Raw genomic sequence first — 272,607 nt, forward strand, 5'->3', positions numbered from 1 at the left:
TCCCTAGCTCTGACCCTGAGGAGGCCCTTGGAACCAGGGCCACCTCCTCCCCCTTTCCCCTTTTTGGCGAAGGGAAAGGACCGGAGACAGAGGGTGGGGGGTAGGGCGGGACTTGAGATTGGTATGCGAGCTTCTATTGGTCAGAGGAACTGCCGGTCAGAAGGGCAACTCGAGCGAGGATTGGCTGCGTGAGGCGGGGCGCGGCGCGGCTAAAGACGGGGTCCAAGGGGTGGGGCTGACGCTGCAGCTGGCGCAGCTCAGACTCCGAGCAACCGCCGCGGAGCAGCCAAGCAACCACCTTCCCCTGCCAGTTCCCGCGCCCGGGCCGGGGCTAGGCCCCCCACCGCCGGGTCTCCGGGGGCTGCAGCAGAGGCGGCGGCGACAGCGGCGCCGCCCGCGGTTCCCACCGGGGCCCGGGCGCCGGCCCCGCTCTGCAGGATGGGCACGGTGCTGTCTCTTTCCCCCGCCTCTTCGGCCAAGGGCCGGAGGCCCGGCGGGCTGCCCGAAGAGAAGAAGAAAGCGCCGCCCGCGGGGGACGAGGCGCTGGGGGGCTACGGGGCGCCGCCAGCAGGCAAGGGCGGCAAAGGCGAGAGCCGACTCAAGCGGCCGTCCGTGCTCATCTCCGCGCTTACCTGGAAGCGCCTGGTGGCCGCGTCCGCCAAGAAGAAGAAAGGCAGCAAGAAGGTGACGCCCAAACCGGCGTCCACTGGGCCCGACCCCCTGGTCCAGCAACGCAACCGCGAGAACCTTCTCCGCAAGGGCCGGGACCCCCCAGACGGAGGCGGCGCCACCAAGCCACTGGCGGTGCCGGTGCCCACCGTGCCGGCGGCCGCCGCCACCTGCGAGCCGCCGTCGGGGGGCAGCGCGGCCGCCCCGCCGCCGGGTTCGGGCGGGGGAAAGCCGCCGCCGCCGCCACCCCCAGCCCCGCAGGCAGCGCCGCCGGTGCCTGGCGGCTCGCCGCGGCGGGTCATCGTGCAGGCGTCCACCGGCGAGCTGCTGCGCTGCCTGGGCGATTTCGTGTGCCGACGCTGCTACCGCCTCAAGGAGCTGAGCCCGGGCGAGCTGGTGGGCTGGTTCCGCGGAGTGGACCGCTCGCTGCTGCTGCAGGGCTGGCAAGACCAGGCCTTCATTACGCCCGCCAACCTGGTGTTCGTGTACCTGCTGTGCCGAGAGTCGCTGCGCGGGGATGAGCTGGCGTCGGCCGCCGAGCTGCAGGCCGCCTTCCTCACCTGCCTCTACCTCGCCTACTCCTACATGGGCAACGAGATCTCATACCCGCTCAAGCCCTTCCTCGTGGAACCCGACAAGGAGCGCTTCTGGCAACGCTGCCTGCGCCTCATCCAGCGGCTCAGCCCCCAGATGCTGCGGCTCAACGCCGACCCCCACTTCTTCACGCAGGTCTTTCAAGACCTCAAGAACGAGGGCGAGGCCGCCGCGGGCGCCGGGGGTCCACCCAGCGGGGGCGCGCCTGCGGCCCCCGCCTCCTCCTCGGCCGCCAGGGACAGCTGCGCGACCGGAGCCAAGCACTGGACTATGAACCTGGACCGCTAGGGATTCCCAAGGGCCGCGCCCGCTCCCCGCCCCAGCCCCTGACACGCACTCGGAGCCCCCGGGACCATCTAGCCGCCGCCGCTGTTACCGCCGCTCGGTGCCGTGGCCGGAGGAGGAGCCGCCCCTGTCCCGCAGGGGAAGGTGGAGGCCAGGACGCCAGAGGCCGCGGCTCTGGATTTGCTGGGCATAGGGTGGGGGTGGGGGATGAGCGCGGGAGGGGGACCCCCAACCTCACCCTTTCTGTCTGCCTGTGCTCCCATCTCTCCAATTCTACCCAGGTCTCCTCCTTCCCTTCCGTGTGTGTCTCTAAATCCATCTCCCTCGATTTTGACCGTTTCCTCGCCTCCCTGTATCTTCATCTTTCCTCCTGTCTGCCTTCATATCTCCCTCTCTGCCTTTCCATTTTCCGTACCTTGGGTGTGTATTTCCGTCTCCATCTTACCCCCTACCCGACCATCATTGCCCCCCTTTCCCCTTTCTCTTTCTGCACCCGTGTCCCCATCTCCCCTTCTCGTTCTCTTTTCCTTGCTCCTGACATGTGTCACCATCTTCCCTCCTGTCTGCTCACCCCCACCCCCCGCCTATGTCCGCTTGCATTTCTTTCCCCTACTGAGCACCCCATATCCCCTTTCCCAGACCAAAGGGAATATCAATTCTTGATTTGGACTGACTTCGGTGCGGCGAGAAACTGCAGCCCCAGGAGCCCAGACAACAACCAGGATGGTCCTTCGCCCCACCCCCACCTCCTGTCCCTACCTTTTCCAACGTGTTGCATGCCGGGAGTTGGGGGGGGGGAGGGCTTCAGGAGGCTGAGGTTTGGGAGCAAAATCAACCTAGGAGGCCATCCCGGCGGCGGCGCCGCCTCAGCGGAAGGGCGGGAGGAGACAGAAACTCTTCTTACTCTGGGGGAGGGGTACCCCTCTTCCGTATCTTTAGGTGTTTTTGTTCCTCCCCTTTTAATTTATTTGGTTGTTTCCAGAGGGAGGGGGGAGGGAGGGTGTTGGGCCGGGAGCTGTCTGAGGTGCTGATTTGAAGCCGGACCGGGATCTTCCCGGGAGGGTACCAGGGACTGGGTTGGGCCTGGTGCCGTGTTCAAGGTGCCAATGATGCGGGCCGACGGCGCGGGCTGCACTGTCTGTCTGTCCGTCTGTCCCGGAGAGAACTATAAAGCGCTGGAAGCGCCTGCAGATGGTTTTGCGCCGGCCTTTCTTTGGGCCCCGGGAGGGAGGGAGTGGGATCAGGAGTAAAACAGTCACAGTGCAGGAGGACCCCCACAGGCCTACTGGGGAGGATGGGTCCCTGAGAACTGCTACTCTTTCCGTACCCCGCCCTCACATTGGCTTCCATTTTACAGAGAGTGAAGTAGCCAAAGGTTGAGGCCTGATGATAAAGCTGAATCCATCTTGTCTCATCTAGCTCTTCATTAATGCCCAGGCCATTTAGGGATTGAATGATGAAGACAGCAAAAGTTATACCCTTTACAAAATGGACCACTGAGGTAGAACTAGCTAGTTACGATTGCTGCTTTTCTCTTCCTCCTCCATCTCTCCCTATTATATACACTGTTTAGAGTCTAATGAGGCCTGACCAAGTCTGTACTCACCACTCTCAGGTGGGGCCTGACACACACACTCAGCTCCACACCCCTCCTCCAATCCCCTTGGTTGTTTCAAGGCCATTTTAGTCACACGCCTACCCAGGATAGCCTTGGGAAGTCCATCCCTGCTTAAGGTTCAGGCCTGGCCCTTTATCCCCAGGGAGGCTAGGACACAGGCAGCCTGGGAGACAGGAGCCTTTCTTAGGGGTTGAAAGAAGAGAACTAAGCTCTTTAGCCTGAGACTCCTGTCCCAATGCCTTCTTAGCCACGTGGCTAAGCGCCCCCATTCAGTTTCATTGGCCCAGGAGGCCTGGCTCCAGCAGAGCGCGGGCGTCTCTGACCCTAGTTGCAGCCAGACATCGAGGATGAGGAGTCAGAACTCCGCGAGGGGCGGAAGACTAGGCTCGTTCGCTGTCCGTGGTGCTGACTGGCGCGCTGTGGGCAGGGTGGGGCTTGTAGGGGCAGGAGGAGTTGCAACTCCGAATAATTTGAAAGTAGGTTGTGATCTCTTCTGGTGGCGAATTACAAGAGTCTGGCCCGAGAACCCAAGAATGCCGGCTTCCATTTGCCCTCCTAACAGGACAGACCGCGACTCTACCCCGGCCTCTGGCCAGCGCCCTTGCACCCGTCCTGGAGCCGGAAATCCCCAGTCCAGATTTGTGAATCGAATTCCGGGGGGGAGGAGGGAAGGAGAGGGAGAGTTGGCGGAAGGGAAGGCGGGAGCAGCCACCCATTGGCTGGAATTTGGCGCAGTCAGCGCGGTGCCGTCATCTTTCTGGGTTTGGGAGGGGGGAGGGAGGAGGGAGGAGCACTTAGGTCACCCCGCGGCTGTCGCCATAGTAACCAGACTGAGCGGGCGGGGCCACTTTTCCACTCTCCCCACTCTAGCGGAGGAAACAATCCTAGGCTGCCTTATTTGGAACTAGTTAGCAAGACTCCTTTATTAGAACTTCTGCGTTAGAAGAGTCTTAAGTGGGTGGGAAAGAGAAACCAGAGAGCCTACCGAGACCCCCAAACGTCCCGCTCTTGGTGGGATCACTAGGTACTGCCCCTGAATCCATAGACACAACATCCTCCCTTTCCTACACACACACACACACACACACACACACACACACACACACACACACTCCAAGAACCTGTGGTCTGGCACTTGGAGACTTAGAATGAGAAAAAAAGTCTCAGTGCGTGGTGTCAAAATAAATCTCACTTTCCTTGCCATGCCCCAAAGCATGAGCACTGCCACAATCCGATTAGGGGGTAAAGGACTGGAGAAGGATCAGCATGGAGGAAGAATACATGAAAGAATTAGTCTGCTAGGTTAAACCTGTTCAGACTCCTGTTTTCTAAGGGAGGGGTGGTCACATGGAGAAAGGCTCAGTCTTCCCAGAAGGCAAGGTGAGAAAGGAGCAAGTGCAGAAACAGAGTAAGGCGTCTTCTCTATACTGCCCAGAAGTGAACCTCAGGAAAATGAGACCAGGCTGAGGAGGGTAGTGGTGAAGAGTGCTTAGAGCTCTAGAAAGAGCCCAGCCTGGGCAAGGGGTCGACTGAGGAAAGAATGGAGATGGAGAACAGGATACAGAAACCCAGCTGGAGCCATGACTCAGCACTTCCCCTGGCAAAGGACTACTGGAGTGACTCTCCCAACACTGGAGCAACAGAGAGGGGAGGGAAGCAGGAAAGTGAATGTGTGGTTAAACAGTGATCTGACAATTTGTTGCATGGATATACAACCAAAAGCATATATTTTAACCCAGAAAGCAGGTACATATACATTTATACTGATGAAGGCTCCTTCAGACATATAACATGTACACATCGCCACTGCCTACTTCCCTGCTCCTCTTGCTGGAGCAGAGGACATTCCATCCCGAGAGCTATGCTTGCCTGTCCCTGGAATACCTTGGTATTTAATGGGAAAGGAGAAATGAAAAAAAAATCGCAGATGTGGAGGTGGGGGCGTTGGTTGTCATGGTGACTCCTTTGCCTGCCAGACAGAGTACCCAGCAACCAGTGCATCTGACAATATCTAAGGGGACATCCTGTGGCCTCAACCTATGGGGACTCTGCCTTAGGCCTCCAGATGCGCATCTCTGTAAGATTTTGACAACAGAGGCTGGCACAGCAACCCCTCCGGCCACACCACCATGACCAAGACAGGTGACAGCTAGGTATGGAGGGCTGACCATCTTCATACCCCCACTTCAAGTGGTACTCCTGATCCCTTTATACATGATTAAATAAAATTTACTGTCAGTGACCCTAAGACAGCAGGTAAATGTGGGGTAGAAAAATTGTTTCAGTTCGGTGATGAAAGATTGGGTACTAAATAGAAAAACAGGGATAGTCTCAAGATTCAATACTTTAGTTGACCTTAGTTTGATACATTGTTGAGATTTGGACTCAGTCTCTCCATTGCACTTACAGGCTGGATGGCTAACTTTTCACTCCAGCAACACCCACCCTTATTTTTTTGTTTTGTTTTGTTTTTTCTTTCCTCTATCTTAGGTTTAACCTCTTAGTGTCTGGATTAAAATTCCCCCAATCTAGCTTGAACTTTCAAGGGTTCCCCCCCCCCCCCGGATTTTCCCCACTATTTCTTTAGTAATTAGCTGCTCCTAATGTCTCTTTCTATTTGGAGATATTGCCCACAGTAGTTATTCCTTTTTCTTAAGACTTCCCCCGCCCCATTTCTTTACACCCCATGGTCATAGTCTACTGTGATTGCTATTTAGTTTCTAGTCCATAAATCATAAAATTAGTTTCTCTGTGTGCATTTTTATATATGACTACCTAAAAGGAAAGAGGGCTTATTATACATTCCATTATAATCTTTCAACATTTCACTCCTTAAAAAAATCACATGTGATCTCAGAAAAACATAGAATATCAAGAAAAGCATAAGAAAGAAGAGTAATGATGGAGGGGTTGCCCTACCAGATACTTAAATGTATTATAGAGCTAAGGGAGTTAACATATACGGCACTGACTTAGGAATAGACAACAGAATAGATATCACAAAGTTAAACTCTGGCATACATAGGAATTTAATATATGATAAAGGCACCTTTTCAAATCCATTGGGAAATATGGATTAGTCAGCACATGATTTTGTACAACTGAATAGTCATTCATATGAAGAAAAAAGGTCAATTATTCCTCATTCTTTACCGCCAAAATAAATTCCAGATTGTTGTTTTCAATGTAAAGAAAAAAGCTATAAGATCCTTAGAAGAGGAGACAGTTTCTCTTTTTTTAAAAAAGATTTTATTTATTGATTCTAGAGAGAGAGAGAGCACAACCGGCGGGGGAGGAGGGCTGCTAGAGGGAGAATCAGGCTCTGCCCTGAGCAAGGAGCCTGATGTTGGACTCGATCCCAGGACAGGACTCCACCCCCGGACTCTGGGGTCATGATCCAAGCCAAAGACAGACGCTTAACTGACTGAGCCACCCAGGACCCCCAAAGAAGAGGAGACAGTTTAAAAGTACCTACTAAAAATTTAGATGCATACCTTTGTATTCATGAATTCTGATTTCTAGTATTGACCCTGGAGAAATACTTGAATATGTGCACATAAAGATATGATAAAGATATTTTTATATTGTGTTATTGTTTGGAGAGAGATAAATTAGAATGACATAAATATTCACCAGTATGTTAGGAGTTAAATAAGCTTTGATACAGCCAAATTACTGAATACTATATTATTCAGTTAAAAAGAATGGATTAGACTAGATGTACTGAGGAAAGATCTACAAAACATATAGTACCATTGAAAGTTGCATAACAATGTGTATAGTACAATATAATTTATGCAAAAGCAAGACAAAATTAAACCTTAATTTGTGTGTGTGTATGTGTGTGTGTAATAGAAGTTGAGAAAGATATACATCACTCTTAATAAATGACTTCTGAGAGAACTGGGATTGATTTTGTCCAGAGGACATTCACCTTATCTGTGGCATTTAATTTTTACAATAAAAATGTATTAGTATGTTGTTTGCATAATTAGAAAGTAGTAGTTAATATACGGTAATAGTCAAATATTAAATAAAAATACTTAGAGAAAACAAGAAGTATTTGTTAGTATTATTACTAGTGCATCTTGGGTTGGGTGCTGAACATTTTTTTTGGCATAAACCTTGAAGGAAAAGATTGATTCATCTGACTCCATTTCAGCTTTTGAATGTTGGAAAAATAGAGAAAGAGCAACCACAAATAAGATTAAAAGACAAGTGGCAAGCTGAGAGAACATATTTGCAGCAAAATTTATTTTCAGTAGAAAATTAATCGAAACTATGTAGATGTCATTCATGCCAAAAATGTAAGTAATTAATAAATGCATAGAAAGAGACTTCGCCATTGACCAGGAAATTCAAGTCAAAAGAGTAATGGGAGATTCCATGTCTTATATTGACAAAGATTATAGAAATGGAAAATGCCAACCATGGTAAGAACATGAGATATAGACACCTGGGAGGCTCAGTTGGTTGAATGACTGCTTCAGCTCAGGTCATGATCCTGGAGTCCTGGGACTGAGTCCCGCACCGGGCTCCCTGTTCGCTGGGGAGTCTGCTTCTTCTTCTGACCCTCCCCACCTCGTACTCTCTCTCTCAAATAAGTAAATAAAAATCTTAAAAAAAAAAAAAGGAGATGTGCACTTTCTCATACTGATATATATATATATATATATGTGTGTGTGTGTGTGTGTGTGTGTGTATGTATTAGTTCAGTCTTTTTGGAGAGCTGCTTGGCTAGGGATCAAAATGTAAAAGGCAGAGTGCCCTTTGACCCAGCTTCACATTTCCAGAAATTTGCCCTAAGGTAATAAGTGGAAAAGGACATAGGGTGTTTATTGTAACATTGTCTATAATAATAAAAAAAAATTGGATGTAACAGTAAGAGATTAAGTAAATTGCAATAAATCGATATTTGTTGGGATATTATGGGCCATTAAAAGTGACACATTAATCTATATTTGTTGACATGAAAAGTGACCACGATAAAGTGAAAATATCTGGTTAAAAACAATATAATATCATCCTATTTGTGTAAGAGGGAGAGAGAGAGAGAGGGAGAGAGAGAAATCTTTAAATAGCTGCCCTCTTCATGTCATTCAGATCTTGGCTTAATAGCCACCTCTTCTTGATGAATTCATCTCAGCCTGCCCCATAGTCACCTTCCCTCACATAACCCTGATTTACTTTCTTCACAGCATTTGTCCCCCCAATTATTTTTTGTTGCTTATTTATTTTGTATCCTCTCAATAAAATGTCTGTCTTGTTCACTGCTAGATTCCCTGTACCTAGCATAGTGCTGGGCACACTGTAGGCAGTCAAAAGATCTGCACGGAATGATTCTGCGTGTGTGTGTCTGTGTGTGTGCATGTGTGCAGCAACAGACACTTTTAAGATCTTTACTAAAATATTAGTGTCGCTCTCCCTAAGTGGTGGGATTTTTAAATGATCAGTTTTACTCTCTTCTTAGTATTTTTCTGAGTTTCCTAGTTTGTTACAATGAATATTATTATTATTACCTTAAAAAGGAAGGAAAATCATGAAGAAAGAAAAAGAGGGATAGAGAAATAAGGGAGGAAGGGAGGGAGTGTAGGAGGAAGGAAGGAATTGGAAGGAAGGTAGGTAGGAGGGAGGAAAGGAGGGAGGATGGAAGGAAGGGAAAAAGTGAGGCTGGGCAGACCAGCCCTACCTCCCCCTTCTCACACATCTCCAAAGTCTCCTCACTCCTTTCCCTCTCCTCAAACTCTTTCCAAATCCTGAGAATTTAAGAACACCCTATGGTGGACAAGTAAAATTAGACACCTATCTAGCACTGTGGGCACACAGGCAGCCATTTGGTGAATGAACACACACAGAGCGTGGATACACGTATACACACTCTCAACAAGGATCCCTCAAAAGCTCTTTAAAGAACATCCCTCTATCTTTGGCATAAACGCCATAGAAGACCCATTATCCCTTATTTAAATAATAAACTTAGGGGACATTTTTCTCTTCACATGAACTTATTCACATCCTTTCTTTCAACAATGAAAACTAACACAGGGCCTGGCATTAAGTCAGGTCTCAATAAATGTGAAATAGTGACAGTTTCCATGTTTGTCTCTGGTTGTCAGCAAGTATACAAGTATACTTTCATTCTTTAATCTATTTTGGAATTTATTTCTACATGTAGCTAGAAGTAGAGTTATTAACTGTGTTTTTCCAAATGAATAATGAGTTATGCCAACTTTTGAACAGTTTTCTTTTCCCTGTAGTGAATGCGAGCTTTATCTTTTATGAAATTCCCACATATACATGGGTCTGTTTCAAAGCTCTACTCAGTTCTGTTGGTCTACCTAGCTATTCTATGTCAAACCACACCTTCAATAACTGCAGCTTTACTGTATGCTCATTGTTCTTGTGCTAAAATTGTCCAGGCTGTTCTTAAACATAGTCCAGAAGAACTTTAGAGCCAAGCCTGTCAGGGACTGTATTACTCTTGGAGACCAATTTGGACAGATTTAACATTTTGCAATATTGAGTCTTTCTATCCAGGAACAGGCTACGTGTTCTTTTCATTCAGGTTTCTTTTATATTCCTTCATGGAGCTTAGTCGTTTTCCTCATTTAGATGTTTCCATGTTTTTCATTAGCTTTTCTAGGAACATATCTTTTATTGCTGTTGTAAATCTAGTATTCCCAATGATTTCCCTTATTTTTGTAGAGTTATAGGATAACCATACATTTTTGTATGTTAATCTTATATGTTACTGGATATACAAGTTTCATTAGTTTCATGTTCATTTGGATCTGTTGGCAGCCATGCCATCTGCAAACAAGGACATTTTATTATCTTCCTTTCCAAGATTTGCATATAAAATATATCTTTTCTTGTCTTATTGCATTGACTAGGACCTTTAGCAGAATGTCCAGCGGTGGCAGGGGTAAGGTTAGAAGGGGTAAAACAGATTTGCCTTGTCCTTGACTTAGTGGACTATTTCTCATATTTCACCAACTGCTTTTTTATTGTCTTTTAAAAGTGAACATTCCATTTTGTGTATATTGCTATATAGTAAGTCATCTCAAATAGTTTTTTGGAAGTTGATAAAACCTTAATCAAAATAATTATTCAAATTGCCTGTTCTGAGCCGTGTTGCCTACATGGTCCTGGGCATGTGCAGTTTGACGATGAAGGATGGAGTAGCTGAATTTTTTCCTTTGCTACTCCTCCTCCCCCACTCTCCCCAAACATGTAAAGGCAGTGTGATGTGATGCACAGAACAAAATTTTGGAAATCAGAGGTTTGAGTCCCTATTTGATCATTAATTTAAGTTATTCAACCTCTCTGACTTTGGTTTTCTATCAGATGGAAACAAGGATTTCAGATGTGTTGTGGCTTAACAGGCATAACAATATTATTGTTGTTGGGGTAACAGCCATTGCTATGGTAATCAGCATTATTAATAAACACTGACAGAGGGAATAAGGGACCAAGACACAGTCCAGATTGGAGCCCAAGGCTGTTCTGACCAGCTCTGCTGGCCCCTGAGGCAGTGGGGTGCTCTGGAGACCTGGACCTCCCATGAGCTATCCATGACCTTGGTGACATGTGTTTACTCCTTGCTGCAGGCAAGGTTCCAGTGGGACCCACGTGCATCTCTCTAGAATGCCAGCCAAGGGACTTGCTTCAGCTGCTGGTATGTAGACATTTATGCCAACCAGGCCCAGCCCAGCAGCATTCCTGAGTTGAGGCCTTTGGGCCACCAGTCCAGGTCCGTCTTGGGATTTCACACTCTAAGGAGCCCCTGGCCCCAGGCTGGCTCTTGCCAGCAGGGAAGAACAGCTGAACCTTGCATCTATATTGTACCAGATTTGTGACCAGGGATGGGGGACAGGTGCATTTGGGGGCATCTTAGGACACTAGGCATGAAGAACCTTCAAACTGTAAGGATATGGAATTGGGTGCACACAAGCATCTGACAATGCCTTTCTTAACATCCAGGCTTCAACGTGTAATGGAAATATGTTGAGATTTGCAGCAGATTTGGGACACGCTATTTCCTCACTGTGGGACCTTGAGACTTTGCCCCCTGTCATAAAGGAATTAAAGAAGCTGTTGTAAGTATCGGGTGAAATCTTGTTTATGGATGTGTCTTGTAAACTGTAAAGTGCAGTACACATAAGGTGGTCCTGAGTTTTAGATGCACGGTCACGGATGTGGTCATTGCATACAAGTGTGTGCAAGATGGATCCAGAACTTGTCTCTCTGCCTTTGTGTGTCAAAAGTGGAAAGCCAAGGGGAAAGGGGAAAGGTATGGTGATCACAGGGAAGGAGGATGAAGTCCAGAGGTTGCCGTCAGACCACAGACCCCTTCCCTGCTTTTCCCATTCATCTCCCCATCTGGTGTCACCTCAGACATCTCCATGCTGCAGGATAAAAAAGACGGCACAGCCTGAAGCCGCCCTGATAACTTCCTGATAACATGTTGCTAAGCAACATGTCCTCCTCTTCCAGAAAAAAGAACCTGATGTTCATGCTCAGGGTCTGGCCTTCCAGGCTCCTTCAACTACTCCCCCATCTCTTAATCTCTCAGAAACTCAAGGAAGGAGCTTCTCTGACTCATGGAAAGAGACTAAGGGTAGGTACACTTGGAGGAGGTACGACTGGAGGATTGGAGGATGAGACTGGTGGGAGGGGTTTGAGCTCACAGGGAAGCTCTGTGTTCTGAGCTGGTTGATGCTGGGGGTGGGGGGTAACACTTAGGAAGCAGCTCTCTGCTCTAGACTCTTTAGGCACATGCTCTGTCCTTGCAGCAAACCAACAGGGTGGGCATAATCAGCATCTCCATTCTACAGATGAGGTCACTGAGTCTCAGAGCAAGTAGCCTTCTATGTTCCAATGAGAGTACACAAAGGCTGGGTTTGTATCCATGTCCATATGGGTTCCTTCTACTCTATCATGCCATTTGAGATAAATTCAAAGGTCACAATTGGCCACAGGACTTGTGATAGGAATTTCTCACTCTCTTTGTCTGGAACCCATAGTAAGTGCTGGATTTGGAACTTGTCCTGGGGTTGAGCTGGGGTTTGGGCATAGGCTATAGTCCCATCACTTCCTGGGCCTCTCAGAATCTTAGGATCCGCTCATTCTTCCATGAGAGATGATAAGGGACTAAGGGGTGGGGAAAGGAGTGAGCTGGCTGCTAGGTTTGAGTCATACCTCTAGCAGCACTGTGACCCCAAGCAAGTTCTTTAACATTTTGTGCCTTAGTTTTCCTCATCTACAGAGTAGGAGTAATATTAGAAGCAACTACAGAGGGTCATAAGGATTAAATGAACATAAAGATCTTTTTTTTTTAAAGATTTTTATTTATTTATTTGACAGACAGAGGTCACAACTAAGCAGAGAGGCAGGCAGGGGTGGGGAGAATCAGGCTCCCCGCTTAGCAGAGAGCCCGATGCAGGGCTTGATCCCAGAACCCTGGGGATCATGACCTGAGCCGAAGGCAGAGGTTTAACCCACTGGGATGCTACCCAGGCACCTCAAACATAAAAATCTTTAAACAGTGCCTGGCACGTAAGTGTTCAATAAGTATGAGCCATTATTATTATTATTATTATTATTATTATTATTTCTATGAGGCTTCAGTGTATAAATCTCTTTCACATCCTTAGTGGTTAAGAGAACTCACTGCTTCTGAAATGGGACTGGGTACAGAGTCTGCTCTGCCCCTTTTCACTGTGTGACTTCAGGCTTAACCCCTCTGTGCCTCATTTTCCACATCTATGAAGTGGGGGACATCGTAATGTCTATTTCAGAGGATTGTTGTAAAGATCCAATGTGATTTGGATATTAGTTATGGTAATGTTAGTTGCTATAACAAGAAATCCTGCAAACTTCAGGGAATAGTGTAACACATGTTGATGGGTGACTTCTTTCCATGGGGTTTTCAGGAACCAGGATTGAACCATGTGGTAGCTCTGCCTTCACTTAGGAATGAGTGCTCCTCTGAAGCCAGATGGCAGAAAGGAAATAAGACAGTATAGAAAAGGTGCATCCATTTCTAAGGGCTTGGGCCTGCGAGCAACACATACTATCATTTCCATTCATATTTTGTTGGCAAAAACAAGCACATGACTCCCACCAAAATATAAGGAGAGCTGGAAAATTCGACCCTGGCTGGGCAATCACTTCCCAGTGACAATCCTACTATGTGAAGTAAGGAGCATGCAATTTGGGGCAGGAGTGGGAGGAAAGCTAGCTATTTCTGCTACACTATATTCCTCCACTGAGAGGAATAATATTAGGATATTATTTGGGTAGTGGTAAGTGTGAGAAGTAGGTTAGGTGTTATTGCTAATATTATTCTTTTAAAAATTTATGTATTTATTTGAGAGAGAGAGAGCGCAGGGGGAGGGGTAGAGGGAGAGAGAGAATCTCAAGCAGACTCCACCTGGAGTGCAGAGCCTGACATGGGGCTTGATCTCATGACCCTGAGATCATGACCTGAGTTGAAATCAAGAGTCAGACACTTAACCGACTGAGCCATCCAGGTGTCCCATATTGCTAATATTATTCTTATTTAATCTACATGATGACAATGGGAAATAAGTATTAGTATTGTCCACATTTTATTTTATTTATTTTTTTAAAGATTTTATTTATTGGGGCGCCTGGGTGGCTCAGTGGATTAAGCCGCTGCCTTCGGCTCAGGTCATGATCTCAGGGTCCTGGGATCGAGCCCCGCATCAGGCTCTCTGCTCCACGGGGAGCCTGCTTCCTCCTCTCTCTCTGCCTGCCTCTCTGCCTACTTGTGATCTCTCTCTCTGTCAAATAAATAAATAAAATCTTTAAAAAAAAAGATTTTATTTATTTATTTGAGATAAAGAGAGCATGAGCGGGGGGCAGAGGGAGAGGGAGAAACAGACTCCTTCCTGAGCAAGGAACCCAACGTGGCACTCGATCCCACGACCCTGGGACCATGACCCAAATCGAAGACTTATGCAACTAAGCCACCCAGGTGCCCCACTGTCCACAGTTTAGAAGAGAAACGAAGTCTCCAAAGAGTATAGACCAATTTCCAGAGTCACAAGGCTGATAACTAGCTGGCATGCTATAATTCTAGATTCAGTATTACCGCAAGAAGAAATGGAGAATACACTGTGACCCATGTGACAGCGGTGTGACCCCATCACCAGTCAAGAGGCTGGTTCTTGGTGAAGCTCAGTAGGGCCCAGGACAAGGTCTGGATTGGCCTAGAAAAGTAGCTGGGGCCACTCAAGTTCCTCCCATAACACACGGCAGCATCTGATTGGCACTGGAGGGGAAGAGGCAGGTTCTTGCCTTGTTTTGGGTAGTTTTATTGATTTGTCTAATAATAGAAAATACTAATATACATAGCAAGGTACTTATGTAATCGTTTCATCCTTCAGCCCTATACGGTAAGTTCTGTTATTGGCAAATCCATTTTGCAGATAGGGTAATTGAGGCACAAAGTAGAAAAGCAATGTGCTTGAGGTCACACAGCTAGTAAGGGATGGAGCCAGCACCCAAGCCCAGGAAGTCAGCCGCAGAGCCCTTGTTCCTACCCCACCCCCCATACTATGTTGCCTCTGTCTACAAAGAAAGGAAAGACAGAAATAGCAGGCAGCATCCAGTGAGAAAATCCTCAGAAATAGAAAAAGTCACAGTCAATGGGACAGTGGGTCACTCGTCTTTACAGATGAAACCCTCCATTTCAAGACAGAGGAGAGTCAGGGAGAAATACCACTGACAAAACTGAGGTAGGAAATGCCACCAAAGTCAAGGTACAGTCAGACCCCCAGCCCCACCCCAGAGTGCAGTGATCTACTCCAAGCTTGTAGGAACACAAGTAAGAAGGTGAAGCCTTGCAAAAGACAAGGGGGCAACAAAACAGTCTCCGATTTGTTCTTTACCGGATGGAGGCCCTAAATAAGGACTCATAAGACAAGCTGTCAATCTGCTCTTCATAACCATCCACCTTCTGCTATGACAATCAGACAAGAATACACCTGCAGTGGGTAAGCAGCAGGTCCCATCCACATGAGGAAGAGGCTCTCCAGGAAGGCTTCTCCAGGAAGGCCCAGCGGAGGGAATCTGGTGTGATGCTGAAGACTTGAGCTCAGGAATCACGGGCTGGGCCAGCCACCTGACTTCTCTGAGCCTGAGCTTCCTCATCTGGAAGGGGAGGTAACCACCCCCACCTCGCAAGGTTGTGAACAGCTCAGAGGAGATGCCACATGAAAAGCATTGGCATCGGGCGTAGCCTGGCAGAGTCAGGTTCAATGAATGGTAGGACTGCTCTTTTTTACTATCAGCAAGTTTAACTGATACAGATTATGAACAGGTTGGGGAACAACCAGAAGTTCCATGCATTTTAAAGACATGTTAGAAAAAGATGAAGTCCAGAAAAGCAGAAGGGTCTGAGAAAAAGACAGCACAGGAGCCCATTTCGATGTCTATCTGTGGTCCCCTGAGCTAATATGTGCCTCTGTGACTGTGCAAGTATCAGGTGGTGTAGACACAGATGTTCTCATGCCACATGCTATCCAGGCCTCTGAGTCCATCTGCAAGCAGAGCTTGGTGACATGGCACACACGCTATCCTCCACCTGTGGAGAAGACACAGGTGTGTGTAATCCTGGCTCGGGGTGGGGGAGGATCCTGCAAAGAAGGTGATCAAGGGCCACTCAGGACAATGGAGAAACCACTCAGCCCTGGCAAAAGACTTGCGAGAGAAACCAGAAGACAGAAGTCCTAGAACAAATCTGAGACTTTGGCCAAGTCTCTTAACCTCTTGTGCCTTGGTTTATTTATCCTTCTAGCAGGTAAAGCGATCCCTGCCCTGTCTTCCTCCCTGATCTTGGAGGGGACCAGTAAAACAATGGATATGTAAGTGTTTTATAAACTCTGTAACAGAAGCAAATAGTGTGGGGGGATGGCAGTGGGGAGGTGGGGAGTGAGTCGTATTTTCACTAGTGACATGAATAAGGAGATGAAGAAAAGGCTCAGGACTTCAGGGATGGCAAGAGGAACTGGACTTTGGAATGGGAGAGGGAAGCAATGATAGGGTCAGGATCCTCGAAGGCCAAGGATCAAGGGGTTAAGGGTCCATGAGGACAGATCTGGATCATCAGTGTTAAGAGTGTGGCTTCGGGGCGCCTGGGTGGCTCAGTCGGTTAAAGCGTCTGCCTTGGGCTCAGGTCTTGATCCTGAGGTCCTGGATTGAACCCCACAAACTACTGCATCAGGCTCCCTGCTCAGGAAGGAGCTTGCTTCTCCCTCTCCTGCTCCTCCTACTTATATGCTCTCTCTCTCTCTCTCTCTCTCTTTGTCAAATGGATAAATAAAATCTTAAAAAGAATAAATAAAACAGTGTGGCTTCTTTGGGACTTGGGGTGGAGTAGAGTCATCTCAAGATCACAGTAGCTCAGGGCTTGGATACATCACTGAGTCAGAGCTATAGCCAGAGCTGCGATGGCCTGGAGAAGAGAACACCCATCCGTGGGATTCAGGGGCTGGACACAACCTTAGAAATCACCTTGGAGAGACATTTTCCAACTTTTTTTCTTTTTGGACAGAGAGAACCTAGGTGACCTCTGAGGTTCCACAAAGTAGAATTCTCAAATCCCTGGTTGAGCCTCATTATTTTAAGGAGACACAATGGAATCCCAGAGAAGAGATGTGGTTGCCCCAAGATGACAAAGTGAGTGAGTTGCCACACTGGGACTGGAATTCATGTTTTCTGATTCCCAGTCTTGTATCTTAGCTTCCAAACTGGCCCTGAGTGTAGGAAAAAACAGAGGGGCAGGTGGCTTTAAGGATGTGATTTCCTAGGGATTAAGAGCCTCTAATCTAGGGGCACCTCCCCTCCGCTGCTCAAGGGTGCCTGAAATCCCACCCTTACCAACTCACTTCCAGAACTTGAAGACTCTCAAGGTAGGAGACATTATCTTGTCCCTGCCTCTCCCAACCCCCTAGGGAAGGGGCTACTGAGTACTGACAACTGCCTTCCCTCCAGATCAAACTGGCACATCTGTCTATCCATAGCTTCCTACCATGCGTCCCAATACTGCCTTTTGTCACATACATCCAGATCCTCTGTCACAAGGCAGCTCTTTGAGTAACTGAGGACAGCCCTCATGTCACTTTCCCCAGTGTGATTTCCAGATTATGTCTCTCATGACAGCTTTCTCTCTTCTCACTGCCTGAGTCCACTATGCTGTCTTATGTTCTCCATCTGGTGTTCTCTCAGAGGTGTTCTCTAAACACTGTGTCCAGTATACCGGGAGCACAATGACTAGCGCAAGTGGGTCATTTCCTTCACCTTCACTCCCATAGCTCCACCAATACAACCTCAGATCACAATGATTTTTCTGCCTTCCACCTTCAGCCTCCCAGTTAATATTATGCTAAGAAGCCACTAATTTATACACAGGCTCTCCTGAGCCACTTCTTGCCATGCCTCACACTCTGACCTTCTGTCCTTTCATGTAAAGATTTAAGAGCAGGGCCTCACCCTCCTTGCCAGAAAATTTCACCTTGTTACATTTAGCCCACAATTCTTAGCAGCCCGGATCTTTCTGGATCTTGGTTCTATCTCTCTGATGAATCTGTTCTCCTTTCCAGCTTCCTGCCCCCTGCAAAGAGGCCCTTCACTCCTCTCTCCAAGTCACGGAGGCCCTACAATGTGGGATTCGTCCCCTTGGAATACGCGAGCCCGGTCTTCCACTTCATGAGGTCTATAGGGTGTAATGAAACGGAACACGCTCATACAAGAATATTAGGTGACTACAGGAGGGTACCATTAAATTCTGAAAGGCATAGTGAAAAGGAAAGGGATTATGTCAAAGAGATACGAATGGTGACCTCTGTGTAATGGGCCTGTAGGTCATTTTTCCTCCATGCTTCATTCCACCCTTCATCACTCATATTTAATGAAGGCCATATGTGTGTATCTTCCAAATTTCCTATGCCAAGTATGTGTGATTTAGAAAACCAGGAAAAAGTTAAGTGAAAATAAAATGAAAAAGAATAAACACTCTTTCCCTAGGTGGGCCTTGATCACTTCATCAACACTCTTTGGGGAAAAACATCTCAGCCCTCCTGTACCAAATTGTGCGCCTTCCATCTGCAATCCCCTTCCCACCCACAGCACACAAGAAGATCTCCTCGGCCTCCTCTGGGAGCCTAGGGTGTTCTCCCTTCAGCCAGCACCCCGCAGGAACCTTGGGAGAGAAGTACCAAGACCATGGGGGAAGGGGTGGGGGCTTGCCTTGGTGTGTAGCACAAGGTCCGAGCAATCGCCTCACACACTTGCCCAGGTGTTGTTCCATCTAACAGAACGTGTTTAAAGCAGTTTTCCCGCCAATAGTTTTTGTAAAAAGCCTCTCGAGAGAGCATAAAGGGCATGGTCCCAGTGCGTGCAGATTCAGAAGGACCTCCAGGTGGGGAGGAGAAGGGCCCAGCCATTAAGCATCTGCCTTGGCTTTAAGGGGGCCTGATCGGAGGGTGCTGGGAGGGCGTGACCCGAGGGTGCTGGAATGAAGTCCACGTCAGGCTCTCCATTCAGCGGGGAACCTGCTGTCCCACTTCCTCTGCTCCTCCCTCCATTCAGGCACACTCTCTCTCTCTCAAATAAATAAAATCTTTTAAAAAGCGGGGGCGGGCAACAGAATGACCCACTTGAGCAACTTCTAGGACTTCCTGGGAGGCAGGACCGAGGTTCCCCTTTGCCCTCCTCTTTGAAGATCAAAGGAAGCCTGGAAGCGTGCGGGGGTCCACCTGGACGCGTGGAGATGGGACACCTGAGGCTTCACCAGGCTAAGTCCTGGCGCAGCTGCAAAACCCGGCCCTGGGTTACCCTCCTTCGACCAGCAGAGGGCGCGCGCCACCCGCGAGAAGGAGGGTGCCTCACCAAGCCACCGCGGGTGGCGGAGGGTGAGGAACCCCAGGCGGAGGGGAGGACGGGGGGCGGGGAGGAAGGTTAGGGTGAGGGGATGTCTCGGTCTTTCTGAAAATCAGGAGGCAGATCCACAGAAGAGATAGCGTTGGAGATAGAGAGGCGGGGTGGGGGGGTTGTGAAGGAGAGCAAGAGAAAGTCAAAGAGAGGGTCGGCTAGGGAGGGGAGGGCACGTGGGGAAGGAGACGAACTGGAGACGGGAAAGGTTGAGACGGCCTGCAGATGAGACAGGCTGGGATGGAGGGTGGGATGGGGTGAAGTGAAGGGGCAAGTGGAAGGCAGGGTGAGGCAGGTTGGGGTCCACTGCCCCGCGGTCAGTCCGGTGGGGCTGCTGCACTAAGGGCGGTCTCCCTCTTGGGCTGAGCCCACCCACCAGAGGCTCCCCTGCCCCCTGTAGCACCCAAGTCGGCTTTGGCCTCATTCTGTCCAACTCTTCCTTGTAAAGCTTTTCTGCTCAGGCCTAAGCTGGGCATCTCCGTTCCCCCTGAAAAAAGGTTCGGGTGCATCAAAGAACACAAAGAGGAGGCAGTAGGGAGCTTGGGAGCTTTAATGGGTCTGGAAGGGAATAGAAACACATCAGGCCATCCAGAGAGAGGGGGAGAGAGGGAGGGGGGAGAGAGGGAGGGGGAAGAGAGAGAGAGGAAGGGCGGGGGCGCGGAAGCTACCTAGATGAGTCCCAGGGGCAGGGAGCCTCATCAAACCCGGTGAAGTCCCGGAGGTCAAGGAGCAGGTGGGCTGTGTGAGGCCGCTATCACTCTAGGACCGGGCAGCTCGGTGGGAGAAAGAAAAAACGAGAAAAGACTTGGAATTCGAAAAAGAGGGGTCATAACAGAAGGGGCTTCCAGGAGCCAGGCGGAAGTACAGGTGGAAGGCAGAAAAAGACACGGGAGGTCCCGCAACCCCCTTAAGGGCTCTGGGGCCATGAAGATGGAGGTTAAAGAAAGTCGGGGTGTGGGGAGTACAACGAGGTGGCGGGAGGCGGTGGCAAATCCAAAGTTAAAAGAAGACAGAGGAGGCTTCAGGTCCCTTCCCCCCGGGGCTGGGTGCTGCGACGGAGGAAAATCTAAGATCAAAGGAACTGCCGGGGAGGCTCCCGGCCCCTTTCCCGGGTGTGGATGGGACCGAGCGAGGCTCTGGGCGCCCGGGAGAGGCCGCGTGGCACGGGGCCGCCCCGTCTAGTGGTAGTGGCCCCCCAAGTGCGAGGCGGCGGCCACCGCGCCGAAGGGCCCGGGCGGGGGCTGCAAGCCGGGGCTGGGATAGAGGGCTGCGGTGGCGGCGGCAGCGGTGGCGGCGGGGCCCGGGCCCGGCCAGTAGGAGAAGCCCGCGGGCGCGACGCCGGCCGAGGCGGCCATAAGGTTGAGTTTGGAGAGGCCGGGGAAGGGCAGCGGGGCGAGGCCGGCAGGCAGCTTGTAGAGCGCGCCGTCCTGGGCTGCGGCTGCGGCGGCGGCGGCGGCAGCAGCGGCGTGGGCGTGCGCGGGAGGCGGCTGGCAGGCCTGGGCCAGACCCTGGAAGTCGAAGCGGTAGGCGTAGCGCTTGCCGTGCACCTTGCTCATGATGTTCTTGTCGTAGTAGTAGCGCAGCGCGCGGCTCAGCTTGTCATAGTTCATGTTGGGCTTGCTCTTGCGCTCGCCCCAGCGCCGTGCCACCTCATCTGGGTCCGTGAGCTTGAACTCGCCGTGGCCGCCCTCCCACGCGATGCAGCCGGCGTTGGCGCGGTCCGCCAGGAGCTCCAGCAAAAACTGCCACAGCTGGATCTGCCCGCTGCCTGTGGGGAGGGGGCGGTCAGCCAGGGACGGGACAATGGAGGCAGGAGGGAGGGCAAGAGGTGAGGCGGCAGACTGCCCGGGCGGGTGAGAACCGGCGTCCGGGAGGGGAAAGGGGTGCGTTGGGCAAGGGCATGGTAGCCGGGCGCCGCTGCAGCGCCTGGCAGGCCCCAGCGGTCCTGAGCCTTTCCCGTGCTTCTGCACAATGGAAACACGGCTCCCTCTTAGAAGGATGAAGCCCCGCGGGCTCCTGGCTTTGTGAGAATTGGGGAGGGGGCAAACCACAGCCTCCTCGGCGTGGAGGCAGCGGCGCACCGGGGCCCACGACTCTGGGAAGCCAGCAAGGGCCGAACACTGGCCTCTATTGCCACCGTGGGCCTGCGCCCTTATTCGGAGCAGAGAGGAGCCTACAGGACCGCACAGGGTAGTCTGCGCAGGTGCTTAGACGGCCACATCCCAGCTGGACCATGTCCGCAAGTCCGCAAGTCTCGGGGGAAGAGACCCCGGTGCAGCGGGACCACCCGGCCACTAGACAAGGCCTAGGCCAAAGGCTACAGCTGGATCGGCCCGCCTGAGGTCGAGAAGAGGTGGAGGCTAGCTTTCTTGCGGTGCCAGTCAGACAGGAATGGGACAGTGGCCCCCGAAGCAGGGTCAGACTCTGAAAGCTCCCTACTCTCTTCAGGATTGGGGTGCGGAGCGCCGCGCTGGCGCTACTCCTGTTCCGCCCAGGTTTTCAGAACAGCCGGGATTCCTGGCATGGGAAGGTGTCCTACTTTGAGGCTTGATGCACAGCTCTGAAGAGAGGAGATAAGACCGGAAAGCCACTGGGCTTGACTCCTTGTCTCCTCTCATCTTTGGCCATCTCTGGGCTCTTGGGGCCAGGCGGTCCCGATTTGGGGATTGCTGGATGCGCCAAGCAGGATTTTCGCCGATGGTGATGAGAGAGAGGGCTGCCCGAGAATTCCCACTCCCCTGTTTTGGAGCCTCAGTCAGACAAGGGGAGAAAAATTTTGATACACTGACTTCTTCTCACTCTCTTTTAGGAGAGAGGGGGGGAAAGGATTTTCCTCAAAGTCGTCTGATTATTGATTCGAATCAAGCCTGGTGGACCGCTCTTCCTCTCTCAACCGCTCACTCTGAACCCAGACGCTGGCCCTCACCATCATCTCAACCCCAGGCTCTCCACACCAGCTCAGCGAGTAGCTGCCTGACTCCAGGTCGGGAGCTCTAAGGTCAGGATCAAGGGACAGTTAAGGGAAGGTTTAGGTTAAAATGCACAGCTGGCTCCCACGCAGACCGACATCAGAGGCTTGGAAACCCATTCTCCTTGGGAGTCATGTTCCCTTTTGGAAAAAGCAGTTGCTAATGTTGTCATTATGGTTACTGTAACTTGGTGAGATCTAGGGTACTGGGGTGGGGGGGGGGGGCTGTGGAGAGGCTTTGCCTGCAGGGCCAGCCAGGCTCTGAAACCAACGAGGCAAAGCCAAGAATAATTCAGCAAACCTGAGAATCAACATCAGTAGGCCAGCCGACTTGGCCCCTGGAGCCTGGCGGGCCTGGGCCAGTGAGGCAGGTAGGTGCTGGCCTAGTGCTAGTGGGGAGAAGGGGTGGAGTGGCCAGGGAGTAATTACCCTGGTCCTGGATGGGCCCCTGCCTTGTGTACCTGCTGCCAAGAGGGGAAGGACACCAAGCACCTGGCTCCTGGCCCCTCAGTGTAAAAAGGCCAAGGGTCAAGATCCTCTCCCTCTGTCCTGGTGTGCAGATCCACCTCTGGGACTCAGAATATACTGGAGTGGAACCAAAGGCCAAATGAATACCCCCTCCCCTCAGCCTCTCCACAGTCAAGCCGCAGTGCACATCCCTTCCACCCTCCGATCTCCTAGCGGTGGCACCTGTCATTCTGGGGTGGGTGCCCCAGCCTCCATCCACTGTCCTCACCACCACCCCCCCCCCCCTGCTCTCGGGCCAGCTCACCTTTCTGTACAGCCGGGCTCAGCGGCCCCCAACCGGGGCTCTTTCCTTCCTTGAAGAGACCGTCTCCGACGGGATCTGTAGCAGCAGGAAAGAAACAGTCAGGAGGACCCGGGCGGAGGTTGTGGGCTTGACCGAGAGGGCTCCCGGCCAAGGCTCGGAGGCTGGGGGGGTTGCGGGTTGGTTCCCGGGTGCGAGGCTAGGGGCTCGAGCTGCCAGTTCCTCCTCCCCGAGCCTGGCCCGGGCGCGCGCCGCGCGGAGCCCCTCCATAACGCCCAAGTCAGGAAACGCGTCCAGGAAAAAGGAAATCCGCTTTCCGAACGGGCCGGCGGGAGCCTTATAAAGCCGAGCAGGGAGTGCGCCAGCGGAGCGGGAGCGCCCGGAGCCCATTCGAGAAGAGAGGAGGGCGCCTGGAAGGCTGGGCTGGTGGGAACGCTCGGAGCGCGGAGGTGAGGAGCCACGAGGGCGCTGGGGCGACGCTCAGCTGACCGCAGCTTCCCAGCGCTGAACGCGCACTGAGTCAGTCCCCTGCCACACCGAAGACTCCTGCTCCCCCTACCAGGCTCCCTCAGCCGCTGAGCTCGCGCCCTCGGCCTCGCAGGTTCCCAGTCTCCTCACTTCGAGTCCTTAGACCTCACACTAAACCCCCAAAGCTCTCCATCTGCCTTTAAGGTCCCCCAGTGCCCTACATTGCTCCCAGCAATCCTAGTCTCTGGACCGCGTTCCGTTCCCTTGGACTCCAGCAACCCCTTCCCATGCCCGAACCCAAACTTCCGGCCCCAGGTCCTGGTGCCTCCAGCCCCTGGCTGGTCCCTGGTACCTGGCAGGTACATGTTGATCAGCAGGGGCTGGGAGGCGCCGCTCTGTCTCATCGCCGCCAGGGACTGGGTGGTGGGAGGTGGGAGGTGGGGGTGGGGATGAGAAAGGGGGGACGCGTCAGGCTTTGCGCTCGGGGCACCGATCCCCGCCCGAGGCAACCGCGGGTGACAAGGAGAAGACTGCGCGGGTCCGGCAGGGCCTGGCGGGAGGGAGCTGCCCGGGTGTGGCGGGGGATGGAGGGGGTCCTGGAGCGATGCTCCCAGCTACCAGGCTGCCTGGAACCCTCCGGCCCCCCGCGCGGGCAGGGGCCGCAATTTCCGTTTTAATTAAAGCGAAGCTGCCTCGGCCCCCCAGACCCCGCCCCCGCCCCTCTTATCGCCCCATCGCAATAAAGTCTCCAACGCGCGGCGCCGCAGCCAAGCGCACCCAGCAGCCCCCAGCGCCCCGCAACCCGGGAGACGCGCGGGGGATGGGCTTGGGCCTCCCACTCTGATAGGGGTCGGGAGCGCATTTCTTTTCCGCCTCCGTGACTCTCAGCAAACAGCGATGGGGCAGGGTACCCGGCCCCACCTCGGACCCCAGGGACCACAGCCCCTCCTTCCGCCCATTGCAGCCCCCATCACCGCTCCACTCTCCTCCCCCTTCCTCCCCCCACCCCCACCCGGGTTCCCGTCTCCAGGCTGCGTTATCTGCATCTTCACTTTTAAATTTCCGCTTCCCTCCCTCTCGCCTGTCGCTCCGCTCCCGGGCCCGGGCAGCAGTTGCTCCGGTTATCTCCGCCCCCTCCTCCTCCCTGAGCCTTCTCCCTCCTCCTTCTTTCACTCTCTGCTCTTCCCTAGAGACCCGATCTCCTTCCCCGTCTCCCTCTTGCTTTGGCCTGTTACTTGCCTTTACAGGCCTCTGGGCCAGCGCCGGGTCTTCCCCCCACAACTTCTAGCGGTTTGTCCTTCCTCCCTCTTTCTAGGTCTCTCTTTCTCCCTCATCTAGCCTCTTCAGTGCCATCCCGCTTCCTGTCTCTACTCTCTCTGTCCTATGTTTCTCCTTCCCCTCCTTTTTTCATTCATTTGTTCCTGATAATTTGTGTGAGGCAGTAGGCTCATGAGCCCCCTTCCATTTCCCCCAGAAGAATTGCTCTTCCATCCTTCCCCAACCCCTGTCATCCCAGCCTACCATCCACCATCTCAACTACTCGCCTCCTGGTTGTCCCTGAACCAGGCTGCAGTTGGCACCTTGTTCTAGCAGGAGTAGAATGATTGAAACAGCGTTGTGTACTGTATAAGGTCTCCAACCCAGGGGAGGTGTGGAGGCTGAAATCCCTTCCAAAGACACTGATTGTGTATTAGCAAAGCTGATGTGGTTCCCAGGTAGCCTGAGGTCTCTGAATACCTGTGGGGCTTCCTGGCTCAAGCGAGGCTAGCTAAGGAGGGATGCTAGCTGCACATGAGGCTCTGGGCTTAGGAACCCACCTGCAGCCAGGCAGCACCTGGTGGCTACTGTCAGAATTGGTAATCTGAAGGCCTTTCTCTCTTGCTGCTTGAGCCCAGGAGATGAGGAGGCCTGGGACTCCAGAGCACATCGATTGGAGTGGGCAAGTTTCCTGCAGGATCCATGATCCTGGGGTGCCTGACTGATGACGGCTGGAGAGTCCAACTTGAGGAGTTCTGCAGGGCCCAGGTTCATTCCTCACTTGCTGTAACTGCTGGAGGGTTTGCCTTTGTTGAAGGAGGAGTAAGGGAGGCAGAGTCCAGGGGGAACGGTGTTTCCCAGGAGCCCTGGACCCTAAAGGAAGATGTAGATGAGAAATTGCAGGTGGAGGGTGGGGGGGTGACAAAGATAAGAGATTAGGATGTTTGCTGGAGACCAAACCCAGGGCTTCACAGGAGGGGAAGGCCTTGGAGGTGAGGATGAGGTTCCAATCCCTTTCCTTTGTGCCTTCTTATTTCTTTCCCAGATAGAAAATGATGAGCAAAAAAAAAAGAAAATGATGAGCAGGAGGCCAGAGCTGAGAGAGTGGGGAGGCAGTGGGGTTCACTCAATGCTCTCAGCAGAAGGCTGAGACAGATAGAAGGCACAGGTGCTCAGAGCTGGAGATCTATCCAGATATCCCAGCTCCGGACTGCTGAGGGATCAACAGCTCAGGCTCTGTGTCTCTGCCTCACTGAGGTCTCATGTGCTGAAGAGATAGGTGAGCTCTGGAAAGAGGTTGAGAGGTTCTTCCCCCCCCCCCCCCCCCCCCCCGCCTAGTCCACTGCCCCTGGGTCTTGGCTGCACCAGAAAGGAGATGACCTCTTTCATCCCCTTTGGCCTTAACTGAGTGTAGCCAATGGATGAGTTCCAGGCAGCTTCTTCTCCATTCTCCTCCCACCTGGCTGGGTCTCAGACCCACAGGGTTCTGCTGACCATCAACCTGCCTAGAATAGGAGGAGGTTGGAAAAGTGAGAACACTCCCAGCCTGGCCTCTAAGCCCCTACTCCTTAGGCACCAGTGTGGGAAGCAGAGTTGGACCCCTAGGTCCAGGAAACCCTAGAAGCTTTGTATTGACAAAGGCTGCAGCAAATATTAGCTCTCTCAACTCCCTAGTTGTACAGATGGTGACACTCAGCCCTAGAGACAGGAAGTGTCCTTTTCAAGCTCCCACTGCCATTCTTGCAATCATCTTGCTGACTCTTCCCAGCAGCCACAGACCCTCCTAGAGGGATGGGAGATACTAGATCTCCTTTTGCCCATGCTTACCCCTGCAAAGCAGGAAGAGGGGAGAAGGGCTGCTGGGCTCTGAGGCTCGTTTGTCTGGGTTCTAGGTTCAACTCTGGTTCCCCCATTTCCTAATTGTATGACTTTGGGGGAAGTTAGTATCTACGTCTATAAAATGGGGATTACAGTATCTATCTACAGAATTATGAGGCTTATATAGCCTGTGCTGACCACTCAGACAGGCTCTATACATTAAGCTATTTTTACTATTACCATTCTCCAAGGGGACAGTTAGGAGCCTGTGACCAGGCAGGAACTCCAGAGTCTTTTGGGGCCCACAGAAGTGTGGGGTTCTGCTGAGGCCTGAGACTTTTAACCCCAGCTCTGGTCAGCCTTCCATTAACAGCCTGAATTTAGGATCAAGAGCCCAGGGTTCAAGTCCTGGTTTTGTCACTGGTAATTTGGATGATCTCATCAAGGCTTCTCCCTTTCAGACAGCCCAGCTTCCTTCCTGATTGGTGAAATGGATGAAGTATGCAAGGTTTTAGAAGAACCAAATGCAACAGGGGCATGGGCTCTAGAGCCCATCCATTTAGAAAGCAGAACTCGTACCCTATCCAGAATTCTGTCCCTTGCTCCCTCGACTCTACCCTGGAATCCATGGTGGGGAGGGGGAACAGTGCAGGAGAATGAAGGCCCTACTTGGACTGCCCCAGTGCTTTTTCATAACACCACAAGCATTTTTAGTTGTTTCTCCTTGAATCTTCATAACTCCGTGAGACCGACAAGGTAGGGATCAATAGCCCCACTTTACAAGTGAGGGAATGGAGGTTCAAGGATGCTGTATGATTAGATCCCAGATGTTCTGACTTCTGGCCCAGGACTCTTCCCACAGGAGCAGATGCCCAACTTTGCACAGGTGGACCCTTGGGAATGGCTCAAGTCCAAGTCTAACTGTTCTCCAGTATTGGTTACCTTCTCTGGGTTTGGGCAATGATCTGGGCCACTCCTCCTCATTGATAGGTTCCCTAGGGGGCTTGAAATCACAAGCCTCCCTGAATGACAGAATGAGGGGAGTCCCAAGGCCTTTGAGGGCCCTGCCTATGTGGGATCATGAGTGTCATTAACTGGGCCAAATGGGGAGCTGGGTAGACCTGCACTGGTGCACTGGTGCCAGGGGCTCTGGTGGCCGCTACCACTCAGCCCCAGCATGCCTGAGGGCTTCTGCCACCTGCTCCAGAATCCAGGCTCACTGTGGTCAGTGGGTGAGGAGTGGCCTCTCCAACTCACCAATCCTCCCAAAGAGGGGAGCGAGAGGAAGAATGAAAAGAGGGTTCTTTGGAACAGCTGAGAGGAAGGGTATGAAAATGCTTTGTCAATGCCAGAGCTCAATATCATGATGGGATTGTTATGATTCAGACAAAGGATCTGGGGGCTCCACTCAGAGAAAGTCTCCCCTTTAGAAGGCCCTGGGAGGCAGTGGGACCTCCCACCATCTCTCCTCTTACAGCTTTGTTTCTTTGTAAAGCAGAAGTTCTATAAAGCTGGGAAAAGGGTGCAGGGTTTGCTCAGTTGGATAGGGAGCAAGGGTAAAGAGAAAGGCTGGAAATGTGCTGGGGGTTAGGGAGGAACCCAACTGAGCTCTGCATAGCGGTAAGAGGTCCTGCTGTACAGGCGTGCAGGTGCCTGGCCCAGGTGGTTGAAATTCAGCTATGAGCCCTGCTGTAGGACTGTGTGCACCCAAACCTGAGGATGGCAAATTCACCATGTGTGCTATTGTACACATAGCCCAAGCTCATCGGCCTTGCCCAAGGAGAGGTGTGGGACTGGTTGTATTTAACAGGATACCCAGGATTCTTACCAGTAGTTTTCTCAGCCCTATCAGGGTCTAGCCACATGTATCCTCAGCCCTTTTATGCTCCATAGTCAAGAATCCTAAAGCCTGAGAGGAGGGTCAGGTTGGCAGGCAAGGACCTTAAGAAGAATTAGGATGAAGATTACAAAGCAAGACACCAAGAAAGAGGCAAGAGGGGCAGACAGGTTCAGGAGCCTTTATTGAGGGTTCTCAGGGGAAGTGTCAAGACTGTGGCGAAGCTTAATGCTGGACTCTTCGAATGGACTGCAGCAGCCCGGTGTGGGCCTGAGTGCCGAATTCACTGTAGGTACGGAACTCCCCACTGTGCCGGTCCCGCTCCAGTACATACTGGTAGCCCCGGTAGCCTGGGTACTGGTAGGCCACCCACCTAGGCCAGTGAGAGCACAAGGGTGGTAAGCAGCCTCTGCCCCACACCCACCAATGTCCCCCATTAGTAGCCCTCCTTTCTCAGCCCCTGTCACCCAGCTCCAAAACTATTGCTTCAACTTTCCTTACATGGATCTCTTCCTGCCCTGCCCACTGCTCCAGGTCTTCTTATCATGGTCCTCCCCTTGTCCCACTGCTCCAGGTCTTCTTATCATGGTCCTCCCCTTGCCCCCTCCATTGCTTCTTCATCCATCTTTTTAAAAATCCTTTCCTCTATCCCCACATTGGCTCCCTGACTCCTATCTCCTACTGCCTGGCCCCACAGTCTGTCTCCATCATCTCACTTCCCCCTGTCTCTCAGTTCCCAGCATCTCTTTACCATGTCTCTTAGCACACCATCACCTTTCCCAACCCCCCTCCCTTATGCCCATTGCCTCCCTTCTCTTCTCATCTCCTTTGTTCCTGTCCCAGGACTCACGCTCCAGAGCTGACTTTGAGGGAACCCACATCCTTGCTGGCCCAGCCCATGGAGGGCAGGGATGGGTAGTCATCGCTGAGTTCAAACTTGCTGCCCTGGAAGTTCTCCCCCTCGAACAGTGTCACACGGCTGTCACTGTGATTCTGAAAGGTGGGGGTGGACAGGTCAGGCCCTCCAAAGAAGTGTTAATGGCTACATTCTCAGTCCCGTTTCCCCATCTTGCCTCCCAACACAGCTGTGCAGACACTTTGGCTCCACAGACATTCCCAGAGATCAGTCCATCGTGTCCATAACAATCTGGGAAGTTGGGATGTTCGGAAGTCCCCAGCCTAGTCCCGTCTATGGCTTTGATTGGAGGTGGGGAGACTGAGGGTTTCCCAGAGACCTTTCCAGGTCAGGGCTAGAGGGCATCTTGTAATATGGACCTATTTGCAGAATGCAAATCAGAGATCCTGAGAGAAATTTGACCCATTAACCAAGATAGTTTTCCTAAAAGCCTCATTGACTACTCAATCCCCTGGACAGGACCTTGGGTACAGTCTCGCAAAGGACTGGACCCAGCTAAGGGATGACAGAGTCAGAACAGACAGGGCAGGGATCAGTGTTGGTTGGGTCTTGCCTTCCATAGCACTAGAGTCTTCCTCTCCTGGAATGGAGAAGCTAGGCTAAGTCAGCATTTGCTCTTTGCCCTCTACCTCTCAGCCGCAGACCTCAACAGAGGGTACTTAAGTCAGCACAAGTAAGAAGTGAGATCCTCCCCTCCAGTGACTCATTTGATTCATTGCGAACCCTTACGCCACATACATACACACAGAGACGGACCCCTTTTCTCCAGTGATCCCTGAATCGAATTCTAGTCTCGTCTTCATGTTAACCCTTGTGTCCGAAGGCAAGACACTTTGCCCTTCTGAGCCCCATTGCCACACCTATGTATGAGGCTAACAGCAGCCACCTTGGCCTTACAGGACTGTGTGAGGACAGAGGCACTCTCTCATAGGTGTGGAGGAAAAGAAGTCAGGAACTATAGGCGATCACGACCGGCCCAGTTTTGGTGCTGTCCGTGGTGCTGATTTTGGGTACCTAACTTGGACCCACTTTTCGAACTTGTAGAGACACTTCTGCTTCTGGGAAATAATGCCGCTACCACCCATCTAAGAATTGTATTTATATGTCCCTATACAGTGACTGGACAGCCTTTCTGAGGTGCCATGGTGGGGTCAGGGTCTGAAGCTAGGAGCTAGGTGGCAGGGTCCTGGGGCGGGGGTTGGGGGGGGGGAGGCTGCTGTGCTTACTGCGCAGAGCACTGGGCGGAAGGAGAGCAGCTGGTCACTGTGATGGCCGCCACTGCCGCTCCAGGCACTCCAGCGAGGATAGTCACCCTTTTCCAGAATGAACTGCTGTCCCTGGAAGTCGGGGTACTCAAAGGCCACCCAACTGGAGAAAGATAAAGGAACCTGGGAGGCATCTGCCCCAGCCTCACCCCTTCCTCCCCACTCTCAACCCCATTGTGTTCAAAAAGACTGAAACCAATCTTGTTCTCCAACCCCAGGCCCTTACCCTGACATACACAGCTCGTGGCAATCTGGCCCCCTCTAGAAGCTGAAGACCCTAAATCTTGCTATCCAGGATTTGAGGGACCCAGGCTTCCAGCTTAGGCTCCGAAGGTTGGAAGGAATTTTCAGCTTCTGAAGATCACCCGACCAAGAGTTCCTACCTCAAGGATTTAGGTGCTTGCAAAGGTAGGTGTAGGACGCCCCCCCCCCCAACCTGCAGTAGCCATCCGTGATAGCAACAGCCTGCAGTAGTCGGGGGCCCCAGGCTCTCAGAGACCAGGGTGGAGCGAGAGGAAGGGATTTGGCTTCTTCTATTATACCAAGCGCAGAGCCATCTAATTGCACAGAGAAAAACTCTGGATAGGAAATAACTACACTAGGAACCGCTTCAGGGTTCAGGCTGGTTCCACCGGGCGCCCGCAAAGTGTTGCCCGTCGCCTTTATCTCTGGTTCACACGTTTTGTCTTATGGCGCATGGCGAGTTTTGGGGAGGCCAAGGGGTTCCCTATGTGGGTCGGTCTCTCCCAGGCAGGGCTAACAGTCTAGGGAAAGGAGGGCCGAGAGCTGAGGTCCCAGGCTTGGAGCTTAGGCCAGGGGATCCCGGCGTCCCCCAACGCAGCCCGGCCCTTTCTGGACCGACACTCACGCGCCATTTTCCACCTTGACAGAGCGCACCCTGCGCAGGCCTCCGCGCTCCGCGATGTTCGCGCAGTCGCTCAGCAGCCGGCAGCGGCGGCCCTGGAAGTCCTCCTCGTCCCAGAGCGTGAGGCTGGCGGGCGCCGGGCCCGGCGCTGGGGCGCTGCTCATGCTGCTGCAGGCGAGAAGGGCGGGACCAAAGGTTCAGCGTCCGACGGGCGCCCTCCGGGGCCCAGACCCGCCCGACCCGGGCTGGGGCAGGGTAAAGAACACCGGGCTGGACCCGGGCTGCTAGCAGCTCTCCCTCACCTCGCCCTCCCCCTCCCCGAAGACACCCTATCCCAGCCCGAGTATTCACCGGGTGGGGTGAGGGCTGTACTGGCGGAAATCCGAGAGGCTGCGCGTGGGCTGGGAGTGCGGGTCTTTATAATGGGCCTCGCCTCCCTCCCCGCATTCCTTTCCGCTGGGGTGGGGGAGCTGAGTCAGCGGGCAGGCTGCGGTCAGTTCTGGTGTCCTCTGGGGGAGCCCAGGCTTTTCCCGAAGCCGCCAATCTGGCCCCAGCCCTCGGGGATCACAATAGAAAGTGCTGAAGCACACGTCCCGCGCCCGCCGCAGCTGAGGCTGACTCCGCTTTTTCTTTTTGGGGGGTCTGAGTCAGGCAAAGCGCTCCCGACCTCTGGGCAGAATGCGCCGTCCCTGGCCCAGACCTTTAGTGATGGAGGTACCAGGCCACTCTGGGGCCACCCGGCTAAGACCTCAAATTCTTGACTTGAGGCTCGGGAATTCTTCCCAATGGCTACACTCCACCTACTTCCTCTTTCGAGCGACGCTGGACGGGATCAGACGCGGCTCTCCGCAAGGGACTTTCCTCACACCTCTCGGTCCTCTTTCCCACTGTGGCTCCTTTCCTCCCAAGCTTGAGTTCCCAGGCGGGCTCAACTCCCGGCTCCGCGCTCCAGGAGTTTACTTGGACCGAGAGGCCAAGAGAAAGCAATGACCAGGACTCACCGCGAGGCGGCGCTGAGCTCAGGAAACGTAAACCGCGCTAGGGAGGGCGCGGATTTAGGAAGCGCTTAGAAATGATAGTAACTAAGGGAGTCGCTCACTGTGGTAGGTAGAATGTTTCAACCTCAGCGCTACACTCCCAGTCACCAGACAGAGTTCCCCGCTCTGGGGACTCCGGTAGGGACCTGAAGTTTCTAGGCTCTTGCCCTCAATCCCAGTGCCGTGGGGCTGGGAGGTTGGGGGGGGGGGGGAGGTGGAGAGTGGGGGAGGGGGAGAAGGAGGAGGAAAGGCTTGGGGCCTCCAACGGAAGCTGCAGGGAGGACATTTCCTCCCAATTCACTACCCGTCAATAAGGCACAAAGACTTCTGGCAAAATCGTGAGTTTCCCTTAATGGAGCGGGTATTTCAGCAGAAGTGGAGGGGAGAGTGAGAAGGGAACTACTATTTTGCTGTTCCCATGAGCCAAGTGCTTTCTTTATAGACTCAACAACTGTCCGGTGAGGTAGGCTTGGACATACAGAAGTGGAAACTGAGGCACCAGGGGGCACAGGGCCTCCTCCACATTCCCGCAGCCAGGGTCAGAGGACGATTAGAACCTAAACCCCTTGACTCCAAAGCCAATGCTCTTACCGCTCAACACCCTGTGACTAAAAGGACTCATTGGCCAGAAGCAGCCGCCCCAGCTCCTGGCAATCTACCATGCTGGCCAGCCCTCCTTTCTCCCAATGACCAAGCTCATTCCCACCTGAGAGCCTCCCACTACCTGGAGTGTCTTAGTCACAGATCTTGGCAAGCTGGCTCGTTTGTTACCTCCTGGGTGATGCTGTTCCTGGCACTTACTGTTCATCGTATCAGCCTGTTTTCCTTACAGTATTTATCATTCTGTAAAGTCGATCATCCTTTGTTTATGAGTGTTCATGGGTGCACTGAGCTTGTCTCCCTTACTAGAGTGTAAGCTCCATTCAAGGAGGCAGGGGTCACATCAATCTTGTTGTTATCCTCAAACCCAGCACAGTCCTGGACACAGAGCAGGTGCTCAATAAAACTTGAGTGAGGGAACAAGGTGGTCAGGCTGGGCCAAATGTCCATGGGGGAAGGAGCATGGAGGAAATTCCCCAGTGAGAGAGCAAAGGCAATGGTTTGCCCACTCTACCAGCCCCCCTTCCCGGCCCCAAACTTCTGGAATGCTGAGAACAAGCGCTGGGAGCCACTGGAGCCCCCGCTGGGTCTCTCTTCAGTGGTGAGGGGTTGCTATTGAGGATCATAAGGTATATGGAGGTGAATGCCAAGAGTAAAGCGCCCTAAAACAGGAGGAGTAGAGTCCAGGTTAGTAAGGCTTGCCGCAAGGATGACCGCAAGAAGGACCACAGCCAGGCTTAACTGGAGATGGGGTCGGAAGCACTCCCAGTCCCCCGACTCCCGACTCCCTACCCCAGAGGAGGTTTGGATAATACAAATAGGGAATAATTTCTCCCAAATCCATAAGGGAGAAATCCAGATTGTAGAGGGAGGCCAGAGCCCGATCTGGATTCTTCGTGTCCTGGCCCTTGCCCTTGGGCTCACAAGTCGGGACTACAGACGCGGCGGGAGGGGAGAACCGAATTTCTCCTTCCCTCCCTTTCCCTCCCTCCTCCGTCTCTATCGGGCAATTCTGGATTCGGCCGCCAGGGGGCGCGGGAGGACCGCGCTGGGTGGGAAGCCGGCCAGGTGGGGTGGGATGGAAGCGGGAGTCGGTGGGAGGCTGAGGTCCGAGGGGCGGTGCGCGCGGGTAGCGAGAGCGTCTGGCTGTGCGTCTGCGCTGGTCCGCGACGCGGGCGTCGGGTGTTAGCCTCGAGGGTGCACGGGTGTCTGTCAGAGGATGGACGCTGCGTCTGCGGGAGCTGGGGCTGGGGGCCTGGGCGCAGCCCCGGGATCAGGATTCATTCACCTGGGTGGGCAGTTTCCAATCCAGCTGTTGTCCAGACGACTGACTTATGCTACAGCTGCAGGAGGCGCGCGCGCGCGTGTGGCCAGCAAAGTAGTGGGGAGGTAATAACAGCTGAGATCCCGATTAGAATGAGCTGTCCAGCTGGGACTTGGGGTGGAGACCCTTCGTGTCTAGACCTTTCTACACACGAAAGGCTAGACCTTTCTCGCCCTAAATCCTGATCTTGGCTCTGCTCTAAGAAGCTGTGAGGTACTAGCCAGCCTCTTCCCTCCTGTATACCTCAGTTTCATCAGAAAAATGGTGTGTGGGGGCCCCCAACCCATGGGTTTTAGTTCTAGCTGTCTGTGGCCAGCTCTCTCAGAAATGGGCACACCCACTGAGGCCACCAGTAGCCAGTTGCCTAGCCCTCTCTCAGGGTCCCCACATCCCCCAGACCTTCCCCCTGGCTCTGGGTTTCCAAGTTGCAGAAAAAGGGAAGAAGGAGCCACTGAAGGAGAAGGGGCTGTCAGGCCAGCCCTGCCTCATGTGCTAGAATGGAACTCTGGGACCCTTGTCCCTTTTTTGTGCTATGGACCCCCTCCCAGCCTCCTTTCTCCATGAGGCTGATCCAGCGCCAGCCCCCCAGCTTGCCCCCACCCACTCCCCTCTTAGCCCCCCACCCCATCCCTGGCAGCTGGTCCTGTTTGTTTTCCTAGATCAGTTGCACTGAGAGCTTCCTGAAGGATGGGTGCACAGGTGGCTTTGTTTGCCAGCTCAGTGCTCACTCCCACCTCCTCCCCATCCACAGCCTCAGCCTTTGGGTGTGGAGGGGGAAGCTAAGAAAAGAAAAAAAAATAGTGTCCCCAGATCTAAACTTCCAAAAGACCTCAAGATCTCAAAGGGATCTCATCACCCTCAAAGAACTCCCCATTCCCCCCCCACCCCCCCCACCCCACCCCACCCAGTCCTTCATCTCATATGGGGACTTTTGCTCCCAAAGAGAAATCTTTAGGACGGTCCTCCCCACCATTCTACCAAAACACAAAACCCACAAGGTACCTTAAGATCCCACAGAGAAACCCTCAGACTCAGTCGTGTGTCCTCAGGACCTGAGACCCTCAGATCTCACTCAGAGCCCCATCCCATATGTGGACATACAGATCTGATAAAGAACCCCTCAACCTGATACTGGGTGCCCACCCAGGTCTCTATCCCATATAAAAGCTCCCCGAGAATCCCCAGAGACATCTCTCTCACATAAAGCCCCATCCCTGAACAGCCCTACTTCTCTGTACTGCTGGGCAGCTTAGAAGCACCCTGCGGCGGCCAGTGTCTTCTCCTCAAGCTGGCCTGCTCCGATCCCTTACTCCTCATTTCCCTGGGAAATCAGCCAGGGCTTTGGTGACTGAAGATGCAAATTCTGTGAAGGGCTCCCTCCTCCCCAGGTCCCCTCACCAGCCTCTCCTCTGCAGCCCTGCTCCTCCTCCCTCCCCCCACCCCCACCCAGGTCTGGAGCCCGGAAGAGGCAGACAAGCACCTTCCCTGGGGCTGTGAGGTCTGGTCTCCTGGGAGACAGAGATAACTGAGAGATCAGCTCAGTTCAGGCGGGGGTCCGACAGCTGGCCCAAAAGAGGGGGGTCCTGAGGGGCTGGAAGCCCCACCCACACACCCATTGTCCTTCCCTGCTAGAAACAGAGACCCTCTTCTCTGTCCTTCAGAGGGGATACGGGGCTGGCTACCATCCAGGGACATGAGAGGCAGCTTCCTCCCCCACCCCCTCCCCAGACTCAAAGCCATGGGGTGGGGGGTGGGGGCAGAGGGCTGCACAGGCGCATTCACACAGTTCCAGACACCCAGACACTCACACTAGGAGAGTGTGAGCACTCTCCTAGGATTCAACAGACCCCCAAAGTCACACTCATGTATGGGCAGACGCTTGTTCACTTACTTGTTCCTCAAACATTTAATAAAATGTGCCACATGCCCCTCTGTGCTGGGTGTTGGAGTCACACAGGAGTATGCCCTTGTCACATACACTCGCACCTATCCCGTTCCATGGTCACCAGTGTCCAAGAGAAGGAGAGAAGGCTGTTCAGTCACCTGCCCAGGATCAGACACACACTGGAGGCTTAAAAGTGCACTGGAGTCTTGCACTGCTGCCTGGGTTCGAATCCAAGCTCCACTGCTTATCGTTGGCACTCTCCTCCTCAGTTTTTCCTTCTGTAAAATGGGAACCATAGTCTTAAAAGCTGTTGTGAAGACTTAAAAGCACGTTGAAACAGAACGGGCCTGCGCTACTTACCCAATAAATGTTATCTATTATTGCCCTTGTAGTTGTGATTATGATTGGCTTTGCTGTTTGGCCCCCTGCTCCCCACACCCCCAGGCCTAGCAGGGAGGGAGGCTGGAGTCAGGGCAGCAAGCACAGCTCTGGGATCTGCAGGCCCCTTCCCACATTGGCCTTGTGGAAGCACTCAGGATGGGGAGACTTCTTGCCTCCCAGCATTCAAGTAACTCTTCTCCTGATCTCAGTTTGGGAGGGTTGGGAAGGTGGAAGCGGGGTATCTCAATTTCTTTTCCTCTGCCCTCTGGAAAAAGCACTTGGGAGTAGAACTGGAGACCTGCCTCCTGGTTCTGGGGTTTTTCTGGCTCCGTATGTGCCCTTGGGCCAGTCACTCCCTCTCTTGAAGCCCCAATTTTGTACTAACTGCGTATCTTGGTGGTGGGGGGCTCTTAACCCTGACAGCTCTGATCCTGTGATGCCTCAGGAAGGCTCGCTCTCTCCCCTCACCAACCAGACTCTGCACACACACACCCTCCCACCACCACCTAGTCAGAGTGAGGGGGCGAGTTGCCAAGGTCGCCATGGGGACTAATCTCTAAGAAGGTCAGCTGGGCTCCGGACCTGCCTTGGCCGGATGGGGATTAGCACCTGGTTATGAGCAGCCCCCACCCCCCCACTGGTGCCTCCACTCCCAGGTCCCCTGACTCTCACCTAGACCCTGGGCCGAGATTCCAAGGCTGGACCAAAACCAGTAGGTGGGTAGGGGGTTAGGGCAGCTGCAGAAGCTGTCTCTACAGCTGTGGTCAAGAAAGCAAAGGGCAGAGATGGGGTCCGACCCATGCCCCTCACTGCTCAGTGTCCAGCAGGGTCTGAGCCTAGCCCCTCTTCATCTTTTGCCCTTTAATGAGGAGTGATGGGTCTTCCAAGGGAGGGGAATATCAGCCCTACCCCCAGCTCTGGCTGTAGAAGCCACCTCTCTCTCTCCTCTCTTGGGGGTAATTTCACCCAGTGTGGGGATGGAGGCTGTTTTCTCTTGGTGGACCGCCACCTCTGCACACATCAAGCCTTCCACCTCCGATTACCCTGACCTTTGACCTGGCATCTTACCATCTCTCAGAATTGTACATCCCTGGTTATGCCCCGTTGCCTCCGTTCTTCTAAGGTTTCTCTCTGCCCTCTTCCTACCTCTGACTTTCAAGGGGGACGAGGGGGAGGGGGGAGGGCTGCAGCTGCTCCCAATCCTGAACTCTCTCCTGGGTCTCCCATCCTTCTGGGCTGCATCCTCTGTCTGTCCTTCTGCCCTGCTTGTGTTTTCCACTCTTCACTCCTCCCCATTTCTCCTCTGCCCTCCCAGTCCCGAGGCTGTCCACGCTCCAACTGCTTAGTCCCTTTTTCCGCTTCCTCCACTACCTGTCCCCTCCCCCGCCTGGGGTGCTGACAGGGATGACAGGAAGCAGGCTCTGGCTGGGAGCAGGAAGGGGGAGGGGTAAGGGGGCCGCTCGAACACCAGCTGCTGAGCAACCCCCCCTCCCCAAGCCCCGCACCTGCAGGCCAGCCCGGCGCCTGGAGTCTCCGCCCCTGGCATAGCTGGGAGGAGGGACTTGGGTGGGAGGCCTGATCGCTGGCCTCGGTCAGGAAATGCGGGTCTTGGGGATAGGGGTTGGAGGTCTGGGGAAATTAAGTCCTGGGGGGAGGGGAAAGGCAGTGGCTTTCAGTCACAAGGGCAGACCCAACCCTTGGTGGTCTCATTCTTCCCAAACCCGCCCCCCACCATGACTATGTGGAAGAGGGTCATTTCATGGGGGAGATCTCTTCACTGTGCACCCCAAGATCTGAAATCCCAGCCAGAGATGGAGAGCTCCAGCCCCCTTCCAGGATTAGGGAGAAAAGAGGAAGCCCTCACAGACACAGGGAGGATGTGTGTGGGGGGGGGGGCAGGCTTGGCCCCTGACAGGCAAATCATTCAGTGCCAGAGGAAAGGAGCAGAGGGCTAGGACCAGGACAGAAGCCTGGTCAGGGAGGGCAGGAAGGGGGCTGCACACACCCCAGCCTGTGGAACCATCAATGCCTACCTCCTCAGGGCTGCTGAGATCTGCCCCCTCCCAGAACTGCCTGGAATCTGTCAGAGCCATCTCATCCCCTCCCCCTCCCTTTCTCCGCAGCGAGGACTCAGCAGATCCCTTGCAGCCTGCGGGTAGTAGGGTGGGGATGATGGGGGAGAAGGGAGAGGTAGAAGGGACAAGCCAGTACCTCCAGGAACATCCAAGATGGAGCTGGAAGGGACCAGTGACTCCCAACCCGACCCTCATTCTCTCTCTCTCTCTGGGGGAGGGGGGTGACCCCTGCCTGGGTGTATAGTGGTAGAGTCCCTACCCCATGATGCTTCCTCACCTTAAGGGGAAACTGTAGCTTCTCACTGCTGAGGCTTTCCTCCACTTGCCAACTACAACTAGCTCCTCTCTCTGGGGCTAGCTAGACCAGTATCACCATCCATTCTGGGGAGAAGGAATGGAGGACACCAGAGTCAAAGGACAGAGACTCAGCTAAGGGCTCAGACTGGCCTCAGGCTGCATAGGGAACCCTCAGTGCTAGACTCTGGAGGCAGAAGGCCAGGGTCTAGGGCAGTCTCCACCCCCTCCCCCATGTCAGATCTTAGCCTTTGCAATCCCTGCACAAGGAGGCCGATCTGTCTCATGTTTGGGTTCTCCTGCCTAAGAAGACGGCCCTTCCCAGCTACTTTTACCCCATCTGTAGCTGCGTGAAACAGGCGGGCTTGGGATTATGGAGTCTGGGAAAGGGGTGTGTGTGTGTGTGTGTGTGTGTGTGTGCTGTGCTCCCTGGGGACCCCATCTGGCAAGGGCTACTGGACCCTGAGTGTGTCCTTTTCAATCAGTCTGTCTGTCTGTCTGTCTCCCACACGGGAAGACTGAGGGGCCAGGGAGATGGCAGGGAGTGAACCCTTGGGATGTCAGCCCCAAACAGATCTGGAGAAGCACACTTGCTCTTCACCAGGCCATAGCTCCCCCAACCCAGATTTCCCACAACTCACAGCTACCGCTCCAACCCCTTGAGTGCCTCCAGCTTCCCAGGTCGGGTGGTTCAGAATTATTGCCAGAAGCCAGAAATCAGGATTTGGGGGCTGGCGACGCCCTCGCAGTGGGCCAGACCAATGGCTCTCATGGAGCAAAGAGGAAAACTGCGGGAGAGGCTGGGAAATGACTTGCCCAAGGCCATAGAAGTCGCTGGGACAGAACGGGACTAGAAGCTGGGTTTCCACCTCCGGAAGGGCTCCTGTTCCTGCCACAGTCCCTTATGCCACCCGGTGGAGCCTGCTCGGCTGGCCCAAATGACCCGGAATCAAGCCGGGCAGCCCTTGAGTTTCGGGCAGGACAAGGCAAGGCGGGCGGGGCCGGATGGGAGCCGGATCTCCCCCTGGGAGCGGCGCGCGGCCTCTCCGACCCGTATGGCGGCGGCGGCGGCGGCAGGTGCCTGCGTGGCGGTCGGGCCCGGCCCCCCGGCGGGTGCTGAGAGGCCACCCCTGCCTCACGCGAGCCGAACGAACAAAACGCTCAGGTCCGGTTTGTGCGAGGGGCTCGTCGCGGGGCGGGAGCGGAAGGCCGGGGGCCTGGCTGAGGCCCTGGGCGATCTCCAGGTCCTGGTCTTCTGCGAGCGCAGTGCCACACCGCGCGCCGCTGGCCGCCGCCCTCACCTGCGCGCGTCTGCGGCTGACACGTAGCCGGCCGAGGCGGCCACCGCAGGTGCGCACCTGGTCAGCCCCTCCCTTCCTCCCTTCCTGGCCACCCTTCACCTGGCCGGGCCCTGCTTGGCTTGGTCCCCAGCCCACTCCCCGGAGCTTGTGCGGGAGCCTGGGCTCCGCGCGCTCTTATACGGCCTGTTCAGTCCCCGCCCCTACACACACGCGCGCGCACACACACACACGTACACACGCTCACACCTGTCCGGGCGCCCATTTGCTTGGAGCAAATATTGACTCAGAGGAGGCGGAGCGCCCCCTCCCCCTCCCCGCCCCCGCCTGGGCTCTGGGGCCGGAGCTCTTCCGAGGCCTTGGCTGCGGGGGTGGAAGGGGGGTTGTCGGGGACCTGGGCGCCTCTGGAACAACACCAGATGTCACTTTTCCACCCACCTGCCTGGAAGAGGGGGGGAGGAGCTGAGGACAGAGGCCGCCTGGGGGAGATTAGGGGGAGCGGGAGGTGGGTATCCTAGGGAGGGTGGGACATCACCTGGGCTGGGGATTCAGATTCGCGATGGGAGTCGCTTAGTAGGGCCTGTGGGCCGCTGTCTAGCTGTGACCTCAACCCGTGTCCCAGAGTGTAGCTCTTAGCCCTCCGCGATGTGCCTTGGTTTCCCTTCCTTCTCAGCCTCTTAGCTCAGTCCCCGGAGCCAGACAGATGCCGAGAAAAGGCCTGAGATGGAGGGGCCGAGCCCGGGAGCAGAAGCAACGGGGAAAGGGGAGGGGTGGTCGCCCTGTAGCCACCTGCTGCGCGGATACCGCCTGGCGCTCAGTTTCTGTCGGCCAGGCAATGCCGCAGCAAAGGCTAGTTAGGCCCGCCCGAAGCGCCCTCCACTGGCCAAACCGGGTCCAGCGCCAGGCAGCGAGCGGCCAGAACTCTGGCCCAGCTACGTCGCGGAGTGGAGAGAAGCAACCTCCCAACCCCCACGTCTGCAACGGGTCGCCGCAGTCCACCTCAGCCGCTCCAACCATCTGTCCCTTCCAGAGCGCGCTCGAGAATTCCTTCTGCGTCGGGGAAATAAAGCGAAGGCAGATACAGAAGGCTAGATGCTTTAGTGGTCGGGCAGTGGAGAGGAGGGCACTGAGGGCCGCTAGTCGGCGGGGCTGGGGTGTGGCATCCTCAAAAAGTCGGTAGGGGGCGGCACCACCAGGCGGGACACCTCGGCCTGCTGCAGCCCAAGGGGCGCCGTCGAAAGCAAGTCGGGAGTCTCAATCCTGGAAGACAGAAAGCCCCAGAGGGAGGTTGCAGAAAGCCTTCGGCCGGGCCTACCCGCCCCTGCCGCCCCTCGTGCCCCTCGCGCCCCTCCGGCGCAGTCGGCGCCCCCACCTGGAAAGGGTGAGCGGCGGCAGGGCGATGACGCGCGGCCGCGAGGTGAGCACTACCTCCCCGCGGCTCGCCTCCACCAGGATGTTCTGGATCATGTTCTCCAGCAGCGCCTCCTGCAGGTTGGCGAATGCTGGGAGCCTGCGGGGCGGGAACGGGGGCAGGACGCGGGTGTCAGTACCGCCATCGACGGCGCTCGTGCTCTCCGCGGGCGTCTTCCGTGCTGTGCGCTGTGTACCCTGGGCTCAGTCTATGTGGATTCTCGTCCCACTCCCCGCCCGCCCAGCCCTATGAGGCATCCTTGTTCCAACTTTACAGACGCTCTAACTGTGGCTTAAAGGGACCACGTGGCCAAACATCCTGCCGCTGGAACAAGTGGTGGGCTGGGAACCCAGGCAATTGTCGGTCCCATCTCAGAGCCAAGTCTGGGGAGAGGCATCAAGCTGTGAGAGGGTGCCCAAGGGTAGGGCCTAAGGGATCCCAAAGCAGACAGGAAGGGCCACAGAGCAGCCCCAGGCAAAGGCCCTCCAGGAAGAGCTGGCACTTCTCTCCTGGCTCTAGAAAACCATTCAGCTACGCCCTGGAAATGGTGTGCTAGAAAATGGTTTATTAGCCGGGTCTGGGAGGGAAAAACTAAAACCCAGATCGGCATTCTGTAAATACCTCGCTGAAGGCCTTAAGGTACCAGCAGGATGTCACTGAACGCTGAGCTGGGAAGAGCCTTGCACCCAGACAGAGGCTGGCTCCCAGTGCACCGTGGCTTCCTGGGATCCTTCTGCACACACCTGCCTTGCGAACCCTCAGCCAGGTCTGGCTGCTCACCGGCTGATGGTCTCCTTCTCATCCTGCTCTTGTTCCTCCTTCACCATGACCTTCAGCTGCTGCTGCCACCGCCATTTCAGGGACTCCTGGGGTGTGGGCTGCAGTGTGGGCTCAGTCTCCGTCCAGGACAACTTCTCTTCCTTCGCCCCCTCCTCCAGCTCCCCCTTGCCTGTCTCCTCCTCCTCTATCTCCTCTTCTTCCTCCTCTTCCTCTTCCAGCTCTTCCTCTTCCTCTCCACTCTTCTCCTCCTCTTCTCCCACTTTCTTGTCCCGCCTCAGTTTGTCCTCCTCGGACTCCTTGTCTCTGCTGGCCTCCCAGCTGCTAGAGGATGGAGACAGGACAGGTGCTAACTGCAGGGTGTTGCTCTGGGCCGTGATCTTGGCTGACTGCTCATTCCAGAACTGGCAGAAGTAAGGCATCTTCTCCACCAGGCTTTGGTCCACGGCTTCATGGAATATCTTGTCTTCTAGCAGACCCCTGTGTGGAAGGGAGGAGGAGGAGGAGGTCCTCACTGAGATGGCTTGCAAGGGGGACTTTACACCCCCTGTGGGGCTCTGGCTTCAGAGCCAAGCCTCAAGGGACAGTTCCTGACTTCTGTGTCTACAAATGGGTGATTGATGGGGGAGGCCAGCCCTTAGTCAGTTGCCCCGCCCACCCCTCCTTTGGAGGAAGGCATCTCTGGGCTCCGTGGGTTCTTAGAGGCAGAGCCAGGTCAGAGTTATGCAGATAAGGGACAGGAACCCCAGGGAGACAGTGAACTGGCTCAGACCTTATCTACTAGCCCTGGACAGGACAGGACAGAACTCAGGATCCAGCCCTAAGGATCCTTCTAGCAAGCTCCATTAGAGCTGCCCCATCCTGCAGGGCCTGGGGCCACCAGTAGAGGGATCTTGTGAGGAAGTTCTATTTTTCAGGAAAGGAAGATCTGGGACTTCAGGGGCCATGGGTGGACACAGAGCTGGCTGGCCGAGCTGGTGAGATGATGGGGATGGTGAGGGTCTGGGGGGGGGGTCACCTGATGATGGTGGTGAGACAGTCAATCAGGAGTTGCTTCTCCTGCTTGGAGATGGGGGCCCAGTTGTCTGGGGATTCTTCCTCAGAAGACTCCAAATTTTCCTCCTTGTGGTATTTCCTCTTTGGCAGCTCCCTGGAGCGGGCCATGACATTCTGAATGGCCTGTGCAAGCCACCACGCTGGGGGGGGGGGTCACGAGCAGTGGCGGTGGTCATGCAGTCAGGAGAACATAGATGAGCTTGGACAGCGCCCCCCCGCCTTGGCCCAAATATCATGCTACGGCATGTGGGGACCAAAGCCCAAACCCCAGGGTCAGCACAGGACCTAGACAAGCTCCAAGTTGGAAAGGGAAGGAAGGAGGGAGGGCAGGTAGCCTAGGTGGGTTCCCAGGTGGCAGAAACCCCCTCCCTGACTGAGGATTCACCGGTGCAGGAAGTGCTGGGAAAAGTCGGAGAAGTTGGCCAGGAAGTAGTCGGTGGCATGAGCACGGGCCGTGAGGCCCAAGCACAGCATGCCTGGCAAGGGCGGCTGGGGACGGGGCCAGAATATCTTCTTCTTTGGGATCTTAAGTTTCCAGCTGACAGGCCGGTTGAGAGGCTGCTGATTCTTGATGGGGGGCAGTGTCTTTGGAAAGGGAGAGATGTGGATGACAGGGATTTGGGGATGTCACTCCCTAACCGATGGGTCTGTAGCCCCCCAACCAGGCCTTTGGAGCCAAATCGAAGTGTGACCCCACCCATTGGCACTTCCATCCCTCCCTTCCAGGAGGCTGGGCCAGCAGTTGGGGGTATCTCTGGGAGCAAGCAAGGACTGATCAATTTATCCCAACGAGATGGGGCATATGAGCTCACCTTGTACTTCCTCTTAGGGACACAGGCTCTACAATATTCTCTTCTCTATGGAAGCAAAGAGACCCGTTCTTAGGATATAAGAAGACTGGAGGGACTCCCCTCTTCTTACCCTTTCTGCCAAACCACGAGGTGGGGGGCGGGGAGGTGCCAGCAGCCAATGCCAGGACATGCTGCCCTCCTGATCTCCCCCACTTCCCAGCCACACCCCTTCCAGAACCTTCCTTAGGGAAGTGCTGCCTGCCGACAAGGAAAATCAGATCACCCAGCTGAAGGAAAGAAAAGGAGATGCCAGCAAATATACGCAGACTGTACCAAGGTTGCTTGTCCTCGTGCCTCGGAACTTTGCAGTTCAGTGCGATAAGGAAATTCTCTCCTTTATTAAGATTTAATTCAGAAATCCCTTCTCCCACACCCTCCAGACAGGAGGTTGTGCACTCATAATTGGGCCAGAGCTTCAGAGGGGAGCAGAGCCTCCCTGGGGGCTGAGTGTGGTGAGGGCAGAGGTGAGCAAGGTGCAAGAATAGCAGCCCAGGGGCGCCTGGGTGGCTCAGTGGGTTAAAGCCTCTGCCTTCAGCTCAGGTCATGATCTCAGGGTCCTGGGATCAAGTCCTGCATCAGGCTCTCTGCTCAGCAGGGAGCCTGCTTCCTCCTCTCTCTCTGCCTGACTCTCTGCTACTTGTGATCTCTGTCAAATGAATAAATAAAATCTTAAAAAAAAAAAAAAAAAAAAAGAATAGCAGCCCAGGGAGGCTGGGAAGCCGGGGGAGGAACCAAGAGGGCTGTGAGATCTCACCTTTACTCTCCGGCTCCCCTACAGATAGGAATAGCCTGCTTAGTGCGTGCTTACTGGGTGCCAGGCACTGTTGTAGGCACTTCACAGGCTTTAACTCATTTGATCCTCACAACAGTGCTGTGAAGTGGACACTATTTTACTTGCATTCAAAATATTTTTTAAACTTTTATTTTTAACCTTCTTAATATGGAAAATTTCAAATGCATTGGAAAGTAGAGAGAATGTACCAAGAGTCCACCCAGCTTCAACAATCAGCAGGTCACAACCAGTCTTGTCTCATCTGTGTGCCATTTCTGGATTTTTAAGATTTGTTTATTTAGGGCCACCTGGGTAGCTCAGTGGGTTAAAGCCTCTACCTTTGGCTCAGGTCATGATCCCAGGGTCCTGGGATCGAGCCCCGTGTCGGGCTCTCTGCTCAGTGGGGGGCCTGCCTCCAGCGCGGGGGGGTCCCCCTCCACCGTCTGCCTCTCTGCCTACTTGTGATCTCTGTGTGTCAAATAAATAAATTTAAAAAAAGATTTGTTTATTTATTTGAGAGAGCACCTGCGCATGCACGAGTGAGTGGGGGGAGGGTCAGAGGCAGAGGGAGAGAATCTCAGTCCCACTCCCTGCTGAGGGCAGAGCCTGAGATCATGACCTGAGCAGAAATCAAGAATCGGACGCTTCCCTGACTGCACCATCAGGCACTCCTGGATTATTTTGAACGCAATCCCAGATGTCATATTACTCCTGTTTTATAGTTAAGGGAACTGAGACAATAAGTGACTTGACCAAGATCTCAGAACTAGAAATCTTCAAAGCCAAGAATTGAAACTGGGCAACTTGTCTCCAGAGCCTGCCCCTGAAACCCCTGTCCCACACCGTCTTCTATCAGAAGGTGAGTTGTCTTGCTTCCTTTGGCTCCCCGGTGCCCAGCACTTAGCAGGCACCCATTAAACACTGGCTACATGAGGCTGGGAATGGTCAGCCAGTCTTCTGTGTACAGAAGAGAGTCTCTTGGGGAGATGCTTGGTCTAATGGAAGCCAACTGATCTAGGACAGGCTGGCCAGTTTTGCATGTAGGACCACCCCACACCCCCATCTCTCCCCTCTCTGGTGAGGCCAATCAGAAAGATCTGTGATGTTCAAGGCCCACTCACCTTCCCTTTCCTATCTGTGATGGTGAACTCCACTTCCTGCCGTATTTCCTCATCCTTCCACTCCTGTAGTTCCTTATGGTATTGATTTAGGAGTTTCTGTCGGTATACCTGTAGACCAGGACAAGGAGGGAGAAGGCCAAGGTCCAGAGGACCTGTGTGCTGTGGACCCCTCACTCTTTTAGGGGCTGGCCCCTGCCTTTCAGTAAAGGTCTGGGGATCTCATAGACCACCCCCACCCCCAACGCCACATCCCAGTACTGGGAGCTATGCTCCATCCCGGCGTCTTTCTGATGCTGGTCCTACCTTGCATACCAGGTCCATGCTGTAGAAGCTGGCATGCACTGAGGCCTTCAGGGTCACCACAAAGGGAACCGTCTCTTCAGGAGCCACCTTTCCTGTCATGGGACTCACAGACACCTGTTTGTTTGGGGGGAGGGGTCTCTGGAGCTTCACAGGGATGGGATAGAGTGGGATGAAATGGGGTGCGTAGGATGGGGTGGGGTGGGGTGGGGTGGGGTTAGATGGGGTGAACTAGGACAATAGGGATAGGATGGGGTGGAATAAGGTGAGCCTGGAGTCCTGCCAGAGGTTCTGATTCTCTGGAAATATGTGGCTCTCACCTCCCCAAACTCCAGAGGCTTCAGCTGCCACTCAAAGACAATTGCGTCACTCTTGGAGATGTTGTTGAGGAACAGCAGGCGGCTGCACTTGCTCTGCACAGGTATGTTTCCCAGGGAGATATGGGACTGGGACAGGAAGACATTCTGTTTGTGGAGACAACACAACGGCCACTTTGGGAGGTGAAGTTACCGAGTGCCTTCGGCAGGCATCAGGGTAGGCAGTTCGCAGGCATTTGATCCTCAGCATGCCCCCGTGATACATGTATTGTTGTCATCCCCACTTTACAGATGTGCTGCTAAGGTTTAGAGAGCATAAAGAATTTGTCCAAAGGTCTCTTATAGGCACAGTGGGGATAAACCCAGACAGTCTCACCCTAAAGCTTATGCTTTTGACCATTAAAATAGGCTTGGGAGGGCTGAGAAATCAGAATTTGCTTAGAGAAGACAGAACTAAAGCCAAGATAATTTGAATCCCTGAAGAATGCTTGTAGATTAACGGCGGTGGTGGGGGGGGAATCAGCAGATGGCATTGTCAATGGGAACAGAACAGTAGGAGGTCGGAAAAGACTGAGGTCACATGGGAGGGGCACTTTCTCTCTGTCCAGACTCTGAATGTCTCCAGGGCTGGGACTTTGTCTGGCTCTTCTTTGTGTCCTCAGAGCCTCCAAAGTGCTCATCATGCAGTTAGAGTCCAGAGAGGGTAGGAGTGGAAGGCTGGACAGGCCAATGTTTAGGTGTATAGCAACTGTGTGGCTGTACGGAAGGATGGATGGAGAAGTGGGCGAGCAGATGGTTGGATGGATGAGTAAATGAGCATGTGGGGGGCGCCTGGGTGGCTCAGTGGGTTAAGCCGCTGCCTTCGGCTCAGGTCATGATCTCAGGGTCCTGGGATCGAGTTCCGCATCGGGCTCTCTGCTCGGCAGGGAGCCTGCTTTCCTTCCTCTCTCTCTGCCTGCCTCTCTGCCTACTTGTGATCTCTCTGTCAAATAAATAAATAAAATCTTAAAAAAAAATGAGCATGTGGGCCTGTGGGAGGAGATGGACGGATGGGTGGATGAATGAATGAGTCAGATGTCCCAACAGTGGAGTGTGTTTGAACTAAAGATGGGGTTATTGGCCCTAGATATTTTATGGCAAAATCCATCTACCTTCTATCCCTTCCAAAATCCCCATCCCAATGCCCAGAGTGACTTGAGCAGGAACACCTGTGGGCACTAGGGGGCAGGGTAAGCCTCTCATGGAGCCAGTCCTGCCCGCTCGATGAGGGCCGGTTCCAGGCTTTACTTCTGTTATCTCTCCTTTATCACCTCTATCGCATTTCCTTCCCAACTTCCCTCTGCCCTGGCCACCAGGGGCCCTCAGGCTCCTCCTAGGCCTCAGAACTTCCACCTCCCTACCCCTACCTGTCCAGGAACCATCAGCCTGGAATGTATAGCGTGGTCGTCCCAAGAGGAGATGTTGTGGAATGGGGCTGTGTCGCCCATGACCTGGGGGTCATAGCCCACTCCCTGGAAGTGGATGATGGCTGAGTTCCATCCCAGGATGTGTATGGGTACATCTACCTAGGAAGTTAGGAGGGTGGGGAAGGGACTGGTCAGAGCAAGGCTTGCTGAGGAGGCCAATACCTACCTCCGCCCTTACTCAGCCCGGGCTGCGGCTCACCATGTAGGTCTTGGCCTCAAGAGGGGAGAAGATCCATAAGACCTGAGCAGTTGTGCCCGGCTGGATCTCCCCTTGAGGGTTGAGGCAGCAGAAGATGGGGTGATCGAAATTTTTTTCCTGAACCTGCGACAGGATGTTGGTCTGGATCTCGTATGTCACAGGCACCGAGCCACCATTATACAGCTCATAAATCTGCAAGGGGGGCAGGAATAATGAAGTCTCCACACCAGATCAGGGTTTGCAACGTAGAGAGCCTGGGATTCTGTGTCTACAGTGGGAAGACAGGCTGATCTCCATGATGTGACCCTTACTGCTCCAGAGCCCCCTAACTACCTCTGATTTCCATTATGGCCTGATCATCCAGGAAGTATGTGTATTTTCAGTCTGGGACATTTTAGGATCATCTGTGATCCTTATTTGCTATTAATTTACTTTTGTTGAGGTATAAGGCGACTCGTGTCTCTAGCGTGGGGATTTACAGAACTGTCTGTGCACGCACCCTTCAAGCCCTTCAGGCTCTCATTCTAACCCTCCGGGAGGCTGCCACTTTCCACATCTGCCCTTAGAGGCAGTCCTGCTTAAAGACAATGAGGGAGGGGAAGGAAGCTATGATGTCCCCCAAGACTAACTCCAAAGTGTGGGAATCACAGAATGTCCTGAAAGAAACACAAGATCTTCTGGTCCAAGCCTTCATTTTAGAATAGGAAAATGGAAGCCAGAGAGAGCAAACAGTTCATCTGGACCTAGATCATGTCCCCTGATATTTCCCAGCACGCACTTTTGAATATGCTGATTTTATTTCTCTAGCCTGGGCCACGTCCGAGCTTCAGACCTGGTATCCGACTTGCGCTTCACAAGCCCTTCCTGCCCCCCTCGCCAGCCACTGATTGTCTCACAGACATCTCAAATTTGGTAAAAACCCAATTCTTCACTAGAAAGCCTATTTCTACCTCCCCACTGCCTCGGAGTGCGCCTCCTTGCAGTAAATGCTCAAACTAGGAATTCAATACAGCTCAATCCCTCCCTTTCTCCCACTTTCCCAAGCTAGCCCCAGCAAGTCCCTATGATTCTGCCTCCAAAATGTAAATTAAGTCTGTTCACTTCTACTTCTGCTGTCCTCTCATGGGTCCAGGCCACCATCTGTCATCGTCTTATGAATGAAAGAGGAAGCCTGGCCAGTTCTGGAGATTGCTTGGAGGCACAGTTGGGTCTCCCGGCTCTAGATCTGGGGGCATTTTCCATTGTCTATGTTCAGGACCACAGGGAAGTGTTCAAGTCTCTCAGGAAAGCTCTCCAGGGGACACCAATCTGTGCTTTCCTTTTCAAGGACCTGGGCCTCTGCAGCCTTGGCCTGGGGGGTGGGGGGGCTTCCAGGAAGCCAGTAGGGTAAAGGGTGGTCTCCCAGGTCCAGAAAGCCCATTCCTCTGACTCTAGGCTGGATGACCAGAGACTTCTGCTCAGAAATACAAGGACTTCTAAATGGTTAGAAATTTCACAGCCATGACGTATTTGGGAAAATAATACACCCCCCTCTGGGAGATTTCCAGTGTACATGTTCAGAGCAAAGGAACCCAATTCCCTCCACTTGATAAAGAAAATTCTATAACTTTGCAAGGATTCATAGTCTAGTTTTTCACACTCCAGTAAAATGTCCTTCCTGGAGCAGCAGTTTTCAACCTGGGGCTGAGACCTATTAGTGAGCAGGTCATGAAAGCAATTTAGGAGGTGGAACAGAATAAAGTAAAAATGGAAAACATCTGAACACTTTGCACGTAGTAGTGTGCATACAGGTTTGTGATATTTTGTTTTAAGTATATGTTGCGTTTGTACTTATTGGATTATTATCCAAAATCTAGTAGTGTGATTCCTGGTCAAAGAAGTTCAAAGAATCCTGTGCTAGGGGAGAGAATCCCCTGCTTTTGCATGGGAACATGGGAATGAGGCAAAGGGCTTTGCACCAGGCACCAGGAAGCAGAAACCTCTCATCTTGGATCACTCTCGGTTGCCCAAACTCAGGGTTTGACCTGTAGCCCCACCTCTCAGCTTGAGGACTTCTGGAGGGCAAGGTCTTTGTTACCCTGTAGAGGGCTGATGCAGATACACAGAGATCAATGCTTACGCTTCTTGGTCACTGGGACAATATAGACCACTCACCTGCCTTGGGGGTAGTGTGTTGCCAATGGGGACAGGGACGAACTTGTGGCTAGTGGAGGTGAAGTGCACGTACTTTTGCTCCAGCTTCACTGTCACACCTATGAAATTTAGCTGGAAATAGAAAGCCTATGAGTAGCATCCTTTCCCAGGAGGAACAAAAGCACCCAGCCCAAAGTTCTGGACCCTAGATCCCCAGGGGCACAGTTCCCTGCTCCTCTCTCAGGTGTCCAGGACAGAATGAGGTCTAGGGTCTCACCAGGATCTCCCGGCCGTGGGACACCTTGAAGAGCACTGGGAGGCGATCAGTGCCAATGAACACGTGGCTGGAAGGGAGGAGATGAGTCTGGGCTGAAGTTACAGAGTCCCGGTACCCGCAGGAGAGCAAAGTGCCTGTAGCTTTGAGGGCGCCGGCCCCTGGGAGTGTGTGGAAGGAACCCCCTGAGTTGGGATGGGGCAAGAGGGACATGAAACCTCCCTCCCAAGTGGATGGATGGGGTCCGCCCTGGCGGTGGGCACTTAAGGTATCCTGGAGTCACAGAGTCCAAGGAGAAGCTACTCCGGGAGCACAGGGAAAGTGGAGGGGGGGGTTGGCGGGTCTCCAGGACTGGAAGTGTGGACAGGCAGTGGGAGGAGCACCTGTATTTGAGCTCCACCACCTGCTCCTGCCCGGGACTCAGGCCCCCAGCCTTGGGGCTGATGGAGAATACACAGTTGTCCTGCACACGCATTTGGTGAAGCTCAGTGGCGTCAAACTCCACTTGCTGCGCCCACAACTCCAGGTCAACCTGCTGGTCCCTTGGAAAGAGGAAGGCCCTGGAAGAGGGGTGCAAGCCCTTTAGAACAGAGAGGTGGGAGCTCTGCACAGCGGGTGGGGTGGATGGAGCCCTCCTAGGAGGCCTCCCCTACTCCCTCCCCCTGATTTGGCAAACTGCCCCATCCATGGCTGAGCAAACATGACTTTAGCGGACTCTCACTTCATAACGACCCCAAACCCAAACCCAGAAATGGCAGCAGGTCCTTGGTGATGGAGTGGAAAGTGGAGACTGGGGCTTCCATTGTCAGGGACAGGGGTCAAGGGGGACAACCCGTGTATGTGGGTAACTTTGAGCTAGCTAGCCACTAACCCCACTAAGGGGGTGGTTGTGTGACAAAGCCTTTAGGAAGGGCCATTTGAAGCACCTACAAATGCCAGCAGCACACACCAGGCCCCCCTCCCTCCAGAGAGAGGGTGTCTAGGCCAGCATGAGCTTGGGGCAGAGAACGGATGCCCCAGCAGGGCTGGTGTTCTCGAATCTAGAGCAAGTCCGGGCATAGAATTCATGTCCCCCAAATGCCTCACGTTGTGGGAAAGTGCATACTGCCCTCTAGCTGGTTAACACAATGAGAGGTGAAGGGGTCCCTGGGTTACGATCTGAAAAGGAGGACCCCTCCGCACGCAGAGACACAGCAGAGAACTGGCCTCAAAGAATGGAGGAAATCGCAAACCGCGACTCTCTTGAATCAGTCTTAAAATAGTTTCACATCAGAAATATGACAAACATAGGGTGCCTGGGTGGCTCAGTCATTAGGCTTCTGCCTTCGGTTCAGGTCGTGTTCCCGGGATCCTGGGATCAAGCCCCACATTGGGCTCCCTGCTCAGCAGGAAGCCTGCTTCTCCCTCTCCCACTCCCCCTGCTTGTGTTCCTTCTCTCGCTTGTCTCTCTCTGTCAAATAAAATAAAATAAAATAAAGGAATGTGATACACAGTTCCACTCAACACCGGAAAGTTTAGAACGAACAGACACCTTCAAACAGGAAAGAGGAGAAAGCGCAGCTACCACCTTCTGCTGTGGGAATTTTGACAGCATCTACTAGAAAAAAAACTGCGTGAGCCCTTTGACTCAGGTATTTTCCCCTGGGGAACTAACCTGCAGGAATAACGGTATGCATGCACGTGCTCACGCTCAGACACGTGCGCACAGCAACACACACACACATGCACACGGATGTTTATTACAACTTTCTTTGTAGTGGGGGAAAAAACCCACTGGGAACAACTAATGTCATCCAGTACAGGAGGAGTTTAATAACTTCAGGGCCATTCATATTATGGAATATTATGCCAAATATTACAGAGAAAGAGTTAAGGGGTGCCTGGGTGGCTGAGTGGGTTAAGCGTCTACCTTGGACTCAGGTCATGATCTCAGGGTCCTGCGATCCAGCCCTGCATCGGGCTCCCTGCTCAGCAGAGAGTCTGCTTCTCCCTCTTCCCCTCCCCCTACTTCCGTTCACGTTCTCTCTTTTGCACACACACTCTCTCAAATGAATCAGTTTAAAAAAATCTTTAGATTTTAGAGTTAAAGAGTTTTATGCACTGATCTATATCGATCTGAAGGGAATGTTATGGGCGTAATGCTGAGTGAAAATGTTAATGATCTAACAGAAAGCAGTATGCACAGCATTGTACCAATATTGTAAAAAAAAAAAAATTCAAGGGAAACAGAATAACCCTGGGCTGTGTTCACGCGTGGATGGTACACGGGCTGGGGATGGAAGCCCCCCGCAAACCCTTGATCACTCCCAGAGGAGCGGATACCCAGCAGGAGCTGGGTAGTTGCTTGCTTCTCTCTTCCATCACTTCTGTGTCTTTTGACAGGTGAATAAACTGCTTTTTCACTTGATTCAGGGGATACTGATCAGCGAGCGGCACAACTGGAGATCTTGCTACTTTGGGGTTATCTGGGTAGTTTCGACACCTCTGTCTCCCTCGCTGCCCTTGCTCAGTCCCCCTCCAAATAATCCTGACCCCTTTTTCCCTGCCAGTCCCCTAGTGTGGGCCCCCTTGCTGGCTCCTCTGCCTCAGGCTGCTAGTCCATTTCTCTCCCTGCACCCCGCACCCTACCAGAGTGGCAGGTCTCGAAGGTAGATCATGTCTTTGTCCCCTGTCCCCACTTACATAGCCACCATGCCCTCAGGAAGAAGTCCAAACTCTTAGGAGAAAGGTCCCAATGCCGTGGGCCTTGTCCGCCTTCCCAGTCACATCCAGGACCCCATCCTCCTTCTCTGCCAACACTCTAGGCGGGCTGAGCTCTTTTCTCTTACTCATGTACATACCAGGCCCTCTGTCTGGAAGGTTCTCCCCTCCCCCCGCACCCTTTTTTTTTTTTTTAAGATTTTTTTTATTTGTCAGAGGGAGAGAGAGAAAGTGAGCACAAGCAGGGGGAGCAGCAGGCAGAGGGAGAAGCAGGCTTCCAGCAAAGCAGGGAACCCAACAGGGACTTGATCCCAGGACCCTGGAATCATGACTGGAGCCGGAAGCAGATGCTTAACTGACTGAGCCCTCCAGGCATCCCTCTCTGGAAGGTTCTCTGCAGCCTCTCTGCGTCTTCTCCCTAAGCTGTAGGGAGAAGTTGTAGCTTTCTTCAGCCCACACCACCCCCCACTCAGACCCCTGCAGCTCCTGGAGGGCCAGGCTTGGACCTGTCGGCACCTCGATTCTGAGGGCCATGTCGGGAGCCCAGGCCTAGAAGCCCCCAGTAAACGTTTAGCCAAGACTTAATGAGTGCATGAGGGAACAGGAAGTGTTAGCCTGAGTATCTGATGTCGTTAAGGCCCTCCACCTCCCTGGGCCAGGAGCAGAGACATGGGGGAGAAGACCTGGAGGGAGAGGGGAAGGCCACTCTAGGCTCCTCTTCCCTCCAATGCTCCCCCTCCCTCTTGGGGTTCTCACTCTGTCCTGCCTGCAGCTGCCTCCAGGCCAAGTCCACACTCCCCATTTCTTACTGATCTTGGCAGGAATAAAACCTTCAGTCTGTTCTTTATGAGCTCAGCAAAGACCAGCTAGAAGTTTCAAAAATAGCCTTCTAAGAAATTGAAAGGAAACACAACAACACAAAAAACCTAGGAGAGTCAAGCCTTCCAAGGAAGGTTCGCTGTGCTTGGACTCCTGGAAGAAGCACGGACTGCCTTCCTGAACCTCAGATGATCTCCTGATGGATGGGCTCAGCTCAGTGGGCATCTTGCCTGGGTTTCCTCCCACCTCGGTTTCCAGCCACCTGGACTCTCTCCACAGAGAGTGTGAGCTGGATTGCTCCTACACAAACACACTTGCATGCATAATCCACCAAAATACCCTGTTCTGTGCCAGGATGGACTAACGCTGCTTTTCCTGTAGTGCCTGGCTCCTGGCCACACCAGTAGCCTCAGGGAATGGTGGATCTGGAGCTTTGGCAGGCCCCGGGCCTTCCCCACCTGGCTAGCAGCCCTGTCTGCCAAGCTTCAAGTCATCAGGGCCAGGAGCCCTCGGCTACTCATAGTCCTGGCCCTTCTCAGACAGGAGCCAGCCTCCCTGCTTGCTTCCCCTCCAGCTTTGCCCCTGCCCCAAGACTTCGCTCAGGTAGGAAGGTTCCTGAGATGGCAGAAGCACCCCACCCCACCCCAGCCCAGCCCCCGCCATGCCCCTGGCTATCTCTCTCAAGCCTGACCCCAGTGGGTACACTTCTTATCACTTCCGTTTAGGCAAGAAAAGTTAGAAGTCATCAAAAGGAAATTTACTAGGAAGTCGAGACGCGTGGCAGAGGTGGCGAGGAAGAATAAGAAAAAGCTCTGGCATGGAAACAGGATGTTTACCGGGCACAGGTTCAGGCCCCAACGGGAGGAAAGTCAAGCACAGGAAGGGCCATGCTTGGCAGGCTCAGAGCTCCAGGCGTGGGCTGCTGAGACCAGAGAGGCGCAGCCTTCCCTGCGGCCAACCTCCAGCCTTCCCGCAGCCCACGTGGCTTCTCTCAGCCACGTCTTCCTCCCCGACACCAGCTCGGTGGCAGCCTGTCCCTGTCCTTCCCCACCAGAGATCTTCACTCAGCCCCATACAGGCTTGATCTCCCTGGACTGAAACTATCAGGGGTGCCCCACTGCTTAGCACAGTGCCTGGGACACGGAGGCACTCTGAAGACTTCTTGCTGTCCAAACAGTACGGCTCTGGCTTTGAACCTGGTTCTGCCTGCTAATGGATAAGTGGCCTTAGCCTCCATCTGCAAGAGTCGGCAGAGGAGGATTTTTCCCCCTGGGGTTGGTGTGAGGCTTAGAGGAGAAAAGTCTCATAAATTGGTACCTGGCACCCAGCAGGAGCCCAGAGGACACCTCTCACTCATTAAGCAATTAGGATGACCATGCCAGTCTCCATCAGTCTCTCCCACTCTTGAGCCTATGGCCATGTCTCGGGCAGTGACAGGTTTGGAGCACTGAAGGATGATCCCCAATCCCACACCGGCCTCCCCACCCCATGAAGGAGGGGATCCACTGTTCACAGGCACCAGACAGCCAGGTCCACCCTCAGCCAGGGTTGGCCTCTAGCACCTGCCTCCCGGGCCCCCCGGAAGCCCCTTCCCAGCCCCCCGTACCAGTCCAGGGACACCAATCCGCGGTTCTTCAGGGCCAGGAGAACCACCGAGGGTGGGGCCTCCATTGGCGCCGCCCCGAAGTTGAAGTCGAGCTTCAGATGGGTGAAGACGGTGGGGATCTGGCTTGTGCTGTGTGAAGCAGAGACTCAGACTCAGAGACAGAGGCGGACAGTACGGAACCCCCCACCGGGGGTGGCTGGCTGGCCAAGCAATCATCTTCCTGTAGGTGGGAATTGGAGAATCTGGGACTCGGGGACTGCAGTGGGCTAGCATTTATGACCTTGAGCCCATCCCTGACTTCTTCAGGCTGCTCCAGGGATGGGCAAGAATTTGGGGGGGAGATGGGGAGACACTCCATACATAGGTCCTGGTGCTGGGGGGAAGGTGTGGGCAGAGAGCTCCAAGAACACCCCAGATAGGACCCACCCTTGCCCCGGGCCCACCTCACCTGTGCTGGGTGGGCACCTCGTAGGTGAGCTCTTGGGGGGTGGGGTCACGCTCCAAGTAACTGTTGAGCATGTCTAGGGAGAAGAGGCGCCATAGGTGTTTCCGGGTGATACCCTTGGCGCTGCCCATGGGGCAGACATCCAGGATGGAGAGCAAGGGGTACACAGCCATCAGGAAGACGCGACACAGCTCCTGCCTCTTCCCAGCCTTGTTATCTAGGGGACAGAGGTGTGGACGTGAGGAGTGGCCTCACCTCCCCACTGCCCCGGGCCCCGGCATGTAGGCTGAGCGTGTAGGACCCCTGGCTACCTTCCCAGGACCCTCGCCAGGAGCAGTGGATATCTCCCAGGCTCTGGGAACTTTCCAGAACAGCCAAGCCTCGTCTGGTACTTTCTATGTGTCAGGCATTGTCCGAAATGCTCTGTGTGCATCGCGGTGTTCACTGGGTGCCGTCGCTTGTTTGCAAACTGACTCTCACTAACAGCTTTATTGAGATAGAATTTATATACCATGAAATTAACACTTTTAACCCATACAATCCAGATTTGTCCTATATTCAGAGCTGTGCCACCATCACCACTATCTAATTTAGAACCTTTCTGTCACCTCAAAAAGAAGGCTGGTACCAAACAGCTGTCACTCCCTGTTCCCCTCCCCCCACACCATCCCCAAGCCACCACTGATCTACTTTCTGTCTCTATAGAGTTGCCTGTTCTGGCTGGACATCTCACATAAATGGAATCATACAATATGTGGGATTTTGGTGGCTGGCTTTATTCACCTGGCGTAACGTTTTCAAGATTCATTCATGGGGTAACACGTATCAGCCCCCCCTTTTTTTTGCACATGTGTGCACACACATACACGGACATCTGTGTGGACGGATGCGGTCATTATGAGGCATACACACCAGTCACCCCAGCACATCCCAGCATGCTAATGCACTCCCTGCTGGCACTGTCTGGATCCCCGGCATCCGCCCACCCCAGGTCCCGCTCACACAGTCCGCCCCCTTTCCTCTCAGGTGGCCCATGTACCTCTGTGGGAGAGGAGAGCGTAGCTGATCTTCCAGCAGTACTGGGAGCGCTGGTGGGGACAAGCGGTCAAGCAGATGGTGTCCTGGGACCGGGGTGGCAGACTCCCCTCTGTGCGGTCCAGCTGCAGGGCTGCTCAGGGATGACCCGGGTGGGGTCAAGGGCAGAAGAAGCCCTCAGTGCAGGCCAGAGAGTCCCAGCCTCTCCTCCTGCTCCTTTCCACACACCCTCCCCTGGGCCAGCAGAGTACTGGCTAGAGAGCAGGCCCAGAGCCAGGAAAACAGGGAGCAGAGTCCCTCTTCCCAGAGCAGACAGAGGAAACCACGTTTTGTGTCACTGGCATCTGCTAAGCACTTCGCTCTGCCTCGAAGCCCTGGGAGGCAGGTGCCGGCAATCGTCCCATTTTACAGATGAAGCAGCTGAGGCTCAGAGAGTCACCCGCCCCATGCCACACATCTAAAAGGTGGAAGCACCAAGTTTTAAGCCCTGCTCTGCCTTCCCCCAAAGCATTATCTGGTTAACTATCGTCCCTCACTGCTTGCCTCCCTGACCCCACCCTGGCCCGGGCTCGAGTACCAAGGGGCCTGTTGTCCACGACCTGAGGGTTGCACTGCTCCAGGAACAGGCGGTAATAAAGGGTGCAGTTGCCATCATTCAGAAGCATCAGCAACCTAGACTGCTTGCTGTTCACCAGCACGTTCCCGAATTCCAGCTCCTTTTCCTTCACCTGAGGGCCAGAGTCAGCCAGCTACAGCCCTGGCTTCCCTGCCCCTGGCCTCAGAGAATTAACAAGGGAGTACAGGGCCAGAGGGCTAGACGGCTCCCATCCCTTACCCTCTTGGAGTCAGGCACCCGGGGCCTTCCCTCCCACCTGTGCCCTGGCCCGCAGCTCCCCAGCCCACCGGCCAGGGTTCTCCTACTCACGGAGAGGCTGCTGGTGATGCCCATGCCCACCAGCCGGAGCATGTAGTGGGTGGTGGCGGGGGGCTTGGTGTTTGGGGGCAGACCGGCTTCCCAGACCCACATCCCCACTCGGAACAGGTACTTGGTCTCCTCCAGAGGGCTGAAGGTCCATGTCAGCGTCTGGGGTCACAGAGATCATCCCTGCGTGGGGTCTCCAAAACCCCTTGCCCAGACTCCTGGCCACAGGAGATCCCATAGTGGGGGACCAAGCTACATACGGTACCTCTGAGTGTTAACCCTGTGCTGGGCACTGCCCACACATCGGATTTTATGTTCACTCCTTCAGCCTCTCCATCCTTTATCCCCATGAGGTAAGTTGTATTAATTAGTATTAATTGTATTAATTAGTACCTCATTTTCTGATGACACACTGGAGACAGAGAAGTGGGGTAACTTGCCCCAGGTCACACGGCTGACGAGGGGCTTGGTGGGAGCTGGAGTGTGAGCTCCTGAAGCCAACTCCAGAGCCTATGCCCTCTCTCGCCTCCCTGACTACCACCTGGGTTCTTCCAGACACCATGTGTTGGTAGTTCTGGTGTCTGGCCTCCCCAACTCGTCTATACGGTCCTAGACCAGAAAATGGGGCTCTGCTAATTTGGGTCCCAGCCAGCGCCCCCTCCGGACTGCTGCTGGGACCTCGAGGACTCCCCTTCCTCACGCCTTCATGATACGCACCCACCTGGCCCCAAATCCAGATCCCGATCTTGCAGCTTTGGGGACCACGGATGGAGAGAGGACTTGCCCCTTGAAAGTGGTTCAAGTGCCCCTCTCCACCTCCTCATTTGTAATATTCGTAAATGGCTTTCTCTTCTCTAAGTTTCAATTCTTCTTTGTAAAATGGGGGCTAAGACCATGGTAGCTGTCCCACCCGCGTGTAAGGCAGGGGAGGTGGTTATCGATTAAGTGGGAGGGTGCACATTGTAAGTCCAGCCCCTGGAGAGGCGTGAGTAAGAGATGATGGTCAAAGTGAAGGTGACCTTGAATCTCTTTGGAGACAGCCATTCCAGCTCAACGTAGACTCTCCCCAGTTCGAGCCTTGGCTGTGGGCGGGGTGTGGGGAGCATGCAAACGGAAGCACAGGGGTGGAGTGGGGGGTGGGCAGCAGCAGGGCGGGGCACTCACAAGGCTCTCACTGGGCTGGATAACACCCCGAGCAGGCTGGACGGCCAGGATCTTTCCGTATGGCTGGGAAATCCTCCATTCAAACTCCAGGGGCAGTCGTGAGGGGTTACGGAAGGTGAAAAGGCTGGTGGAGGAGCAGCCCACCCAGGTGGGCTTGAAGAACACGCTCTTAGAGGTGTCCAGCTTCAGCTGGAGGGGCTCCTCCCGGCTCTGCATGCTTACCTCCTAGGGCCGGGGGAGGGAGGGCAGGGCCCCGATGTCACCCCACTGCCCCGGCTCCCCCAAATGTCCGAGAGGCCACGGGTGGGCAGCTTTTCCCCTGGGAGTGGGGGCAAAAGACCCTCCTCCGCCTGGGCACAGGCAGCTAATGTCAAGGCAGAGTAGGTGGAGACCGACCCAAGAGATGGTTCTTGAAAAGAACCCAGGGACGGAGACAGGCGGTACCGATCATTTCATGGGCCAGATATGGGCCCACCAGCCTGGCTCCTTTTCCCGCCCAACCCCACACCTCCCTCTGCAACCTGCAATGCGTCTTATTTTGCCCCCACTCATTTCTTTGGGACCTCTGCACCCCTTTTCTTGTCCCAGACACCTTGAGGTCGACATGCTGGGCCTGAGGGTGGGAGAGCTGCTCACGGATGGGGCCAAGGGGTCTTCGCCCTCCTGTGGCACTTTCTGGGGGGAGGGGGGAGAAGCAGCCCCTTGGCTACTTTAGGGGAGATTTAGACCCCAGAATCTGGCTTCGAGAAGGAAAGCCCCAGACTACAGCCCACTCCTCAGGACCCAGTCCCCTAGCCCTGCCTTTTACCTTGAGATACTGGGGACAAAAATTGAACTGCAAGTAGAAAAGGTGTTGCTTCCAGCAGTTGCCCTTGGGGTAGGTAGAGACGAGGAAGATCTGGTGGGCCCTGGGGGCCACGAGGCCTGAACTGGGCCGCAGGGAGATGTCTGAGCTGCTTTGAGGGGCCAAGTTGAAGGTCAACATCATGGAGCCTTTGTTGATCAAGAGGAGGCTACGGTAGGAGGGTTCGCCAGCGGACACTGCAGGAAAGAGCTGGGGTGCACAAGAGGGACCCACGCTCAGATCTATATGCTTCCGCCTCCCCCACTGCACTGATCCACATGCGAGCACCACATCCCTCGGTAGTCCAGACCCCCGGGGGCTCAAGAAGTCTGTGTGGGCTTGGCTGGGCCTGTCTTCAAGGAGAGCCAAGATACCTCCACACATCCCAGTCACTCTCCTGCGAGCAGGGAACAGAGGGTCACAGCTTGGCAACAAAAAATGATTCTGTCCTCCAGAGACCTCCAGACAGGGAGAGGGAGTGGCCATAGGGAAGTGAGCCCAGGAAACACAGACATCTGAGACTTCCTCCGCAAAGTTAAAGAGGTCTTTCGTTTTAGGGTGCCCACAAATCATCCTCTGGGGAATTCACTTTCAGAGATCTGGTCCAGAAGCTCTGGGATCAGCAGTCCTTTCTAGATAATTCTCTTACAGACAGCTGAGAGGAACCCCTTGGCCCCTCTTTGAGAAGGGGAAAGCCTTAGAATTCCCAGCTTCCAAACATTCCTGAAGCGCATAGGGTATGGTCAGCTGCTGGGTAAGAGCTAGGCTAGCCATATCGTACAAGGCCTGAGATCACTGACAGGGCGCCCACCCAGCTGGGACAGACGTGCCCACGTGTGAGGTGGCGGGTGGGGTGGGGTTGGGCAACAGAGGCCCAGAATCGGATGGATAGCCGTAAAGGCCACAAACCGCTGGGATGAACCGGCCATGAGAAAGGGATGAGGGTCAGGGAGGGGAACGCCATGCAGTCAGGGAGAGACTTGGCTGAATCTCGGGTGGTGAAGTCGGGTGGGGATTGGAGAGCAGAAGTGCAGCTGGTGAGGGGGGCAGGATCATCCCCAGCACAGGGCCCCAGAGGGGTGCCTTTCCAGCAGTATGAGGCATGAGGGCAGCGGAGATGGATGGGAAGGATGACAAAGGTCAGGGAGGCTGGGAAGAGGTGTCAAAGGAGAAGTCAGGACTGGAACTCGGCCGTCTGGGTCCAGGGTCGATGCTTTTAAGCCTTCTGTCATCTGGCTGTTCGGGTCAGACAGGGCCTCCAAGGGTTCTTCGGAGAGGCCTGGGAATTATGACTCAGGAAGCCAGGGGTCCAGCTCTGCGACCCACAGCAGCCTGGGCAATCTCCAAGGCGAGGGGCTCATGGTGGGGGGTCAGGTCCCTGAGCAGGTGCTCAGCACACAAGGCACAGACAAATGAAGGAGCCAGAGAATCTTCAGTCTCAGTGCAAGATAGCCAGGAAGTATTTCAGATGGAGCGAGGAGCGGCCAGGGGTCCGAGCCCCAGACTGGCCCACAAGAGAGCCCTCCATGCCCAGAGCCCTAGGGCCTGGCGGTGGGGAGGGTAGCATGGCCTGGGAGGGTGCTGGGATGTATGCGAGGCTGGCAGAGTGTGGACCGGACCAAGGCCAAACTCCCCCGTCCTACCTCCCACTGCCACTGGGGCCATGCTCACCTTGGGGGCATGCAGGGAATACTGAGGTACAGGGTGTTCCAAGGCAGCACGATAGCTGTGGCCTCGTGCGCGGACGGTCAGGCACCAGGAGGGACACACGGTGCAGTCCTCCTCGATGTTGTTATAGCTCTGCAGAACCTGCACAGGGGGCCGGACCAGTGGACGAGCTGAGAGTCCCATGTCCGACCCTGCGGGGCCCCCCAGCCTGCTCCCCTGCGCTACAGGAGTCCCACACCAGGCACAGAGCGAGGACAGGGTCTCCCTGAGAAGACAGTGCAGAGAACAGCCATCCTAACGGCTCTGACCCTAGGGCACAGGGGCCATGCTCGGCACTCCCGCAGATAGGCTCTGTGATAACCACAGCAGCAGCAGGCCGGGGCCGAGGCTGGGGTGTGAGGACAGCACTTCTCCTGTAGGAATGTGCCTAGAGATGCGCCCGCCAAAAGAAATATGACGCAAGCCACGAAGGCAAGCCACAAAGGTAGTTTTATGTGTTCTAGCAGCCACAATAACAAAGTGAAACGACGAGAAGTTAATTTCAGTGATATGACTTATTTATCCCAACAGATCCCAAATCTAACCATTTCAACCTAAAATCAACATATAAGTGATGCGTGAGATACCTTCCATTCTTTTGGCGCTAAGTTTTTGAAAACCGATGGGTCTCTTATGACATATCTCATTTAAACTGGCCACCTTTCGGGTGTTCGGTGGCCGTGTGTGACTGGTGGCTGCCATACCAGACAGGGCCAGGCCAGAGCCAGTAGCCTAACAATCTGGATGGCTCAGGCTTGGCAAAGCCAGGTGTCCACAGTCTTATTCCTATAATCCTCCGCACCCCACCCCCGCCTCTACCCGCCTCTCCCACCGCCACTGCCAAGATATTACAACGGAGGCAATTAAAATCTCAGCTTTGGAAAGCCTTCTCAAAAGTTCAGATATGGCCCCACACTTTTAGATGAAAAGACCGGGGCATCAGGGACATTAAGGGACTTGCCCAGGGTCACAGAGCTGGTAAGGGATGCTAATCTCTCATTCCTAGCACCCTGGCCCGTGGCAGAGAATAGCAGGGTAGGCAGAGCCGATAAGGAAGGGAAAAGGCAGGACCAGAGATGAGGGAGTGACCAGCATCTGCGACCAAGAGGCTGGGCTGAGCACAGCCTGTGGTCCGAGTTCCCTGGCCAAGGGAGGTCAGCCCCCGCCTACTTATCCGGCTCCCCTGACTTGGTCTCCCAGGCTCTGGTTCCTGCCCATAGCTCTTCTGGATGGACCACTCCCTGCTACAAGGACTAGAGAGGAGCCAGGAGCTCCAGGGAGTGACTCCTTGTGTAGCGAATTTTCCCAAAGGGCTGGACCCCAGCTGAGTTCTCCCTCAGCTGGGTGTGGGGTAGGGGGGCGACACAAGCATAGAGGCAGTCAGATGGGCCAAGAACCCCTTGGCCAAGGCAGCCTATAACCCTGGGAGAAGATAAACCAATAAGGACTGTGGAGTGTGGCCAAAGAGGAGCTTGGCACAGAGAGGATGGATCCTACAAGGGCTCCCGCCACTTCCTCCCACCCCGCCTTGCCATTCAAGCTCCAGGGCAGACAGGTGGCCCTCCCCTGGTCTCTTCTGCCCGCACACACCTTATAGACAGCGAAGGCCTCGAGCTCCGCGGCGTACAGGCAGTTGGGGTGAGGTGGATGGAAGTGCAGGCGCATGGCCATGGACTTCAGTGGAGGCACACTACAGGTATCTGGGGTCACCCAGAATGGGCAATCAGACCTATGCGTCCAGACCACTGTGATCTTGCCCTTGGTGTGGTTCATCAAGCACAGGGGAACAGGGCTGGGGTTCTCAGGCCCGGGGCAGGCACCAAAGTCCACCTCTGTGGGCTCTATGCTGACAGGTGGGGGGAAGATGGCTATGTCATTGGTACCATCGAAGAAGTACTCAGTCATGGGGGAAATGAGAGGATACTTCGGGGATGACGCGTCCGCCAGGTCCTGTGTGGGGAGAGACGGGTGAGCGGGGGCCCAGCTGCCATTCCTCCTGCCACTGCCCCTCATTTGCGTGCCCCTTTCTGGAAAAGACAACAGGGCTCCACACAGGTCATCCCCAACTACTAATGGCACCTGCAGGGCTCTGGGGGAACACGACTTGCTAAGAATTTCTGGAGAAGGGGGCCTGGACCTGGGGAAGGGAGCCTATCTGTGGGAGGCCCCAAGTGGTCCATCAAACCTCAGTGGGAATCCTGAGGGCCCCATTCTTATCCTGCTCCAGCTTCTTCTCCCTCAGCAAGGTGCTCAAGATGTCGGGAGGGTAGAAGGTCAGGCCCCGCGCCAGGTGCGTGCAGTACCAAGCCAGATGCTGTGGCCTCAGGATGGCTGGCTTGGTGCTGTCTGAGTGGCAGGTCCCAATCAGGTCCAGGAACAGGGGGTCCTATGACATGTGTCTGTATGAGGCTAGACTTTAGCCCCCGCTTGCCACCTGGGCCAGATGCCAGCTGGTCAAGGTGCAATTTGGATGACCTTGCCCATGGCCCTGAGTTGGGTCCTGACTTTAAGGCTGTCTACTCTGAGTCCAGTCCCCCCTCTCCCCAGCCCATTGGCAGCAGCAGCAGCAGCAGCAGCAACAGCAGAAAAGCCCTTGACCTGGTCTGGAGTGAGCCTTCTTATGCCCTTGGCCCGGCCCTGGCAGAGATAATCCAAGCAGAGTTTCCAGAATACAAGAGAGTGATCGCCAAGCACTTTTTTCATCACTGGGCCTCAGATTGGCTCCTCCAAGTCCCAGGAGAGCCCCTCCTCGCCTCTGCCCCCACTGCTCACCTGGTGGTGGATGAGACAGGCCACTCGCCGGGAGTAGATGATGGGGTGAGTGGGCCGGAAGGCACAGTGCAGGGTCATGCGGGCCTTGCCCACCAGAATCCCAAAGGCCGGTCTGATGCCGAAGACACTCTCTTGGCAGTCAATGGCAAATTGGAAGTAGGCTGTGCAGTCCGACTTGTTCTCAATCCACAGGGGCTGCTCTGAGCACTGTCCAAGGTTGACCCAGCTGAAGTTGACGCAGTAGTGTTGCAGGGACACATCAGGACCTGAGTGGAGATGCGGGTCCTGTGAGCCCCGCCACCTGGGTGGGGCTGGGCTATCAGCCTCTCTGAGGATGTCTCAGAAAGAGTCCCCTTAATGGAAGGTGGCACTTTCTGGAGACAGAAGGCTGAGCCCCAGCAACCGGAGCTGACCTCCAAGTTCACCAGGGGGTGAGGGCAAGAATATTATCTCAGGGCGTCCAAATTGATTCCACACTGAGCCCACCAGGGGGCAGCAGACACCCAGGCTGAAGGGCATGGAAGCACCAGGTCTTTCAAGCAGGCCAAGATCCCTTCCCAGTCCTAAATGGGGGCTGCACCTGTCCCCAGAGGCAGTGCGGTGTCCTAGGGTGGCCAGTACCTCTACAGAAACCAACGACTTTGAGCAGGGTTTGGGAGGCACAGCCAGAGGGCATGATGGACAAGTAGTCAATAGTTCTGACGTCCAAGGTCTCGGGGTGGAAGGACACTGACACTAACTTCTTCCCGCCTGGAGGCACAATGCCATTGGTAGTGGGGCATGAGAAGGCATGATCTTTGGCCAGCATGTCTGGGGTTACTTCGATCCGGAAGGGGGCGCTCACCTGTGGGGCCAGGGAGGGGCAGAAGGGTCAGGTCACAGGGCCAGGCAGCTGTCCTTACCAAAGTGCCCGGCTGAGCGGGTGAGGACAGCCGAAGTCCATCCTGTGCCCCACTTGTCAGTTTGAGTACAGAGGCCACTTCCGCCAAGAGGAAGGAAGAGACCAAGCTATGTGCCAGGCACGGGACTCCCTGGCAGGCACTCTTTTCTTTCCCCGAAGGTATCAGAAAGGCTAGCTGTGGTCCTGGGGGTAGGACCGCCTCAGGGCTGCTCTTGGAGTTGCTCTGGGGGTGGTCAAGGGATACCCCAGCCCAGCCCCCAGCTGAGAAGGGAGGACACCTGTTGACACATGCGTGTATCAACAGACGTGGGTTATGCGAGGCTTGGGGCCAAAGGCACAGAGAGAAAGAGGGCACTTTGTAAGAGGAGGGGTCTTAGAAGCATCCCGTCCTGTGGTCCTGCCTGCCCCCCACACCCCTCCCCAACAGGAGGCATACCGCCGAAGGGTTGTAAAGCTTGATCTGCCTCTCTGAGGTGCAGCCCACAGCAACTGTGCCGAAGTGCAGCACTTTCTGGGCGCCTTCAGCTTCCTGGTCCTCTGGGCGCTTCTGCTTTATGCTCACCAGCAGTTGTGCACACTTGGCTGGGGCAGAGATGGGAGTCTTGGGAAGAAACCCACCAGGGTCTCTGTTGCCCCAGCTGAACAGTCCCTCGAAGAAGGCAGGGATCCCCAGGGAAGCACTGGTCTGCCACACCAAGGAAGGCAAAGAAAAGGCAAAGCCTGCAGGGCTGGGGGGTGAGGGGAAGCTGGTGGAGGTCCTGTGGAGGACAGGTCAGCGGGGGAGGTGCGGGGGTGCACCCTGAGGCTCTGAGACCCAGAAGGGGAAGCAGGGGGACTCGGAACAGGTGGGAAGTCAGGCCTCACCCACAGCCTGCAGCTGGATGCTGCTTTTTTGCTTGCTGCCCTCTCCGTACCAGCATGTGGCCTGAACTTCATAGAGGATAGCCAAAAGGGGATGAAAGGTCACCTTGATGTAGGACGCCTGGCCTGGCTCCAGCAGGCCCGTGGTGGGCAGTATATGGAATGGGCTGGGGAACTCCCAGGTGAAGAAGGTGGGCAGGTCCCTGGAGGAGGGGGGTTGCAGATCAGAGCCACTGTGCTCATTTGGACCCCTGTCCCTACTTTAGAAAGGCAGAGATGCCGGGCCCCTCTCTTCCTCCCCTCCCCCAAAAGCATCCTGGGACCCTCCTCACCGAGCTCACTCTCCCCACCTCTGAGCCTCAGCTGCTCCCCTCACCCCACATTTTCCAGGCAGAACCAGGCCTCAGCTGTGTCCCCCACAGCACACATGGGCAACTGTAGGGACGGTGGGCAGATCAGACTGTGGCGAGGCAGGGTGGCCTTCAGGTCCACACAGAACATTCCCTCTTCTTTCTCAAACCAGAGCTGGTCCACATACTCCTTCTGCAACATGGGAGGTGGGAGGCCGGAGGAGGCAGTCACATACCCGTGGTAAGTGTATGGTGTTCAGGGACCACAATCCCCCCTCTCCCCTGCCCCTCCTGCTCTTGGTTCTGCCCCCAGTATAGTTGCTGAGGGCGGGGCTGGATCATGGCCTTCCCCGATCAGTGTCCAAGGAGAGCCGGGTACTTACCCTCTCACACTGTCTTGGTCTCAGAGATCAGGGGCCTCTTTTGCAAGGAACAAAGTATTTGGGGGAATGTTCTGAGACTAGGAAGAGGCTAAGGGTAAGGAATCTAAGGCTTGTGGCCAATACAGTAGCACAGACTAGTCTCCAACATCCGACTGGGAACCCTCTGCCGTCCAATAAGTTCAGGCTCGGAGCCTCTCCAGGGCTTCCCAAGCTGGAGCTTCTGTTACAGCTGGCAGGATGTGTGTGTGTGTGTGTGTCTTGGTGGGCGAGGGAGGTGCTTTTTAATGCTCTGCTCTGCTTCATATTCCAAGGTCACGGTGCCCGTGTCCCTCCCTGACCGCTCCCTCTCGGTGGCAGACCTTACCTCCTCCAGAGGCCGGAAGATAATGGGGAGTGTGAAGGTTATGCCTGGGCTCAGCAAGATGGGCAGGGGGATGACGGTGAAGAAGAACTTGGTCTTGGGGGGCCTGCAGGAGAGAGCCGGGGCTTAAGCATTTCAGGTTCAGGGCTCAGATAACAAGAAAAATCCTGGAGCACTGAGCTGGGGGAAACCAAGGCTGAGACCAGAGGGGCCAGGGTGCTGATCCAAGCCGAGATCTAGGCAAGGCTGTGGAGTCCCAACATGGCTCAAAACCGTAGATAGTGCAGACTTCTGAAACAGTCACAGGAAGATGATACTACCAATAACTCTGTACCAATAAATGTTCAAGTTTAGGGGCACCTAGGTGGCTCAGTGGGTTAAGCCTCTGCCTTTGGCTCAGGTCATGATCTCAGGGTCCTGGGATTGAGCCCCACATTGAGCTCTCTGCTCATCAGGGGGCCTGCTTCCCTTCCCCTCTCTCTGCCTACCTCTCTGCCTACTTGTGATCTTTGTCTGTCAAATAAATAAATAAATATAAAATAAATAAATAAATAATAAATAAAATTTTAAAATGTTCAAGTTTAGATGACATAAACCCATTTCTAGGAAAGAATAACTTACCAAAGTGGACTCAATAACTAGATAATACATTTTATGGCCATCCTACCTAAAATCATCAAAGCCATTGAATAAGTAGTTAAGAATCTTCCCATAGAGGGGTGCTTGGGTGGCTCACTCAGTTAAGCATCTGCCTTCAGCTCTGGTCATGATTGCAGGGTCCTAGGATGGAGCCCCGCATGGGGTTCCCTGCTCAGTGGGGAGTCTGCTTCTCCCCTCCCTCTGTTCCTCCCCCTGCTTGTGCTCTCTCATTCTCCCTCTCTCTCAAATAAATAAGTAAAATCTTCCCACAGAGAAAACACTAAGTTGGATGGCTTCACAGCAAGCCCTACCAGACATTTGATAAAAAATAACCCCAGCTTACCTTCCCAGTAATATAAAATGAGGGGAAAAATCCCCCAAATATTATATGGATCCATTGTAACATTGTTACCAAAATCTAACAGAGGCAGGAGAGGAATGAAAAATTACAGGCCTATCTCTTTCATAAACAGAAGGAGAGAGCCAAAGGAATTTAGCAATGTATAGAAAGAATACTGAATTATGACAAAGTTGAGTTCACTCCAGGAAATACATGGTTGGTTTAGCAGAGGAAATCAATTAGTGTACTCCACCAGGTTAACAAATTAAGGCAGAAAAAAAATCAAATGATCATCTCAATAAAGAAAAATGTTAGATAACCTTCAACTTGTTTATGAGAAAAACTCTTAGCAAAGTAGGAATAGAAGGGAACCCTGCGATGGAGCTCTGCATCGGGCTTCCTGCTCAGCGGGAAGCCTGCTTCTCCCTCTCCCACTTCCCTGCTTGTGTTCCCTCTCTCGCTGTCTCTTTCTCTCTTCAAGTAAATAAATAAAATCTTTTTTTAAAGATTTTTTTAAAAGATTTTTTAAAAGATCTTTAAAAAAATCTTTTTAAAAAGATTTTATTTATTTACTTGGCAGAGTGAGAGAGATCACAAGTAGGCAGAGAGAGAGAGGTGGAAGCAGGCTCCCTGTTGAGCAGAGAACCTGATGGGAGGCTCGATCCCAGGACCCTGGGATCATGACCTGAGCGGAAGGCAGAGGCTTAACCACTGAGCCACCCAGGCTCCCCTAAATAAATAAAATCTTAAAAAAAAAAAAAAGAAGATACTATAGGATAGTGTCTTCATGACCTAGGAAGTGGGAGAGAAGGACTTCTTTTTTTTTTTTTTTAAGATTTTATTTATTTGACAGACAGAAATCACAAGTAGGCAGAGAGGCAGGCACAGAGAGAGGGGGAGGCAGGCTCCCTGCCGAGCAGAGAGCCCGATGTGGGGCTCGATCCCAGGACCCTGGGATCATGACCTGAGCCACCAGGCGCCCCGAGAAGGACTTCTTAAAAGCAGCACCAATCATAACCTAAAAAGATTGATACATCTGATTCCTTTGAAATGAAGAACTTCAGTTATTCAGAAGACATGGTAAATAAATGAAAAGACAAGTCACAGGTGGGAGGAGATATTTACAACACATAACTGACAAAAGATTAGTAGCGATAAGAACTTCTATTTGAAAAAAAAAAAAGGACAGGGGCGCCTGGCATGGGACTCTTGCTCTAGGGGTTGTGAGTTTGAGCCTTGTGTGAGGGTGAAGTTCATTAAAAAAAAAAAAAATACAATCTAAGAGAAAAGTGAGTCCAGGCTTAAATAGAAATTCCAGCAACGAAACAGTCAATAGCACACGAAAGACACTTAGCTGTATTGGCAAGCAGGGAGATGTAAATTAGAGCCACAAAAAAATCACCACTTTGGAAATATTTTAAATTCTGACAATAGCTTTGCTTGGTAAAATTGCAGAGGTGTGGGAATTCGTGTGTGGCTGATGGGAACAGAAAAATGAATGAGTACTTTAGAGAAGAGTTTGACTTTACCTATAAAAGGCAAGAATGGACATGCTCTAGGTCACAGCAGTTCTCCTCCCATGTATCTACCCTAGGAAAAACCTGCAGGTGAAGATCTATACATGAATGCTGACCACAGTCCCAGACCAGAAAGAACCCAAACATCCCTCAGCAGAAGGATGGATAATATATTACAATATAAGCATCTGTTGGAATATTATACTGTGATGACTAAGAATGAACTATTGTCACATGCAGATGAATCCTCCAAATGTAACTTAACAAAACCCAAGGAGATACAAAAATATACCATACTATTCCACTTACATCAAGTTTGTAAGAAGGTAAAATTAAACTATATCATCTAGGGATGCAAACATAGGTGGTAAGTCCCTACATGAGAGAAAAACAAGGAAATCTTTAAGTCAGGAGAGTGGTTACTTCTATGGTCGTGAAGCTGTTTCAACAGGGGAGTGACACACCATGGGAGAAGGTCAGCTTCAGACATGTACTATTCTATTAGTAATCTGGTCACGAGGGCTCCTCTTTTGATAATTATTCAAACTGTGCCTCTTTTACATACTCCTCTAATTTTAAACAATAACTTAAATTTTTGAAAATATATATTTATTTATTTATTTTAGAGAGAGACAGACAGAGATCGTGGTGGGGATGGGTGCAAGGAGAGGCAGAGAGAATCTCAAGCAGACTCCCTGCTGAGCAAAGAGCCGGGTGCAAGGCTGATCTCACTACCCTGAGATCATGACCGGAGCCGAAACCAAGAGTTGAAGCTTAACTGACCAAGCCACCCAGAGGCCCCTAATTTTATATGAAAATTTTAAAGTTTGGTTTCTAAAGAGTGACTGGGGGTCTTGAGGGCTCAGGGGCTGGATCTCTGATCCCTGATACTCATACCTGTACACCATCTTCTGGGTTTTCAAGGACACGTTTTTCAGAGCTAGGTTCTTGGTGATCTCCTTCCCTAACGTCCAACCTCTCCACTGCAGTACCTCGGCCACCTCAATGCCCCAGATGACTCTCTTCTTCACTTTGTCTCGCTTCTTTGAGAAACACACTTGAGTGTCCATCAAGCTGGCTGGCTGTCCAGTTGTCAGGGAAAAGGAGGAGAAGAAAGGACATGTTAACAGGGTAAGATTCAAATACCCAGAGAACAGGCAAAGATCTCCCTTCTCCAGAAAGTAAGGAATTACCCCACCTCTGGCCCTTGGGGGGATGGTCTTGGAGAGAGACGGTGAAGGGCAGGTAAGCCCTGGAGTCAGATATCAGCATTTCTGAGGTCATGGCAATGGTTTTCCAACTAGATTTTCCATGACCCAGCCCCTGCAGCCTTCCCTGGATCACTCCATCAGGAACTGAGCAGTCGTAGTCTGTTCTATTCCTCAGTGCATCTAAAGATACCAGTCCCCTCTGGTGTTGCCTTGCCCTTTCCCTCCTTCCCATCCTATGCTTTTGCTGCAGAAGTCTCTCATAGCTGGAGTGGTCTATCCTGCACAATTTTGGAGATGACAAGAATACTCTACCATTCCTTCTCCCATCCCTCAACTGCCATAAAGCAGGGGAAGGAGTCAATTTGCCTGCAAGAAACCTCCACCCCCCGCTGTGATGTGGGGCCACATTAAGGACTGCCCCTCCTGACGATGCTAGAGGAGCCATGTGCCAACGCTTCCCATCAATAACAGAAAATCCTTCCTGAGCTGATCCCTAGCCCCATCTACCTGAGAAGGGAGTGGGATGGAGGGGCAAAGCCAAGGTGAAGAGATGAGCAAGATACCTCTTCCTATCACAGTCTTTGCGATGAACACTCCACTAACTGCCATGTTACGTTATCTTTGGGCAAGTATTGCTTCCATGTTGTTACTTAACATAAAGATATATTCATCCACTGGACAAATATTTGGTGACTACATACCACACGCCAGACATTGTGCTAGGCACCAGGAACACAACAGTGAATAAGACAGAAGCATCTCTTCTCTCTTGGAGCATACACTCAAGTTTAAATATTTACAGAGAGTGTCAGGTGGCCAATATGGTATTTTCTTTCCTGGTCGGCCCATGGAGGAAAGGTGACATGGGTGGGAAAGGGTAATTTACGGTAATATCAGTTGGGACATCAGTCAGGTCCAGTTGGGAAAACAGAAGCCACTGTGGGTGTTTAAAATGAGGAATTTAATGCACAACCAAGGCATAGTGAAGTGCCCAGAAGCTAGCAACATCAAGAAGGGGCAGCCGTGCTTGGTTAGGGGAGGTGCTGGGGACTGTCTGTCGGGTGGGGACTGGAGTCATGGGGAGATGGAGCTGCTGTTGGGACTACTGTCTCAAAAGCTGGGGGATGGGGTGGGGGAGAGAAATACCCTGGCCCCTCCCTTCCACTCCACTTTCAATCTCCTGCCAGCTCAGGGTAGAGTAGGGAAGGGCAGCAAAGAAACATGGGGCAGACAGGCCCAGAATGGCACAGAGGGAGGGAGTGAGATGACCCCCAGTCCTCAGGGAAGCAAAGGCAAGCACCATTGCATCTAGAGAGACACAGAATGCACACACAACACAGACACATGCGGCACCCCATGCAGTCACACCCCACACACTCCTAGACAACCGCCTTCCACCCCTGCCACTGCGATGTCACAGAGAGACACCCCGAGAGCTGCAAAAAGTCAGCAACATCCACATCTGGGTCACGCACATGGGGTCAAGCCCAGGAGAAGTTTCTGAGGGAAGAGAGAACCCTTGACTACTCTCTCAGCTCTGACGGGCACCTCTCCAGAGTTCTTCCCATGCACCCCCATCACCCACGGCCACTCTCGCATGGCCACCACTCCAGGTGGCGTGGTGCTCCATGTATGCAGGGTATAGGGTTGGGGTTTGGACAGAGGAATCAGGTCCATCCACACTCCTACCCCGCCCCCCACTACCTTGCCCCCAGCCCTGTTGTCCCCATGCCCCGCCCACTCTGGTCATGTGCTCACCCGGGCGCTGGTGTTGCTGCTGCTACAGACGCTTAGCGCCACACTGCTGCCCGTGACAGTGGCCATGGCCTGTGTGCTGGCGCTCAGACAGGACCCAGAGTTCATGGTACAGTCCCTGCTGTCCCTAATCTGTGTCAGGGAGCTTGGGGCTGCCTGGAGGAGAATCAGCCACCTGGAACACAAGTCCACGGGGAGCACTCTGGCTCAGCCAGAAGTTCCTGCCAATGGGGAGCTAGGAAGAGACCAGAGGGGAGACAGGGACATCAAAGAGAGAGGCTCGTGGAGTAGACTCACTGAGGGTCTCATTATCAAACAAGGGCCCACTTGCCAGCTGTGGCAAGGAGGTAGGAGGTGGCGCCATGAGCAATAAGCCTGAATCCAAGATCCAGCACTTGGCCCAGGAGCCTAGAAACTCCCCATTCAGAAGAGGGTCCCAGGGATGAGGCCTGCCACAGCCATGCATGGCATTTCTCAGGAAGCCTCCCAGGGAGTGAGGCACATGCATTACCTTTAGCTGGCTTTTGCCCTCTACTTGTTTCTTCTGAACGTGTCTTGCCTCTTGTGCGAAGAAGGGGCAAAGAAGAGGTAAATGAAACTGGATAGTTCTTGGTCTTTGAGGTTTTTTCTATCAGTATGCAACCTGTAGTCCAGGTTTAAAGTAAGCATTCACTGAAATAATCACTCAATCCAGAGATAAGCAAGTCAACTTCTAGAGCAGAAGGATCCATGGAAAGACTGCAGCTGGAAATTATAGGCAAACATATGCAAATTTAATATGCAAATCATATGCAAAATGTCATATGTATGGAGAAATGCTTTTTTCCCAGGGAAAGTGTCCGCAGCTTTCACCAAATATTCAAAAGGATGTTTGGTCTTACTCTAGGGAACACACATGGGACCTAAACTCCAAAACCCCTCTTCCTTTAGGGGACTTCCTTTAACACACACACCCAGGTGTGGCTACCATATTGGACAGCATCAATCTAATACCTTTTTGAACATACGTATATTTTTCAGACTACTCAGTGTCTTTCCCCACCTCTTCAAATAACAATCTCAAAAATAGCAACGACTTTTACTGACATTTAGTGAGAATTTATATGCCAAGCAGTGTTGGAAGGCCTTCTCATGTATTTTATTTTATTATTTTTTAAGATTTTATTTTTAAGTAATCTCTACACTCAATGTGGGGCTCGAACTCACAAAACTGGGGTCAAGAGTCACATGTTCCACCAACTGAGCCAGCCAGGTGTCCCTTATATATTTTAATCTTTACAACAATTTACAGTGAGATGCAAGCTGTCTTTTTTTTTGTCCTAAAATTCTCTCTCTTCAAGGCACCTGGGTGGCTCAGTTGGTTAAGTGTCTGTTGATCTCAGCTCAGGTCTTGATCTCAGGGTTGTGAGTTCAAGTCTTATGTTGGACTCCACTGGGGCATGCAGCCTACTTTAAAAAAAATCACCTCTTTTCAAGTTTGGGGTTCAACTTTTAACTCCTTATTATAACATATTACACTTTAGTCAACAATTTTATGGTTATCCTTTAGAAATATACAGTTTCATCAGACACTCTCCCATCCCCTCCGCATCACCATCCAAAGCAAAAGATTCTGTTGATTTAGTTTTTCTTAATTGGCAACACCTCCAAAACCTCTGGAGAGTATCTTAGATCCACTCACTGACTCATTCATTCATTCACTCACAAAGCATTTACTGAGTAGCTATTATATATGTGCAGTGCTAAGCAATGAACAAGACAGGGAAGGCCCGTCCCTTCCACTGTAAAGAAGATGTTCAGATGGAATCAAAGAAATGTCAGCTGGGAGGCAGGGAGGAGAGTCCCATTACTTTTTGTTATTGGATGGCTTTGTAGTCCAGCCTGATTCAGTAAAGTCTGTGACCTCAGGGGATTCTATGGATAGCTACTGCCTCAGAGCTCTGAAAAAATCTCCAGTCAACTCCTGTAGAAGAAATTAGAGATGATGGGGGTAGGAATCTGGCCTAGATCAGGTCTTAGGGCTTAGGGAAGAGAGCGCTGCTCCTGGAGCAAGGAGGGCAGCATCGGTTCAGGCTGGTTGAGATGGACAAGTTTCTCCACCTTCTTGAGCCCCAGTCACCTCACTAAATGAAGGTTATCTTACTTCACAAAGTTGATGTGAAGCTGGAATGAAATAGGGGATTTGAAAAAGGCCTAGATGAACCAGTGTTACTGTAATTAACAATTATAACTTCCATACTCGGTTGAGCTACTCTTCCAAAAGACACCCATCTGCAGTGACTGTGAAGACGCTGGGCCAGTTAGGGGTTGTTTTTAAATCCAATTTTCTAATCATGAGGACTTTAGAAAAATAAATATCATAAGCTTCCTTTATTTTCCTCATTTCCAACGTAAACATTCCTAAGATGACCACTGGAAAAGTCGCGTAGTGTGGAGTGGAAAAGAAATTGATAAAATGAAGTGATAAAAATACTTAAGTTCGTTCCTCCCTTCTCTAGGAGATCCCCAGGCTGATCTCACCCAAGTCTCAGTCCTACGGGGCTCTGTAAGGGACATGAAGGGGACCCCCGGCCACAACTTCCCAAAGGAGGTGGTCTTCCGGGACAGATACCTTCGGTCGCCACTCGCGCCATTCCCCTGGTCCTGGGACCAACTCTCGGAACTCACTCCGCCGCCATATTGTCGTCTCCATAGAGACGGACGCTCAGGGCACGGCGTCTCTCGGTATCCCAGGACAACGACGGCATCCCGAATGAGTCAAGGCTCAAGGAAGGCGAAAGCGCCAGCCAATTTTAATGCTTACCCCCCCTTTTTTTTTATTCTCTGGTTTTCCCTTCTAGTAGTCACTGAGCTTCTATCAGTCGCGACATGTAATGTATGGTCACCTACTTGTCGTGACGTCCTCGCAATCCTTATTTTAGTAGACAACCAAATTCACAGGAGGTTACTCCGTGGGCTTGTCCCCGGAGTGGGAGCCGTTCCAGTTCTTTCCCGCCGCGCGATGGTGAAGTAGGGTCAGACTCTCAACCGAAACTTCAGTCTGTGATTGCGATTGTGAACTTAAAAGCACAAGTAGTTATTTCTCATTTGCATATTGCTTTACGACTGGATTCCTTTTGCAGGTGGGAGAGAACGTGTCCTATCCGTGTTCTGCGGCATTTCCTCCTCCCTGGCAGCAAACTAACTCTTTTCTGGGGATCTGGAGGTTAATGGATGAAGAAAGCGCTGGTACGCTAATGTAGATTCTTGGAAGCCCATTTGTTGATTTGTCCACATTTGTTTTGTGGAAAAGTTCTGTAGAACAACAAAAATTCAAGGGAGTAAACTTTAAGTAATAAATAATTATTTATAATCCAGTTAGTTTTTTAAAATGGATTTATGAATTGGGCCGCATCCCATCTACAAGTGGAGGGGAGCTCCAGGGAGTTGTGCAAAATGGAAGGTTTTTATAGGCCGGAGGGTGCCTCAAGATGCTATTAGCACAAGAAAAGAAAGGATTTTTTTTTTCCCCCCTGGGTAAGGTGGCCTTCCCTTATGGGGAAGGACAGGGGCTCTTACTACAGATTGCCTTATCTTCTTTTGGGGGTTGGAAAGGGTACCTGTGACAGATGATCTCATTGGTGCTGACCAGAAAATTCCTGTCTGATCCGTTAAGACTACATTTCTGGGGGAGGTTGAAACTTGGCCTAAGGGACACCATTTTGGGCCTGTGGTTTTCTTTGTAACAGCTCTAATTTGGTGAAGACTCCTTAGGTGGGTGAAGCCGAAAGCCTCAAAGTTCACTCGTGGGCAGTTATAGATGTTTCACCACCCAGGACAGTGATGGGGGTGGTGTTACAAGGAGAGATCTTAGTGAGTCTCAGGGTAAACCCAGAAAATAAACTCTCATTTTGGGAAAGTTGGCATTTACTTGTGAAAGTAAACAGTGGATGGACTAAGATGACAAAGTGGCCTGAGTTGGCCTGGAAAATCGCTTGGCCAGAGGCAGAGTGAACTGGAGGGAAGGGGCAGGCCAGGGGGCTCATGAAGTTATGCCAGCACCATTAAGTCTGGAATTTTCTTGGGATCAAGGAATGTGTAACTCAGTGAGCTTTTCGCCAGTTTTAATGTTATTCTCAGAATCTGAAATCTGCACTTTGGACGTGACAATGTCTATGCTGTTTGTTGTTTCTATAATGGTTTCCTTTTTGTTTTCCTCTAAACTCTTTTTGAAATGGTCAGCCTGACTCAGTGGGACAGGGAAAGAGACCTGTTTTTCCATTCTTAGACTGAAAAGAAATAGGAGCAGTGACTCTGCAGAGAGGGCTGGGTGGTGGCCTTAGTAATCCTAGCAGCAAAACCTGAAGAAGGTAGAAAAGATCATGCTAGAAGCCATGTGCCATTGTGCCTTCTCACTAAAGGAGTGTCCCTCCACAGCTCTGGTGTGCCCAAACTTTGGTGGATTCCTTGTCCCCACCCTGTGGGCTCCACTTCTATGGGTCTTTGGCTGCCTGCTGAGAATTCTGCTGGAGAGCTCTGACCTTGACTGATACAGTGGACTCCCAGGGAGAGGTCCAAGCTGGACTTTGCTCCAAGAGGCAAAGAACATAGAGAGGGGTGTGGCAAAAGGTTGAGTCTCAAGAGGAGAGAGGAGGTTGGGTTTGCTTAGGAGGTTGGGGTTGCTTATTCCCCTTTCCAGGAGCCCAGAACCCATGGGAAAAAATGGGTGCTAGGTCCTGGTGACAGTATCTTCCATGGACCCAACAAAGACAACAGGGTGGATGCTACTGGGTTCAAGGCTATGAACAAGGGTGGGTGATGATTCTGGAAATCGATGAGGACCAGGATGTGGGAGAAAAGGAGGAAGAAGGACTTGAATCCTTTTGTATAGAAACCTTATTGGAGATAATAAAGATAAAGCACACACTCGGTAATTTGGGTGTCAGCACACTCAAATATATCTTATCTAAGTCCTCCCTCCCTTCGCCCACCAAATAGAATAGAGGAGATTCTGGGCTGGGAAATCAGACCTGAGATTAATCCTGACTCTCACTTACTGACTGTGTGAACAAGTTACATGACCTCTCAGAGCCTCAGTTTTCTCATCTGTTACCTGGGAATAATTATCAAAAGGCTCATGTAGCGGGTGTCTGGATGGCTCAGTCTCAGTGTCCTGGGATGGAGTCCCAGGTCGGCCTCCCTGCTCATCATGGAGTCTGCTTCTCCCTCTCTGCCTCTCCCCTTCCCCTACTCATGCTCTCTCTCTCTCTCAAATAAATTCTTTTAGAAAATGGGATGCCTGGGTGACTCGGTTGATTAAGCATCTGCCTTCCACTCAGGTCATGATCCCAAGGTCCTGGAAGTGAGTCCTGCATTGGGCTCCTTCATCAACAGGGAGTCCGCTTCTCCCTCTGCCTGCCTCTCCCCCAGCTTATGCATTCTCTTTCTCTCTCTGAAAAATAAATAAATATATAAAATCTTTTAAAAACCTTTTTAAAAAGGCTTGTGTAGCCACAGAGTGATCAGGCATGTGAAAAGTATTTGACATACGGTAGACAATAAAGTTAGCTGCACGTGCATGCACAGATGATGGTCACTCACCAAGTGGGAAGTCCCTGTAATTAAGCCACTCAGTTTTCTGTGCTGCCTCTCCTCCTACCACCTCCCAGCCTTTGCTCCACACTGGAGAGGCAGGAAGTTTTTCTTCTCTCCACATTCCCCCTCTTTTGTTTCTATAAGAAGGAGTCTGCCTTGGTGCTCTGGGATGGAGAAAGATGAAAGGAGCTACCAGGGTGACTTTCTGTCCAGTTGTCAAGTCAACCCACCTCCAGAACTTGCAAAGTCCCCTCCCATCTTCCTTCCCTGCACTCTGACTCCATTTCCAGTGTTGGTTCTGAAATCAGGTCTACATTCAAGATGTACTTAACTTGGGGGGCGGGAGAGATAAGGAGGTGAATCCTCCCATGGAAATTTCTGACTTCTGAAGTTAGGTAAGTCTTCCAAGCCTGGTCTGTAGGGTGAATAGTGAAAGAAAGCTGCAGCTAAGAGGGCCACTTAGGTGGTTTGGGGGCTGGATCTAAGCGCAGTCATGGGGCACTCTCTGCATTAGCATGCCATGGTCCTCTGAAGCTGCTGGGGATGGGGAGCCTGAATCAAGAGGTTGATGGCCTCTCCGGCCTGAAAGGGCTGCCAGCGCACAAAACTGGCAGGGGCTAGGGGACAGACAGTCATATCACAAGAGCATTCAAATGAAAGAGTTCCATTCTGCTTAGGAAGCCCCCCTCCCTGCCCCACATAGGGTTTTCTACAGTTTTATGCCAACCCAAACTCCCTAGATAATTTGCTCCTTCCATTCATTGTCCCCACCAAAGGGTAGATAGACATGCAAGCCAACATTAGTGGGATCAAGGGAAAAAGACATGAGGCTTAATCCCAGGAGACTTGAGTTCAAGTTCAAGTTTACCATCTGAGAGCTGGGTGATTTCAGGCAAATTATTAAACATTCCAGAGGCTGACTTTCTTCATCTGTAAAATGGGGACAAACAAGACAATATTCAAAATTCTTAACAACTGGTAAAGTGTGGATGCCAAGCTATGAGTATGGATACCAGCTGGCCTCAGAGCCAGAGTCAGTGTCCTGGTTGCTCCCATTTTGCCAGGCTTTAACCCTTTTGTTGTTGGGTCATAGGGAGAGCTGGGAGTATGGTGAGGGGACAGGGATAGCAGCCACAGCAGTAGAGGACTCAGCAAGTGACTGGTACCAAAGTATCTCCAGATTTTTAACAATAGCTGTATGAATAGTAACAGTTGCAAGCGAGACCTGAGGAAAAGTCCCACCTCACCATCTGCTGTTTACACATGTCTCTATTTTTTAGAGTTCATTTATTTAATTACTAGAGAGAGACAGCTAGAGAGGAAAGACAAGCAGGGGGGAGTGAGAGAGGGAGAAGAATGCCTCCTGCTGAGCAGGGAGCCGGGGGAAAGATGACCTGAGCTGAAGGGAGACGTTTAACAACTGAGTCACCCAGGGGCTCCCATTTTTTTATTTCTAGCCAAAACTTGAAGTATCTCCCTTTTGAATGTCTCCTCATTGGTGAAGAATCAGTCACCAGGTCTAACTGCTCTCCTTTTCTAGTCTGAGCAGTGCTCCTTCTCTGGGTTAGCTTTCCCAGCTGTCTTCCCTTAGATCATCTCCTCCTCCTCTTCTGCTGCACACCTCTCTGGCCAGCACCATGGACAGCTCTGGCTCACCAAGCCATCTGAAGCCATCCACGTCCCTTGCCTTCTATCCCCACTGCTCTGACCCACCCAAGTGTGGAACCCCTGAGGTATGAACTGAATGAGGGTCATCCTGGAAAAGATAGTACAGTGGAGTGATTAAGAACAAACTCTGGAGTAAAAAAGTTTGGATTTGAAGCCCAACCCCACCAACTCTCAGCTCTACAATCTTGTTCTTTTGCTTCTATATGACCCAGTCTGCTCATCTGTAAACAGGGAAAACTAACACCTACCTCAAAAGGTTGTGAGGTTTAAATGTGGTAAAAAAATTTAAAGAACTTAGCAAAGCCTGCCTTATTATGTTTTAAATAGAGGAAGAACATCATTAGTCTGTGACTTTCCATCCTATTTAATTCCTCAAACCCTTTTCCAATCCACTTCTGATCAGGGCTCTTTCTCAAGTAAAAATATCATAATATGACCACTGGCACAGTTCAACTGCCCTCCTTTGGGTGTGAAAATTGACTTGGACTTAAAAGATAGTAAGGGAGCCCACCCTTGCCTGGTCCATGAGCTCCTGACTTTTTTTCATCTTAAGAACTTTGAGTTAGTTATAGATATATGGAAGCATCACAAAAGTAGTACAGAGAGTTCTCATTAACCCTTCATGCAACCTCCCCTTAGGTTAGCATCTTATATGGCTATAGAACATTTATCAAAACTAAGAAAATTAACTCTGGTACAACACACACTATTAATGAAAATAGAGAATTTGGGGCACCTGGGTGGCTCAGCTGGTTAAGCCTCTGCCTTTGGCTCGGGTCATGATCTCAGGGTCCTGGGATCGAGCCCTGCATTGGGCTCTCTGCTCAGCTGGGAGCCTGCTTCCCCCTCCCCCACTCTTTCTCTGCCTGCCTCTCTGCCTACTTCTGATCTCTGTCAAATAAATAAATAAAATCTTTAAAAAATGTTTAGAAAGTAGAGAATTATTTAGATTTCACAGCTTGTCCACTAATATCCTTTTCCTATTTCAGTATCCAATTCAGGACTTTCCCTGGGGCATTTCCTGAGTCTTTCCTTGTCTTTTATGACCATGACTCTCTTAAAGACTACTGTCAGTTATTTTGTAGAATGCTGCTCAATCTTGGGTTTGTTTCTTGTGATTAGAGTAAGGTACGTATTAATGGGAAGCATAATACAGAGGCGATATGCCCTTCTCAGGGCATTATATCAGAGGGCACATGATATCCATATGCAACATTAGCGATGTTAACTTTGGTTACTTGGCCAAAGTAGTGTCAGGATTGTCCACTGTCAACCTGCTACTTTCCTCTCTTTATTAGATTTTGATCATGTCCATCTTTTGCTTCTCTAGGATTAAGAACTCCCTGAGCCCCACAGTGTGTAATGAACCACCTCTCACAACTCTGCAGGTGCAGCAGCTCTTTCTGCTCACACGACCTGTCCCCAAGCTTTAATAAAAACCACCATTTTGCACAAAAAACAACAACAAAAAAGAGTTCAAAAATGAAGAAATCTGTCCCTGAAGTTAAACTTTCTTACCCCATACACTCCCAACCACTCCCCTGAGACACACCCATTCCCTAGATCCTGCCTGGTCACTTTCCCCTGAGCCTTCTTAAGTCCGACACTTGGAAACATGTGCAGAAGCCAAATGCAAACACACCTGGAGTTTATAAGGACAACAGGGTGTTTCTTGCCCATTTTTAGGGACCTTCTTGTTGAGCACCTGCTAGTTTCTGTGTGCAGGGGCACTCTGAGAAAATCTGGCCAGCAACTCTCCACAGAAGGGTCCAGCCTATCTCTCTGGTCTGGCCCAACACTTGAGCCCTTTTTTCAACATCTAACAATTGGGCTTTTTAAAAGTCTCTAACAGAATTCCTTTCATTTGTCTACGATGACTCCTTACTACTCATTAGCCCAGATTCATGAGCATCCTTCCTTCTAGAAGGCTCTTCACTCCTCCAGGAGTTTCCTATCATCAGAGATCCTCCCCCTAAAATGGATACATAACATACTTATAGTCAGTTGAGTGTGGAGAGATCTGCTTATCCAAACTTCCCCTTTGTCTGCATCTCTATCTGCCCCTAGTTCAGTCCAAATTAGTGTGTCCTCCCATGCTGCTGCTTTAGAAGACTAAGAGTTGGGGCACCTAACTGGCTTAGCTGGAAGGGCATGCAACTCTTGATCTCAGGGCTGTGAGCTCAAGACCCACACTGGGTGTAGAGATTACTTAAATAAAAACTTAGAAAAAAAAAAAGATTAAGAGGCATCACACCTCCTCCAGCCCAATAGTGACTTCATTTTAAAAAAATTTATGTATTTATGTTAGAGAGAGACAGAGAGCATGTGCATGAGTTGGGGGAGGGGCAAAGGGAGTGGGAGAGAGAGAATCTCAAGTAGACTCTACACTGAGCCCAGAGTCCAACACAAGGTTTGATCTCAGGACCCACGAGATCATGACCTGAGCCAAATCAAGAGAACATTTAATCAACCGAGCCACCCAGGCACCCCATGACTCCATTTTTTCCCTATGACTCCATTTTTAAAAGCTTTTGTGTAAACGCATTAAAGACCTTAGAAGATATGTTCATCTGTTCCCATCCCCTCTTTGCCCTTGGTTCTGGTTACCATCACTGTGTAAGAAATCATTCCAAAAATTCAAAGTTCCAAACACACAAACCCTTATTTTATTTTGTTTATGGTTTTGTGGGTCGAGAGTTCAGGAAGAGCTTGGCCAGGCAGTTCTTACTTAGAGCCTTTCAGATGCTGGCCAGGGCCTCCCTCTGTAAGTTCCACTGGGCTGCGACTTCCAAGATGGTGTTGTGGTCTGGGAGATGGGCTAGCCTAGGGACAGGAACACCTATAGCCTCTCTAGCTTGGCAATCTCATGGTAGAACCAGGCAGAATCTATATGGCCTTTTCCAAGGGGAGAGAAGTGTAAAATAATTTGTGGACATATTTTAACCATTGCCACTCCCACCAGCATGGGATCCTCTCTCAGCTTCTAGAACATTAGTCCTTTAGGACCACTTTCCCTAATGGGTTCTTGGCCACCCCCGGCCCCACCAGATCTTTTAGGTTGAAGCTGAAATGCATTCCTCCCATTCCTCTGGGATGGTGATTCATCAGTTCCCACCTTCTTCAGTGTGCGGCCGGAGGGCACCTGATCTGGTTCTGATCTGGACTCTGCTACTGTGTGTCCTTGGGCAGGTGACTTCACCTCTCTGGCCCCAGTTTCTTCTCTGCAAAGTAGGAATTAGGAACAACCGCACTTCATAGGCTGTTAGGACTTTAAAAGATAATGTGAATAGCAGACTTAGCACAGTCAATGCTTCTGATGATGAAAGAAACAACCGGGGGCAAGTAATCTTCCCTTTTGGAGAATTGATTTCTGAAATGGGGATAATTCTAACCCAATTACCACGTGTGGGTGAGAGGGGTCTTAAATGGACTTCAGGGAGGGCCAGCCTACAATTTGAGGCTTCCTGACCCTAACCTGGCGAGGAAGCCCCCTGCCTCTCTGCACTGCTGGGGCCCCATGCCCTGTGCGTGCGAGGTGGCCAGGGTGTGGCTTGGGGTGGTGCAGCGTGCAGGGCAGGCCACTATCTGCCCCACCGGCCTTATCAGATCCGGGCTGGCCGCAACTCAGTCCCATGGAACAAAGAGGCTTTGAGAACCAGGCTGGGGTGTGGGACATGGGGCTGAGCCCCATCAGGCACATTCCACCGAGTGGGCAGAGGGCATGGGGTGAGGGAGCCGCTGCCTCCAACCCCTACCAGAGAAGTTTTTCTGCAGAGGGAACACCCTCCCGTGTGGGGAGCAGGACCTGTGCCTTCCCACAGGGCCCACCGTTCTGACTTCTTTGGGGCATTTCCTGCTCTAGCCTTCCCACCAGGCGAGCAGCTAGACCTCTTCCATGGGGCACAGTGTCCCCCAGTCCCCAGCCCAGGTCCCATTTCCCCTCCTGACACCTTTAGCGCCCACCCCACCCCCACCCCACAAACACACACACCAATTCCCAGTTCCTGAGCGTGACCTGCATCTTCTCAGTGCATCGGCTCCCAATAATCCCTCCACCTACCCTTGACTCCGTCACTCAACCTGGAAGGCGGCAGCCCAAAACTACTTCCAGGAAGTCCCCGGTCACTGGGGTCATGGAGCTCATCCCGTCCTCACTCCTGTCTAATTGCTCTCCGCTTCCTCCCATGTGACACTGTGGGGAACTTCTCTCCAAACTTTAATTGCAGGCAGGGAATCCACTGAGCCTGACAGAGGCCCCTGCTGGCCTCCTGGGCTAGAGTTAAGGTTGTACAAGTTGTACGTTAAAGACGGGTTCTAGGCTGGGCACTCCAGCCGGGGCTGAAATCCAGGTGTTCTGGTACCCTGGCGTGCCCCCTGCGCCAGGCTCTCACCTAAACAGGCTTGCTGGCACCAGTCCGGAGGAGTTGCCTTTTCTAGTTGGATCTCTTTGCAGGGTCAGGAGGGAGGGATTTGTTAAATTTTTTCAGGGAGCGGCTCCTATTTCCAGTCCCCACACGGGCTGCTGGCCCCCACCACAGGCCTGGTTGCCTAAAGGATCGGTGCGTTCTGCTCAGCCCATCCCAGCACAGAGCTGCAGACTGTCAGAAACCATCCCCAGCGCAGCCTCTTCAAGTGAGGGCAGGCCCACACAGCTTCTGAAGAGCCATCCCCAGGGTCACTGGGTCTTTCCAAACCGGACAGAGGAGGCTGCAAGGACAGCTTGGGGTGTGGGTACCTGAGGGGACGCCTCTGCCCAGACAAGTAGAAGAGCCAGCTGCAGGGGCCCCTGTGTTTAGGGCAGTCCGTCCAGGCAGCCCCATAGGCCTCCCAGCCAGATTCCCCACTTTGTCTCCTGTACCCCAACACTCCAGGTCTCCCTAGCTCCATTTCTCCCCGAGGGCTTGTGGACTCAGGCAAGGGTGTTGCATTTCGCCTGGACTGGGCTATGCGGGACGACTCTGAATCTCTTCCCCCTGCACTCCCAATGGGGGGTGGGCAAGCAGAGAAAATAGGAGCCCCAGAACCCAGTTAGACCAGCCTTGGGCAACCAGGAGAAGGCCCTGTGTCATTTGACCCCTGCCTACCTCTCTACTTCAGTTTGGCCACGCCCACATAGGTTTGTTCCTTCAAGCCCCCAGGCTCCCTCAAGCGCCCACACTTTTGCATGTGCTGTGTCCTCAGCCTGGATCCCTTCCTTTACAGACCCACAATGCAAAGGCCTCCTTTCCCTACCTGTAGCATCCTCGCCTCCAGGAAGCCCTCCTAGCTCCCCGCCTCTCCATGGCACTCCCATAGCCCCTGTGAGATGCTGGCCACAGGACTCAGCACACAGCACGGGCGTGTCTCCCCATGCTGCGTCCCACCACCCAAGGGTTCCCCATGGCAGGGACTACCACTTTCCATCACTCTGGCTTGGGACCCAACACAAGAGTATCCAGTGAATGAGGACCAAACACGTGAATGCAGGTCATAATTGTGGACGCAGGAGCTTTGAGGGCTGCACTTGACCTTGAGAAGAGAGGCAGGCACTGGATCAGTAGCTGCCTGGGCAGCATGGTTGACCCTCCTCTGGGCCTTGGCATTATAGATGCTGGGACGAGGTGGGTTTGATGGGGGAGGGATTGGGGCCCCCATCATCCTGTAACGGTTGAAGATGTCTTCCCAGGCTGTCTCCACGTGTCTCCCCGCTCACACGTTGTGCCCAGGTCTGGTCCCAGGATTCTTGGAAAAGCCACAGGGTCCCACATCCACCCCAAGTTTGGTTTTTGAGGGTCTGAATTCAGATACATTTCTTTCTGAATCTTTGCAGCCTTCTTTGTCTGGAGAATGAATGTGTTTCCTGAGGAAACCCATCTAGAACAGAAAGGTCTGGGGACATCAAATGGCTCTGTGTCTGCAGGACAGAGTGTACTCAGGCCCAGTAGGAGAAGCAGCTGGACCTCATAGGGGAAAGCCTCTCTTTCTTCCTCCCCCTCCCTCTTCTCTCTCTCCCTCCCTTTCTTGCTCTCTCTCTGCCTCTCCCCCACCCCCACGAAGAATGTCTGTAAGTGAGAGAATGTACAAACAAATGGACAAGAGTATCTTGACCTTGATCTGTTTTTCCCTGTAGATGAGTTCATGGCCAGTCAGTCCCTGTGAACCTGGTTCAGAAGCGTCTGCCCATGAGTCCATTCTAGATGTGCTGACAAGGCTGACTTCCAGGCCTGAAATGCTGAGAGTGCCTTCCAGACAGAACCCAGGTTCACTAAGGGAAAAACCTTGTGGTCAAAACTGGGCCCAAAGGCCAAGATACATGGGTTCGAATCCTGCTTCTGTCCCTTGCTCTGTCACCTCGGGCAAGTTACTTAGCCTCCCTGTGCTTCTGTGCTCATCTGGAACATGGTAATATGAAAACATACACCGCATAAGGTTGTTACCAGAATTAAGTAGCTTCCTATAAAGCACTCAGAACAATGCATAGTGACGGTTAGTCTGCACTAGACAACAGCAGTTGTCATTATCGCCTGGGGGACCCTATTTCCTCCCAGATGACACGGCTTCCAGGACAATTCCGTTTTCTCCGGTGTTTTCCTCCATGGAGATGGGGGAAGGGTGAGGTAAGAGTCTGAGCAGTCATCCCTGACGTGGAGGGGAGAAACTGGGCGGTGGTGTGTTTTAGCAACTGGCTCTCCATGGTCGGGGGAACTCTACTTCGGAGCATATACCCATTCCCATGGTGTGAATTCTCCTGCCGCGGCCTATTTCAACTGGCTTATGAAACGTCTGACAATTTCACAAATGTACCACTGGACCTGGGCATCTCGGCTATCTGTAGTGAGATCAGCTCAGAAAAACCGGCCTTGGGCTCGAGAGACCAAGAGAAAATGAAGAAGGGGGTCATCTTGTCTGGGCAACCAACTGGGCCTTCTCTAGACTAAGCCAGGTTTCTCCAAGGGCCATCCATGGGCCATCGGCCATGTTGGGTGTGTTTGTAAAAAGTTCCTGCGCCTCGTCTGGATCTGTTACAGTAGAGCCAGGAATTATTTTTAAACACGCTGCACAGAGAGTTCTGAGGTTTGAGACCTGCTAGATTAGGGACCCCTGAGTTATCCCAGAAGTCAGAATGGGTCACGAGGCAAATGCGAATTCTATAGAATCTTCTCGTACCATGGTCCGTTAGTCGCATCAAAGGAAGAGAACCGCAGGCCCCGAGAAAGTCTGGAGCAAGCAGGAAAAGGGCCTTGACTAGGTGAGGTGGTTTGAGAGGAGTAAAGGGGCCCTGGGCTAGTTACCTCAGTTCTCTCTCTGGTCCAGTAGTGTTTAAGGCAAAGTTGGAGGTCAGCACGTGAAAGGCCTTGCCCGGCGTAGAGCCCAGCTCTCTGGGGGCGGGGGAGGGGGGGTAGCGGGAGGCTTTGCTGGGCTGCTGGATGAGGAGGGCCTGCAGAGACGGTGGGAGCATGGGAGGTTCTGTCCACAGAGGAAGGTGAGCACACCCTGGACAGACCCAGCCATGGTTCCAGGCTGTGTATTGGCACCACTCAGTGTCCTAGACTCTACGGCTCTAACAACTTAAATAATTTTTATTACAAAAGGAAGAAAAGGCCAAAACATCCCCCAAATTCTCCCATGGGCTTCCCCCTCCGTGCCAATAAATAAGGTGGGGGAGACTGACCAGAGGGGGAGTGGGGGTCGTGGTTCAGCAGAAGAGGGAGCTTAGCCCGGGCAGGGGTGGAAGGACATCCAGCCCCCTCCCCAGGTCCCGGGCGCTGTGATCACATTGGCTGAAACCCAGAACTACTCCCGCTGACAGCAACAGTCTCCGGAGGCGTCCCAAGGAGTGTGTCCGGGAAGGAAGGTCCTGCCTCATGATGGCTGGGCTGGCTGCCCTACCCTACAGCCTTCTCCGTTCTGGGCAGCTGACGTTGAGTCCAGCCAGCTCCCTGCTGGCTCCCAGGGAATCTAGCAGCATCAACTGAGGGGCAAGCCCACCTCAAGGGGCCCAAGACAGATGGAATGGGCCTTCCCCCATGGGGGAGGCAGGTATGAAAAGTCGAAGGGAGAGCTGGCTGGGTTGGCCCCACTCTGCCAGCCTCGAGGTCTCTAGGGTAGAAGGCTAGACCAGCCCCTCCCATCCCCACCAACCAGCTGGGCTTTCAACTCTGACACTGCATCGAGGTGGGATGGGTGGGCGGCACCGGCAGTATGCAATGAAGTTGCGATGGTGTGTCTCCGTGAAAGAGGAGATGGTGGGAACCAGTGCCCCCCGACTCAGGTCCCATCCTGTGCCAGTGCCCTGCTGGCAAGGAGGCCTTTGGACCGAGTCAGGAAGCTGTGGGAGGGCAGCCAACGGGACTTTTCAGCTCCCTGGCCCGGCCATGCCCAGTGAGTGGAAACTGCCCTCTTCCAGCAGGAGCCGTCCCAGACGGTAGAGCAGCCGAGGGTACCAGTGCACGCCCTCTCCCGGGGTCCAGCTGCCCCACACCGAGCTGTGAAACAGTCGCAGGGGCCAAAAGGCCAACTGAGCAAGACGGTGGTCGGCCACGGCCGCGAAGCAGGAAGCCACCACGTCCTCCACCACCAGCGTCCCGTGTCTGGTTAGTGGGGCATAGGCCCCCACTGCCACGTGTGTGGAGACAGCCGCCACTCGGGCAGCCTGCAGGCCTGGCACCCCAGCCACCAGCACGTACTGGCCAGGCTGCACTTGGCTGGCAAAGGTGGCCCGGAAGTGGGCCGCTGGTTCCGTGTGATTGTTGGAGGTGAAGAGCAGGTGGGCAGGCGTGAGTGCCAGGCGGCGCGGGGGGTCCTGGGTCTCGATGACCTGGAAGGCCCTCAACCTGTCTGGCTCACGGTCCAGGAAAATGAGCACGTCGCTGAAGGTGGGGTTTCCATCCTCCCCCATGGCCAGCACCCGGTCTCCAGGCCTCACGGCCGACAAGGCCACACGTGCGCCACTCTCCAGGCGCACCTGGGCTCCAGCAGGAAAGCAGCCTCCTGTCTTGGCTGCAGCTGAGTGCTCTGTGGGAAGAAGGGACACAAAGGTATTACTACGATGTCAGAGCATCCCTCCGCAGAGCGCCTCTCACTCCCAGAGTGCCCCTCGCCACCGCTCACCATCTACCAGCTCTGCTTCCCACACACCCCCCAGTCCCATGCAGCCTTGAATCCACCCCTGCCCACGATGTCATCTTCCTCCCTTCCCCCACTGCCACCCAATCGAATCCTTTGCCAGCGAGAGGAGTGGACTCAGCATGCTGAGACCCACGGGTGAGGAGGAAAGGGCCCTCCTGAAGCCCAGGGAAAGCCCCCGCCTGCCCTCCATCCTGACAGTGCCATGAAGCTGTCAGAGAGGACCAGGATCGTCTGAGCCGGGCAGCGGTCAGCCGTGACCTGACCCTCGGCAAGCAGCAGTCTCCGTGGAGAAGGCACTTAGCTCCTCTGGGATCTGGAGGTGCCGTTATTTCTCACTCTTTGATCGGACACTCCCCCAAAACTGCCCTCTCAGATGGACTCCCCAAGTTCTGGGCCAGAGCTGAACCTCAGAGTCCATAAGGAAGTGAGAGGAGGACCGGCCATGCACAAACACAGATTTCTGGGGAGCCTCGGAGCGGACAGTCAGGTCAGGGCCCGGCTCACTGGCAAGGGTAAAATCACCGTCTTCAGTTCATGTGCTGGGTCGTTGTGTTGGGGACAGGACATGTTGCACTGGGGAGTGGGATGGAGGGCAGTGTTGGGGGTCAAGAATGAGGATGGAGGTGGCCACTTGGGGAGTTGGCCCCAGGCCAGTGTTTCACAGGTGCAGGGTGGATGTGATTTGAAGCAGATACCACTGGTGGGCAAGTGCCCGGGGGAGGGCAGGGATGGGGGCCTCACGGTGTGCCCCGGTGGGTCTGGGAATAGGAAGCAGTGGGCCTGGTCTCAGTGTGCCAGGTCTTCAAGTGTGACTGTGGCCCGGTGCCCACAGCCTGCTGGGGCTAGACTGGCCGTCATGCAGGAACGTTTTGAAGCATCTGTGACTGGGTTCAGTGTAGGTGACAGGGATGTTGACAAGGTCAAGGGAGGGGCAAGGCCCCCATGCCTGCCCATTTGGATCAACAAGGCGGCCAATCTGGGAAAATCCACTTTATTGAGTCCACTCTGTTTATTCTGGCCCTCGTGGCTGGCTTTGCCCCAAAATGTCCAGCTTCAGAACCCTAGGGGGAGAGGTTGGAGACACCTGCACCCACCCCACCCCCCGGGGGAGCATATGAAGTGCCCTAAAGGGCCTGACCTGCCGCAGGTTTGTGGATTCTGAATCTCTGGGCTCCTGGCTCCCGGTCAGGCGGGCTAGTGTCTGGGCACGCCCTGGCCCCAGCCCCTGGTCCCACCACCCGCTTCCATTCTGAGTCTGCTGAGTGGGGAGGCCATTTCTGTCACAGCCTGGCTTCCATCTGTCCAGCTCGCTCTGACTTGCACTTCCCGCGGCAGGCTCTGGACTGCGGACTGCAAGGCCGGCCCCCAGCGGCGCTGGGACAGGCCCTGTCTCCCTAGGCTCCTGCCATGACACTACCAGGGACGGGATGAGCAGGTGGTCACAAGCAGCAGCGGGGAGCGCCGCAGACGTCTTCTTCCCTGGGGTCCCCTCCTCCATCCCCTGGCCGGCCTCTTCACCTTCTGGGCAGCAGTGAGCCCTGTGCCTGCCCATGCCCTGCGGCCCCGGCCCCGGGCCCAGCCCCCAGGCAGCGGCTCACCGGACTTGACGGAGCAATGCACGTGGGCCTTGGACTCGTAATACACCCAGTCGAAGCCGGCCTCCACGGCCAGGCGAGCCAGCAGTCCATACTTATTGCGGTCGCGGTCTGAAGTAGTAATGTCCACCGCGCGGCCCTCGTAGTGCAGCGACTCCTCCGAGTGGTGACCGTCCTCGTCCCAGCCTTCAGTCACTCGCAGCTTCACGCCAGGCCACTGGTTCATCACCGAGATGGCCAGAGAGTTCAGGCGGTCCTTGCAGCGCTGCAAGAGGAAAGCATGTGGAGTTAGGGGGAGATGCTGGCCTGCGTGCCCGGCCTCTCCCAGATCATCTGCCTGAGTTGGGAAACCCGGGAAGTGCGCTATCCCTGTCTCTTAAGAACAAAGAGCCCTAACTTGCTTCCTTGCATTCTAGCATCTGGCTGCTCCAGGGACCTGGACCGCATGGTGGCGCCACAAATTCGGAGCGCCCGGCAGGAGGTGCACCCTTGGGTGACCTTCTCTGATAAGTGGCCCCTCCCTCCTGCACTCCCTCCCCTCAGATCGGGCCACCCATCCCTCCACAGATGGGGCTATTCTTCCAGCACCCAGTCCCCCTGTCCCACCAAGGCCCCGGAGATCAGAAACCACCCTTTACTAGCAGCTGGGTGGGCGTTGGGGGGAAGTGGTAGCAAAGCCAACTGCCTCCGGCAGGACTGCTAGGCATGCAAGGCCCGAGGTGCCCAGTAGGTGTCACCATAGCCTCAGGGCTGAAGCCCCCCAACCCCGGCCCTGAGGCACAGCAGGTGCAAAGGGCCCCAGCAGCGTGGGGGGGGGGGTGTTGGAGGGAAATCCCGGGCTGCCTGGATCTCTCCAGTGCCACAGAGTTCTTCCTTTCAATTCCTGCTGCTACGGAAGATCCAAAAGCCACCAGCAATGGATCAGAGGATGCGGACGGAAGCAGGGGAACCAGAAGCTGATGGAAATGCTAGCTCACAGCCCGCCAGATGGAGGGCGACAGGGAGCGTCTCCCGCTGCATGGGGAGCCCGTGGGGTTGATAATCCCAGGACACGTTCTCCCTGAGTCCAGAGCCAGGAGCACCTCTGCATGGCCCCTATCAGAGAAGGGACCCGAGGAAACGAGCCTCTGATCTCAGCAAGCTGGCTCCACGCTCTGTCTCACATGGGGGCGGGAGTCGAGCTGCCCCCTCTCCTACTGCCTACCGGGAAGGACCAGAGAACTCATCTGTCTGTGGTGACTCCCACCATGCCTGCAGCCCAAAGGACCCTGCAGTTGGCTGGGGGGAGGGGCCTGTGAGAGAGGGGTCCCTTTCACAGTCCTTGACTGGGTGCGGGGCCCTGCCAAGCCTGGGCAGCTGGTACCCCACCTGGGAGAGCCCAGGCCCCACAGACCCTTGGACTCGGGTCTCCCAGGAGCCAACAGCGGCTACAGCCCAAGGTTTGGCCAACCTCCGGGGCAAGCAGCCTAGCTGGGGGGCTGCTCACTGCCCAGGGAGGGAACTCTGCGTGCTCCTTGCCTCCAGGCTTCTAGCCCCCCACCTCCCGGGGCCCCCGCGGGCCCCTGCTCCCCGCCCCTCTCCCCCTCTCCCCCTCCCCCCAGTCCAGAGCCCGCGCGCGCTGTCAATGATTGCCCAGCCCGTGGCCCGGATCCTTATCTGCATTCCTCGGCGCCCGGCCCGGCCCGGCCACCAGCCAACCTTCGGCCCGACACTGGCCGGCCAGCCCCGGCGCCAGGGTGCAGGCTGAGGGTTTGGTGGAGCTGCTCTTCCCAAAGCACCTAGCGTGCAGGCTCCCTGCCTGCGGGGGCAGCCCCGGGACACCACTGAGGAAGGGGACGAAGGTTTCTGATTCCTTGGGACCCAGGCTGCAGGAAAGAAAGTTTGCCCCCCAAGAGCGTGGGCTGAGCGGGTCCTCTTCCACGCTTGCAGAGACTAGCTAGCGTTACCTCTGCTCCCGGCCTCCCCAGGCGGGCATCGTGGCTCTTCTCTTTCAGCGGCCCCCCCATCCCCGCCACCAAGCCCAGGGATCCCCCAAGTTCGTTCCCAGATCCTGAAGTTCCCGGCACCCCACCCTTAACCGCAGCTGGGCCGCTCAGCTCTCGGGACAGACACGTGGGCTCGCCCGGCAAGTTCCCTTTTCCACCTCCGCCTCCCCAGCCCAACTCTTCCCGCTGTCCTTAAGACAAGACCCAGGGGGGACGCTACTCCAGGAGGGGGCAGCGCAGCGGACCACGAGCGCGCGGGAAGGAAAGGCCCTCTGCGCCCACAGCTTCTTCGCCTCTAGGGTGCCCGATGGCTTCAAAAGGAGAGGGGCGCAGCCGTGTGGAAGGTTAGGCCCGGAGGGACTGAATGGGTCCCGGAAGCGCGGGAGGCGGCGGAGTCCAGGTATCTCTGGGTGCCGCGTCTGACCTCAGCTGCCTGCACTCGGGGCCAGAGAGGCTGTCGCCACCAGGCTGGCCCGTGGCGCTTGGCGGCGGGGAGCTCTTCTCACAGCCTCCGGCGGGTTCGCGGATGTCCGCGCTGCCCCCGGGGACCCCTGGCCGGCCCATCTTGGGCAGCAGGCGGCCGGGCTTGGCGAGAGGGGCAGGTGCCGGGGGCGTGCCAGCCAGTCGAGAAAAGGTGCCAGGGGGGCGGGGAGGGCCGGGCAGGTGGCGGTGCTTCGGCGGCGGCGCCCTGCGAGGGCGGGTCGCGCTCACCTGGGTCATGAGGCGGTCGGCGCCCGTGTTCTCCTCGTCCTTGAAGATGATGTCGGGATTGTAGTTGGGGGTGAGCTCCTTGAAGCGCTCCGAGCTGCGCGCGATCTTGCCTTCATAGCGCCCGCTGGCGCCCAGGGTCTTCTCGGGCACGTTGGGGCTGAACTGCTTGTACGCGAGCGGTACGAGCTTGCGCGGCGGCCGCCGCCGGCTGCCCACCACCCTGCCCGGCCCGCAGCCCCGCGCCGCCGGCACCAGCAGCAGCAGCAGGAGCAGGCAAAACTGCAGTCGGGGCCGGAGCCGGGCGGGAGACATGGCCGGGGAGCCCGAGCGAAAGGCGGGCGAGGGCGCCTGGTGGGCTGGCGGGCGGGCGAGTCGACGGGAGCGCTGCAGGGACTCAGGCGTCCGGGTGGCTCCGGGGGGCTCCAGGCGGGGGCGCCATGGGCTGCCGCGGCGCGGCGCAGGGCCGGCGGGACTCAGGTGCGGGGCGGGGGCCCGGGGCCCTGGCTGGTGGCGGCGCGCTGTCCCCCTCGGCGCCTCGACTCTGAGCTGCCCGGCTCGCCGGCCGCCAATAAATAGGCCGGCCCGTTTGTTTTGGCAACGCGGCGGCGGCGGGGGGCGGCGGGCGGCGGGGCTGCGGGCTGCCGGGCTGGGCTGGGCTGGCCGGGCCGGCGGGGCTGCCGGGCCCCGCGGTTAGCAGGCGGCCGGGCCGGCGGGGCTGCCGGGCCCCGCGGTTAGCAGGCGGCCGGGCCGGCGGGGCTGCCGGGCCCCGCGGTTAGCACGCCGGCCCGGCGGTTAGGCGGCTCGGGCGGAGCGGGAGCTGCTGCCGTCTGCGGCGCAGCTCGGGGCCGAGTGAGAGGGGAAATGGAAGAGATCCGGGCTCGGGCCCCGCGCAGACCGCACCCTACCCATGTCCCTGCCTCCTGTGCGCTCGACAGCGAACCTGCAGCAAGGGCGGCACAGCCTCCTCCCCCTCGGGCGGGCTGCCCCGGCACCAGCCAGCCCTCGTCCCGCTCGCTCCTCCGCCGCGTCCGCCCGCCCGCTGCCCTCGGCGCCCCCTGCGCTGCCTGAGTTCGCCCTCCCCGCCCGGACGCGCCCCACCCCGCCTGGGCCTCGCCTCTGGGTTCCCCGCGGCTCCGGGGTGCCCCGCCAGACGCAAACCTCCCGGACAGGAGCTGCCACCCCCACAGAGACCGCAACCCACGGCGCGGCCGGACGCGAGGGGCGGGGGGCAGTGGCGGGACCGCACAGCCGCCTACGGTGTCCCCTGCGGGGAAGTAAAGCCAAAAGGCAGGAGGCCGCTCCTGACCTGGGGCCCCGCCCTGGCCCAAGAGACGCGCCTTCTCGGCTCCGTGGACTGAATTCCCTATCAACCCGGCGCACATCCTATGACCCCCAGGTGTGCAGCGGGGGGTTGGGGCATCCAGCCTCACGAAGAGTCGGATAGGGGGTTTTGAGTTGGAAACACTGTTAAAGAGAGCAAACTGAAGTTGCAAAGGGAGGGGCCAAGGTGCCGAGAAGAGTAGCTAATAGTGAAACCGCCAGAATCCTGGAGAAACTGACCACCGCGGAGAGGGGCAGCATAGGTCTCGGGGACAGGGACTTGCTAAGGACCATCTCAGCGATTTAAGCTACTGGCGGGCTGGACAATTACTCTGTTATTTCTACTTGACAAATTAAAAAGCACAGAGAATAGCAGAGGCAGCCAGAGAAGCATGGATTGTGTACCTATTTGAATATGCCTTTCAGGAAAGCTGAATGAATTCGAATTTATTCTGCTAAAACAAGAGAAGGCAAATATGTTAAAGACAAATGCCACCATCGGAACAAATTATATGATTCGGTTGCAATATATCCTACACATTCAGTAGAGATAGAAATAGAAAGGTTTAAAAATGCTCGTTCCAAGAATACTAACACAGTAAGTACCTTTTTACTGATAGTTGCCCGAGGCACAGAAGCTAGTAGATATTATTATACTAAGTGTTCTAGTTGCATTATCTAATTTAAACTCACACCCCTCAATGAGGCTATTATTATTCCTGGTTTACAAATGAAGATTCTGAAGTTCAAAGAAGATGAACTAGTTTCTGGTTGAGGAGCAGGGAGGAATTCAAATCCTCTACCCTCTTCCTGGGTCTGACCCCAGAGTCATTGGAAAGCTCTATTCTTAATTTCTTGAGGAATATCCACACTGTTCTCCAAAGTGGCTGCACTAACTTGCATTCCCACCAACAGTGTAAGAGGGTTCCCCTTTCTCCACATCCTCTCCAACACACGTTGTTTTGTCTTGCTAATTTTGGCCATTCTAACTGGTGTTAGGTGGTATCTCAATGTTGTTTTAATTTGAATCTCCCTGATGGCTAATGATGATGAACATTTTTTCATGTGTCTGATAGCCATTTGTATGTCTTCATTGGAGAAGTGTCTGTTCATATCTTCTGCCCATTTTTTGATATGATTATCTGTTTTGCATGTGTTGAGTTTGAGGAGTTCTTTATAGATCCTGGATATCAACCTTTTGTCTGTACTGTCATTTGCAAATATCTTCTCCCATTCTATGGGTTGCCTCTTTGTTTTGTTGACTGTTTCCTTTGGTGTGCAGAAGCTTTTGATCTTGATGAAGTCCCAAAAGTTCATTTTCGCTTTTGTTTCCTTTGCCTTTGGAGACATATCTTGAAAGAAGTTGCTGTGGCTGATATCGAAGAGGTTACTGCCTATGTTCTCCTCTGGAATTCTGATGGATTCCTGTCTCACGTTGAGGTCTTTTACCCATTTCGAGTTTATCTTTGACCCCAGAGCCGCAGCCCTCTCCTGCACTGGTGTGCTGGCCCTCTGTCTTCCACCGCCAGTACAGCCCGGCGTTTAGATGGTGGTGGCTTTTCACAGATGTGCTCATGTGTTCTCTGGACCGATTTTGTGAACAGAAGTTCAGAATTGCTGATGACTCAAGATAGTGCTTAAGCCAATCACTTCATTTACAGAAAAGGAAACTGAGGCCCACAGAAGGGAAGTTATGATGACGCCACCAGAAGTAGACTTGGATACAGGATGGGCTGTTTTCCTCCCCTTTGCCCCATGCTCCCTACACTGAGTTTCTTCCTTCCTTGGTATTTGGATTCTGTCTCCCAGTATCAGACCACTCTGACATTGTTTCTTTTCCTTGAAAGCTCTCAAAGAGCTTTAAGGCATATTTTCCCCAGCTCAGAAGATATCCCTGCGATATTCCCCACCCGCCTGCCTCTCTCCCGCTGATTTCCGGGGCAGACTACTCAGCCAGGCCAGCGCCTCTCCCAATCCAGACAAATTGGGGCCCTCTTCTTTTGGAGCTCTAAAGAAGACAACCCCATAGGCTTCCAGGGTCACCTGTCCCATTGTGTTATGTAATAATCATCAAGAGCAGTTTTGCCTTAAGTTCAGTCTGTCTTTCTTCCTTCCTCTCTAATGCAAATTCAACTCCTTTCCTTTTTTTTTCTTCTGGTCTTAGAGATCAAGGCCATTAACCAGCTTCAGTCTCGAAGAGTTTGTTAAATTCACTTTCAACCTTCTTTTCTCCAAGTAAAAGATAGTTTAAGATCTCTTAGAGGCTCAAACTTATAACCATGTATTAACTTTGCCATTCTTCCTCTCACTTCCCTTCTTAAACTGTGACCCTGTTGAATACAGATCTCTGGTAAAGACCTGATCTGTGTCAAAAAAGCACTCGTCGGTGCTGAGAGAGTTTGGCATCAGGGGTGCTCCTGGCATCGGGGGTGCCCTTACCGTGGTGTAACCTCGTTCGTTTGTTGAGATCGGGCTCCACCAAGTCCAGCCCCTCCTCCCCCTGGCTAACTTAGGAACAGCACGTAGGGTGTGGACTGGGAGAAGCAGGGGACAGTGGGGGGGGGGCGTGGCTGATACTTATCAAGTCTATTTTCTATGACACTTACCTTAAGCACTTAGATCTTCTCAACAACCCCCTGTTCATGGCAGTTATTATTCTCACATTATGGATCTACAACCCTAAGGCTCTAAGGGTAAAGTTACTTGTCTGGGGTTCCACAGTTGAGATTTGAACCCCGGAGCTTCTTCACTCTGAACTTAACACTTTTTTCTCAGGACACAGTGGTGGTTCAAGACCTGAATCTCAAATTCAGATCTGCATCCATCCGGTTGCCTTCAGTGGAAGAGGGTGGGGAAGAGGCCTGTGAGTAAAGCATCGTCATTTCCACGGCAGTGATCCTGGAGCACTTTCGATCCCAACTGGGGCCCAAGATGGCTTGGCTGTCCATGTTCTTAGCTGTTCGGTAGATGTGGAGTAGCTTTGGACTTGTGCTCATCCATCCAGAAGCAAATGCAGCCTGCTCTTTTCTCTGGTCACTGGTAGGCTCCTGTTGCCAATAAACTGGAGAACCAAGGTGTGCCACTCCTGGGGCCACCAATGGCCTGGAGTTTAAGCAGCAGCAACAGAGCCTGATGAGGGCAACTCACATCTGAGTCCTAGGCCTATTGGTAAAATCACTTTCCTTCTCCCACCTCTAGACTCCTTCGCCCCTTCAATCATCTGGATTTTGCAAAGAACAAAGTAAAATCTATTTCTTAGGATACGCTGATTCCTTTTTTGCTTACTAGAGTGCACGTTGGAAAACTAGATTGGAAAGAAAGAGGAGAGGGAGGAAAAGACACCATAGAACCTGATAATTTAAATATTTGGTGGAGGCACCTGGCTGGGTCAGTCAGTAGAGTGTGGGACTCTTGATCTTGGGGCCATGAGTTCCAGCCCCATGTTGGGTGTAGAGATTACTTAAATGAAAATTTAAAAGTTTCGCTATCTGTTTATTAGACTACTATGTTAGTATTTTATTCCATCTTGAAATTAACACTGTAGTACAAATACCATGTGCTTGCTGTCATCTATTCGTACAGGTGTGTGTGTAGGTATGTGCGTGTGTACAGACGTGTGTGTCTATCCACAGATACACACACACATACTGCGCTGGTCCGTATTTCTATAATCAACTAGTCTTTTTCCTCCTAGTCCTGCCACTTGCCCCATCAATCTTGCTCTAAATCCATGGGTGCCGAGCCACAACCAGACAAGTTTCAGGAATGCAGTTAGTCGAATACCTGCCGGTGACTCAGGGCACGGTAGCCCCGGCTCATGGAAAGAGCACCAGGCCTGGAATTGGCCGATCTGCACCTGAACGTGGTCTCTGATACCTTCTACCCATGTGGCCTTGGGTAAGTCACTTGACTTCTCTAAATTTTAGTTTTCTCATGTATCAAGTGAAAAGCTTATCAGTTACCTCGGAGGACTGTTGAGAGGGTTAAAAGTATAAGGTGTAAACTACAAGTATAAGCTGTAAACTACAAAGTTTTTGTGTCATTATCCTCTGCTGGGTTGGCTAGCAACAGCGGCTGTCTGATTCCTATTATCCGTCCAGGGGGAGTAGCATCCATCCAGCTGCTCATACTCATGTGTCCTGAGACAGCAGTGGGATTAAGAGGGATCTTTCTCTGAGGGATCATCTACCTTGTGCACAACAGCATGATGGGCACATAAAGACAGAGAATGCAAACAGAAAGTCAAAGACACAGTTGTTGTCCTCAAGAAATTTACTATTTAACCTCAAAAATAAATCATGAAAATAAAAGACAGTTACGAAGCTGTGAATACCACTCATGAATGAGTACAGAATAATGCATTATAAACTAGAGAAGTTAGTAGATCAGGACCTAGAAGGATATGGAACTGGGAAGCTGTTAGCCTGGGATCTTTTCTTCCCATTGACTTTTCCCACTTGTTGTCCCAGTGACTGAACTGTTGAAATGTTTTTCATCATCTTTAGATGATTTTGACATCTATTTCATAGCTGCTCTAATTCCAACTGGTGATGGGGTTAGACCTCTTGAAAGATATCAGTTTTGAAGGAGGGGAAGGAATGCCTGAAAAGAATGAAGAGGAAACTCAGAGAAGGGCTGTGGTTCAAACACAGATGATGGCACAGTGATAATGAAAATCCAAGCTGTATGATCTAGGAAAGGGGGAAGCCCCACTGCGATCTGATGTAACCTTCACAAAAGCCTTATGAAACTGACACCATTATCTTCATTTTACGAATGAGGAACTAAGGTTCAGAGCTTGTAAGTGAGGGAATTCGGTTGGAATCCAGACCGGTTTGACTCCATCATAATCCCATTTCTTCGTGATTCCTGGGGCAAGCACACTGGGTTGTTGACCTCTGTTCAAGACACTCATTTTCTCTCTAAATCTAGGGGACTCTTTTGTTACCTTTATCTTGGATTTTTAACACCTCATATCTTTGACCATTTCCCCAGCTGGTTGGGATCACTCTGATTTCTGTTGATTTTTTTTTAATATTTTATTTATTTGATAGAGAAATCACAACGAGGCAGGCAGAGAGGCAGGCAGAGAGGCAGGCAGAGAGGCAGGCAGAGAGAGAGGAGGAAGCAGGCTCCCCGCGGAGCAGAGAGCCCGATGTGGGGCTCGATCCCAGGACTCTGGGATCATGACCTGAGCCGAAGGCAGAGGCTTTAACCCACTGAGCCACCCAGGCGCCCCATGATTTCTGTTGATTTTTTAAGTAGGCTCTACACCCAACGTGGGGGTCAAACTCACAGTCCCGAGATCAAGAGTTCCCACTCTACTGACTGAGCCAGCCAGGCGCTCCTGTACTGTTGATTTTTTTAAAAAAGATTTTTATTTATTTATTTGAGAGAGAATGAGAGAGAGAGAGAGAGTGCATGAGAAGGGGGAGAGTCAAAGGGAGAAGCAGATTCCCTGCTGATCAGGGAGCCCGATGTGGGACTCGATCCTGGGACTCCATGATCTGAGCTGAAGGCAGTCACTTAACCAACTGAGCCACCCAGGTGCCCTGTACTGTTGATCTTTTTAAAGAGGTTAGCAACTCCACCAAATTTGGCCCACATGCAGAAATGGTAGCAGGCCTGTCTTTCAAGCCTTGGATCAGTCCAGAGCACATTTTGGAGATCAAATTAGAGCCACTCAAATGCTTTGAAAGCCAGCTGTTGATCAGAAATGGGAATGTCAAGTTACCTTCCCCTAACAATAAGCTCATTAAAAGGCACTTCAGAGAGATTCCAGCATTAAAGACCTTGCTTTGCTGACTTCGAAAAGGTAGGGAAAGAGTAGCAATATTAGAAGAGGTCCCCTGCCCACTGCAAATCAGAAACTAAGGATTGTGAGAAACTCTTATAGACCGAAAGATATACATACAAATATATTTTTGTATATGGATAATAAAATGTTTGTTAACTAATAAGCTTTATTAGAAATTATTAGAAATTATTAGGAAGAAATTAGTTGCTTCAAGGGACTCTTGGAAAATACTAGTTCAGTGAATGTTTGGTACGGGAGAGGGTACTACTCTTTTAATACTCAAACAATGCTCTTGTAATGCTTTCTGTAACTGGGTTTGGATTGGCCTTCTCCCACTCTCTCACCAGTCTCTCTTGGTACAGATAGCACCCCAAGGATACTGGGGAGGTACAGCCAAAGAAAGCAAGAAGGTATCTTGTCACTTGTTTCTTTTAACTTGTATTCTTAGTTTCTGCAAAATGACAGCTCCATTCCATTGTGGTTCTAGCTCACACAATGGCATTCGGCCCCACTCGCGCCTTCTGACAGGTTGCTCCAAACCAAAAAGATGAAATTAAAAAAAAAAAAAAGATGAAATCATTCATGTCCAAAAGTTTCTAAAACCCTTTCAAGATACCGCCAGGTGGAGGGTGGTGTGTGAGTGTGTGTGTGTGTGTGTGTGCGTGTGTGTGTGATCATCTTTCTTCAGATATTCACACCACGAGTAGTGTTGAGCCCCTATAGAGTGCCAAACACAACCTGAATTGCTTGGGATGTGAGAGAACCAGAGAAACGAGAAGAGAGTCCTGCCCTTGCAGAGCCGTATAGTCTAGTGGGGAAGCGTTAGGGATACTGACAATTAAAAATAACGAAGTTGCATAATGTGTTACCGGGGAACCTGAAGGACCATCAGAACAGACCGTGGAAGGGAGGAGAAGGAGTGGGAGGGCAGCCTGCTTGTGGGGAGGGTGTGAGGTTGGGAGGTAGGTCACTCGGGTAAGTAAGGTGGTCAGTGAAGGTCTCCCTCAGTGTGGCTTAAGCCAAGACCCGAAAGAGGTGAGGTCTTCAACCAAGCAGATGTGTAGGGAAGCGCGCTCTGGAGCAGAGAGAGCAAAGGAAGGCCTTACGTGCTTGCATATTAAAGAAATAGCAAGGAGACCAGTGCGATCAAGGACGAAGCTGGGGGAAGAAATGGAGTAAGCCTGGTTTTCTGCTCGCTCTTCATGAGTACAATTTTCAAGCTTTGTAATGCTCATACTGAAGATAATTTACCCGTAAAGAGATTTATGTTTGATATGTAAATATGGACACAATATAGTCCGGTAAAAATAAAAGCAGGTAATAAAAATAAAAAATAAAATTAAAAAATATATATATAAAAATAATAAATAATAAAATAATAGATAGGATTCTATTAAACATTTTTTAAAAAGAGACACAGGCAAGGCTCTCACTTTCTACTTTACACAGTTGAAAGCAACTATCCCTTCACTATCATCTTGGGATGGGAGGCTTCTTGAAAACAGGAGCAACGTCTCTGTGGCCAGAAAGCAAGTAGCAGAACATCCCTGGTTGATGGGAACACTGCGGGGTCAGCACTCAACATATACAGGGCTTGAATTAATGCATGTTTAATTGTGCCTGTTTCTTGTGGAATATGGTTTTTAAAATTTCATTCCTGATATAGTTTCTACAAACCTTTGCCTTTCTTTGAATTCCTTTGTGATGTTTTGGAACACCCCGGTGGACCCTCCCATTACAGTCCCAGTCTGTATACAGCACAAGGTTTAACCAACTGGCCTGGCTTCCAGGTCCGAACTACGGCCCATCCTCTGGAGCTTCCACTGGGTAATCTTTCTTCCCACTGACTTCTCTCCACTAGCTGTCCAACTTACTTAACTGTTGAAGTGTTTTCCATCATATTTAGATCATCTTGACATCAGTTTTGTACCAGCTTCAATCCCATCCCATGACGGCCATTAGGGTGGTTTCAAGATTCCTCTCCAGGAGCATACACACATCTTAGAGTCTCACTCCCAAGAACTATTTTCCAGGTGTCCTTCTGCTAGTTTTAAACCAGTTCCTGCTTTAAAATGGCTTTGGGGAAGGACCCACAGGAGCCATGCTTGTCCCCAAATTGCCACACAGCACCCTCGGTGAGAAACATCAAATGCTCCCTGTTGGTGTTCCGTCCTCACCCTATATGACATGATCAAGTACAGTTTCGTTTGGCACAGTTCTGCTGTTTTCATTCTTCCAATCCTAAAAATGCGCCTACACTTTGACCGTTCAATAGTCCAAGTTGCTGGCGCTGGGCCTCACTGTACTTCAGCTCGCCGGCTGTGACACCTCTAAAGGCAGGGTGACAGCAGGGGACAAACTCAGAGTTGGCCATTTCTCAAACCAGGTGCCTTAGTGTCCGTGGGAGGAACGTTGTCTGCCTTTGACCAAACATACCGCTGTGTTAATTTTCCCTTTAGCCCAATCCAGACCCCGCATCTCCTTTCGATTCCACGTGGCCATTGCCCAGGCCCTCTATTCCCTCTGTCCTCCTCTTCCAATGGTGTAAATTACCCTGCCACACTGAATTGGTACTTATTAAAGAGAGCAACGTAATGGACGTTAGCCCCAGCGGAAAACCACTCAAGCTGGGTCACCTCCATACATCATCAGAGTATGACTCTTTCCATTACTGTCATATCAGGTTACTGATGAAACAGAAATCCTTTCTGGCAATTCCTCTTCCCCCAGCCAGGGCCTTCCTGTTCCTCCCATATGTGACAAGGGACCCATCGGTATTGCCGCGTGCCCTGGGCAGCGCCAGGCAGCAGTTGTCAATGAAACTGGCAGGCTTTCCTCCTCCCATGGTAGCAGGTCTTTCTGTCTTGAATAAAGGATCTCTTTACGTGCCCCTCCCAGGACCCCCGGCAGTACGGTGCTTGACCCCTGACCATAGACCCAGACCCTGCAGGGCTTCCCCTGCCCCCGCCCCCCAGCTCCAACTCAGCCCACGATCCTGCTTACCCTTCAGGGCCTAGGGTGGGAGGGGAAAGCTGGATGGAAGGCTAGTCAAGAGGGTTACCCTTACCCTACTCCATTCTCCCTTCTCCTGTCGATCCTATCAGGGGTCCATAAAGCGAGGAGGACTCTGGCCCAGGAGAGGGGGGTAGGGGTTAGGCAAACAGGCCAGGGAGGCAGTTGGTTGAAGTTTAACCACAATATTCTTGGTCTCTATTGTTTTGAGTGAGGCCCAATATTTCCACAGCAGGATTATAGAATCTGATTAACCATGTTAGACAACAATGCCGAGCTGGGATGGGCTTCCCCTTCCAGCTGCCAATATGAAAAAGTAAATATAACACCCAGATTTCAGAAGGTACTCCCAGCAGCCCCCAAGCCCTCCTCCCCAGTTCTAGCCCCGCTTCTGTTTGGGGCCCCAAAGTGAGGGGAGGACGAGCGTGGCATCGCACATGCTCCTTTAACTCCTGGCCCTCGGCCCAGCAGGACAGGTAATCCTGGCACAATCTTCCCAGGTGAGTCAATGGCTGTGTGCTCCCCACACCCTGGAGTCCTTCCAGGGCCTCTTCCGGGTTCCCCGGAGCTGGCCCAGACTCTCAGGAACCCATGAGTGTTAGGTGCTGAGAGGCTAGCTGCATTCGAAGGGTCCGGGAGTGTAGAGGGCCCAGCAGAATGTGCTGGGCTCCCAGAGAGAGAGAGACTGAGCATGGGTAGGACTTAACAGCTTGGAAGAGCAAAGGAGCCTTTGCTGGAAGACTTTGGTGCCATGCCATGACTTCCTGGAAGCCAGGGTAAAGATATGAGACCCCAGAGTTGAGGAACAACCATAAGGCAGCACCTCGGGAGACGGAAAAGTATTCCTCCAAGGGTCTGGAACAAAAGACAGAGGACAGCTGGGTTTGCAGCTCAAGGAACGAGGGATCCCCTAGGTCCATCTGCATCACCCATGCGCACGCACACAAGCTAATTCAGACTCTCCCTGTCTGGATGTTTCCCCTCAGGATGGGGTCTTCTGATGCCCTGTCCGACGCGGTGGGGGTGCGGGGAGGAATAGAGCAGTAAGGAGCAACGAGATTAACTTGAAGCTTCCAGAAGGTCGTGGCGGTTTGGGAAATCTCTCCCTCCAAAGTGGGACTCCCTTCCCTTCCGTCGTTCCTCTCCATCACTGAGTGCCCAGCATAATCCAGTACAAGTCGGTGAGCCCATGTATTTACTGATGCCAGAACAGGGTCTAGGAACCCAGAGCCGCCGGGAACGGGGTCTAGGAACCCAGAGCTGAGGCTCTGGCTCCGAGGCGGGGGTCTCCCTGTAGTAGGGCACTACTCCTTTTGAACAGTTTCCTCTTTGGGAAAACTAGAATATAGAAAATACTTCAGGGCAGAGCTTAGGAAAGCACACATCCTGGGGTGCCTGGCTGGCTCAGTGGGTAGAGCGTGTAACTCTTGATCCTGGGGTTGCGAGTTCGAGCCCCATGTTGGGGTTAGAGATCAAAAAGGAAAGAAAAGCATACATCCGGATCTTATCAAAACCCAGTTAACATGAAGTTGCACCGTTTGTTAGTATAATCCCACCATGGTGATATGTTCTGAGTTAGGGTCAAAAGCAGACTCTGTTCTCAAAGAGTATTTTACTCCTTGAGAGTATGAAAGGATGAAAACAGAAGGCACACAGGAAATAGGTGTATTAATGTCACAGATGACATTAATAGCTCAAATAGTGAAGGGGTATGCAGAACAGAGAAAGAGCTTATTACATCATGAGGCTGGGTTATTAGGAGGATTTTAGGGTTCCCCTGTACTCTTGGGAGCAGATCTTCCTAGTTTTGTAAATAGGAGAACACGAGGGACAGCATAATGGTGGACAGAAGGAGAACAAGACCAAGCTATGGCCTTTTCCACCCCCCCACCCCACCCGCCACCACACTGTTGCTATCCAGAGGCAGACCTGCTCATCTCCCAGAGGCCCAGTGGAGGAGCGGAGGTAAGAGCTGGGGGAGATGGGAGGTTTCAGGGAATAGGAAGGCAAGATGTGGGAATTCAAATGTACCACCAGATAAAATTAAGAAGCAGTGGGGCTGAGTATTTGGGAGTCTTGACCTTCTCTCCTTCCCCACAAGTGCTCCGTGGAGGTGAAGTTCATCAGACCCGGGAAGGGACAGATTCTTTCCTCGTCCGGAACATAGGAGCACTGATCTCTTTGCTTCCTTACACTCCAGAAATTCCAGGGTCAGCTCCTCCGGGTTCAGTGGGAAGACGGAGACTAGAAGCTCCTTTTTCCCTCCTCAATAACTTTTCCAGCCTTCGGAAACACTCCTTGATCTAGGAGACCGGCTGACTGGTGACAGAGCAGAGAACGACCCTGGTGGGATTTTTTCCAGGCGGTGGCCAGGGCGCTGCCCTCAAGGCTACTGGGAAGCCCTCAGTCAGGCCGGGCCCAAGGAGGTGCTGCTCAGCTGGCCAGCTAAGGGACGAAGATTTCTCTTCCAGCAAAGAGCTTGCCTGTCCCAGCTGACTGTGGGGGCAGGGGCGCCCGTCCGCGAGGCCAAATAGGTCTTGCAGCCTAGGTGGCGCTATTTCCCTATTTTTTAGGTCAAGTTGCAAGAACTTCCTCGAGGTCCCTAGTCCTGCTCCTGGTTTGCTGGCTTGCTCCTGTAAACCACCTTATATTATTTTTTTTTCTAAAAATACTCCAAAGCAATTGAAAGAGTCCCTTCTCCCAACAGCCAGCCCTGGCCCCAGCCCCGGCCCCGGGGAGCGGGCGGGTAGGCGGGGAGGTGGGCCACTGCTTTATTAAACACAGGGAAAACTAATATTTACGGAATAAAATTTATGGAGCAGCCACGAGAATTCGACCCTTTTATGTGCATGTGGGGTGGGGGTTGGGCCAGGCGGGGGGCCTGGGGAGGGGTCCAAGCCAGGGGGCAGGGCTGGAGTACAGCCTGGCTAGGCCAATTTGTAGAGGCCGGGATTTCCCTGGAGTTGCCCCCAGGATTCTCAATCACCACCCCTAGCTCTGAGGGGCAAGGATACCCACCCAGGGCAAAGCCTCTGGGAGCACTGCTTCCTGAAGGATGTGTTTAGGCAAATCCCTATGGAGGCAGCAAACTTTGGGGTGAAGGGGACAGTGCGGTGGCAGGGAGATCGCTTAGGTGTGCTCTTAACCTTTTAAAAAAGTCACACATTCTTTGAGAATGCGGAAAAAGTTATGCTCTTAGCATTTTATTCACAATTTCAGGGGATTCACAACCCCCTGGGCCCTCTCTGATTAAAAATGCATGCCCTTGGGCACCTGGGCGGCTCTGTTGGTTGAGCATCTGACTCCATTTCAGGGGCTGTGAGTTCAAGTTCCTCAGTGGGCTTCAATTTTTTTTAACTAAAATTTTTTTTTAAAATGCATGCTCTTGACACCGTGGTCTTAACGCAGAGGGATTATCCAAGGTGAAGAACCCTTATTTCCCCCCGACTCAGCTTGCTGGGGAAGTCTTCCCACTTTCCTTGTGGTTTCATACCTCATTGATACCGAAATCTGGCTTGTTTAAATTAGGCCAGAAAGAAACCAGGGAACAGAGTGAGCCACCTGAGGGCTTGTTTGTACATAGTCCCCAGTTCACTTTGATGACAGTCCGGATGGTGGGGCGCACCTTAGGGTGCTATGGTCCAGAAGCCGTTATTGGTGGTGCCTGGGAACGAGCCCTGAGGGAGCCCGCAGACTCTCCTGGTCGGGTGAAAGCATGGGGCCCCTGGAGTACTGAGAGCCCCCGGCTGTGAGGAGCCAGTGGCAACCGGCAGATCCTATGGAAAGGAGGCAGGGCCTTGGGAGAAGGAGGGTCACAGCGGAAGAGAGAAAGAAGGCCTAACACCCTTCCGGGAGAACAGAGAACGTTGGTCAGTGCATACACGCGGTGAAGAACTCAGCAGTCTCCGTTTAAATGCTGGCTGTTACTTATTAGCTGTGTGACCTTTGATAAGTCACTTAATCACTTCCAGACTCTATTTCCAAGTGGGTGAACAGTATCTTCCCTCTCTGATGCCCTGAGGATTCAACGTGAAGCGCTTATCAGGGCACCTGGTGTGCATTAACTGCTTAGTACCTGTCAGCTGCTTATATCTGTCCCGTTCTCCTTGTAATCATTATTATTTTATTATCGCTTGGGTTGTCCTCTTCCCCGTGACCTGACGTAAGGACAGAAACACCCGTCCCAGACAGGGAAGGCGGGGGGATGGGGAGGCATTTGACCATGATAAGTAAACAAACTAGGCGAGGCCTCCGTGGGTCCTGCCCTGACGCCTCCCTCCACTCGACAGCTCCCCGTGAACACCTGAGCTCGACTTTCCTTCCTGTCTCTCCGAAGTCGTGTTTCAGAGGGTCTTACCTAGTGAGGAGAACCTAGCCGGAAAGCCCAAGGGACTTTGCCAATCCTGGGCTGCTCAATCTTGCCCGATCTGTCCAATGAGTTGACTTTCTCCCTAGGATGCTGCCTTCCTCATAGAAACTTTGCCCTTCTGCCTGCTAAGGCGCTGTTCATTCTCTCGGCCAGTTCCGTTGTCCCAGAGAACTCTGTGCCCATTCCTGCTCCCTGCCACCCTACCTTTTCAAGTTTTCCTAGTTGCCATGAAGTGGCATGAAGTCTCTCCCACTCCAGTGGGAAACTACCTCAGCCCTTGTGCTCGGAGCTCTTTATAATTTCGATCCCAGACTGTGGTTTAGTCTGTTGTCTATGCCTTGGAAACAGACAAAAAAAACCCAAAAAAACAAAAAAAAACACCCTACATGATGTTGGGCAAAGGAGAGCCGCAGCGATCTGTGCTGTGTTGTGCGCGCCACGGAGAGAGTTCTCGAGATCAAAGGTCCCAAATGGAGGCTTAGCACAGGCCACAACGAGAGAAGCATGAGAAGAATCTGAAGGAGCAGATCGAGGGCCTGAACTTCATCTAGAGACAACAATGGGTGGGGCCCAGCAGAGCGAAAGAAGTTGGTTATATGTTCCCCAGAATAAGCAATTTCGAAAGCAGGGGAGTTTAAGTGCTTTTGATTCCGTGCTTAAGAGAGAAGTGGGTCTCTGAGGAGCACCTGGGGTTGGCTCGGGGCTCTTGAGAAAGGTGGACAAGGCTTCCGGAGAGTATTGTGCCTTTTTGCTGACTTGGCCTCTGTGCCTAGAGTCCATGGTAGGATCCTGGGTCTGGAGAACCTCCAACAACAGAGAGGAAGGTCTGGGACTCTCGGAAGCTGGCTTCCACTCGGCTAGGGAAGGCCAGTGTCCAATGGCTGGAGCCAAGATTCTCTGGGTTAAGAGTACCCAGGCCTGTCCGTGTGAACTTCTGTTATCTCAGCCTTGCGGGGGCGGGGGGGAGGGGAGGGAGCGGGGGGAGGGGCTCTGACTAGAGAACTCTGTGTCACAGATGTTGCTGCCATGGGAGCTCCTCTCAAGCTGACACAAGGAAGCTCTTCTCCTAGTCCGTCCTCAGTGGTCGAGACAGTGATGGGCTAACTGAAGAGCCCCCTTAGCTTCTTCCTCTTGACCTTTGACAGCTGAGGTCTCTGCACAGGGCCTGAAGGACCCTAGGAAGAAAAGGAACCTGAGTTAACAGAGGTTTTGAACAGATCCACCAAAGTCAGGAGAGGAAGTCCCTTGCTCCGTGGCTCTGGAGGGGGTGAGGGCTGACACAGGTGTTCTGAAGGCAACGAATGTGATCTAAGACCCCGTGCCCTGCGTACATCCCTTCTCCCCCCAGGGAACAACCTCCCAGACCATCACTGGAAGTGGGATAAGGAAGAAAAGGAGTCAAGGTCCTTCACTCAGTACAGGAATGGCAGAGAGGAAATAACAAGGGAAGATGTGAAAAACCATGACTCCCTTCCAGAAATCCGTCATCTGGCGGCCTGGTCACACATATCCTCCAGTATGGTTAAGGCAGCGTTTCAATGAGGTGACAAGTCCAAGGACGTCTGGCTCGGGGGCTGCAGGTGCGTGACTCACTGTGGGCTCTTTCTCGGGCACTGGGAGGGATGGCGCCGAGGAGACCGGCTCTTCCGGCTCGTTCAGAAGTTGGTTTTCAGTCCCTTGTGGGGAGGTGCTGCTTGAGGGCTGAGGATCTCCTGAAATCAGAACGATCAAGGGAAGACAATGGTGAATGCCTTCTTCTTGCCAGGGAGGTGTTAGCATTTAGCAAGCATTCTGATTGAGGTCAGAGTTCAGGATTAATAATAGAAACAGACAGAAGTAGCTACAAGTCCAACCTCCAGCTGACTCTCGGGAAGCCCTGCTTCTACGCTGAAGATTCAGACCAGTGTCAGTGGAGGTTTCTGCAATGATAGAAATGTTCTCCATCTGCCCTAGTCCCACCTGGTAGCTGCCGGCCACGTGGGGCTACTGAGCATTTCAAGTGTCGCTACAGCAAAGGAGGAGAGGAATTTTTTATTTCGACTCATTTGTATTTAACTGAAATATTCCCAAGGGGCGAGAGCTACCACATTGGATGGTGGAACTCTAACCCCAGGGAGACCAAGTACTTCCGGAGCTACTCACCGCTGCCCGGATGTTTCTGTCTCACTTGGATCTCTTGTCTGGTGACCGCCATATACAGACTCTGTAAGTTCATGACAAAGGGTCTACCGTCACCTACACTGCATGCCTCTGGTAGTTTCTAGAGGGGAGAGGAGATACTGTCATTGGTTACACTATATTGCCAGAGAAAAGCAGTTTGATATCCCATTGGCAGAAGTGGCATCAACCATAAAAGAATTTATATAGCGAAGTTTGATCCAACATATCCATACCTTGTTGGGAACAGTATAAAGACCTCTTGTGAGGTCTTCTCTGAAAGGCAACTCCAAAAGCACATCTTTAATTCCCCCAATACCTATTGTGTTTTCCCATGAATGCCCCTGGGGTATTTCCCATCAATGCCCCTGGAAACCAAGAGTCTCTAGGCTCTTTCTTCCAAAGCGATGACCTCCGAGAGGACTGTTTTAGGAAATCATCTTACTTAAATTGTTCCTGAGCTGTACAGATAACTGTTTTACTTACATTCCCTCCTAAAGTTCCACACTAGAGAGAGAATAAGGATGAAATTCAGGAAAGGGGAGAAAGAGCAAAATAAGAAATACTGAGAGACAAGACTAAATTATGGAGCTGTGGTGTTTGGTCAGAGGGGATTGGGGGCGGGGGGACTAAAGTGTGCAAAGATCTGGAGGCTTCCCAGCCCTTTGACATAGCTTTACAGCAATCCACGAACCCACAAATGGGGGCAATCATTCCCCCAAGAGGGGAGAAAACTGGCTCTTGAGGGGTGAAAAAAATCTTACTCTTTTAAGGTATGAAATGTCTACATACAGTACACAAACAGAATTTTGCTCTCCCTGTGGTATTAAAATTTCCTGAGGGGTAGGGATTAGGAAAAAGTGCTTTAGGTTCCTGAGCAAGATGAGGAGGGGGAGAAAGTTGAGAAATCCTGCTCTCATCACACCCTATGTACCTGTTTCCTTCGCTGTGAGTGAACCATGGATTTATATCCACAGGAAAATGCTTTGCCTAGTTCAAGTTTCACGCACTCAGCTTAATGGACTTGAAGTGACGTCTGGAGACGGAAGCAAGGGCAGTAAAAATGAGATGAAGGCGTCCGGTATCTAGGGGTCCCGAACCTGGCTGTGCTTTGCAATCTTGGAAAGGACCCAGAATGCCTTCACCTGTGCAGGCAGACCGTCCTGGTTCCCGGCCAAGATAGCCGGCCTCAGAGGGAAGCCGTGCCAGTAGCTCACAGCGCGCCCACCTGAGAACCCTGGGCGGACCCACAGCTCGCGTCAAGGGCACGTGCTCTGTGCTATAAAGGCATTCGTTTCTGAAAAGCCGCCAAGGGAGAAGGATGAAAGAGAGAAAGCAGGAGAAACAGGCAAGTAGCTGCTGAACCACAGTCAGGATTATCTCTCCCCAAGGATGGTGGGAGCGGAAACCCTTGTCGATCCCAGGGAAACGCAGCATGCCCTTGTGCTCCGAGCCTGGTCGGTTAGGACTCTGTCAGGCTTGGACTTTCACTGGAAACCACAGATAAAGTCAGAACTTTGCTTCTGACCAGCGATCACCGCAGGAATGAAAGGGCCCTGAGGAGCCAACTGGAAGCAGGTGGGGGGGGAGAGGTTGGGGGGTTGGGTACACTATCAGGCCACACACCTCAACCTCCCCTCACTCTCCTTAATTTCAGCCTTTCCAAGCCATGTCCTCTTCTCCGCAGCCAGAGAGCCCGACCGTGGATAGGCCAGCGGCTGTTCTCCTTCCTTCTCTCTCCTGTCTCCAGGACCTCCTTCAGATGGCTCCAGGAGCGTGGCCTCCCTCAGGCTCCCACACAGGGCTCGGGAGGCCGGGTGCTGCCGGTACAAATGGGCTAGGCAGAGTCTCCGCTAATCCATTCCCCACCCTCCTGCCCTCCCGCCCCTTCTTTGGAACCAGACAGACGCCTACATTTTTTAGGGCGCTCTTCAGCTAGATCCCGTACTGAGTTTCCAAACAAAGTGGCAGAAATGAAAGGCCACTAAAGCCGGTGCGTCCCGAGCCCAAGCCCAAATACAGAACCGATATCCTGGACCTTCCTCCATCTTTCCCCGCCTCCGAGAGATCTGGTCCTACAGGTGTTGCCGGAAGTTATCCCACCTGAGTACTCTTAGAAAAGTACTACAAAGAGAATACTGGGGGACGCCTGGGTGGCTCAGTCTGTTGAGCATCTCCCTTTGGCGTAAGTCGGGATCTCAGGGTTCTGGGATCAAGTCCCGAATCCTGATTCTCTGCTCAGCAGGGAGTCTGCTTCTCCCCCTCCCTCTGCCTGTCCCCCAGCTCATGCTCTCTAATAAATAAGTAAAATCTTTTAAAAACAAAGAGAACAGTGGTACACTTGCTGCATATCTCCTATGAGCTCGACACTGTTCTAAGAATTTACATGTATTGACCCATTTTATTTTTTTCCTGCTGTTTCCCTGGGACCTGGACTGGGGTTGGGGTACATGAACATGGCAGGCACTAGTGTAACCCCATCTTACTGACGTGGTCCAAGGAGTAAACAGCTCCGCAGGATTAGAACCCAAACAGGCTGACCTCAGGGCCGAGGCGTATGACTATTTCCTTCTCGAAATTTCCTTCTCTAAACAGAATTTTAGTCACAGGAGCCACACAGCCTTTCCCAGGGCCACAACCACCTGTGGCTCTCATCACAGATCACTTGCCTCAATTCCCAGGCAGCTCAGGAACAAGCTCCCTCAGGTGACAAGAGAGAAGTGAGCAGAGAATCCAGACGTTCTACCCGAAAAAGTGACCCCACCCGGAACCCTTGGTAGGGCTGAGGCCATCTCTCAGTCCTAGTCCAGCCATCCCCAGCATCACTGCTTCCGTGATGGCATTATCCTAAGAGTGTACAAGGAAGAGGAGGTGGAGAGGCCCAAGCTTGCAAAGGAGAAACATTAGCTCCGCGGGCAGGACAATGGCAGGGGCGAGCTGGGGCAGGCAGCTGAGATCAAAGGGAGAACAGCGGGGTCAGGACTAAGAAAAGCAAACAGCAGTGCCCCCTGCCATAAAAGTACGAAGGAGCCAGGAGCAAGGTGTACCAGTCACGGAGCAGGTCACTGCGCGGAGCAGGGAGGGGAAGAAGAGACAGGTTGGTCTACTGTAGACTGCGTTCATCTGATCAACCCAGAACCGCTTCTACGCAGCAGAAAACCCCTGAGATCCTACTGTGTGTTAGGTACTGCAGGACTGGGGCGAGGGGAAAGAGATGCACCCTTCCCTCCTCAGAAGAGGGCCGAGTTAGTCAAAGATAAAGAAGTCACCGTCCTTGCCTCAAAGGGTTTATATTCAGGTGCAAGGAATAGGCAGATTTCAGGCTTTTTTCCAAGCGTTATGCTATCAGAGTTAGAAATAAAGGGTAATGAGAACCAGAGAAAAAGAAAAGGAGGAGTTCTGACTGTCCAGCAAAAAGCCTGGGGCGGGGTTGGGGGGAGCTGGCGGGGTGGGGGGTGACAAACGGCCAGCCTCGCTCCCTTAGACTGCGAATGTGGGGAAGTATTGAAGCACAAAGGTGTGAAAAGACAGGATATGTTGACGTATCTCATGGGAAATAAGACCAGAAGTCTAGATTGCTAAGGACTGGCTGGGTGTTCTGACAAAGGATATGCCCCGGAAGTTTCCTTTTGTTTCATAAAGTGACTTTCTCTGCTATACCCCTGCTTGCCAAGACTTGCTTGGCTCTGAATGACTATCGAATCAAGAGTGAGGGGTGAGACGCATCCTCTGAGTTTGACTTCGTAGGTTTCTGCTCCATTTTGAAGACCTTCACTAACTGAACTGCTAGCCTGTGACCTTTCATTAGGCAAATCAGAACGGCATTTCTCTCCTATCTCCAGTTGGCTGGGACTTTGGCCCTTGCCGTCTGGCCGTATCAGGAGCTTTAGGAAAACCAAAGCTACAGAAATCCTATAGGGCACTTTATTTCCCCTTCTTTTCCTACTGCAGCCCATTTCTGGTCCCAACATCCAAATTTCCTTCTTTAGTGGAGATGTGTCTGCAACTCCCATTGCCACGGGTGAGATCTCAAACTCACTCCCAGTGATTCCAAGGCTCCCTCCTGCTCTCTGACTCCAGCAGGATCTGCTGGAGAGATCCCCGTTGTGGCTTTGCATTAGAAATTAGAGGTCAGGAGGCCCCTGGGTGGCTCAGTCAGTTAAGCGTCTGCCTTCAGCTCAGGCCAGGATCTCAGGGTCCTAGGAATGTGTCCTGCACAAGGCTCTCTGCTCAGCGGGGAAACTACTTCTCCCTCTGCCTGCCACTCCCCCTGCTTGTGCTCTCTTTCTCTCAAGCTCTCTCTCTTTTTCTCTTGGATAAATAAATAAAGAAAAAATCTTCAAAAAGAAAGAAAGAAAGAAGTCAGATTTCCCACTCTACTCTCTCCCCCACCCCAATTCCATCCCTCCTTTCCCCGAGGCTGTTTCAGAAGAGAAACTTTTGGAATCGGAGTAAGGAAAGGCTGGACCCTGACATGTGCTCATCCTACTCTATATGGGCCCACAGCCCAGGGGACAGGTGAGGGGACAAAAGAGCCAGAGGAACCACGCAAACTGGACCCCCCAGCATCAGCCTTGAGCAGGTCCTCAGGGCTGGCATTAGCCCCAGGAGCTGGTGAAGCCCCCAGTTATCACAGGAGCACACCCAGGGGCAGCGCCCCAACACACAGCTTCCCGCTCGCAACCTGGTGAACTCTGCAGGTAGCACTCACCAACTCCCCATCTGGGGAGTATGCAAGCCTTCCTTTAGGAAAGCATGGACATTTTCATCAGTAGCTCTGCGTAGGGGTAAGGGCACACCGGAAAATTCTTCTAAGGTTTCACATTACCAAAGGGTTACCAAAATAAATAGGGAAGAACAAGCAAAATGGTTTAGGATGAGGATTCTAAAGGGAAAGACTCTAACCAACAGGACTCCTGCTGGGCACTCCTCTCCACCCTCAGTCCATTCACCCAACAAATATTTACTGACCCTCTATGGTGTTCAGGATGACTGAGACGCTGGGGAAAGGACAGAATGAATAAGAGATTTTTAAAAAAGTCCCCTGCCCTCTTGAAGTCTACAGTCTAGGGAGCGGAATCAACAACACACACAGAGCTGATTAAAACATTCACTTTAGCAATGGTGACAGCATCACGGAGAAGAAACGAATGGGCACAAGCGTCATGGGAGAGGGAAGGGATGTGTTCCTGTTCTGAACAGAGGCCAAAGAAGGCCTTGCTGAGAGGGTGATGTTTTTAAAAGACCCAAACAGAGGCGGGAGAATGATCCACGTGGCTATCTGGGTCAGGGGACCAAGATTCCCAGTTTGCCTGGGTCCAGCCCTGGCTCATGCTTGGTGCTGTTTATTAATAGGCATCCCTTTCTCTCTTATTAGGTCCCAGTTTGCACGATCAATTAGATGGTCGCCTTGTATCAGAGGATGAGTCTGGCAGGTTGGAGCATATGTGTCTGGGTGTTTATTTAAAAGCCTGAGTTATTGTAGTATATTAGCTTCTGTTCTGTAAGATGGGGAGCCATGAGAGTTCAAGGAGGAAAATGATCTGATTTACATTTAAAAAGTATCACTTTGAGGGCGCCTGGGTGGCTCAGTGGTTTAAGCCGCTGCCTTCGGCTCAGGTCATGATCTCAGGGTCCTGGGATCGAGTCCCGCATCGGGCTCTCTGCTCGGCAGGGAGCCTGCTTCCCTCTCACTCTCTGCCTGCCTCTCTGCCTACTTGTATCTCTCTCTGTCAAATAAATAAATAAAATCTTTAAAAAAAAAAAAGTTTCACTTTGAGTGTTGAAGGGCAGGCGAAGAAGTGGGCAGACCTGTTCGAAGGCTGCTAGGGTGATCAGGTGGAAGGCAGTGGGAGCCTAGGGCGGGGGGGGGGGGCAGTGAAATGACCAGATTTTGGAGGTATCTGAAGGCATGGCCAGCCAGGATTTGCTGATGGAGTAGACGTAGCGTTCGAGACACTCAAGGATCACTCTGCTCCAGGGCAGAAAGTAGATGTCACAGGGGGATGACCCAGAAACCTAAAATAAATCCCCGGACCAAAGAAAACCTGAAATGACCCCTGCGTCCACAACACAGACCCAGCTTTAGTAGCAAAGGGGTGAGAGGAGAAGGAAAGATGAAGCCGATGCCCACGGGAAGTATCACAGTTTAAAAAGAGAAAGTCAAAAGTGGCTTCTCAGTCAAAGAGGAAGCAACAAGATCATCTGGGGATTAGGAGGGAAAAAGTTCTTAGAAGAAAAAAGAGAAATAGAAACAAGCTTTAAGTTCTGGCATTAGAGCCCAAAGACTTGGATTTGTACCTTAGGTCTATCTGCTGGTGGGAACACTCTGGGCAAGTTATTATACTCAATCAAGGTCTGATTCTTGAGAGAGAAAGAGAGAGAGAGATGGAGGGATGGATAGATGGACAGGGAGGGAGTGCAGAGACTAACAATCTCTGTGTCAGTGTTCATGAAAGGATAAATGAGAGGGTAGAGTAAGTACCCAAGAAATGTCTGTCCCTTTCCCCTGCAAGACACACTGGGACTCTTCTCGCCTGGGCCAAGGAGGTTCAAGAGAAGCCTTAATACTATAGGTCTGACCCAGTTATGAACACATCCCCGCTGCACCCCAAAGCATACGCTCTTCCAACAACTCAGTGACTAATCAAAGCCCAGAGCAGGGACCCACGGTTGTGGAAACCCTGGCTGGTAACCCGCTGGTCATTCACTGTCCGCCACTGCCACACAAGCACCCTGCTCAGACTCTGGGGAGGACCACAGCAGCGTGGCTTCTGCACCAGCGGGTCCTAGCTTTAAGTCCCACTATGCCAGTCAGTGGCTATGTTTCTCACCAGAGAAGTGAGGACAGCTATCGACTCGTACTTTCAAGAGATTGCAGGAAGGGTCACACACAGTAACATAAAGGTTGCCCACTCGAGATATATGATGTCTCCTTATCTCCCTGCACACTGCTCTGTTGCTTCTGGAAGATCTCGTTTGCTCCCCCAGAGTTCAGGACCTTCCCAAGAGGTCCAGGTCTCACTTCCATCCCCCTCCCCCTCTTTCTGTCGGGGTAGTGGAGGAAAGCCAGCCTCTCCAGAGGGGTAGCGGAGGAAAGCCAGCCTCTCCAGAGGCACACGGAGCACAGGCAGCTTGCTCCCCAGAACGCTCCAGCAGAAGCATCCCACCTAGCCCCCCCTTTCTGAGGACACTTTAGCTTGGGGGTGGGAACCTTTCTCACTGCCCCTTCCTGACCCCAAATGAACCTCGTGCAAGAGGCTCCGCCCTGCCACGGGCAAACCAACACACACTCAACAAAGGCTCCTGAACTAGAAGAACACGAACTGCAGCAACATCACCCATGCGGCGAACAGACCAATGTGTCTGGATGGGATTAATCTCTGTGTTTCTTCAGAGTCTGGGAGAAAAAAAATAAAACATTACTAGGACACAGAAAAGAGATAGGGTGGTGATGTCCGGGTTTTCCAGAGACAACCAGCTAGCTCCCTCTTCCTCCTCCCTCCCTGTGATTATTCCACAGCAGCTGGCTGGCTCATCTAGGAGTTTCGGCCAAGATCCAGGCTCCGTCTGCTCCCTCACAGAACACCCTGTGGGGTCTCTCAGCCCGCTGATTGCAAATCTTGCTGATGTGGGAGAGCACACGGCACCCTACGCGCACAAGGCACGCTGCCCTTGAACACAGCACGTGAGGACCCGATAGCCGGGGCTGCTCCTGTGTTTGGTCTGGTTTAGCTTTGTTTGGGTCTGGGCCACGCCAGGCCTCTGCTGACCATTCTGGTTGCCTCCGCTGACCTGGCGCTGCTCTCCCTGTGGCCCCTATAGCCCCCCAGCTCCTGAGCCCCGCCCCACCCACTCAGCGCGGCATCGGCAAAGGAGAAGCCACAGACAGGCCTGAATTGAATCTTGTGTTTAGGAGCCTGCTGATTCCACTGCAGTCCTCCTTGCCCCTCACCAGGCTGAAACAAGGTGGGGAGGGGGGGGAGAAGGGACGTGATAGCTGCACACATAATGCAGGTACCAATCCGGTCAAATGAAATCACTCTCTTTGCAGCCTGCCCTTCTAATGGGATCATTTTGCCGCCTCTCTCTCTCTCTCTCTCTCATGGTGCCGGAAATGCAATGGAGATAAGATACGCGCACAGTTCAAAACAGTCTGAGATAAAGTCCAGTCCTACTTATATTATTCAGATTTTCCTGGTTCCTCTGGAGGCCCAGCTAGCTCCCTAAGCTATATGGTCAGAAGAGACAGAGATGGGAAGAGAGCTATGAAAGAGATGTCCAAACAGATGGCCTGGGGGCCTCTGGGTGGCTCCGTTGGTTAAGGGTCTGCCTTTGGCTCAGGTTATGACCCCAGGGTCCTGGGATGGAGCCCCACATCATGGTGTCTGCTCACCAGGGAGCCCGCTTCTCCCTCTCCCTACTGCTCATGCTCTCTGTCTCTCTCTCTAAAAAACAAACAAACAAAAAACTTCAAACAGAAGTTTGAACAACATCAGTAAACAGCTTGAATAATATCAGTAAAATTAACATTTTGGGATGCTTTCATGTATTAGGTACTAGAGTAATAAGCATTTTAATGCATTATCTCAATCTTCACAGTAGCCCCATCAGCTAGGCAGTAAGATCATCCTCACTGTATATATGAGAAAACAAAAGGTCAGAGAGGTTAAGTGACTGGACTAAGGCCACAGCTAGAAAGTGGCAGTACACTAAGTAGAAGACCTAGGAGGCCCAACTTCAGGATGCACCCTTGACCTCCTAGGCCACACTAAGTCCTAGAGTCACCCAGGGAGATAGATATCCCTCCCTTCTGCCCCCGCCTCCCACGTCCCCAGAAGCAGGCTGCTGTCCCCAGTCTGAGGCCTGGTACTAGAAGCCAGCCCTCACCTGCTTCTTAAATCCCCAAACAGCCCAAGAGGCTGAGAGAGGGAAAAAGATTGTGAGGTCCTCCAGACTCGAGGCCTGAAGGGTCCTCTGATGGTGCTAGAAAATTGGCAAAAGGAGTCTCTGGTACACGGAGGCTCAAGACTCTACGTCTCCTTTTAAAAGGAGTTCAGCCCCTCAAAGTCATGGCAGGAAGGCCCCTCAGCTCTGCCCCAAAAGAAAAATAATGGGAAAGGGAGTGGAAGTGGAGGTGGGGGCAGGGGCCGCTGAGCTCATAAGAGCCCTTTGTGGTGGCTGCCTCTGAAAGGGGGTTTTGCCAGACAAGGTGGAACTTCTCAAGGTGACAAGCGAATGGTACAGCCTGAGCTGTGACCCTCTGCTCGCTCCACAACCACCCCTCCCCTCTGCAGGCCGGAGCCCGAAACTGTCCCCGAAGCCCCACCCAGCCCCAGCACAAACCGGGGCTTTCTAGTCTGGGGAGCGCCTAACAAGCAGCACAGGGGCTGGGGGACCAAAGCGGTTTCCTGGGGGGGACGAATCCTCGGAGCCCCTCAGGAACTGCAGCAGCGGCCCCCACTCCCACTCGGGCTCCAAGAACAAGCAGCTCCTGTCCGCGCGGGCTCAGGGAGGGGCTCTGGCCGCCGGGCTGGGAGACGAGCAGTCTGAACGATGGTCAAGCGCCTCTCCGGCGTTCAGCCACCTCACCATCCTCTTCCCAGATACAGATGCAGCCGAGCAGCCGTGCGGTACGGATCAGAAAGAAAAGGCCTAAGGTTTAATAGCAACCAAAATCACGACTATGAGGCAGGCACCAGGCTCTGAAAGTTCTGGATCCCTGCTCTGGGCCACGAGCACTGTTCGGGAGTGTAAATTTCTTTTTCTTTTTTTTTCATCCCTCCCCGCCCCCCGCCCAATTCGAGGGGAGAACAGAGGAGAGTCTGCTGGGTCCCCGGGGCACAGAGGTGATTTAGAGGATCTGCTAGAACTCTCTGTAGGACCCCTACCACTAAAGGGATTCTCTTTCACTCCAGATTACACGCTTGACAGCTGGGAACACAGCCCGTGGAGGCTGTCATCTCACGGGCTCCCCCTGACGCCCCCACCCTGCCTGCTACCTACTCCCTGTAGGGAGACACCATGTCCTGTCCACCCCAGAAATCTTACTCTGTAGGGGGATACACCGCCTCCCCATATGCACCCATGTACACACACACACACACACACACACACTCATGATAAGAGCCTGATCTTCATGACCTTGGTAGGTAAAGATTGAACAGGACACAAATCACAAGGGAAAAGACTAATACACTGGACCCCACTAGGATTAGGAACCTCTCTGCTCATCAGCAGACAGCACTATGAGCAAAACAGCAAGCTACAGAACGGGAGGGAATGCCAGCAATGCACACAACCAATGAAGGACTCGTTTCCAGAATCAATAGCGAATACACAAAAAACTCTTAAAAATCAGTATGAAACTAGGGCACGGCCGCCTATTTACTAGGATGGCCGAAAAGGAAGGGGCAGATGATACAAGTGTTGCCGAGGATGTGGTGCAACCAGAACTCTCAGATAGTTCTTGTTTGAGTCCAAGTTCACAGTCACTTTGGAAAACTGTTCGGCAGTCTCTACTAAGTCTGAAGACGTGTATAACCGTGAAGCAACCCTTCCAAGTCTATGTACACACCCGATGCAAACACATAAATGAATTGTGGTGTGGTCTGACAATGATCTATTATCCGGAAATAAAAAGGAACACAGCGCTGGTCACCGCAATGCGGAAAAACTTTGTGAACATTTTGTTGAGGGAGAGAAGTCACACCCAAAGGAGTATATACCATAGAATTCCATTCCTATGAAGCTCAAAATGGGCCACAATAATTGATCACATCAGAAGCCAGGATAGTACTTATCCTTCAGAGGTGGTACGTACTGAGTACTGGAAACTTCCTAGTTCCTGGCGGGGTACTGATTATGTGGCCATGTGTGCTTTGTAATAATTCTTTGAGCCACACGCTGACAATATGGGCACTTTTTTGTATATATCTTATACTTCAAGTTAAGACATTTATTAATAAAAGATAAACTACCCTGAAAAGCAATTTGGCAGTTCCTCAAACAGTTAAGGGTAAAGTTACTATATGACCTAGCAATTACACTGCGAGGTCTCCACCAGAGAGAACTGAAAACATATGTTCATACAAAAACTTGTGCACGCATGTTCACAGCAGCATTATTCAAAATAACCCCAAAGTTGAAACAGCACAAGCGTCCATCAGCTGATGAACGGATAAACAAAAGGCACGAGACCCATATAATGGCATATTATTCTGCGATAAAAAGGAATGAAGGGGCACCTGGGTGGCTCAGTGGGTTAAAGCCTCTGCCTTTGGCTCAGGTCATGATCCCAGGGTCCTGGGATGGAGCCCCACATCAGGCTCTCTGCTCCTCAGGGAGCCTGCCTCCCCCCACTCTCTGCCTGCCTCTCTGCCTACTTGTGATCTCTGTCTGTCAAATAAATAAATAAAATCCTAAAAAAAAAAAAAGGAATGAAGGACGATACTTTGTCCTTCGGAGGATGAATCTGGAAAACACAATGCTAAGTGAAAGAAGCCAGACACAAAAGACCACATCTTGTATCATTCCATTTGTGTAAAATATTCAGAATAGGCAAATCTATGTAGAGACCAAGTAGATTAGCGAGTTCCAAGAGCTGGGGTTGGGGGGCGTAGGAGGAAATAAGGAATGACTGCAGATCAGTACGGGGATTCTTTTTTTTTCAGGGCGATGAAAAGGTTCTGGAATTAAATAGTAGCTATGGCTCCACAGCCTTGTGAATAGAGTAAAACCAGTGAATTGCACGCTTCTGGTAAATGTTATGGTACAAGAATTATAACTCAATTTTTTAAAAGGATTTTTTTAAAAAAGATAAAGTCTCTGCCCTCCTCCTATCCGCTTCCCATTCTCCACTCTGTTTCCTCTTTGAGGAAGAGACTCTCAGGCTCCCAACAGGCCTGAAAAACATTTATAGGACATTAACACAGTGAGCGTGGCAGATTCCTGCCCACTGACCGAGTGACTGGAGTTAGCACAGAACGGGGACAGAGCATGGGCTCTAGAGTCCTGCAGGCCTGGCTCTGAAAATAAGACCACCATTTACATATTTGTTTTATTATCTTAGCTAGGTGACTTAATGTCTCTTTTTTAAAATTATATTTTTTTAAAAAGATTTTATTTAGGGCACCTCGGTGGCTCAGTTGGTTAAGGGTCTGCCTTCAGCTCTCGTCATGATCCCGGAGTCTCAGGATCAAATCTCACATGGGGCTCCCCACTCTGCGGGAGTCTGCTTCTCCCTCTGCCCTTCACCCTGCCTGTGCTTTCTCTCTCTCTCAAATAAATAAATTAATTAAATATTTTAAGAAGATTTTATTTCTTTATTAGAGAGAGAGTGAGCAGGAGAGGGAATCTGAAGCAGATTTGTGCTGAGTGTAGAGCTCAAGGCGGGGTGGGGGAGGGCAGTGGCGGGGGGGGGACTCAGTTCCATGACCAAGAGATCATGACTTGAGCCAAAACCAAGAGTCAGACACTCAACAGACTGAGCCACCCAGGCGCCCCATGACTTAATCTCTCTGAGCCTCAATTTTCTCTCCATAAAACAAGTAAAATAATTCCTATTATGAGGGCTGTTGGGAGAAGTGTTAAATGAGATCATGTGTGTCATGTGTTAGTCCCATTCCCTTGAGCATTCCAAGCAATCTCTGCTCCTTGAAGGCAACCAGAAGCACTTTAATTCAGCTGGACAGTATGGGCTCTGGAGTCAAGTGCTTCCGCCCAAATTCCAAATCCATCACTTTCTCTTGCTAATGAGCCTTTGGTTCTCCAGTGGCACGTTGGGAATAACACTACGACTGCATTACGGAGTCATCACGAGGATGAGCTAGTACGTGGGAGGTGCCTGTTCTGCTGCCTGACACACAGAAAGCGCTCAACAGATATCAGTAGTACGGATCACTTGATCATTCAACCAAATTGTGGACTCCGCCATAGAGTGCACCGTGTCCTGAGGATAAGATGGAGTTCACTGCCTTCAAGAAGCTCATAGTGCGGTGGAGGAGTCAGACGCATAAACAAATAATTGTTCTTCCTGGCCAGCACACACTGGAGCCTTTGATTCCCAGTCAATAGCCCTAGGTCTAGGGCATTATAAAACAAAGCTGGATATGTGAGGAACGGGGTGGGCGGGGGGCGGGGTGAACACGCTAACCATGAACCAACAGTAGACCCTCCTTTTTGTCTATAAATAGCCTCCAAGAATTTAGATACATAGACATGCAGACTTCCTCCTCGGCATGACTTCTAGCCGGCCAGCGGCTTAAGGGCACCTCCTACATCTCTGTTCCCCAACATCTCCTAGATCTCCCTCCCCCAACATCTCCTGGGTCTCTGTCCCCCCGCATCTCCTAGATCTCTGTCCCCCGGCATCTACCGGATCTCCATCCCCCGGCATCTCCTAGATCTCTGTCCCCCCGCATCTCCTGGATCTCCGTCCCCCGGCATCTCCTAGATCTCTGTCCTCTGCTGGCTTCAAAGCTGGCCCCGTCCCATCTTCAAGGTCTTAGTTTTTATGCCACTTCTTCAGGCCCCCGATCACATCATCTAAAGTGTCTGCCCTTAGAGAAGTCTATTCTTTTCCCTCAAAACAATTACAATAACTTTCACCTGCTTATTTGTTTATTCATTTTCTATCTCCTCGACCAGGCTGTGCTGTGCGTTCCTAGAGTTCAGTTTCATTCTGCAAATATTTACCCAGAGTCTATTATGTGCCAGGCTCTGCGGTACGTGCTGGGCACTCAGTCTGGGGGCACAGACATGGCCTCATGGAGCCTACAATCTGTGTTTGCTGCAGAGCTTTGGGATGGAAGTTGACCCCAGTCCTGGCTGAGGGCCTTCTTTTGGTGAGCCCAGTTAAAGATCTGGGCCCTGGACTCCCAATCTCTCACTGAATCCAAAAAGCAAGAGGCTGGAACTCTGGGGACTTCTTAGTTCTTCTTCCTTCTACAGCCCTAGATTCCCACGACCCAGCAGGGTTTAAGTTGGGGCACACAGCACAACCTCAAAGCCATATCTGGTTCCTTTTTTTTTTTTTTTTTTTAAAGCTCTTCATATCAGCTCGTAGGAGCAAAACCTACTGGTATCGAGCAAAGGATGTACCGACCGGGGGAGGGGTGGGATTGGAGGTCGGGGAGGGAGAAGAGAGTCTCCCTAAGTCCTGCAGAGAATGAATAAGTAGACTTGGAGATTCTGTGTCCTGAGCACCTTTCAAGTTCATTGCCCTGAGATTTTCAGATGGCAGCTTCCCACAGTCTGAGCTTCTCTATCACTGAGCCTGACTTCATCCCAAAGGCCGTTTGCTGCTAAGGCAGCCTGAGGTCTGGGGACGCTGAATTAGACTCCAGTAAATACATTCTGCTGCAAGTTCTCCGGGAATAGGTAAAGAGAACACTGTTTCCCAGGACTGCAACTGGGAGATAATAAGATTCAAAGGATTATTTAAAAAGCTGCTTTAAATTCTTTATTAAATAAACAAGGGAGTGTACACACACGCACACACATACACACACGCACGCAGAATAAATCCTTGCTTAATACAGGAGATAATTCCCGAAAGCAGGATCAAGGGAAAAAATCTCAAGCCACAGAAACAAATATATTTATTCACTTACTTGGCACCTTCTCTGCGCCAGATTATTCTAGGTCCAAAGAAAGAAATGAATGATTGTGGGTTCAGCGAAATCTGCTCAGTTCTATGATACAGGTCTATGCCCAGTCTGCCCTGAGAACAGCGGAAAAGCAGGCAGGATTTCCCATCCTTGTCAGCTATGTCTCAAGCCTGACCCCAAATTCTCTCCTCTTAACCTGTGCTGGATGGAGGCCTGCACAGGCAATGCCCTGGTGTGGGTCTGGAGGGTGGGGCCAGAGGAAAGACAGGTCAGTTAATTCAGACCAGGGTATTGAGTTGAAAATAGGAGGGAGGTCTAAAAGAAGCGGTGGAAATCACTGCTACCAAATCTGTCAGAATTATTGGCATGAATGCAGGAAAACCAGCAAGGAGAAACGGTGTCAGGCAGGGAATAAGATTGTGCAGCTAAATATGTGTGATATTGTCCCAGGAAAAGGAGATTGTCTGGAAATCTCTGCACTCAAATTCCTAACTCAGCCCCAGGTTAGAAGAATGTGTCCTCAGCACTAAACTCCCTTGCCCCTCTTTGAGCAGATAGTGAGTATTGTGTTGTTTTCCTGGCACAAAGATTGCATATCCTGGATGAATACGCCAAGCCCATCTACGACAGACTGAACATGGAACCTATAATTTGGAGAAAACGCATGTGGAAAGACTGTCTCTCCGAGGATCCATGATCCTGATGGGAAGAAGAGGAGAATTTTTTTTTTCACTCAGCATTAAAATTTTCCTATTATTCCAAATACAAACTGTGTTTCCTTGCCATACTAATATCATACCACTTAAACCATCAGTAGAGCTCTTTCTGGATTCATATTGATCTATCCACATTCTCCTGGTTTCTTTGATGATCAATAGCACATTTTTTTGAGAGACTTTATTTTTAAGCAATGTCTACATGGGGCTTGAATGACATGGGGCTTGAAGTCACAACCCAGAGATCAAGAGTTGCACGCTCTACCAACTGAGCCAGCGGGGTGCACCCATAGCATGGACTTCCTAGCTAGATGGTACAATATGTCTATGGAAGAAAACTGTTCTCTGTATCAAATACAAATGACTTCGAAGTAAATTAAGGCAGCTAGCTCAGTTAAGCCCCCTTCTTTGGAAATGCATCCTGTTCATCCACAGGGCCCCATTAAAAAGGGCAAGATGAGGGGGTCAAATCTGTGCTGCGTGACCCACATCCCCTGACCTCAGCTAAGGAGGTCAAGGGTGAACACGTGACCCAAGGGAACTCAATCCCTAGACCAATCGGATTATCTCCATCAGGTCTGTGACCCAAAAGCCACAGAGATGGATTCTTAGCCTTTTTTGGGTGTCACGGACTCCTACACAGTCCAGCGAAGGCTGAGGACTCTTTTCAAATACATACAAAAAAACACGGATTGTTACAAAGAAAACCAATTAATCAAAATGCTGTTATTCAAATATTTTTTATGTGAGTGATGTGATAATATATATGCTTCTTTACGAATACATTAAATGACAAGATCTAGTAGTGGGTCTAATAAGTCCTAATTTCAAACAGCGAAGAACATAAGCTATATCCCATGATATCAGCAGCCACTATAAAATGACCGGAAAATATCTGTGATTTCTGTTAATGACAAAAATCATAGATGCCGCTAATGCAGTAGTGGGTTTTGCTTATACTTATGATAGAAGGAAATGCCAAATTTCAGTTACAGGTTACTGAAGATAAGGCTGCAATTCCACCCCCTCACCCCATCCAATTCATGAAATCCTGAATTCTTTTTTTTTTTTTTTTTAAGGTTAATTTGTTTGAGAGAGAGAGAAAGAGAGAAAGCATGAGCGGGGGGAAAGGCAGAGAGATAGGGACAGGCCGACTCCAAGCTGAGGCGGGAGCCCAATGTGGGACTCGATCCCAGGACCCTGAGACCATGAACTGAGCTAAAGGCAGAGGCTTAACTGACTGAGCCACCCAGGTGCCCCGAAACCTTGAATTTCTAAACATGGGTGTTCAAGGGAAGCATGGACTGCTGGGTAAGAAACTGTCGTAGAGAATTTCACTGGGTAACAGCGGATACTTAGCTAGAAAGGTCACACAGAGCTAGTCAGAGTAAACCATAAGGCAAGCCAAAGTCACATGCCAGTTAATAGTTTATGGGAGCAGAAGCAAACTGGCCAGCAGGTCGGCGTGAGGGCCATAAAGGAACAATCTTGAGATTCCAGAGTAAGAGCCATCTTTTCAGCTGCTGCAAGGCATGGTTAAGTGTCCTAAAATCAGGGACCAAGAGATCTCCCCGTGCCTCTTCAGTAAATTTTCCTTTTACTCAAGCTAATGAAGGAAATTTTTTTCCTTCCAATTAATTGCCAGGATAATATTTATTTACTTATTTATTTTATTTAACTTCATTTAATTAACCTGTAGTGTATTATTAGTTTCAGAGGTAGAGGTCAGTGATTCGTCAGTTGCATATACCAAGATAATAGTTAAATGAATTAACTTACTCTGAGTTTATAATATGTTTTGTATATTTGCGTATATTAATATTCCACTGGATTATAAACTCCTTAACAGTGGAGACTACGTGCAACCTTAATTCATGCCCAGTGGTCCCAGGAAGAGGGAAAGTGGCTTGTCTTCTGCCTCTGTAGCCAACCCTGGCAGGCTGACCTGGGCAGTCTAGACTATCTCTAGATATTTCGCTAGTAGGAGTTAGACAAAATGGAACAGGATGGAAAATCAAAGAAGACTCCTGGAACTACCTGAACCATTGTTGATCTTTAGGTTTGGGGAGGGCAAGGGAAGAGGGAGACAGAAATGCCTAGAAAAGGAAACCAAAGCTGTCAGAGGTTCTCTGGGGAAATGCATCTTAAATATTTAGACATCCCATTTGATGGGGGCCGGGATGGACTGTGTCCTGAGGGATAAACTGTGTCCTGCACAGCTTTCCTGTTACAAAAGGAACACTCATGGTCAGCGCCTGAACTCCACTAGACGGATGTAGGCCCGGGGCTGCTTCTGTGGAGAAGCGCATAGAATGACCCTCAAGGCTTCTCCAGCTGGTCTTCCCACCGTTCTTAATCCACTGAGGGTAAACAGGAAAGGACACGAGAGGGCAAAGGAACTGAATATTACTGTTAATTGCTTAAAAACACAGTGGCTGGTGGGTACACAGTGTTTGTTTTCTTACCCTTTATACCTTAGATACGTCATATATTTTCTTTCATAGGCACCAAATATTTTATAGTGGAAATAGCTTTAAAAACACAGTGAAAACCAGATCAAATCAAACATCCCAGTGAAAACGTGAAAATTATTTAACACAACATCTTCAGTGACTACCCGAGTCCAAGAACATAGGTCCGTTGAGGGATGTGCTCTCCAGACTTGAGCCAGTTCCTGGCCCTCTGGACTCTGAGTCTAAGGAAGGGTGGGGATTCCAAGGAACCTGAGGTTCTAGGAAAAAAAAAAAAATCTGGATACAAAGTCACTTTCCAGAAAGACAAGAAACCTGGCAGGTTGCGGGTTAGGAAGCTGAAGGGCTAGAAGATCGACTGCTAGGCCCCAGTCACCAGCCACCAGTTTAACTCAAAATACGCTTTCCCAACAGGGTACCTGCTAAAGTCATGGCTGGCGGGGGGCCCTGGAGGGACGTGACCTCCAAGTGTCCTCCCCCAGTGAGGACTCTAAAATCCAGTGCCTGCCAAGGAAAAACTGAGTGGGGCCTAAGGAGATACCAGGGGAGGAGGAGCGCAGGGAGACAAAAGTGGAAGTTGAAAGATAAGCTTCAAGTCAGAGCTCGACTTAGAAGAGAAGTGCAGCCACGCTATGGGAAAGCGGAGGGTGGGCGGCAGGAGGCATGGTCTGGAGGCGGAGAGAAGCGGAATCAGGTCTTGACAGGTCTGATGGGGAGGAAATCATCCTAAATGGCTAAGATCAGGCCTGAGGCTCAAACCTGCTTCCTGAGACTTCGGTCCCTCCGCCCAGGACTTCTCTCCACTCCTTGTCCTCTCTCCTGGCTACTGTCCACGTCCTCTAAGGTCATTTCTAGGGAATGATATCTCACACTCTCTCGGATCTAGGTTTCACTGAGGAGGACAGGATGCCCTGGTTACCTAATTTAGCGCTTCCTACTGATACACTCCCCACTTCCTTGCAGGAAGCCATAACCTTGTGGGTTTAAAATTCCCCCTGAGTTTGCTAAACCACCATCCTCAGGCTCCGTTAGGGAGGACAGGCAGCCCTGACACCAGGCTGACCCTAGGGAACAGAAGAGCTACTCCAGGGTTCATCTCCAGGTGAGGGCATGAAGGAAGGACCGAACTTAGGCTCTGGTTACAGGGCATCTTGAACACCTGCTGATAATAAAACACTATCTGTCAAGGTTTGGGCCCTCCAACCCACCAAGACAGAGGAAGAGGGTGGGAGAGAAATTTTATTCCCTCGGATTCCCACCCCAGGGAGCAACAGCCCCCAGCCCAATCCCACTCTGAAGGCCACTAGCCCGAGCAGAAGGGCACCTGAGGGAGACTCTCAAGGAAGGACTGACCAACGGACGAGGGACTGTATCGGCCCCTTCCTCCAAAGGGAAGGCGGGTCGTGGACACGGGAGAAAGGCTGAGGAGACACCTGGCCCAGTCCGCTATCCTCCACGTCCACTTCCATTGTGTCTAACTACTGAAGTGGCCTCTGTAAGATCTGTGGGAGAATAAAGCAGAGAAGGGCAAGGACATAAAAGCCAACCATGTAAAGAGACCAGGCAGCACGTAGATGGCTAGTCCAGGAGGCCACGTCCCCAGGTTTTGAGGGGCATATCTTCCACTGAAAACCCTGAGTGCTAAAGGGACTCACTGCAGCTCTTGGCACGTGGGCACAATGCTTTATTCCTAACGGTCACTTCATAGCCCCACACAATCGGAACCTTAGTTTATGCAGACCCTTTGGCCCCTGCCTGCTTCCTGTGCCTAGGCCTGATCTGGTTCAGGAAGAGTCTCCCCACCACAACAAGAGCCAACAGCAAATAGTAGCCCCATCAAAAGTGGGAGTCAGCTTCTCAAATCAAATTCTTAATAACCTGGGATCTAGTTCAGAGAGGAGGGGTGTGGGCACCATCATAAATGCAGTCAGAGGGGTGCCTGGGTGGCACTCGGTCCGTTAAGCGTCTGACTCTTGGTTTCCACTCAGGTTGTGATCTCAGGGCGGTGAGATGGAGCCCCATGTAAAGCTCCATGCGCAGAGCGGAGTCTGCTTGAGAAACTCTCTCCCTCTCCTTCGGCCCCTCCGCCGCCCTCTAAAATTAATAAATAAATCTTTTTTTAAAAAGTAAATTTAAAATGCCATCAGAAAAGTGTGTCGGGACGCCTGGGTGGCTCAGTCGGTTAAGCAGCTGCCTTCCCAGTGTGCTGGGTTTGAGTCCCGCATTGGGCTCCTGGTTCTCCCTCTGCCTCAGCCTGCCACTCTGCCTCTCTCTCTCACTCTAAGAAATAAATAAATAAAAATCTTTATTAAAAAAGAAAAGTGTGAAAGGAGCTAAGGGGCAGGTTTCAAGGAAGTAAGACAGGAAGTGAGAAATACATTCACAGAGGTCATAAGGAGTCCTGAAGGCAGAAAAGCAGAGAAATCTTGGGAAAAGCTATGAATGTACCAGTTCAACTCCACCTGGGTTCGGCCCAGGAAGAGAAGCTTTGAGACGCTGACATAAGGTAAGAGGTTCAGTAAATCAAAATTTAGATTGGGGGAGAGAAGTGGAGACTTACTTACTCAGGCGTTCCTGGATGCAAAGCATTCTGCTTCATCCAGAAACGCTTCCAAAAACAGGATCCCAAAGCCCAGAAATCAAGGAATCAAACTGAGAGAGGGTCATTTGGGAAAGGAAACACAGAGCTCTAAGATTTCTTTCTTTCTAAATCATTCAGGGTGGGAGGAAAGTGAAAGGACCAACATCTTGCTATTTTGGTCACTTTCTACGGTGTAAAGTTGGTAGAATTTTGCAAGACTAGTCCCTCAGGCAGAGGGGCTGGGGGCCCCCTGACGAGGTAGAAGAGTTGGTAATGAGCCGAGAAAAATTCTGTACATACAAGGTGCTGGAGAGATGAAATTTCTACTCATAGGACTCAACCTGTCAGTCATCCGTGCTGTGACCATGCCTAAAACTCGATGGGCGTTAATTCAACAGATACGCCCTGGGGCCCGTTCCTGGCTACAAAAATGAACACAACGTAAAACAATTCTTGCCCTGTGGCACCTATATTTTAGTGCTGAAAGATCACTAATAAAAAATAGTATGTTAAAGAATGTTGCGTGCCAAGGGGAGGGGGGGCAGGAAGAAGAGTAGGATAAGGAATTGGGAGTGTAGGGATGGACGGATGGATTGCCATTTTAAATAGGGCGGGCGGGGGAGGGGGGCTTTGACTAGGTGACATCTGAGCAAACATCGGAAGGACCCGAGAGATTTAGTTCATGGGTATCTGAGAGACAAGTGCTGGAAACAGAGGGAACGGCTAGTGCAAAGGCTTAAGGTGGGAGTGTCCACAGGGTACTGAAAGAACAGTAAGATGGTCAGTGAGTCTAGAGGGAAGTCAGGGAATAAGAGATTGTAGAAGAGGTCGGAGAAGCTACGGGGGTCAGGTATCCAGGAACTCCTGAGCCATGGTGAGGACTGCTTTTACTTGAAGTGACATGGGAACCCTTTGCGGGGTTTGGAGCCAAGAAGTGGCTAACTTAGAACTTCAAAGGATCAGTCCAGCTTCCAAGTTGAGAAGAGACTGTAGGAGAGCCAGAGTGGATGCACAGAGACAAGTCAGGAGTCTACAACAATCATCTGAGCAAAAATTGAAGATAGCTCTGATCAAGGTGTATACAAGAGCCTGTATCTATCTTGAAAGGAGAGCCAACAGAATTTCTTGATGGACTGGATGAGAAATAAGAGTTAATTAAACATGACCCCAAGATTGCTTTTTAACTCAATAAGTGGAAGGACAGAGTTGCCATCAACTGAGAAGGGAAGGTTAAAGGAGGAACATGCTTGGCATAGGTGTGCTGGGGAGAGGGGGAAATCAGGAGTTCCGTTTGAATGTGTTGAGTTTGAATTGTCTATCAGTCTTTCCATTGGCAATGTTGAACAAGCAGCTGGAGACACAAGCCTAGGGTTTGGGAAGATCTGGGCTGGAGAACAGGCATAAAAATGGTTTAAAGCCATGAGATTAAATGTAATCACCAACAGAGGGAAGGCAGGTAGAGAACAGAAGAGGACCAAGGACATAGCCTTGGAAAACAAAGAGCCTTGGTACAAAAAAAAGGAAAACATCAAAAGAGATTGCAAAGAAGAAATAAAAAAGAAATAGAAAAATAAGGCCAGTAAAGTACACATCTCTGGAAGCCAAATGAAGAAAGTGTGTCAAGAAGGACTGGCTGGCCAACTGTATGAAAGGCTGATTGTAGACCAAATAAGAGGAGAACCAAGAACTAACTATTGCATTTTGCAATGAGAAAGTCAGTCTTGACCTTTTTGAGAACAACTTCAGTAGAGTGATAAGGAGTCAAAACCCCACTGAAATGGTTTTAAGAGAGACCAGGAAATGAGGGACTGCACACAATGAAAATAGACAACTCTTGTAAAGAGTTCCATAGGAGGGTGCCTGGGTGGCTCAGTGGTTAAGCCTCTGCCTTCGGCTTAGGTCATGATCTCAGGGTCCTGGGATCGAGTCCCGCATAGGGCTCTCTGCTCCATGGGGAGCCTGCTTCCTCCTCTCTCTCTCTCTCTCTGCCTGCCTTTCTGCCTACTTGTGATCTCTGTCTGTCAAATAAATAAATAAAATATTAAGAAAATAATTTAAAAAAAAAAAAGAGTTCCATAGGAAAGCAGGCAAAGAAGTGGACTGGTAACTGGTGGGCAGAGTGGGGTATCAAGAGGAGGTTTTTTGGGGTGCCTGGGTGGCTCAGTGGGTTAAAGCCTCTGCCTTCGGCTCAGGTCATGATCCCAGGGTCCTGGGATTGAGCCCTACATCGGGCTCTCTGCTCAGCAGGGAGCCTGCTTCCTTCTCTCTCTCTGCCTGCCTCTCTGCCTACTTGTGACCTCTGTCTGTCAAATAAATAAATAAATAAAATCTTAAAAAAAAAAGTGGAGGTTTTTTTGAGGTGGGAAAAATAATAGCACATTTGTGTGCTAATATGATGAGCCTATAGAAAGCAAAAAGTTAGAGAGGGAGAATTACTGGAGCAATTCCTAGATAGGTGACCTAGCATCCAATGCACAAATGAGGAACTGCCTTTAGATGGGCAGATGGTGGATTTTTCTATGCAAACAGGTAGAAAGGCAGTGTATGAGGGTGCAGATGTTAGCAGGGAGTAGAAGCAGTGCTGCAAATCTGTTAAAGTTCACTTCTGATGACTCTTATTTTTTTCCCAGCAAAACAGGAAGCAGGGTCAAGGTGGCTTGAGGAAAGAGAAGGTGTGAAATGATGGGAGAGGGACTGGGTCAGGGAACTACAATAAGAATGCCTGGCAGTATTAAGGGTACATTTGAGGTTCATGGTCAAGAATTTATTTATTTATTCTTTTGTTGAGAGACAGAAATAGAGAAAGGGGCAGGGGGGCGGTTAGTGGGAGAGGGAGAGAAAGAACCTTAAGCAGGCTCCACACACAGCATGGAGCCTGATGCAGGGCTCAATCTCATGACTCTGAGATCATGACCTGAGCCAAAATCAGGAGTAGGACGTCAAGAATTTAAATTGAAACACTCAGCATGGCTGTTATGGTTATTTTTGTTGTTGTTGTTGTTGTTTCCTTAACTAACCATGTTTGGCTATGTATGCAGGTATGGAAGAGGCCTAAAAGTTAGGTTTACCTATAAACAAAAGATGGGCAATCAGGTCGAGAACACAGGCAAGGAAGTGATTCTAATGACTGACCACAGAAGCTGAGTAAAGAAGGGAAGCAGGACATCAAAGGAGCCAGGACAATAAAAAGGAGGGTAAGATCAATGGATTGGAGGTCCCTGTGGGATTCAAGGAAGGTTGAGTTGAGGTAGAGAAAGAGAGTTGGAAGAGTAAGAGGAAGAAGTGGTTGGAAAGTAAGACATAAAATTGAGATGATGGAGTGGTTGTCATTATTAGCCATGACAAGGTCTAGAGTGGACTCAAGGGCAGAGTTTCTAAACAGCAGCCACTCTGGCCTAGACAACGCTTGGCCATGGCAGGCAGGGGTTGGAAGGCATTCTACCTACTATAGGGTGTTGAGCAGTGTCCCTGGACACTACCCACGACTACTAGATGCCAGCAGTGTCTCTCAAGTTATGACAACCAAACATGTCTCCAGATATTGCCAAATGTTCCCTGTGGGCAAAACCTCCCTGTGTTGAGAAGCATTGCTCTAGAGTATGACCACAGAAATCAGTGAATGAGACAGAGCAGAAGTCAAGATAATTAGGGAAGACTGGAGAAAGTGGCGTTGAGTCAGGAGCTAAAGTCCTCAAGAAACAAATGGCAATGACTCAGAGTCACTACACCACAACAACAGCGTACTGGCGGGTATACTCTGACCAGAGAGCCCAAACCGGGCTTTTTAGGCAAGAGGAGGGAGAACGGTCAGAAAGCAGCAATGAGAAGCATGGAGGACGCATATCCCACCACCATATTCTGGGGCAAGAGGACAATGTGAGTGGGCAGCAGATAAAGAAGTATCCTCTGTGAAAGCCAGGTTTGTGAGCAAGAAGGGGAAAGGAGTGCTCAGAGAAGAGACTAAACATAAAGGCAATTTTGCTGATGATACACTATTAGTTCCAGAAGGCACAGTGGAAGGGTTCAGGAACTGGGGAAGGCCGGGAAAAGAAGACAGAGGGAAGTGCAAGGCGTGTCCCTCAAACTGGAAGGTGGAATCCAGTAGGAGGTCCACTAAGGAGAGTGGTGGCTTAGTGGACACATACCTTCAAAACAAGAGGAGGGAGCTTCCTGTTATTTTAGCAAGAAGGTAGACAGAAGGTACAAATCTGCCAGGAATAGGGTGCATGCCACTAGCAGTCACGCTGTAATTACCAACCCTAGGCTAGACGTGGTCTAGAACAAGAGGATCATCTTCGCTTCCCCCAAAGAGCAGCACCAGCTTTAATATGAGGAAGCCAACCAAACAGACACACATCTATCAAGAGACAAGAACAGGGTTTTCAAAAACCTGGGAGCTAAGGAAATCTTCCAGAAGAAGGAAGCTTGAGTAAGGTTCATGCAGATAGGCCTAAAGCCCTAAGTGGGATTTCTGGGGTCAATCAGGCAAGTGCCTTCCTTCTTGGGGGGTTCAAAATTAGGGTGATCTAAGAAGGGCAGAAGACCTGTAAAGAAGCAATGGAATATGGCCAAGAATCCAGAAGATCTCATCTCGTGCTTACACTCTGGAAGAGGATCAGAATGTGGTGAATTCCCAGATGGACTGAGAATCACCCCAAGCCAGTCAGGGTTAAGAAAAGGAACCTGGACGAGGAAGCCCGGGAAGCTGAATCAATCAAATTAAGAAAGAGCAAAGAACTCTATCAGGATAAGGAATTGGAGCTGGGTAAATTTATCCACTACCTTTTCTTCCTTTTCAAAAAATTACAAAATGACATTCTGACTTTTAACACTTAGATACACACTGACCATTTCAGTTTCAACACTATGGAAGTGTAGACATAAAAGTAGAAGATGCTGTTCACTTTGCCTCCAACTCCTTCTTCAGAGGTAACCACGTGAATAATCTGGTGTGTATCTCCCCAGACTTTCTTCAATTCTTATACAAATGTACACGCACAGAGGTGTTTTCTCCCCCCAGATGGGACCACACTGCACATATTCTTACGCATTTTGCTTTTTGTCACTTACTAGTATATGATGGCTGTCTTTTCAAGGATGACCTACATATAGGTCAATCTCATTTTTTTAAAGGCTTCATTGTACTACATTGTATGGATAAACTACAATTTTTTCATATTTACACAACAAAGGGAGTTTAAACTGTTTCCAATTTTCCCCATTAGAAACAACACTGCTGGGCGCCTGGGTGGCTCAGTGGGTTGAGGCCTCTGCTTTCCGCTCGGGTCATGGTCCCGGGGTCCTGGGGTCAAGGCCCACGTTGGGCTCTCTGCTCAGTGGGGAGCTTGCTTCCCTTCCTCTCTGCCTGTCTCTCTGCCTACCTGTGATCTCTGTCTGTCAAATAAATAAAATCTTCAAGAAAAAAAAAAAAGAAAGAAACAACACAGCTTTCAACATACTCGTGCACAAGTGTTCACACATTACTAATTCTATAGATCACATCCCTACCTGCTGGATTAAAGGATAGACCTGATACTGCCAAAACACCCTGCCCTCCAAAAATAACGTATCAATCTGTGTTCCCACTACAATTGTATGAAGAATGCCCAATTCCCCATACTCTTGCCAAAGATACAATAATTGATTTCAGTTTTTGCTGACTGACAGAAGAGGACCTCATCCTTACTTTACCGTGAACGCTATTTTGTTCTGTTTGCTCTCTCTGGTGGGGGATGACACGTCAGTCTGAGAACAACGAGAACTGTTTTCAGATCCCTTTATATGCATGGAACCAAACATGGAACCAAAAGGATAGCATCTTCGTTAAATATACTGACTGCTGAATGGAAAGAAATATGAGGATGATAATCATTAGACACATAACCAGTACTCTGGAATGTTTACTGTGTGCCACACCATGAAAAGTACCAAGTAGGCTATCCTCCTGAGCTCTTAAAACTCCGTGGAGGGCACGGATAGATCCTTTTTCCACAAAAAAGAAACTGAGGCCAGATAACTGAAGGAGCTTTCTTGAAGTCGCACATCTAGTAACTGAATGCTTTGAACCCAGACTACCTGACTCTGGAGCCCCCATGTAGACAACAGTGTGACTTGCTCAGCCAATGTCCCATTGGCAGTGGCTGGTGCAGTCAGGATTCAAAGCCAAGTCTGCCCAGCTGCAGAGCACCCATATGTAAGGTGTTTGTTCAACAGAACTTGCATCACCTATATGAATAATAGAATGACAGTGTGGGAAAGAATTTGTTCCTATCTAAACTTTTTTTTTGGGGGGGGGCTTCTGATTTTGGTATTTTTGGTACTGTTTTGCATAAAGTTAAAAAAAAAAAATCCTGACATTGCCTTGGTTGAACTAAAGGCAGGGCCATTGTATCGCATGGCTCAGGGGCATCATACTTTATGTGAATGGAGCTCCCTGGAGTTGCTCAGTCCACAACCTGCAGGGCTGAATGCGGTGGTGGGGGACCAGATACAGACTGTCTAAAGGAAATGGCTGATTTCTCCCCGCAGTTGGGCCCGCAGAGCTCAGGGAAACAGAGTGCCCCCTAGTGGTTGAGAACCGTGTTGACAACCACAGAAGTAGAGCTCGACATCTCCAGAACACACAGAACGAGGGTGGTCACTGAGATGAAATGGGGAGACATGAAGACGAACCGCTGTTCTATCTAGAGGGTGCCCTTACAGAAGAACGCAAGATTATCCCAAAACTACTCTTCGGAGAATCAACGGTGGTCCCCAGGAAACAAAGGGGAACAGAGGATAAGTATTGCCCAGAATTCGGGTCTCAAGGATAAGATGCCTACATGGTAAATGAAGACAGGAAAGGAAAATGACTTTACTAAACTAGAGGAGGGGCAGAGAAGGTGGGAACAGGCAGAAATAGACTCAAGACTAGATAATCAGTCCTTGGAAACTTCTGAGTAATCTTCCAAGAGGCACTCCCCCCACCAAAAAAAAAAAAAAAAAAAAAAAAAAAAACAACACTAGAAAATTAGGAGAACCTTGAAAATGTTCTCAAGGGGAAAAATGATGCTAAAAGAAACCCAGATGTGGTGAATGTAAAATGAATGGAATTTTGGATTCATTCCTACTGTCAGCCTCTCTTAGAATTGAGGCAAAGGCAATTGCAGACTTGGGAAGAAAGGCTTAACTTGACCAAATTAAAATGGCTTAAAGCCATGAGGAGACCATGGGTAAAACAGAAACACACATCAGCTGGGCAGAAGATGGGCCCTGAGAATCAGCACAGTAACTGAAAGCAACAGGACAGATGCAGCCACGGTAAACATGATCATGAATGCCAATCACTTGCTTGCTAGAGAAGGAGATATTCTGAGTAATTGCATTTTCTTTTTTTTTTTTTTTAAGATTTTATTTATTTATTTGACAGACGGAAATCACAGAGAAGCAGGCAGAGAGAGAGGAGAAAGCAGGCTCCCCGCTGAGCAGAGAGCCCGACGCGGGGCCCGATCCCAGGACCCTGGGATCATGACCCGAGCCGAAGGCAGAGGCTTTAACCCACTGAGCCACCCAGGCGCCCCGGTAATTGCATTTTCTAGTTTAATGTTTACCATTTGTTACTTACACAGATTATCAGTTTTCAAAGAATTCACCAGTATGTTGTAAAATAAAAATAACACGAAAATAGAAGACGCCTCAGAATCTTCCAGTGACATTGGGTGCTTATCAAAAGTATCAGTGGTTACGACTGCCTAGGATTTGTACGGAATCTGGTCTCAGTTACTGACCTGGCTCAGAAGAAGCAATCTAGAAAGATGTAGATGGCATCAAATAAGGAGAAGACAATACCCAGAGTTAAGGGCCATCATATTTTTTAGTTCAAAGGACTCAATACAGTTAGAAGTATGGCAAATGATAATAGGGACAGAGGAAAACAATGCCACATTCAGCTTGACAACTCAGGAGACTGTGAGTTCCATGAGAGCAAGGACTTTGTTTAGGTCACTGCTCCATCCCCACTTCTAGAACAGTGACTGACCCATAGTAGGCACTCAAAAATACTCAGAGGAGGAATAAATGCTGTTCTGTTTACTGCCCTTTTCCCATTCTCCCCGCCCCCCCCCCCCCACAAAAACAAAACAAAACAAAAAACACATTTCCAGAAAGAAAGAAGGAATGCTGTTCACTTGGTCTAATAGCCTTCTTCACATTCCCTACTCAGGGAAATTCTCACCCTTCAAGGTCCCGCAAAAATGTCTTCTCTTTCTTAGTCTTCCCTGAGATCCCTTCCTATTCCCCCAACCCTGCCTCCTTCAAAATGCCAGAATTAAACCTTTTTCATTCTTGGCTTCCAAAGCCCATTACTAGGATCTGTATCTGCTCTCATTTCATTCTTTGTGTTGTAATTCAGTTTGTTTTTGTTTTTGTATTGTGTATTGCTGTGTCTGACCCTTCCACTGGGTTATAAGCTCCTTGAGGGCCAGGTTCTTGAGGGATTTGGTGATTCTGGAAACCCCATCTTTTAACATAATTCCTTATAAACAGTCATTACTTAAATGTCTGCTAAGTTTAATAAAATAGAATGACATTCTTGGGGGTCTAATAAAAAGCCAGCATCTAACAGATGCTCGATAAATATTTATTATATGAATGAACCGAAAGAAAGATACCAACAAAACAAAGTTCTTTGCTTCAAATCCTGGGGCTGGAGGGTGTGCCTTGAAGAGAGAGCAATGGCCTGAGAGACTTGCCTGGTTCACCCGCCCAGTCTCGGGCCCTTGGGCACCAGAGCTGCTGAGATAAGTCTGAGGGAGTGCCAGGAAGAGGAATAAAACTGGCGTGGGGAGGGGGAGGGCGAGGTGAAAAGGGACCAGCTATGAGGGGCACACAGGGCGGCCTGATGGCCTAAGTGATGTCTGGGACCACATACGGTAATCTGCTAAAGCTGGGATAGAGTAAACACCCAAGAGGGGAGGAATTGTTTAGCCTGCGCAGAAGGGCTGAAAGTAGGAAAAAGGACAAACCGCCGCATGGAAGGTCACCGCCCTGTGACCAGAAAGCCAACCAGGGGACATGCTGCTCTCCTTGGACTCAAACAACAACGTCACCGTCATGTACGTTTTTGCAGATATCAACAAGTGTGATTACCTTCACTGTCAGGCGGAAAGGAGGTCTACAAACAGATGGATTCTTGCGGTGACAAGACCCGAAACCTAAAACAAAAAGCCCACGCCTGTAACACAAAGCCCTTTTACCGTTATGCAGAATGCAGCCCCGAGCTCCGTGTTACTAAGCAGTATCCAAAAAAAAAGAAACAAAAACAAAACCCAATGACGGATTTGGACTTCACCTGTAAGGGAAAAGCATTTTCAAGAGAAGAGAAAAGGGGGAGGAGGGAATCAGGGCAGTGGTGGGCCCAGACCCCTTCCCCGCCATTCTGCAAAACCCATGACATCTCCCTTCTGGGTCCTCATCCGCTGCTTTCTGTTTTACTCTAACAAAGCCACCTCTAAAAGTGGTGTTTGCTGAAAACATATGCATTTCTTCCCATTTCCCTGCACGCCTGCCTGCCGGCTCTCAGGAAGCCTCAGTGGGCGCCAGTAGTGCCTGTGACATTCACAGTCAGTACTGAGCAGGAGGGACAGAGAAGATACGGCTTCCCGCTTCAAAGAACTTGTAATCTACTCGAAGAGACAAAACAGAAATATGTGCACATTGCACAAAAATCACTGCAAAGCAACACGTGACATATGCAGCAAAAAAAAAAAAAAAATAGGCTGCACTATCTATCTGCAAATGGTCTGCATAGTAAGAGCTTGAAGATAAGATGGCACTGATAATTCTGGGAAGGCTTCCTGGCAGAGGGCGCCTTTTCTTCCTGAAGAAGAAACGATGAAATGACCAGACTGAAATCAGTGCATGGGTTCATAAGATCTAGAAGGAACCACGAGGTATATCCCATCGAAACTGCTCGTTGACTGATGAAGTGAACAGAAGCCTGGGGAGCTTAAATAATATGTCCAGGGACACAGAGATAAGTGGAAGAACTCAACCTCAAATCAGAGTGTTCTGTCTTCACATCCAGGGCAGACAGCAGAACCGCTGCAGAGAAGCAAGAATTGGCAAATGACTGTGAGGAAGGAGGTGAGTGGCCAGGCTTGGCTGTGACAGGGGGACTGTTCCGTAGGGTCCTGAGAGGTAAGTCCCAGGCCATCCCCAAATCCGGTGCTCTGCGTGACACTGTGCTCTGTCCCTGCCCAGGAACACCCAGCATCCCTTCGGCATTTCCCGCCCCACACGCCCTGCTCTGAGAGTTAGCTCCCAGCGGTGGCCGTTCCTATATCCCCAAGGCCCTTCCAGTCCTAAGGACCCAAGAAGATCGAAGACGCACATATGGCAAAACTAGCCAAGAAGCAACTCCATATATGAACCTTTGGTTCTGCTCACTACCCCACCCTCCTTTGCCCCTACCAACACTGAGGAAACCAGATGTACAAACGGTTAACAGAGGAAAAAAAAAAAATCCCACCCAGACCACTTGAAACGCGGCTAGTCTGGCTGGGCTTCGAATCCGCTCAGTGACTGCTCCATGTCTTCTATTTATAGCCTCTGGGTGCCCAGCCCAGCTTCCAGGTCACTAATTGTGGCCCAGCCCCGAGCCAATCCCCCCCATCTCCTCCCCCGCCCTTGCAACACAGGGAAAAAGCAGCAAATCTGGCTTTGTCTGGCCCAGGAAGAACAGCCAGGAGTGGGATCTGAATCCAAGACCCAATATTATAGGTCCTGAAGAAGGTACCAGAACTGTCCAGAGGGTCTGCCCTCAGACTATGTATCTTGGAGAGCTGTGCCTTCTACAGCAGGCATCCTTTCCTGAATTCTTCAAGTTCATCCCAAGTTGAATCCCAGTTTCAGGCTCACCCACTCACTAGAGAGGGGAGATACGGGTTTGGCCACCAAACCCAAAGTGTTGCTGGACACTGCGAACAGTCTAGCAAAGAGCATATCTCTTTTAGTAGATGTGCAAGTATCTGTAGATTGGGATGCCTGCCTTGTCTGGGGGTCTCTTTGCTGGAGGACCTACCCGTTTATTTGTCTTACTGCTCTGCAACAAAAGAAGGTACCCACAGAGGGGTGTGCTCAGCAGTAAGCCTCCAAAACTTCTTTTCTAACACCCATCAAATACATTTGAAATCCCCCATGTTCTTAGTTTCAGACAGAGCCCTGAACAGGATGGGTTTCTTAGGATGCTCTAAATAATTCTTTCTGATTCCAAGATGCTATTATCCGTGTATCATTCTATATAACATTATTTCCCCCTAAGAATGGAAATGACTCTAAGATGAGCAGTGATTATTTTCTGACATATGGGGCTTTGTGAAGTTATCCTGAGTGGAGAAAAGCTCTTTTTTTTTTAAATAAAGGCACACACAAAAAACCAAAATCTTAAAAAATAAAAAAATAAAAAAACAAAAAAACCCCAAAATCTTGGCAAAAAGACTCAGCGAGGTTTTCTCTGTCAGTTTCGTGTCTGTGGTACACCGGGGCAACCCCCAGCAGGCCTCATCCTTGACTCTTAATTCTATATCTGAAGCCCCGTGTCCATCCCAGTGAAACCCGTCCACTCTTCACCTTCTGAGCAAAGGACTGGGGCCAGAAGTGAGGAATGAGTTACAGGTTAGAGTAAGAGTGTGACCTGTCCTTCCTTTCCCAGCACCCCAGTGCCCAAGCTAGGCTTACCTCTCATCCCAGACAACCCAGCAGATTCACAGCCCCCTATATAACCTTGACCATGACTGCCCAAGATGACACATCTCGGTGTCAGTCCTCCCCTTCTTTTTTTTTTTTTTTTTAGATTTTATTTATTTATTTGACAGAGAGAGAGATCACAAGTAGGCAGAGAGGCAGGCAGAGAGAGAGGAGGAAGCAGTCTCCCTGCAGAGCAGAGAGCCCGATGCGGGGCTCGATCCCAGGACCCGGAGATCATGACCTGAGCCGAAGGCAGCGGCTTAATCCACTGAGCCACCCAGGTGCCCCAGTCCTCCCCTTCTTGACTTGGGGTTCATTTGGGCCGGTGGGTAACATGCCAAGGATTCTGGTTATTGGAGCCAGAACCAGAACGCTGCTGAGCTATCTCATCATCACCCACAAATACCAATTCCCAGCCCCAAATGGCCCCAAATCTTTCCTCCCAAGACCACAAGGGGAAAAAAAAGTTTCCAAATTAAAAAACTAAAACTGGCAACCAAGGTGCCCCATGGCAGTAACCTTTAAAACTGGCCATTAAAGTTTACAAGTCAGACGGGCACCAACGTGAACGATCAAGAAGAGGAAAACAGCCCCCTCCCTTAGGGACCTGGAGCCACAGCCTTCCCCCTAAAGCCACAGAGTTGATGTCACAAGAAGCGCTTGCTGCCGTCAAGAGCTCCCTGTGTCCCGACTACAGCGGGTGGGTGTCTGGCCCAGAAGAAAGGAAAAGGGAGGGGCAGGGAGGGTAGAGGCTGGGGGTATAGAGGAGGTAGGGGAAGGTGGGGAGGGGGACAGAAACAACCAATCTCCTCCTGGCCGGGAGAGTTGTCTGCGAGTCACAGGCCCGGAGGGACAGGCCGATTGGGCTGGCCGAGGACAGTGGTTCTCGACTTTCTTCCATCTAACACACATGAGGCATACCGCATATTTTCATCAGTAACTACGGGTCGTTATGCCCTGGTTCTTACCATCCTGGGGGGAGAGGAAGCACATATCAGAAATTTTTTGGTAAGGGTATGAATCGTCTGAAAAGGCCTCCAAAGCATCCTGGCCGCCTCCCCTAGGGGTTACATACCCCCTATGAAGAATCATCAGTTTAGGGAGCCTACTTCTCCTTCCCTCCCTTCCTTCCTTCCATGTATTCAACAAATAACGTTTCGAGAGCTTACACGTGCCAGACATTGTTCTAGGGGCACAGGGGAGACAGCGGTGAACACACAGACAAAATCCTCTGCCCTCATCGAGAATCTATGCCTTCACAGGGGAGAAAAACAACCTAATAAAAAAGTAAAATCGGTGGCATGTTGGGCTATGATAAACGCTAAGGAGAAAAACAGAGTGGGGCAGCGTGGTGGGGGTCAGAAAGTGCTGGCGGGGCTGGAGGCGGGGATGAAATTTTAGATAGGGTGGCCGGAAGTCCTCAGCTTCCTGAAGGAAGAGAAGGAACCAGCCATGAGGATATCTGGGGAAGGAACATTCTCTGCAGGGGGACCAGCAAGCGTGAAGGTCCTCGCACCCAGTGTGTTCCAGGAAGAGCCAGGCGGTGGTCACCCTGGTGCTCAGAGGCCCTCCTTCTCCGATTCAGAGGAGTTGGGCTCATCGCCTGCCAGACTCAACTGTCCTAGCCAGGGACATGCTCACAAGCAGAAAAAACTGATACAGCTTGATGAAAGGAGACACGGGTGGGTAAGATGAGCCGAGTAGTAAAGTATTTCTCTTTCTTTAAACAACTCAGATTTCTTTTAAATAAAAATCTCATCCATTCACACAAAATCCTTTTAAGGCGCAAAGGCCCTATCCCCTTAACTAAGGGCCAGAGGGGAAAAATGACTAGCTCAAGAACCAGTTTTGTTTTGTTTTGTTTTTAAGATTTTATGTATTTATTTGTCAGAGAAAGAGAGGGAGAGAAAGCACACAAGCAGGGTGGAGCAGAAGGCAGAGGGAGAAGCAGGTTCCCTGCTGAGCAAGGGGCCCACCTGCGACTACGGCGCTCAATTCCAAGACCCTGGGATTGTGACCTGAGCCAAAGGCAGACACTTTACTGACTGAGCCACGCAGGCGCCCCAAGAACCAGTTTTTAAATGATTCTGAAGCTAGAAACTGGAATTGAATTTACTCTCGCTATGCAATCCAATGCGTTATGACTCTTGATAAAATCACAGGATAGTAGAAGTGGGAAGAGGCATCACGAGATTATCTTACCTATTCCCTTCATCCAACTCAAGAAGCAGCTGCCGACATGAGCACCAAGGATATGGGTCTAACACTCCTCAGAAAACAAAGTAGGGGACAGTGTAGATTTTACAGGAAGGGACCATTTCTCTCAAATCCTACAGTCTAGAATCTCTCCTGCAAAGGAAGCTATGGTGATACATTAGGATTCCTGAAGACTGAACAGTGTTCTTTGCCCCCAGACCCCTGAAAATGTCCATCTCCCCATGCTCGGCCCATTGCCCTTTATCTAGCCACAGCCCCCACCCCCCGCTTCAGCCCAAATGCCCTCCATGAGACGGAGCATGGCCAGGCCCGTGGGCTGCAGGTTCTGAAGACCAGCCCCGAGCCTCCAGTGGGAATCCAGACACACACAGAGACACACACAGTCAGTGGGAAGGAGAGCACACACAACACAACACACCAGGGCAGCTGCAGAAAACAACTGCTTGTTAAGTTAAAATTAAACTCTGCACAAATATTGACCTTTGGAGGGGACAGAAACCGGTCCCATATTTACCAGTTTTATAAATGGGACTGACCACAGCTGCCCCACGCGCTTGGCCGGCACGATGGCAGGATGGGGTGAGGCCGTGCTTTGGGGGTGGGGGATGAATGAGAGGGGCAGGAGACGTTTTAAACACGATCTGAAAGGCAGTGACTACAGGTAGGTCAAAGTTCCCGAAAGCCTGCAAGAGGAATTTCTAAGAAAGCAAATAAGGCAGCCTCTGAAGGGGAGTGAGAGGGGTGGGGAGGGGTGGGGAGCATCAGAAAAGTAGGGAGAGAGAGGAAAAAGGAAGTGTCAGAAAGAAAAAGAATTGCTAAAAATAGGGAGAAATATGACAGAGATTGAAACAGAATGGAGGGAACACTGGGGAGCTTACCCTTTTGAACCCTGGCCCTTGGTCAAACCAAGAGTCATAAGCTAGAAGACCAGGTGACCAACTTAACCTAATGGAACCATCTAAACTGACCCGGAGTGAGTCTTGGCTCTGCTGCTTACTCACTATGTGACCTTGGCAAACTCCAGACCCCGGGTTTCTCATTGATAAAATAGGGGCAACAATACAGAAACCTCGCTCTGATTTACAAAGGCAGAACCCAAAGAAGACAATGTCAGTGAAAGCACTTGGCTGACCATAAACTTGACCCAGATAAAAGTCATTATTTTTATTAATTAGATCCAGCTAACCGTGCACCTTTCCACTCCAAACTACCCAAGGAACTGCAGTCTCTCAAAGAAAAAGCCAGGGGTCAGAAGGGGAACTTGAGCTTCTGCCCCTGAACTTGCTAAAAGCCTCCTACAGGCATAGGACTAAATCCTTCCCTGGCTGACAGATAACAGGGAGGCCAGCTTGCTGAAACTGGCCCCAGAAGCTACACCACCAGCTTCAAAGGTCCAGATACGAAGGGGGAGAAAGGACTCATCAGTGCTATTTCCCTGAAAGCTGATCTCCAGCAACCCACTTTTTTTTTCTTTTTTAAGGAACAAACATCACAGATGCTGGGTAACTTTGTTTTGTTTCAAACTTCTGATGCCTTCACCCTCTTTTATATTTTCCTTATACTCATGGCTTCCACAATTATTAATAATAATCACAAAAAGTCTGGACCCAATCTCCATATAGTAGGTCACGAAAACAACTCCCCTCCCCAATCCTTGCAGCTGTGCCACCAGAAATCACAATCTCTAAGTATTTCAGATAAAAATACTAAGAAAAACATCTGAAAAGATTTTGCCAAAATCTTCTTCGTCGCCAGGGGTCCCGGAGAGCTCCTGCAGCCTTCTGTGGTGCGCTGTTTACACGTTACACCTTAAAAGCAGAGACAAGTGTCTGTCCCTCAGGCACGAGCAGCAGGCAGGGATGACGTGAGAGCCCTTTGCCTCCTCACTGCTAACCAAACACAGGTCGCTCGTATCTTCTGACTCTGTTTCGCTTGTTCAATGTTTTACCTTAATATATTACAGTTTATATTGTTAAACGTGTGCCATAAAATAGAAGCAATGTACAGCACGACCATGTCAGCAACTCAGGAAGAATTTCCAACGCTGCAGTCTTTGTGGTCACAAGGCAGGGAGATGTTTTGCATTTGGTGCCCGAATATGTGCTGAAGAGCAGACTCCAAACAAATTGGGGAGGGGGAGACAGACAGGGAAGAAAATGGGGAAATGAGACTCTGTGCGGGGAACCAGCTCCCTTGAATTCCGATCCAAGAATTTTTTTAAAAATGTAGTCACTGAATTTCCATAACTCTCTTCCTATGGTTTTGTTCTCCTGCAGGGACTCTGGGTCCTGCCACTCTGGGCTTCCAAAGCTCTTGTTTTTCAAACGTGAATAAAAATCCTCTCCTCACTCCACCCCCACCTTTCCCAGGAGCGGGTGACTCCCCTCCATAGGTCTTACCTCCAACTTCTGTAAACCACAGAGGAACTGAGCTCACAGACCTTCCCAGGATGAGCCAAAGACCCCCTGCTGGACCCACTAAGCTATAGCCAGAACGGACAGTAACTTCAACTATCCCACACTTCTGGAAAAAGGGAAACAAGAGGTACCATAGTCAAGACTGTCACTCATTTATTACCCCAAGAAAGTCCATCCTCTCCCTGCAAGAGCCAGAGCTGACCAGAGGAGCCCTGAACAGAGCCGTTGGGTCTATGACTCCCTCAAGATCCTCCTTCCACCGAGTTCTCAATCAAAGAAAATCAATGCCTCAGACAGGGTGGTTTCTAGGCTAGGAAAATAGTTCAGGAGCTGAGCACAAGCACCTTCAAAAGCAAAATATTCTTGAGGTGCCCGGATGACTGAGTTGGTAGAGCACATGACTCTCCGGGGTTGTGAGTTCGGGCCCCCTGTTGGGTGTAGAGATTACTTAAAAACAAAATTTTTCTAGGGGCGCCTGGTGGCTCAGTGGGTTGAAGCCTCTGTCTTCAGCTCGGATCGTGGTCTTGGGGTCCTGGGATGGAGCCCTGCATCAGGCTCTCTGCTCAGCGGGGGGCCTGCTTCCTCCTCTCTCTCTCTGCCTACCTCTCTGCCTGCTTGTGATCTCTGCCTGTCAAATAAATAAATAAAATCTTTTAAAAAAATTTTTTAAACAAGGCAAAATATGGGGCTCCTAGGTGACTTGGTCGGTTAACCATCTATCTTTGGCTCAGGTCATGGTTTCAGGGTTCTGGGATCCAGCCCTGCATCGGGCTCCCTGCTCAGCGGGGAGCCTGTTCTCCCTCTCCATCTGCCCCTCTCTCCCTAGCTCATGCTCTCTCTCTCTCTCGCTCTCTCTCTCTCAGATAGAATCTTTAAAAAAAAAATAAAAATAAGAAAAGGCAAAATATTCTTAAGGAGAAACACACAGCACTCAGTAGATCTCTGAAAAAAACAAAACAAAACAAAAAAACAATAAAGCCCGAAACGGGACAAGTGATTATCATCCAGCAATTATAGCACATGTGTCCAAGGACACTTTACCTGCGAGGGTTCTCGTGACCTCCTACCCACAGCTCCACCTGTGAGACCCTGCTGATCCCCTCCCAGACTAAATCCAAGCAGCCTAAATTCAACAAAATGCAGCCCCACACTGCAGGATTCTAGACAGGATTCTAGTCAAATACTGTTTGTTTCAGTCAGCTCCTATTCTCTCCTCGCCAACTGGTGGCCTGGTCTCTCAGAGAAGTCCCTAAGCAGACCACGTGCCCGCGCTGATTTCTGTTTGGAATGCCTTGGCCCAAGCCCAGCAGGCGACATGTTCTTCCTCGGGGTGTCCGTCGAGACAGAAGGTCGCTTTAATATTAAGACGACAGCAGCATAAGCACTCTGAAGCCCTACAAAAGCCGTAATACATATAAGGCCTGGGAACCAGAGAATGGAACCCAGGGTCCCCAGAAATGCTCTGATGTAACCCAACAAGGACAGCAAGGACAAGAAGGGGACTCTGACACGGGGATTGGATAAGGCAGGGAGCAGAGTGCAAGCAGAGACCTGAGGAACCTCTCCACACGCAAGGACACACCCATTTTAGGCCCGCAGCCCAGACACCGTACAAGTTTCTGATGGGGTAGGAACTCGGTCCATGATCCCGAAACAATGACATTTTGAGCACTCTAGGAAGCATCCGTCCACTGTGATCTTTGAAGCCCCGAGAGAAGCCAATAAGGAAACATTGCTACCGGGTCCCAGGGAGGGCTGCCGACTCACCAGCCCTAGGAAATGTCTGAACAGAGTCTTATTCAAGCCAAGGGAAAATGCTGTTAAAACACACAAAACTCCTTTGACTAATGTGAGAGGGGGAAAGAGCCTCTATAATTAACAGAAACTGTCACAGGCATTGGGGGCCTCCGACGTGTTCAACGCAAACCACTTGAAAAGACCCGGTCTTCTAGGAGAAGGCTCGGGTTTGTGAGTGGGGCTCCAACAGGCCGGGGACAGCTTTTCTGAAAGAATCCTACCATATTAAAAAAAAAAAAAAAGGAGGAGGAGGAGGAGGATAAGAAGAAAAAAAAAAATTGGGGGGGGGGGCGCAAAGGAAAAACCCAAACCTCAGTTGAATGTTTTTCCACCACTGGAACTAAACAGCAGAACAGAAGAAGAAAAGTCCAGATGCAACCAGTTTTCAATTAGGGCCTAATTAGAAAGGAAAGTGACAGCGCTGTTATTACAGATCTGGGGAGGAAGAAATGCAGTCAATGACTTTAGTTTGGGCTGAGCCGTCCACTTGAAAGCTGTGATGATTAGGGGAACAGTTTTTGGTGAGAGAGGTTGGAGGGGAAGCAGGGAATGGGAGAAGAGGGCCCAGGGCTGGAGGCATCGTGCCAGTCACGAGCCAAAGCACAGTGTCCCAAACACCCATCGATCGCCCATCTGTAAAGCATTGCACGAAGGGCTGTAAGGAGAAACAGAGATCTTCCTAACAGACACAACTCTGACCTGAAGAGGCGTTTAAATACCGTCCCCGCACTAAGTACCTGCCTAGAAACACTCAGTCACTAGATACGCACAGACGCGTTGTCAGAGAACATCCAACCTCGGCTCCTTTCTGGACACCAAGTCCAGTCTGACCACTCATGCGGTATTTCTCCCAGCTCCCCTCTCAAGTCCAGACATGACATAGACAGAAAAAGGAGCCATCATGAAGCATAATTCCCAAATGAAGCCTCAGCGGTCAAAGAAGCCAGCCCAGGTCTGCACCCTGGCTCGGGTGGACCGAGACCTTAGGTCAAGATGGGGAAGCTCAGAACAGCTGGAAGGGCCTTAAATGCTTTCTTCATCATCCCAGAGGATTCCAGTCCATTTTCTAGGTCAAAGCCATACTCCCTGAGAACAAGCAGAAAGGCACTAGGGACGGGCATGCTCATCCATGGCTATTGGAAGGAAGGGGATAGCTAGAGCCATTCCCTGTTTGCAATGAAACAAAACAGTCTGATTGGTAGAAGCACGAAGGGCTTTCTTCCCTTCGTCTGGGGTACCTTTTCCCTTGTTGATTTAGTTCAGGCAACTTGGAGGAGGGACAGGAAGGGCTAGGGCAAACATGTCACAGCCTGCAGTGAATAGGGCCAACAGAAAGGAGAGGCAAAGAAGAGAGCTGAGAGGAGAGGAAAAGAGGGGAGGCCTCCCTTCCCATCCCACAACCTGGGCTCCATCCAACACAAAGTTAATTCCTAACCTCGGCTCACCACCCTGCCCACTGCTCTCATGATTTATCCCCCTATCTGCCTGCATCGCCTTTACAAGCCTCCTCACCCTGCACACCATTATAAAAGCTGTCTGTGCTGCTGGCTCGACCTGGCCTGGCCCGGGCTCCCGCCACAGCCACCCTTCCCCACCCCTGCAATTTACAAGCCTTCCACCATCATGGAAATCTGAAATCCCACGAAAGAACAGTAAACATCGCAGGGAAAAGAAAATACCTAGCCAGGCTGCGCTGGACAGCAGAGTCACAAATGGACAGAGGTCTCTGAGCCAGGGATGAAGGCGTCTAGGCAACAACAGGGAGCTGGCCTTCACACCCGAGCTCAGCTGGGTAAGAACAAAGAGATGTACACACAGATGTGCCAATCCTTCATGGGGCACAGCCAAGCATCCTGGTGCCCTGGGAATTCCCAGGCTCGAAGACGCAAGCCAGAATGTCAGAGAAACTCACAAGCAAACACAGGTGTCAGGTTTAGAGACCATGTGGAAACGTGAATGTTTTAAATAACGGAAAGAGACTAAATATCATTTAGACCACAAATGAAGTCAGAATCAGCTTTGTCACCTTCTTGTGGGCTCCCCGGGAGGGAGTACGGTGTAGGGGAAAGAGCAGGGGCTTGGGATTCAGCTGAATGGTTTCGAAGGCTTGCTGCATCACGTATGGATCAGCTACGTGACTAAGGCCAAGTCATTCTCTGAAGCTCGGTTTTGCTCTCCATCCCATGGGAAAACAGCAACTCTTCAGAAGGCTGTGAAGAGTAACAAGATTTACAGCCAGAGGGCCTGGGCCTGGCATTCGGCAGGTATGATGAAAACATTGCCGTTATGATGACTTGAGGTATCAGACATCCTAAAATGGGGGGCGGGGTCTACTGCTTCCCTATGCAAATTTTAGTCCATGTAACAGGTTTCTCCTTTATCCCACGCAAACTTTCCCTTTCTAGACCGGCTTCCACCTTTTCATCTCCGGGCCAAAGGAGTCCCCTGGGGGTGTATTTTTTCCTACCCATTGTCTTAAGGACCCTTGTCCTTTTGTCTCCTTGAACTCCTATGACCCAGTTCTGCTCCTGACCCTCCTCATCAGCCCGTTGGCTCCTCCAGCCTCAGTCTATAAAGGTTCTTTTTTCTCTTCATTCGTCTCGAGAGACCCTGCCAGCACCCACTGGGTTCCACTCTTTTCGAGAAACGCAGGAACGCCCTATCGTGGCAGTCTCAGCCAGAAGGCAGGGTTCATACCTCCTGACTAACGCAGGGAAGAAACGGACACTGAAGAATTCTCCACGAGTCTCTGGAGCTCCAAAATGCCCTGCCCACGAGGTGGAGGGCTCCCCAGAGCTCTGTTATTCACTTGGGGGTAGGTAGTGGGAGATGGAGGGGGGGAGGGGTGGGGGACGGGCAGGAAGAGAAGAGAGCCTTGATTCAGGGGCCAGACTGAGTCTGCCACAGGCCAGGCTCCGCTGAGGTTTCTCGGGTGAAACACGCCTCTGTGACGGCTGTGCCTGTGAAGCGGATGGAAATGCCCATAAAGCCGTATCAAACCCTCGCAGAGAAGGACAGGGATATATATAGAACCAGGAACCAAAGGGGCCACAGGGGATTCAGGCGGACAGCTCCGCCCAGCCCTTAAACCCGCCCCAGGGAAGCGGGGAGGCCCAGGGAACAAGCTCAAGGAATGAAGGTTGGAGACAGCCCGGCGGGTTTAGGAAGGCTGTGGGGAAATTGAGGGCGTCAGAGACAATGCTGGGAGAGAGCTAATGGCTTAGCGGGGGGAATCAGTCAGGGTGGAGGGAGCCACGGCCACAGAGACTCTGAGTTCTAGTCTTAACCCTGCTTCCTGCTCTTGGGACAGTGCCCTGCTCCCTCTCAGAATTGGGGAGCCTTGACAGGACTGGCTCGCTCATCCTCCGCTCTCCCCGCCAGCACGCCCCAGTTTAAATTCGTCCAGGGGCCAGGGCTCTCCATTCCCTACCACCCTCTCCCCACTTCCAGTGCCCACCCCCCACAAGAGAAACTGGCGAGGGGGACAGGCGAGCAAAAGAAATCTATCCATTAAGAGAGAGTGTCCTGAGATTAAAAAAAAAAAAGTGTCCCCAGATGTACATCTGTCATCATTCAGGAACACACTGACGGAAAGGAAAAAAAGGCTGACAGAATGAGGCGAGAGCCTCGGAAACCATGCTGCCTGGTAGAATCAGGCCCCAAAGGGACACAGGGATGCCAGGGACAGAAAGCGAACGGGCTCTTCTTCCACTCTGATTGGCTGGGATCCCTCTCTCCCCACCAATCCTCTTGCCAAAGCAGGATGGTCGGAGGGACAGATCCTGGGTGGTGGGGAACTGGCAGACTTTAGCCCTTAGAGGTTCCTTCCCTGAGCAATGACGAAGGTAGCCAGTCTCCCTCTCCCTGTCCCCGGGTCAAAAGAGAATCCTTCTGTCTATCCATCCTGAGTCTTTCCCTGAGCCCGAGCAAGCATGACAATGTTTTGGCGCCACCTGCTGTCCGTTCCTGATGGATGCGTAGTCTAGATCTTAAAACTGGATGAACCTCAAATTTACCTTGAGCTCATCCTAAGCCCTAAAGGAATAGAACCCAAGAGAAGCGCGACCATAACTTCCACCAAAGGGACCATTCTGATGTAGCACAATGGACTGGTGTCCCACCCCACCCCACCCCCGCTTCCTGGGACTGATGTCTTAGGAATCCAATAGCCAGACCCCCATCGCTGGGTTTCAGGTCCAGTCTTAACGGCCCTTAGTCTGCGAAGTTCCTTCTCCCAGCATCTTGCTGACTTGAGAACTGTGAATACTCAACAAGCCTTATCTCTACTTAATAAATTCCCTACATTTTAAATGACATTTTAAAATTATTTCTATATTACCCCGTTTGGGTTTTCTGGGGTTTAGGTAGAAATTCTAATTTTGCACCAAGATGACATGGTCCTTTGTCATCAAACAGCAGAATGAAAACGTTGTCACCCAACGGCAACATCTTAGGTATTCTGCAAAGTTCTTCATTCCTGGGGCCCTCACTATGGTCTGGGCAAACATGCTCATAAAGCAACAAGCTCACTGAGAAGTCGGTTCATCTCACAAATCTAAACATTTGTTCATCCACTTAACAAATATTTCTGCAGTGCCTACTATGGACCAGGCACACATTGGAGGCAGAGGGGGAGTAAGACAAGGTTTCTGTTCTCACGGAGCTTCTACTGCAGCACGTTCTGCCTGATTCATGAAGGTCTTCTGGCGATCTCTCGCTCATCTCACAGAACACCTGTGTGAGCAGCGAATCAAAACCAAAAGTAGGAGCAGACTTCGTAAAGAAACGGAATGAAGAAACGCGCAGAGGGCAGAAGAGACCGGAGGTACAGAGTGGGTGAGGACTGTGTGGGGAAGAATAGTTAATATACTACACCTGTTGGGAGGGAAAGACGCCTGAAGAATTCTAGGAAGGGAGTTTCCAAGCTTCCCTGGTCACATTCCAAGCAGCTTAAAAAAAAAAAGCCTTCTCTCTACTTCAACTATATCCTTATTGCTATAATCCAAGTTCATTCTTTCTCACAGACTCTTGAAGGAAATGTGGAAAAGTTCCTTACCATTCTACATGTACCAGTTTTTCATATTTAAAAGAATGAGCTACCAATTGACTCTCCGAATTAAATAATCCCATTTTCCTTGGACACTTTTTTTTTTTAAGTTCTGTTTCCATCCCTTTTACTATTGTCCTGCTGTTCCTATGGGCACAAAAATCCCACGCAATTTTCAAGCACGACACCAGAATCCTAAGAGGCCAACTAGTGCTAACCTACGATGCAGGGCGATCTCGTGCTCTCATGTCTTCTTTCAATCCCACAACCCAGGATTATGGTCATTATTTTGAATACCCAAACTTGCTAAGGACTGTGTCACAGTTGAGAGCTCTTACTAGTTAAGTTTTTCAGGAAAAAAAGAAAGAAAGAAAGAAAGAAAGAAAGAAAGAAAGAAAGAAAGAAAGAAAGAAAGGAGTTCATCTAGGAAGTAGAAGGATACTTCACAGGAAAGAAGTTCTAGTAAATACGATATTGGATTAGCTAACACATCTGACAAAAGGGAAGGGATGCATGGCGGGTAAGCAGGGAGCCCAGGACGGGCACGGGGAGCGGCTCTATGCCTCGTTGAGGGTTATCGAGGGAGTCACAGAAAATTCTCCTTCACTTCCCTAGGTTCACGCTCCTCTCAAGAGCTGCCCACAGAGAAGGACTTCCTCCTGCATCCACACCTCTGCAGTGGGCACCCAGCTTTATTTAGCATGGGCCCTCACCTTGAGCTACAGGTACGTCCATACCTGTGTCCCCTGCTCTTCCAGACTGCCTGGGGCCAAAATCGTGTCCATTATCACTGAGGACCTCACAGTGCTAGTCTCCTACTCCCTGCAGAGCCTTGTACAAGAACCTAAGCCCAGTGGCATTCAATAAACACTGGATAAGGATGATAACATGAACAGCCATCCAGCCCAGTGCCACTAAGTTGTCAGACCAGTTTAGGATATTGGCATGAAAACTCCTTTTTCCCTTGGCCCAGACATTTACTCTTAAGGTTTGCCTCCTCCTCAAGAGACTCCAGGAAATAGGGTTAGTTTTAAGTTCTAGAAACTCTAATCATTCCTGTTTTCTCCGAGCAAAGGGCCTAAAGGAAGACTGCAGATACCTCATGAATATTAATGAGCCTCTGCGGTCACATGAATATTAACAACACCCTGTGGCTTTCGGGAACAGCAGCCCAGCTAGAAGGCCTAATATTAACCTTGGCTAGGCCCAAAACGTGGGAAGAGCATATGCCCATAGGTCTCCATGGGGAGTAAAGAGTGCATGGCAGAGCCTAGTTTGGGGGTTGGCCCCTATGCAAACACTGGGCACAGAGGCAGTTAAGAAAGGACTAAACATTGTGCCCGCGTCCCTGGCACCAAGGGCTCTGTTAGCTGCTACCGGGGCAGAAACCCCAGTCCTCAGGCTTCGCAGAAGTAAGGATGCAGAGACATCCCGTGCAGTGCAGGGAGGAACTGGGCGGGGCGGGGGGGGGGGCACTGGTACAATAGCTACAACGGGGGATGGGATAAAGGGAAAGTTCAAAGTCAGTTCTCACTGGCCAAAAATCAGAATCGAACAATAAGGCTCAATTAGGTGACAAAATGCACCATTAGCAGATCACATGATAACAGTAAGGGAAGAAGCATGGACTGTGGTGGTTTCCAGCCCCACATCTCCCATGAGACTAGTGGACACAGAGGCCAATGACTTGGGTTTAAGAAGAAAGATGTTCTAGGGCTGAAGAAGCAGGAGATGGGAGGGATCGGGTTCTTTTAGCACCTCCAGATTCTAAACCCAGGGGATTCCAGATCTCATCAGAGAATGATGACTGCTCTTAAAAGTAAATAAATAAAAAGTACCATGAACCAGAGTCAACCAAAGAAATCCATGGAGCCCTGGTCTGGTCTCAATTCAAAACCTTCTATGGCCCATGACAAACGTCATTAAAAGGCAAGGCAGGTCGAGTGGCCTCCTGCACTGGTTGGAATTAATGCTAATAGTAAGATCCTTGCTGTACTCACACGGCAGGACAGACGGCTTAAAACTTGAAAAGCACCCCTTTACTCCTCTGGCCTGGTCCTCCTCAAAGGCCTTGACCCCTTAGCTGTCTGAAAAGTGGTCCCAGCCCCCTTCGCAACACCCTCCAGAGGACAGAGAGGCCTGTGGGCCCAGCCCAAGCCAAGGCGGTGAGAGGCCACACCTAGGAAGCGGGTGGGGACCGCGCACGGGAGCTGTGTTCTGTCACACAATTACCATATTATGTAGCTCTAATAAAAAGAAATACTTGAAGTTTTACTAGTGCCATATAATAAAGTATTTATAGAATCCGGGGGGTGGGGGTGGTTAGAGGTAGAGACTGGGAAGGAGAAAGGAGGAATGGGAATTGTTAGCAGGAGCCCTGGTGAGGACAGCTCCCAGGATTCATCACACAGGTCAACTTCAAAGTCGGCAGCCTGGGACATCCGGCCCGCTCTCGCCAACCTAGACCAAGGTGGCCTACAGTTCACCCCCTCTCCGTAACAGTCTGTCTCTGCCTTCATCCCAGTTAACAGAGAAAGAGACAAGGAACTGGGAGGAGGAGAAAGAAGGACAGCATGGCAGAAGCGTGTAGCTGGGGACCAGAGGAAAGGGGAGACAGCTAAAAGAATGAATGGAATGTTCCATCCTGAAGTCCCACTCCTAGGTCTCCACGTCCTCCATACCTGACAGTTTTGAAACTTGACAAAACAGGGGTTTCCATCCCTGCATGGGCCCTCCTGCACACTGCCCACCCCCCTCCCAACCACACTCTCCACTTGCCACCGGCATGAGGGCAGCGTGCTCCACACCTTCCGTGACCACAGAGCACGCACCCACGGCTGCTCCCACACACCCCCCTCCACATGCATGGGCCCTAAGGCCACAGTGCCTCACACACACACACACACACACACACACACCATGCTCACCACAACACGCTCCTCCCCACGAGAGTTCACTGGTCGCCCGGCCTTCCCGGGCATCTTCCCAACCTGAGACACATCCTAGATAAAAACATTTTCGAAGTCTATGACCCTCTTTAACATTTCAGAATTTTCTATTACCCAGAAAATCTCCCCAAAGAAAGAGAGCAGTGAGGGCTGTGGCATTATTACAGAGGAGACTATAAACAGAACAAATATAGAGTGCTTTATTACAAGGCAGTGTGGGGCTGGTGGCTGGCTGATTACAGGGACACTCCCCAGAGCACTGTGCAGTCCCAGACCTCAATAAAGGCCAGACGAGAGCTGCTTTCAACTGAGGGGCAAGTGGATCCAGGGGCCCCCTCGAATCCCTTCAGATTCCTGCCTTGGTTGAAGATAAGAGGGAGAGCAAACACAATCTAGGAACAACCGCGCTTGGCAAAGAACCACCCGGCTATCTTCTCAAAGGCAAATACAATGAGTAGTATGGTTGGGGTTTCTTGAAATCAGCAGAGATCAAACTTCAGAGTTTTAAAAAAAGAAAGAAAAAACCCAACTACAGAAATCAAGAACAAATTGACAGATTAAAACCCAGGCATGTCAGGGACAGTGCAGAGCGAGGAGAAGGACTGGGTTAGAAGGCAGGAAAGGAAGCAGCACGGCCTGAATGGCTAAAGCAACCGTATGACGCCTAAAATCATCGAAGGAAAGAGTGGGAAATCCACAAGTCCTCTCTTCTGGGCTCTGGGCACACAGCGTCCCTTCCTGGGTGACTCACTGTGGGACCACCTTCTCCCCTGCTTCATGTGGTGAGGGCCTCTTTATAAGGAGACACACCGCGAGCCTTCTCCTCCTCCATCCCTGCAAGCCAGGAGAGTTGCGTCACTGACCTCCACACACACTCCCTCCCTCTTCTTTCCAGCCGGCCACCACACAAGGGATCTTGTCTTGTGGTCCCTGCGATCCTTTCATCTGGGCTCCAAACCCACTGTCACCTTGGCCCTGAATCACTCCACAGGAGACACTGGGAAAACATTGCTGGACAAAGAGCGTCTGGGTCCCCTTATGGCTAGAATTTACTGGTCCCTGTTGGTGAGAGAACCCAGGCCGTGCTCTTCCCTGCCCCAAGGCTGGGGCACAGGAGTAATTTTGAACCTGGCCTTGTGGCCGGCTCTGCCTACAGACTAGGTTTCCGCTGATCTGGGCAATACCCATTCCTTCCAGCTCCCAGGAGCTGAAGAATTAGAAAGGGCTGAGAGGCAGCCTGAAACTTTCTAGCTCATCCACCTCACTGGCTCAGTGGCTGAGAAACTGCTAGCGTTGGAAGAGGGCCAGCAAGGGTCTCCGCAGGCCCCCCAGTTCTGTCCTCACCCCACTAGGCTGTCCCATTCCCAGGGCAGCCCCGAGGAAAACATTTTGGCAGCCGAAAAATATCAGTGTTTCTCAGATCCTTCTCCAAGACTGAGGATTCCCCTCCAGCTGTGTCTCAGAGACATTTCCATGTCTCATGGTCCTGACGCTTCGCCTTGCCCTGTGACGTGATGGTAATTCAGTTTGATGCTTGGCCGTTTTTCTACAATTTCAGACCTGTATTTTGGCGGGGGGGGGGGCAGAAGAAGAGTTACAGGAGTGCTTTTTCCCTCTCTGAGTAGCCTCTCTTCTCAAATATATTTCATTAGAAATAATAGCAGGAAGAAAAGCTCTGTACTAGAAAGTGGAAGGATGAGGCTCTGGTTTCAATAGCAATTACTTGTAGGACACTGCCCCTCTTAATTTCTCTGAACTAAGCCATTATACCTCTTCACCCAGAAGCAGCCCTTGTGGAGTCAAAAAAAAAAAAAAATTATGTCGATTTGTATCTTCTTTTTATCTGAGTAAGGTGATCGACATATTTGTGTTGAATTTTATTCAATGAAGTCTGCTCATTTCACTTGTTAGTTAAAAGAGAATGAAATTAAACAACAAAAGCAAAATGTCTCTACAGAATATATAACACACCACAAAACGTACTGAGTACCTACAATGGATCGGACAAGTTTTAAATAACACTGATAAAATCCCTGCCCTTGGGGAACTTACCCCTGGCGGGGAGAGGGGAGCAGGGAGCCAGATAAATAATTATAATGCAGTGTGACAGGGCCTATGAGAGCAAATAAAGGGACACACGAGAAAGGCAACTAAATTGAACTCAGAGGGCCAGGGAAAATTCCCCAGAGGAAGTGACATCTCTGCTGAAATCCAGACAAGGAACAGGAGTTATCCAGGTGAAAAGGTCTGCTGGTGGCGGCAGGGACTTCCCAGAGGGAACACCATGTGCCAAGGACTAGAGATAAGACAGAGAATAAAGGGCTCTGGAAACTGACAGCAGGGCTCTGTGCCTCGAGTGTAGATTCAGGAAGGAGGGTAGAAGTGTGGATGAGGAGGGTAGAAGTGTGGATGTAGCAGAAGAGTGGGAGATGAAGCTGGGGGAGGTAAATAGAGACCAGATCATAAAGGGCCTTAATGGTTTTATTAAGGAGGTTGGACTTTATCCTAAGGTCAAGAGGGAGCCACCGAGGAGTTCGAAGCAGGGACACGTGATGAGATTTAATCAGCAGCTTCAACCTGGTTTCTTTTCCTGATTGCAGATCCCTGGGGTGAGTGGGGTGTTAAAAACAGAAAGGGCACAGAGGTGAGTCTGGGCTTACTTCTCTTCCTTCTGTCCTTCAGCAAGGGTGGAACCTAGCAGGTTCCCACTCCCTCCCTCCCGGAAACTCTCTAGTCCTTTAAATTCCTGGCTTACTTTCCAAATAGTCTCTCAGTGCCCTATTGCTCTTTCTGGCAAAGACAAACCTTTCACTGCGTGGCCAGTCCCCTCCACCCTGCTGTCCTCCAGCCCTGGGCTGCGAGCCCCCATTCTCCAACTAGGCCTGTCAAGTGACCCTGCCAATATCCCACGGTTCTAATCCGAGGCCCAGCCCTTATCTCTTACTTGAATTCCACCAACTCTGCCAATATTTACTTTTCTCCTCAATCCTAGATCTCTCAACCTCTGGAAACAATTTGGTGGCCTCCTAACAGAAGACTAAGATAATACTGACCAAACACATGATCGATCTGTATAAGAAAGACCTCATATCTAGATGAAAATGACAGACTAGTAATTGAACCCTACGGAAAACATCCCCTCCTTTTCTTTCTTTACGTCAGTAAGTCATCTAGAGCTGCCACTGAAGACTTAGAATCACCACCCTGCGGGAAAATCATCGAGGCTGTTAATTTCGCCTCTTGGCTTTACCATTTAGCATGAAAATCACCGAACTTCGGCACCAGGAAAGAAACCTCTAATCAGCCAGTTCCAACTTCCACCCAAGCACTGGAGCTCCCTGGCATGACCTGGCAACTGAGATCAGTTGCCTGATCATTACTGCCTGAAATTTCCTGGAGAATTCCTTTTTCTAGGTTCACCTGGGTGGCTCTGACAGTCGGGCGTTTGACTCTCAGCTTCAGCTCAGGTTGGGATCGCACAGCTGTGGGACGCAGCCCTGCACTGGGCTCTGCGCTCAGCGTGAAGTCTGCTTGAGCTTCTCTCTCCCTCTGCCTCTGCCCCTCTTCCTGTTCATGCTCTCTTTCTCTCTTTCTTACTCAAAATAAATAAATAAAATCTTTAAAAAAAATTCTACCCCCCACCCCGAACAGGTTCAGGGTAGGACCTCTATGTCCCTTAAGAAATAGCTCTGACTCACTGGGCCTTACGGTTCTAGAACATTGCTATTCAAAGTGTGGTCGGCAAACTGGGGCTGCTCCATGAACTATCTGCAGCTAGCCCATGATGACGGAAGTGTGGAAATTGAATAAAAATAAGCATTTACGAACTCTCATCGCAATGTGACATCACTGTGACATCTGGACACTTGGTCAAAAGGACTGCTCTCAACAAACAGGGCACAGAATGGTCCATGTACTATTGAACTTGTCACATCGGTCACGCACAATAAGACCATGTGCCAGATTACTCTGAAAAGCACTGTTCTAGAAGGTTCCATGGGAAGAGCAGAGGGTGGGTTTGGAGACAGAAGGGCTACCTCTTCCTTCTTTCCTCCTTTCTGGGTACAACAGGGCGTGAGTCCGCTGCCTCGGAGGAGGAACAGGAAGCTGCCCCCGCTAAGCCGCTGGCTGCATGGGGTGAAGAGGAGGGCAGGAGTTGGCGGCCAGGTTATCAGGCAGTAACAAACTCAGCATCCAAGCACGCGACTTCCAGCAATGCAAGGAGTTTCCTTTGTTTTGGGAAAACAAGAACTGCAAGAAGCCTCTCCTTGACACGTTCTTGCCTGGCTTCGGGATGAGCCCAACCGGCCCTGACACACAAACAGGACAGTCCTGGCCAGCAACAGACAAGCCGGTACCCTGACCACAACCCCTGTTTGCTTTTCCTTTTCCACCACTTCCTCAGCTGGAGGGCCACTGTGGGGCCATAGGTAGCTGCCAGCCTAGGTCACCATTCAAAAACGTCACCCCCGATGACCCAATACCTACTCCACGCGACACTCTGACGCCCTCTCCACAGCTTACTCTCTCTCCCCTGTATGGTACCTCGGGTCTGAGACCACGGGCTCCTGGCCCTTCCTTAGAGTTACAGATAAAGCTAGAAGCCTCAGAGCACCATTCTGACAGAGGCCATGGGGTGCTCTAGCAAACCATGCTGTTTTAACTCTAAAACCGAGACGATCGACGTCAAGTGCTCCCAAAGAACGACGCTTGAGGTTTCCACAGAATATTCTAAACAAGTATTTTTGTATTACTTGAATAGAGTGGATTATAAGATCCTCAGCTTCAAGAACCCTGTTACCACCAAGACCAAGATCTACATAAAACAATGTATCTCCTTACGCAAGATGTTGTCAAAACTGAATTTCTAAGTAGCTAGCAAGGGAGCCTCGGACCAAAGAGGGAAAAAATCCAACAACACTTGGGAGCCTCACTCCTGGGGTTTTCTAAACGGAGTCAGGTCGTCAACCTCCCAGATTCACGTGGACGTGCCTTTTAAGACCAGTGACTTCAGGACAGTTTCTCTGAAAGCAGGGAAAAGCCGGGCTAAGCAGGTTCCACTCAGGACGTTAAATCACAATCTAAAATCAAGAGCCTTGGGGGCCAGAAACCCTTTTCCCTTTCTGGTTAATCAAGGGCGCCTACTTTTTACCCCGATGGCCTGGGCGCCCGAGTTTCTATGAAGACTCATTTGTCCAGGAAGGGGGGGAGGTGCGGGCGGGACTCCCCCCCACTCCAGGCCCCCTTCACACCAAAGAAGGAGGAAACAGAATAAGCAAAATAAAATTCATAAAGCGAAGCAGTAATTACGGTGTGGTCAACAAGAGGCTGTCCTCAGGCCCATCATTATGTGGCTAAATTTAACGCCCCACGCGGCCAGGGGAGCCGTGCGCCCCGGGCACCGTGTGTCCACACAGACGCCAGCTCCGCCACCTTCGCCCGCTCGACAGCCGCCAGGGCTGCCAGAAAGCAGGTCACAGTTTTTTTTATAGTCTGTTTACCAAGATGCTGTTTTTACTGCCGAGGTTTCTCTCATTTTATCTCTTTTTTCCCTTTTCCCCAAACAGACTGGCCTGTATTTTCTGTCCTGGTTCTTTTTTTTTTTTTTCTTTTTCTTCTTTTTTTTCTTTCTCCCTCTCTCAGTACTATTTTCAGAACTCTAATTTTATATGGTATGTCCCTTTTTTTTTTTTTTTTTGGTAAATATTTGCCATGACTAAGCCAGGCACATCCAGTTTAAAAGGCTCCGTCCCACAAAACATCGGGTCTTTAATGATATGCATCTCATTAGTTTGCCCCATGAAAGGGGGTATAGAAAAAAAAAAAAGGCAACTTACAGACTCTCTCACTTTTTACATCTAGAGAGACCTATATTTATATACGAGGACACACACTGAAAACGGACATTCTGAGCCCTGATAGGGGGCTGGTACAAGGGTCGCTTGATTCGGGCTTTGAGGCCTGAAAGAGGAACGGTTGCAGGAGAGACAGGTTACTGGTCTGAATCCCACTGCTGGCTGATCCAAGTGGGCCTGACTGGATCGGCGCAACTAGAACGAATCCTTGGGACTGTGAGCAATGAGGGCTCTCTAGACCCGGGAAGCAGAACTCCGGGAAGTCTTCTGACACTCAATTTCCTAAAATGGATGTGAGGAAACAAAGAGCGCAAAAGGGGCCGACCTGTCTCTTGTCCACTGGCGGATGGAGTCAAGGAAACTATAAATTATGAGAGTGCGGACAGAGACCCCCCTCCAAGGCAAAACTTCCACACCTCTACTCACCACCCAAAGTCTTCTCCAGCTGGGCAAAGCCCCAAGATTGATGGCAGGTTTTCTTAGTATTCGTGTTAGGTTCAATGAAAGAGATTGTAGGGTTGAGCCCACAGAAAGCACTGAACAAAAGGCAGAATCTCCAGTAAGCCCTACCTGAGTACTTACTTGACTGCTTATAACCCAGCTAAATCCTCTAAGAGGGTTAGAGAAGCCCCTGCTATCCGACGTTGGGGGTGTTACACAAACAGGTATATGGACTGGAGAACCCCCGAGTAGCTGTTCAAGCAGCATCTCAGAGGAAGTCTGTACTTTGTATGGGTTACCAAGGGTCCAGAGTCCCCAGCGCAGTCTCCATTAGTCCAGTTACGGATAAATGACAAATGCTAACTAAAATCACAGGACACCAGGGCACCTGGGTGGCTTAGTGGGTTAAGCCTCTGCCTTTAGCTCAGGTCATGATCTCAGGGTCCTGGGCTCTCTGCTTAGCCAGGAGCCTTTTCCCCTCCCTCTCTCTGCCTGCCTCTCTGCCTACCTGGGATCTTTGTCTGTCAAATAAATAAATAAAATCTTTAAAAAAAAATAAAATCACAGGACACCGCTTTAGAAATTAAAATGCTGGTGTATTGGGTTATAAGGTTGAGGTTGTATCATACCAGGGATGAAGAATAAAAGGCAGAGAAAATAGCAAATGACTTTATGGGAGAGTTCCTATACACTGTGGAGAAAACTAGACATTCATCCCTGTCCTATTACATCACTGCTTTGGCACTGTGCTAGATACATCAATAAATGGACACTCTTTCATTCTCGTTTTTTAATTCTATACCACTCTTCTCCTCTGCTAGTATATCTCCTCCTCAGACCTCATGAATTAATTACATAACAGTTTTTCTCAAATGGCTTATAAGAGCCTAGAGGTACGCAAGACCAAAGGTTGGAAGAAAGCAACGGGGAGGAAGAGTGGAAGCTGTCCTCAGGCAGAGCTCTCTAGCCATGGACCCGTTTTTCCATCTCTCGCGTAAGTGAGATCTCCATAACGCTCACAAACCAAACAGAAGTTCAGAGCCCTGGGTCCTGGCGTCAAGATCTACCACTGTCCGTCTACGTGAGAGCTCTTTTGTCTTTGTGGGGCCTAATTTCCTCAAAAGCCAAACAAAAGGTTTGATGTATACTTAGATTGATAAAGTCCCTTCCAGCTCTTCAAATCCCATGGCTCTAAGCTTCTCTACATATATCTGAGACGCCACAATTGCCTTCATTGAGGGACTCACCTCGGCCCTTGTCAAGACTTGTAACTGAGTCTCATAAGTACTAGATTTATAAACAGGAGTACAGGTCGCTTCTGTAGATAGCTAATCTCATCTGTTTCCTATTGATTCTCATTTACCTCAATATCAGAGCTTACCCCAAACTGGGGAGAGATGGGGGAGAGTACTCTGCTAGGAGTATTGAGGTGTCCCTCCTTTGGTATCCACTAAATTTGGCAACTTCCCTCTGTTCCTCCCCCCTGCTGCTGAGGCTGCGGCAAACTGAATGCTAGGACCAGGGTCAGCTATTTCTTCTTTAGACCAAGGGGTACTGCCATCCTGTCTCAAAGCTCCACCTCATTCCTAGTTTCACTCATTCCAAACCGGAAGGGGTTCTGTGGGGTCAAAGATTCTCCATTGTATGGCCTCAGAGCTGCTCAGGCTTCCAAGGTAAGAGTAACAGAAGGCAAGGAGCTTTTCAAGGATTCCCTCAAACCACCACACATAGGGAGAGACTCTCAGATTGTGTAACTGAATAAAACACCTAGCTCGGCAGCCACATAAAATCCTTTCACACTCTGAGCTCAAGATTTGCCTCTTCCAGAAGTACCTCTTCCAAACTAGCCTGCTACGGAGCCTAGAGCCCATCCAAACCAATCTATTTCTTCTCCCTCCGTGGTAACATAGAGTTTGTGTATTTGGAATATCCTTTGTATATATGTAAGTTTCAGTGGTCTGATCTCCCTCAAAAGTCCATCTTTCCAGGGCAGAGACCATGTTTTCACTTTTCGGCATGATTCCACAATGTTTAATATTCTCAATGGTGCTTAAAACGTCCCATCCCCATAGAGTTTAAACTTCTAAGTACAAAATCAAATAGACTGAAGATCTCCCATACAGAATGGGGGGGAGGGGAACGCTTCCTGAGACTTTCTGGCAACTTCTCCCTTGACGATCCCCTTATGGCAGACAATAAGGATGCCCGTGAATCCTGACATCTTGTTCTGCACACACCAGACAGCTAAGGTGCTCATCTGTGGGACTCAGCCTCTCACTTTCAATGTGACTCACTATCCAAAAGAAAGGGAAGGCCATAATAAGAGAACAGAGATAAGGCTAAAGTTATGAAGCCGACACATCAGGAAAACTTAAAGGTAAATCATTTGATACTTTTGTCTTCCCTCTTTGTTTCTATAACCAAAGACAACATTTACCAATGTGAGAGAATCTTCCAAAGCCAAGACCTTTAAGCTACAACCACTGGTTACTCTGTGCTTCCTGCCTACAAGGCACTGTTGTGATGAGTGAGGGAGTAAAGACACAAAAAGTGACAGGGGAGCTCAGAAGAGGGAAAGAACATGGCTGATACTTTTCTTGTCAGTTTCGGCTGCTACTTCTACTTGTCAGTTTCGCTACTTCCATCCTTAACAGAAAAGTCACAAAAGTCACGGGACCATCTGATTCTCTGTTTAAGTCGGTAGAACTAAATGCCCTTGGGAAGGACTTTAAAATTCTTAACTGAAAAGGCTATGTCTCCTGGGGAAAGAGCGTGGAAATAGGCAGAAATCAAGTCATCTGCTTCTAAACATTACCCATGCCTTCCAGCCATCTACAACTCTCAGAGGAAGGATTAATTCTCCCCCTGCACTCAGCTCCGCAGCTCCCTGTTTTCACATGGTTGTCTCTTCACCAGCTTAAGTCTGTCCCTTTCCAGTGGCTTCTCCTTTGCTTTCAAACACACATGCATCTGTCCACCTTCAGAAGGGGCTTTGCTCAAGCCAACGGTAGCTCAGCAGCTGGCTCTCACTGCCTTTTCATTGTGCAACTTCTCTGGGTGAGAGTTCTAGACTCATTGTCTTCATTGCCTTATCAACTGATCCTTTGGCTGCCTGCAAATTTGCAGATGCTGTCCGAGATCACAGATGGCCTATGGTCTTTCTTCGGGCAGGCAGGCACCCTCCGGGCGACGGGAAGAACATGGGACTTGAGTAAAGACAACTAGGAGCAAATTGGGTGAGCTGACCTGAAACAAACTACTTAGCCTTTGAGCCCCTGCTTCTTTATCTTTAAAATGAGAATAAGACCACCGACCTCATAGGTTTGCTGTAAGGATTAAAAGTCATAAGTTAGATGAAGCACCCAGCCGCTGTCTGGCACATGCACAGATATACTCGAGTAACCATCTGTTCCCTTTTCTTGGTTAATTTCTACTCTGCTCAGATTCTCCTCTTATCTGCTCGCACTTCCTTCACTGGTTCCTACGACTCCTTCCAACGAGGACTGTTCCCCAAATCTCAACCACTGGACTTTTGTTCTTTCCTCTGTGCTCTTCCCAGCAAAAAAAAAAAAAAAAAGTCCATTCTTGTAATTTCAAATATCTCTCCTCTGCAGCAGAGTTCCAGATCTCTCTATTTCTATAGGTTTTCTCAACCAAAGCTTCAACACTACTGTGTCAACACTTCCTGGAGCATTCCCACTTGTAGGTCCTATAATCAATGTATGGGGAAAAGACTTTCATCTTATATTTTTAAACAAACTCAGATTATATAGAAGCCATCTTTATACAGAGAGAGAGACTAAAGCACTGTTTAATCATCATAATGAAATGAATGGACTTTTATGAAACTCTTCCTCTACCAGGGGAAGAGGAGAGAGACTCAACTATGTGAATCTCGCAAAAATGCTCCAGAAGTAGGAGAAGCTTACAGTTCAGGCCAAAGGAGGCTAGATGTTTGCCAGAAATAAGATCTCAGTCATCACTGCCTCACAGCTCAATTCTGAACTAAGCGGATTTCTCAGACTGGAAATGAGAATGAAACGAAATGAGAGACTAATAGTGGATTCAGTGGAGTTAAGCAAACAAATAAAAACCAGTTTTCATTTCAGAAGTTGGAAACTTCCTTTCAATGAAGTAAACTATACAAGCCCCCAGAATAGTATCTGGTAAGCTGTGCTAGCCTAAAGGGGTCTAGATACAGGGGGCATGCGTAATCCAGTTTTCCACAGACCCCTACAAATCTCTGTTGTCTTACACCCAGCCCACATATTTACATTGTACGCTTGTCCCCTGTAGGCATCTGTGTGAGTAACACTTGATTTTGAGGCTTTTAGGATATGAGAATTGGGAAGCTGATCAAGTCCTTCACTTTCAGGACTCCCAGAATCAGAATCCATCTCTTGGCTATGAGTAATTTTATCCCATTTGTATTTTTTAAAAAAATATTTTATTTATTTGACAGAGAGAGAAATCACAAGTGGGCAGAGAGGCAGGCAGAGAGAGAGGGGGAAGTAGGCTCCCCGCTGAGCAGAGAGCCCAACGAGGGGCTCAATCCGAGGACCCTGGGATCATGACCTGAGCCGAAGGCAGAGGCTTAACCCACTGAGCCACCCAGGTGCCCCTACCATTTGTATTTTTATATTGATTTCCTTTTTGTTTGCCTCAGGTTTTTGATAAGTTTTCTTTTGAAAGTATAAGCCCCTATAATACCCTATAAAAGGAAAATCAAGAAAGAGGCCTTTTAATATATTCTGGGGCCAAAAAGAAAAGAGGTGGTAGCCACTGGTAGTGGGGTTCAATGGTGCCTATAGGAACCACACTGAAAAAACCCCAAAGAGGAGGCAAAATTCCCAAGAAATGTAGCTGAGAAATACATGCAGCCATCCCTTCCTCCCTGGAGATCTTCATTCCAGAGCTCAAATACTGGTGGATTTGTGTTTTAAATAAGGAAAACCATTCCTTTGTATGCCCAAGATTAGATTTAATTGAGCCCCACCCATGGTTTTCCTAGTCTGTCAATAGTACCACGATTCTTCTGCTCACATAGGCATACCACCGACAGCCTAATCTTCCCAAAGATCGCTTTCATATGTCAATTCTCCAGCCAAAACTTTCCCCGGCTTCCCACTATCTACAACAGTAATTAATAACTGCGAGAAGGAAGAGCCCAGCTCCTTTTTGGGAGATGAGCCTGTTTGAGAGTCACAGCATGTAATGATAGATATTCATAACTGCACTGAAAATAGCAAATAAATGGATTCCCAGCAGGGAAAAAAGCTGAAATACATTTACCTTCAGAAGACACTACCAAACTTCCAGCCCAGCATTTAAAGCCCCCTAATAACCTAGCCTCGAGTTCTTATCTTGCTAACCTTATTTTCTGCCCATTCATGATGACTTACGTCCTTCGCCTATGTGTTTCCCAGCTAAAATGCCTTCCACCTATTTCCCTAGCAAAACCCCAAACCAACATGAAAGTCCAGATCAAGTCCTGCCTTTTGCAGGGAGTTTTTCTGATCACTCCGCGACTATGTCCCTTACTATCATTCACCAAGCACAGCGAGCTCTCTGATGATTGTATTATCGTCCCCTGTATGCCCACAGAACCAGACACCAGACACATGTCTAACGCTGAATCCTGGAAAAATGAATTCACTGCAGGTTTCTCTAGACGGGAGAACAGATGTACGTGATGGGAGAGAGGACAGTCTCATGTCCTTTACAATGCCCACGAAGGATACTGAAGAAACATACACCAAGTCCTGTGTCTTCTTCTACATACTGAATACCAGGCATCCGGTAGCTGGGCAGCCCTGCTAACTGTGGAAGAAGAGTCCAGGGAGAGGAAAGAGTGAGGAAAGAGGAAACTTACTAACTTGCTTTTGGCTGTATGACTAATGTTCTTTCCAGGATTTTGGTAGGCTCTCCTTCTTTTGGTTTTTGAGATATCTAATTTTTTTACTGGGTCTAAAAGAGAGGCTTTGGGGGCTCTCAGGAATAAAAGATTCAAGGTTTGGGGCACCTGGGTGGCTCAGCGGGTTAAGCCTCTGCCTTCAGCTCAGGTCATGATCTCAGGGTCCTGGGATCAAGCCCTGATATCGGGCTCTTTGCTCAGCAGGGAGCCTGCTTCCCCCCCGCCCCACCACTACTACTGCCTGCCTCTCTGGCTACTTGTGATATCTCTCTTTGTGTCAAATAAATAAATAATATCTTTAAAAAAAAAAGATTCAAGGTTTATAGTTCATCCCCAAGTTGGGACTATCTCCCAGTAAACAGGCATGTAGGAGAATGGCAATCTGACAGCAATTCTCTCCTTAGGCTACTCGTCTATTTGCACCAGGGCTATCTGGGCCTTCGGCTACCAACAGGCGATAAATTCACAGCCTATTTGTAAGATACGGAAAATAAAGAGGAGAGGAAAGCTAAGATGGCCTCATCCACTCAACAAGTATTTACTGAGTGCCTACTGTGTGCCGAGGCACTGTTCTATGCACTTTGGATAAACCAGGGCACAAAATATCCATCCTTGTCCTTGCTCACCTCCATGTTCTAATGGGGGGAAGATACCATGAACGATGAACGTAAGGAAATAAGGAAATTTTATTATATGTTGAAAGATGAGTGCTATGGAAAAAATTACACATAGAGCCATGTGCAGAGGGGCAAGGATGTGGCTTACAGTTTTAAACAGGATAGTCACTGTAAACTCCATTGTGAAAGTGACATTGGAACAAAACCACAATTGTATTTTTGACACATCTCTCCTTAAGAGATAGAGCTTAGTTACCTCCCCTTTAAGTGTGGCCAGAACTTGGTGCTTCACTTCCAACGGAAAGATTACAGCAAGAGGGTGAGGTGCTGTGACTCCTGGGATTAGGTTATAAAAGGGCTGTCGTTTCCATTTTGGTCTTGGGCTGTCTCTGGGATCTCCTGCTCTAGAGGAGTCCAGGACCATGTCATGGGAGCAGCCCTATGACAGGGCAATGGCACCTCCAGCCAACAGCCATATGAGAGAGCCTGGAAGTCATTTCTCCGCCCCTCCCAGCCAGCATCTTGACTACAACTTCACGAGAGACCCTGAACCCAAATCACCTCGCAAAGCTGCTTGCAAATTTCTGGCCCTCCACAAGGTTTGTTGTTTAAAACCATGCCATTTTGAGGTAATTGGTTATAAAGCAATAGAGAACTAATCCAGAAATAAAGGAAGTGAGGGAGTTGGCCACAAAGGTGTCTGAAGAAAGAACATTCCAGACAGAGGAAACGGGCAGCAGAAAGAAGTAAAGGCAGGTGGTGTTAGAGAGCTAGAAAACCAGCAAGCAGCCACTGAGGGTGCAGTGGAGAAAAGGAAGAAGAAAGTAGTAGATGAGGGCAGAAGGTAATGAGGTCCAGATCATGTAGGGCTTTGTAGGCCACCGTAAGGCCTTTGGGTTTTACTCTAGAAGTATAATGTGAAGCCAATGAAGGAGGTTGAGCAGGGGAGTATCATGATGTGATCTGTGTTTTATTAAGATTGCTTTGTGGGTAATGGGCCAGAAAGGGGCGTAGGGAGCACCAGGGACACCGGTAAAGACACTATTGCAATGAAGCAAGAAAGAGACAGCTGTGGCTCAGACCAGAATGGCAGCAGCAGAGTTGAAATTATGGGTGTACTCTGAATGCAGAGCCAACAGGATTTCCTGATGGGCCAGATGCGGGATGTGAGAGAAAGACAGAAGTCAAGGATGACTCCAAGGTTTGAGGCCCTGGCAAGTGAAAGGGTGACGTTTCCATCAGCTGAAAGGGAAGGAGGTTGTTGGAACAGCAAATTTGGGGGGTGAGATTAGGAGTTCAGGTTTGGACATGCTGAGTTTGAGATTCTATTGGACTTCCATATGTAAATATTGAGCAGGCAGTCCAGAGTTTGGGGGCGAGGTCTAAGAATAGAGATTAAATCCGGGATTCACCGACATGGCGGAAGTGAAAGTCAGGGGACTCCATGAGATCACTAAAGTGAAAAAAGATAAGAGCACCAAGGACGGAATCCTGGGGCACTCCCACATTAAGAGGTAAGGGAGGGGTGCCCCCGGCTGCCTCAGTCGAAGGAGCACGTGACTCTTGATCCTGGGGTGTCAGGGCTGTGAGTTCAGCCCTGTGTTGGGTGTAGAGATTACTTCAAAAAAAAAAAAAAAAAAAAAGAGGTAAGGGAGAAGAAGAACCAGCAAGAGATTCTGAGAAGGAGCAAACCAATGAAGTAGGAAGAAAAGCAGGAGAGTTTCGTAGTATGGAAGCCACGATAAGAAAACATTGAGAAGAAGGAATTCACAAGCTTTACGAAGGAAAAACCTAAATGAGGGTAGATGGGCCAACTCAGTTTTCCCTGCCTCCCTAGCCTTCCTTTTCATTTCCATACCCTCGCTTATGCCAGATACTATGGCAGAGGTCTGTACTGGAGGCTTTGGGAACAGCAGGAGAGTATGCCAGTGCCTGAAAGAAGAGGGCTAAGGAAAGGAAAAACGCTCATGGAAAACTCACGAAAGGGATGAAGTCTGTGCAGTCAGGAAAGTTGAGTAGGAGTCTGTCTCGAGCACAAGAGGGAAGAGAAGCCCAGGCAAACTGGTCAAGGGATATATGGGCATCAAGACTTCCGTGTGCCGGAGGGCCCACGAATCAGGCTGCAGAGGTCAAGAGGACCGAAGCATGAATGACCTTGTGTGCCATGCCAGGAGGTGGAACCACTGAATGACCAAGCAATCGGGGTGCAGTTTCTGTTTCAAAGACACCACTCTGCCGTAATACAGACTCCGCTGGAATGGGAATAAGGACTGAGCAGGTGACAAGTCAGGAGGCTGCTGGAAGGGCAGACCAGAACCAGAAAACGTTGGGGGGTGGAGGGGGGGCAGCTGCTACTCTTAGCATTGGATGCCAGAAGAGAGGAGAGCAGATTCAAGAGGCAGTTGATGAGTTAGGCTTTGGAAATCAGGACAAAGAGAAAAGCAGATAACTCCCAAGTTCCCAGCTTCAAAAGCTGAATGGATATGGGTATGATTCCCCAAGATAAGGAATGCCAGAAGAGAATTCGATTTGGGAGGAGCAGGTGGTCTATTTTGGACATGGGTAGGGTGCATCCAAGTAGATGTGGGACATCCAAGTAGAAGTCAAATAAAAGTGCAGAAAGAAATGTGGGCTGCCTAATGAAGATATGAAATTGGCCCCCGGTGGCATACTAGTGACAGTTCCAAGAGGGATCTGGATGAGATGACCCAGAAAAAGAAGAGCGAGGGGAGAAGGACACAGTCTTGAGTGACATTAACATTAAAGGGGCAGGTGAAGCGTGGGACGCCAGCTAAGGAAACCGAGCAGAAGCTGTCCTCCATGAATGAAATCAAGCAGAAGGCAATTTCCAGGTTAAAGGACTCCTCCTCTTTCCCCGGGCAGCTTTGATATAACCCCTAGCTTTCTAAGAGCAGAAGGGAATATCTTCCCAACTAGAAGTATCTGCCTGAGCACCATTTAGGGTGCCCAGCAAATCAGTGTCCACCATAGTTATATAACTGTAAGTACACGCTAGAAATTCGTGAAGGTATTACACTGACTGGATTAAATGGCACGCAGCAATGGGAGTGTCCGGCGGACCCAATACTTTCCTCTGAAGACAGGGACGGAAAGGATCTTGCTGTGAAGCGTGCCCCCCCAACCCCCGCCCCTTAAGGAAGCCAACTTCATGCAACTGCTCAGGTTTTGGTGTCAAGGGCTGATTCCTGGCCAGGGGTTGCCAGCTGCAGAGGGCGGGGCTCTATTTTGGGCTGCCTGCTGTCCCTGAGCCTGGCCGCGTCTGGTTTGAGCAGCACGCAGCCCCAGTGACTCACACACCCAGGCCAACCGCCTGTGGCTCAGTGGCATGGCCTCGGAATGCCAGCCTCAGGCCAGCTCCCTCCTCACCCCATTACACTGGGATAAATAAATAAAGAGCCCGCCAGCAGCCGCACAGCCTGATGGCAACCAGATGGAGAGGGGGAGGCCGGGATAGGGCTGGGGGAAGGAACTCCCTCCAGTGGACCAGAGTGAGAGAAGGCCACGCCAGCCTCATCCTCCTAAACTTTGCTCATGCAGTTCCTGGGCCATGCAGGAATCGTCCCCGAATCCTTGACTCATCTCCCACTCTGAACAGTGCCTCCCAGCCCCCAGTCCTAGGAGATGCTCTCTGTGGGGATCTTCCCTCTATGAAGAGCACGCCAGCAGCCACTCCTCCCAGCTGACCCAAAGAACACTGCCAGAACGCCCCCTCCAGTCAGGCCACCATCCATGGGCCCCCTTGGGCTCCCTGGAAATGCGAAATCCAAGGCTGGGGGGGCGGGGGAGGAAAAACAAAAGAACTAAATATGAAGACATAACCCCTGGTCAACCCTTAAATATTTTTGCTGGCCTTAGTATCCTAGAAACCTTCCTGTCCTACTACCCTCTGTGCCCTATCTCTGTGGCCTCTCCCTTAGAACCAGGAAAAACAGACTCCAGCACTGACCGCAAGGCCCCTCTGACATCAGCCCCGCGCAACCCCCCAGTCTCCCGCACCTTCGTCCCAGGCTCTCTGTCCCTGGTTTGTTTATCTTCCAATGTTGCTTATTTTGATGGCACATCCTTTCAGCTGTCTTGGGTGACCCCATGACCCTTCTGTGTCCTGTTTGTAGGACCCCAGACAAGCAGAGTCACTGAAAAGGTACAGTGACCATTAAGAAATTCTGCAGTCCCATGAGGAAGCTGGTTCTAGCAGGTACGTGGGACACTCCGTGATCCCAGAGGATGGTGCAGTGATCCTGTCCTTGCGAGACTGGGGAGTATGCCACACTCTCCTAGCCCTTAACCCTCCTCTAACTGGTGTGCACGACCCATTAGAGCGGCAGAACAGGAATGATCCCTCCTCCTAAACTTCCGGCTACAGCAACATGACCTTAGGCAAGCCACCTACCCTGAGGTCCACCTTCTTCACCCAGGAAATGGATACCTGTTTCTCAGATCCTTTGCAGATATATAAAATTCTATAAGTCTCTGTGGTTTGGGTGTGGTCCACCCAGGGCTTAGAAGACCAGTATTCATGAAGTAATTGATCCCAAAACACCAATACGCCTCCTGGGCTGCCCCAGCTTCTGCATGCTTTCTCATTCCACAACTGCAGGGTTGTGCCCTGCCCCCACCCCTGCCCCAAAAGCATGGAAGAGATGAGCTTCCAATTGGGCAAATGAGAAAACAGAGGCTCTGGGAGCACTGATTCAACCAAAGCTGCAAAATAAACCAGGAGAAGAACCCAAGACCCCAGATACAGAGGTCACAAGCAGCACTGTATCCACAGGCCACATTTCCCCAACTTTCATGAGATCCCCCTCACCCCCATTCCCAGCACACGTTTATCAACATCTTCTTCGACAGACTTATGGAGAACCTGCTACTCCTAAGCACTGTGTTCGGCACCAGGGACATAGAAATGCATTCGACGCAGTCCTTGTCCCCAAATCATTCATAGATCAATGGAGGAGAAAGGCACGGTCTCACAGACATAGAAACAGCTGTATCTATCACACAGTTGTAAGTGGTAAAACAGAGGTAGGAACCAAAGTACAACAGCAGTAGAGAAGAAGGATTATCTTTACAGGGAGAGTCTGGAAAAGTCACCTAAAGAAGTCAAAGCCCACACTTAAAAGACTAATAGAAATTTACAAGGTAGATAAGGCCAGGGCACTCGGTGTTATAGATAAAGGGAACAATGCACGCCAAGACGTAAAGGCTAGAGGAAGGCATTTGGGCAATCCAAAGTCATTCTCTGTGACTTAAAGCATAAAGTTCATAATGAAAAATATCAAGAAACCGAGCTAGAGGGGTATGTGGGCACTGGATCAGGAAGGGACCTTCTGCTGGGGTAAGAACAAGCCTTGCCTTGTTTAGCTAAGGGGCTGGGGCAGGGAATCAGCATGTCATCCCCAGCCTGTGTTAGCCTCCTTAATACAAACACTTATAGACAGAAGAAGCTATCTGACAGAAAAATGGCCAAGGAAATCTCTCTGTGGCAAGTGTAGGTTTAATGGTCTCTCTATCCCCATAAAGACTTGAAATCTATTCTACTTCAAGATGTAACAGTGTGAGCTTCTCTTCTTCTCCAGAGTTAGACTGCTTCAGTAGATGGACTAAGCACTCAACTTGCCTTTTTTGTTCTTAGTGTTAAGCCCTGAAGCATGATGGCGTTTTTGCTCAGCCAACGTACAGAGGCAGAACAGAAGGTTCCAAGTCAAGAACACCTGCTTTCTTCCTGCCTAGCCCTGGGAAAAATATGAGTTTCATGTTCAAAAGAAATATGAGTCACCATCCTTGTCCACAAGGGGTTTACAAAGTAGCCTAGATGGCAAGACAGAAATATGAATGATCTATACAGAACACAATATTATAATAGCATTATTTGCTTACATAGTGAAGCACCAACTTGGGTCACATGTATAATTAGAAAAAAAGGGCAATAATGCTAAGGTACCAACTGTACAAGCAACAAGTCCTAAAAGAGTTAGAGAAGGAGAAGATCAATATTGACTGGTATTATCAAAGGTCACTATTATTAATACTCCCCCTGTTTGGCAGTTAATAGATGTTTCTTTTGGCCAAGCTTAATCCTTAGAAGGGAAACCTAGGCAGGAGCTTCTGACAGGCCACAATTATCTACTCCCCATTCATTCCTTTGCCAGTCCCCTTGTATAAACACTGTGATTTTCCACAGCCTACTGTGCCCACAAGACAGTTCCCAAATGGTAACCCTGTGCTTTTCACCTTCCTCTGCTGTGGGATGTTGGAGGGGCCCAGACTAGTAATAATGACTAGCGCCCCCCCCACCCCCGCTCCATAATCCAGACCTGTGATCAGATCTTAACAAGCAAAAATGGATCAACTGGTCAACCAAACTTTCCAAGGTTAGGGAATTCTAAATGAAATTCCTAGGGTCGTGAACAGAGAGATGTTTTTACAAATGTTGACCAGCCCACTTCTGCCTTTTATATTCTTGCCCCTTATTTCACCCCATCTTTCCCACAGGCTTCTCAAGTTTTATCAGATTTTCTATAGGCAACTTATCCAGAGAAAGGTTTTCCAACCATGCAAGCCACCTAACACCCAAAATGCAAGTCAGTACTCAGGCACCTAGAAAGAGAAAATAAAGCAAAACGGCGCAAGGGGAAAGGAAATCCTTATCGTGATATACTCTACCTCTACCATAAATTGTTCCAAGAAGGAATTTTCTTCAAATGGCTCTGTCTTCAACCGATCTGAAATAAGAAGGGATACAGAAAAGAAATATTAGTCTTAGGATGAGTTTCCTGCCTGTGAGAAGGAAAAGAAACAGAGCCCAAGATTTCTGGGGAGGGAGCACACACGTGCAACACCCTGAGTCCAGTGGGAGAAGGGATGAAAGTATGTGAGCAAACAGGAGGCGGAGGAGAGGGCGATCAACAACACAGGACATGTCCAGTGGCGTGTACATCTAGGCGTTCTTCCTGCCACAAAGATGAAGGTCGAACTGCATTTTTATTCTGAAGCTGGAACTATGCTTCGGAAGGTCCCAAGTGTGTGTTGCCCGCCCCCCACCCCACCAGTTTTATACAGCTGTTGGCCCTTTTCCAAGGTCTGTCCTTGCCATTGCCCAGGGTTACAGCATCTATGGGTCACTTGGGTGCCAGTCGGGTCCTTGAGGCAAAGAGAAGTGTCACCGGCATCAAGTCTCCAGTTACGGTCAGGACCCAGCACCCCACCTCCTCAGGGAAGCACCCCTCTAATGCAGATGACTCTCCCCTTTCCTGAGTCCCTTTGACCATCTGTCCCACTCCACACCCAACACCCCCAAAGAATGCCCTCTCACCTCGGCTCAGCACAGCCCCACTCTCCTGGTAGTCCTGGATCTCTAGATCTTTCATACGAAGCATGGTTGCTAGCTCCCTCACTTGGTACTGCAAGGCCAGACTCATGCCCATGAGAGGACGAATCAGATGCTGGGAGACCTTTCATGCAAGAGATATCAATCAGCCAACAGGTACGGAATACTCCCCACTGTATTAGGAACTAGAAAAATACCGCAAAATAAATGTTTTCACAGGAACTTACCATTTCATAAGCAGACAACCCACTGGCATGACGGTAATAATACAGTAACGAAATAGGTACGCGAAAGAAGTTCAAGGGTTTTCTTTGTAGCCTAGATAAAAGGGTGGGAAGAATAGAGGAGAACACGTGGAGAGGCAGCCTGGGGTGGTGATTTTAAAAGGTTGCTAAGAGAAAGGTGTTGCTTCAACTCTCCACAGAGACTAAGAGACAAAAGCAGAAGATCCAAGGAGAACTTCAGGAAAGTAGGCATGGCTGAAACGGAGTGTGCCAGCTGGAGCGTAACAGAAGACAAAAAGCAACAGACAGTAGAGAGCCTTAGAATCAGTCTCAGATTAGACCCAGACACTGATTATGAGCCATTTCAGGGCTGACGATAGCCCAGAATGAGTCCAGAGTTTCACTCTGCTTCAAGGAAGGCCACAAAGTCTGAGATCATCATCATGGCAGAAGCCAGCCAGTCCCCAAGAGGCCAGCCTAGGAAGGAAGAAACTTGCCAGCACACCTTGCTCCTAGGTGTCTTCCAAGGTAAGATGGACACAAGCATGAGCACACTGTTGTGGCGCTGGGACTGTGTCCTCACGTAACAACGTATAACTATAGAGAGTAATCACTTAATCCACCCGCACAAGGTGTCCACTAGCCTGAGAAAGAAAAAAGCCTTAGCCAAAGAAAGTAACTAGAATCATTAATCTCTTTGTGACTAGTAGAGGCTCTGGGGGTCCCTTTCCCTTCCCCCAAGGAGATGAGCCCAAGGAGGCACCAAGAAGAATGCCCTAGATCAGAGGTCAGCAACTCATTCCACGTGGGTCAGGGGGTCAATATTTTCAGCTCTGGGGCCCATAGAGGCCATCACAGTGCTCAGTTCCACTGCTGCAGCAGGAAAGCGCCCACAGACAACATGTAAACATGAGGGTGGTGGGTTTCCAGTGGAACTTTAGAAAAACAAGCAGCAAGCCAGAGTTGGCCCACGGGCCATAGTCAGCCCACCCCCCGCGCTTCTCTAAAGACAGAGCACAAGAGAAGAGGTTGGGGGAGGTGGGGGCGGTAAGGGTTAGAGCCCGCAGCTTCTGCACCACCACCAGGACCCGACCAATGCAGGGGTACTGATGCAGAGTAGAAGACCAGAAGTCAAATGTAGCTGTAAATATCCGTCACTTCGTGCCATCATGCTGTACATCCCAAGCTGGCCCTGGTCCTCAGTTCAGATCCTGAGGATAAGCAGGAAGTACTGCTCAAAACGAGACCAAAGGTCTGCTTTGGGAACATTCACCTGCTCCAGACCCAACCCTCTTTCCTAGGAATTGTTTGGTTAGGTTTGGTCCTGTTTGGGGGAGATCAGGAGGAGAAACAGAGGACTCCTCGGATGAAAGCAAGTCAGTGTTTGGAGCGGAGAGCTGAAAGTAATCACAGTTGGTAACCAAGCAGCATCACCTTCCCTCTGGTGACAGCCCTCAAATAACAGAAACTCCTTAAGGGGACAACCAGCCTCTCTCTGGGAGCCCACCTTAACAGCCATCTCTTTGAGTGGTGGTAAATCTGACCACATGAAACAGAAGGAGAAACAGTTATTAATCAATGTCATGTCTAATTAAATATGGGAAGGCCAGAAGTTATTTAACAGACTCCAATGTCTATATAGCCAAATAAATAAATAAATAGCAGTTAAATATTTCAACTTCTCAAATAATTTCATAGAATTGGGTACATCACTCTGAATCACTGGGGTATAACTCATTTCAAAGTTAGATGCCTACTAACACACTAACTTAAATCAGAGATCAGTTAGTTCAGACAAGGCCTGTGGCTGAAGTAATGGGTTTCAAAGCAAATCCACAGAAACTACAAGGAAAAATCTTGAAGCACTTGGGGAGGTGAGGAAGATCCTCGCCCCTTCATTTAAAGACAATGATCTATGAAGGGTTGTGGTTTCACAAGTCAATTCAACAAATACCTACTGTGTGCCTAACACATACTGTGGCCCCATGAGGCTTCTGCCCCCGAAGAGTTCACAACAGTTAAGGAGGTCAGGAAGTGTGATGGATAAGGAGGCAGGAGTTTCCAGTCTTTTCCAGAGGAAATCTATTTATAACATCCCTCTACGTCTGCAGATTTCCCATTGAAACGTAGACAAGCCAGAGGCGGGAGACCCAAATGGCCGTTAGCAATCCCAAGATGAATTCTATCAGGTTTGGATACAGCGACAAGGGCAATAGACTGGGAATTAGATCTAGATTCTAGCCCTAGCTCTGGGAGCACCCAGATGTGAAAATGGCTTAATCCCAAGTGCTCTCATGGTCCTTAGTTTTTTCAAGGAAAAATTAGGGAGTCAGAGTATTTGCTCTCAAAGGGCCACAATAATGCTAAAGTTAAGTAATACTATGTATGGTCTTGTCTTTAATCTAAAAACTCAATTAAAATCAGCAGTAAGGTGAGGACTGGCGTCTCCACTTTACAGATGATGACGCCAAACCTCATAAAAATGCAATGACTTATCCAAGGTAACACAAATAGTCAAAGGGGTGGAGCTGAATGACAAATTCAGTCCTGCCGGCTCCAAAGCCTGTGGGCTCTTCCTGCCACAAAACAAACAAACAAAAAACAAACCAAAACAAACAAACAAACAAAAAACCCTGAGGCTGTGACTCCTAGAAATTATAAAATGGCCAAATTTGAAAGTCAAAATCTGGAATATCAAGGATTACATTAGGAAAGGAAAGATGACAGCAACACCACCAAAGAAATGACATCTGCTACAAGGAAGAACAGTGAGGAGGAAGAAGGGACGAAAGAAGCTGGCTGGAAGTGGAAAAGGGCTAGAAAGCAGAGACCTGAGGCTTTAGCCATCCCATGCTGTCCCACACAGCCTGTGAACCCATCGCCCGCTATACTCTCCTACTCTCCTGCGTGACAGGTAGGAATTTACATGTGCAATCTCTCTGGAAGACAATCTGGCATTAGACGACCAAGATTAAAGGTACAAATATTCCCTTTTATTTAAGTTTATTTATTTGTCTATTTATTTATTTATTTTAAGATTTTATTTATTTATTTGACAGAGAGATCACCAGTAGGCAGAGAGGCAGGCAGAGAGAGAGGGAGGCAGGCTCCCTGCTGAGCAGAGAGCCCGATGCAGGACTCCATCCCAGAACACTGAGATCATAACCTGAGCAGAAGGCAGAGGCTTAACCCACTGAGCCACCCAGGTGCCCCTAAGTTTATTTATTTATTTAAGCTATCTCTATACCCGATGTGAGGCTCAAACCCATGACCCCAAGATCAACAGTCACATGTTCTTCCGACCCAGCCAGCCAGGTGTCCCCAACATTCCTTGTTTCAGCTATTCCACTGCTGGGAATTGACTCTACATCTACACTTAGGAAAAGTAAATTACAAGGATAGTCACTATGTGTAATAACAAAAGAATGGAAACAAGTAGGTGTCTACTGGTAGCCTGTCAATTAAATACATGTTGATATATCCATCAAATAAAGCTTTCTGTTACCAGCAAAGTATATTAAGGCAGCTCTTCTAAATATGTTACGGCTTCTAAGTTCTATAATTAAGTGAAAAGAGCAAGCTACTGAGCCGTGTGGAACATGTTGCCATTTGTGAAAAGGCACACATCCGCCCAGATAGGTATTTGACGCTGTGAATATATACATACTTGCGTACATACGAACCTACTTACGGCTTTCTTTAAGAATGCACAAGAAGATGGTATCAGTAGTTGCTTTAAAGAAGGAAAATGAGGGACTAGAGAGAAGAGTAGAAGGACCTATTTTTTCACTCTAGACCCTTCTTCAATTTTATTTGAAATGTTTGCCTTCTGCATGAATTGCTCATTGAAAAAAAAATGAAATATAAACTATCACAAGAATGAGTAACAAACAAAAATTAGGACTGTGTGACCTCACGGACACACATACAAGCCCAAAATAGTGTCCGCCTACATCCTTGACGGTGTCCGCTGGCTCTAACATTTTCCCTGTAAAGCTTCCTCAGCCTCAGGGGTTTCCCTGGGCTGGCATTCTTCTTTTTTTAATAGTAAGTATTTTATTTTACCTTAAAGTCTAATTGTTCACCAACTATCCAATGGTCACTTCTCCCCGTGGCCAGCCAGGACTCATTCCACTCCAAACACTGACACTCCTTTTCTTATGGCGGCTGCCCAACTAGAGGAATTTGCCTAAAAGGGCTACTTTTCCTTTTATATATCATTCTCAATAATAACATCATCATACAAGAGTTCTTTACTTTACTATTTTGGGGGAAAATAAAAAACTACTAGAGCCCATCAGTCTCCTAGCGGAACTATGTCCTCGGTCTCACTATTTTTTGAATTTCTAGGGCTGCGGGATGTAAAGTGAGACTAGCTGTGGCTAGGACGGACATCTAGGGCAGCGCAGAGGTGTTGGTCCCAGAACGAGCATTATTGAGGGAACAGCGCCTCCTGGTGTTACTTAGAAAAAGTGACAGGGTTTTTTGAGCAGAAGATGTAGACTAGCACAAGGATGGAAATTTTCACCAAAAAACTCAATTAAAATCAACAGCTGGATGACTTTGGAGAGACTTCAGTCTCAGCTTTCTACTCTGGAAATGGAACAATACTACTTATTTTGCAGGACAGTCGTGAGGATTCAGTGACAAGAAATGTTCAGAAAGGTATCTAATGCTAGTGCTTTATCTATCCTGTTGCTGTTAATAATCTATGTTAATAAACTATTCATGAACTATGAATTGTTAATAAACTATGAATTGGATCCTGCTAAACCCCTGCTTAAAGTTTTTCAGTGAATCTCTGTTGCCTTTAGGATAAAATCCAAACTCATTAGAATCCCTCCAAATCTGGCCACTGCCTATCTCATTTCCCACAACTCCCTGCAGTCAGGAAATTCCCCCACTTGTCCCACACTTACACATCTCCCCACCTCTCAAAATGCCCTCTAGTCTAGAATGACCTCTTGATCTTCTCCCAGTTAGTTCCTACTCATCTTCAAAACTCAGCTCAGAAACTCTTCAATGGGGCGCCTGGGTGGCTCCACTGGCTAAGCGTCTGACTCTTGATTTCAGCTCAGGTCGTGATCTCAGTGTTGTGAGAATCAAGCCCCATGTCGAGCTCCCTGTAGGGCATGGAGCCTGCTTAAGACTCGTTCTCTCCCTCTCCCTCTACCCCCCCATCTCCTCTCTCTCCATCACTAAAAAACAAAACAAAAACCTCTCTTTTCAAGAAGGTTTTTCAGACCTTTAATCATCCTGAGTTTACTTCAATCAAAGAATTTACCATATTTTGACCTATTCCCTGTCTGTCTTCTCACTAGATGATGAACGCTAGGTATAGGCTATATTGTTTTAGATTTGGACACCCAACAATTAGCCCATAGTAGATGCTTCATAAATATTAAATAAAGTAATGAATAAAGACACCCAATAAAGCAGGTAAACCAAACCTTTGCCTGGTCCCTTTGCAAAGACAGGATGTACCAGTCAAGAATCCGTTTTGCCTTCTGTCTGGTCAAGGAAAGTTTTCCGGTTAAAGAAGAATGCCAAACTCAAAAAAAAATAAGGGCACCCAAAGAGTCATCTCAAAGCAGCCGGCATTCCCCTCCCCAACTCCACATTTAATTACACTCACCAGGGAAGGGCTAGCTAGGACGCAGTGGAAATTCCAATAAAAGGGGAGACCTGAGAGCTCACTGCGCACCCGCAGTATCAGTGCCTCACCCACGCGGTCACAGACAAAGCTGGCTTTGCCGGGGCAAGCAGCGTCCTTCAACAAGGGGCGGAGCAGCTCATCCAGATGACAGAGTAAAGCCGCAGGGGGGGCAGTCAGCCGCTTGTTCAGCTCCTAAAAAGACAACACGAGTTGGACAGAGTAAGGGTGTGAAAAGGAAACCAACTTTCCCCTAAGTCCCAGCAAAGGAAAATCTGGCTAAAGTGAAGACAGTAGGCTTGAGAGGAAGGGAAGACAAAAACAGGGGAACAGGAAAGAAGAAAACAAAAACAGAGAGCGAACGGCCTACTTCACCATCCTACCCTGCACTGTATCCAGTGCAAAAATGAACAAACAGACAATATGGAAAGATCCTGGGGGTGGGGCACCTGAGTGGCTCAAATGGTTAAGCATCTGCCTTGGGTTTGGCTCATGATCCCAGGAACCTGGGACAGATTCCCTCATCAGGCTCGGACCTTGGATGGATTCCCTCATTGGGCTCCCTGCTCAGCGGGGCGTCTGCTTCTCCCTCTCCCCCTCCCCTCACTAGTTTTTTCTCTCTCTCCCTAATAAATAAATAAAATCTTGAAAGAAAGAGAGAGATAGAGAAAAAGAAAGAGAGAGAGAGAAAGATAGATCTCAGGGTTTTAGGTAGAAGGCAGGACATTGGAATTGTCTCAACCTGATTCCTCATCCCTTGGCAACCTACAGGTCAGCAAGCTGGCTGATGTGAACATACCCTTGACCTTCACTAAGACAGAAATGATATCTACTACCTTCCTGCAGCAGAACTCGTTGCGCTTACCTTGGCTCGTTGGCTGACCACACAAGCGTCCGCCTGTTCATGCCACACCTGCTGGAGATCTGAAACCAGCAAGGCATATCCCTGTCTGGTGATATACGCCTTGGCCAGGAGGGAGTTCTCAGCAAGTTGTAGCCGGGCCCACGGCTGCATCAGCAGGCCTTCCTCCAGCTCCTCCATCTGCAGAAGAGTCTGAATTTAGGGAAGTACCCCAGGACACTACAGGCCTGGGGACGGTGGCCCCACACAAACAGTGCTACAGCAAATCAGCCTTGTGAAGGACTCCTCCCTAATAAGACAGAAGGTATACATTTACATCTTACCACACACACACACACACACACACAACCTCCACCCTATATCCTGCCCCACATATAACCAGCCTACATATAACCTTACTGTCTCCTGGCCACTAAAATCTGATTAGAATTTTATTTTATTTTTCAAATTAAGTTCCTAAAGGACATGAAAATACCTTTCTTCTGTAGTGTTTAAGCCTTGGCTTGTTGGTCTCGGTATTTCTGCTTTCTAACAGGTGGAAACCTAAGTCATTCTCGTCTCTTTATCACTTTCCTAATAAATACACCAATGCTACCTTTTCCCAGAACTTCTAGAAGAGAAGGAATAGTTCTTGTCTTACAAAACATCATAAGTCATAAGAGTCATGAGCAGGAAATTCAAATTATTTGATCATTATCTAGAAATGAAACTCTAGGTCTCAGATCTTCAAATACATATATATAATACATATATTATGTAATAATATATATGTATAATAATATATAATATTATATATAGTTATTATGTAATAATTATGTAATAGTATATAATATAGATATCTAAATATTTATATATACACAGATACGTACATTCCCAAAGACAGGAATTCTTAATCTAGAGTCTATGCATGTGAACACTCTGGAATTATAGGCAAAATCTGTGCATACATGCAGATAACCATTTGGGAGGAAGAGGTCCCCAAATTTGTCAAATTCTCAAAGGGATCAATGACACACAAATAAAGAGCTAACAAACTCTATGTCCAGAAGCAAACCAAAAAACCCCAAATCCCATTTCAAGAACCTGGGTGACTAAGACGTCATAAAAACAAGGCACACCATTTCCCAGAGATGGAAACAATTAATTAACTTCTGCTTCACTCTTCCCCCATACACCCCTAACCCAAGGTACTGCCCTCAATGACATCACACCCTAGAACTTCCAGAAACCAACTCTTCTGGTTCAACAACTAAATTTGTAGTCTTAATCTAGTAGATGTTCAGTAACTATGGCTGCTGTACAGGAAATTCAGTCATTTTTCCTGTTGGCAGGGACTGATACAACTTCTTCACTACTTCAGTCTATAAATACAAAGTGAAGTGAGGGGAGTGCCTTAGAATATAAAGAAAATAGTGAAATTTCTAGGATTTCATTCGCATGATGAACACGGTTCTGTTCCTCCAGTCATTTCCATCACAGTCTAAGCCCTGGTTCCTCCAACCATAACTTAGCTTTTGATGCATGGTCTTGTAACAACACTTAATTTGTGCAGTCAATAGTTGGGTGATAAGTGAATTTATATTGTGATTTTTATTCGCAGCAGCCTCACAACCTTGCGTTTGGAGGATGGGACGTGAGTCCCTTCCCACGTGCTGGTCCCACAGGGAAGGGATCTGGGAATGATTAAGCTCGCCCTCACGAGAGTTCCACCTTGCAAAAGGTTACAAATGCAAGTGAACAAATGAAGCCGCCAAGCCCCTGTGGGTGCTCCACAGTACGTCTTGTAAGAGTGCCCCAGATTGGGTTGATTATCCCGACCCATTGCTTCGGAAAGCCTGAGAGCTCAAAACCCTCAAACTGCATGATTGTTTTTTTGTAATCTTCGGGCAGGAATTTAAAATGTGCCCAGGATCAGGCCCCATAGGAAGGTCTAAAACATTCAGCACCAGACCTGGTGTCGGCTGCTCCCACAAAGCGCGTCCTGTTGAGTCCAAGACCTCTGTATCTCATTTTATTTTATTTTATTTATTTATTTGACAGACAGAGATCACAAGTAGGCAGAGAGGCAGGCAGAGAGAGAGGGGAAAGCAGGCTCCCTGCTGAGCAGACAGCCCGACGTGGGGCTCGATCCCAGGACCCTGAGATCATGACCTGAGCTGAAGGCAGAGGGTTTAACCCACTGAGCCACCCAGGTGCCCCTGTATCTCATTTTTAACCCCCTTCAAGGCCGCCTTTAACTGTCACGTTAACTAGATTCGCCCGTTCATTACTCTTGAATGAAGCGGGAGAGCGTCAAGGGCCAAAAGGAGGTCGCCCGGGAATCCGTGTCTGCACGGAGTCCCGCCCCTCGGCAGAGCTCCTCTCTCGGCGCAGTTCCCCCGTCATCCTGCAGAGGGCAGCAAGGCCCCAGCGACCGTCTGGACTGGGCCACGCCCCGGCCCTCTGGTGGGGACTAACCCTCGCTCGCTTTACCGCAGCCCCACCCCAGGAGCCCCGCCTGGCGGCGTAGTTTCCTGCGGGCCTCGCTGCGAAGGCTTTCGCCGTCGGCCTTTGACAGCACCGGCCGCACCGAGACGCGGCTCCGGGCCCCTCGAGGGTAACAAAGCCGACCACCAGTCCCTTTGCAGCACCGAGGAGCCCACCACCAAGTAGCTTCACAAACCCCGCCTCGCCGCCGGGCTGCGCACGCGCGGCGCACGCGCCCCGCCCACCCCCGGAGGCCTGCCGCGGCTCAGGCCGAGCGCCAGTCCCCGCCCGTTCGCCCGCTCGCCCGCTAACCCGCGCGCCGGGGCCCCGGGGCCCCGGGGCCCCTCACCGCTCCGCGCCGGGCCGAGTCCCGGCCCCGGTTCGAAACCCGCTCCACCTACCGTGAGGAACCGCGAGAGCTCCAGCCCTCCCCGCGGCGGGCTGGCCCGCACAAAGCGAAAGGCCTAGAGTAGAGGCCTTTCGGGACAGAGGGGCGGAGCCCGGGGCCGACGCGGGCGGGGCATCTGGGCCCTCGGAGCAGTTGCACCGACCTCTCAGAGCTGGGGGTCCGCCGCGCCCTAGGGGAGCCGGAACAGGGCTGGGCGACCCGCTGCTGTAGGGACCGTGAGGTGGTGGTGGGCGCCCTTCGAAGTCGCGCTGGCGGAGTAAAAAGAATGCCAGAGGAGGTGCAGGAGAGGGGTGTCTGGATTTGGACTTGTCAGAAACTAAGATCACTTCCCTCCCCTACCAGTCCAACCGCTTGTTTCGTTTTAAATCTAATGAGGGGCGCCTGCCTAGTTCCGTCGGTTAGGCGGCCGCGGTCAGCTCAGGTCACGATCTGAGGTTCCTGGGATCCAGCCCCGCGGATCCTTGCTCAGCATTGAGTCTGCTTCTCCCTCTCCCTCTGCCCCTCCCCCCACCATAAATAGATAGATCGATCGATAGATAGATATTTTAAAAATAAATAAAATGAGGAGGTTGAACTTCACTAGATAATCTCTCTGGTCCTCACCAGCGCTCGAACCGTTTCAGAGAAGATCCTTCTTAAATGCATAAATCCCACGGTCTGACCTCATCCTTTCTCCTGTTTTCATTTCTCCTTCCTTTTAGCCCCATATTTATGATCCATCACCATGGAGAAACTTGAAATCCCTCAACTCATTTTCTGCTTTGCACAATTTATGGTTTTGCTCCAACTGGATACCTGAGCTTGAAATACTCTCCCCGCCCACTTTACACCAGCAAAACTCCTCCCATCAAGGCCTCCCTTAGCGCTGCTATTTTCAGAAAGCCTGTGTTTGCCACTATCCACAATCAGAATTAATTTTTTCTTCCTTTTGGCTTCCATAACATTGTTTTAATCTTTATTATAGGCCGCCTTTACCTTAGATTTTAGTTAGTAATTACATAGGTTTTTATAATGATAGGTTCCTTAAGAGGGCAGGGACCCTATGTTATCCGCATCTGTAGTTCCAGAAACTTACACATGGAAGGCCTTCAATAAATATTTGTTAAGTGAATGCTGGGGTTTGACCATAGGTAGTTCAGATGCAGAATCTCATTCATTCCATCACAGCCCACTAAACCGTGGCCCTTGCGTGGAACGTGGAACAGTTGGGCCTAATTAATTTTTGTTGTTGTTGTTAGACCTAATTAAGAAAAGGAAAGGCAACACAATATTGGGAAATGAGACCTTTAGGTGGGCCCATTTCACATACACACACTCACATGCGCAAACACACACCTTCTTCTTAGGAGAAATTAGAACTTGGGAGTTGACTGTCCAGCAAGCTGGGAGATATGGTAAACTAACCAGGGCAGAAGTAGGACTCCCAGTAATCACTGGGACCCAAGTTCTCTGCTAGACTCAGGACACTGCTCTGCAAAGCCAGGCAACAAATCAGCTGTCTCTCCTGGCTCAGAGGGCCCTCCTTCCTCATTTCCATGGTCTTCAGGCAGCGGGCAGAGGCAACGGAGGGGCTGGGGGATACAGATTCGCAAGTTTTGGGTGGGGAAAGGAAGCTCATACTCTTTGGCAGCCTTCTCTCTGGACTTCTGAGGCAGCTGAGCCTCTTGGGCAGTGAAAGGAGATTGCAGCCCTTGACTTAGGCCTCGCTCAAGCCTTGTGCCTGCAAAAGAAAAGTTTGTCAGGCTATTGCCCTACTCAAGGAGTGAGAACATCCTGGCTCCTCCCCGCTGTGCTGGGGCCTGGCCTCAACTTACCCGGAATGGTGTTCTCTAAAAGGAAGCCCAAGAATCCTGCCAGGAAGATGGGCTCTCTGAGCACCGAGCGCAGTAACACATCCAAGGGGCTCCAGCCTATAGAGGGTTGGGGCCAGGCAGGAGGGGAACTCTGATCCTGTGCAAGGTCAATGAGTCTTATATTCCTAGACCTAAGTCTAAGTCTTAGGCTAAGGACAGGTCTTTCTGAACTGTTATCCCATCTTCCTTCACCTTTGTCCCCCTATTCTCTATTTCCCCCACCCAGGCCCTTCCCACAAGTTCCCAGTCCATCATCCTGTCTTCTAAGTATCCTCATGCCCTCCAGATAGTTCCAGGCTCTGAAAAGTTTGGTATTAGAAGCCCCAGCCATTGGGGTGCTGGGGTGGTTCAGTTGTTTAAGTGGCCGACTCTTAGTTTCAGCTCAAGTCATGATCTCAGGGTCCTGGGATCAAGCCCTCATCAGGCTCCCTGCTCAGTGGGGAGTCTGCTTGAGGAATCTCTTTCTCTATCCCTCTCTGCCCCTCCCCCCACTAGCACCATCTCTCTCTGAAAGAAAAATAAATCTTTAAAATAAATAAATAAATAAAAGCCCCAACCTTACTTTCCGCTTTTTTTTTTTTTTTGTAAGATTTTATTTATTTGAGAGAGAGATTGCACACAGGCAGGCAGAGGGGCAGAGGGAGAGGAAGAAACAGACTTGCTGCTGAGCAGGGAGCCCAATGTGGGGCTCCATCCCAGGGTACTGGGATTGTGACTTGAGCCAAAGGCAGACACTTAACCACCTGAGCCACCCAGGAGCCCCTTACTTCTCACTTCTTACCTTCTATACTCTAGCCTGGTTTTCTGAACCTCAGTACTACTGACATTTTGGACCAGATAATTCTTTGTTTGAGGGGGCCTGTCCTGTGCCTTGTGGGATATTTAGCAGAACCCTTCTAGCCACTAAATACCAATAACAATCCCCTCTTCTGTTTGTAAGAACCAAAAATGTCTCTGGATATTGCTGAATATTCCCTGTGGGGCAAAATCCTCCTCAGTTGAGTGCCACTGCTATTGGGAGGCTGCACTATCAAACTGAGGTATTTGCTGCTCCCCAGAAATACCCTAGGACTTCCTACTTCTAAGCCATTGTTAATGATGGTTCCCCCACCAGAAATGAGCTTCCTCTCCCTAAATACGTTCAAATCAAATCAGCTCAATGTTACTTTCTCCACAAAATTTAACTTGGATCATCTCAAACAGAAACTATCTCTCTTGCTGCCGAGCAACCCAGCTCCTTATCTGAACCTTTCCTGTTACGTCTGTACATGTCTTCTTTCTCTCACTGGACTGTAACATCTGGACACACCTTGTATCCTAAGGGGGTAGTCTGGTGCTCAATAAATATTTGTTAAATGAATGGATGAACTATTTATGCCAAAGCCCAGAAAAGGGTGTGGGACCTGGAGTTCAGAGAGCTCCAAGCCTCCAGCTCTTGCTTTCCCAATCCTGTCCAACTCCCCTTCCCATCTTCTCCTTTCTCCCACCTGTGCTCAGCAGGACCGGGGCTTCTCGAAGCCATCTTGGCAGCAGCAGGGCCATGAAGATGGAAAAGCCAACAATGAAGACATTCCGCCCAGAGTCAATGTCAGCCAGGTGGAAGCTGGAGAATCCAGCAGACAGAACCACGGCCTGGGTCACCCCAAGCACCCCACCTGTCTCGTAGGAAAGTAGTTAAGGGGGTTGGGAAGGGCTGGAATAGCATAGAGGATTGCAGGGTGGGGCAGGTGGTGATGGAGATGTACAACCAAAAGGCTCATTTTCCAATGATTCCAGAAGACTGGTCAAGAGGTCAAGATGTTGAGCAGGGGAAAATGAGGGCAGCTGACACACACAGCTATCAATATGTCAGGGGGTGCTGTTTGGAAAGAGAGGGGGCCAGCCACAACCAGCCAGTAGGGCTGTCCTGGGGGCAGGGTGAGTGCTGGTTCAATACCAGGCCTGCTGATACATCCACTCACCAAGCACAGGCAGTGGGATGGCGGTGAGGAGCTGGGCCAGCCTCGGGGAGAGCCCAAGCACCACGCAGAACAGCCCCACCAAGTACACCACTCTCCGAGAGCCAGCCTAGGTGAAGAAGATCAGATGCCAGAAAACACTACCTCTTCCTCGACTCTCCAGGGATTTTGCCCAGCTGGCGCATTCTCATCATTTGGATCCCAACTCAAACATGACCCTTCCAAGAAGCACTCTACCTGAAGTCTTCTCCTTTTCTCAACCACTAGCCCACTACTACCCTGCTTTGCTTTCTTTTTCTTTTTAAAATATTTTATTTTTAACTTTTATCTGCTTTGTTTTCTTGATAGAACTTATCACTCTGGAATTATCTTACTTTTTTCCTTTTTTTTTTAAGATTTTATGTATTTATTTGTCAGAAAAAGAGATAGAGAGTACAAGCAGGGGAGCAGCAGGCAGAGAGAAAAGCAGACTCTTTGCTGAACAGGGAGCCTGATGCTGGACTCAGTCCCAGGACCCTGGGACCAAGACCTGAGCTGAAGACAGATGCTTAACCAACTGAGCCAACCAGGCATCCCTATCTTACTTTGTTCCTTAAATTGTCTGCCTCTCCCCCTCTGAAGTGCCCAAGAGATCGGGGACTTTATATGACTTGATCTCACCAGACTCCCAGCCTGGGTACAGTGCCTGAGGCATAGAAGGAATTTAGTGGTGACTTAGTGTCTTCCTCCCACTCCTAGCCCCTTACCACTTCTAGGCACCTCCCTAAATGAGATCAATGATATGCAGTTCCTGACAGAACGCTGGACACAGATGGCAACCAGTCAGTGTGAGTTTCCTCCCCTCCCCCACACCTCCAGCTCCCCCACCCCCACTCCCACGTACCTGAATAAGACTCACTGTGCCCACATTGGGGAAGCTGGAGGAAGTGCCCATAGGGCTCCCCAACAGCCCGGCAAGCACGCTGCCCAGACCCTCCAGGCTCAGCCCGCGACTGCAGGCATGTGGAGGTGGGGATGGCAACTGCAGCAGTCGGCCACACAGGGCATAGCAGCCCAGGGAGCTGGCGGAGGCTGCCAGAGCCATGGAGATGCCCGCAGCCAGAGCACTGGGTGTCAGCAAGGGCCAGTCCCACTCAGCTGGGGAGGGAGAGAGAGCCACCTTGGGGCCAGACTCAAGTCTGGAGCATCCCCCTGCCTCCAAAGCTCTGTGCCACAAGAATCCTCGAGAGACCGTTGTTTTTTAAGATAATGTCTTGGGCCAAAACCAACAAACTCAGGATAAAGACTCATCCCTTTGCCACAGTCTACAAAGCATCATCGCTCACGGCACTCTGCTTCACTTCCTTCACTCCAGATACGCTGGCCTTGTTTCAGGCCCTTGTACTTGCTGTGTGGCTGGCTACCACAGGGCCTTTGCATGGGCTGTTCTCCCTACCTAGAATGCTCTTCTACCTTGCCTTCACCCTGTTGGCTGCTACTCATCTGTCACATCTCAGCTCAAAGATCACTTCCTCAAGAGTACTTTCCCTGATCTGTCTGATAAAGTCAGATTCTCCATTATAAGCTGTCATTACACAACATACCTCCCCACTGTGACGCGTACCACATGCAATTTCACACTTGCTTGGATGACTAATTAGTATCTGCATTCCCCAGCAGACAGAGCTTCATAGGTACTGTGTCTGTTATATTCATCACCATGTCCCCTATCATATGTCCAGCACAAAATTGGCAATCAACAGATGTGTATTAAGTTGACAAATGAATGATATTTGCACAATGCCTCAAAAGCAATATTTATACATAGGTCACCGACCCAAGTGCCTGTGGAGGGTGGTGGTAACAAATGAATAAATTGGGCAATTGGGTATTAATAGGGAGTGGTGGGCTTATAGATGTCTCTTAACACGCAACAAAACACCTGTGACGAGGGGCCGGCCCTGCCCCTCTGACTGGCAACTCCTCTCCCCTGCGTGTTTTGAGAAAACATGGGATTTAACTCAAATGAAATTCACTCAATCATGAGTCCGAAGAAATAGACTCTTTATTCGAGTCAGAGAGTGGAGGACGAAGAGGAAACCTACCTGGGTGAGGCAGCCAGACCCATGGCACCTCAGGGGAGGCAGACAGCTCTGGGGGGATGACACGCAGACCCAGAAGGGCAGAGATGATCCACACACAGGCCGCTGGCATCAGCACCTGAGGGGCAAAACTGAGACAGGAAAGAGCCCCTCCACCCAGAACCTTCCAAACCAGCGTTTGAGGGGCAGGCAGAAGCCAAAGGTAGCAGGCTTAGCAAGCGTTCTATGCCAGTCCTTCTCTCATCAACTGCCCCTCCCCAGACGACCACATACCGAGAGGAGCCGGAAGACCGGAATGGGAGCTTGAGGGGAAGAGTTTGAAGCTGGCCTCCAGGGGCAGGGGGGTAACTGGCAGGAGGCCAGGTGCTGAGAACAGACCACCACGAGCAGGATAAGCCTAGGAGAGAGAAGGAGCTTCAGGAGCAAGAGGAAGCAAGCATCCTATTGAGGGGGAGGGCGGTAATGGAGGTAGGAGTGGTAGAATTCCCTTTAAGGGCTCCCAGAGAAGAGAGGAAGGAGGATACCTTGGTAGAGGGAAGGAGGGTGCAGTCAGTAGGAGACCAAATGAATCCAGAAAAAGCTCAGGATTCTAAATCCATGAAGGATCAGACCTGCTCAGACAGCTGCTGAGTTGGGGAGGAGGGCCAGCTGCTCTGCCCACCCCCAGGCCCGCACAACCCACCCCATGCCTCTCAGGAATTACGTACAGCAAGGCCAGGCCCCAGTGAGTAGAGCAGAAGAGGGCCACCTCCCTGTGGGCAGAGAAACCTGCTACCATCAGGCTGGGGGCCAGCACCAGAGGTCCACAGTGAGGGAACAAGTGGCCAGGACCCCCCAACAGCCCCAGGGTGCCTTGCAGCAGCCCGGATACCACCACAGCCCCAGACACCTGGAGGAGCCAAGAAAAGCACAAAGAGGAAGCATTCTGCTCAATGGAGTTGACCTAAGCCTGGACTACTACTACTTCTTCTTTTTTTTTTTTTTAATTTAAATGCAATTAGCCAACATATAGTATAGTACATCATTAGTTTTTGATATCCTGTTCATTGATTCATTAATTGCATATAACACCCACAGCCCATCACATCATGGTCCCTCCTCCTTAATGCCCATCCCCTAGTTACCCCATCCACCCAATCCCCCACCCACCACCCATCCTGAAACCCTCAGTTTGTTTCCCAGAGTCAAGAGTCTCTCATGGTTTGTTTCTCCCCATTCAGTTTTCCTCTATTCTGCTATGGTCCTCCACACTATTTCTTATATTCCCCATATGAATGAAACCATATTATCTTTCTCGGCTTGACTTATTTCACTTAGCAGAATCCCCTCGAGTTCCATCCACATCGATGTAAATGGTAGGTATTGGTCCTTTCTGATGTCAACCTGGACTTCTTATTGAATTCCAAATTCCAGATGTGGGTCCCTGCCTCAGCTCCTTCCCCCAGACCATCTCAGGCCCCACCAACTGGAAACTAGAACCTCCTCCATCCTGGCAACGTGGGCAGCCCTCCTGTTCCCCACCCCCAGGCACTCACCTCTCTGAGAGAAGTGTTCCAGAGCCCCAGGCCATGGCAGCCAGACCCCCCACACAGGCGCAGCACAAGGGAGGCTGGGAAAAGTGGGGGGCATGGAGAGGAGAGAATAAGCTGGGGCTCGGCACAGCTCCAAGACTCTAGAGCCTAGCCGTTCCCATCACTGCCCACTCTCCATCCTGCACCCACCTACACCTGGAGGCTCCGACTGGCAGCCCACCCCACCCCCACCCCCTTGCCCTTGCTCTGTGCTCACAGTTTCCAGGTGTCTGGATGGCCAGAGGTAGCTTCTGGCTGGTCAGCACCAGAGCAGGGACAAGGAACTCTAAGGATGGAGCCTGGACAAGAGGGAGCCTGTAGGAACAGCAGCCCTGGCAGGTCTAGAAACGCATGGCAGCCCGAAGAACTTCTCAAGCCTCTCCTACACTCATACAAGTACACACACACCTACACACACACACACACACACACACACACACACACACACACCCTTCTCTCCAGGGAGTTCCCCTCACCTGCTGCCTATCCAGACTTGCAGGGTGGTGGACACACCACAGGAAAAGAGGCTGGAGGCCAAGAGCTGGGCAGGGGAGTATGAGAGCTCTCCTGGGGAGAGACTTGGAAGCAGGAGCAGGTGGGAGGCCCAGAGCAGAGAAGCCAGGACCAAGATATGCTGCAGGGGGAGGAACGGGAAGGGTGGTCTTCAGAAAAGGGTTAGAAATACCTATTTCCAGAGGGTTTCTCATGCCACTCCCACTCCCCCCAAATGCCTCTTCAGTCAGAACCAGCTCTTGCACTTCTGCGCCTACCTGCAGAGCCAGAAGACAGCTGAGGCCCCAGGGAGGCGGCCCACACTGAGAGGCCCAAGGGTGAGAGGAGGGATTTTGTACAGCAGGCGGTGGTGGTGGCAGCGGCGGCGGCAGCAGCAGGGGACACGGGGCATTCTGGGGGCCCATGGATTGGAGTTGGATGGGATGGGGGGATGATCGGCTCATGCTGCCCTGCTTGCTGCTTGTCTTGGCTGCCCTGGGCCAGAGTTAAGTAGAGAGTGTAAGAGGTCAGAGTTTGGATGAAGTTAGCTGCCTGGAGTGGGGAGGGGGTGAAAGGGTCAGTGAAGCGGAGCAAAGGGATGAGGGATTTGGGACAGGACAGGTCCTTTCACCTTTGCCCAGCTCTTGTACAAATTCCATCACCCATTAACTGGGGAGCCACGTTCTGGACCCCTCCCCCCAAGAATCTCCATCTCAATCCAAGCTCTGCAAAGCAGGATAAGGCAGGGGGAGGGGAGGAAGAAGACTTATAAAATATTCCGGGGAGGTTTTTCACTGGAGATTTTTTTCACTGGAAACCCTGAAATTTCCAGTGATTTGGAAAGATCACTGCTACTCCAGTTTTCAACTTTTTCAGGGCCCAGCCCCCGGGGGGGCTGCCTGGGAAGGAAATGCATGGGTAATATCCGTTCACGGTGCATGGCGACAGTGACAACTCCAGACCATTTCCACCCCCAACAGGAAGGAGAAATGAAGGTGATTGATGGTAAGTATTTCCTATGTGAAAGCGGGGGGGGGGGGGGGGGGGGCAGCTGAACAAGAAGGTGATGGAATCCACTGCCCACCATGTACCATCAACCTGGATGCAGCAGCTATGACGCCAACTGATACTGCTGCTTTCCTGGCCACTGGTGTACCACAAGCTGCGCCACAGCGGGTGACCTGATGTTCCAAAATCATGATCCGGTTCTTGGCAAAGTGCTGCACAAAGCAAAGTCCGGTTTTAATTTACATGTAGGTACATTCCTGGCAAATGGAATCTTTCTCAAAATGTGCAAAAACAATTTGGTGTTTACATGTTAAAAAGGTCTAGGTTCAGAGAAACAGGTTTTCATATGCGTGAGGTCCTGGGGCAGGGGCTTGTTCAAAAGTTGTCTTGGGAATTCTTTGTAAGGGAGGGGCCTGAAGCTTTCCAGGCTGCTCAGCTGAATGCAGGTTGCATCCCTTCGGATGTTTACCTCCATCAAAAAAATGCCCCATGTTTCGAGGTAGTTCCCCTAACTGGCAGTACTACCCGTCCCGGACACCCTGTCCAAGGGCCAGAAAGGTTTTCCTTCTTCCAGTGATAACCCAGCCTTGGACTTGTCTTAAGAACACCAACTACCACCATGCGTCCGACCAGACCGGAAGTCAGTATAGAGAAAGGTGTTCTTGGAGCTTCCCAAGGACGCTTCCCTTGACCTCTCAGGATCCACCAGGATAGGGCACCCCCAGAACTTGTGACAGACAGGGCCCACCTTAGGCATGGTAGAGTTACCATCTGTGCCCCACAGCAACCAAGTCAAGCAGCACTAGGGGCCCCAGGGTGCTTGGAGCTGGGTTAAGTTTGAAATGGGAGTCTAATCATCGAACAACAAGGAAGTTTGTTTTTTTTAAGATTTTATTTATTTCACAGACAGAGATCACAAGTAGGCAGAGAGGCTGGCAGAGAGAGAGAGGAGGAAGCAGGCTCCCCGCAGAGCAGAGAGCCCAATGTGGGGCTCGATCCCAGGACCGGATCATGACCTGAGCCAAAGGCAGAGGCTTTGACCCACTGAGCCACCCAGGCACCCCCTTTTTAAGATTTGGGAGAGAGAGAGAGCACGCGTGCACACACATTTGAGTGGGGGGGGGAGGGCAGAGGTAGAGGGAGAGAGAATCTCAAGCAGATTCCCCACCAAGCATGGAGCCCAACGTGGGGCTCAATCTCATAAGCCTGAGGTCATGACCTGAGCCAGACCAAGAGGAGACTGCCAACCCACTGAGCCACCCAGGCGCCTCTCAAACAGGGAAATTCTAAAATGGGTTTCCGGGAGAATGAACTGCAAGATGACGAGCTCAGGAAGTAGAAAGGCTTAGAATCCAGACATGGGGTGGGGGGAGGAGGGATTCTTCCAGGGCTGCCGCAGAATTAAGAATCCAGGCCATGCAACTGACACTGTTTATTAAAACCTCAGTTCTACAAAAGCGTGAAAAACCCAGATACAAAGCAGTGGCCAGAGTGGCCTGTGAAAAGAACATCAGAAGAACAGGAAGAGAGTGAAGCCCAGGAGCAAGGTATTAAGAAGAGGCTGGAAGACAAAAGGGTGAGGCTGAAGATGCCAGTAGTCCCTGGCTCCTCTAGGCCACATCCGGGGGATGGGTGTGGAGAGGGTTTCCTACCTCCCCCTGCCTTCTCTTGGCAGATCCCACCTTGGCCCTATCCGTCCCTGGCTTTCCTGCTTCAGGGACATCACACAGGCCGCCAGGCAACATCCCCTCCCTCCCTCATCCCCCTTTCCCCTTCCCTCCTAGGGAACTCAACAGCAAAAGTCTAGAACCCAGGAAGGTAGAGAGATGGGGGCTTCTCTGGCTGGCTGTGACATGGCCCTGGTCCCCAAGCCAAAGCTTCCCCTGGTACCCTCACTGCCCTGGGCAAGCAGCCAGCCGCTGAGGTCTAGGAAAGTGAGCAACCTTCAGTCTTTCTGCCCCGCAACCCCTTAAACTCCATCACCTAGGAGGACAGGGACCAGCCGAGGACCCAAAGAGGCGGAGAGGATCTAAATCAAGCTTTGCCCCTCCAGGTTCTCAAGGACTCCCAGATCCTCTTAATGTATTCCTTGGAGGCCTGCCTAGCCTGGGAAAATGAAAGACTTGAGACGGGCTAGCTCCATGACACTGAAGAGGGAACACTGCTGGGGCTGGGGGAGCAGCGGGGGCACTGGGCTCCAGGGCCAGGGTGGAGCCAGGCCATGGGAGGGGGACCCGGCTTTGGGGGGCCCAGTGGGGGCTGTATGGTTCACGTGGTGGCAGGCATGGCAGCTTGGGGAGTCTCTCTGCAGCTTCCGGCAAAGGGGACAATTCTGGAGAAGAGCGGGAGGGGAAGGCGGGTCTGGGGGAGGCACTGATGGAGGAGTCAGTGAGGTCAGGAGACTGCCCCACAGTGAACCGAGCCCTGCGTCACCTTCTTGGCCACTGGAGATGTTACTAGGACATGGCAGGCACTGCGGCACGGAAGAAGGTGTGCAGGGTTCCAAGAGGCTCCTGGAGGCCAGTCCAAGGTCTGGAGGACCTGGTGAGGGGCTGCAGGACAGGCCCAAGGACTGGTGAATTACGGCCACTGAGGCCACTGCCAAGGCCACACTGCTCACATATGCCATGGCCAACAGGCAGGACAGCTGCAGGAGAGTAAGAAGAGTCAGTGCCCAAACACCTTTCCCCCAAAACCCGCTCTGTCTTTAACGCGCCCACCCCTCACCTTGTCTGCTCAAGTCAGAGCTCTCTTTCACCCTCTACTCTCAAACCCCATCTCCCGAGGCCTTCGGCATTTGCTCATCCCACCCTACGCACCAGCCCACACCCGGCCCCTGTCCTTCCCAACCCTCCTCACCTTTGCCAGGCGCTGGCAGAGGGAGCCCAGGGCCAACTGCCAGGCCGGCTGCTCCAGCAGCACACACAGGTCTGTGTAGGTGTACCAGCCCCGCCGCCGCCCCTGCTGTGCAGCCACACTGTGGGCAGGGGAGGAAGACAGAGGGCATCACACTCCTTCTGCAGCTGTCCCGGTGGCGGCCTCATTCCCCTGAGCAGCCACCAGGACACTCAGGGTAACCTGTTACACATGCACATTCCTAGCCTACCTGTCGATCCAGGAGCTGAGCACGACACTGAGATCTGTATTTTAAATAAGCGCCTCCCACCATTCCCAAGGTGATTACAAAGAGGGCAGACAAGTTTAGGAACCACTACCTTGGGCACTTCTCTTTCCCGTCTCCTCCCTCCCCCCTCCAGTTACACAGACACCCCCCCCCACCCCCCGGCCGTCGACTTATGATTAAGGTCTAACCCCTCAAATTCCTTGAGCCCCTCTGCCCAACTCTAGAACCTACCAGCTCTCCAGCCAGCTCAGCACCTCAAAGATCTCCCGAGGGTCAGTGTAGAGACGCCAATCCTACAGATAGGAAGACAAGGGCACCGAGCAAGCTCAGCGATGAGCCACCGTCACTTAACAAGCAGGACCGCAGCACCAGCTACAAGCACTGCTCCTGCAGACACTGACGTGGCACTTCCCATACGCCACACACTGTCCGAAAGCTTTTATATATTAACTCATTTAACACCACATTATCTGGTTTCACAGGACATCCTCCGTTAAGGGTTAAGACAGAAAATAATCCTAAAACCGAGCTATAGGGAGCTCAGAGGCAGGAGGCAGAAGAAGTCTGGATACAAATAATCAGAACCCCATGAGATAAGCTCTGACTCAGAGTGTAACATGTAGGGCCTGAGGAACTGGGGGGCGGCGGCTGCTCCATTTCTGGCCTCACCATGCCAGGAACCTCCAAAGGCTGTGGCTGGTCCAGAAGGGTGGGAAGGGAAGCCACTGATAAGGAAAGACACAAGGAGAAGAGGCAAAAAGAGAAACAAACTACAGAACGCTGACAGAGAAAAGCAGAGGATGAAAGGAACACAAGAAGAGCTCAGAGGAACTGAGTGAGAGACAGAATGGCCACTCACCATGGCACTCAGGAAGCCCCGCTCCAGGGCATTGAGAGTGGGCACGGCCACACCCCCTGCAGCTCCCCATTCATCGTTGAACACCTCCTCCTCCTCCCCTTCATCATAGAGGTACTTACTGGCCACCATCTGCAAAGGAACCAGAAGTGGAGTGGGAAGAGCTGGCGCCCAGCTCCTGGCTCACCAGGGAGATGAAGGGGAGGGGGCGTCCTACCATGGAGATCAGGAACAAGTCAGAAGATGACACGTGCTGTAGGTAGTCGGGGTTTCGATGCCGGAGCCGCTCGATGTACACCAGGGCAAGCATCATAGCACATGGGGAGATGCACGCCTCCCTGCATGATGGAAAAGATCCCTAATTAACCCCAAGGGTCTTTCCACTCTCACCACTCAGGATGCGCATCCCTGGGTCTTTACATCTTCTCTTTAGACATAAACATTTCCCTCTCTTTAAGGCCCAAACACTCTCATCCCGTCCCCCTCAATTCCAGGCTCACCGGGACACATGAGCTACGTATTTCTTCTGGAGTCGGCGAATCGGGCTGGGGGCCGCCTTCTGGAGCAGTTCCACAGCAATGTCTGCAGGAGGCAGAAGGAAGCCAGAGTAGGCAAACAACTCCTCCCTTACCACCCTGCCCCCCAACACACCCAGTTTCCACTGCTACCAGCAGAAAACTCTGATCTGTATGATCTGAGCCTCAGAGACAGAACCACAGTAACAAAGTAGATCAAATTCTCCCATGCTGAGACAAAAGGCCCATTCTACATTTGAATTTCAGCTCCTTCCAGCAGGGAGGCTTATTTCTGGATCACCTGAAGAAATTACCTATATTTGTCTTTTGCCCCACTCATCTGAAAAATAAACACACGCTGTGAATTTGGGATACATATATGTGTCTCATATACAAATCAAGAATAATATAAATTTGTAAGACAGCAGTGTTTTCTACTCATCTAGACTGAAAAAATGTGAAATGGAAAGCCAGTCCTTATACCAGGTACCAATAAGTTAGCACTGGCCACACGGTGTAGCTCATGGCCCCACCTGCCCATTTTGGTGACCGCTGACAACTCCATCTTCAGGCTTCTCACTTGTCCAATCAAGCAACACTAACCTGCCACGGGACTGGAGAGTTCCTCCAAGCTGCAGTCAGCTTCCCAGTCCCAGCCATAGTACAGTCTCCTTCGGATCCGAGCACTCAGTTTCTGGTGTCCGGGGAGGAACTGAAACGGCAAGTGTTGAGGGGTGAAAGGCAGGCAAGGCAACGATAGAGATCCTGGCTCAGGGTGAAGTGGGGTGCCGGGCAGCAGGCTCACCTCACTGCTAGTGGGGCCCACGCCCTAACCCGCCCGGTTGCCCGGGTTATATGCCAAGGGCAGCCTATCAGAAATGGCAGGGGGGAGGGCAGGAATCCTCCGCCGCTGACTGCTCCGCAAGAGAGGTCCTCCGTGCAGGTCCCCGGCTGGCTAACCCCATCTCCATTCCTCTACCCCGCGGCTCTCCCTCGCGGCCCAAGGGGCCGGGGCCTCGAGTAGGCAAGGTTCGAGCGGCTGCCGCCTGGCTTCCGAACCCAGCCGTCAGGCGAGGTGGCAGCCCCACTCGGGTACCCAGGGAAGCGCCCGGGGTCCGAGCTCAAGCACCGACAGGCCGCGGAGGGGGCGGGCCGCCCTCTCACCGTGAAGTCCTGGAAGCCGGTGAGGGAGAAGGTGCCTTCTTCGTCCAGCAGGAGCCCGGCCAGGTCCATCGCGCCGCCACTCGCCGCCCTGCGAACGTGGAAGGGGACGTGTGGTGAGGGAGCCGCCGAGCCCTCGCCTGCCCGCCGTCCTCCCCAGCCCAGACCGCCGCCCTTGGCCAGCGCAGCCCCCGGTCCTTGCGCAGGCGGCGGCAGGCGGGGCCGGGCTGGCGGGCGCCTCTTCCTGTTCCGCCCCGGGCGGGGCTCCGGGCTCCGAGATCCGGGCTCCGGGAGCGGGCCTCCGGGGCTTGGAGCGCTCACCGCACCCAGTGCAGGGAAGACCCGGCTGCCGGGCGCGTGCAGCGAGTCTAACCCGCTGCGCGTCGGCCTCGTGTTTACTAGCCGCGGGGGTGTCGCAGGAGACCCGGCGCCCGGCACTTCCTGCCCCGCCGCTGGGCCCAGCCGCCAGCCCCGACCGCCACGGACGAGCCGGGCTCGCCTTCCTTCTGGTCGCCCCGAGCCCAGGCGAGTCCCAGAGCTAAGCCCCAGCGTTTCCTCGTCTGGTAATAGGGACAATTCCCGGAGGACCATGCGAGGATGAACGAGCCCGGCTGACCCTTTCGTAGCAATGCAGATAATTAATTTGAATAAAACCAAAATGCAGGATGAGTGGCTGCTGAATGTTTTGAAAAAGATACACACACAGAACAATGTACATACAAAATATCGGAAAGAATACAGAAAAAAACAGTGGGTGCACTGTGGTCAAGGTGGCAGAGAAACTTTGCTGTATACCTTCCTTTCACAAGTTTGAATTCTACACCCAATTACGTATTTTGTGGGGTTACTGCAGAAATTAAATGATCACAAGGGATCATAAAGCACCTGGTACGTTGTAAGCCTCAATAAATGGAATTATGCTCCCTCAAATAAACATCTAAACAGGATTCTATTTTTAAACTCACCCCGCAACCCCGATCTCCTGTTTGAGCAAGGGATTGGAAAAAGTTCCAACACGCGCTGGCAGTAAAGTTTACGGAAGGGGATGAGGAGGAAACAACTTTTCTAAGTAGGTGAAGCTGTTTTTGAGTCGGTCGAGTCACGCGCTGCTGTTTGTTTATCCGCTGAGGGAGGGAACTGGGAGGACCAGTAAATCAAGGGCTGAGTAATGGGACGGCCGCCGCCCTTCCCGAGCAGAAGCAGATCCTACCCGCGACACTAGGCATTTGGAAGCCCACTTCCTGCCCCTTCGGTCGGCATCACACCGGGAGTACCGACTCCCTAGGCGCCCTGCCTATACAGGAAGAAGAAAACGGGCCAGAGTGCGGAAACGCGGAGATACAGTCCTCCGGCCCCACCGACGAGAGCGCCGTACCAACCGGACAGAGACTCCCGACTCCAGCAACCACAACACGCACCTGCGCAGAAGCAGGCGCCCGGGTAGCCTCCTGCGCGCAGGGTGCGCGCAGGCGCGGGCCACCCTATCCCGGCGGTTAGGGTGCGTCACGTGACGGGCTCCTCGGTCCGCCGTCACGTGACGGACCTCGGCTGCCTCGGCTGCGCTCTCCGCGGCGGGCGCCCCCTTCCGCCTGACGCGCCCCCGGCGGCGGCCGCGCAGCCCTGGCTCCTCGCGGGCTCGGGCGGCGGCTGCGACGGGGCCATGGCGAGCGGCGGTGGCGGTGGTAACACCGGCGCGGGTGGAGGCCCGGGGTTGGGCCTGAGCCTCGGCCTGGGCCTGGGTCTGAGCTTAGGCATGGGAGAGGCCACCGGCGAGGCGGAGGAGGAGGCGGCCACGGCCGAGGCGGTGGGCCGCCTGGCCACGACGCTGTGGCTGCGGCTCCGCGGCTGGGAGGCGGTGCTGGCGGCAGCGCAGCGGCTGCTGGTGTGGGAGAAACCGCTGCACAGCCTGGTCACGGCGGCCGCTCTCAACGGCCTCTTCTGGTAACGGCCGTGGAGGAGGAGGGGGCGGGGCCGGGCAGCGCGGGCGAGCGGGGGCGGGAGGGGCCCGGAGCACCATTCACGGTCCCAGGGTTGACACTTGCCCCGGGGGAATGACCCCCTTCCCCCGGCTGTTGTCTGTCGGGGTTGCCCCATTCCTCTATCTCGGGTCTCGAGTTAGGCCCGGAGGTTCCCGTTCCCCCATCAGTGGGCGCTTTTCCGCCTTTGGCGATGGATGCGGGAGCCTCTCACCCACTCACCGCCGAGGTGCTTGTTTCTTCCTAAGGTTGTTGTCTTCGTCGTCCCTCCGGCCCTTCTTCCTACTCAGCGTCTCACTTTTGGCCTATTTTCTGCTGGATCTCTGGCAGCCTCGCTTCTTCCCTGACGTCTCAGGTGAGTGTTAACTTCATTCAGCAAGCCCCGTCGTGCACTTGCTTTGTGCCTGACCCCGCTGGGTGGGCTGAAAGGGGAGGGAAAATGGACAGCAGGCAGTCAGCTCCCAGGCACCACCACTTCCCCAGTCCCGAAACGGAGAATTTCCCTCTTCTTAAAATCAGTGTTAAGTGAGTGTAGTAGTTAAAGAGTGTGGACTCTAGAGCCACATTACCTGGGTTTTGTTGCTTATTCTGCCATTTGCCATGCATGTGACCTTGTAAGAACCACTTAATTTCTGTTAACCTCAGTTTTCTCTGTTATGAAACAAGGAGGATAAAATTTACTGAGCAAGGACGTGAAGGCTGAATGAGTTAATATTGTTAAGTTTGTAGTACAATTTTGCATGTTACAGGGATCACAGGAGTATTAGGTTCTGTTTTGTTGTTGTTATCCCTGGGTCTACTAAATAGGTGTTCTAGGAGCAATTAGATGTCGGGCTGTGTGAGCTGCTTGGGATGTAAACATGAATAAAACGTATTTGAAAAGAGTGAAGTTTGGCGTGCTTGGCTGGCTCAGTTGGTCGAGCGTGGGACTGTTGATCTTGGGGTTGTAAGTTTGGGCCCCATGTTGAGTATAAAGGTTACTTTAAAATAATAAAAATATTTGAAGAGAAGAGTGGAGTTGAAAGAAGGAAACAGGGACGCCTGGGTGGCTCAGTGGGTTAAGCCTCTGCCTTCCGCTCAGGTCATGATCTCAGGGTCTTAGGATCGAGCCCCGAATCGCATAGGGCTCTCTGCTCAGCAGGGAGCCTGCTTCCTCCTTTCTCTCTGCCTGCCTCTCTGCTTGCTTGTGATTTGTGTCTGTCAAATAAATAAAATCTTAAAAAAAAGAAAGAAATACAAGTACAAACAACCATAACGATGTAATTTTTCTGCAACTGCCATCTGAAGAAAGTGCTCTGGGAATGCAGAGGAGGGGCAGCTATTCCTGCCCCGGGGAGTGTCTCCCAGAGCCCTACCACTCAACTAGTTCTCCTCCTCTCTTTATAGCATCATCTCCAGAGGAGCCACACTCTGACAGGTGAGTGCAGGCCACCTCTTGAAGACAAATACCCAAACCTTGTCTTGCTGTGGTGCCAGTGTCACCACGGTGCACAGCAGCTTCTGCAGGCACAGACGGCGACAAGTTTGGTCCTGGGTTCCTGTTTATGTGTTTGGGTGCCTGCTACTTTCCGGGGCAGAGGGTTGGAAACTCTTGGTTTTGTTTCCCCACGATCGGGACAGCCTCCCTCTGGGAGGTGGGGTTGTCCGCTCGTTCAGAGTGAAGATCTCATTGGCATTCTCAGAGGGATTTGAGTGCCTAGGAAGCTGGTGTCTGAGGCCTCCAGGGGTCATGTCATGTCTCCCCAGTGAGGGTGCGGGGTCAGGCGCCCGGCCGCACCTGCTGAGTGTGCCCGAGTTGTGCAGATACCTGGCTGAGAGCTGGCTCACCTTCCAGATTCACCTGCAGGAGCTGCTGCAGTACAAGAGGCAGAATCCAGCTCAGGTAATCTCCACGCCCTAAAACGGTTTCCTGCACCCTGGGGAAATAGAGGCGGGTGGGAGGCGGGGAGGGGTAATATGAAATCCCTGGCTGGACACTGAAGGAAGAGGGCTGGAGCCTTTCTGAGGCAGCATTCACCAGTGGTAGCTTGGTGCAGAAGTAGTCTCATTTCAGGGAAGACGTGTTTGACGTGCTTACACTGTTTCTTGTCAGGGCAGAACAGTTTGCATTATAAGTGTTTGGTGATGTATAGTGTAAACTTCTTGAACTGGTGGTCTTGGGCATCCTCTTGACTAGACTGGATGCCCGCATCCTGAGAAGGCATACACCCCTCCTTCTATCAGCTGAGCAGCAGTTTCTTGCCCAGACGAGTGGGGCATATTCCTTTTAGACCCTCTGCTCTTCTCTGCAGTTCTGTGCTCGAGTTTGTTCTGGCTGTGCTGTGCTGGCTGTGCTGGGACACTATGTTCCGGGGATTATGATTTCCTACATTATCTGTGAGTAGGGTTTAACCCCTGCCTTTCCTGAAGCCCTTTTCTCCTCTCTTACTGGACTGAATCAAAGAGACTGACTGACTCTAAGGGAGGGTGGTGCTCTCTCTCTGTTTGGTTATCCATTTACAGAGATCTCCAGGGGGTGCTGGTGTGTTAGTAATAGCGCAAGAGTCATCTGGGGAGGAGAGTAGTGGATGTGGAGGGAGGAGGCTTGTACAGCCTCCAGAAAGCCTTCAGCCTTTTCTTTTTGGGAACCGATTAAGTGGGGGCCCTTCGAAATAGACATCAGGAGCTCTGAGTGAACCCTCTGCCCCCTAGTGCTGAGCATTCTGTTGTGGCCCCTGGTGGTTTATCATGAGCTGATCCAGAGGATGTACACCCGCCTGGAGCCCCTGCTCATGCAGTTGGATTACAGCATGAAGGCAGAAGCTGACGCCCTGCATCACAAACATGACAAGAAGAGTAAGGGGCTCCCATACCCAGGAGGGGTCTTGTAAGGGGGGGGATTGGGGGCATGGCTCATGAAGTGTCCTGGAACTTACTTTCCAGTTTCTGGGCTGTGTTCATCCCCCACCACTGTCTCTGCTTGGTTGCTGACCTGCTCTTCTCGTCTCTCTAGAGCGGCAGGGGAAGAACGCACCCTCTGGAGGTGATGAGCCGCTGGCGGAGACAGAAAGTGAAAGCGAAGCGGAACTGGCCGGCTTCTCCCCAGTGGTGAGGTCCAAGGGAGATGGGGTGTCAAATAGAAGGTTGGAGGAGAACCTGCATTGCAGCAGCTTCTCCTCAAGGGGTTGGGAGTCGGTGGCAGGGGGGTGCTTTTGAAAAATTCTATCTTTTACCTTCTCACCTGTTGTGTCATTCGGGTTCTCCTGCAGGTGGATGTGAAGAAAACAGCATTGGCTTTGGCCATTACAGACTCAGAACTGTCAGACGAGGAGGCTTCTATCTTGGAGAGTGGTGGCTTCTCTGTATCCCGGGCCACAACTCCACAGCTAACTGATGTCTCCGAGGGTATGAGAAGCCCTTTGCCCTTCCAGCCTTCCTGTTCTTTGTTGTGGTTATTGGCTGTGCTCTCTGGTTGTCACCCCCATAAACGTTTTTTCTGGGAACTGATCCTCTATTGTGACTTCAAGCTTCTGAAAGACCTTAAGATCTAAGGCCTGGTCCAGTATTCCATGTCCTGAGTCTCATCCTTGAACTAATTGCCTGTTGCGATGGTCCAGAACAGCAGGCTCATCCGCCCACTCCTGACCCTTTGTTTCCTGCACAGATTTGGACCAGCAGAGCCTGCCCAGTGAGCCAGAGGAGGCCCTGAGCCGGGAGCTGGGGGAAGGAGAGGAGACGGAGCCAGCCCCTCCTGCTGAAGACCTGCTGGGGCTCCCTCAGGCCCTCTCAAGGCAAGATCTGGACTCGGAGGAGGAGGAGGAAGATGTAGTAGCGGAGGAAACCTTGCTTCGGCTCTCATCCCCCCTTCACTTTGTGAACACGCACTTCAATGGGGCGGGCTCTCCCACAGATGGGGCGAAGCTCTCCCCTGGAGGACCAGTGGAGACACTGAGCCCGGAGGCAGTGAGTGGTGACCTCACCACTGCTCCGAGCACCCTGTCACCCTTACTTTGCCTTGCTGAAAGTGACCCGGTCCCCTCCCCCTCAGTGCTCCCACCTCTTCCCCAGGACTTGCCCCAGCCCCTTCCTGCCCCTGAGGAAGAGGAGGCACTCACCACTGAGGACTTCGAATTGCTGGATCAGGGGGAGCTGGAACAGCTGAATGCTGAGCTGGGCTTGGGGCCAGAGACACCCTCAGAGCCCCCTGATGCTGCGCCCCCTGCATCCCCAGGGCCCGACACCCTGTCTCTGGTACAGTCAGACCAAGAGGCTCAGGCCGTGGCAGAGCCATGAGCCGTGGGGCAAGGAGTTGCAGGCACAGTAGGGTTTCCTGGCTAGGGGCATCACTGTTTCCTCTTTCCTGCTCTAGGGAGAGGTCACGCGTGGGGAAGCTGGCTGTCGGATGGTAGCCAGTCCACCCTCTGCCTGCCTGCCTGCCTGCTGTCCCAGGCCTGGTATGGTGCCCGTGCCTGGGATTGGTTTTAAGTTTGTAAATAATTTTACACTTGGGTTAGTGGATGTGAACAGGGCTAGGGAAGTCCTTCCCACAGCCTGCACTTGCCTCCCTGCCTCATCTCTCTTCTCATTCCACTCTGCTTCGAGCCCTGGTGGTCTGTCCCTTTCTTTTTTCCTCCTATCCTCAGGGACCTGTGCTGCTCTGTCCTCGTGTCCCACTGGTGGTTTAGTTTGGGCACTTTATCATTCTCTCCTGTCCCATGTTTTCCTCTGCTTTATTTCCTGGCTGTGTCCTGTCCTTAGCAGCCCAATCCCCACTCTTGGCCAGCTCCTCCTTCCCAGCAGGCCGTGGCTAAGCTTTTGGGAGGCCCCTGTCTGGGTGGTACATACTAACGCTGGGGTGGTGGGTCAGGCCAGTGGTGATGCGTTCAGGCCACTGTCACCCACGTCAGTTCCACTGCGCCGGTGTCCTAGCTCAACACGGCTGTCCCTGATGAAGGGGGAGAGCAGGAGTCCCACAGCATGTGCGCCAGTGCCGCCTTAGTGAGCAGGAGCTCTGTCCTGTTGGGACAAATGGCTTTCCTACTATCCTAGGAAGGAATAAAGAGACTGCTCTCTGGGGGCCACGGATGGTCCCAGTGTGATGGGATCCCCGTTAGGGTCAGGAGGTGGACAGTAACATCTGTGCGGGTGTTGACTGGAAAAATAAAGTGTTGATTGGCTAGAACTGCTGCCTGCCTGCCTGCCTGCCTGCCTGCCTCCCTCACTGGGAGCTGCCTCCCACACTGCTCTGTTCCCTCCTCACTGCTCCCGGTGTCCCCAGCTCCCTCGCTCCTGGCGACAGACTTACCTTGGTGCAAAAAAAAAAGGCCAGAAGCAAGCATTACCCCAACAGCCTCAACTTGCCCCTAGTCCTCTTCCCTGACAGTGTGATACGTTTAGTGAGATTTAGCATGTGTGAATAAAGTATATGCAGGAGGAAACTGCCTCGTCTTCCCAGTCAGTAGAAATTGAGGGTCGTAACAATTGTTTACAAGCCTGCCTACAACATCCTCAGCAGTCCTTATCCATCCACGTGTTAACGATTCACTTCCTCAGCATGATTTGTCTATCTTGGGGACCCAAACATGTAGGACCTAATGCCCATATCAAAGCTGATTTGAGGCCGAGGTACACTGAAGGAATAGTATCTTAAACTAACTGAAGGCATAATATGTGCTCAGCACTCCTCTGATTGATGTGTGTGTGTGTGTGTGTGTGTGTGTGTGTGTGTGTGTGTGTTTTAAATTTAAGAGTGCACTGGGATGGCGGAGCTTGGGGGTGGGGGCTGCAGGGACGGGGCAGAGGAAAGAATCTCAGGCCCACTGTTCTGAGTGCAGAGTCTGACTGGGCTGCATCTCAGGACCTTCCAACCATGACCTGAGCTGAAACCAAGAGTTGGACACTTAACTGACTGAGCCACCCAGGCGGCCCAGTGATTTATATTTAGTAAGTCATGTTTTTCCTCATAATCTTGAGATATGTACTATTAGTGACTCCATTTTACAGATGAGTTAACTTCCCTGAAGGCCACAGCCCTAGTAAGTTAGGATCCAGACGTTAAGCAGTTTGGTTCCAGCAGTCGTGCTAGAACAGGAAGCCCCTGTCCATTGAAAGGGCACAAATGGGAAGATGTCCAAGGACTTGGGAGCCATAGAGAACCAATCTACCATCTCAGCTTCATTGAGTGAACTTAGCAGTCCTTGCTCTTTGCGGGGAAGAACAATATTAGAGAAAACCCTGACCTGAGCGGAGGGCCTCTTCTGCCTTCTGCTGGAGGGACTGTCTTGCAATGCTGCCTGACTTTGGGGGTTGACTCATATGCTGTGTCTCTCCTAAGTGTGTAGGGACATATGCCTTCTCTTTTATTTCACCTTTGCCTGGGAGACCATCTGTTAGAGTTGACTTGGGCCCTGTCCTCTGCCTCTAAGGAACATGAACTTTAAATCATCTGGAGGTTTCAGAAGGGAATAGGAAAACAGTTCTAATCCACAAATAGGAGATGGAAGAAAAATAGAACCAACTGGCTGCCATACGTCTCACCTTTAACCCATCTCCTTCTTAAACTAACAGTCTGAAGATGAAGCCAGAAGTCTCAGTTGGATCAAAACCTCATCATAGATTAAGAGTTCCATGAGGGTCAAATTGTCAAATCTGGACATTCACCTTGGTCTGATGGTTCTTACATGTTTATCTACAGGTTTTTTTTTTTCATTAACAGGTGTCCTGGATATTTTCTGCCCCATGATGAAAGGGACAAGAAAACTTTTCCTATGAGTGAAAGAAAAATGAGCAGAAATGTGAAACCTACAATTTAGGCTAAACAAAAATCACCCATAGAGTACAGGCTGGGGCAGGAAGAGTCGGTTACATTCGCACTGGAGGGAAGGGCCGTGTGCTCTAGTTACCTAGACATTCCAACAGCTAATAGTGTAAGGTGGCTGGCCATAAACTAAATTTTAGGCTGCATTACTGGAGATACCATTTCCGAAGCAAGGGAGGTAATACTTGTATGTGGTGTGCCGTGCACAGGTTAGAATATTGCCAGGGATGGCTTGCTTGGCTCATGGACAAGCTGACAAATTATAGTGCTCTCAGAAAAGGATCACCAGAGATGAAGGTTCAGCATGGTCCAATGGGGAACTGTGGAGGGAACAGAGAAGGTTCCAAGAAGGGGGAGCTGAGCTGAGTCACGTTAGCTGCCTTCCGACTCTGAAGGGTGATCTATAGGACTTGAGAGGGCAGAAATGAAGTCTTCAGGAAGAATTTGATTAATAGTAGTGCTGGGCAGATTTTGTTTTTCTGGTCAAGAATTATTGCAGAACAGAGTACATGTACATGTGATCAAGGATTAACTGTTACTTTCATCACGGAAGGACACTATATCACCATATGGCTTTGCTTTCAATGGCTGGCTTAACTTTCCTTGGACTTTCTCTGCCTGCTCCCTTAAATGCTGGTGGTCACTGAGTGTGTCACTGGTTCATTTTGCTTCTCACTGCCTGGGCAATTTCTCGTGTCCACCCATTCAGCTTCCACTCCCGTGCTAATGACCTCTACATCTTAGCTCAACTCCATGCCTGGAACTCCCAACGAGGCACCTCACTTGAACATCCCATGGGTGCTTTCTTCCCCAAATACAGAAAACTCTTTCCACGCTGCCATCCCACTCCCTGAAACAGATAGGCTTCTTTATTTTCTGTCTTGCTTGCTGGCACCACCAACCACAAAGGGCTACTTCTCTCCCTAATTCCACATGCAATCACCAGTTGCAGCTAATTGGATGTCCTAATTATTTCTTGATTCTGTCACTTGTACCACAGCCCTGAGTCACACCCTCCTCATCGCTTACCTGACACAGTAGGACAGTTTCCCTTTCCATACTCTTTTTTTTTTTTAAGATCGTGTTTATTTATTTGACACAGAGAAAGAGACAGTGAGAGAGGGAATACAAGCAGGGGGAGTAGGAGAGGGAGAAGCAGGCTTCCCGCTGAGCAGGGAGCCACATGTGGGGCTTGATCCCAGGACCCTGGGATCATGACTTGAGCCGAAGGCAGACGCTTAATGACTGACCACCCAGGTGCCCCCCTGTTCACACTCCTGTCCCCTACAGAAATTCATATCCTCAAATGTGGCTAGATGATTTTAGAATACAAATTTGATGACCTTTCTGCTATTTAACATTGATCAAAGGCTCTCCTTCTACAAACTTTCATTCAAGCTTCCTGATATGGTTAAAAAAAACCTCTGAGGGGTGCCTGGGTGGCTCAGTGGGTTAAAGCCTCTGCCTTCGGCTCAGGTCATGATTTCGGGTCCTGGGATCGAGCCCCGCATCGGGCTCTCTGCTCAGCAGGGAGCCTGCTTCCTCCTCTCTCTCTGCCTTCCTCTCTGCCTACTTGTGATCTCTGCCTGTCAAATAAACAAATTAAAAATCTTAAAAAAAAAAAAAAACCTCTGAGATATGCCCCTTCCCCTTCGTGACCTTTTTTGTTTTGTTTTGGTGGTTATAAAACAAGAAGGGAATTTATTTTGGGGCACCTGGATGGCTCAGTCAGTTAAGCATCTGCCTTTGGGTCATGTCATGATCCCAGCGTTCTGGGATCCAGTCTCCCATCCGGCCCCTTCCTCAGCAGGAAGCCTGTTCTCCCTCTGCCTGCTGCTTCTCCTGCTTATGTTCTCTCTTTCTGGCAAATAAATAAAATCTTAAAAAAAAAAAAAAAAGGAGGAGGGAATTTATTTCAGTGAAGCCAACACTGGGTATGCCCTGTCTTGCTTTTTACACTACAGCATCAAACCCCAAACAGCTCGTCCTTCCCTCTGCTGGGTTGTGCTATCCTCCCCCACCCCTGCTCTGCACACAAACACACACCTTATCCCTCTGTTTCAAACACTTCACTTGTCTTTTAACATGGACTTTAGGCCACACTCCATCTATGAAGACTCCCCTGATGTCTCAGGTCACCTGCCCCCCCATATCAGACCGGCTCTCCTAGTGTTCCCTCAGTGTACTTCTATTTTTCCATGCATCACACATCATCACAATCTTCATTTTCTCGATCCAAGTGTGGTATAGCGGATATATAGGTATATGTGTATATGTATAACTTCCACTGTAATGCTTATTCTCATTTTTTAAAAAGATTTTATTTATTTATTTATTTGACAGACAGAGATCACAAGCAGGCAGAGAGGGAGGCAGAGAGGGGGGAAGCAAGCTTCCTGCTGAGCAGAGAGCCTGATGTGGGGCTCGATCTCAGGACTCTGAGATCATGACCCAAACTGAAGGCAGAGGCTTAATCCACTGAGCCATCTAGGCGCCCCTATAATGCTTATTATTGAAGGCAGGGGCTATGTTTTAGTCATCTGAATATTCCCAGAGCCTAGCACAGTGCGTGGCACATAGCAGATGCTTAATAAATGTATGTTGACCTAAACTAAACCAGTGTTTGAACTTTGGAAGCAGCCAATGTAGATTGATTGTGGTGATTGGTACATACCTATTGCCAGTAGATACCTTGGCTTTGTCTGTTATTGTTCTAGCGTAGATGGTAGCTAAGTTAAAGTAGACTTGTGAGCTCTTTGTTCCTGGACTAGGCCAAAGGCAATGAAAATGACCTAAATTTAGAGGTTCATATTTGTTGTTTTGGAGCTAAAGTCTTTTCTGAGTTTAAACTAAAATTGCCCAACCGGCTTGATCTTCTGTGATTTTTATCAAGGTATCATATTATTTCATAAACAATTTTGACCAAACTGTTGTGACTCAACTATTTTGAACAAAAATCCAATTATATGTATTAGTGCTTGTTTGAAAAAAAAAACGTGGCTCCACAGAAATGGGATAAATTTAAAAAGAATCTCAGAGTATTTTTTTAAGTGTGAAAAATGAGTTGATCCCCTTCAAAATTGTCCATTTCGGGGCGCCTGGGTGGCTCAGTGGATTAAGCCGCTGCCTTCGGCTCAGGTCATGATCTCAAGGTCCTGGGATCGAGTCCCGTATCGGGCTCTCTGCTCAGCAGCGAGCCTGCTTCCCTCTCTCTCTCTCTGCCTGCCTCTCTGTCTACTTGTGATCTCTCTCTGTCAAATAAATAAATAAAATCTTTAAAAAAAAATTGTCCATTTCATACAAGATAATGAAAAACCAAGAAACTGTTCAAGATTAAAAAGGAGACAAAAGAGAAATGACAATAAATGCAAGAGATGATCTTGGATGGAATCCGAGGTGGGAGAAAAAAGTTACTATAAAGTTACACCTAGGCTAGGTGGGAGAAAAAAAGTTACTATAAAGTTACTATAAAAATGTTACTATAAAGGACACTCTTGGGGCAACTGGTAGAATTTGAAGATGGATTGTATATTAGATAAAATATTTCATCAAGATCAAACTTCTTGACATTCACTTTGTTTATATAAGAGAATATCCTTATATTTAGGTTAGATAGTCTAAAGATTTTAGAGGAGAAGGGTTATGGTCTCTGCAAATCATATCGAATGATTTAGAAATGTGAATAAATGAGTATGTGAACGTATGGTGTCGTGTGTGTATGTGTGGAGAGAGAGAGAGAATGAGAAAGCAAACGGCACAATGTCAGGAAGGAATACATATAACTATAACACACAGAAGTTTGCTACCCAGTGGATAAATGCTGTATATTTAGACAACGATAGAATGAACGAACTATAATTAAGCATGAAAATATGTGTTGATCTCATAAATAAAATATTGAGTAAAAGAAACTAGACACAAAAGTATATGATATATGGGGCACCTGAGTGGCACAGTTGGTTGAGTGTCTGACCCTTGGTTTTGACTTAGGTCCTGATCTCAGGGTTGTGGAATTGAGCCCTGTGTTGGGGTCAGACTTATTGAGGAGTCTGCTTGAGATTCTCTCCCCTCTCCCTGTGCTCCTCCCACTTGTGCACTCTCTCTCTCTTTCAAATAAAGTCATACATATATGATTCCATTTTTATAAAGTACATTTATATTGTTAGAAGTCAAGATAGTGGCTACTCTTGGGGGTGGGGGAGCAGCAATTGGAAGGGGCTGCTTCTTCTCTTTTTTTTAAGGTTTTATTTATTTATTTGTCAGAGAGAGAGAGAGAGCATAAGCAGGCAGAGTGGCTGGCAGAGGGAGAAGGAGAAGCAGACTCCCCGCTGAGCGAGGAAACCGATGCAGGGCTCGATCCTAGGACCCTGGGATCATGACCTGAGCCAAAGGCAGAGGCTTAACTGACTGAGCCACCCAGGCGTCCCTGGAGGGGATCTTCTTGAGAGTGGTAATATCTTATTTCCTGATCAGGGTGCTGGTTATATGGGAGTGTTGAATTTGTGAAAATTCAGTCACCTGTATACATTTATGTTTGTATGTCATAGATCAATAAAAAGTGTCAACCCCAAGTGTATTGATTGTCTATTTCCACATAACAAAGTGCTCCAAAAACTTAGTGGCATAAAACATTATCTCACACTATTTCTGAGGATCAGGATCTGGGAGTATCTGGGTGGTTCTGGTTCAAAGTCTCCCACAAGGGTGCCCTGAAGATGTGCGCCGGCTGCAGTCATCTGAAAGCTTGACTGGGGCTAGGGTATCTGTAGCCCTTAGGCAGCTGTTGCCTAGAAACCACAATTACTCACTTCTTGTTGGCAAGAGGCCTCAATTCCTTATCACACTAACCTCTTCTGTTGAGTATGGTCACGAGACACCGACCTTTCCTAGAGCAAGTGATCCAAGAGAGAGCAAGAAGGAAGCCATCATAATTTTTTGTATAACCTAGTGTCAAAAGTCACACGCTCTCACCTCCGTTGTCTTGAATTTGTTAGAAGCAAGTCACGGAGTCCAGCTCCCACTTGTGAACGGAGAAGTAACGAAGAATTTGTGAATGTATTTTAAAATCGCCATGCCAAGCTCACCTACACATTACCTACACATTACAAATAAATAAATAAATAAAGACCTTAGCGCGCCTGGGTGGCTCAGTCCTTGGGTGTCTGCCTTCCGCTCAGGTCCTGCTCAGCGGGAAGCCTGCTTCTCTCTCTCCCCCTGCCTGCTGCTCTACCTACTTGTGCTCTCTCTCTCCCTCTCTGTCAAATAAAAACAAAACAAAACGAGTAGAATTAGGAACAAGACAATATTAAAATTAATATTGAGTCTTTGCATCAGAATCTCATTCTGTATTCAATGAAATTAAAGAAGATGGCTATAAATAAAAAACTTCGCTTTTGAAACAAAAACTAGGGCTTGCCAGAAATCAAAAGAAAAACGTCACATCTATCTCAAGAAACAAAAATATTGGCTCAAAAATATCTCCTCCTTACACTTGTGGTGAGCACAGTCAAATGTATACACTTGTAAAATCGCTACGTTGTACACCTGCGACTAATGTAACACTGTGTGTCACCTGCACTTTTAAAAAGTTATCAAACAAGAGATGAAATTATTTGAATAAGGAAGAATCAGAGAACTGTATTTGAAGTTAGATTTATAACTTCATCTCCTCACATTCTCTTGAGTGGTGTCATACCAGAAAGTGCGTTTTCAGCAGCTCCGAAAGTTTGCGTGCAAAATACACTTAAAATTTACCAGTGACACCTTGATATATTTTCTTTAAGGAATCACTATTTTTAAAAGGAGCAAAACATTTTATTTTCCATGATTTATTATTACATTTCAATTTGGACTGCTGTTTAGTGTTTACTCTGAAATGTATTAATTTTGTATTCTAGTAAATTATATTAAAATAATAATGTATATTTAATATCCATGCTTTTTAAACTTACTTTTTACATTTAGTTATGTGTATATGTGTCTTTCTTTTTAAAAATCATTTATTTATTTATTTATTTATTTAATTATTTGAGAGAGAGCACAAGTGGAGGTCGGAGAAGAACAGAGAGAGAAGCAAACTCCCCACTGAGCAGGCGTCCAACATGGGGCCTGACATTGGCCTCAATCCCAGGACCATGGGGTCAAGACCCAAGCCAAAGGCAGACGCTTAACCGACTGAGCCACCCAAGCACCCTATGTGTATGTCTTTCAAAGGTGTTCAGAAACTACTTTCTAAAATGTTGAGCATTTTTCTGTAAAAATAAATGATTGCTTTATGTAAAATAAATACTGAAGGGGCTGGGATTTGAACTCACTCAGAATAGTTCCAATTTTAAATTTCATCTAAATCAGGGTTTCTCAACTATTGACTACTATTGACCTTACGAGCCAGATAATTCTTGGTCAGTGGTGATAGGGACTGTCCTGTTTATCAAGAATGGATAAAACCGTCCTTAACCTCTCCCTTAAACGCCGGTAGTCCCCTCCCCCAATTCCCCTCCACCCTCACAGACGGTCCCTGGTGGCAAAACTGCGCTCCGCGCCCCCCCCTCGCCACGCCCACTTGAGAACTTTTGGTCTAAATCATACTGCCCTTGGCTGTATGGAAAAAATACTAAGGTGTGAGTCTGAAGGCTACTTTTACCGAGTTCTATAAATGTTTATAAGCACACGTTTCAAAATAACACAAAAGCTACCTGGCTATTCAGCCTCATGTCTCCGCCTATTTCCCCCTCTAATTTGATATTTCAACCACAGCACAAGGATTTGTAATCCCTCATTCTCATTAGTCACTCCTTGGCATTTGTGTGTCTCAGTCAGGAATATGGTTCCCTCCTTCCCCCCTGACCAACTCTGGCTCCTTCAAGACTGAGATTTTATCATCTTTCTTTCCTGTTTGTCCATTTATTTTTTCTTTTTTGTTCTACTTTCTAAAATATCTTCTCGACTTTCCATTGCAACCATCCTCCTGAATTTTTTATCCTGTGATTATATTTTTCTTTCTTTTTTATTTACTTATGGGAGTGGGGGAGAGGCAGACTCCCCGCTGACCCATATCCCAGAGTCCCTCTGGTCTATTCTCAGGTGAGTGTACCTCCTGCCTTCTGTTGGGGTCAGCACCAATGATGCTCCTGCTCTGGCTGCCCAGGTCAGAGGAGGACAGCAGGGAATCCCACTGCTGCTTATGTAGCTCTTCAACTCCTCCTTCTGTTTTCAGCCCCAGCCTTCCATCCTCCCTTCAGAGTTACCTGGCACTTCCCATCCCAAACATTTCCAAGGCCCTGCAGCCCAAACTGGCTTGTTTCCCTGTCATCCCTCTTTTGTAACCTTTCCATTTTCCAAGATGTTTGCTTTCCCTTTTTTTTTTTTTTTTTTAAAGTGGGCTCCGCTCCCAACGTGTGGCTTGAATTCATCACCCTGAGAGCAAGAGTCGCTGACTGAGCCAGCCAGGAGTGCCCTCCCTGAGATTTTTTTCTTTTTAAAGATTTATCTGTTTATTTTTAGAGATAGAGAAAGGTGTGGAGAGGGGCAGAGGGAGAGAGTATTTTTGTTTGTTTGTTTTTCTTTAACATGAAACGCTTTGGGATTCCTGGGTGGCTCAGTCGTTAGGCATCTGCCTTGGGCTAGGGTCATGGTCCTGGGGTCCTGGGATCGAGCCCCGCATCAGGCTCCCTGCTAAGCGGGGAGCCTACTTCTTTCTCTCCCACTCCCTCTGCTTGTGTTCCTGTTCTTGCTCTCTCTCTCTCTCTCTGTGTCAAATAAATAAAATATTTGAAAATAAATAAGTAAATATGAAATGCTTCACGAATTTGTGTGCCATCCTTGCTCAGGAGCCATGCTAATCTCTGTATCATTCCAATTTTAGTATATGTACTGCCAAAGGGAGCCTGGGGAGGGAGAGTCTTCAACAGACTCCATACTGAGCACAGAGCCTGATGTGGGGCTCAATCTAACCACCCTGAGATCACAACCTGAGCCGAAACCAAGAGTTGGATGGTCAAGATGGTTTTTTAAAATCGTATCTCCATGTATTCCTTCCTATACATTACATGTATATCCATGTAATCGGCTGTCTTCACTCCTTTGTTACTATTTTAGTGGAGTTTGACAAGGGAACACACATAACACATGTGTGCTCCATCTACCGCATTTAACAGAAAGTCTCTTTTCCACCTTCCTAGCCTCAGTCTTCTCCATGCCTTACTTGTGAGGGTAGTCTGTAACATTTGTGATGCCCTTCCCGTGACCTTCCTGTGGCTGAAACACCTTTAGATTCTTGTCCATCTGGAGAATTCTCCCTGTCCCTCCGCAGCCCCGCTCCTGAGCGTTACTGGCTCACTTCTCTGTGTTCTATAGACTCTGCACACCCATGAGAGCCTGGTTTTCAAACTTTCATGAATTAGTGGGTCATGAAATCAATTTAGGGAACCTTAAATAGCATTTATTTTATACTTTTGTATACTGGGATGAGGTGTAAAATATATTTCCTGGTGTGAGTTAAGACTGAAGAAGTTTGAAAGCCACTGTATTGGGGTGCTTTTCCCTTTGAATTAGTTGTTTGTGTGTCTTTACTGCTAGACATTGAAGAGCTGGGGGTAGAGACCATGGGTTAGTTATTCACCTTCTGCACACCCATGGCATTATTGTGGAGTGAACCAAATATATATGAGATCCCTGTCCAATCCATAAAGTCCTATGATTTGAACTAGGAGTCTAATTAGCTCACAGGAGAGCTAAGGCACTTGAGGACATCAACCAACAGTACCGGACAGGGAGGCTGACGTCAAAGAAGGCAGAGCCGTCGTGATGCTCTACAGATCTCCTGGGATCTGAAGCCGATTCCAAAGAGCTCCCCCATCCTGGTTCTCACTTAGATATTTAAATACCTTGCTATGACAGGGTGTTTGTTTACTGACAACCCATGGAGAGATTTGGGATTTCCCACAAACACTCTGAGAAAACCACCACTTAAGACTCCTCTTTTCAGTTGTTAGGAAGGCCACAAGAGTAGATTTCAGGGGGACAATGTCGTATCAGGGGATAACATGGGACTCAAGGCATCACAACAATCTGGCTCCAGATCCCATTTCCGTAAGCAGCTAACTTCTCAAGCTCAGTTGGCTCATCTGCAGAATGGGAAGACATTAAGCTCTCCTTCAAAAGGTTTTCATGTGGGATTAAATAAACTAACAGGTGTGCAAGAGCAGGACAGGACAGTTAGGTTTTCCTTTCCCTTTGCTCATGCCCTTGTTCTCTGAGAGCTGATTGAGGAGGAGGAAGACCACAGAGCAGATACCATTAGCTAGTATTTGAGTCGAATTGCACTGGAGACATCCTTGCTTTAACCTTGTCCGCTTTAAACCTCATGAAACGAGACAGGTTGTGTTTGGCCCCGCCCCCACATGCTCAGTTACTGAGAAGCTGATTCCCGCTGTGCCAGGGAAGGGGCTCCTGCTTGGTTACTGGTTACTCTTGCAGTTGAAGCACAAAGCTGCTTATCGGGTCTGTGTAGGCTTTGTTGGACTACAATGAAAGAGACTTACGTGGGACTTGATTGTTAACCGATACCTTCCGACACAGCTCCGTCAAGGTAGAAATGTTGTTGAATTTCTTCTTTATTCCTTTATTCAGGAAGCAAGGACGCTACATTCAAACTCCGCATTAGGGAGTGGTGACTTGGATCTGTTCGACACCTCTTGTAAGTCTTCCAAAGCTCCTCGGCTGCTGATCCACGCAAAAAGCTTAATCTAGGCTGTAACCCATCGGTTAGGAGATGTCTTGCCTGAGAAAGGTGAAGACCCAAAGCTTCCCTCCCTTTTGTGGTCTCTGTGGTGTCTGAAGTAAGTCTTGGGACGGTTAAAACATTTTGGCAAAGTCCCAAGAAAGAGCTCCAAAGATTTTATTCTTAGGGTTCTCTAAGCCTTTGGTTATCTGAGCATCCGTGGAGCGGGAACAGGGAGAGAGACAGTGTTTATCTTTGTTTAGTCTACTCCAGACAAGCTTCCAAAAACTGAAAGCCTACAATTCTAAAGCCACGGATGAATGTAGAGAGAGAGAGAAAAAAAAATCTTAAAACCAAGTGATTATAATTTAACATGAAGAGGATGATTTAAAATCGGATGATTGTACCTTAAAATAAAAGCACTTATAAAGCCCTAGGACTTATTTAAAATTAAAAACAAGTAAACAGAATATTAATGCACAGATTATAATGTCAGTATATCGAGTCCTGCCAGAGCTGTGAGTGGAGGGTCTATAAGGCTGGTTAGGGAGCTCAGAAATCCTTCTACTGCTATCACCACAGCCAACACCTTATGTAGACAATACACCAGCAGAAAGTTCCAAGTGAAGGAATCAAATGTTCATTTTTATTAATATGAGCTTCCATAACAGGTACATCACAAAGGAAGCTTTGGGTTGTAGGAGTCAGAAGGCTTTGCTAACAAGAACACTTACTCTCCTATACCAAAAGGTCAGATGCGGTGCTCAGGGTAGTGAATTTATCAATGACCCTGGATCTTTTCCATCTCTCTTCTCTGCTGTCTTCAACATGTTGGCTTGTCCTCTCTGCTTGGCTCCACTCATGGTCACAAAATGGCTGCCTAAGTGCTGCATGTCACAGTTAATGCTTAGAGCAGAAATAAATTCTCATCTGAATAGATAGGAAAGGGAGGCCTGGGTGGCTCAGTTGGTTAAGTGTCTGCCTTTGGCTCAGGTCACAATCCCAGGGTCCTGGGATCAAGTTCTGCATTAGGCTCCTTGCTTAGTGGGGAGCCTGCTTCTCCCTCTGCCTGCTGCTCCCCCTGCTTGTGCTCTCTCTCTCTCTCTCTCTCCCACACACACACACACACACACACACACACACACAAGGATAGATAGTATGTGTGGGGTACTTGGGTAGCTCGGTCTGTTAAGCATCTGGCTTTAGCTCAAGTCATGATCCTGGGTCCTGAAATCAAGCCCAGTGTCTGACTCCCCACTTCAGAAGTCTCCCTCTGCCACTCCCCCTGCTTGTGTTCCCTCTCTCTCTCTGTCAAATAAATAAAATCTTTAAAAAAAAAAAAAAAGTATGTGCATATAAAGGTTTTATTTAAATCATGAATGAGGGGCCTGGTAAATAATACAAAAAAGTTGGAGTTTTCAAGGAAGAAATGTATATCAATAAATGAACAAAATTACTAGGTTGGTTACAAACTGATTAACATTCCACAAAGCAAAAAAAATGCCTTTGGGGATATTTATGTTTCTTTGAAGTTATGTATGAACAACACCTTATCAATTTCCACAGCCCAATGCTACAAACTGTAAAGTGTGCTTTTATCAGTAGTGTATTATTAGCCAAATATAACAACAGTTATATTTCCAAGAGCACTAGATGAAGGTTAAGGAGGCTTATTAGAAAACTTCCAGCACTGTATTTTTAGCATTACATTTTTTAAAGAGAATGATCATCATTTTGGTTTTTTAAGAGACAAGGATAAATTTTTCTTTCAGATTACAAATTGTGTAATATGCTTTAACCAGGGGAATGAAGGCAGCTTAATTGGCTTAAGGCAGCTTGGCTTCCCCCTCCCCCCAGAACCAAAGATTGCAAACCATTAATGGGGGGGGGGTGTGGGATGGAAATCAACATAATGAATGGGCAACCAGATTTTTTAAAAAATGAAACAATAGAATATTGGAGTATATCAAACATTAATAAGGCCAAGTGTCAGTTTTGGCCTCTGGGAGTGTGTTGGCTTATAAAATGTAGTTATAAAATGGGTATTCAATGTTGGTAGTGGTTAACAAGTTTGAAAAACACTGGCTTAGGGCATTTAAGATTCATCCCAGGGGCTGCAAAGGGATCCATGTAGAACACAAGGGTGATTAAAATCATAGTTTTGTCCTCAAGGAGGGAGCTGGGAAAGGCTGTTAGGTAGACAACTGGCAGGGCTGCAACAGGGGACTAGCCAAGCAGAGCTCATTCTCATCCTCAAACCACATGAGCTAAGAGGCCTTCTACAATCTTGGCTGCTATGTGACGTTAAGTGACCCACACCCTGCTTTAGTACAAGTTCAAGATGGTGCACATAACATAAAATGTATCCTTTATTTCCCCCTTGTGACACTAGTCTCCTCCCTAATATCTGTTTTCCTTCACTGACATAATAATTGAAATTTGATCTGGGCACATGACCATCCAGCTGAGGACTACATTTTCTAGCGAGGGAATGAGAACGATTGAGCTAGGTATGATCGTTGTGACTAAGTGCTAGTCCATACAAAGCGCCCAGAAGTGATGTTTGCAAATAAAGGGTCATACCCTTAAATCACTGGCATGCCTTCCTTTTCCGCTCCTTCATTCTGCTGCCTGGAGCCAGGACTCTTTTGGGACCACATGGACAAAGGCAACAGGTTAGGATGAAGGGGGCACAAAATGGAGGTGTCCGGGCCCTTGACAAGTGTTTTCATACTAGTCTTGGATTATTACACAAACAAGAAATTAAACTTCTTTCTTATTTATGCCACTGGTTTTGAGTCCCTGTTATGGCAGTGTAACTTATTTCCTATCTATATCCTCTTCTTATATATGATTAGTAGAAAATAAAAGTTTGAAGGGCAGAGGTACATAGACATTTGGCACCTCTGTTTTTAAGGTGTGTGGACTTAGACTATACTCTCAGACAGTAACTGTTTGCCTTCATGTCTTGGTGCAAAAACCCGGCAGGCTCATGATTAGATAGAAGGTCAGAGAAAAACAATTCTTGCCCATGATGTATGCTGCTTAGATCAGATTAAATCATACAAAAAAAATTTTTTAAAGAATTTATTTTTTTAAGTAATCTCTATACCCAATGTGGGGCTCAAACTCACAACCCCAAAATCAAGACTTGCACACTCTACCAACTAAGCCAGCCAGGTGCCCCATATGAAAAATTTTTAAGTGTAAAAAAAGTAGTCAAATATTAGCTATTTCATAATTTTAAATCTAACTGAACTGAGGCTGGATTTCACAGATATGGAGTTTTGGAATTCACAAATGGCAAGCTCTTCAACATGTTCTTTCTACAGGGCCAAGGTCAAAAGCTAAACCCCATGGCAGAGGGCCTAATGTGTAGACCTGTCTCAGAAGCCTCCACAAGGTCATCAGCCTGACTTCACGTTGTGATCAGAGATTCTGACGAAGCCTTAAGAAATACCCTGACTCTAACGGGATGACTTACAACTGTCTCAAAACAGACAAAGTGAAATGAGGGTTAATGGCAGGTAGCCAGAGTTTTGTCGGAGTGTAGACTTTGGGAGGAGGCAAAAGAATCAGGTAATGGTATGACTTAAGCCCATATAGGTGAGCTACGAGATCAACCTCTTTTTAGGAAGCTCACTGTGTCCCGCTGTGAAAACAGAATATTGCAGATAACATCTCTTTTCTGTCACCCAGTCAGTATGACAGTATGGGAGTATGGCAGAGGGCCAAACTATAGGTTATGTTACAGGGTCCATGGTTTTCTGAACATTGATTCTCTTGACCTCAATTCAAATTTTTGGGAAAAAAACCGATTGGCCAAATATTGCCAAACATAGCAGATGTTCCTAGTGCCCTGTGCCACATTTGCTCAGTCCATCTATGACCTCAGCTGTGCTGTTCATAGAAGCCCTAATGGCTTCCCACCACAAAGCCCAGCCTTGCCATCTCTGCCTCAAGGCAAAGCCTCCATAGCTCAGCTTACACACATGATCACAGGTTCTGCAAAGTGGGCGTGGAGAGTTATCACCACCAGCAGCAATCCCCAGCTCATGGCAAACAGGAGTCCGCTCCACTGTCTGCCCTTAAGAAAGACAATTCTGAGGTGCAGTCTGTGTGGTTTCTCCTATGGTTGCCAGTGGAACTGAGCTCCTATTACCATGGTGGTAACCAGCTCAATAACATTCTTTATTGGTTTTCCTTCCTTCCTTGTCTCTCTCTCTTTTTGGCTACCATTACTCCCACGTGAACCACCTGCATCCAAATCCTTGTCTCAGGCTATGCTTTTAGGGGAACACAAACTTAGATACCCAGTACATGTCAGGTGATTACTCCCAGACCAATCATCTTCAGGAGGGCAGAAACATGGCTGTCCTGAGCCACGCCAGGGTATGAGGGTGGGTTGAGGGAAGCAGCTGTCAGGATTTCTCTGAAAGAATGGCCAAAGATGCTTCATACACTAAACCAATGTTTGGCTGAACTTCTGCATAGAGGTAAGTCAAAGTGTTTCCTGCAGATAAGGTTGGAATTTTTCTTTAAAAAAATTTTAAGTACTGGGGCGCCTGGGTGGCTCAGTGGTTTAAGCCGCTGCCTTCGGCTCAGGTCATGATCTCAGGGTCCTGAGATGGAGTCCCGCGTTGGGCTCTCTGCTCGGCGGGGAGCCTGCTTCCCTCCCACTCTCTCTGCCTGCCTCTCTGCCTACTTGTGATCTCTTTCTGTCAAATAAATAAATAAAATCTTTAAAAAAATCTTTTTTAAGTACTTTATAATTGCTCTGGGATAAAATGGGGCAATTCCCTTTAGTGATACACTGGAAAGTTACTTATTTTAAAATATCTATCTCATATCTAAACTCTCTACTGAGCTCTCATTAATTCTAAGCATTGCCCCCACTCTGGTTCAGGCCATCATCATCTCTTGCCTGGATTACGCCACCTCCGCACATCTCCCTTTTTCTAATCCCATACTTCCCCTGATCTGTTCTCCAGGCTGAAGCCAGAGTGATTTCCCCAAAATACAACCCTGATCATGTCACTTCCCTGCTTAAAGCTATCTTTAGTCTCTTGTCATGTTTATGTTGAAATTCTCAATCCTGCTGTGGCCTCCATATCTGAGTTAATTTGTCTCCTGCTAGCTCGCCAGCTTCACTTGCTGCCAGACTGCTTTTTGTACCTAAGATCAAGATGCCCCAAGCTTTCTTTTTGTTTTTATTTAAATTAAATAAATTTGTTTCTATTTAAATTTTAAAATTTTAATTTTAGTTATATTAGCCAACATATAGTACCTCATTAGTTTTCAGATGTAGTGTTCAATAATTTATCAGTTGTGTATAGCCCCAAGCTTTCTTAAAGCTTATCTGAAGGACCTCATTCCCACTCAATTCGAGCTCTTTGTCCCTGCTGATTCCTCTGCCTGGAATACCATCTCCTCCCACTCTCTTCCTTTCTCCTTCAGCCTTCACCCAGCCAACCAACATCCACTCACCCTTCAGGTTTTCACTGAAAGAATACGCACCCACCCTGGACTGGGGTATCTGAAATGTTTATATATTGCCCTGTGAGCCATGTCTTCGTATATATCATCCAGCTGCTTCTTCATATGTTTTTATTAATAAGCCCCCAGGGGCCCCTCAGCCGCTGAGCTACTGAGTTCTCACCTGTGAGAACAGATGAGATGATGACATCCCGACCCAACTTACTTCACTCCCGTGTCAAAACTTTACTTCTAAAAACAACTTTCGAAATTGTATCAAACCCACCTAACAAAACCACAGACTCCTAGGCACTGCGCTGGGCGTCAGGGACCTAGAACAAGACAGAGGTGGTCCCTCACTGCCTCGTACATTCACGAGCGCGTGTGGGAACCGCTTATTAGAAGGCGATAATGGGCGCCAGCGCACCATCGGGGAGATCACACAGCAGGTGCTCCTAACTCAGACTGGGGAGGGTCAGCGAAGTCTTACAGAAAGGGCATCAGAGGTAAACCCGGAGGAAGGATCCGCAGGTCTGGGGAGAAATCTGCACTTCGAGGCAATATGGGAGTCGTCAGCTCGTGGGCAGTAAGAGCAGCCGTGGCAGTGCACGAAAAGGCGAGAGTGGTAGAGTGAGGAGCGGGCGCGGGACCCGACTGTGAAAAGCCCCCAGCCACCCCAGCCCTCCCTCCCCAAGATACTAACCCTCGCCCTCGCCGGCGCTTTCGCCCTTCCGGGAGCTTAGCCAGCGTCCGCCACCCCCGAGCAGCGCGCGACCACAGCCTCGCCTCACCCGGCAGGGGAGGGCGGGACTCGGCTCTGCTGGGGCGGCTCCTCCAGCGGCCCAGAGACTGCGCGGGACGTGCCCGCCCTGCGCGATGACGTCAGGACGCCCGCGCGCGCCGGGGGAGGAGTGGGAGTCACTGGCCGGGAAGGGCTGAGGCTCCGGTAATCCCGGCAGGGAGGGGGAGAGGGAGGGGCGGGGCAGGAGCCCCCTGGAGTGCGGGATCGTGGTCCGGAACCGGAGCGAGAGGCCCCTCCACACGCTCAGCGCCGCGTCTTCAGCCAGCAGGCCCCGGCCGGCCCGGCGATGGAGTTTCCGGACCTCGGGGCTCACTGCTCCGAGCCGAGCTGTCAGCGCTTGGGTGAGGGGCGGAGCGCGCGAGGGGCGGGGCCGGGCCGAGAGGGGCTTGGAGTTGCAGGTGGGGCAACGGGTGGGCTCCAGGGCTGGCAGTGCCAGAGGAGGGCGGGGACCGAAGTTGGGGGCGGTGGCCAAGGGGGCGTGGCTTAGGAGAGAGTGGCCTAGGACCGGGTGCAGTTGGTTGCAAACCCGGAGGCGTTTTTCTTTCCCCTGAGTGGATGGCTGAGTGAGTGGGAGAGACGTCGAGGTCCCGCTGGACCTGCAATCCGACCTGCTCCCTGCAGATTTTCTGCCGCTCAAGTGCGACGCCTGCTCCGGCATCTTCTGCGCAGACCATGTGGCATACGCCCAGCATCACTGTGGATCTGCTTACCAAAAGGTGAGGGGGCGGTCTGAGGGTGGGAGGGGGCGGGTGGAAGATGCTTGCATTATCTCCGGAGTCCCTCTGTCTCCCATTTCCTCTCCTTTATTGTTTTTCTGAGGCTCAGTGCTGGAAACATTGTTTCCTTGTGTGTTTATAGGGGGTATGTCCAGGTTCTTTCCGGCAGGCTGTTTCAGGACCAGAGATCGGTTTGACTGGGAGCGGGCCACAGACTGACCCCTGCTCCTTAACTCTAGGATATCCAGGTACCTGTATGCCCACTCTGTAATGCGCCTGTGCCTGTGGCCAGAGGGGAGCCCCCTGACCGCGCTGTGGGGGAGCACATCGACAGAGACTGTCGCTCAGATCCAGCACAGCAAAAACGCAAGGTAAGCGTTGGAAGGGTTAGCCATGACTCAGCTGGGACCATGGATGCTTGCAAACCACAACAGCTCTTATGATGGCATTGGAGAACCGGGTCAGTCTCAGCAGGGACAAACCTTCCCTCTCCACCTCAGATCTTCACCAATAAGTGCGAACGCTCTGGCTGCCGGCAGCGAGAAATGATGAAACTAACCTGCGAGCGGTGTGGCCGAAATTTCTGCATCAAGCACCGTCACCCACTGGACCATGATTGCTCCGGGGACAGTCACCCCACCAGCCGGGCAGGGTAATTGCAACCAGGTCCAGTACTTGCCTTTAGGAATCACCCCATCCTTTTGGACCTGACTCAGCCTCTACCGTTACAAGTTGGGGAGCTTCAAACCTGTTGTCTTTGGCTAGAGGAGTCTTTTAGCTTCCTATTCAAGTGCGTATTTTTCCAGGCCGTTCGGAGGAACTTCCCTCCTGACCTCCTGGGTAAGGCCTGGGAGGAGCATGCAAGCTGACTGTTCTTGGAGGCATGCCAAGAGTGTCTCTTCCCTACAGACTTGCTGCCATCTCCAGAGCACAAGGTCTGGCTTCTTCTACAAGCACCATCCCCAGCCCAAGTCGGACATTACCTTCATCTACCTCTCCCAGCAGGTAGGCACGCCTGCCTGGTTCTTCTCTCCCTTTTTTTCCTTCGCATCTCTGACCTCAGCCTCTTGAATGTCTGCCACAGAGCGACAACCCAGTCTCCGTCCCGGACAGCCCCTCCAGTGATTGCCCTGCAGAATGGCTTGGTGAGTTGGGCGGAGCTTGAGCGGACCAAAGCAACCCCCCCCCCCCCACAGAGAATAAAGTCCAGGGCAACTGGTTGTCTTTCTCCTTTTTTGCAGAGTGAAGATGAGGCTCTGCAAAGAGCCCTGGAACTGTCCTTGGCAGAGACCAAACCCCAGGCCCCAAGGTGCCTCCTCTGGTGAAAGGGTGGGATGTGGGCAAAGGCTCAGTTTGGAGGGACGGTGGTGGGACCACTCCAACCCCACATAGAGTAATAATTAAGAACTTGAGCTCAAAATTTTGCTCTTTAACTCTGTGACCTTTGACAAGTTCTTGAACCCATAACGGTTCTTGATTTTCTCTAAAATGGGACAGAACTGCTACCTACCTTGTAGGGTTGCGTGAAGACAGAATACTCAGAAGCGCTCAGCACAGTGATGCTAGCAGATCAGATGCTAGCGTTTTAGATACTACTGTCATTCAGCTTGCGCTGTTGCTCCCTCCCAGTTCTCAGGAGGAAGAAGACTTAGCTTTAGCACAGGCCCTGTCGGCCAGCGAGGCAGAATACCGACGGCAGCAGGTATGAGGACTGGGGAGAGCTCAGGGCCTGGCCAGGGGGCGGGGGGGGGGGGGGGGGGGCTTTCTTCAAGTGGTACAAGTGGTAGAGAGTTTGGGAATGGTGGTTATCCTTTCGTTTTTGGTGTGACTCCAGCCCACACTGGGCTCTGAAGTGAGGACCAGCCCTCCTTTCCTTGACACCATGCCCTTTCTTCCCTTCCTTCCCCTTTCCTTGCTCCAGGCCCAGAGCCGCAGCTTGAAGCCGTCCAACTGCAGCCTGTGCTAGGGCCCTGGGCTTGGGGAGGGAGGCTCAGCTGAGGAGGACTCTGGCCCCCACACCTCTAGGGTACACAGGGAGAGGAGCCTGGGAGCAGCCAGGAGTGAAGATGAGGAGGCCACCTCCGGGGAGCGTCAGGAGGAGCAGCGTGTGGAGCCGAGCCTGCAGAAGGCCCCGCTGGCCTCTCCAGCTGCCCGGGAGAGAGCAGCTAGAAATGTCCGGTGGGTGGGCCCTTGGTGAATGCTGGCCAGGTCCCGTACAGCCCCCTGCCTTTTGTCATCCCCTTTACACTGAGATTGCCCCCATGTGTAGAGTGCAAGGAGGGGCCTGGAAGGAATAAAGGATCTTGGCAGTCACTAAGACCTCCAGGTGGCGTGTTTCTTTCTCTTGTCCAACCGGAACCAGAGGAGTCCCATCAAGAATGCTCCCCTGACCTAAGGGTAGAGGCTCCCCAGAGTACCCCACACCAGAGTCACAAGGATCCTAGCATGGTCCACACTTTTATTTCCCCAAAAAGTGCTTTTCTGAAAGGTTCTTTTCCTCTGCTATGGCTAGCACCATACCCCTTCAATGGGATGAAATGTGCCAGGAGAAGGGATACATCTTCTTCCCCTCTCAGTTCTCCTTTGGGAGGGACGTGGCCGCAGCTTTAGTCACTGGCCTCACTCTGGGGGTCTGGTGTCCTCAGAAACTTCTTCTTGTCCCCGCTGCTGCAGCTGCCACATGTCTGCGTACATGCCACCTCGAGACAACAGAGCCTCGTGCCTGGGGTGAGGAGGAAAGTGCAAGTCCCTACTACCCGCTTAACTCTAAGAGTCCTCACCTCTGGCCCACAGAGAGGAGAGGGATCGGCCCAAGAGATCCCTCAGAAACACTCCCGGGATTTCATCTTTTCCTTGGGCCCCCGTTCAGAGGCCCTGCCCTGTTCATCGTGCGGGCTTCCTTACCGTCCTCGCTCCACAATACAGCCATCCTTAAAGACGAGGATCTGGTCAGCGTCAACCACAGTTGAGAGCCTGAGGAATTAGAATTGAGTTAGGCAGTGCACAACACAGGTGGCCACCCGCCACCTACCACCCAGGTCCCGTACCTGTGCGCCACTACGATGGTGGTGCGATTGGCGCAGACTTTGGCCAGAGAAGCCTGGATGGCTCTCTCGTTAGATGTATCCAGTGCGGAAGTTGCCTACAGAGAGGATCTGGGTAAACCTGGCCCTGCCTCCCAAAATCCCCATAGAAGGAGGATACAAGCTGTTACCTGAGGTCTTGGGAATCAGTAAGGACCTTCTCTGCGTTTGAGAACTGTAAGATGTCTTTATGAAGCAGGGATTCACGCTATCTATCCGTGATGGGACACTGCCCCATAGCAGTGGCCTGGGCCCAGGCAAGGGAGGAAGAAAGGGAGCAGGCAGCCTCGGGCCCTCACCTCATCCAGCAGAATGATGTCTGGAGCCTTGAGGATGGTGCGAGCAATGGCAATGCGCTGCTTCTCTCCCCCACTCAGCTTGAGTCCCCGCTCGCCCACCTGCGTCTCGTATCCTGTGAACATCGCCCACCTCCCTCAAGTCACACAGGCTACATTTGGTTTCTGTGGCCAGATGAGTAGGAAGGGATGGAGCAGAGGTCAGAAGGAGGAGTAGGGCTGAATCAGGCAGGGGAGGGGCTCTTTCTGCAGGGGAGCTCACCTTCAGGGAAATTCAGGATGGCCTCATGGATGCCGGCAGCCTCAGCAGCCGCCATCACCTCCTCGTCCCCAGCAGTGACGCAGCCATAGCGGATGTTGTTGGCGATGGTGTCGTTGAAGAGGACGGTGTCCTGGGGCACGACTCCAATGTGAGACCGGAGGGAGATCTGGGTCACCTGGAGCCAAGAGACCAAATGCCCCAGGCTGTGAGACTGCCCCACACCAGCCCTCTGGCATGGAGGTAGCAGGGGTTTGAGGGGGCAGGAGGGGAAGCACATGGAGGGGGTATAGGAACCCTGTCACCACCGCCCCAGATCCTAGCTGTGTGGGCCAATCCCTCAACCTCCCCGAGTCTGTTTGTCTGTGAAGAAACAAGATGCTCTGTGTGCCCAGACTCCCTTACCTGAGGAGGTCACACAGCACGAGGAAGGCCGAGGGCTCCAGCTGCAGCTTTTTGCAGGGGTGACATCCTCTCTCCCTGGACAGTGGCCAGCACTCCCCAGAGTGCCCTTCTTTCACACACAGGCCCCTAAATCTCAGTCTCCTCCCTGGGAGCCCTACCTGGGAGATGTCCTGCCCATCGATTCGGATGCAGCCAGAGTTGATGTCGTAGAAGCGAAACAGCAGGCGCAACACCGTGCTCTTCCCGGCTCCCGACGGGCCCACCTGGCACAGTGGAAACAGAGGGAAGACATTTTCAGGCCCGCGGGCTCTTAAGGCTTACTGTCCAAGAAGCTGCCAGTGTCCACAGAGGCTGCTATGTTCGATCCTGTGGCCTGTGTGCCAGGATTTGGACTCCACTGCCTGGATCACAAACTTCCAGAAGCACCGGAAGTAGGGAAACTCAAGGAGTCTGGGCCAATACCCGGGTCTTCTCTCACCAGGGCCAGTGTCTGTCCGGGCATGACGGTGAAGGACACGTCCTGCAGGGTCTCTCGCCTGCAAGGAAGGGCGGGCATGGTCAGCAGGCCTGCGGCACTCCCAGTGACCCCTTCCACCGGCAGAGCTACTCCTGGGCCCTGCCCCTCCCCGGCGCAGGCTCCCTTTCTAGGCAATGGTGGGGGAGAAGCTGGGTTGGCCACATGTAAATGGACGACGGGACAGGAGCTGGGAGGTTGCAGAAGACAGGCTCACCCACTGGAGTAGCTGAAGTGAACGTTCTCAAACTCTATCTGGCCCCTCTGGAAGCGCAGGGGCCCTGCTCCAGGCAGGTCCTTCACCTAGGAGAGTGCCGCCCGTGTGTGCTGCCACCACAGGTCTGGTATCCCTGAGACACCAGGCCACCACACAAACCCCCACATCCCACACGCCCCACTCCCTGCGTTTCACTCACTTCTGCCTTCTCTTTCAGCAGGTCGAACATGTTCTCCATGTCGATGAAGTTCGTCTGGATCATCCTGCAAGAACAGCGCCGGTTGGGGCCCCTCCGAGGAGCGGGGAATATGAGTGCGTGCCCCGGACGGGGCAGGGTCGGAGGTCAGTTACCTGTAGTAGGTGCCGAACCAGTTGAGCGGCATGTACAGCTGGATGATGTAGGTGCCGAACAGCACAAAGTCACCGACCTGCGGAGATCCGAGGGGAGGACGGGGTCACAGGACGCCTACGGGCTGTCACCCTGCCCGCTTCCTACCCAGGCAACTGGGGGCCCAGACCAGACACAGGCCCCAGGCCTCTCTTCCCTGTCCCCAGCACAGTGCCCTCACCTGTAGCTTCTGCTCGCTGACAAAGTACGCACAAAGCAGGGAGCCAGCGAGGAGCCCGAGCCCAATCACCAGGTTCTGGGTCTGATTCAGTAGAACCAGCGAAGCCGTTGACTTCCACTCCAGATCCTGGGGTGATGACATGGGGGTTCGGGGGGAGGTGGAACGTCACATATGCACTCTCACCAAATCCAAACTTCGACCTCACTTTCTCAGCCCAAAGCTGTCCTCCTCTTGGCCCTGGCAATTCTGCGTGGCTGGGCTGCTGCTCTCAGCAGGTGTCCAGAGGGCATCCTCACCTGGTACTTGAGGATGGCCTCTCGATAGCGGTCCACTTCGTAACCCTCCGCGTTGTAATACTTCACCTGACGAAGTCAAGCCACTCTTGTGAGACACGGTTGCTGCCTGAACACAGCCTGCAGCCTGGATCGTTTCTTGCACATTCCCACTGCCTCCTTCCTCGTTTCATATTTTATTTCTTTAAACTTTTACTTGTATCTAAGTACTCTCTACACCCAACGTGGGGGCCAAACTCACAACCCCGAGACTGAGTCGCATGCTCTTCTGACTGAGCCAGTCGGATGTCTGTCTGTCCTCATTTGAAACATCACTCCCTCCCCACTGCAACCCCCACCCCGGGTCCCCTGGCGGCCCCGCTGGCCCAACCTCCGTGCCTCACACTAAAACCACCAAGGCCTTCATTACCGTCTCAAAGTTTAGCAAAGAATCCACAGCTCGGGCCCGGGTAGCATTCTCTTGTGTGTTCATGGCACGTCGAAACTTCGTTCTCCACTCGGTGACCACAATGGTCACAACTGCAGAGTGACAAGAGGGGGAGGAAGGGGAAGAATAGAGCGAGGCGTCACTCCCGACAACGGAGACCACAGGGGTATGTCTGCCACCTGCCACATACACGTGAACGGTGACCAGGGACCCAGGTGCCAAAGAGAGAGAGCCCTAACTCCCCAAGGGAAGGGCTTGTGCCCAAGACATCCATGCAACCTGCACAAGGCCTTGTGTGTGAAAATGCTGTCGGGAACCAGCTGCATCTGGTTACACAGATGAAGTTTCTCCATGACATGAACTCACAAGGTGACCAGGATGCCCTTCCCCGGCCCTCTGTCCAGGATGAGCTATGGCTCCCCTGGCCGAGGAAGCCAGTCCGTCGGGGTAGGGAGCAGCCGGAGTTGATTCGAGTCCCCTCGTCTACAGCCTCCCCTCGCTGGGCCAGCTGAGTAGGGGCAGGTCTCACACCCAAGGAAGTCCCCGGAGCATTTCAGGGAGACATTTCCCCCAGGCAGCACTCACTGAGGTAAAGACTCATGCAGAGGAACACAATGAGGCCAAACCAGGCGTTGAAGAACATGCTGAAGTAGATGATGCCGATGGTGATGTCAGCCAGTGTGGGGAGGATGTTGAACACCAGGTAGCTAAGGAGGCAAGTCAGGCAACAAAAGGAAGGTTTAGGGGCTGGGAGCCAGCAGCTCTGGCCCCGAGAGTTTCTGTGTGGTTTTGTTTCTCAGTGACGGCAGAGTAGAAGCAAGCTGAATTGCCCCTCAGTGGGTGGAGGCCGCAGGCCCCAAGGACAGGATATGCCGGGTCAGTTATGAACGAGGAAGCTCCTCATGCAGGGCAGGAATAGATCTCCTGCCCTTTTGTTGATAAGGTAATTCTGAGAACGACACCTAGGTCGTGATCCCATGCATTTTGGGAAAACCCTCCCCGGTACCCTGTTAGGGCCGTGAGGCTGTGCACATACGTATGTCAACGTATCAAAAACAGAACCCAACATCCTAGATGGGGTGGGAACCTCTGGAAGAGCAAGCAGAATTTATAAGATACTTGCTCCATTTAGTTGTGTTACTTTGATAGCATGCCTACGTTTGTCTTAAAGTTAAAAAAAAAAAAAAAGGATAAAAAAGGACGGAGAGGCAGCTGAAGCTCGGTGCTTTCTCCAGCCAGCCCCCTTCATGCCTGCTCCTCCAGCCCCACCGCCCCTCACTCCGTTTCCGCTGGCCTGGCACCTGAGCAGCCCCGTGACGCTGGACGTGCCCCGGTCCACAATCCGCAGCACCTCCCCGGTACGACGCCCCAGGTGCCAGTGCAAGGACAGTTCGTGCAGGTGGGAGAAGAGACGCAGCTCCACCTGCCGTGACGTGAACTGCTGCACCCGAATCCACAGGAACGTGCGCAGGTTGCTCACGAAGCCTAGGGGGAGCCGGGGGAGGCCTTGGTAGAGCTGGGGGGCCAAACGCCATCAGCCCGGTACCCCAGATGAAAGGTCCGAGACCACCAAAGGGCCAGGGGAGGGGTACTTAGGGGAGGAAGAAGGGGCGAGGCCAATGCCAACCAGGATGACAGCAGGGTCCCTCGTACCTGTACTGCCTGTGCCACCCCCCTGGAGGAACTTGAGGATGACATAGATGATAACGGTCCAGGCCAGGGAGCTCCAAGGGGCCTTCTCAGTCAGCAAGTTCACTATGGAGACAGTAAGTCAGAGCCCACTTCCGGCCCTGAGGACTCTGTTCAGGAGAAACTGCTCCAGGCACCAGTCACAGCCCCTTTCTCATCCTCCCGCTCCTAACACTGCCCCACCTCCGTAGGTTAGGGCCTGCACCCCGCACGTGGCCCATGAAGGACCAGAGAACTGAGCTGGCACTTCTTTGTCCCCTCACCTATGTCCCTATAGAAGATGGGGACCAACACATTCAGTCCCCGTTCCAAGCCCATGAGCCCCAGGCAGATGAGCACAATGAACTGCAGAACTGGGCTCCCTTGAGGCCACAGGTAGCCACTCAGTAGGCGGAGCTTCCTGCCCAGGTCTTGCCATGTAGATCGTGGTGGTGCCTCTGTTGACTGAACCTAGGATGGTGAAACACATAGGGGCGGGGAGCTCAGAAATCAAAAAGAAGTGCCCTAGGCGAACCCCTCTGGGGAAAAAGTATGGGATTACAGCTCCCAGCTATCTCAGACCCACAGATGATCCCCAATGAGGTCAGAAAGGCTCACAGGACACAAACTGAGATTTGGGAAAGAAATATGGTGGGAAAAAATGAGGACAGGCAATGAAAGTAAAACAGACCGTAAGATTCAGAAATTCATGTATACCTCGCTCCTCTCTACATCTTGATCGTCTTCGTTAATTTTCAAGGCATAGGACTGGGGACGAAGTCCAGGGGCCCAGAGTCCCAGGATAAAAAGCCCTCCAGAGACCACATACCGCAGCACCCACAGGCCAAACTGAACCTAGAATAAAACGTATCCGGAGAGCATCAAAGAAGGCCCCAAATGCCATTGTTACCACTTATAACAGGGCTGGGTACTGGGACAGGGCACATACCCAAGTCAGGGGCCCAGCATCAGGGACGCTTTAAAAACATCTAGAGTGACTCAGCACAGACACACCCCACCAGCTGGCTATCAGCAGCCAGGCCAGGAGGCCTCCCCCTTCTTCTCTTTCTTAGGTGCATCCCAAAGTGTGGAACACTGTGCCCAGGGATACCATCCTTCTTCCCAGCCCTTGCCACTCATGATTCTCCTCTCCCCAAGAGGTCCCTTACCTGCTGGCCCAAGTCTGCCCGTGCCCACCACCACAGTGGGCTGTTCCAAGACACAAGGGCCAAGTTCTCAGCTGTAAATGCCACAGTCCAGAGGAGCAGGAGACCCGAGCTGTGCCTGAACTCGATCCAGATACCCATAGCTAGCTTCTGCCAGGCCTGGTTACGTTCCACCACGAGCAGCCCCAGGCCACAGGCGCTGGCCAGAGTCCCCAGTATGGAAGCCAGCAGTAGGTAGCCTGGCAGCGGGGCGCCCCCAGCAGTGCCCACCCGGCCAACCAGGCTGGCTAGGGGCAGGGCCACCTGAAGTGTGGCCAGAAGCAGCTGCAGTATGTAGGGAGCGACAAGAGGCCCGGCGCTGCAGGACACCTCGCGGGCGCCAGCAGGCTGCTCTCGGCGCTTGCAAGGCAGGGCTAGCACCAAGGCCAGAGCCCCCAGGGCCATCAGTGTCGAGGGCGTAACAGTGAAGAAGAAGCAGGGACTCAGGCCACCGTGCACCCAGGCCGGCCCCAAAGGCCCCTCGGCCTCGCAGTAGTTGCCCACGATCACCATGGCGATGCGTGGCCGCCGGCTGAGGCTGTGGGGGCTGTGGGGACTGCGGGGACTGCGGGGACTGCAGGAAGAGCAAACGGGACCAGCTGCTCCGGACGGGGCGCGGACGCTGGGGTGTTTCGGGTCATGGAGGCGAGGGGTGCCAAGCCGCAGGGGTCTCAGGCAGGGACACACGTGGGCCCCGCCACACTACCCACTCTTCGCGCACGCGCCGCCGCCACGCACTCACGCAGGGCACGCACGCCGTCTTCCCTCGTCAGTCCGCCCCTCGCTCGCAGACCGGGAACCTCTTGCCGAGTCCGGTCCGGGAGGAATGCTGGGCGTCTGCCGCTAGCAGCTCCCTTGCGCAGCCGCCCGGCCCACCAGGGCGGCTCCAGGCCCCACGTAGGGCCCCCATTGGTCAACCTCCCTGAAGGGGCGGGGGGGAGAGGGTGCACGTGGGAGAGGCAAGATACGGGGGCGGAGTCTGTTTGGTCACGTGCTCAGGGCGCGAAATCTGACCGCACGTCCAGCCAGAGACTTTGACCTCCACGGAAGCACAGCTGGGGAATGACCCTTCTGCTAGTTAGCTCGGTATATTTGAGTGACGGCACAGCCCCACTTTCCTACAGGGCCCGATCGGGTCCCCAGCCATCAGGAAAAATTACACACATCCCACTCCGCTTGTTCCCAGAACCCTAGCAGGAAAAGACAACTAGCGGTGCAAGACACCAAGCCGCGACCTGGTCAAAGTCCCTTTTTTATTAAGGGTTATCAAGCTGTACACAGTTCCTACGCCTTCCGCTGTGAGCTCGGGCGGCACAGTTCACCACACCCGCAGCGGACTACACCTGGGCGAGGGGTAGAGAGCAAAGTAGGAGCTGGATCCCAGCATGCAATGCGGCAGCTCAAAGCCTAGGACGAAAGCCTCCTATCGCGCCTGTCCCTGCTCCGGGGACAGCGGGAGGCAGGCCAGAGCTCTCCTGCTGGGAGGTAGACAGCCGAGGGCACAACCAGCCCAGTCCGTCCTATGTGCAGGCGGTGAGGGGTACGGTAAGCAGCAATGAGAGCCAGGATGGCCTGTCTCCCGGGGCCCATCCTAAAAGTTGGGAGAGGGCAGCAAAGAATTTCCATCCTGCTCCTGCCCGTTTAGAAACCTTCCTTCTTAGTGTCAAAGATAGCATGAGAGGAGCTGGGAGCCAGGGCCTCTGCACCAATGCAAAGCAAAAGCTGAACAGAATGGGAGCAAAGCAAACAGAACGGGAGCGAGAGGCACACATGCCAGTCCTGGGCAGGAAGCGGGAGAGAGGCGAGCAGGCTGCAGCACTGGGAAAGAACTGGGGGTGAGGTAAGCGCCACAGCCCGAGCTGCTCTTCTGTTTGGGGTCGGGGAGGGAGGCTGCAGAGGTTGAGGGCTGGGGCCCAACCTCCCCATTCCACAGTTGGCACAGGTTCTCCCTGCTTGGCAGCTTCTGTGGTGGGCAGTCCTCTGGAGACTTGCAGGGGTGGGTGCAAAGGTGGCAGTACTGGGGCTGGGCTGGGGACCAGTTTCTAGCACCACACTCTGAGCCAAGGGGGGTCCTGGGGATGAGGCTAGAGTCCTGTGCGCCTTGGTTCCTAGGCCCCCCATTTCTCTCCTGGGGCTGTGGAAAGCCCAGCGTTGGCATCTCCCTTGGCCGGGCACAGACACACAAACACCACACACGTGGAGCCAGGCAAACTCAGAGGAGCCCTCCATGGCGGGCGGATGGGATGGCGGTGCATCAGCGGCCGCCATCCTGGGACATAGGGACCCTCCTCAGCCTCGTCTATACCTGTGGAGAGAAAAGCATTAGCAGTGGAGGTAATCTTCAGCTATCGGCTTACCAAAAAAATGGTCTTTATCAGAGATAAAGGAAAATGAAAGCTTGATTCCCTGGGGAGGAAAGTGTAGGGAAAACCAAGCCTCAGATTTCAGAGAAGGTGAGGCAAGAAAGGGGACTGTATTTTGGAGAGGGACCAACAGTATCTCTGTAGGAGAGGTCTGCCTTCCTTCACAGGAGGCTTTGATCTTGGCCTGGAAGTTATTAGTTCCAGTAGTAGTCGTTGTCCAGTCCTGGAGCCCTTACCTTGTGCACCTGAGGGGGAAGCTCATCCTCTGAGCCCTCCTCGGGCACCGGCTCTGGGTGCCTGGAGGCTGCCTGCCCGTCTTCGGCCCACCCTCCAAGGGGCAACCGTGAGAAGTGAGAGGGAGCCCGGGGTACTGTGCCAGGATCTAGAGACACAAGTAAACATACTCTTAGAATGAGCAGACAAAAATGTGGAGAAAGGTTCTGGGGCTGTTTGGGGTGGGGTGAGGCTCAATCTCTTTGGGCCTGATCGCTCTGAACCTCCTTCCTCCCCAAGAGGCCCCCCAAAAAGCCACCTTTCCCTGAAGGCTCTCTACCCTCCCGGACTTGCGCTGATACCTGTGATACCCCCGTAGCGCCTCTGGAAGCCCCCCTGCAGGGCGGTGGTCTCGGGCGCTCCAGGCCGGGCTGCAGCACAGGGATAGCTGGCCGAACGGGGGATAGGTTGGGAGGCCCGGGAACCCTCTCCCCCCTCTTCAGGGGCACTCTCCCCACTCTCATCGCTCTCCCGGCGGTGCCACACGTGCCGCTCAGGTTCGGCCTGGGCCTGCTGCTTGTGGAGCTGAGAAGTGGGGGTGGGGGGTTGGGGGGGCTCATTAGTTGGGAGTAGGATATCCGAAACAGCTGCCCCCCACCTTGCTATCCCCCAGTTCCCATTTTCACCATCTCACTGAGAATCAACAACCCAGAGTAACTACGTTAACGGTGTGTACCACACATATGACATCTTACAGGTTAAATTCTCCGCAGATCCCTAGAACCTAGTCATTTGAGTCCATTATGAATTGGCTGCACATATAAGAAAGTGCCAGGCGCCCTTTCAAGATGCTGGGAAGACAGCAGTGAACAAAACAGACAAAAGTCCCAGCCTCTATATGGCTTTAGATGCTGGGGGGTGGAGGCAGGGAGTTAGAAACAATAAGATAAAAAAAGGAAAAAAATGCAAATATGTCAGATAAATGCTACGGAGAAAAATAAGGCAGGAAGATTCAGGAGGGTGGCCAAGGGAGGCTCTTTTGGTCAGAATGGCCACAGATAGTCTCACGAAGAGGTAAGAACAGACACGTGAATAAAGGAGGGAGCCATCCGCCTTGCTCAGGGAAGTGGACTCTTGGCAAGGGAAACAACAACAGTTGTTGTTGTTTCATAGACAGTAAGCTCGTCTATGTGGGAATGCAGATCAGAGAAGGGGAACGGCAGAGAAGGGTCTTGCTTTTCCTAACCCCTGTCTGTCGGCGGCCCCCTCGAATCCAGGGCTCTGCCCCTTCCCGCTGGCTCACCTGGTGCATGTAGAGAGCGTGCAGGCTCATCTCAGTGGATGCGTACTCCGACAGCACCAGGCTCTGCAGCTGTCCTTCCCACACACTGCTCCCAGAGCTGGCTGTCCTGGCGTCCAGCCTGTCCCGGCCGGCACACACAGACAGTGGCCATCAACACTTCTGAGCCCCGCAAAGGCTCCTGGGGGACGACTGCCATGCCCTCCCACTGCAGCCCACCTCTACTCACCCAGAGCCTGTCATGGTGCTGGGAGCTCGGCCTGTGGGCACCTGACCAGGGTGCAGTGGGGAAAAGGAGCGCAGGGCAGAGGCAACTTCGGCCCTGTGCCTGGAGCCCTGCAGGTCTCTGGGCAGTGGGGGGCCTCGGCAGGATGAGCCAGCTACTACATTTGCAATAAGACTCAGTGGCTGTGAAAGAAAGCGGTGGGTAGGGTTCCCAGGGCAGGAGGGAGGCTGCCGGGTCCCTCAGTATTCTGGATGTCAGAACCCCAGGGCACAGAGTGAACAGACAGAAGAAAACCGACCGAATGGGTAGGCCCTTCCGTCCCAGGCCTGGTCCTCAACTCCCAACACTGGGAGTCCACTCTGCCTACCGTCACCTCCCAGTCCCCAGGGACACACCTCAGACTCAGATTGTAAGGACTGGATGGACGTAAAGAGAGCATTTTCAGGAAGCAGACCCCCTTGGGCGAGGCTGGCAGCTGCTCCGTCCCGCTGAACCTGCTCCTTGAGGAAGCCGAGGAAGGCGGTGCTCTCACGTGGTGGCTGCCAGCCGGGGTTGGTGATAGCGAAGTGCATGAGTGACAACTCTGTCTTCCCGTCCTCAGCTTGCTGGTACACCGAGGCCTCTGTCTGCCCACCAGACAGCCACTGTATAGGGGAGGCTACCGTGAACAGGACTGCCGCATCTCATCCAGGGCCCTGGGGCAGGCCCCCGCCCCAGGATCAGCTGCAAGCTGGCCGAGTTGCTTGGTTTGTGACTTTCTCAAGCAAACTTGGTCAGAGGTGCCAGCGGAAGGCTAAAATCCAGCCCAAGCTCCTAGTTCCCCAAACAGCGTGTACCCTGGTGCCTGGCTGCCCAGACACGGGGCCACCTTTTCGAGATGCACTGGCTCAGAGGGGTGTCTTTTTTGCAGTCTGCCCAAGGACATGGTGTGCCCCAGCATTGCCTCTGGCCACCCACGCCCATCCTCTCCCAGTACCTGGGGATGCCCATGCTGGCGAACATCCATCTGAGCAAAGGAGCAGGTATCCCCAACACCAACAACCTCCACGGTGAAATTGCGGAAGAAGTCTATGATCTCCAGGGCCCGTGGGCGCAGGCAGAAGATAAGGATGAGGGGCGTGACGATGGGGCTCAGCAGTTCCTCCAAGATGAACACCTGAAAGGGAGGGGAGTGTGGTCACAAGAAAGCTGGCGGGATCCCAGCCCTCACCAACGAGCTATCAGCCGGTCTCTAACAGGCCCTAACTCCCAACTCCACTCACTGCCTTGTACTGGAAGAGCTGGGCAAACTCGTCCCGGGTCTGCGAGCGGTGGGCATTACCCTGCCAGTGGTCAGGCATGTAGTGAATGTGCGCGAGGATCACGCGGAGCAGCTGCTCAGGGCAGAACACCATGTGCTGGTCCGGGATAAAGGACCTGCAGGAGTCGGGGCCATGGTGAGAAGGCCGCCTCTCCCAGGGGCTGCTAGTTGACTTGCTCCCACCCGCCACGTCCCATCTGCCGCCCTGGGCCGCACCTGCACACGGTCACGGTGACCCCGAGGAGCGTGACGGTGGTGAGGACATGCTCCACGGCCAACACGTCTTCATCATAAATGGTGAGGGCAATGAGCACGGCCAGGATGGAGCCAGCGAAGAAGGCGCCGTTCTTGGCCAGCAGCGTCAGCAGCGGGGACAGGAAGCAGTTCATGTACTTGGAGGCGGGCTTGTAGCCTCGGCTGAGGCGGGACTGCAGCTCGTGCTCCAGCTCATTGAAGTGGCGGAGGTAGCAGCGGCCATAGAGGGACCAGCAGCGCGCCCCGAGGGCCCCGGGCTCCCGCTTCAGCACCTCGGCATAGCTGAAGAAGGCGTAGAGGATCTGCCAGATGAGGATGAGGGGGCACAGCAGGAAGTTGGCGATGCCAATCCACAGGATGCGGTTGCTGAGGCGCTGGGCCAACTCCAGCCGCTGCCCTCCACGTTTGTACTCAGCCTTGAGGCTCCATTCATTGAGAAACAGAGAGCCAGGGCCCCAGAAGAGGATCAGCTCGAAGTTGTACTTGAGGCCGCGGGTGAAGAAGACAGCCTCCCCCAGACCCGGCAGGCGGAAGCGCAGAGGCAGGAGGGACTTGTTCACCAGGGCGACCATGTAGTTCTGGAAACGGAGGATGCGGTGGTAGATGTCCAGCTCGGTCAGCTCGCGCTTGTGGATGCAGATCTGGTGCTCCTTTTGGGTCTGCACGATGCGTGCCTGTACTTCCTGCCACGTGCAGTAGGGGAGGGCGGACTGCAGGGCAGAGAGAGGGCCGCCAGGGAAGGTGGGCTTGTGGCCCAGGACTCCTCCTCCTCGCCCCGCAGTGAGACCCTGTGTGGAGCTGGGGAGAGCCTTTAAGCGGAGGCTCCTGGACCCACCAGGCCGAGAGGGGGATGCCCGAGGCCCAGTGATCCGCCCCACCTGGCCCCAGCCGCTGAGGGCACCTTGGGCTGTGGCGCTAACAGCCCCACTTCCCAGTCTCACCATGGGGATACGCAGAGCGTGTAGGTAGAAGGAGTGGATCTCCCAGTAGCAGCAAATGTTGTAGATGAACTTGACAAGCCGATGGATCCAGAACACACCCGCGATGACCAGGATGGTGATGAGGGAGCCATTTTCCTGAATCCTGTTGGGGAAAAGGAAGGGGACGAGGAGTGGCCCCTAAGGAGTCTTGGCAGACAGGATGCTATCCCGAAGGCTGGTAAGGCTGAGGCCGAGTCTGTGTTTGAGAGAATGTGCCTCCCACTCTACTCCATTCCCCACCTGTTGGTGGAACTCTGGCTCTGGGGTCCTCTGAGGCCCTTACCTGGCACTACAGACCTGGGCAGGCAAAAAGGCGTCTGGCAGAGTGACCTTGACAGGCTCGGTCGGGTGAAGACTATGGTTCACCATCTTGTTGGCAAAGAGGATGTCGTAGTCCACGCAGCTGACCAGGAAGGTGGTGAAGGCAACCACAAAGAGGAACTGCCTGAGGGATTGGGACAAAGGTCCAAGAGTCAGAGAGGCACCAGTGAAATATTGTGGGAAAAGGGAAGAGTCTGGAAGCAGCAGAACAAGGTTAGAGAGCAGCCTTTGGGGACCAGCAGGGTCTGGAGAACTCCCAGTGGACTCTCTCTGCTGCTCAGCCCCCGGGACCGTCTTAGGTACAAACCAGCTCCTGCTTTTTCCTCTTAGCCTTGGGCGTCACACAATTAACCTGCTTTCCTACCCGCTTAGTAATCTCTGCCACCACTTACTAGACTCACGCAAAGATCTTGTGATTGTGGTCTCTGCTACCCAATCCTTGATTTCCTTTTGAGATAGTATTTAGAAGCCCTAAGGGGATTTACAGTCTTTTCTGATTGAAGGAGGGTTTCCCAATCGGATCCTCTTTGGCAAGGCCATATGGCTTTTTCTTTTTAGAAAGCGTACCGTTCTGCCTTCCTAGGTTTAACCAAGGCAGAACACACACTTTTCTTTCCTTTTTTCTTTTTTAAAGATTTATTTATTTGACAGAGAGAGATATTACAAGTAGGCAGAGAGACAGGCAGAGAGAGAGGGGGAAACAGGCTCCCCGCTGAGCAGAGAGGCCAATGTGGGGCTCAATCCCAGGACCCTGAGATCATGACCTGAGCCCAAGGCAGAGGCTTAACCCACTGAGCCACCCAGGCGCCCCAAACACACACTTTTCTTAAGTGGCCGACATCTCTGAGACCTCCTGACCGAACCACACCCATTCCATCCAGGCTCTGATGAAATAATCAAGTCTTGAGTTCTCCTCATGGAGGAGAGAGGATTTGGAAGATTTAAAAAAAGAAAAAATGAGACTATAAATTTTGATGCCACACCTAGTCCCTGAACTCTAAAATTAGTCTGTAGGGTTTCAAGCCAGGAACTGAGCCGCACCTGTAGGTGCCAGGGCTGAGCTAAAGAAAAGGAAAGACTGAGATGCGGTCCATTCCCACGTCACCATCCCTTCTTAGACTTACATGAGCTCAAAGATCTCTCCGATGAGCATGCAAGTGAAGCCATTCTTCTGGTGTAGATTATAAACGTATAATTGTCAAGAAAAATGTGGTTGATAGAGACAGCAATTAGGAGCACAGAGTCTGAGGCTCATGTGCCCGAACTTAACTCCCGGCTCTGTGACTTTCTAGCTTTTGGCCAAAGTTACTTAATCTCTCTCAACTCTTGTCTGCAATGGTACTTTGGAAATAATAGCTCCCGTCTCATAGGATTATTAGGTATCAGATAATGGGCGTAAAGTATTTAACACAGAGCTGACACAAAGTAAGTAAAAATATATTAATTATTATAGTTATTAGCGTCCCATCAGAAAGAAAGATCTCCTTTAGAGAAGGTCCTTATAAACTGACACCACCAAGTGAAAGGCACGTTGCTCTTGGGAACCGCAGGGTTATCATTATCCATAACGATCATTATTTCCCTAGCCTCTTTCAACCTTAAAAGTTCCATCTCCCTTCCGGGGATTAGAATCAAACCCACTCCAGCTTCCCATCCAGGCCCTGGCTTAGAGAGGGGCTAAGGGTCCCAGAGCTCCAACGCAGAGACACAAAGGATATTCGAGAGAAGAAGAGGTCAAGGTTTTCGATGTGGTGCCAGGGTGCTGTGGGTACAGGAGCAGAGATGTCAGAGCCCTGTAGGAACCGGAGCCCCTTGCTCCCTCAGCGCTCCTCCACCGGCTCTCTCCCCAGGCCCCGGCTCGGCTGTCGGGTCAGAGAACTCACATTTACTCCCCTCAGGGACGTGCACCAGTAGGTCCTCCTCCCCGGGGGGTGAATCACTGTAGGAGGCCTCAAGGCGCTGGTATTCAGTGTCGAACTGCGCCATCACCACCACCCCCTGTCCACTCTGTCCACCTGCCAGTAATGATGAAGAGATCCGGTTCAGACCCCGGGGCTGCTTGTCTGCTGCCCTGCCTAGTAGACCAGAAAGAGTGAGAAAGAATCTCTGGGCTTGGTTTCTACTCCCAGTCCTCTCAGCTCAAAGGCAGAGGAGTAGTTACCAAAGGAGAGCAGTAAGCTCAGGGTCCAGGAGCTCAGTCCTTCCCAGAGCCTTTCCTGAGTGTCTCCTGAGGTCTGGCTGGACTAAAGCAAGACTCTGCTGCTTTGGGGGAGGCGGGGAGGGCTGTTTCATCTTCTATGCAGTGGAGATAAGGGGACTTCCCTCTCCCTTCTGGAGAAACCCAGGTCTCCCAAGAGACTAGCAGTCTGGAAGCACTTTGTAAACAAAGGTTTGAGATAAGCACATGGCCCTACCAGCTCCATGGACAGCGTCTGCTCCACTCCAGCCCTTGATGCCCGGGCTCCGCAGCTGCTGGAGGAGAAGGTGTCAGGCCCCAGAGAGAAGGGAGTGGGGAGAGAAAGAAACCCAGCCCTCCTACCAACCGAGCCTCCACTGAGAGGAGGCCAAGCATGGGGCAGGGAGCTTCGTTGGGGAAGAGGCACTGGGCGAGGTGTCCTTCCTCTGATTTACTATCCATGGCCACTCATCCAACCCTAGGATCCCAAGAAGTGCCTTGTTGAGCCTGTCAAGACTGAGTCAGTACAGGCCCGAGGTCAGGCAACTCCTCTGGACTGTTCTTCCATTGCCCCACCTCAGCCTCTGAAATTAGGCCTCTCAGGGTCCTCAAAGCCCCAAAGCCAAAACCCAAGAAAAGAGTCTTTCCTGAAAAGGACCTTTCTGGTCAACCTCTTCCCCTGCTTTCCTAGCACCAAAGGCAGGCATAGCTGTATGGGCAATCCTGACTGGGTCAGTGGAGACCCAGATCCTGGGTGAACTGTGGGGTCCCTAGGTCCCCGGAGCCAGGCATGTCTAGACGGCACTCATCCAGTCGGTGCAGACCCTCGGGCCGTGGAACACGACCCAGCCGGACCCCAGTGGGGCTCCCTGGGTTAGAGAGAGCCCCGGGTCCAAAGGAGCTGACCAAGCCCTCGGGGAACTCACCACTCACCGGGTCAGGGTGGACCCAGGCTCAGGGAGCCCTGGCTGGCCGGGCCTGGGCTCAGGGGTTCCTGCGGATGGTGGAAGAATCGAGCCAGTCCGACAGCGGATCGCCCAGGTGGGCTGGGTTGCCTCCCCACACCCAGCCGCCAGGACCCGAGCCCAGAGCACCCCAGGGTCTCCCGGCACCAGGCCAAGGGCTCGGCTCCCAACAGCGGACAACCTCGCGCGCGGCCCCGCCGCCCGCGCGCGCCCCCGCCATCAAAACATTCCGGCGCGCGCCTTCGCCCCTCCCGCGGCGCCCCTTCCCCCCGTTACTCGCCGTGAGCTCACTTAGGGCTCCGCGGGCAACCCCCCCGTCAGGTCCGGCCCGGCCCTTGGGAGTTCAGAAACCGATCTCGCGTTTCACCTCAGGAACCGTGACCCAAGTGACTCCAGGGGCTCGGTCGGCTCCGCTGGGTTCGTCCGGACCCGGAGCCCTAGGCCCGGCGCCTGCCACTCACTGTCACCCGCAGTCAGTCTGGCCAATGAACATGGGGGGTGGAGACACGACGGCCAATTCTCGGCTTCGGGGGCGGGACTAAAGGTTCAAGGTGGGTTTTGGACCGTCAGAGGACCAATAGTGCGCGCTATGTGGGGCGGAGCTGAAGCGCGGGCGACGCCGTTTGTCCCCTTCGCTGCTCCGTAGCGACGAGATTGTTGTGGTGTTGCAGAAATCCGGGCTTGGAATTGTAGACTGGCGTACTGCTCCGCTCCGTGGGGCCTTTGGTACAGCGTACTGCTCCGCTCCGTGGGGCCTTTGGTACAGCTTGTGAGGGCGCGGACGAGTCCACGCGGTTTAGTCATTGCTGGAGCTCATCGCACGGGTATCGAGGAGCGGTCGCTTAGGGAACCTGAGTGATTTTGGCTCTACTGCACTTGGTTTGGGAGCTGGATGCGTCCCCCTTTCACTCTGTGTGGTTCGAGACTGTGGGTTTGAGAAAGCGGAGCGGACTCCTGGTACAGAGGTGCCTTCCGGCGTGGGGAGACCAAGTCAGGCAGGCAGGAGGCCCGGCGATAGGATCACACTCTGGGGAGCTCTGTTTCTGTCCCCCTTTCTGCTCCAGGAGGTCCTCCTAAAGAATTTCTGCTCAGCCATGTCGCCGGTTTCAGCTGCAACCCACGTTCCTGCGTTGGTCTCCCTCTTTGACCTCAGCGCGGATGGTCCGGTCCTTCAGGGCCTGAGCCTGGTGAGCCGCCCTTCTGGGGAGGCTCTGGCCCAGGCTCTGCAGGCTTCCTGTCCAGGTATCTGGGAAGGTTTGGGGAGGACCCACGAGGACGTGACGGGCTAAAGCTTATTGCTCGTCCAGGGAACACATTCTTATTGATATTCCCCGGTTTAAGAGCCCTTGCTGACATCTCTTTCTACTGGATAAAATTTATCTTTAATTCCCTCAGTCTCCGCGTTGTTTCCCGCACAGGCCCCGGGAATTGCTTCCAAACAAGCCTCTTGCCATTGGTTATGTCTGGTCATGTTTACAGCACTGCCTGCAAAAAACTTCAAAATTCCTACATATAGTCCAAATTTAACTGGTTTCCAATCAAATCAGTCGTTCTTAATGAATGTAAAACAATTTTTTATTTGGTTTTTTACAACCTTAATTTGTCTCTGGCTGTTTTTCTTGAAGTTTGAAACAAACCACACTGTAATTGGAAATGTAAGCTTAAAAAATGGGCGTTTGGGAAGTGGTTTTTGCAGTTAAAAATAATTTTAACGTTACCAAAAATTATTTTCTATAGGATTCCTCTAAACAATCCCTTTAGTTAATGTGTTTGATATATACGTTTCACATAATATCTTTGCTGAGAAAAGTGACTACTGTGCCGTTTATCTCATGATTCCCAGATTATAATACTTTGAAGGAAAGGATGTGCCATCTTTTTCTTTTGTATCCTCCTTTGTATACCAGACCCTGAATGTAATTCCAGGTACTGCAGATTCGGACTCCCTTTCCCCCTCTAATTTCCCTCCCCTTATTTATATTCAGAGGAGAGAGCAAGCCCAGAAAGAAAGCCATTCCAGGGTCTCCCGGATATTTCAGAGAAGTTATTTTGTTCTACTTGTGACCAGACCTTCCACGACCACCAGGAACAGGTAGAAAGCCAGGTGCAGAGCTAAGGGGTGGAAGCAAAAGTATCATGGGGTGTGAGGAGAGGGAGACGTGTGACATGTCTTTAATTAATAAAGGTCCATGTTTTGACTGAGGCAGTTGGTATTACCTCGTCATATTTCCTGGAATTCTATCACTGGTCTTGGGTACCACAAAGGGCCAGGCTAGAGCATACTTCCACATTCAGCCTCTTTCTTTGCCTCCTACCAGAGGGAACATTATAAGCTTGACTGGCATCGGTTTAACTTAAAGCAGCGTCTCAAGGACAAGCCTCTCCTGTCTGCCCTGGATTTTGAAAAGCAGAGCTCCACAGGTGATGGCCAGTAGGACATGTTGAGTAGGACGTGGGGGTGGAAGAAGGCTCTAGTTTAGGAGCTTGAGGAAAGGCCAAAGATGGAACACCAAACTTGTGCACCTCATGTTGTTTTCAGGAGATTTTTCCAGCATCTCAGGATCAGAGGACTCAGACTCAACCAGTGAGGACGGCTTGCAGATACTGGATGAGGAGAGGACTGGGTTTGAGAAGCCCAGCAGACCCCAAGGCTTCCACCCTCATCGGGTTCTTTTCCAGAACGCTCGGGGCCAGTTTCTTTATGCCTACCGCTGTGTGCTAGGCCCTCGCCAGGCAAGTGGCAGCGCGGGTTGTATAGCCAATTACAGCCTTTGTACATTCAGCCTAGGTCTCCCCTAAACCCAGGCCACTTCTTACTTTTCTTCCTGTTGGATGTGGGTCTCACCATTGACAGCACAGTCTTGGATTGACATGGCCTGAATCTGGGGTCAGGCGTAACGGAATTAAGTTTGGAAACAGACCCAACTAGGTTTGAATTATTCTACCACTTGATCTTGACTACCTGTACTCTGTAAGCCTCAGATTTCGTTGTCTGCAAACTGGGAGACAAGCCTCAGGATGGTTGTAGGAAATGAGATCATGCATATTTAGACACTCAGCACTGGCACTGGGTTTCTTCCTGTCAGTGAGTACCAAGGGCATGTTTGTGTTCTCCCTCTAAATTCCAGGTGCCCCAAGAAGAACCCGAACTGCTCCTATACAACCTGCAAAACGGAGGTCCCAGACACTGCGTGGTGCTCATGGCTGCAGCTGGGCACTTTGCTGGAGCCATTTTCCAAGGGTGAGAGGGTGCTGCCTGGGGTATAAGGATGCAGGAGGTCCTGTTAGCCTGGGCGTATGGGCCAGTTGCCGGCACTGGGTCTGTGTTGTCTACAGAAGAGACGTGGTGACCCACAAAACCTTTCACCGCTACACAGTGCGGGCCAAGCGGGGCACAGCCCAGGGAATTCGGGATGCCCGGGGTGGGGCTTCTCGCTCTGCCGGAGCCAACCTGAGGCGCTATAATGAAGCCACGTTATACAAGGTGAGTTAGGCGTCTCAGATCTGGTGGTCTACTCTCCTTTTGTCCCCTTTCATCAAATGTTACAGTGGGGAGCTTGATGCCTGCATCCTCCAGTCTTCATTATTTCTGGGAAGGTGAAGGTAGACTAGGGATGGCTCCCCAGGGTCTTCATCCTCTCATTTTTCTTCCCCCCTCTTGTCTTGTGCTTCCAATTCCTTACACGTCATCTGTGGGCTGGTGTTTTGGTTGGAGATTTAGAAATAGCAAGTGAAGCTGCATGGGGCTGAGTTACTCTCTTCTCTAGGATGTTCGTGACCTGCTGGCAGGGCCAGTCTGGGCCAAAGCGCTGGGGGAGGCTGGGACAATATTGCTGCGTGCTCCCCGCTCTGGCCGGTCCCTGTTCTTCGGAGGCCATGGGGCACCCCTGCAACGGGGGGATCCCCGACTTTGGGATATCCCCCTCGCTACCCGCAGACCCACCTTCCGAGAGCTACAACGTGTACTCCATAAGCTGACCACCTTGCACGTCCATGGTGAGCTGCTGATCCAGATCCTCAGACTCCCTAGACCTTTCTGTACCTTCCAGCCCAGGCCTTGGGTTCTCATGTATACTTCATTGAGAGAGACCTGGGCTGGCTTCTGCTCAGCTCAACTTGAGAAACATCTTTTGTTTTATGGCAGGAGAGGACCCCCGGGAGGCAGACAGGTTGGACTCACCTCAGACACACTGGAAGAAGAGAGAGGGGAACGCTACTGAGGCAGAAAGAAAGGTCTCCAGTGATGAAAATGAGGCACTTGGGCAGAATGAGGAATCTTCCAAACAGGGTTTGAGTCCCATCTGGCAGCTGTCATCTCTCTGGGTGTCTGTCCCGGAAATGCAGTGTCAAATCTACTGTCACTTCCCTCTCTATAATGAGCCCTACACAACACATAGGTCGTTACGATAAAGGGCACCTAGTAGCAATTACTGGGACTGGGTCAGGGACCTTTCCAGACTTCCTGTTTGCTTTTGTTCACTGATGTATCCCAGTACTTAGAAAACATGAAATAGTACATGAAACAGATGCTTGTGTGGCACGAATCTCACTTATTTGCCGTCTTACCAGACACTGTGGTTTGGAGCTAAGGCCTGCTTTCCCGGCCTCAGACTCTTAGCCTGCGTGGCTGTCGCTGCCTTCCCCCATTGTGTACCATCCTAACGCGGCTCGAGGGGAGAGTCTAAGGATGCTTGACCCGCCATAGCTCCTTCTGGGTCTTTCCCCTCTGAGCTGAGCCTCATTTCTGCACGCAGTACTAAATGGATACAGCTCTTGACATGCTACTTGATCTCGGGTGACAAAATACAAATACTTCTTTTCATTTCAAGACAATCTGGATTCTCTTTTTATGTACATTCTTACACATCTGGGGCAGCCCACCCTGTGTATTCTTCAGGTGGACCAAACACGTCGTCTTTTTTCCCTAGGTTCAGGGTCGGAGGGAGAGGACAGCCTCCAGGTAGAGCTGGAGCTAGTAGAGTTGACAGTGGGGACCCTGGATCTTCGTGAGTTTGAGGTACTGCCAAAGCGGAGGAGGAGGAAGAGGAATAAGGAGAGGAGCCGAGACCGGGAAGCTGGGATGCATGTGACTCTTCCCCAGCAACCTCAAGGAGATGAAGCCTTCTCACAGTCTGCCCAGGCACACACGGCCCCTTTGGGGCCTTCCCTGGATGAGGCCAAGACCCATGATCAGTCAGAGCTCTGGGACACGCTTCTAGCTGCTTGCCGAGCCGGAAACGTTGGGATGTTAAAACTCCAGCTAGCTGCCGACCCCAGAGACCCTGGAGTTCTGTCTCTGCTCAGTGCCCCCTGGGGCTCCAGTGGCTTCACCCTTCTGCATGCAGCAGCTGCAGCTGGGAGAGGCTCAGTGGTTCGCCTGCTGCTGGAGGCAGGTGCCGACCCTACCGTGCAGTAAGTAGGGGTGTCCAAGCTGAGCCCTTTGGGGTATAGAGAGGATCTGGAGGCTAACGTTGGTACTGGCTACTTGACAGCATTCTCCTTGATCTGTTTGGGTGAGGTTGGGAGATGCGGGAGGCAAGCTGAACCCATATTTGGGGCTCTTCGCACCTAGGGACTCCCGGGCCCGGCCACCATATACGGTTGCAGTTGACAGGTCAACGCGAAATGAGTTCCGAAGGTTTATGGAGAAGAATCCAGATGCTTACGATTACAACAAGGCTCAGGTCAGCTGGAAAAGGAAGCAGCAGCACAGTAGGAAGGCAGCCTAGATCCAGGCTAAAATCTTTTCTACTTTGTTAGAGTTTTCCCAAGGACAGTTTGTATGGGTCTTACCTTATACCTCCCCGGAAATCCTCCAGGTGCCAGGGCCGCTGACGCCTGAAATGGAGGCACGGCAGGCTATGCGGAAAAGGGAGCAGAAGGCTGCCCGGCGGCAACGGGAGGAACAGCAGCGGAAGCAGCAGGAACAGGAGGAAAAGGAGCGAGAAGAGCAGCAGCGCTTTGCCGCCCTCAGCGATCGTGAGAAGGTGAGGCCCGAGCTGCTCTCTTCCACAGCCCTGATTTCCTTAGAGGTCTGACCCATTCCCAGCATGCAGCTGTCCCTTCTTGGGTACTCTGCCCACCACTGGGGACTTGTCCTTATTAAGACTTCTCTTTCCCTCAGAGGGCTCTGGCCGCAGAGCAGCGGCTGGCTGCCCAGCTGGGCGTCCCCACCCTGCGGACCCCCGGCTCTGTGGACCTCAGTGCTCCGTAAGTGCAGGGTCCGGCGTGATGGCTAGGCTGGGAGTGGGCAAGCGGACTGAATGCTGCAGCGAACTCAGAAAGGACATTGGGGGGACTGGAGATATTCTGGGAACCCTCTAGAGCCAAACCAGAAATGGCCAGAGGAGTGGGGAAAGCCTGGATTGGAGAGTTTCTGGGGTACCTGTTCAACCATCTGTCTTCCTCTTGTCCAGACGCTGCTGGAGTTGTGGGACATCCCTCCAGGGCCTCACTCCCTTTCACTACCTCGACTTCTCTTTCTGTTCCACACGCTGCCTCCAGGCCCACCGCTGCCAGGCCGCCAAGCCCTCTTCCTGATCTCTCACGGCTGTACCTGGAGCCAGCTCGGCCCTGAGAGGCTGCATTCACACTAGCCCCAGGTTTTTTCTTTCCCGTGAAAGCAGAGTATTCGGAAGATTAGGAAGGACACTCAGGAACCTGGGCAAAGACAGGGCCACAGAGGAGTATGGAGCTGGGACTGTCTCTGGAATTTTAATCACAATAAAGTTTGGCAAGGAAACTGCACTTGGACTAGCATTTGAGCCTTGTGGCCTTTGGTTCCTTGAGGTCATCGTGGCCAGCACCAAGGAATCCTGCCCACTCCATGTCCCAGGTCCGAGGGTTACCTTTCTCTCAGTGCCCGCTTAACTCCATTGGTTCAGAGGCACCTTGTGTATCAGCTGAGAGGGAATAGATGTATGTCTTATGCAGAGTGCTGTTGAGGATAGGCCTATCCAGAAACTGGATTTGGGGCTGAGGTGGCACGTTTTCTAGCTCTAGCAGTGTGATCTTGTTGAGGGCTCCCCTAGAAAACAGCAGGGGTCTTGGCACGTAGAGGGTCTCTTGGGGCCCCCGCTTTGTCCAGTACCGGCCCAGGTTAAACCCATTGATCCAGACTTGGCCCTGGGAAAGAGAAGAGAGAGTGGAAAATAAAAGGGTCAGCTCTCAAGAGGGTAGAATCATCCCCTTTTGGGGTTTTCTTTCTTTCTTTCTTTCTTTCTTTCTTTCTTTCTTTCTTTCTTTCAGGATTTATTTATTTGAGAGTGAGAATGAAAGAGCGCAGTGGGGAGAGGTAGAGGGAGAAAGAGAGAATCCCAAGCGTGGAGCCTGACACGGGGGTTTGATCCCATGACCCTGAGATCACACCCTTAGCTGAAATCAGGAGTTGGATGCTCAACCAACTGAGCCACCCAGGCACCCCTCCCTTTTGGGTTTCTAATCAGGAATAATTTCTGTCCCCCCCCTTCCATGATACTCCTCTCATCACTCTGACCTCACTGTCAGCAATACCTTGGTCCATCCAGGTAGATAGAGAAAAGTGTCCCCGCCTTCTCCTAAAATTGGAAACTTTGTGGAGTAGAAAGTGGGGCCAGAGGGAACTTGAGGATGTGAACTTTTCTTCAGCTGGAGAGGAAACCACCACTTTACAAGCTTATCAATTTTCAGAGGGAACATCAGCCACTGGCTAAGGACCATTTGCCCCAGAACTGGTGGCTCTAATAGGCCCTGCGAAGAAGGCAAATGAAAACTCATCATTCATTAAGCTCTTGTTTGTCCTCCATTAGGCCCCTATTTTTCCAAGGGAGTCTGGTCAGTAAGAGTCCAGAGGAGACTCTGGGTGGGGAGAAGGGGTGGGGAAAAACTAGCTTACCTTGAAGTCACTGCTGTTAGACCCGAAACTGAGCCTCCCCATGTTCTCCAGTAAGATGTCTAGTTTGGCCCCTACTTTCCCCATCAAAAATAGTTGGTGTTTCATGTTTCGTTCCAGAACACCCTGAAACACCTGTAGATAAGAGGAGCTGTGAGAGGAAGGCCTCAGCATCTAACTCATGGCCATGACAGAGGAAGCTACGGGAGCCCATGTATTTGGAGAGCAAAGAGAACGTAGGCCATCTGTCAGTTACCCATGCATTCTGGATCCTTAGCCTCAGTTAAATTCTTCCTCATCCCAGCTTATTGGAGGCCCCCCTGCAAATGTGGGCAGACAGCAGGAAAAGGCAGATACAGGGAACTTAAGGCTAAAGGATGCTGGGGAGGAGAAGAGACGGGCTCACAAGGTAGCTTAGAATTAGGTCCTTACCCCATCTACCATCACATAGGCGCGGTCATGGACTCCATTGTTAGGCACCCAGAACTGTGTTGGTTCAGACACAGTAGAGGTGAGATAGGTCCGGTATAGCACAAAGCCACGGTCCTGGGTATGGAGGAGGAAGTACTTAAGATGAACTGAGAGGTAAGAGAGGATGCTCTGGGGAAGATGTGCGGGGCAGAAGGAAACTTTGGCCATGGCTGTGGAGGAAAGCTGCCATGCCTGCTGGATGTGGCATTCTGCCGTACCTGTTTGACAGCCTCAAAGGACATTGGCAAGATTGAACTGATGGGCCCTTGGGGACACAGGAAGTCTAGGAAAGCCAGCAAATCCCCATCCTATTGGAAGAAGGGGAAGGTGTTAGAATAAAAGGGAAGTTCCAGAATAGGAGGCAGGATAGGTTGGGCCATTTAGAGAACAAAGGGTAGGATCAGAAAAGATGAAGAAGAGCTTACCAGTTGCAGGGTCAAAGGTCCAAGCGTCATCTTGGGGCTGGGGGGAGGTAAAGGTCCCAGGGGAATTTCCTGGAACTGAGCCCAAATTCTCTCAGGAGCCATAGGAAAACCACACAAACAACCCTGATTCCAAGACCCTAGCATAGGGTTCTCAACCTGGGGTCCGGGGAATGGTTTCAAGGGGTCATGAAGATCCTGTACTTTTGCACATGCTTGTGTCTATCTTCCCAGGTAGTCCCATCTGTATAGCTGGGAAACGGTTCTTTGGGCTCCGTGGCACAGACAACCACCAGTGAATTATGGGATCCCATTACGAACAATTTAGGTACTCCCTTTCCCCAAATTAATAAGAGCCTTGGGCGCTTAATGAAGTGGTAGGGCACCTCACTGATGACGTTTCGAAGAGCAAAAAGCTTAGGTGTGGGGTCCCCTGCTTCAGATATTGGTGCATCGTAGTCATAGCTGGTAGTAATTGGAAGAAAGCGTCCCTTCTCATCAGCACCTGGGATCAAACCAATTTCCTTAATTCAGTGTCTTTCAAACGATAGGCACTAAGCAAAGACATTCACACAAAGAATTTTGCCGCCAGAGGGGGCAGTGGTGGCCACATCCAGTTTCTAGACCTCCTCATCTACCCAGCCCTCGGATTCAAATTCCTTGATGCCTCCCTGCCTCCACCCCAGGGGCCCTGCGGACTCACCATTCCAGTATCCAAAGTTGGTGCCTCCGTGGAACATGTACCTGAAGTGGGGGAAGGTGGGGAGAAAGGCAAAAGCTGAGCCACTGAATCGCTATGATCCCCCAACACCCCGTTAATGACTTCATGTTGGCCCCCGTGTCTCCAGTTACATGTTCACACTGGCTCCCAGCTTCAGCATGCTTTCTAGGCCTTTGGTCACAGCCAAAATGGACCGTGTGGAGTGGTTCTGGCCCCAGTAATCCAGCCAGCCTGTATAATACTCGGAGTTCACCTAAAACGTGGAGTGATAGCAGCTGTGAGTGAGATGGGAACTGAGCTTGACCCATTCCCAACCCTGACTCTGGCTCTGACTGCCTTCCCCTCTGGCTCCTCACCAGTGGCCCATGGGGTTCATACTCCCGCAGTAGGCCAAAGATTTTGGTCATGTTGTCAGCTGCAGAAAGGAGGCAAAGATGAGAGATGAGCATAGAGGAGATGCCCAGTCCCCAGACTCCACTTCACCCTGGCTCAGGAGACCTGGGCCAAAATCCACAGTGGTGTAGAGTCCCTGGAGGGAGCCGCATTTGAGTCCTTCAGGCCCATCTGTGGTGAAGAGGAGGATCCTGTCTCCCAGCAGCGCACGGAAGAGCCCAGCCAGGTGCCGCATGTAGCTGAAGTCACAGGCCCTGTAGCTACCATATTCATTCTCCACCTGCCAGGGAAAAGGACGAGTGGAGCTCAGCTATCCAGTGGAGGTTAGGACCCCCAGACCGCCTTCCTCTTGCCCTGTCCACTTGTACCTGAATGCTAATGATGTTGCCCCCATTGTGGTAGAGCCATGGATATAACTTGGGCAGCAAGACCTTGAACCAGGAGTCCACTGCGGCAAGAAAGTCTAAAGGAAGAAGCGGTGGTCTGCTCATTAGGACACCACCGCTTTTGCAGCCCCCACCCACAGCACCAAGGTCAGCAAGCTCAGTGCTGCCTGAACCCTGGGCTACAGTTTGCATCACACTTGTCCACAAATGACTCTGAACCCTGAGCACCAGTGAATTTGCATGGCAAGGACATCTGAGCTCAGGAAACCTTAAAAGCAGTGTTTATAAATTTAATTTTTAAACATAAGAAAAATGTTAGAGATGCCTGGCTGGCTCAGTCAGTTAAGCGTCTGCCTTTCGCTCAGGTCATGATCGCAGGGTCCTGGGATAGAGTCCTGCATCATACTGCATCAGGACCCTTGCTCAGTGGGGAGCCTGCTTCTCCCGCTGCCTGCTGCTCCCCCTGCTTGTGAATGAGCCCTCTCTCTCTCTGACAAATACATAAAATCTTTAAAAAACAAACAAAAACATTGAATTCCTTTACATTTTGTATTCTATATAAGGGGTGTCCAGACTTAACTGCCTCCTTTAATCCAAGCATATGTTAAATCTCATTCAGCAAATATTTATGCATGCTTCCTGTGTACCAAGCAATGTTCTAGGTGTTAGGGATACAGAGTAGAACAAAATAGATAAAAATCTCTGCCCTTGTGAAATTTCCTCCCCAGTGAGGAGGGCAGACAATAAATAAATAGCTAAAATAGATAGTATGTTAGTGCCAAGGAGAAAAAATAAAGCAGGGAAGAAAGATATAAAATCATGGGGGAGCTTAAATTTTAGAGAGTAGCCCAGGGCAGGCCTCATTTGCAGGAAGACAGCGGGAGCACTGAGTGCAAACACCTCAAAGGAGGAATGTGCCTGGTGGGTTTGAGAAACAGCAATGAGGCCAGCATGAACAATGAGGAAAAGAGCAGAGGTCAGGGAGATGACAGGGCCAATTAGGTAGGATCTAATAGGCCATTTTAAGGAATCCACGGTTCCTATTCTGAATGAGGTGAGAACCTATTGGAGAGGTTTAAGCAGTGAAATGGCATGATCTGAGATATGTATTTAAACTTCTATTTTAACAGGATCACCGTGTGTCGAGAACAGAGGCTAGGGGCAAAGAAGGGAAATCAGTAAGTAAGCTATTAAAGTAGCCAGGTGGAAGAGGTGGTTTGGATTAATGAGGGTGGTGAAAAGGGGCTGAATTCAATGTATTTTGAGAGTAAAGCTGCAGGGTTTTCTGATGGGTTGAATGTGAGGTGGGAGGGAGAGGCACGAGGAATTACACCACCGTGCTTAGCCTGATCAGTGGCAAAATGGAGTCACCATTAACTGAGAGATCGTAGGAATGGCTGGGGGAACAGCAGGCAGAGGGAGAAGCAGGCTCTCTGCAGGGAGCGTGATGCACAACCCAATCCGAGGACGCTGGGATCATGACCTGAGCCGACTGAGCCACCTAGGTGACCCTGACTGAAGATGCCTATTTCAGAGTCATTAGCTATTAGATGGATCGAAAGCCATGAGAATGGATGAGATTGTTTAAGGAATGAACACATAGAAAAGAGAAGCATCCAAGGACTGAGCCCTGCAACACCCCAGCATTTAGCGGAAAGAGAACGGGAGGAGAGCCAGCATGAGACTAGGAAGGAAGGCACCTGGGTGGTTCAGTGTGTTGAACGTCGTCCTTTGGCTAAGGTCATGGTCCCAGGGTCCTGGGATGGAGTCCTGCATCGGGCTCCCTACTCAGCAGCAAGCCTGCTTCTCCATCTGTACACGCGCCCACCCCCCGCCCCCGGGATCTCCCTCTTTCTCTGCTCAGGCTCTCCCTCTCTCAAATTAATAAATAAAATCTTTAAAACAAACAAACAAAAGAGACTAATAAGGAGTGGTCGGCAAGGCTGGGGCGCGGGGAAGGAGCAGGAATCAGATAAAGGTGGTATCCTGGAAGCGAAGAGAAGAGTGTATGTCAGAGGATCGTGGGAGAAGCTGGGCTGGGAGCTCCTGACTGGCCAAGGAGGAGAGAGGCCTGGAAAGGGACTGTGGACTCAGCAGTGAAGAGGTCACTGGCTTTCTTGAGAAAAGCGGACACCGCCTGCCAGTGTTCCAGCACAAATTACCGTTTCAAATGTATTTCATAGCCAGCTGAGTTGGGGAATTGCTGTGAGGGGCAGAAAGCCCTTCAGCGCCCTCAGAAGTGGGACAGTCCCTGCAGGGTCCCCAGCAGATACAAAGCGTTCTTACCAGATAACCAGAGTGATCTTTTTGAAAGATAGAAATCAGATAAAATCACTCCCTTGCTCTGATGACTTCCTATTTACACACCTGACGTAAAATTCAAACTCCTTGAAATACTGGGCATTTCCGAGCTTAATCTTGAATTCTCATCTTTTCTCCCCATGCTCCTTCCTCAGGCAATGTCTCAATAGCCATGGATCTAAACGCCATCTTTAGACTGAAGAATCCCAAATTTATCTCTAGCTCAGACCTTCCCATGAGTGCCACGCTCACAAAGTCTGTGGCTTACTTAACATCCTCACTTGAGTGTGATGGGACAGAAATTTAACATGACCAGAAGAACTGTTTCCCCCCCAGCAAAAAGGTGGTCCTTTGCCACCCCTAGTCTCCTCCATCTTCCCCATGTCAGTAAATGGCACCACCATCTAGAAAGGGGACCCCTTTCTTTCCAGACCCTACCCATGCTGCCCCCACCCTTCTCCTTCCTGTCAAAATCTATCAAGTCCTGGTGATTTTGATCTCCAACCTGCATCTCAATTCTCCCCTCTCTTTCCCATCACCTCCCTTCTCAACTGCGGTCAGAGTCTCCCAGTTAGTTTCTCCACCTCTACCCTTGCCCTGTTCCCTCCATTCTCTACATCCAGGCGAAAGTAATCTGAAAGCAAATCAAATCTGTCTGGTTAGGCTCTCTCAATGGCTTTCTGCTATGCTTGGAATAAAATGCAAACCTTTACAGCGGCCTACCAGGTCCTGCCTGAACAGTCCAGATCTATCTCCAGTTTCATGACACATTCCTCCCTCCCGCTATGCTCCAGCCAAGCTGGCCCCAATCAGGCCATGTTCTTTCCCACCTCTGGGCTTTAGAACAGACTGTTCCCTCTACCTGGTTGTTGTCACTTCACTCTTCATATGACCAGTGCTTTCCCTTCCCTAGAGCCAAGTGAAATGTCATCATCTCAGAAGAGCCTTTTCTGATGTCCCTACCCCAAACGGGCCTACCCTGTTACTCATGATCTCAACTCCTTGTCTATTTCCACGGCTGGTTTTTACAGGTTGTGCTAATCTTGCAGGTTTTGGTTTTATAAAAAGCTGTTTCTTTCACCGTAAGCTCCACTGCACAGGAGCTGGGTCTGTCTGGTTCCCTAGTATGTAGCGCCTCGCTAGGCATGAATGTCTGCATGAATGAGCTCCAGTTTGGGGATGATCTCTCCGGTTTGGGGCACCCAAACGACCCATTTTGTGGCTGTTGGTTGCTTTTTTTAAAAATGTTGTCTCAGGGCGCCTGGGTGGCTCAGTGGGTTAAAGCTTCTGCCTTCGGCTCAGGTCATGATCCCAGAGTCCTCGGATCGAGCCCCGCATCAGGCTCTCTGCTCAGCAGGGAGCCTGTTTCCCCCTTTCTCTCTGCCTGCCTCTCTGCCTACTTGTGATCTCTGTCTGTCAAATGAATAAATAAAATCTTTTAAAAAAAATGTTGTCTCAACTCACCTGGATCTGAGGTTCTCAGATGTATGTCAGGTTTTTGAAGCAGCCAGGCTGGGAGGCCCCCCTGAGACAAACATAACGACAGCAGGTTTTGTTGTTTGGGGGTTGGGGGGGCGTAAGAAGGGAGGATGTTGAATGCAGCACTGGAAGTGGCCCTACAGCGCGGGCAGATGGGAGGCGTGGAGGAACTGCCTGTGAGTGGCTCTGGTTCTGTCCCTTCTCCTAACTCACCATGTCCCACTCCGCACAGATGTAAGGTCCTGGTCTCAGTATGACCAACAGATTCGCTAAAGACGCCTCATTCAGGAATGCAAAGAGGTCCCGGCTGCCATTAAAGTTATAGACCCCAGGCTGGGGCTCATGGTAGTTCCAGGGCACATAACTGAGAAAGAAAGAGGTTAACAGGGCCCAAGGTGGGGAGGTGCTGGGAAGCCTAAGGCCTAAGGGCTCAGGCCTTGCAGGGAATCTCCAGGAAGCTGCCGGGAGGAGGTCCTGGCTCACCCTTTCCCACCCTTGGCCTGAAAGCCCCGGAGCTCTCATATCCAACTGGTCTTCCTGTCCCCAAACCCCGTCTTACGGGGGTGGTAGGAAGGGTAAATCCCACCCTCCGCGGCTCTCCTGAGCACTTCTTACAACTGTACAGTGTTGAGGCCACTCATTCGCATCTTGAAAAGCCGGTCTGCCCAAAGCACCCGTGGTACCCGAAAGTAGTGCAGGCTGCCAGACACGTAGCGGAACGGGGCCCCATCTAGGAGGAATCTGTCATTTTCCCGATCCACTACGAAAGACCGAGTGCCTGCCTGCAAAGAGAGAGACCATGCTCAGCAGAGGTCTGGAGTCCGGGGTGGTGGGGCAGGGAGATGGGAGGAGGCGCAGTGTCGGTATAGGAGGTGGAACTAGCCCTGCCCATTGTTCTGTGATTTTCACTTTCCTTCTCTCCTGGGCTCGGTCTCGTCCCGCCTCACCACACCCAGCCTGCTGACTCAGTCCCGTCATTTTACCTGGGGCAGCAGCAGCGTCAGAAGTGGCAACAGCAGGGCGGGAAGGCAGAGCGGCTTCTTAGGGGCCATGGCGCTAACAGGGCTCCTCTAGTGTGAGAGGGCGGTCCGGCTGTCACGTGGCGGATTCCTGGGAGGGAACCTCAGCGAGCAAGGGGGCGGGGACCACCTCAAGTTGCCAGGCCAGTAGCCTGGACTTGTCCACCCCACTACGCTACTAGTTTGTAAAAATCCTCTTCATCGTCATCTGGGAGCTTGTTAGAAATGCAGAGTCTCAGGTCCTACCTCAGACCTATAGAATCAGAATTTGCATTTTAACAAGATTCCCAGGTGATCCTAAAGACATTCGATTGAGAAGCACTGTCCTACTAAACTGAGCTCCCTGAGGGTGAAGAGTACCTTGTCCTTGAATCCTCAGCTTCTAGCACGGGGCCTGGCACATAGCAAGTTAAATCTAGATGAATGAATGTCAGAACCAGGGGGCTAAAACGCTTCAGAACCAAGAAAAAACAGATCTTCCCAGTGGTGTGAAAAGCGGGGGACCAAGTTGTAAGAGGGCTCTTTTTCCCGTTGACCCTGTACCACCTCAGCCATTCCATCTTCTTTGGATGTCCACTGCTCTTCAATTTATCCCTGCCTGCCTGTGTGAGAGATGTCAAGGACAGCTACTTGGTGCTAAGATTTGGAAATTTCCATGAGTCCTGCCTTCACAGTCCCAAGCCTGGGATGTAAGGATCAGAATAAGAAAAATAAAATAATAATTTAAATAACAGTAATTTGTTTATTGACACTGAATGCTATGTCAGCTATTGTGCTAAGCACGTCACATTTCATTTAATCTTCAAAAAACTCCATGCAGTTGATAATTATCATTCCCATTTTACAGATGAGGAAATTGAGAAACAGAAATTTTAAATAACCTGTTCAAGGTCGCACTACTAGTTTAGCAGAGCTGGGATTTGAACTAGGCCGTCTGGCCTCACATTACGTGCACTTAATCTTACGTACCACTATACCTTGTTTGCAATTAGGGAAACTCGGGCTCTGAGAGGTTAAGTGGTCCAAGACCACACGGCTAGTAACTAAGCTATTAAGACAGGATTTAGAACCTAGTCTGGCTCAAGAGCCTAAGCTCTCAACCACTAAAACTAGGGGAGTGGGATACAGGTCAGAGCCCCCAAGATTGTACTGATAAGAGCTGTAGGGGGTAGGAGTCCAGGCCGGCAGCACGCGCCCCAGCACCCGCCCCTCGGGGCTGGACTGTAGTCAGCTTCCTACCTCTGGCATTGGGAGATGGAGGTCTTGGGGGCCTCGGGCGGAGCCCGGCTTTGCTCCCTTTTGGCGTGGGTGCCTGCGTCTTGACCACTACTGAAGGCCAGGTGCGGAACCCTCACCCGGGTCCTGGGACCCGTCCTCCCCCAGGATTAGCCCGCCCCCGGCCTCTCAGCTCTGTGCCCCCACATTATCCCGATGCCCAGCGGTTGCTAGGATACCGCGGGCCGTTACGCCGGCGCGGACTGATGACGTATCCACGTCTTCCGGTCCCGGCGCTTCTCTACAGCCCGAGCCAGGTCAGTGGGGAGTCCGGGCCGGCCCTCCCGGGACTCTGCGCGCAGAGGCTGGCGGTGGGCTTTCCTGAGGGGTGGGCCCTGCCAGGGGTGGGCCTGGGCCTCGCACCCCGCCCGACTACCCTGTGCCCTGCGGTGGCGCCCCGATGGCCGGGGGAGCGGGGGCCGCTCCTAGGTGGGCTGGGGTTGGAGGAAGCGGCCTTGCAGTCGCTGCGTGGCCGGAGGCTTTAAGGCACCCGACCCCAGCCTTCTTGGAGCTGGCGTCGCAAAGGCCCGTGTTCTGCACGTTCCGAGACCCGGGCGCCAGCTTTCCACATTAGTACTTCAGGGATCGTGTGGATCGTGCCTGACCCACGACCCTGCTGTTCTTTTCCTTCCAGCATGATCCGCTGGGCCCCCAGCGCATCGCCTGGAAGAGCCCACTCAACCTGGACACAGCTGTCGGCAGCCTCAGACCACCCTTGAGGAGGATGACTGAGACACTATGGGCCACGCGCTGTGTGTCTGCTCTCGGGGAACTGTCATCATTGACAATAAGCGCTACCTCTTCATCCAAAAACTGGGGGAGGGGTGAGTGTTTGGAAATCACTTAGCTAGTCCCCAGGGTTCTGGTGATTGAAGGACAGCAGTCTGCACATGATAGGGGCATAGAAGTTTTATTCTCTTAGCCTGTCCTCTTAGCTCATCTAAGAGAGCCTAGTACATGGTGGTCAAGGAAGTGGATTCTGGGGCCAGGGCTCCTGGATCCACCTTGTGTGACCTTGAAAAGCCATGGTTTCTTCATCTGCTTAATGGAGATAATTGTCTTTTGTTGGTGATGGAGTTGTGAGGATTAAATGAGATATTGCGTATAAAACATCTCACCCAGGGCCTGGTTCTCAGCACTTGGTAATGTTGACTGTTACACATGTAATATTTATGGATCGTTTGTCATGTGCAGAACAGTGCATTGTGACCAGAGTACCTCAGAAATTATGGTGTTCCTACTCTTGAGCTCAGAATATAAAATCTTCAGACTTCTCTTGAAGCCACATCTTGGGAGGGTTTCTGCTAACTGGGAAAGATCCCCCCTCCCCTTCTCCCCAGGAAGTTCCTTAGGGTCCAAGCAGTATGAGAGATGACCATGGTCCTTCACTGACCCCTTTGGCCCACAGTGGGTTCAGCTATGTGGACCTAGTGGAGGGGTTACATGATGGACACTTCTACGCCCTGAAGCGGATCCTGTGTCACGAGCAGCAGGATCGGGAGGAGGCCCAACGAGAAGCAGACATGCATCGCCTCTTCCATCACCCCAACATCCTTCGCCTTGTGGCTTATTGTCTGAGGGAGCGGGGCACTAAACATGAGGCCTGGCTGCTGCTGCCCTTCTTCAAGGTCAGAAAGTCTCCTGGCAATGGAGGGGCTTGCAACAGAATCATCTACCGAGGGCTGTGTGAGTAGTCCAGCATGTTAGGAAGCAGAGACCGTGTCCTGGGGTTGGCCGCTGCAGATTTGGGGTTTAGAGGAACCCAAGTGGGACTGTGAGGTGTCTAGTGTGTGCGGTGAAAGAGTTGCTAGGCTGTGACACAGGAAAGGGATTAGGATGAGGAAGCAAAGGCTCAGAAAAGATGGCCAACTGTGGGGAAATTTGTGTTGCAGAGGGGTACGCTGTGGAACGAGATAGAAAGACTAAAGGACAAAGGCAACTTCTTGACTGAAGATCAGATTCTTCAGCTGCTGCTGGGTATCTGCAGAGGCCTTGAGGCCATTCATGCCCGAGGTTTTGCCCACAGGTCAGTGGGAGGGCCCTGTGTGCTTATGGGGCAGAAAGGAAGGGCCTCACCAAAAGGAATGAGAGTTCTCTGCTCTCCTCCCGAGGAACAGTCCCCATGATGCTTTTGCCCCGAGGGATTCTAGCCTCCCTATCCAGGGATGCTCATGGGCCATTTCCACTTCCCTACAGGGATCTGAAGCCCACCAATATCTTGCTTGGAGATGAGGGGCAGCCAGTTCTAATGGACTTGGGTTCCATGAATCAAGCTTGCATCCATGTGGAGGGCTCCCGCCAGGCTCTAGCCCTGCAGGTAAAAGAGTGTCCAGGTTCCTTTCCCCTCCTGTTCCCCATCCTCAAACTTTTCTTTTGCCTGCCCCAGTTTGATAATGTTACCATGACCTGTGCCCCTCGTTTGAGCTGTGGGGCCACTGTTTCAGGACTGGGCAGCCCAGCGATGCACCATCTCCTACCGGGCCCCGGAGCTTTTCTCTGTGCAGAGCCACTGTGTCATTGACGAGCGCACTGATGTCTGGGTGAGGAGCGTGTGGCTGGGCACGTGGCGGGGGAGGAGTGCTGTTCTGCCTGCTGTGTGATGGAGGGGTGGGACTTTGGTTTCAAAAGCATGGGGCCCCAGGAACCATGTATGTCCCCATCCCCCCCAACTTCCTTCCTGGGAACTGTCACTGACATGGTACTCAGCTGCTCAGGAAGTGGTATAATCCTGCCCTTCGAACAGACTGAGTAGAGCTAAGTGGCAAGGCTAAAGGCAGTGGTCAAGCAAAGGGTACAGAGGCCTCCAGCGAATTGGCAGTTTCTCTGGACTCTGGTGATGTCCTGTGGCTGAGGTCAGCATATTCTTTTTAGCTTACGAAGTCACCTTTCACTACAGAATAAGAGGAGAGATAATCACCTCCGTTGGTCCCCTGCCAAGGAATAACCAAGTTATGCTCAGTCCCTAGGCTGTGTGCTATACGCCATGATGTTTGGGGAAGGCCCATATGACGTGGTGTTCCAGAAGGGTGACAGCGTGGCCCTTGCGGTGCAGAACCAACTCAGCATCCCACAGAGCCCCAGGTGAGCAATAAAAGGGGCACCAAAACATTTCAGACTCCTCCCTGCCATTAGCAGAGTTGGAACCTTAGCACGGGGAACAGGGACCCTCCAGTCACCCTGCCCGCCTCCTTCCACAGGCATTCTTCAGCCTTGCGGCAGCTGCTAGCCTCCATGATGACTGTAGATCACCAGCAGCGCCCTCCTGTTTCTCTCCTCCTCAGTCAGTTGGAGGCACTGCAACCCCCAGCTTCGGGCCAGCACACCACCCAAATCTGAAGGAACCAGTGGCCCCATTGAGAAAGTGGCCCCTGTGCCTTGGCTGCCATCCCTCAGAACCTCCATCCGGTCTGTCCAGGGCTGCCGTCTTGTCACTGGGGCAGGTGGATGGGACAGATGACTCAGTCTTACTTCTCCGCTTCTGCTCTCTGACCTCCAAGAGCAACAACTGGACAGGGGGACTGACTGAGTTGGGGTGGACGAGGATGGGAGAGGGGGAAAGGGAAACTGATAGAATTTAGACAGGCTCTGAGCAGGACTGCAGAGCCTACATCATGGTCTGCCTTCACATCTGGGAGCAGGAGAATGTATAAATAGAAGAATAAAGTGAAAACAGCTTGGTGTGGATCTTAGTCTCATTGTTCCTGGAGGGGCCAGGGGCCCGAGGTCTGGTTGCCATTTCCGAGGGAACAGACTGGGAAGAGGGGCTGGCTTCGTGAGGAATGACATGACTTCGTCCTTCCACCTAAGGAGGCAAGTGTCCTTACCAGAGACCTGGCTGGCTGGAGGAGGCATATCGTCTCCCAGCCTGTCTCAGTCAGAAACTTATGCTGTTCTGGATCGAGCTGGCTTGTATGCTAAGAACTGGGACCAGCCCCCCCCCCCCCTGCCAGAAGCACATTCAGTTTGTTCTTTCCTTCATTCCCAGGAGTGGGTAGCTGAGTCAGAGCAGCCCAGCCGGTTTGCCAGGCAAGGCCTTTTGGGTGGAGACACCTGAGGAAGCTTTTGGACCGCACCTGAGCTGGTCTCTCCCGGCCTCAGCCTGGGGGTGAGGAGAGTGGAGGTGGGAGCCCTTTGGCCCAGAGTTTCTCCCAGAGGGTTCTAGCACACACATGGTTAATGATTAATGAGGCCGGTGTGGCGTGGCTGTATCCAGCTGCCACTTCCTGCCCTACTCTGCTGAGTAAACAGGGGCCCTGGCTTTGCTGGGCTGAAACCTGTTCCCTAGGGAAGGGCACTGCGTCCCTGAATCACCAGGGAGGGAGAGAGAAGGGCAGGGCTGACATCTTCTGCTCCCAAGATTGAAGCTTCATCCCCACCCCACCCCCCCACCCAGCCATGCTCACCCCCACATGTTGACGTCGATGTGGGTCCTGGGGTGCCTATTAGCAATGTTGGCATTTCCCCCAGGGCCCTGGCAGGAGGCTCCCTGGGCTAGCATAGAGGCTGAGGTCAGAAAGAAAGAACAAACAGAGGGGAGACGACCTGACTTTAATGCACAGCCCTAGGCCCCAGCAATGCAGCAAGAGAGATAGCTGTGCAAGCTGCTCAGAGGTGCGGTGACAGACAACGCTAGGAGATCGCCCTTGTCCCTTCCCATCCCCCAAGCTCATGACTAGGCTCCATGCCCAGCAACTGTGGGCCAGCCCAGTCCTGGTCCCAGGCCCTCATGACGCACAGAAGTGCCCAGGGCCAAGCTTCCAGAATCGGTGAACGCAGAAGCAGCAGGAAGAACAGGGTGGCAGTCTAACTCAAATACAGAAACTGCTGGACTTAAACTCCTACTTGGAAAGGAAGTGAAAACTTGTGTCTTTCAACAGCTTGCGGCTGGACGCACAGGTCCGGGAGTAAGTCCTCATTTCCTCTCTACCATCCTGGGCACCCCCGGGGTCTTACATCAACGTCCCCGGGGTCATGTTTCCTCGGGCCTGGCAAGGACCCCTTGGTAGGTCGCACCTTCAGCCACAGAAGGGAAAGGGGTCACAGGCAGCAAAAATGAGGGCAGCAGCAGCAGCAGCACAGAGAGGAAGGCAGCAGAAGCTCAAGCACTCACAGAGGGGACAAGAAACCGTGCAAGGAGACTGTTTATTTCGAAAGGATTTTGCAATAAACATAGTGAGTGGGTCCAGGCAGTTGTTCTATTCTTCTCCCTCGTCCTCGTCCTCATAGGAGTCGATGCCCACCTCCTCGTAATCCTTCTCCAGGGCAGCCATATCCTCCCGGGCCTCCGAGAACTCCCCCTCCTCCATGCCCTCACCCACGTACCAGTGCACAAAGGCCCTCTTGGCGTACATCAGGTCGAACTTGTGGTCCAGGCGGGCCCAGGCCTCGGCGATGGCGGTTGTGTTGCTCAGCATGCACACGGCACGCTGCACCTTGGCCAGGTCGCCCCCGGGCACCACGGTGGGGGGCTGGTAGTTGATCCCGACCTTGAAGCCCGTGGGGCACCAGTCCACGAACTGAATACTGCGCTTGGTCTTGATGGCGGCGATGGCAGCGTTGACGTCCTTGGGCACCACGTCGCCCCGGTACAGCAGGCAGCAGGCCATGTACTTGCCATGACGGGGGTCACACTTCACCATCTGGTTGGCAGGCTCGAAGCAGGCGTTGGTGATCTCTGCCACCGACAGCTGCTCGTGGTAGGCCTTCTCCGCAGAGATGACTGGCGCGTAGGTGGCCAGGGGGAAGTGGATGCGGGGGTAGGGCACCAGGTTGGTCTGGAACTCCGTCAGGTCCACGTTGAGGGCCCCGTCGAAGCGCAGGGAGGCCGTGATGGAGGACACGATCTGGCTGATGAGCCGGTTGAGGTTGGTGTAGGTGGGGCGCTCGATGTCCAGGTTGCGGCGGCAGATGTCGTAGATGGCCTCGTTGTCCACCATGAAGGCACAGTCCGAGTGCTCCAGGGTGGTGTGGGTGGTCAGGATGGAGTTGTAGGGTTCCACCACGGCCGTGGACACCTGGGGCGCAGGGTAGATGGAGAACTCCAGCTTGGATTTCTTGCCATAGTCAACTGAGAGCCGCTCCATCAGGAGAGAGGTGAAGCCTGAGCCGGTGCCCCCTCCGAAGCTGTGGAAGACCAGGAAGCCTTGGAGTCCCGTGCACTGGTCAGACTGAAAGGCAGGAAAGAGAAAGAGCATGTAGGTACATCAGGGGCCTGTAGAGCTCTACTTTCTGACTCCACAAATGCCTGAACTCTTTCAGGAGTCAGGGCCGAGACTAGGAAGTATCTCATAGCAGCAGCATAAGATAGTAAAATTAGAGATGACTCCCCAACATGGGTCCTGGAAAAAAATAATTCCCTGATAATTAGCATCATCTCAAAAGCCCCCTCCCTTCCATCCCAGATTCTCACTAGCTTGCGGATCCGGTCCAGCACTGGATCGATGATCTCCTTGCCGATGGTATAGTGACCACGGGCATAGTTGTTAGCGGCGTCCTCCTTCCCAGTGATGAGCTGCTCTGGGTGGAAGAGCTGCCGGTATGGGCCATTTCGGATCTCATCTGGTAGGGCGTAAACACATCGTTAGGGCAAAAACCACAAGGCCATGCTCAGCAGGGATCGCCCTCTCCCAGCACAGTAGCTGTGGTCAGATGTGTGGAAAAGCTCATCCTTCTGCTGGCCTGTGATAGCAGTGGGTGAGAAACCCAGACCCACCACCCAGGCTAGCCTGTGATCAGCTGCAAACAGGGCAGAGCTGGTAGGGCCAGGAAAGCCAGGTCTAGACACCATCCCTGCAGAGGGAAGCTTGGAGTCACTGTCTACTCCCCTCAATGCCACCCCATCTTCATCTCACCAATCACCGTCGGCTCCAGATCCACAAACACGGCGCGGGGCACATGCTTCCCAGCGCCAGTTTCACAGAAGAAGGTGGTAAAGGAGTCATCCCCTCCACCGATGGTCTTATCGCTGGGCATCTGCCCATCGGGCTGGATCCCATGTTCCAGGCAGTAGAGCTCCCAACAGGCATTGCCCATCTGGACACCTGCCTGCCCCACATGGACTGAGATGCATTCGCGCTGAGGGATGAAGAGAGGGGACACAGCATAAGCACCACATCTGCAGTCCTCACCTCATGAGCCTCTCTTCCACCCCACTGCCCACCAGCTAGGGTGATTCTCTTGGCAAAAGTGGAGGCCTACGGCTGGGCAGAGGGCGGAAGAGGCTGGCAGCCTGCCCAGGCTCCCCCACATAGGACTTGACAAGTGGAGGCACCCAGTAGGGAAAAATCCCTTAGCTCACTTCTCTGTGGGGACCTTGTCAAGTAAGAACTGTGGCGCCGCATGACCCTGCCACACTCACAGGACACTCAGGCAGGACAGAGAGGGCAAGTGCATATGAAAGACAGGCAGACGCTGCAGAAACAGACAAGAGCACACAACTTCTCAGCTGTTTCCAGTTTTCTACTCCCAAAGCCAGCTTCTCCAGCCTGAGAAGGGACAGGTGTTCCAGAGGCATGAGTTTATAGCCAGAAGCCCTCTTTGAAGGTGAACTAGAATTTCTTACAGCTCTCTCCCTTTCTTTCCTGTGGGCTGCAGAAAGGTCTCAGCCTTCTGGTTTGGCATCAACCGACCCCACACACTGGCCATCAGGATGCCCTCTCCCCCACCTTTAAATCCCATCTGGCTCTGGAGATCAATCCAAGCTGGCTGCTCTCCCCTTCTTCACCCCCGCACTCTGGGTATCTTCACCACCTTCATCCACAGCGCAGCCCTCACGGAAATAGCAAAGTGTGCAGATGGCAGGTGCAGGCAATAAGGGTTGTGGGCACTGGGGCACTAGGCGCCTTAGGCTCATCCCTGCCAGTCTGAAATTAACCCGTAAAGAGCCAAAGTGGTGCGGCGCAGGGCTCACGCAGCCTCCCTTCCTAACACCGAAATGGCGGGGTGACGGTTCCAAATACCCAGAAAAGGAAGTGGAACCTGGGGTGAGGCCCCAGAGGTAACCCGCCTTGCGGTGCGCGGAGTGTAAGCGCCATCCTGCACCCGGGCCCTGCATTCGCCCGCTTCTAGATTCTTTCCAGTTACATCCCAGCCGAAAGTGAAGATTGGATTTCGGCCCCCGTTCCTGGGCTATAAATATCACCCCCCTACACACACCTCTTTCCCCTCCCCCCAACCTGGCCTGGGCCCGCACTCTCGCTCAGCGCCAGCTGTCTCTGCCCGTCCGTTCGCTCGGCTCCAGCTGGAGAGGGGCCGGCTCGCCTCACAACGCCGAACCCCATTCCCGCCACCCCTCCCGGCTCAGAAGCGGGGTGCTGAGTCACGCGGGGGGTGCTGTGGGTAGGAGGGATGCACACACAGTCGGAGGAAAGGGGGATGCTGGACCAAGTAATGTGACCCCCTACCACCTTCTTGGGCTAAGCACGTGTTCGGTCAGACCCAGGAAGCGGGGGTCGGGGTGGCGGGAGGCTGGGGCGGAGGACAGCCCAGCGGGGTCTCCCTCACCCGCGGAAAGGACCGGGCGCGGGATCGCGACTCCCCTTCAGGAAGATTAGGGCACAAATTGTTGCTGGAGCAGAAGGCGATTTCCAGGACTCCTCTCAGTGAAGAATCCCACCCCACTCCATCCCCCTTCCCCAGCCTCCAAAAGTGGACAGCACGGCTCGGCCAAAGTCACGAGAGAGTGGGGGTGGGGGAATGCACAAACCCTCGCGGCTCCTCGAGCCCGGAACATCGGATGGGGGTCCAGAGCATCCCGGAATGGAATGTCCCGAAGGAGAAGGGCAATAAGGGGAGAGCCGCGATCCCTGCGGGGCCGCACTCACCATGGTGAGTCCGGGCGGTGGGTCTCACGTAGAGTCCGGGTGACGGGTCTCAGTGAGAACTGCGCTAGCTGCAGTGCCGCACCGCTCTTATAGGCGGGGGGCGGGGCCCGCGCGCTGCGCTCGCCCACTAGGAGCTAAGGGGCCCGGAGCCACGCCCCCGCATGGTAGGCGGTGCTAAGGGACGGGGTCAGGGCGGGTCTCCTCCCCCTGCCCTGTCCTGGTCTCTCACCTGTCGCACTCGGCTTAGGTGTAGCGATGCGGGCCTCAGCCCTTCGCTCCAGGTTTTGAGCCGGCACCCTGGGTTCCCGATCTCCACTGCAGGGACGCAGGGCGCGGTGCCTGGGCGCGTCTCGCCTGCACCTGAATCACCCGGACGCCCATCGCCCAGGTGTTCTGACTTAGGCCGGGTGCTGTAGAGGCTGTCCTTGCGAAGTGGCTTCAGCGGGCCTTCGCCCGTGCCCCCCTCCCCTCCCTGCCTCCCTGGTGGTTCCGGCCAGTCCCGGGGGAGCCCCTTGCAGCGGCACACGGCCTGCTGGTCCTCGGCCGGGACGGCTGGCCTTCGCCAATGCCTGTGGGCGGCCGAGGACAAGGAGCTGCACAGTCTGAGCCCCAGGGTGCCGATCCCTCAGAGTACCCCCACAGAGCCAAGCTCCGCAGCCTGTCTGCGAGGGCCGACCCCAGGAATCTGGCGCGGCTCGCCCGCTGCCCGCGGGTCAGTGGCCCCGTCATCAACGCCGTCACTATTAGCGAGCTCTCGCCACCCACACCTGCCCGCTTCCCTGCCGCCAGAACCGCCAGAGCTCTGGGCGGAAGCCCTCGGGACCTACGTTCACAGCCAGACTGTTCTATGTGACCTTGGGCAAGTGACCTAACCTCACTGAGTCCTAGGCATATTCATCGGTGAAAAGGAGACGATGATCCTACACTGAAAGCATTGTTGTGAGGTATCAAAATGTGCGTTGACTCTGAAGAGGAAAAAAGAAAGTGGAGATTCTGGTATCATAGCTGATTTTGACTTTCTCATCTTCTCCTGTTTCCCGGGCCGGCCGGGATCTGCGACAGCATCTCATCGCCCTTATCGCTCAGGGCGGAGGCCTCAACATCAATTATCCCTTCTTTCCACATTTTATTTCCATTTCTTGCAAGAATGGGCCTTTCCATCTACTTTTTTTTTCTTTTTAAAGATTTTATTTATTTACTTGACAGAGAGAGAAACCACAAGTAGGCAGAGAGGCAGGTAGAGAGAGAGAGAGAGAGGAGGAAGCAGGCTCCCCACTGAGCAGAGAGCCTGATGCCGGACCCTGGGACCATGACCTGAGCCGAAGGCAGGGGCCTTAACCCACTGAGCCACCCAGGCGCCCCTTCCATCTACTTTTTAAAAGTGATTTTATTTATTTATTTATTTGAGAGAGAGAGGTGAGAGAGCACAGAGGGAGAAGGAGAAGCAGACTCCCTGCTGAGCAGGGAGCCCTATATGGGGCTGGATCCCTGGACTCTGAGACCA

At 51.4% G+C, this 272,607-nt stretch overlaps 16 protein-coding genes, 2 long non-coding RNA genes and 1 other non-coding gene across 48 annotated transcripts; 7 read left to right on the plus strand and 12 right to left on the minus strand.

Annotated features, from left to right (window-relative positions):
* The first annotated feature begins 257 nt into the window (after nucleotides 1–257).
* Nucleotides 258–2,738, plus strand: CDK5R2 (cyclin dependent kinase 5 regulatory subunit 2). The gene has a single exon (XM_046017987.1). The coding sequence runs from the start codon at nucleotides 439–441 to the stop codon at nucleotides 1,549–1,551; it is 1,113 nt and encodes a 370-aa protein (XP_045873943.1). The 5' UTR covers nucleotides 258–438; the 3' UTR covers nucleotides 1,552–2,738.
* Nucleotides 2,739–19,679: 16,941 nt separating this feature from the next.
* On the minus strand, nucleotides 19,680–23,750 carry FEV (FEV transcription factor, ETS family member). The gene is made up of 3 exons (XM_046019200.1): nucleotides 23,684–23,750; nucleotides 22,867–22,941; nucleotides 19,680–20,894 (listed from the first exon to the last, which is right to left on the minus strand). Exons 1-3 carry the CDS (start codon nucleotides 23,733–23,735, stop codon nucleotides 20,305–20,307), a joined length of 717 nt encoding a protein of 238 aa, XP_045875156.1. The 5' UTR covers nucleotides 23,736–23,750; the 3' UTR covers nucleotides 19,680–20,304.
* Nucleotides 23,751–28,419: 4,669 nt separating this feature from the next.
* Nucleotides 28,420–32,589, minus strand: CRYBA2 (crystallin beta A2). Of its 2 annotated transcripts, none has more exons than XM_046019198.1 (5): nucleotides 32,094–32,589; nucleotides 31,293–31,457; nucleotides 30,386–30,527; nucleotides 29,094–29,236; nucleotides 28,420–28,616 (listed from the first exon to the last, which is right to left on the minus strand). In XM_046019198.1, exons 2-5 carry the CDS (start codon nucleotides 31,451–31,453, stop codon nucleotides 28,469–28,471), a joined length of 594 nt encoding a protein of 197 aa, XP_045875154.1. In that variant the 5' UTR covers nucleotides 31,454–31,457; nucleotides 32,094–32,589; the 3' UTR covers nucleotides 28,420–28,468. The 2 variants fall into 2 exon arrangements, with proteins under 2 accessions (XP_045875154.1, XP_045875155.1); XM_046019199.1 differs by lacking the exon at nucleotides 32,094–32,589 and adding an exon at nucleotides 31,641–31,927.
* An 8,720-nt stretch (nucleotides 32,590–41,309) lies between these two features.
* On the minus strand, nucleotides 41,310–75,939 carry CFAP65 (cilia and flagella associated protein 65). Its single transcript, XM_046018200.1, is given in 36 exon segments — nucleotides 41,310–41,443; nucleotides 41,556–41,693; nucleotides 42,375–42,851; nucleotides 43,390–43,521; nucleotides 43,813–44,012; nucleotides 44,240–44,284; nucleotides 46,172–46,279; nucleotides 46,475–46,588; nucleotides 46,792–46,935; nucleotides 48,195–48,353; nucleotides 48,454–48,645; nucleotides 50,608–50,718; nucleotides 50,864–50,930; nucleotides 51,244–51,420; nucleotides 55,986–56,114; nucleotides 56,434–56,647; nucleotides 57,470–57,598; nucleotides 58,043–58,193; nucleotides 58,391–58,549; nucleotides 59,552–59,776; nucleotides 60,360–60,605; nucleotides 62,067–62,204; nucleotides 63,693–64,052; nucleotides 64,288–64,488; nucleotides 64,875–65,140; nucleotides 65,496–65,718; nucleotides 66,212–66,357; nucleotides 66,640–66,839; nucleotides 67,013–67,179; nucleotides 67,734–67,836; nucleotides 71,124–71,308; nucleotides 73,196–73,398; nucleotides 73,520–73,526; nucleotides 73,704–73,742; nucleotides 73,744–73,840; nucleotides 75,860–75,939. Coding segments are annotated over 36 exon segments (5,856 nt in total). The 3' UTR covers nucleotides 41,310–41,319.
* A 12,036-nt stretch (nucleotides 75,940–87,975) lies between these two features.
* Nucleotides 87,976–94,517, minus strand: IHH (Indian hedgehog signaling molecule). Its single transcript, XM_046019490.1, has 3 exons — nucleotides 93,834–94,517; nucleotides 91,141–91,402; nucleotides 87,976–89,428 (listed from the first exon to the last, which is right to left on the minus strand). Exons 1-3 carry the CDS (start codon nucleotides 94,143–94,145, stop codon nucleotides 88,770–88,772), a joined length of 1,233 nt encoding a protein of 410 aa, XP_045875446.1. The 5' UTR covers nucleotides 94,146–94,517; the 3' UTR covers nucleotides 87,976–88,769.
* NHEJ1 (non-homologous end joining factor 1) lies at nucleotides 89,739–187,511 on the minus strand. Of its 5 annotated transcripts, XR_006820320.1 has the most exons (10): nucleotides 187,408–187,511; nucleotides 183,933–184,109; nucleotides 183,050–183,262; nucleotides 177,176–177,314; nucleotides 176,527–176,585; nucleotides 110,474–110,591; nucleotides 109,925–110,043; nucleotides 108,536–109,506; nucleotides 101,287–101,289; nucleotides 89,739–89,750 (listed from the first exon to the last, which is right to left on the minus strand). XR_006820320.1 is itself a non-coding variant. In XM_046019491.1 (8 exons), the coding sequence occupies exons 1-8, from the start codon at nucleotides 187,447–187,449 to the stop codon at nucleotides 109,432–109,434; spliced, it is 942 nt and encodes a 313-aa protein (XP_045875447.1). In that variant the 5' UTR covers nucleotides 187,450–187,511; the 3' UTR covers nucleotides 107,131–109,431. The 5 variants fall into 5 exon arrangements, 4 of the variants coding, with proteins under 4 accessions (XP_045875447.1, XP_045875450.1, XP_045875448.1 ...); XM_046019491.1 differs by lacking the exons at nucleotides 89,739–89,750; nucleotides 101,287–101,289 and having other exon boundaries at nucleotides 107,131–109,506; XM_046019494.1 differs by lacking the exons at nucleotides 89,739–89,750; nucleotides 101,287–101,289; nucleotides 187,408–187,511 and adding an exon at nucleotides 186,947–187,245 and having other exon boundaries at nucleotides 107,131–109,506.
* On the plus strand, nucleotides 101,296–111,830 carry LOC123950969. 2 transcript variants are annotated; one of them, XR_006820321.1, is made up of 3 exons: nucleotides 101,296–105,927; nucleotides 109,680–109,911; nucleotides 111,466–111,830. It is a non-coding gene; the product is annotated as an uncharacterized LOC123950969 (long non-coding RNA). The 2 variants fall into 2 exon arrangements; XR_006820322.1 differs by having other exon boundaries at nucleotides 101,296–104,462.
* LOC123950970 lies at nucleotides 153,686–160,421 on the plus strand. Its single transcript, XR_006820323.1, has 3 exons — nucleotides 153,686–153,845; nucleotides 154,683–154,792; nucleotides 160,008–160,421. It is a non-coding gene; the product is annotated as an uncharacterized LOC123950970 (long non-coding RNA).
* A 236-nt stretch (nucleotides 187,512–187,747) lies between the features above and the next one.
* SLC23A3 (solute carrier family 23 member 3) lies at nucleotides 187,748–195,981 on the minus strand. 2 transcript variants are annotated; one of them, XM_046019485.1, is made up of 13 exons: nucleotides 195,851–195,981; nucleotides 195,038–195,254; nucleotides 194,744–194,901; nucleotides 194,485–194,582; nucleotides 194,232–194,305; nucleotides 193,404–193,585; nucleotides 192,970–193,093; nucleotides 192,700–192,814; nucleotides 191,499–191,752; nucleotides 190,619–190,724; nucleotides 190,145–190,312; nucleotides 188,619–188,714; nucleotides 187,748–188,524 (listed from the first exon to the last, which is right to left on the minus strand). In XM_046019485.1, the coding sequence occupies exons 2-13, from the start codon at nucleotides 195,221–195,223 to the stop codon at nucleotides 188,235–188,237; spliced, it is 1,851 nt and encodes a 616-aa protein (XP_045875441.1). In that variant the 5' UTR covers nucleotides 195,224–195,254; nucleotides 195,851–195,981; the 3' UTR covers nucleotides 187,748–188,234. The 2 variants fall into 2 exon arrangements, with proteins under 2 accessions (XP_045875441.1, XP_045875439.1); XM_046019483.1 differs by lacking the exon at nucleotides 195,851–195,981 and having other exon boundaries at nucleotides 195,038–195,301.
* Nucleotides 195,982–197,184: 1,203 nt separating this feature from the next.
* Nucleotides 197,185–202,796, minus strand: CNPPD1 (cyclin Pas1/PHO80 domain containing 1). 3 transcript variants are annotated; one of them, XM_046019488.1, is made up of 9 exons: nucleotides 202,389–202,796; nucleotides 201,427–201,514; nucleotides 200,866–200,974; nucleotides 200,248–200,329; nucleotides 199,965–200,085; nucleotides 199,751–199,879; nucleotides 199,123–199,184; nucleotides 198,627–198,744; nucleotides 197,185–198,414 (listed from the first exon to the last, which is right to left on the minus strand). In XM_046019488.1, the coding sequence occupies exons 2-9, from the start codon at nucleotides 201,493–201,495 to the stop codon at nucleotides 197,869–197,871; spliced, it is 1,236 nt and encodes a 411-aa protein (XP_045875444.1). In that variant the 5' UTR covers nucleotides 201,496–201,514; nucleotides 202,389–202,796; the 3' UTR covers nucleotides 197,185–197,868. The 3 variants fall into 3 exon arrangements, with proteins under 3 accessions (XP_045875444.1, XP_045875442.1, XP_045875443.1); XM_046019486.1 differs by lacking the exon at nucleotides 202,389–202,796 and having other exon boundaries at nucleotides 201,427–201,933; XM_046019487.1 differs by lacking the exon at nucleotides 202,389–202,796 and having other exon boundaries at nucleotides 198,089–198,319; nucleotides 201,427–202,037.
* A 146-nt stretch (nucleotides 202,797–202,942) lies between these two features.
* On the plus strand, nucleotides 202,943–208,816 carry RETREG2 (reticulophagy regulator family member 2). Its single transcript, XM_046019489.1, has 9 exons — nucleotides 202,943–203,364; nucleotides 203,648–203,754; nucleotides 204,786–204,816; nucleotides 205,146–205,281; nucleotides 205,691–205,775; nucleotides 206,091–206,234; nucleotides 206,392–206,486; nucleotides 206,648–206,783; nucleotides 207,043–208,816. Exons 1-9 carry the CDS (start codon nucleotides 203,084–203,086, stop codon nucleotides 207,669–207,671), a joined length of 1,644 nt encoding a protein of 547 aa, XP_045875445.1. The 5' UTR covers nucleotides 202,943–203,083; the 3' UTR covers nucleotides 207,672–208,816.
* Nucleotides 208,817–217,979: 9,163 nt separating this feature from the next.
* LOC123951247 lies at nucleotides 217,980–218,081 on the minus strand. Its single transcript, XR_006820397.1, has one exon. It is a non-coding gene; the product is annotated as a U6 spliceosomal RNA (small nuclear RNA).
* An 8,226-nt stretch (nucleotides 218,082–226,307) lies between these two features.
* Nucleotides 226,308–229,226, plus strand: ZFAND2B (zinc finger AN1-type containing 2B). 5 transcript variants are annotated; one of them, XM_046019500.1, is made up of 10 exons: nucleotides 226,308–226,534; nucleotides 226,815–226,909; nucleotides 227,052–227,054; nucleotides 227,149–227,280; nucleotides 227,410–227,561; nucleotides 227,819–227,914; nucleotides 227,994–228,054; nucleotides 228,151–228,218; nucleotides 228,539–228,611; nucleotides 228,935–229,110. In XM_046019500.1, exons 1-10 carry the CDS (start codon nucleotides 226,480–226,482, stop codon nucleotides 228,971–228,973), a joined length of 774 nt encoding a protein of 257 aa, XP_045875456.1. In that variant the 5' UTR covers nucleotides 226,308–226,479; the 3' UTR covers nucleotides 228,974–229,110. The 5 variants fall into 5 exon arrangements, with proteins under 5 accessions (XP_045875456.1, XP_045875454.1, XP_045875452.1 ...); XM_046019498.1 differs by having other exon boundaries at nucleotides 228,831–229,077; XM_046019496.1 differs by lacking the exon at nucleotides 228,539–228,611 and having other exon boundaries at nucleotides 228,935–229,226.
* Nucleotides 229,227–229,347: 121 nt separating this feature from the next.
* ABCB6 (ATP binding cassette subfamily B member 6 (Langereis blood group)) lies at nucleotides 229,348–236,665 on the minus strand. Of its 2 annotated transcripts, XM_046019495.1 has the most exons (19): nucleotides 235,810–236,665; nucleotides 235,358–235,495; nucleotides 234,925–235,111; nucleotides 234,626–234,727; nucleotides 234,274–234,457; nucleotides 233,558–233,679; nucleotides 232,955–233,064; nucleotides 232,549–232,614; nucleotides 232,253–232,378; nucleotides 232,035–232,111; nucleotides 231,883–231,946; nucleotides 231,684–231,769; nucleotides 231,431–231,488; nucleotides 231,111–231,215; nucleotides 230,551–230,725; nucleotides 230,292–230,404; nucleotides 229,957–230,051; nucleotides 229,814–229,882; nucleotides 229,348–229,631 (listed from the first exon to the last, which is right to left on the minus strand). In XM_046019495.1, exons 1-19 carry the CDS (start codon nucleotides 236,356–236,358, stop codon nucleotides 229,529–229,531), a joined length of 2,529 nt encoding a protein of 842 aa, XP_045875451.1. In that variant the 5' UTR covers nucleotides 236,359–236,665; the 3' UTR covers nucleotides 229,348–229,528. The 2 variants fall into 2 exon arrangements, 1 of the variants encoding a protein (XP_045875451.1); XR_006820324.1 differs by lacking the exon at nucleotides 229,348–229,631 and having other exon boundaries at nucleotides 229,836–229,882; nucleotides 230,292–230,453.
* A 394-nt stretch (nucleotides 236,666–237,059) lies between these two features.
* On the minus strand, nucleotides 237,060–246,396 carry ATG9A (autophagy related 9A). 12 transcript variants are annotated; one of them, XM_046019439.1, is made up of 17 exons: nucleotides 246,236–246,386; nucleotides 245,913–245,973; nucleotides 245,218–245,272; nucleotides 244,687–244,818; nucleotides 244,522–244,565; nucleotides 243,928–243,992; nucleotides 242,766–242,927; nucleotides 242,444–242,585; nucleotides 241,464–242,212; nucleotides 241,210–241,363; nucleotides 240,924–241,103; nucleotides 240,343–240,591; nucleotides 239,951–240,129; nucleotides 239,725–239,842; nucleotides 238,784–239,006; nucleotides 238,445–238,590; nucleotides 237,060–238,150 (listed from the first exon to the last, which is right to left on the minus strand). In XM_046019439.1, the coding sequence occupies exons 4-17, from the start codon at nucleotides 244,787–244,789 to the stop codon at nucleotides 238,145–238,147; spliced, it is 2,520 nt and encodes an 839-aa protein (XP_045875395.1). In that variant the 5' UTR covers nucleotides 244,790–244,818; nucleotides 245,218–245,272; nucleotides 245,913–245,973; nucleotides 246,236–246,386; the 3' UTR covers nucleotides 237,060–238,144. The 12 variants fall into 12 exon arrangements, with proteins under 12 accessions (XP_045875395.1, XP_045875391.1, XP_045875397.1 ...); XM_046019435.1 differs by having other exon boundaries at nucleotides 245,218–245,275; XM_046019441.1 differs by having other exon boundaries at nucleotides 245,218–245,275; nucleotides 245,906–245,973.
* Nucleotides 246,397–246,681: 285 nt separating this feature from the next.
* On the plus strand, nucleotides 246,682–252,691 carry ANKZF1 (ankyrin repeat and zinc finger peptidyl tRNA hydrolase 1). Of its 2 annotated transcripts, XM_046019099.1 has the most exons (15): nucleotides 246,682–246,747; nucleotides 246,813–246,909; nucleotides 247,009–247,186; nucleotides 247,930–248,036; nucleotides 248,263–248,365; nucleotides 248,484–248,677; nucleotides 249,073–249,185; nucleotides 249,281–249,428; nucleotides 249,712–249,940; nucleotides 250,089–250,232; nucleotides 250,873–251,356; nucleotides 251,517–251,628; nucleotides 251,764–251,931; nucleotides 252,069–252,154; nucleotides 252,361–252,691. In XM_046019099.1, exons 3-15 carry the CDS (start codon nucleotides 247,039–247,041, stop codon nucleotides 252,482–252,484), a joined length of 2,160 nt encoding a protein of 719 aa, XP_045875055.1. In that variant the 5' UTR covers nucleotides 246,682–246,747; nucleotides 246,813–246,909; nucleotides 247,009–247,038; the 3' UTR covers nucleotides 252,485–252,691. The 2 variants fall into 2 exon arrangements, with proteins under 2 accessions (XP_045875055.1, XP_045875056.1); XM_046019100.1 differs by lacking the exons at nucleotides 246,682–246,747; nucleotides 246,813–246,909; nucleotides 247,930–248,036 and having other exon boundaries at nucleotides 247,162–247,186.
* Nucleotides 252,692–252,794: 103 nt separating this feature from the next.
* GLB1L (galactosidase beta 1 like) lies at nucleotides 252,795–262,390 on the minus strand. 2 transcript variants are annotated; one of them, XM_046019096.1, is made up of 17 exons: nucleotides 262,246–262,390; nucleotides 260,971–261,097; nucleotides 260,603–260,769; nucleotides 260,201–260,351; nucleotides 259,973–260,033; nucleotides 256,190–256,284; nucleotides 255,927–256,101; nucleotides 255,785–255,843; nucleotides 255,560–255,681; nucleotides 255,411–255,451; nucleotides 255,094–255,212; nucleotides 254,711–254,785; nucleotides 254,504–254,593; nucleotides 254,247–254,360; nucleotides 253,818–253,949; nucleotides 253,457–253,672; nucleotides 252,795–253,069 (listed from the first exon to the last, which is right to left on the minus strand). In XM_046019096.1, exons 2-17 carry the CDS (start codon nucleotides 261,037–261,039, stop codon nucleotides 252,800–252,802), a joined length of 1,956 nt encoding a protein of 651 aa, XP_045875052.1. In that variant the 5' UTR covers nucleotides 261,040–261,097; nucleotides 262,246–262,390; the 3' UTR covers nucleotides 252,795–252,799. The 2 variants fall into 2 exon arrangements, with proteins under 2 accessions (XP_045875052.1, XP_045875053.1); XM_046019097.1 differs by having other exon boundaries at nucleotides 260,971–261,109.
* Nucleotides 262,391–262,502: 112 nt separating this feature from the next.
* STK16 (serine/threonine kinase 16) lies at nucleotides 262,503–265,965 on the plus strand. 3 transcript variants are annotated; one of them, XM_046017976.1, is made up of 8 exons: nucleotides 262,503–262,538; nucleotides 262,916–263,105; nucleotides 263,690–263,909; nucleotides 264,174–264,307; nucleotides 264,478–264,598; nucleotides 264,726–264,821; nucleotides 265,241–265,362; nucleotides 265,479–265,965. In XM_046017976.1, exons 2-8 carry the CDS (start codon nucleotides 263,020–263,022, stop codon nucleotides 265,615–265,617), a joined length of 918 nt encoding a protein of 305 aa, XP_045873932.1. In that variant the 5' UTR covers nucleotides 262,503–262,538; nucleotides 262,916–263,019; the 3' UTR covers nucleotides 265,618–265,965. The 3 variants fall into 3 exon arrangements, with proteins under 3 accessions (XP_045873932.1, XP_045873934.1, XP_045873933.1); XM_046017978.1 differs by having other exon boundaries at nucleotides 265,563–265,965; XM_046017977.1 differs by lacking the exon at nucleotides 262,503–262,538 and adding an exon at nucleotides 262,557–262,592.
* Nucleotides 265,966–266,809: 844 nt separating this feature from the next.
* LOC123950523 (tubulin alpha-4A chain) lies at nucleotides 266,810–271,188 on the minus strand. The gene is made up of 4 exons (XM_046018377.1): nucleotides 271,104–271,188; nucleotides 269,133–269,355; nucleotides 268,691–268,839; nucleotides 266,810–268,448 (listed from the first exon to the last, which is right to left on the minus strand). Exons 1-4 carry the CDS (start codon nucleotides 271,104–271,106, stop codon nucleotides 267,477–267,479), a joined length of 1,347 nt encoding a protein of 448 aa, XP_045874333.1. The 5' UTR covers nucleotides 271,107–271,188; the 3' UTR covers nucleotides 266,810–267,476.
* Between the last annotated feature and the right edge of the window lie 1,419 nt (nucleotides 271,189–272,607).

The sequence above is a fragment of the Meles meles genome, chromosome 9 (genome assembly GCF_922984935.1).
Source record: "Meles meles chromosome 9, mMelMel3.1 paternal haplotype, whole genome shotgun sequence".
Classification (NCBI taxonomy): Eukaryota; Metazoa; Chordata; class Mammalia; order Carnivora; family Mustelidae; genus Meles; species Meles meles.

What these genes read in the sequence shown, in the direction of transcription:
- ATG9A (XM_046019438.1), bottom strand. Translation starts at nt 244,789, where the DNA reads ATGGCGCAGTTCGACACTGAATACCAGCGCCTTGAGGCCTCCTACAGT. An exon ending in CGTCCCTGAGGGGAGTAAAT is followed by an intron (nt 244,566 to 244,686) that starts GTGAGTTCTCTG and finishes CTGTACCCACAG; the next exon opens with CACCCTGGCACCACATCGAA. An exon ending in CCTTACAATCTGAGTCTGAG is followed by an intron (nt 240,130 to 240,342) that starts GTGTGTCCCTGG and finishes TTTCTTTCACAG; the next exon opens with CCACTGAGTCTTATTGCAAA.
- NHEJ1 (XM_046019491.1), bottom strand. Translation starts at nt 187,449, where the DNA reads ATGCATTTAAGAAGGATCTTCTCTGAAACGGTTCGAGCGCTG. An exon ending in TCCTAGCTAGCCCTTCCCTG is followed by an intron (nt 177,315 to 183,049) that starts GTGAGTGTAATT and finishes CTTGCATGAAAG; the next exon opens with GTCTCCCAGCATCTGATTCG. An exon ending in TGCCCGAGAAAGAGCCCACA is followed by an intron (nt 109,507 to 109,924) that starts GTGAGTCACGCA and finishes TTTTCTTCCTAG; the next exon opens with GGTCCTTCAGGCCCTGTGCA.
- LOC123950523 (XM_046018377.1), bottom strand. An exon ending in TCTGGAGCCGACGGTGATTG is followed by an intron (nt 268,840 to 269,132) that starts GTGAGATGAAGA and finishes ACGCCCTACCAG; the next exon opens with ATGAGATCCGAAATGGCCCA. An exon ending in TGGACCGGATCCGCAAGCTA is followed by an intron (nt 268,449 to 268,690) that starts GTGAGAATCTGG and finishes CCTGCCTTTCAG; the next exon opens with TCTGACCAGTGCACGGGACT.
- GLB1L (XM_046019096.1), bottom strand. Translation starts at nt 261,039, where the DNA reads ATGGCCCCTAAGAAGCCGCTCTGCCTTCCCGCCCTGCTGTTGCCACTT. An exon ending in TGACGCTGCTGCTGCCCCAG is followed by an intron (nt 260,770 to 260,970) that starts GTAAAATGACGG and finishes CTCTCTTTGCAG; the next exon opens with GCAGGCACTCGGTCTTTCGT. An exon ending in GGCCTCAACACTGTACAGTT is followed by an intron (nt 260,352 to 260,602) that starts GTAAGAAGTGCT and finishes TTTCTTTCTCAG; the next exon opens with TTATGTGCCCTGGAACTACC.
- STK16 (XM_046017976.1), top strand. Translation starts at nt 263,020, where the DNA reads ATGGGCCACGCGCTGTGTGTCTGCTCTCGGGGAACTGTCATCATTGAC. An exon ending in ATCCAAAAACTGGGGGAGGG is followed by an intron (nt 263,106 to 263,689) that starts GTGAGTGTTTGG and finishes TTTGGCCCACAG; the next exon opens with TGGGTTCAGCTATGTGGACC. An exon ending in TGCTGCTGCCCTTCTTCAAG is followed by an intron (nt 263,910 to 264,173) that starts GTCAGAAAGTCT and finishes TTTGTGTTGCAG; the next exon opens with AGGGGTACGCTGTGGAACGA.
- IHH (XM_046019490.1), bottom strand. Translation starts at nt 94,145, where the DNA reads ATGTCTCCCGCCCGGCTCCGGCCCCGACTGCAGTTTTGCCTGCTCCTG. An exon ending in CCGACCGCCTCATGACCCAG is followed by an intron (nt 91,403 to 93,833) that starts GTGAGCGCGACC and finishes TTCCTCTTGCAG; the next exon opens with CGCTGCAAGGACCGCCTGAA. An exon ending in GCATTGCTCCGTCAAGTCCG is followed by an intron (nt 89,429 to 91,140) that starts GTGAGCCGCTGC and finishes TTCTTCCCACAG; the next exon opens with AGCACTCAGCTGCAGCCAAG.
- CDK5R2 (XM_046017987.1), top strand. Translation starts at nt 439, where the DNA reads ATGGGCACGGTGCTGTCTCTTTCCCCCGCCTCTTCGGCCAAGGGCCGG.
- ANKZF1 (XM_046019099.1), top strand. Translation starts at nt 247,039, where the DNA reads ATGTCGCCGGTTTCAGCTGCAACCCACGTTCCTGCGTTGGTCTCCCTC. An exon ending in ATGAAGCCACGTTATACAAG is followed by an intron (nt 249,429 to 249,711) that starts GTGAGTTAGGCG and finishes TCTCTTCTCTAG; the next exon opens with GATGTTCGTGACCTGCTGGC. An exon ending in GACCACCTTGCACGTCCATG is followed by an intron (nt 249,941 to 250,088) that starts GTGAGCTGCTGA and finishes GTTTTATGGCAG; the next exon opens with GAGAGGACCCCCGGGAGGCA.
- FEV (XM_046019200.1), bottom strand. Translation starts at nt 23,735, where the DNA reads ATGAGACAGAGCGGCGCCTCCCAGCCCCTGCTGATCAACATGTACCTG. An exon ending in GATCAACATGTACCTGCCAG is followed by an intron (nt 22,942 to 23,683) that starts GTACCAGGGACC and finishes CTGCTGCTACAG; the next exon opens with ATCCCGTCGGAGACGGTCTC. An exon ending in GAGCCCGGCTGTACAGAAAG is followed by an intron (nt 20,895 to 22,866) that starts GTGAGCTGGCCC and finishes CCCTCCCCACAG; the next exon opens with GCAGCGGGCAGATCCAGCTG.
- RETREG2 (XM_046019489.1), top strand. Translation starts at nt 203,084, where the DNA reads ATGGCGAGCGGCGGTGGCGGTGGTAACACCGGCGCGGGTGGAGGCCCG. An exon ending in GCTCTCAACGGCCTCTTCTG is followed by an intron (nt 203,365 to 203,647) that starts GTAACGGCCGTG and finishes TTTCTTCCTAAG; the next exon opens with GTTGTTGTCTTCGTCGTCCC. An exon ending in CTTCTTCCCTGACGTCTCAG is followed by an intron (nt 203,755 to 204,785) that starts GTGAGTGTTAAC and finishes CTCTCTTTATAG; the next exon opens with CATCATCTCCAGAGGAGCCA.
- SLC23A3 (XM_046019485.1), bottom strand. Translation starts at nt 195,223, where the DNA reads ATGAGCCGATCATCCCCCCATCCCATCCAACTCCAATCCATGGGCCCC. An exon ending in CCCGGTCCTGCTGAGCACAG is followed by an intron (nt 188,715 to 190,144) that starts GTGGGAGAAAGG and finishes AACCCTCTATAG; the next exon opens with GCTGGAGCCCCTTGGATGTG. An exon ending in TTTAGAGAACACCATTCCGG is followed by an intron (nt 188,525 to 188,618) that starts GTAAGTTGAGGC and finishes TTTCTTTTGCAG; the next exon opens with GCACAAGGCTTGAGCGAGGC.
- ZFAND2B (XM_046019496.1), top strand. Translation starts at nt 226,480, where the DNA reads ATGGAGTTTCCGGACCTCGGGGCTCACTGCTCCGAGCCGAGCTGTCAG. An exon ending in CAGCACAGCAAAAACGCAAG is followed by an intron (nt 227,281 to 227,409) that starts GTAAGCGTTGGA and finishes TCTCCACCTCAG; the next exon opens with ATCTTCACCAATAAGTGCGA. An exon ending in ACCAAACCCCAGGCCCCAAG is followed by an intron (nt 228,219 to 228,934) that starts GTGCCTCCTCTG and finishes CCACACCTCTAG; the next exon opens with GGTACACAGGGAGAGGAGCC.
- CRYBA2 (XM_046019198.1), bottom strand. Translation starts at nt 31,453, where the DNA reads ATGAGCAGCGCCCCAGCGCCGGGCCCGGCGCCCGCCAGCCTCACGCTC. An exon ending in GTCAAGGTGGAAAATGGCGC is followed by an intron (nt 30,528 to 31,292) that starts GTGAGTGTCGGT and finishes ATCTTTCTCCAG; the next exon opens with TTGGGTGGCCTTTGAGTACC. An exon ending in CTCAAAGTCAGCTCTGGAGC is followed by an intron (nt 28,617 to 29,093) that starts GTGAGTCCTGGG and finishes TCACTGGCCTAG; the next exon opens with GTGGGTGGCCTACCAGTACC.
- ABCB6 (XM_046019495.1), bottom strand. Translation starts at nt 236,358, where the DNA reads ATGGTGATCGTGGGCAACTACTGCGAGGCCGAGGGGCCTTTGGGGCCG. An exon ending in AAGATGTAGAGAGGAGCGAG is followed by an intron (nt 235,112 to 235,357) that starts GTATACATGAAT and finishes TCACCATCCTAG; the next exon opens with GTTCAGTCAACAGAGGCACC. An exon ending in AGCGTCACGGGGCTGCTCAG is followed by an intron (nt 233,680 to 234,273) that starts GTGCCAGGCCAG and finishes TTGCCTCCTTAG; the next exon opens with CTACCTGGTGTTCAACATCC.
- CNPPD1 (XM_046019487.1), bottom strand. Translation starts at nt 202,014, where the DNA reads ATGGTCCTCCGGGAATTGTCCCTATTACCAGACGAGGAAACGCTGGGG. An exon ending in CCGGCTTCCAGGACTTCACG is followed by an intron (nt 200,975 to 201,426) that starts GTGAGAGGGCGG and finishes TTGCCGTTTCAG; the next exon opens with TTCCTCCCCGGACACCAGAA. An exon ending in ACTTGTTCCTGATCTCCATG is followed by an intron (nt 199,880 to 199,964) that starts GTAGGACGCCCC and finishes GTTCCTTTGCAG; the next exon opens with ATGGTGGCCAGTAAGTACCT.